This window comes from Nycticebus coucang, chromosome 8, assembly GCF_027406575.1.
Source record: "Nycticebus coucang isolate mNycCou1 chromosome 8, mNycCou1.pri, whole genome shotgun sequence".
In the NCBI taxonomy this organism is placed as follows: Eukaryota; Metazoa; Chordata; class Mammalia; order Primates; family Lorisidae; genus Nycticebus; species Nycticebus coucang.
In genome coordinates, this window is record NC_069787.1 from 97,355,924 (window position 1) to 97,626,286 (window position 270,363).

The 270,363-nt window shown below is 49.2% G+C and overlaps 7 protein-coding genes and 1 long non-coding RNA gene across 20 annotated transcripts; 4 read left to right on the top strand and 4 right to left on the bottom strand.

The window, feature by feature from the left end:
• Positions 1-1,125: 1,125 nt before the first annotated feature.
• On the top strand, positions 1,126-7,005 carry ACY1 (aminoacylase 1). 2 transcript variants are annotated; one of them, XM_053599780.1, is made up of 15 exons: positions 1,126-1,261; positions 1,586-1,683; positions 2,639-2,703; positions 2,794-2,898; positions 3,209-3,303; positions 3,618-3,694; positions 3,789-3,878; positions 3,979-4,035; positions 4,390-4,463; positions 4,549-4,598; positions 4,714-4,858; positions 4,951-5,019; positions 6,344-6,423; positions 6,576-6,636; positions 6,721-7,005. In XM_053599780.1, the coding sequence occupies exons 2-15, from the start codon at positions 1,590-1,592 to the stop codon at positions 6,883-6,885; spliced, it is 1,227 nt and encodes a 408-aa protein (XP_053455755.1). In that variant the 5' UTR covers positions 1,126-1,261; positions 1,586-1,589; the 3' UTR covers positions 6,886-7,005. The 2 variants fall into 2 exon arrangements, with proteins under 2 accessions (XP_053455755.1, XP_053455754.1); XM_053599779.1 differs by having other exon boundaries at positions 1,141-1,281.
• A 2,904-nt stretch (positions 7,006-9,909) lies between these two features.
• RPL29 (ribosomal protein L29) lies at positions 9,910-12,394 on the bottom strand. Its single transcript, XM_053599801.1, has 3 exons — positions 12,267-12,394; positions 11,582-11,646; positions 9,910-10,394 (listed from the first exon to the last, which is right to left on the bottom strand). Exons 1-3 carry the CDS (start codon positions 12,301-12,303, stop codon positions 10,017-10,019), a joined length of 480 nt encoding a protein of 159 aa, XP_053455776.1. The 5' UTR covers positions 12,304-12,394; the 3' UTR covers positions 9,910-10,016.
• An 8,710-nt stretch (positions 12,395-21,104) lies between these two features.
• On the top strand, positions 21,105-41,610 carry LOC128591980 (uncharacterized). Its single transcript, XR_008381728.1, has 3 exons — positions 21,105-21,269; positions 28,445-28,539; positions 40,259-41,610. It is a non-coding gene; the product is annotated as an uncharacterized LOC128591980 (long non-coding RNA).
• A 21,615-nt stretch (positions 41,611-63,225) lies between these two features.
• On the bottom strand, positions 63,226-69,314 carry DUSP7 (dual specificity phosphatase 7). The gene is made up of 3 exons (XM_053600364.1): positions 68,611-69,314; positions 66,725-67,159; positions 63,226-63,937 (listed from the first exon to the last, which is right to left on the bottom strand). Exons 1-3 carry the CDS (start codon positions 69,131-69,133, stop codon positions 63,630-63,632), a joined length of 1,266 nt encoding a protein of 421 aa, XP_053456339.1. The 5' UTR covers positions 69,134-69,314; the 3' UTR covers positions 63,226-63,629.
• A 17,389-nt stretch (positions 69,315-86,703) lies between these two features.
• On the bottom strand, positions 86,704-219,416 carry POC1A (POC1 centriolar protein A). Of its 8 annotated transcripts, none has more exons than XM_053600021.1 (11): positions 218,857-219,416; positions 183,063-183,218; positions 181,099-181,270; positions 180,514-180,693; positions 177,014-177,121; positions 175,976-176,091; positions 167,543-167,676; positions 155,863-155,931; positions 153,152-153,247; positions 124,437-124,580; positions 86,711-87,096 (listed from the first exon to the last, which is right to left on the bottom strand). In XM_053600021.1, the coding sequence occupies exons 2-11, from the start codon at positions 183,160-183,162 to the stop codon at positions 86,998-87,000; spliced, it is 1,218 nt and encodes a 405-aa protein (XP_053455996.1). In that variant the 5' UTR covers positions 183,163-183,218; positions 218,857-219,416; the 3' UTR covers positions 86,711-86,997. The 8 variants fall into 8 exon arrangements, with proteins under 8 accessions (XP_053456000.1, XP_053456001.1, XP_053455996.1 ...); XM_053600022.1 differs by lacking the exon at positions 218,857-219,416 and adding an exon at positions 188,014-188,176; XM_053600020.1 differs by lacking the exon at positions 218,857-219,416 and adding an exon at positions 186,976-187,304.
• LOC128592161 (glutaredoxin-related protein 5, mitochondrial-like) lies at positions 115,588-115,950 on the top strand. The gene has a single exon (XM_053600028.1). The coding sequence runs from the start codon at positions 115,588-115,590 to the stop codon at positions 115,948-115,950; it is 363 nt and encodes a 120-aa protein (XP_053456003.1).
• Positions 218,328-239,155, top strand: ALAS1 (5'-aminolevulinate synthase 1). Of its 2 annotated transcripts, none has more exons than XM_053600008.1 (11): positions 218,328-218,489; positions 219,423-219,653; positions 222,863-223,090; positions 226,371-226,520; positions 226,912-227,134; positions 228,691-228,875; positions 229,870-230,049; positions 230,920-231,084; positions 235,358-235,626; positions 236,745-236,907; positions 238,869-239,155. In XM_053600008.1, the coding sequence occupies exons 2-11, from the start codon at positions 219,455-219,457 to the stop codon at positions 239,027-239,029; spliced, it is 1,923 nt and encodes a 640-aa protein (XP_053455983.1). In that variant the 5' UTR covers positions 218,328-218,489; positions 219,423-219,454; the 3' UTR covers positions 239,030-239,155. The 2 variants fall into 2 exon arrangements, with proteins under 2 accessions (XP_053455983.1, XP_053455982.1); XM_053600007.1 differs by having other exon boundaries at positions 219,434-219,653.
• Positions 239,156-246,419: 7,264 nt separating this feature from the next.
• LOC128592152 (twinfilin-2) lies at positions 246,420-265,141 on the bottom strand. 4 transcript variants are annotated; one of them, XM_053600006.1, is made up of 9 exons: positions 264,722-265,141; positions 261,098-261,175; positions 257,723-257,901; positions 257,220-257,315; positions 256,904-257,008; positions 256,693-256,818; positions 255,980-256,130; positions 255,710-255,831; positions 246,420-249,655 (listed from the first exon to the last, which is right to left on the bottom strand). In XM_053600006.1, the coding sequence occupies exons 1-9, from the start codon at positions 264,744-264,746 to the stop codon at positions 246,566-246,568; spliced, it is 3,972 nt and encodes a 1,323-aa protein (XP_053455981.1). In that variant the 5' UTR covers positions 264,747-265,141; the 3' UTR covers positions 246,420-246,565. The 4 variants fall into 4 exon arrangements, with proteins under 4 accessions (XP_053455981.1, XP_053455978.1, XP_053455979.1 ...); XM_053600005.1 differs by lacking the exon at positions 246,420-249,655 and adding an exon at positions 254,777-255,354 and having other exon boundaries at positions 264,722-264,905; XM_053600003.1 differs by lacking the exons at positions 255,710-255,831; positions 255,980-256,130; positions 256,693-256,818; ... (3 more) ...; positions 261,098-261,175; positions 264,722-265,141 and adding an exon at positions 252,856-252,935.
• Positions 265,142-270,363: the final 5,222 nt, after the last annotated feature.

Consider the following 270,363-nt stretch of genomic DNA (forward strand, 5'->3'; position numbering starts at 1 on the left):
TACTTTTTAAAATTTTCGCAACACACCTAAGAGCCTCTCATGGTGGATCCTCTCAGGCTGGTCAACCACTAAGCCTGTCTGTCCCCTTGTTATGTGTGGGTGAGCAGTCAAGACTGAAACCCCAGGAGGGGTGGAATGGACTCTTACCCTTCCCTTCCGACCTGCCTCCTTAGCCCAGAGGTTGAAGTCTGCACTCCTTGCTCCTCCCCAAGCTGGCTCAGCCCCTCAAGCAGAGGGCAGAACTGCCTGAGGGTACAAAGGGCAGCCAGGTGCACATGTGGGCATCTACACCATTTAGCCATTCACTTTGCCCCCAGCTCACCACTCACAGTGCCATGGCCAGCAAAGGTCCAGAGGACGAGCCCTCATGTACCAGTGGCCACCTGTGCCTCTAGCCTCTCTCCCTGGAGGTTGCAGAAAAGCCAATCTGGCGTGGTTCCCCACCTCTCACATTATCGTTCAGCATCACAATTATATCCTCTCATCATGACATCCTGTTACACCTACCCACCATCTCACACACAAAGTCATAACGCTGGTATACAGTGTTAAATTTGCCCACACAGTGGCACATTCACACCATCTCTTGTGCTGTCTATGCATACATTGAGCTTTCATCTCTGGCTTTTTGTCTCAGCACCCACTCTATGCCGGGCCAGAGCAGAGGTCACCACGTGGGGCGGACTGACATTAACAAGCATTAACTAATAATAAGCTCACTACTCGGGGAGCTGAGGCAGTCTGGGAGGATCTCCCAGGGGTTGAAACCTGCAAAGGAGGGACTGGTCGGAGAGGAACAGGGGGGCAGGTAGGGACTTTGCAGCCCTGCCTTCGGGTGGTCTCCTCTCCTCCGGCTCTCTGCGGAGGCTGAACCAAGGGGAGTTCTCCAAGCCCGGGCTCAGGCCGTAGGGGAGGGAATGGGGGGCGTGTCCTGCAGGGTGGGGCGGAGCCATCCCGCGACTCACCGCTCGCTGGGCGGAGCTGGCGGTGGCTGAACTGCCCAGGGGTGGGATCCGGGATCCGAGCCTCCCAGCCCTGGCTAGACCATAGACTGTCTGGGACGCCTGCGCCGAATTGGCCGCAGTGATAGGGACGGCCCTTCCTCGCAGTTTTAAGTCTCCGCCCGGTGATCTGGTTCCGACCACGTGGGGGAAGGATCGGGGCGGTATTAAGCCTGAGACCTCATTGGACTCTGAGTCTGGGCCACGGTCTGAGGCCGACGCTGGGAGGCGAGCGGGGTTCAAGATCTGGAGAGAGGGAGGTGGGGAACCCCGGAGAGAGGTAAAGGGATCTGGGGCTCCCGAGCAATTGGGAGATATTTTTGAAGGAGGATAAGAGAAATCAATGCCAGGGTTCAAACCTGGCTCTGCTACTCTCTGACGAAGGCACAGACTTCATGAGGCTCTTTGGGGGATTAGATAAGGAAATGTGCTGAAAGCGGCCAGAACAGCGCCTGAATCAGGGGGCTTCGTTAGTGGGGCTCCAGTGGGGGTCCTCTGGGACGTCCAGGAAACTGTCGTGGGGGAGGAGCCGTGTGCAGAGGGGTAGTTAGCCATTCACTTTGCCCCCGGCTCACCACTCACAGTGTCATGGCCAGCAAAGGTCCAGAGGACGAGCACCCATCTGTGACGCTCTTTCGCCAGTACCTGCGCATCCGCACCGTCCAGCCCAAGCCTGACTACGGTGAGAAGAGGAGGCTTCCAGAGCCTGTGATGGGGCTTAAAGTGCCAGGACGGTGCTCTAAACTGGCTCCAACCTCGGTCACCCATCTGAGCCTCACTCTGCTGCCCCAAATGGCTCCTCAGCCCCTCTAGCCATTCCCCAGGTCAGCGACTAAGGCAGCCCCTCCAAGCTCTGGAGGAACCTTTTACCCAGGGGCTGTACTGCTCCAGAGGTTACGGCAGCTAGTTAAAGAGTCACTTCACGCCGGACGCGGTGGCTCAGTCTTGTAATCCCAGCACTCCTGGAGGCCAAGGCGGGTGGATTGCCTGAGCTCACAAATTCAAGACCACCCTGAGCAACAGCGAGATCCCATCTCTAAAAAATAGCCGGGTGTTGTGGCGGGTGCCTGTAGTCCGAGCTGAGGCAAGAGGATAGCTTGAGCCCAAGAGTTTGAGGCTGCTGTGCGCTATGATGCCATGCCACTCTCCCAAGGGCAACAAAGAAAAACTCTGTCTCAAAAAAAAAAAATTACTTCACCCCACAGGGTGGGAGTGGTTGGTGGAGACTGGGGCAGCCACAAGGGTCCTCCACAGCCTTCTGGGGCTGGACCAAAGACTACAACCCTTAAGGACTCACACTTGGTGGCTGGGAATTGTGTACATGGGTCTAAATCTCTGCTCAGTGATTTGCCAGCTGAGAGATGCTGGGTCAATCTCTGCATGTCTTTGTGCCATAGTTTCCCCATATTTAAGGAAGATAATAATGCCCACTTCTAACCCTGGGTATTCACAAAGGGTCACACTGACTAGCCAAATACATCTTCTAACTTGGGGACAGAAATACAGGTGTCTCTGAGGGATGTGGAATTTTGTTGGGAAGGTAGCAGCCCATCTCTGAGTCTGCTCCCCTTTTTGGGCTGCCTAGACTAGTGGGAGCCATGGGTGGACAGAAGCAGCCCAAGACTCTCTATCCCCAGGGGCTGCTGTGGCTTTTCTTGAGGAAAGAGCCCACCAGCTGGGCCTGAGCTGTCAGAAAGTGGAGGTGAGCCTGGGGCCTTAAGTAGGGAAGAGAGGTAAGTCTGGGGCAACTCCTCACCCTGTGTTGACCACCTCCCCTCCTGACCCTTTCCAGGTAGCACCTGGCTTTGTGGTGACTGTGCTGACCTGGCCAGGCACCAATCCTGCACTCTCTTCGATCTTGCTCAACTCCCACACAGATGTGGTACCTGTCTTCAAGGTGTGTAGCAGGGGTAGTGCAGGTTCTGGGACCATAATGTAGACCCCAGAATCCAATCTCAGGAACTCATGGTGCTGGTCCTGGCATTAATGCCAACATCATGGAACAAGCAGCCTTTGTCCAGCAATGACTGCATGTGGGGGTCCAGTGAGGATGGTAATCAGCTGCCTTCTTCAGTCCTCTTCTGACCCCCACCACCAGTCTGTCACCCCAGCCCTTTGGTGGGTTCCTAGGGCAGGGCCATCATTAGCCAGAGTGGATTAATGACTAAATCTGGAGCTTGGGTCCCCCTTCCTATCCCTTCCTCCAGGAACATTGGAGTCATGACCCTTTTGAGGCCTTCAAGGATTCTGATGGCTACATCTATGGCAGGGGCACCCAGGACATGAAGTGTGTCAGCATCCAGTGAGTGTCTTCCCAAGTTCCCCACAATGTGCCCACCAACCCAGTGGATTAACCCAGTACCAGGGAATGTGATTAGAGAACCTCAAGACAAAGGAACATCTTGACTTCTTAGTTAGGGCATACCTTACTGTCATGACTATTGCATGGATGGGGAAATTGAGGCCCAGAGAGGGCCAGGGACTTTCTGGAGCTGGGCCACAGTCTGGAAGGGTTCGGGACACAGGTCTTAAATCTTCCAGCTCTGCCTGTGCCTGCCTGGTGGGTCAGCCTGAGACTGTGGTGGCTCCCCTAACACCTGGCTTATACCCTCTCAGGTACCTGGAGGCAGTGAGGAGGCTGAAGGTTGAGGGCCGCTGTTTCCCTAGAACCATCCACATGACCTTTGTGCCTGGTAGGAATGGCTCAGGGAGGTACACATTTGGGAAGGAGAAAGGTGTGTTGGAGGGAGATGGCCCCTTCATCTCATGTCACTGCCACTTTTACAGATGAGGAGGTTGGGGGTCACCGTGGCATGGAGCTGTTCGTGCAGCGGCCTGAGTTCCAGGCCCTGAGGGCTGGCTTTGCTCTGGATGAGGGTAAGAAAGCTGGCCAGCCACTGAGCAGACAGGCAGGGAGTAGGGAGGCCGCTAGTGGGGCTGGGCCACTCTACCCTCTGAACCCCCTTTCCCTCCTCAGGTCTGGCCAACCCCACCGATGCCTTCAGTGTCTTTTATAGCGAGCGGAGCGTGTGGTGTGAGTATGAGCTCGGAGGGAGGGATCAATATATAGATGGGAGACTAGGCCAGAAAGGGCAGGGTCTTGTGAAGGATCACACAAGTTGGGGCCTGAGTAGTCCTTGAACCCAGGGCTTCTGCCTCCCACCCCCTTCCTACTTGGGGATCTCTGTCCTGGGCTTCTCTGTCCTGGGCTTCTCTGAGGGCCTGCCTGACTGTGGGCTTAAACCAGCTTTATGCTGCAGGCTCTGAGGGAGACAAGTCCCTGCCAGAGGAGCTCAACATAAGGGGAAGACCCTGGCCTGCCCCAGGGTTGACTGCATCTCTAGCCCCTCTCATGCTGAAGACACTCCCTTCCCCCACGTCTCCCCAGGGGTGCGGGTCACCAGCACTGGGAAGCCAGGCCATGGCTCACGCTTCATTGAGGACACAGCAGCAGAGAAGCTGGTGCGTGGCATACAAGGAGGGAGTCTGGGAGTTTGGGAGGCTCCACCATGGGGCTGCTGTCACGTCTAATCTCATACTCTTCTAGCACAAGGTTGTAAGCTCCATCCTGGCATTCCGGGAGAGGGAAAGACAGAGGTGAGGCAGCCTGGGAATTGGATGGGGGTGCCTCTGGGAGGCTGCACAAGAGAGGAATGCTGAGCCATCTTCTTATATCTGTTCCTGCTCCTACCCTGTCCCCCATCTACTGCAGGCTACAGTCAAACCCCCACCTGAAGGAAGGGGCAGTGACGTCTGTGAACCTGACTAAGCTAGAGGGTGGTGTGGCCTATAACGTGGTACCTGCCACTATGAGCGCTGGTTTTGACTTCCGTGTGGCACCGGACGTGGACCTGAAGGTGCCACCTACGCATGGGTTTGGAGGAGTCTTCAGTCCTGTCATAAAAGCTCCAGGAAAGCCTGAGGAGTCAGCTCATCTCCTTTCTTTTAGGCTTTCGAGGAGCAGCTGCATGCCTGGTGCCAGGCAGCTGGTGAGGGAGTCACCCTCGAGTTTGTTCAGGTATTGAGTTGAGACTTGTGATGGGAGAAACTGGGCTCGCCAAGTGTGCAACAGTGGAGGAGTATATATCTGGGCTTTCTTTTTCTTTCTTTCTTTCTTTTTTTTTTTTTTTTTTTTGAGACAGGGTCTCACTATTTCGCCCTTGATAGAGTGCTGTGGTGTCACAGCTCACAGCAACCTCAAACTCTTGGGCTTAAGCAATTCTCTTGCCTCAGCCTCCCAAGTAGCTGGGAGTACAGATGCCTGCCACAACGCCCAGCTATTTTATGCTGTAATTGTCATTATTGTTTGGCAGGCCCAGGCTAGGTTCGAACCTGCCAGCTCCAGTGTATGTGGCTGGTGCCCTAGCTGCTGAGCTACAGGCGCTGAGCCAACTTTTTTTCTTTTTTTATCTGTGAGAAACACATCTTATTCACCCAACAAGCATTAGTTGTGAAGGCCACTGTGAGTGCTAAGGAATACTGTGGGAGTAAAATTAGACACAATTCTTACCCTCAATGTGTGATAAGAAGAGATAGACATAAATCAAATATTTATATAGTATTACTTTTATGTAAATATGAGCCTATGTGGTCCAGGAAAGGTGGGACCTCACACTCTAAGAACCTATAATTGAGGTATTCAATTAGTCTGAGAAGGCCAGGTACAGTGGCTTACACCTGTAATCTTAGCACTTTGGGAGTTCCAAGCCAGGATGATCACTTGAGGTCAGGAGTTCCAAATCAACCTAAGGAACATAGGGAGACACCCCCATAGTGAGATACCCCACCCCATCTCTATTAAGAATACAAAAATTAGCCAGGTGGGCGGCCCCTGTGGTTCAAGGAGTAGGACGCTGGTCCCATATGCCGGAGGTGGTGGGTTCAAACCCAGCCCCGGCCAAAAAAAAAAAAAATTAGCCAAGCATGTGGCATGCCTATAGTCCCAGCAACTCAAGAGGCTGAGACAGGAGAATTGCTTGAGCCCAGGAGTTTGAGGTTGTTGTGAGCTATGATCATGCCACTCCCCCTAGGCTTGGGCAACAAAGTGAAAGCCTGTCTCCAAACAAAAACAAAACCAAACAAAAAACTAGTCTGAGAGGTCTGGGAGAGCACTAGGGCTAAAACCTAAAGGATGAGCAATTAAGTAGATGGAGGGATGGGAAGGCCCCAGATCTAGAGCATCTGAGGGCCTGAAAGAGGGCCTGTGGCTAGACTGGCCACTTGATATCTGGCTAGGGGTGGAAAGGTATTCTGTGCCAGGCACAGCCCATCCTATAGGGAACAGGGCAAGATGCCCAGGCCCCTGTCCTGATCATGCCATCTTTCCCCTCACTCTCCCACAGAAGTGGACGAAGCCTCGCGTGACACCTACTGATGACTCAGATCCCTGGTGGGCAGCTTTTAGCCAGGTCTTCAAGGACATGTGAGCATATGGCCAGCTCCCTTCTCTCCTTGCTACTGCCCCCTTTCCTTCCTTTCTCTCCTTCCCCACCTCTTTTCCTCCTTTCCCCTTTAGTTCTTCCCTTGTGCTCCCCCCTACCTTCTTCCCCATTCATCAGGCTCTTCCCCCTGCAGGAACCTCACTCTGGAGGCAGAGATCTTCCCTGCTACCACGGACAGCCGCTATCTCCGCGCAGTAAGCCACTTGCATGGCAGTGCATGGGCAGGGGACAGGGCCTAAATGCTGGCTTTTCCCTAACGGTTCTTCTTGCCCCTGCAGATTGGAGTCCCAGCTCTGGGCTTCTCACCCATGAACCGTACACCTGTGCTGCTGCATGACCATGATGAGCGGCTGCATGAGGCTGTGTTCCTTCGTGGAATCGACATATATGCACACCTGCTGCCTGCCTTAGCCAGTGTACCCACCCTGCCCAGTGATAACTGAACCTAGGGATCCCCAACCTCTGCCCCTGGAGCTTCCATCTCAACTAGAACCTAAGACCTTGTCTTCCTCCTGCCCAATAATAAAGTTTGTGTCGGCAGGGTCTGTCTGTAACAGCAAGGACACTCGTGGAGCAAGAATTCTCATTTCTCTGGGGACATGCTGCTACCAATTCCCATTTCACAGATGAGGAAACAGCCTGGTTCTGGGGTCTTCCCTAAACCATTCCATACTGCTTTTTGCCCCTAAACATACCACACCTACCCACGCACTAGCACCCAGCTATGTCTCTGCCCAGCAATAAGGGGCCATAGCTCCTGTTTTGGGTGGCCACCTGACCTGTGAAGTCAGGTATTCCATTCTCATTGAATGGAGATACCAAGATACGGACCTCAGAACCACTCCTGTCTGAGGATACATTTGGGATCTAAAGACAGGACCAGGGGCGGCGCCTGTGGCTCAGTGAGTAGGGCGCCGGCCCCATATGCCGAGGGTGGCAGGTTCAAACCCAGCCCCAGCCAAACTGCAACAACAACAAAAAATAGCGGGGTGTTGTGGTGGGCGCCTGTAGTCCCAGCTGCTTGGGAGGCTGAGGCAAGAGAATCACGTAAGCCCAAGAGTTAGAGGTTGCTGTGAGCCGTGTGACGCCACATGAGCCGTGTGACGCCACGTGAGCCGTGTGACGCCACGGCACTCTACCCAAGGGTCGTACAGTGAGACTCTGTCTCTACAAATAAAAAAAAAATAAAGACAGGACCAGACTGGGGCCAGCTGGGCCCCTACCAGATGTGGGGAGACAGAGGGACAACTTCCAAGGCATGACTGCTAGCATTTGTCAAAACCCATAGCATCTAGTGTTGGAAGCAGGGGTCACTAGGCAGGGCACACCAGTAGACCAAGTCAGTTTACCTTACAGTTTCCAGCACCCTGACCAGGGACTAGTGTACAGGGGCCCAGGAGTTGGCCTTCAGTCTCAACCTTGCGAGGCCCTTAGGTAGCACCTACTCAGCTATGGCTCCAGGGGCCTGCTCCTCTTCGTGAGGGGTACTGGGAAGATGGAGAGGGGCTGGCTTTTAAAGTTTATAGTTGTAGGCAGAAGAGAAGTTCAGAGCTTGGCTCTGGTCTGCAGGCTTTAGTACTAATGCCTATAGAGCTCGGTGGTCAAATGAACTCAAGAACTGGGTCTGTGCTTCCTTCATAAGGCAAGCTCCATGTGGAACCTGGAGGCTGAGGTTAGCAGCTAGCTATGACTTAAAAAAAAGCCTAGTTGATTTAGTAAAGTGCTGTCATAGCCACATCAGTCTCAAACTTTTGGACTCAAGTGATCCTCTTGCCTCAGGAATCCTGAGTAGCTGGGACTACAGGTGCCCGCCACAATGCCCAGCTAATTTTTCGATGGGATCTCACTTTTGCTCAGGCTGGTCTCCAACTTGTGAGCTCAAGCAATCTCAAAAAAAAAAAAAAAAAAAAAAAAACAGGTCTCAAAAACTAAAACAAAATACCCTAGTTGAAGCCTCTCCCTCTCAGACTTTTTTTCTCCTGGTAGGATGACTGAGGAAAGTAGTCTTTATACCCTGTCCTTGAGGCCAGCACATAGGCCTTTCCTTGGAAATCATCCAACATGGTGATCCCCAAGAGACAAGCCATCTTCAGGACACAAAACATGCTCCTGCTCCATTTCCAAAGTCCACCTCCATTTGACACCCCCTGGCAGGGGCCACTGGCCACCACCATAGAGATTGACAGAATTAGTTAAGAGCTAGCAGCCAACCCTAGCTGAGCATACTAAAACTTTCTAAGGCCCCACATGTTCAAATGCTACCTCCATTCCTTCCTAGCTGTGTGATTTAAGTTTCCTCACTTGTAAAACATATGCTAACACCTATTTCAGAGGTCAGGGACTAACAAGCCATGAATGCCATACTCTGCTCTGGATAGGACATTTTTATTTTTTTGAGACAGAGCCTCAAGCTGTCACCTTGGGTAGAGTGCCGTTGCATCACAGCTCATAGCAACTTCCAACTCATGTGCTCAAGTGATTCTCCTGCCTCCGCCTCCCAAGTAGCTGGGATTACAGGTGCCTGCCACAAGGCCTGGCTATTTTTTTTGGTTGCAGCAGTCATTGTTTGGCGGATTCAAACCCGCCAGCTCAGGTGTATGTGCCTGGCGCCTTGAGCCACAGGTGCTGAGCCAATACTTTTTTTTTTAAAGTTTACCTCGCCCTCGGTAGTGCTGTGTGTCACAGCTCACAGCAATCTCCAACTCTTGGGCTTAAGTGACTCTGCTGCCTCAGCCTCCCAAGTAGCTGGGACTACAGGCGCCAGACAAAACGCCCAACCATCTCTTTATTGCAGTTGTCATTGTTTAGCTGGCCCAGGCTGGGTTCGAACCTGCCAGCCTTGGTGCACGTGACCTTGCACCATAACCATTGTGCTACGGGCACTGAGCCTAATACGCCGTTTTGAGCTTCCAAAATGCCCAAGACTGGACCTACGCTGATTTTGAGGATTAAGTGTAACCAGAAAGTGCTCCACCTGGTGCCTTCTAAAGGAAGCTTCCACAAATACCGGGCACTAAACTACTTGTTCCACTGGCTGCTCAATTAAGTTCCTGCAACTGACCCAGAGCAGTCAACCCAAAGTCAGGAAGTACCAATGCTACCTTACCTTCCTAGCACTCAGGAGACTAATCCAGAATAGTAGATGCTGGCCATAAGCACTAGGAATGGCCCTAGTCTGGGAGACAGAATGCAGAATTGTTCAGCAGTGCCCCATCCCCTTTCCTCAGGGTATGCTTTAAGACCTAACAAGAATGTTTAGGACTTTTCCCTTTCTTCAGCAGCTCCTCTAAAGTCTCCAATGATTTCTCATTTACTAGATCCCCCTCTTATACCCCAAGGACCCATTTCCCAACTCTCAACCACACCCCACATTCACACAAGGGTACTGTTGCTCCCACACCAACAGAGGTAGCAATCTTATATCCCCCAACACCAGCCCCAAGATTATAGACACAGTCTAACAAATTCTGCCTCAAGTTTATTTGTACAAATAGCACAGGAGGACCCCAGCCCCATACAGACAGCAGCCTAGAGGTCACACCAGTCCTTTTGTCCTCATGGCAGACAGGTGCCTCTACTCTGGAGCCTTCGTGGGGGCCTGGGCACCTTTGGGAGCCTGAGCTGGAACTGAAGCTGGAGCTGCAGATGAAGCAGCAGATTGGGCCTTTGTCTGATCCTTGGCCTTAGCCTTTGGCCGGCAGAGCCTGCGACCCTTGGCAATGCGTGCACGAGCACGCTTCCCAAGCTTGGGGTGGGCGATGTAGGCAAGTCGACTGAGTTTACGGCTGGCACCCTTTGGAATCTTGGTCTTAGCCTCCTTGGGCTTTATAAGGGCCTTTATAGCTTCAGCACGTGCACTCACGGCCTTGGCATTGTTGGCCTGCATCTTCTTCAGGCCCTTCTTGTTGTGCTTCTTGGCAAAGCGCATGTTCCTCAGGAACTTGGGATCTACCTGGAAAGCAGGGAAGGTATAGGCAGCAGCACATAAGGTCCCCCAGACACTCTCTGATGCCCCTCTCTATAGGGGTGCACAGTATTCTAAAGACAACATCAAGACACCTTAAATATGGAAATAGCCAACCCTAAGAAACACTGCCCAGAGAGCCAATATTCCACGTGGCCAATGCTGTGCAGATCACACTTTCAAGGCTACATGCCCATAGTCTAAATCAACAGTCAAATCCAAGTGCAGAAAGAAGAAAGGCTGCTGCCCTCTCTACCAAAGTTGCATGGCTTGACTTCTATAGGAGGAGTTTCAGGCTTTTTTTTTCCCCCTGAAATCCCCTCAGGATTATCCTATTTCCTCCTCCCTTTACTGGATGGTGTCAATTAAACACCAAGCCTGGCCCAACAGAGTCACAGATGAGGCAGAATTAAGAGACTGAAGTGGGGAAACTAAGGCTCAGAAATTTTATGATTCACTTCACGGATGAGACAGCAGGGGTACAGAAGAGGAACAAGACTTGAGGACAGACAAGGGTATATGTGAATCCTAGTAAATGTGGAATGTAAAAGTCTTAGCAAAATAACTAAGAAAATGCTACAAAAGCTATGTTAACTAATGTGATGAAAATGTGTCAAACGATCTATGAACCAAGTGTATGGTGCCCCACGATCATACTAATGTACACAGCTATGGTTTAATAAAAATAAAAAAATAAAAAATAAAAAGACTTGAGGACAGGCTCAGTTCTCTCCTAGACCCTATAGCCTTCTCAGCTAATCCTTGAAACGCCCTGACACAGGAAGAGAAGCTGACCCCAAGCCCAGCACTAGGTGAGATCATGACTCTAAGGCTACTCAATGTGGAATAGGAAGGCTACAAGATATCTAGTACACACCACAATGTCACTCTTTACCTTAAAGGCTGTGGCTGAGTGTGGGAGACAGCCAAACAAAACAAGAGGTAGGTCACACTCTCACCAAAGAGTTACACTTCAGGCCAGGGAAGGCCAAGGAAACCTTTATTATGGGTCTGGCAGGGTAAAGAAAGGAAATGTAGGTTTTGGTTGACCAGACAAAAGAAGGGACAAGCTCTGCACAGGCAGAGAATAGAACTGTAAAAAAAAGATACAGGACAGCTTGTGATTGTGCACCAGAAGCCAAGAGGCATTTATGTGTGATTCAGTGTACACTCACCCCCTTAAGAGATTCATATCTTTGTGATCGGGGTTTCTTGATGCCATTTCTGTGCCATTTTCGAGCTGTGGAGAAAAAAGTAAATTAGACAAAACAAAAAAACTTTCTCCAGGGTGGTGCCTGTGGCTCAGTGGGCAGGGCAGTGGCCCCATATACCGAGGGTGGTGGGTTCAAACCCAGCCCGGCCAAACTTCAAAAAAATAGCCAGGCATTGTGGGGGGCACCTGTAGTCCCAGCTACTCAAGAGGCTGAGGCAACGGAATCGCCTAAGCCCAGGAGTTGGAGGTTGCTGTGAGCTGTGTGACACCAGGGCACTCTACCCAGGGCAATAAAATGACTCTGTCTCTACAAAAAAAAAAAAAGACTTTCTCTAGACCACCCAACCTCCCAACTGGAAGCTTGGTAGACTCAACTCCTCTTAGAGCAAGCATTACTGAGATTCAAAAAACTATCACCGAACCAAAGCACTGTGAGTAGTCAAGCAGCTCTCTGGCTGCTGAGATTCAAAAAACTATCACTGAACGCCAAGCACTGTGAGTACGTCAAGCAGCTCTCTGGCTGCTAAACCTGTGACCCCAAAAGATATTACCAGCTGAAAACAAAACCAGCCCCTCACTCTGGCCCAGTATCACTAAACCAATACTTGGTAGGGTCTGAAAAGCAGGCTGGGGCAAAAAAAACTTACACTGGTTGTGTGTGGTGTGGTTCTTGGACTTGGCCATGTCTGCACCTGGAGAACAAGAGTGGAGATCAGGGCTGGGTCATCTCTGCCGCCCTAACCTGGAGAAATGAGACTTTAGAAGCTACAATGAGGCTGCAGACAGACGTTTGGACCTGCGTCCTCCTCAACTCAACCCGACCCGGGTCCCTGCCTCCCAAACCAAAGTAAAGATGCCCCGAAGCCAACTCCCAACCCGGATAAGGCTGCTCTCCCACGTAAAGTCCTAGTACTTCCCCTGCCATCCATCCGCCTCTTGGGGTCCTACGAGACGCGCCCGAACCCCCAGCGTCTGCTCCCCACGTTCACACAGCCAGTCTCCTTGTCCTCCTGCCAGCCCGCACCCCGCCGCCACCTATGAGTCGTGGATGGCATTAGATGCCGCGCAGCCAACACTCACCGCAACCCGCAACGGCCGAAGCGCCTACGACCGGAAGAGAAAAGGGAGTCGCGGTGCTCCACGGGAAACAGGGTAAACGACGCCGGAAGGTACTACTGGAAAAGCTCCCCCTAGCGCCGGGAGGAAAGGTTCCAAAGTCTGGAAGGGCGCAAGCCCGATCCGGGGGCGGTGCTACGAACCAGGCCCCTGTCCCCTTCTGTCTACTTGCCCGCTCTCCGTTTCCCTCCTGTTGTTTCAGGACCTGGCTTCGGGAGTCCATGAGGGAGGAATTTTAGTCGGAGAGTGACAGATCTGTGTTCTTAAGCAGCACCCCCTGGTTCCTTCATGGGGAATGGACTGCAGGGGGCAGAAGAGAGGAGCTAGAGGTGTGAGGGGGCTGGTATAGAACACCCCCGGAAGGTCACTGCCACCTGCACCTGAGTAGGAACAGCGGGAATAACCAGACTTGGAAAGCAGAGACAAAAAAGGCAAGGATACCCCCTAAGTCTTTGCCTTGAACATCTGGGAGAATGGTGGGACAGAGTTGAGGAAGATCGAGTAGAAATAGGCTTCAGTGGTTTGGGGGGGGGGTTGGGGGGATTGTAATCCAGATGTTTCTCTTCAGATACATTAAATATGAGATACCAATTGGATTTACGAATTGAATAAGCGTTGCCTCCTTACAGCTCTCCTTCTCTTTCTGCTTCTTCCCCCTACAATTCATTTTTCACACAACAGTGAGGCAGGCCTGAGGGCTCTGTTTAAGATACAAATTAAATCCTAAGTCTTTAAGGGCATCTCCTTCCCTTAAAGATAATTCTTTACCTCCCCTGACTTGGAAAACTACTCCTTGTCATTTACTTCTCTCCAAACCCATGGCCTCCTTTCTTTGGCACTAAGCATAAATGCATGTTCCTGCCACAGTGCCTTTGCACTTGCTATCCCTTCTCCCTGGACTGCCCTTCTCCTTGCTGTTTGGGTGGTGTGCTTTCTTGTAGAGGCTTCTCTGGACTGTGCCATCTAAAATAGATACTCTCTTCCTCATCCGCAGTTACTCTGTTTTTTCATTCTGTTTGCTTCTTTCATAAAAATTTCCCAGATTTTTTTTTGATACAGAGTCTCACTCTGTTACCCCGGGTAGAGTGCTATGGAGTCATAACTCAAAGCAACTTCAAACTTGAGCTCGAGAGAGCCTCTTGTCTCAGCCTTCCCAGTAGCTGGACCTGCAGGCTCCAGCCACAAGGCCCAGCTAGTTTTTCTATTTTTAGTAGAGACAGGGTCTTGCTTTGCTCAAGCAGATCTAGAACTTCTGAGCTCAGGCTATCCACCCGCCTTAGCCTCCCAGAGTGCTAGTATTATAGGCATGAGCCACCATGCTCGGTCTAATTTCCCAGATTCTAGTTATGTTGTTTATTTACTTGTATATGTGCTCATTGTCACAACAATGAGTTTGGGGCTGGTTTGATCACCTTCATTTTCCCACTACCTAACATAGCCCTTGATATAGAGCAGGACCTTAATAAAATAAATTCCTGCCAAATGAATGTTCTTGGCAAGGCATATTCACACAGTGACAGAAGCATATTGCAGAGTTTGGGAAATGAAGGCAAAGGGAGGGGGTGGAGGCAGGACATGGGATGACTCTTGACCAAAGCATTTCTGAGAAGGGAAGAGAAATCTGGCCAGTGTGAGTTAGAATGAAGAGCAGTCTCGTATGCTAATGGATGACCTAGCCAGAGAAGAAGGAATAAAGTTCTTGTGGCATGCTGAACACAGATGGAGAATGTGGTGGGCAGAAGTAGGGATGGTAGACATGATACCCTATGGCTAGTCAAGGCCTCATTCCAGGGAATGGGAGAGGCGGGACTGGAGGATGGAACAGGGAGAAGCAGGTCTGACTGGTGCACCTTTGAGAAAGAGGCAAGCAAGGCAGGAGCTAACAGAGGGAGTTGTGATAACTTAAAAGGAACCAGGTTGCCCTGCCAAGTGATCTTCCACCTGGGCAGTGACTCTGACAGCTCCCCAAAAGTGATCAGTGACGCCTGCTGAGGACTTGGTTTTGCCAAACTGTTATGATAGTGGTAGAAAAAGCAGTGAGCAGAAAGCCACAGTCTGGTAGAGGAAGCTGAATCAGAGATGGATAATGGCCACGCAATACTACTGGGGCTATCACAGCAATAGGCCCAGGTGAGATCCAGGCTGCCAGGCAAGGGGGGAGGCAGTGACGAGAATGACAAACTTTGAGTTATGCCTGTAATCCTGGCACTCTGGGAGACTGAAGTGGGAGGATCCCTTGAGCTCAGGAGTTTGAGACCAGCCTGAGCAAGACAGAGACCCCATCTCTACTAAAAATAGAAAAATTAGCCCAGCATTGTGGCAGGTACCTATAGTCCCAGCTACTCAGGAGACTCAGTGGGAGGATTGCTTAAACCCAAGGGTTTGAGGTTGCTGTGAGCACTCTAGCCTGGGCAACAAAGTGAGACTCTGCCCCCCCACACACACACCAAATGGCGAGTTTTGGCTGTGATTTGAGGGGATGTGTCCAGGGGCCAAAGGGGGCCATGATCTGGAACCACTAACCTGTTATGCTTTTCAAAGTGGGACAGATAGTAGGGTCAGTTTTCTTTCTTCTTTGCTTTTTCCATCCCTCCTTCCTTTCCTTTCTTCCTTCCTCTTTTATTCTCTCCTTCTCTTTCTTTCTCTCTCTTATAAATGAAATATTCCTATATAAACTTTTCTATAACCTGATTTTATGTATTCAATTATAATTTGTGGACATTTTTTCCTGCTCATGAAAAGCTTTATTTATTTATTTACTTGAGACAGAGTCGCACTACATCACCCTTGGTAGAGTGCTATGGCGTCATTGCTCACAGCAACCTCCAACTCTTGGGCTTAAGCAATTGTCTTGCTTCAGCCTCCCAAGTAGCTGGGACTATAGGCGCCCACCCCAACACCCGGCTATTTTTTGTTGTAGTTGTCATTGTTGTTTAGCAGGCCCAGGCCGGATTCAAACCAACTAGCCCCAGGGTATGTGGCTGGTCCCCTAACCACTGACCTACGGGTGCCAAGCCATGAAAAGCTTTTATAATCCTATTTTAGTTTACAAATTAAAAAATATTATTGGCTTGGTGCCCATAGCACAGTGGTTACAGCACTGGCCATATACACCGAAGTTGGCAGTTTCTAACCCAGCCCGGACCAGCTAAACAACAATGACAATTGCAACAAAAAAAATAGCCAGGCATTGTGGCAGCACCTGTAGTCTCAGCTACTTGGGAAGCTGAGGCAAGTGAATAGCTTAAGCCCAAGAGTTGGAGGTTGCTGTGAGTTGTGACGCCCTGGCACTCTATCCAGGGCAACAGCTTGAGACTCTGAAATAAATAAATAAATAAATAAATAAATAAAAAATAAAATAAAATATTCTAAGAAGAGGTCCCCTTTTTTTTGAGACAGAATCTCACTTTGTCACCCTTGATAGAGTGTCATGGTATCACAGCTCACAGCAGCCTCAAACTTTAAGTGCCTTCAGGAGGCTAAGAGTCAAATCTCCTGGGAGAAGGAAACAGGCTGTGAGCAGCATACATTGCTAGATTGCTAGGCTGGGGCTTGGTTATCTGTTGGAAGAGAGTTTGGCTCTGGCAGAGGCTTGGAGGTACATCCCATTCTTTGAGTCATCAGGGCTCTGAGCCCCAGGCCACTGATCTTCCCTCTGGGGGTGCCCCCTGGTCACCTAACCCAAGGATGATATGGTATCCTGAGCCAAGAATATGAGCCTGTCACCACAAGGGGGCAGAGTGGGACTGCAGATGGAATCACCTTGCTGAAGACCAGACACTTTCACCTCTCTCAGGAAGCCCTTCCAGCCTCTCACAACCTCCCCCACCTACAGATCAAGTCCCTGTCTGCCCATGCTGGCAGGTTCTCTGGGATAGGTCAGGTCTCCCCTGGATCCAGACTCCTGGTGATAGTAGTAAAGGTTCTTCCCCCAGAGAGGCTTTCCAGGCTGAGAAAGTACAGCCTGTGCATGCCCTTGGGCACAGCCCCTACTGGCCCACTTCAGAGTTACCCAAGGCCATGCCTCTTGGGCATTAAAAGAACAATCTTCAGCATCAGACAGACTTGGATTTAAATTCTGCCCTACACTCACCAGCACTTCACTCTCTGAGCCTTTGTCCCTCCTCTGTCACAGTAGAGGGAAGAGTAGTACCTAATGCTGAGCAGGCAGGAAGGCCCCCAGAGCCTGGCTGTGCCTCCTGGAGGGCTGTGAGTTTGTGCCCAAGGCCACACCTGTGAAGTGGGATATGAGAACCCCACCACACTTCACAGGTGGGGAGATGGAGTCCTTGGGCATTACTTGCTAGAGGTCCCACTGCCAAATGGGGAGAGAGCATAGTCCATGTGTCCACCAGGATCTGGGAAAGCATGAGATGGTTCATACAGGGAGCCCTGTGATAATTGTCAGGTGACCGGGTAGAAATCCCTGGCCTCTATAGCCAACAGATGACCAGGGTGGGGGCATCCACTCAAATCCACCTGCCCTATCCACAGCAGGCCTAGAAAGGAGATAGTAGCATCCCTGGGTGGAGGGCAGGTCTGGGCCAGGGTCAGCTGGCTTCAGAGCCAGGGACTGGCCAAGTGTGAATGGAGAAGCTCAGCAGCACGGAAAATGGACATGTCGAAAGGGTGAAAGAGAAAGATAGAGTTGGTGAGTATCTGAGGGTATGACAGGGCCACAGGGAACCCCCAAGAGGCTCCCCCTTGCACTCCCATTCCCAGCCACAAATGAAGGCTAAGGAGAATCCTTTTTTTCTTTCTTCCTTTTTTTTTTTTTTCTAGAGACAGTCTCACATTATTGCCCTTGGTAGAGTGCTGCGGCGTCACAGCTCTCAGCAACCTCCAGCTCTTGGGTTTAGGCGATTCTCTTGCCTCAGCCCCCAAGTAGAGGGGACTACAGGTGCCCACCACAACACCCAGCTATTTTTTTTGTTGCAGTTTGGCTGGGTCTGGGTTCAAACCCGCCACCCTCAGTATATGAGGCTGGCACCTTACTCACTGAGCCACAGGTGCCACCCAGGAGAATCCTCTTTAAAAAAGAGCATCTAGGGCGGTGCCTGTGGCTCAAGGAGTAGGGCACTAGCCCCATATACCGGAGTGGCAAGTTCAAACTGGCTCTGGCCAAAAAAAAAAAAAGCATCTGAAGGGCCAGGTGTGGTGGCTCACCCAGCACATGGGAGGCCTAAGTGCACGAGTTTTGAGACCAGCCTGAACCAGAGTGAGAGCTCATCTCTGAAAATAGCCAGTGTGGCTTGGCGCTAGCAGCTCAACAGTTAAGGTGCCAGTCACATACACCAAAGGTGGCAGGTTTGAACCTGGCCCTGGTCAGCTAACCAACAATGACAACTGCAACAAAAAATAGCTGGACATTGTGATGGGCGCCTGTAGTCCCAGCTACTTGGGAGGCTGAGGCGAGAGAATTACTGGAGCCCAAGAGTTTCAGGTTGCTGTGATCTGTGACACCACAGCACTCTACTGAGGGTGACAATGAGACTCTGTCCCAAAAAAAATAGCCGGGCATTGTGGCAGGTGCCTGTAGTTCCAGATACTTGTGAGGCTGAGGCAAGCAAATTGCTTAAGTCCAAGAGTTTGAGGTTGCTGTGAGCTGTGACGCCAGGGCACTCTACTGAGGGGAACAAAGTGAGACCCTGTCTCAAAAAAAAAAGACCATCTGAAAAGGAAGGATGAAGCTAAGTGCTGGGAGGGTACACCACTTCTTTCTCTCCCAAGCAACCTGCAATGGCCCCAGCAATGTTATTGCCCTGGCAACTGAAGCACCCTTCCAGCTCTCCTTTCTTCTTTAACCCCATCCTGCCTGGATATACCGCTCGCCTGTAACCCATGCCACCACCAGCTCAGGCTAAAGAGTGATGGCTTAGCAGCGGTTCTCAACCTATGAATTGCAAGCCACAGGAACTGTATTAAAGGGTTGTGACATTAGGAAGGTTGAGAACCATCGGGTTAAAGGATGAGGGAGAGCAGACTCCTCTGCTCGCTAGGCAGGCAGCCCTGCAGTTACAGTCTTGTAACAGGGATCACCCCTGCCTAGAGGTCAGATGGGGGACTCTATTAGGTAGGACAGGATGAAGTGACCTTTGAAAGAATAAAAGAATTCTTTTGAGTGGAAGATGGAGATGGGGCTGTCATCTCCCAAATATTTCAAGCCCCAACTCACCCAGTCCCCACTCTCTCCCCATCCTGTGTCCCACTCCTCCTGGGAGACAGAGGCTGTGACCTAGGAGCCCCAGCAGAGTTTAGGAAACTAGCCCCCTGGGGCGGCACCTGGGGCTAGTGAGTAGGGCACCGGCCCCATATACTGAGGGTGGCGGGTTCAAACCCAGCCCCGGCCAAACTGCAACAAAAAAATAGCTGGGCATTGTGGCAGGTGCCTGTAGTCCCAGCTACTTGGGAGGCTGAGGCAAGAAAGTCACCTAAGCCCAGGAATTGGAGGTTGCTGTGAGCTGTGTGATGCCATGGCACTCTACCCAGGGCGATAGAGTGAGACTCTGTCTACAAAAAAAAAAAAAAGGAAACCAGCCCCAGGGCAGAAGACTTGAAGATCATCTAGTTCCCCTCTCTGAGCATATGGCTGGGGAAACTGAGGTCTAGGGAGGAGAGGGAACTTGCCAAAGGCACAGAGAGTATGTGGCAGAGTCAGGAAGAAAACCAGACAGGCCTGAGCCAAGGGGTGTGTGTGTGTGTCAGGAGGGCTATACTCCAGGGGACAGGAGCCTGCTGTCCTTTCCAAGGAAAGCCCTTGGTTCACTCCACCTGCTTCTGTTCCCTGAGAGGTGCCCCACCATCAGTGTTCCTGGTTTCCACTTGCTGCTTTAGTAAACTCCCTCTAGGCCCCAGCACACCCTGGGCTGAGTAGGGTATAGGGTTTACTGGAGGGTTGGAGGGCCTGGCCCTGTTGAGGGAGGTTCAAAGGACACCAGAAAGAGCAGATGAGCTGGCAGTCTGGGAGGGGACCCACCAATGTCATCTAAGCAAGAAGGGCTTGTGGCCACAGGGATTAGATTCTGGCTCCAGCGCAGCCCTTTCCTGTCTGGGTCACAGGCAAGTCATTAAGCTTCCCAGGGGCTGCAAAATTGCCCCTACTCCCCTAGGAGAACACAGTAAGCCACACAGGCTAGAGGGGAGTCTTATGAAGCATCAGACACCCAGGGTGACACCAGCTGTACCTGACAGACCCATAGACAGGTCTGTGGGCCAGAGCTACTGGCGCCTGTGATCACAGCGAGGGCATAACACCCTGAGATGCAGGACAGAGAAGGCTCCATCCAAGCTAGTTTAAAGGACCTCACAGAGCCTCTAGAAATTGGAGGAGGGCTCTGAGAGCTTTCCAGGTGGAGGAAGGAGGCAGGGACGTGGTGAACACAGCAGGCTGCAGAGGGTGAAGGCCAGGCTCTGCTCCCTACAGCCCTTTCAGCTGGCCTGGCCTCTCTGAGCTATCACTGCATCCTGAAGCTCCAGAGGCAGAGCTCACAGGGATGCCCTCATCTCCCAACACACAGCCCTAAGTCCAGGGATCAAACAGGGAAAAGGGCCTCCCACTGGGGGCTACAGCCAAGAGCTTCAGCTCATTAGCACTGGTCCTCACACACCTTCAGAGCAGCCTATCTTGTTAATTCCATATTGCAGTCCAGGTCCAGTGGCTCACACCTGTAATCCTAGCACTCTGGGAGGCCAAGGCAGGAGGATTGCCTGAGCTCACAAGTTGGAGACCAGCCTGAGCCAGAGCGAGACCTCGTCTCTAAAAATAGCCAGGGCTCGGCACCTGTAGCTCAAGTGGCTACGGCACCAGTCACATATACCAGAGCTGGCGGGGTCGAATCCAGACCGGGCATACCAAACAACGACAGCTGCAATCAAAAAATAGTTGGACGTTGTGGCAGGTGCCTGTGGTCCCAGCTACTTGGGAGGCTGAGGCAAGAGAATCAATCACTTGACAGGCGCCTGTGGTCCCAGCTACTTGGGAGGCTGAGGCAAGAGAATCACTTAAGCCCAGAAGTTGGAGGTTGCTGTGAGCTGTGATGCCATAGCACTCTACCCAGGGCGACAGCTTGAGGCTCTGTCTCTAAATAAATAAATAAATAAATAAAAATAAAAATAGCCAGGCATTGTGGTGGGCACCTATAGTCCCAGCTAACGTGGAAGGCTGAGGCAAGAGAATCGTTAAACCCAAGAGTTTGGGGTTGCTGTGAGCTGTTATGTCATGGCACGGCATTCTACCGAGGGCCACACAGTGAAACTCTGTCTCCAAAAAAAAAAAAAAAAAAATCCCACATAGTAGATGAGAAAACCAAGGCTCAGAAAAGTGAAGTGACTTGCCCATGATCACCCAGCTTTTTTTCTCTTTTAAAGCTGCCTGGAAACTCTTGAACACTGCGTGAGACTCTCATGCTGATGACAGCCTAGGAAAAGGAAGATGGTGCCTGTGATGAAGACGGCGCCTTGAATGGAGGGTGCTGGGACACATGGTCCTCCCAGCAGGTACATGCTGGGAGGCTCAGGCGCATCTCATTCCACAGGTGAACCCTCCAATACTCCATCTGCCAGCCCTCCCTTTCCGTGTTTGTCCCATACTGGTTCCCTGGCTTGTTCTTCACATTCACAGGCACCCTCTAACCATCCTGGTGAAGGCTGAGAACACAGCCCAGGCCCTGCCTGGGCACCAAGCAGCTGGGTGACCTTGAGCAAAGAATTGGCCCCTGTGCTCAGCTTCCTCATCTGTAAGAAAGGAACCAGGGCACTACCTACTTTGCAGGCTGTGGTGAAATTCTGGAGACCTGTTCATTCCAAGCACCTACTGGGGCCCAGCCCATGGTCACTGCTCAGTCACCTGCTCACCCAGGCACTCACCAGCCACCTGCCTGCTCTCATGCTTGCCTGCTGCTTTGATCCTTCTTTCCCTTGTTTCCTTTGGACTAGGCGCTGGCAGTCAGGGGGTCTGGGTTGTTCATCCCATCTGACACGTCTTTTAGGACAAAGCTTGAACCAGGCAGAAAGCCAGGCAGGAAAAATAGAGGTCTTTCCTTGTGCCCCAAATCTCTGCTGAGGCTGCCCTCCCTCACGGCACCCTGTCTGAGTGAGAATGGGAAGAGGGAGGGCTCAGGGTGGCCTACAGCAGGGATGATGGGGATAGGACCAGATGAGGTGAGGAGCTGTAGCTGAGCAGTGGCAGCTAGGCCCCCCATAGGCACCTCCCCCCATCCCCTCCCTCCCACCCCCCCCACCCCCGCCACCTCTCCAAACAACACAGCACCATCAGCCAGAATGGGGGTGGGGGGTGGGGAGGGTGGGAGTTGAAGGGCCCCAGTCCTGGCTCTTCCTCTCTCAGTGCCTGCTGCCTGCCTGGCACCAGGCCCTTGCAGCCCTGGTTTTAATCGATCGCTTTCCGCAAGCAGCTCCTGGAGGCGCGGGGGTGGCTTCCCCTTGACTTGAGTCTCCTGGAGGATGCAGCTTAGCTAAAAATAACTTGAAATACTGTGGCTCCCACCCTGGTGCAGAGGAGGGGCCTGGGGACTGCGGGGGCAGGCAGCAGCCAGGAGGGGTTCCCTAAGAGGAAATGGAAAAGAATGAGTGTTGGCATGTGGGAAGGGGTGCAGGCCATTGAAGGGAGCATGGCTTTTCTCACAGTCTTGGGGAACATTGCTTCTGGAGCACCCCTGGGGGTCAGCTGGCCCTGAACTCTGCATTTGTATCCTTGAGAGTGCCTAGCTGGCTGTAGTGGTGGGGGACAGGGGTGCTCCTTCCAGTACAGTGTGTGTTTTGGGGAGACAGAGGTCCTCCACATGTGCATCCTGGGCAGGAGCCCTCCGTGCCCTTGCACTGGGCACCACTGCTGAATGCAGGCTATAGCAGGCGGCGGGCAGCAGAAATCTGGGATCGTGTCCTGTTGCTCCTGTGTGATCCTGACCCAGCTTCCTCATTGGAACACTGGGTGCGGCTGCAAAATTGGACACTGGACCCCAACGCCCACTCTGTAGGAAGCATCACATCTGTCTGGAGAGGAAACATCAAGTTCTCGGTCATCCCCTTGGCTTGGGCTGTGGAGCCTGTCCTGTGAGCACCCTTCAGAACAGGGTGGGGGCTATGTCTAGGTTGGACATATAGACTTGGGATGAAGGGGGGCTAGTCAGGGAGAATGGGGACTCCAAGGACTCAGGAGGTAACCAACCTCCAGGCCTCTAACTCCTGGGCTTAGGTGATTCTCTTGCCTTAGACTCCTGGGTAGCTGGCAGGAGCCTGTGGTCAGGTTGCATGATAGGCTGCTGATCCTGGCTTAGTGATGGTGATCCCACCAGTGCTGCCCTCTCTGCCACCCCACCTTCATACCCTAGGGCTGGGATAGAGCACGTAAAGGAGCACAAGAAGCTCAAGGGCAAGTCCAGGACCATGTGGCAGAGAGAGGACAGCATGGAAGTCCCTTGTATACAGAGAGGCAGTGAGGACATACTGGTATGGGACCAATCAATCCTACAGCAAAGAATAGACTTGGAGCCCACCCCACCCCCACCCCATGTCTCAGTTTTCTCATCTGTTGAGAAGGCTGGGTTGGACACTCTCTAAAGCTCCTGACAGCATTTGAGGTAGGTGGGGCATAGAAGCTGCTGAAGAAGGAAGAGGGAAACAGTGACAGACACAGAATTGGCTTCCCTCCTCTTCACTGAGCCTTGGCTTGCACTTGATGGACTAGACATTTGAAGACATCACTGTTCCACTGCAGAGTCTGTTTTTGCCCTCAGCCTTTTCTAAACATAGGGTCTGGGGGACCAGATATGCTTATGGGGGTGACTCAAAGTGCACAGGGCATGAATCCAGATATGAGAAGTTCCCTACAGCTGTATCCGCACCCAGACCTCCTCCTACCCCCACCCAGGGTTGGCTCAAGTCATAGGGAGCCTCATTCTGGGGCAACACGGGACCTGGGAAGGGGCTGTGCATGCAGGAGGTCTGGAGAGGAGGAGAGAGTGTGAACATGCCGAGGTGGGAACAGGTCCAGTGATAACAATAATGGTAATAACCTCATCCCCACCAGAGGACATTTTTAGCAGCATTGTTCCTAGGGAAAAACTAGGAGCGCCACAAATATCCAGTGACAGGCGAATTGAGAAATCCACTGCAGCTCCCACAGCAGCATGGCTGAATCCTAAACCATAGTGTGGGGTAAAGAAGCAAATTGCAGGAGGCCACATTCAGTTTAAAGCCATTATTATAAAGTGTCCCCCAAAGTATTACTAAAAATACAGTTTGGGGAGTTTGTAGGTATGTGACAGAACTATTTACAAAAGGCCAGGAAGTACTAATATAAAATTTGTGTTACTCTAGGGGAGGCACAACCGGGGAGGAAGACATGCCCAGGGAGATGTCACCTATGGACATTCTGTCTCAGGCCCACAGGGTGCCAGGTGCTCTTCATGATGCTGGGGAAACAGGCATGAGCCGGATGAGAAGCCCTGACCTCATAGAACTGGTGGTCTGGTGAGGCAAGTTTTGTTCTTGTTCTTATATTTCAGGGCAGGTCACAGGGTTCATTATGTTATTTTGCATTATCCCTTGCAGATATTCTCATATATTAACCAAGCATGCGTATTATTTTTTTTTTAATTTATTTATTTTTGAGACAGAGCCTCAAGCTGTCACCCTGGGTAGAGTGCCGTGGCATCACAGTTCACAGCAACCTCAAACTCCTGGGCTCAAGCGATTCTTTTGCCTCCACCTCCCAAGTAGCTGGGGCTACAGGCACCCACCACAATGCCCAGCTATTTTTTGGTTGTAGTTGTCATTATTGTTTGGCAGGCCCGGGCTGGATTCGAACCTGCCAGCTCAGGCGCCGAACCACAGGCGCTGAGCCCACACTTATTATTTTTAAACAGATAAACAAGAATAGACACAAAACTAATTGACCCACACACACACAAATCCTACCTGAGCAGATAAATTCTTTGCTGAGGCTGAGCTCTTCTCCCTACCCATCATAGATATTATATTACATTCACCCAGAAAGAATGACAATCCCTCAGATATCCCTGAGCCGCTCCCAATCTCCCAGCCTAGCTGAATATCCAACAAAAGCATTCTCTCATTCACCAGCAGATAAGTGTCAAATATGGCTGTAGTGCCAGGCTGGAAGGTGGGACAGACGAGTTCCCCACCGCTGGGAGCATCAGAGCCAATTGGGAAGATAAAACATTAAGGAAAGAAGTTTAGGGCCCGGCAGCGCCTGTGGCTTATTGAGTAGAGCACCTACCCCATATATCAAACCCGACCCTAGTCAAATTGCAACAACAAAAAATAGCCGGACGTTGTGGTGGGCACCTATAGTCCCAGCTACTCAGGAGGCTGAGACAGGAGAATCACCTAAGCCCTTGGAGGTTGCTGAGAGCTGTGATGCCACGCACTCTATGGAGTGGGACAAAGTAAGACTCTGTCTCTAAAAAAAAAAAAACTGTTTAGAGCCTAGCAAATATTCCTTCCTTGGCCCAGGGCTCTTGCCCTATCTTAATAGAGGTATAGGATGCAGGAGATGGGAGGTAACAGTTCTGCTCTGTCTCAAGTTGGTCATCCCCACCAGGGTTAGGGAGGAGGGGCTTAGTCTGCTGTCCATCCATCCATTCATCCAACCATCAAATACATATGTACAACATATATCCATCCAACCACCAATCATCCATCCATTTCTCTATCTGTACATACATGCATACATATGTATATCCAACCATCTATCTGTGATAGGTAGAATGTTCCCCAAAAGATGTCCACATCCTAATCCCCAGAACTTGTAATTATGTTACTTAACATGGTTAAGGGGGATTAAGGTCGCAGGTGGAATAAAGTTGCTAATCATCTAATGTTAAAATAAGGGGTAAGGGGATTGTATTAGATTATCTGGATGGGCCCAATGTAATCACATGGGCTCTTCAGAGGAGAAGAAGTCAGAAGACAGAACCAGGAAGATGGCAGCGTAAGAAGGGCTTGCCCAATATTACTGGCTTTGCAGATGGAGGAAGGGGCCACAAAAGGCAAATGGGCAGATTCAGGAGCTGGAAAGCCAAGGAGGAAGAGGATACTCCCTTAGAATCTCCAGAATGCAGCCCAGCTGCCACCTTGATTTTAGCCCCGGGAGACCTTTTCAATTTCTGCTTCTTTTTTTCTTTTTAGAGACAATCTCACTTTATCGCCCTCGGTAGAGTGCTGTGGCATCACAGCTCACAGCAACCTCCAACTCCTGGGCTTAGGTGATTCTCTTGCCTTAGCCTCCTGGGTAGCTGGGATTAGGATGCCTGGCCTAATAGCCAGCCACAATGCCTGGCTATTTTTTGTTGCAGTTTGGCCGGGGCCAGGTTTGAACCTGCCACCCTTGGTATATGGGGCCAATGCCCTACCCACTGAGCCACAGGTGTCACCTAGATTTCTGACCTCCAAAACTATAAGATAATATAACTGTGTTGTTTCAAGACATTAAGTTTGTGGTAATTTGTTACAACAGCTAAAGATAATGAATACATTATCTAATCAGCCAGCCCATCATGCAAATATCTATCCTACGATCCATCCATTCATCCATCTGTCCATTCCATCAACCCTCCATCCATTTAACAAATATTCATTGAGTGTCTCCTTTGTGTCAGCTGCTGAGCTATGAAAGACAACAGTAACCACCTTCCTGGAGCTGCCTATCCACTGGGGGAGAGAGACACAGTTTTAGTCACAGTGGTAGAACATGAGGCATTTGCAAAGAATGATGGGAGGACCTGTGGCTTGATGGCTCTTGGTAGCAGGAACAAGACAGGGAGCACTGCAAGATAATTGTGAGTTTCTATAGCCAGCCTCTCACCCGAAGGCCATCCCTTGCCCTCAGCCTCAGGGAACCTGTCTTTTTTCCCTGTCCAAGAAGTAGAACAAGGGGCCAGGTTTAGCCAGGATGATGCTCATGTCTCAATTTCTGCCTCCTGTTCTCCAGCTCAAGAGTCATGCCTGCCATATTTTCTCACAGCTTTGGGCCTTTGAGGTCCACTCCTGTTTCCACCTAAGGCCCCAGCCCATCAGCTACTAATAGCCACAACTCCCACATTCCACAACCTCAAGAATTAGGCTAAACTGAGTGCAAGGAATGTGTGACCTCAAGCAAGGGACGTCCTCTCTCTGGGTCTTCATACCCTCATCTTTAGAATCCATTCTTTCCAGTATATAGTCAAGATCAAAACTATTGCTGAATACCATCCTGCATAGGCCCTGGCACAGGGGACCCCTATTACCACCAGCAGCTGGGAGATGCTAGATTATTGTACTTCTGTGAAGTGAGGTGCACATAGTTATTATGATTCTTTGAGCTAGGGATGGGGTTATTGGCATTTGGTCCCTGCCCTCAGAAAAGTTTCCAGTTTCCAGTCCTTTCCCTGAGTTGCAGAACTTGACATGCCAAGCTATAGCCTCATGGAGCCTGACCACAGGGGAGCCTGCAGTCCACTGGCCAGAGAGCTGCTCGGAGCCTTGTGGGCCACAGAGTACTCCCAGGCCCAGCTCAGGTCACCATCTTCCAGGAACATCCTGTACCTTGGCATGGCTCTGAGAAAGAGCCAAGAAGGTGTTACCCATCTGCCCCAACATTGTCACAGACAGGCCATGTGTCTGGTCTTGTCCGGAAGATGTGTCAGGCCAAGAGTGTGGCCTAGGATAGCTTCCTGGGCAGCTGGTCCCAGGTTGGGGGTAAGGAAGTAGAGGGCAGATTTCAACATTGAGAAGGAACAACATAAAGGGATCAGGGTAGAATTTCAGACCTAATTGCCTAGGGCAGACTGGGCAGAGTCTTCCCAGGGTCAGACCCCATGAGGATCCACCTGCTTTGGAGGCCTGCTTAACCAACCTTGACTAGATGTGAATGACTCTTCTCTCTATACCCAATTGAGACCACAAATTTCAGCTACATGGACCCTGCTGGGTCTGGCCTGCACCAAACCAGGGGTCAGTGTGGCTGAGATGTTGCATCATATGCCAGAGGGGTTGGGTGCTGATCTTGGCTCTGCCATTGCTCTCAGGATGTCCCTTTGCCTCCTTCTCCAGACTTCAGTTTCCCCCTCTGAAAAATGGAACAATATACGGTAGCCACCATTTATTAAATACCTGCAATGCCTGTGGCCTATGCCCAGAGATCTTTTTACATTTAATTTTATGGTTCACTTGATTCTGGACAACTAAGCTGAGTCTTCAAGAGGAAGCAGGGTGGCTGACTTAGTGCTGGTGCTGGGAGGAGGTGGAAGCTGAGCTGGGGGCGGGCTGACACTGTGCTGTGAGACCACTGTGCTGTTGGGTTCTCCCTGTCACTCAACAGCTGGCCTCTAAGGACCTCCCACCCAAAGGGCCTAAATTCCAGATGTTCATTTTTCCCCTCACTGGGTCTTGTGGGATAATGAGATAGATATAAGGGACCCTCTCCCTAATCCCTCCCCACTTTTTTTCCTCCCAGCTGTGTTCTCTGCCCATCTCTACCCCCTGGAGGTGAGATTAAATGTGAGAATTCTCCCCCAGCCCAGGCACTACCCTCTTCCTTCAGATGTGTAATATCTTTCTAGGTCTGACAAAACAGCAGGGGTAGAAACCCAGGCCCACCTAGGGACCTGGTGATCCAGGGTGTCCAGTGGTAGCCAGAGGTGGGGACACAGATCAGATGTGTTTACTATACAGGTGCCTTTACATTCTATAGGAGTTGCTGGCTGGGTGCAGAGTAAGACAGGCAGCATGTGGGAGCCCAGGACTCAAGTTCAAGTCCTACATCTCCAACTGGATAAAAGACCTTGAGTAAGTCTCTCACCTGTTTGTCTGTCCATCCATCCAGCCACCTACTCACTATCCATACAGCACACATTTGTTTTTTGTTTTTATTTTTGTTTTTTTGAGACAGAGCCCTAAGCTGTCGCCCTGGGTAGAGTGCTGTGGCATCACAGCTCACAGCAACCTCCAACTCCTGGCTCAAGCGAGTCTCCTGCCTCTGTCTCCCAAGTAGCTGGGACTACAGGCACCTGCCACAATGCCCAGCTCTTTTTTGGTTGTAGCCATCATTGTTGTTTGGCTGGCCCAGGCTGGATTCCAACCTGCCGGCTCAGGTGTATGTGGCTGGCGCCTTAGCCACTTGAGCCACAGGCACCTAGCCAATACAGCACACATTTGTAAGTCACACACTGTATGTCAGGCACTGAGCCAGGCACCATGAGAGGATGAATAGGAGTGAGGCCCAGGTCTGCTCTCAGAGCTCAGAAAGGAATAGACATGGGACCAGCTCAAAAAGGACAGAGAAATGATGAGCAGGGTGTCTGTGGCAATAAAGCCCTGGTATCATGCAGGGAACAACCTACCCTACTAAACAATGCCAATGCAACAGTCAGGCCAAGGAGCAGACAGGTAACCAGGGCTCTAGGGTGGGTGCACACTTGTGTACACTGTCATGGTGCTCTGACTCAATGGAGGGCCATTGGCAGAAGCCAAGTAGTGTGTTTGGCAGGAATACCTGGGCAGCTGTGGCAATTAGGGTTGTGGAGCAAGAGGCAGTTATACCAGTGATTCACAGCAGGCCAGTCCAATGGAAAGGGGCAGGGAGGAGGGGGCTTTAGCTGCACAGCCCTGGAGATTCTGCTCCTAGCTTCTGGGCTCTGGCTGCCGAGTCTCAGGATCCACCGTTTGCAGAGGAAGAAAGACCACGAAAGCTTCCTGGCCTTCTGGTGGGGGTGGGGGTGCTTTGGGGAAGGAGTGTGCTGGGGCCAGGCCTCCAGAGTCAACCTGCAGTTAGACTTAGGGATGGAGGTGTGGCATGACTTTTGGCAGCTCCAAATCCTGGTGTCTAGCTTCCCAGGGCATCTCCTTCCTGTCTCTCTTACTCTGTTGTGGTGGCTTCATCTCAGGCTAGCCAGGATCTCACTGGATGACCTGATTGGACACCTCTCTGAGGCCCACTTCAGCCAGCTGGGTGGGTGACCTCAGCTTAGCCTCTTAACCTCCCTGAGTTAGGAGTGCCCCACCCTGAGCAGTGGGTACATTTGGGCTCCAAGTCCCCCAAGAAAACTGAAGAAGAGTGCGGTGCCTGTGGCTCAGTGGGTAGGGTGCCAGCCCCATATACTGAGGGTGGTGGGTTCAAACCCAGCCCTGGCCAAACTGCAACAAAAAAAAGCTGGGTGTTGTGGCAGGTACCTGTAGTCCCAGCTACTCAGGAGGCTGAGGCAAGAGAATCACCTAAGCCCAGGAGCTGGAAGTTGCTGTGAGCTGTGACGCTACAGCATTCTACTGAGGGTGATAAAGTAAAACTCTGTCTCTACAAAAAAAAAAAGAAAGAAAAAAACTGAAGAAGAGACTTTGAATCCCAGCACAGAACCAGGAAAGGAAATAGGTCAGGAAGGGGATGGCCCAGGTACTTCCTACAAGCTGGACCTTCATGAGAGGATGCCCCACACCCCATATAGACTTTCTCCTTTAGCCCAGCCTGTAGAGGCAATGGCTTCCCACGCATTCAGCAAGAGGGACAGCGTGCACGCCTCTACCTGGACCCACTAAATCTCACTCCAGACTCAAGTGTGTCTACTCCAGCCCCTCCTGAGGCAGGGCCCAGCTAGCTGCCTCCAGCCAACTGCCTGGCACATGGTAGGTGTTTGCTGAGAGGGTGTCCCACCTCTCTGTGCTTTCTGCAGAAAAGGATCCACCTCCAGACTCTCAAAAGTGCTGCTCCCTCTGCCTGGAATGGTACACCCACCCCTCCCCCTCACTTAGCCTAAAAGTCACTGCCAGGACCACCTCAGCAGCTCTGGAAAGAGAAGAGATGGATGCCAGAAACCCTTGTGAGCCTCAGGGAAGGCACTTTCTCCATTCCTCTTTAATACCACAGGCTGCACACTGGTCTTGCATTGTCCCAGTTCCTTTCCCCTCCTGAGTGGAAGGGCTCCCCAAGGACAGGCCGGGATGCCCAGCTTGCCCTGGGCTGCACCAGGGCCTGGGAGAGTCTTCAACTTTCTCTTCTCTTCCATTCTTACTTTCAAACAGGCTCCAGTATCTTTTCTCTGAAGGAGTCAGGTAGAAGTGGGAAATCAGCAACATCATCACCCACCTTCCAGGCCCCTCGGGCCTCATTTCTGGGACCCAGTCATCTTCCCTGAGGCCTGCAAGGGCTTCTGGCATCCATCTCTTCTCTTCCAGAGCTGCCTTCAGCAGACATAGTAGGGGGAAGAGTCTAGGGATGGGAAAGGGGGCTTGGGGTTGGGAGCTTCAGGCCAGGATCACTGAAAGACCCACCCTGCTCTCTGCTCTGCAGCCTGTGATGGAGGCAGGGGGTAGGGGATGCGGGAGATGACAGGGGCTAGTCCTCCGTCCAAATCCAGGTCACTCCCAGCCTGCTCAGCAGCCACTCAGTAATTAGGGGCCAGCGGGACATGGGCAGGGAGGTGGCAAGAAGCCTAATTGTCTGATTTTTCAGGTAATTAACGGGCGGCTGTCTGGTTGGTCCCCACGGGGCCCAGCATCCGCCACCCTATCTCCTGGGAAGCCTGGCTGCCTAATGAGGCCCATTACTGAGTGGTGCTTGGGCCCTCATTAGCCACCTGGAAAGGTCATATGGGACTGGCACCGCGGGATGGGGTTCAGCCAGTCATGGTGGAAGCTGGGCCACCTCCCAGAGATTGGGGTGCAGTTTTCCTGGGCTGTGAGACTCTGCTGCTGCCATTGAGGGGTAACCCATCTGACAGCTGGGGCCTCACTCCTCACCTCCCTTATCAGGACAGCAGCTTTAGGTCAAATCATCCCCCTGCCACCTCCCAGCTGTGTGGCCTTGGGCGTGTCACCATTACCACCTTGGATGGGCCCTCTGTTTTCTGGATCACAGATGATGGAAACCCTGGTGCCCAGTAGGCGCCCTGCATACAGGTGGATGCTTACCTTCTTCCCACAGCACCAACTCCTTACTCCACCAGAAGGGATAGAGCCTGAGGTCACCTTTGTGTCACGAGCTCACTCTGCAGGGCCCCAGAGACTGAGAACAGCAGGGACAGCCCCCTGGGAATCACTCAAGGGAACTCAGCAGCTGGGTAGAGAGTTCTGGGAGGGGTCAGTAGAGCACGGCCAGGCCAGGTAGAGGGTGTTCTAGGAGCAATGGACCTTCAGGGCACCTCAGCCAGGCAGTCCTCAGGAAGTGAGGGGATTTGGAGATTGTGGTGGAGCCTAAGGGCCCTCCCCCTGCCTGGATGCTCCAGAGCACCCAGGAAAGAGCCCCGAGTGCCCAGGCTGCTGTCTGAGGTAGGATCCTGTCCTTCCTTGGTGAGTTCACACCATTCCTGGCCCAGGAGATCAGAGGAGGACTGCACACTGAGATGCTGAGATTTTGGGGCTTCTGTGGCTCCTCTGTTTTAAGAATTCTGTGACCTAATTCCATGCTGACAAATTCCATGCTGTTCCAGCTCCTGTAATCGTCAGCTAACGCTACTTTTGGTCCTGCTGCCTGCCTAGAATCTAAGTTAAGGGTTTCCAAAATGCTTCCCCCAGGAGCCCTAGTACAGAGGCAGAGGAGGGGGCTGGGAGGACTCCTGACCCCACAACTGGAGCAGCTCGACTTTGATCTCTGATAAAATATTAGTAGCTGCTCTTTTGTAAGTTCCTGCCATATTTCAGACATGCGCAGGCACAGGGACTCTGCCACCACGATTGCATTTTGTCCTTATAAAACCCCAAGAGGAAGAAAGTGTCACAGTCCCGTATTACAGATGAGGATGCCGACGCTCTCTATGGCTGAGGCTGAGTGAGCAGCTTGCCTCAGGTTCTAAGGCTTATAGGAAGGAGGGCTGGGACTGGGACGCAGTTTCTACTCTGGGCCACCAGGAATATGAGTTTCTCAGAAAGAAAATTAGGTACATGAGTTGTGGGGGGGAGGGTATCCCATTTGTTTCCACCAGGTTGGGGTATGGGTGCCGGCTTTTCTGCCCCAGGAGACTGTGGTCCCAAGGGACTCTGCACCCCATCGTGTGGTGTTAGCATGTTTGAGGGTCTGTCTGCCTGTTTCCCTTCCCTCTGCTGCAGGCTCTGCTTTGCCCAAAGTCCAAACCAATAAGATGCATCCCAGAAATAGCATATGTTTCCAGCCTCTGCTCTTCCAAGTTATAAACTGCCTGGTGTGATATGCCCTGTGTCAGCTTGCTTCAAGACTCATGGTGGGGGTGGCTGAGGCAGCATGAGAACACACAGGGCCTCCTCCAAGTTGAGAAAATTAGACCTAGGGAGCTGGCAGAGCTCAGGACCCAGGCGAGCAGGGACCAGTCTTGCTAGACCAGGGGCTAGGTGGAGGCTCCACGTGGGATGGGGATCAGAGGTTGGTAGCCCAGATTCAATCTGCACCTAAGGATTAAGACTTAAAACTGAAACTCAGAACAGAGATCAGAGGTTTGGGCTTCAGTCTTGTCTAACAATTAGAGCTTCAGACTTGGCTTAGATTCAGGGGTTAGAGAACACTGTTCAGAACTTGATGGGGATGGAGATCTAAGCTCAGTCTGGGGTCAGGGTCAGGACTGAGGTAGGGTGAGAGGTAAGGTCAGGAGTCAAGATCAGCCTGGTCCCGAAGCCATGGCTAAGGAGGACAACCCCAAAGACCCAGAAGCCTTCCTATTTCCTGGAAATGACTCTAGGCAGGACCTGTTACAGAGGGCTCCCTGTGATAAGCATGGCAGAGGCTTGCAGGGCTTGAACATGACTTTGCAAAGAGCTGGGACCATATCTTGTTTCTGAAGGCCTCTGGCCCTGGCTGCCTGCTTGCAGGAAAGGCTCCCCCAGGCCTTGGCTGCTCATCTCTGGAATGTGGGTGGTCACATACCCACCTCCTGCATTGATCATGCTCCCCTGGTGTGGCTGATTCCTACCATCCAGGCCATGGGCTCCAGAATGGGGGTGGGTGGACTAACAGAGTGAGGGAGAGTGTTCCCCATAGGTGTGCAAGATGCCTGGTGGGGACCATACCCCTTCCCTGACTCTGTGGCAGAAGTGGACCAAGGCTCTAGGTCCACAGTCACAGCCTAGGATCCTGTCACTTCCCAAGCTACCCCCAAGAGGTGACCTTGCAGCCCATTCAAGCCTAGCTGTTCCAATCTAAGCAATGTCCAAACAGCACTGTCCAGGCTGCCCAGGGCCCCTTTCCCAGGCCACTATTCTGCCAGCTGGGTTTTCCCGTCTCTTCTCCATTCTGGGCCCAGTGTGGACAGACATTTGGGGACAAACCCACACAGCAGCCAGTGAAGGAGCCAGAGCCGGAGTAGGCAAGCAGGAATGAGGGGCCAAAGGGCAGGAGAGAGGGGTGGGAGGGGGAAGCCTTCTCACCGGTTTCTATTTTCTGTGTTTTCACCTCCCACGAGGCCTGGTCAAGGACCAGCCTCAGGCCACCAATCCACCACTGGGGCCCTGACCCAAAAAGTCTCTTCTCACCAGGGCACCCCAGGAAGATTCAACCAAGGGGGCAACCAAGCATGAGTGAGGGAGTGGGGGCTGGGGGCTGAGAGTACCCTGGGGGACAGCAATGGTGGTGGCATTTAGTCAGCAGGGGAAATATGGAAGACAAGAGAGCTGCCCTGACTGCCCAGGATTTGAGCCCTCCAGGGTTTGGCTGTCAAAGTCCCGGTCACCTCCTCCAGCTGAGCTATTAATACCCAGCTACAACCCACACAGCCTTGCTGGGAGGACGCCGAGTTCTTCAGGGGGCTAAAAATGGTCTCTGATGGGGGTGGGCCAGCTCTCCTCCCTCTGTGTTGGAGGAGCTGGGGCCAAAGGTTAGGCTGGCCTGGAAGGGGGCTGGGGCCAGAGTGGAGGTGCAGAGGGCAGAGGGTGGCTGAGCCCTGGGATTGGCTTAAGGATTCCAGATGGGAGTAGAAAGGCACTCAGCTGGTCTAAACCCCATTCCTCAGAGACCTGGTTGGGGGGGTTAGGTGGTGGTGCCACTTGAGAGGATTCCACCACCTAGATCTTCTGGGTCCTTGCCCCATCCAGGCCTTCTCCTTCCCCTCAGATCTTTGTGTGGACCTATCCAGGCTGCAGTGGGGCTAGGGGCCAAGGGCTGCCTGCTTTCTCCTGCCTAGAGGGGCCTGGAGGGGGAAAGGGAGTTCCAGGGAGAAATGTGGAGCCTCTGGTGGGAGCTGGACTGCCTAAAGCCTAAGCCATTCAGGTTTCAGTGTCACGTGTGAAATCTTGTTTAATCACAGCACTGTCTGAGAAAGGGATTACTGGCAGCCCCATTTTATAGATAAAGAAACTGAGGCCCCGTCATTTCCTCAGAAACTGAGCTGGATGCACCCAGTTTATCAGACTCTAGATCCTATCCTGTATTGTCTTCTTACAAAAAGAGGTTTTCTGGTGTGTTTTGGGAACCCATGAAAGGGATGTTTCCATCAAAATGCTTTGGTCACCACAATGTCCCAGGCACATTGTCCCAGGCCCTGAATCAGTAACGAGGAGCCTGCACTAATGCCTTTCCTGGGATCACTAGCCACTTCTTGCCCTATTCCTGGGGCTCAAGGGTACATCCTGAGGCCTGTGCTGGTCTTCTGAGCTTAAGGTCACCCAAGGCCATCTGCTCCCTGTTGTGCCCCCTCCTTTCTCATGACAGATGCTCCAGAGTCCAGACATAGACCCCAGAAGAGTGCAGACTTGGCCAGAGATTCCAGACAAGAGAGTGGCTGAGAGAGGTGTCAGCCCCAAAGGTTCCCCTCACCCTACCCCTATGCTGGAAATCCCGACAGCTGCCTGGCTAACAGGTCCTGGGCACTGGGCCCTAACCTAGGGCAGGCAGCAGCAGCCGTGTCAGGTGTCCAGAGACGTTGGGGGAGGCAATGGCTGGAGCCAGGGGAAGTCTGCCTGTAGTTAGTGAAGCTGTCAACACCTTCTAGGCTGCAAAGGCAGAGGGGGATAGGGGCCTGGGGGAGGGGTCCTGGCCTGGTCTGGAGGATCTAAGGAGAGAGACAGCCTCTGGGCTGGCCTGGAGAGTCTGAGGAGGGGCAGGCCCTGTCCTGAGGGATCTGGGGAAGGAAGCATGGTCCTGGACTAGGCTAGAGGGGACCTGGCCTTTAAAGAAATCTGAGGGACACAGCCCCCTGGCCTTGGAAGCTGATAGAAGGAGTTTATTTTCTAATGGCTGGTGGGAAATGGGGTGTGTGTGGCGGGGGCATTGTCTCAGACTGTCTTCAATTCTCCATCCAGGAAATGAGATGGCCTAACTCCACTGGATTTTCCTCAGTCCCTAAGGAAGGTCCTTTTCCTCAGCTGGGGTTAGGGGAGACCAGCCAACCTCAGGGATCAGGCTGTAGGGGACCCTCTCCCAGGCCTGTCCTGGGGTTGCTGTCCCCTCCTACCTGTTCACCTCCCCTACCCACCTGACTTCTCCTAAAGCCCTAATGCCTACATGCTCCTGTGGTCTGGGCCCATGCCCCAGGCAGCCTTCCTAGATTGTCACCTATGCCTAAAACCGGGTTCGAGTGTCCCTGTCTGCTCTGGTTCCCCGGAGCCCCCACAGCGAGGCCACAACTTTTGAAGGCCTTAGGCTGCCATCCTTCTTCTGCTTTCCTCTCAACACTCGCTCCCTCTTATGTTCTCTCTTGGACCCCCTGCCCTCAGTCTGGGCACCTCCAGTCTCAGCTATCTCTGCCGCTCAGTCCCCTCTCCTGTGTTTCTTTGTCTTATCTCTCTGGGTTTTATCTTTGTCCTTTGGTCTCAGACTCAGACCTGGCTGTCTCTTTGGTTCAGTCTTCATCTCTGCCTGTCATTGTCTCTGTCTCTGTGATTGTACTCGTGACTCCTTGTCCGCTTTCTCACCCTGGCTCGCTCTGGTTCAGTCTCAAGTTATCTCAGCCTCTCAGTCATTGCTACGCTGGGACCTCCCTGCCTGGCCAGGGTGCCTGCTCAGAGATCCGCTACAGCATCTACTCACCGGCTCTAAGGAAGAGCTCAGGTGACACTGTGGTCTCAGCTCTGGCCCAGTTCCAGGAGAGCTGCTCTGATTCCCTGAAGGCAAATGAAGGAGAGACAAGACAGACGGCCATGTGCTTGCTTGTCCCTTGGAAGCCTAATGACACTGGGACTCCCCTTGACCAGACCACCCAGGCTCTTAACTCCAATCACATGGTTCATTTTTTTGTTTTGTTTTGTTTTTTTGCAGTTTTTGGCCGGGGCTGGGTTTGAACCTACCACCTCCAGCATATGGGGCTGGAGCCCTACTCCGTTGAGCCACAGGCACCGCCCTACATGGTTCATTTTTTACCCCACCACTGTGTGTGTGATCCTGGATAAGTTTCTGAGCCTCAGTTTCCTCTTCTACGAAGTGGGGCCAATACCAGGATCAGCTTTAGCAGGTATCAGAGGATTAAATGTCAATGCACAGGGCAGCCATCTGGCACTGTGCCCATTTCATAGTAGAGCTCAGAAGGGGCCTCACTGCTATTACTGTGACTATTATTCTCCAGGGTCCCCAACATCATGATGCATTGGAGGGGGCTGGACTGAGCTTCTGCTGCTTGTCCCCATGTGCACCCTGTATCTCATGCCCATCCTCCTCTGCTGGGCAGTAAACACTCCCACACCTGGGATCTGCCTGTCCTTAGAGTCAGTCTGAATTGTACACAGTGACACTCACCAAATTAATTACCACTGGCTTGAGGATATATATTTTTTAAGAAGACATTTTTCCAGGGGGAAAAACATGCAGGAGCTATAATTAGTTGGGAAGAGGAAAGAAGAGCAGAGTGTGTGAATCACCAGCCCCAGTGACAGACTGTTGGAGCCAAGCAGAAGTTTTGGGAGAAGCTGCTGGGGCGTGGGTGAGTTGGGACGTTGTGGCACAGGGATGGTGCTCTGCCCAGGTGGGCTGGGGTCCTCAAACCAGGCCCTGGATGAATACCTTCACCGCCCCCCACCTTCTTGAGACTCTATCACTTGACACCCCTCCCAGCTCTCAGCCTCTGTAGCTCCTATCTGCTGTGACCATCCCCAGGGCTTCTGCCTCCCTTACTCATGCCAAGGCCAATGCCAGTCCTTGTAAACATATAACCTGGGCAGAGACTTTGTAGCTTGAATGAGAATGGAGAAATTGTAGAGTGTTTGAGTTTTAGCAGTTTGGAGACTGTCTAGTTCAACTCCTCATTCATTGATTTATTCACTAATTCATCAAGTACTGTGCTGCTGCATGTCTGGCCCACAGACAAGCAAACTGAGGCCCAGGGAAGTGCCAGGCCTGGCCCAAGCCACACAGCTATGAATGGAACGACTATTGTCATTAGCTCTGCCAAGCCTTCCCCTGGGCACTGTTCTAAGCCACCAAGGTGACCATAACCAGAACCCACTCTCACTAGGCCCATATCCTTTTTTTTTGAGACAGTCTCAAGCTGCCGCCCTGGATAGGGAGCCATGGTGTCATAGCTCACAGCAACCTCCAACTCCTGGGGTCAAGTGATTCTCTTGCCTCATTTTTTTTCTATTTTTTAGTAGAGACAGGGTCTTGCTTTTGCTCAGGCTGGTCTTAAACCCGTGAGCTCAAGCAATCCACCCGCCTCGGCCTCCCAGAGTGCTAGGATTACAGGTGTGAGCCACTGTGCCCAGCCTGGGCCCATATCCTGATGGGAAGGCAGCCACTTGTGAAGTAGGGAAACTGGAGGTAGTTTTGATCCACCCTAGTGGTCACAGAGGACTTCACAGGGGAGGAGGTAAAGTGGCATTACTGTGGCCATCATGCTGAGAGGGACTAACTTAACTCAGCGTGTCTGGGCTCAGGGAGTGGCAAGAGTCAGCGTGGGGAGTTGCTGGAGAGTAAGCCTTCTTGGGCCAGGTCATTACAATGCCCATTCCCCCAGTTTCCCCAGAGCAGCTAAAAGAACATGGCTACTGCTGACCTCCTGGCTGGGGCAAAGCTCACCACGTGGCCCTGCTCCTTGGAGACCCTCCACTGGTTCTTCTTGATATCTGGGAGCCAACTGTCCCATTAAGTCAGTGGACTGGACAGAGAGGCTGTTCCCTGGGTTTCTCCCTCTCTTCCCCGTGGCTGAGGACTTGCTGCCTGATGCTCTCGAGGTCCCAGCTCAGGCCTCCAGAGAGGCCTAAAGCAGTATGGCCTGAGACTGAGAGTAGAGGTCCTGGTCCCTAGAGGTGGGGGGTGGAGGGTGGGAAGGGATGTTCTCCCCTGGGACAGTATGGCATCATTTGACACACAGCCTCCTAACCCCAGACCAAATTAGCCTTCCAAATTGAAGGCTGCATTTCCTCCAAACTGGAGATCAGGTGGGAGAACAGAGACTCAGCTTTCTTTCTGGCTACCTATTCACAGAGGGCACTCAGTTGGTTCATTCTCATAACAAGACCACATTAGGAAAGAATTCTGGACACACACACCCTCCCACTTCTCAGTGCAGGAATCCCCAGGGGACAAGCATCCAGGGCACAGGACTCAGGACAAGCCTGTGCCCTTCTGGGGTTTGACAATTAGCTTAGAAGCCAGAGTTCTAGTCAAGACCAGCCCAGAGTGCTGAGGGCCTTTAGGGGGTCATTCATTCAACAAACACATCCTGAAAAACAAAATAAAAAATAAAAACACATCCTGGATACTTTCTCTTTCCCAGGTACTGTGCTGGGCCCTGAGACACTAAATGGCATGGAGGTGACAGACATGTGACTAGGCAAGACAGAAAAAGCAGGCTTATGGCAGGGGGTAAACAACTGGCTGTGGGCATGTCTGGTGATGTTAGGGAGGGCTTCCTGGAGGAAGAGGTATATAAACATAGACCCAAAGGATGAATGTGCCCTTAGCAGGGGAAGGGATGATAAGACAATTCTAGGAGGAAAAAAACATTGAACAGGAATCCCAGGAGCAGAGAATGAGGGAGTGGGCATGAAAAAGTTGGTGGATGCATGGTTTGTCTAGATTCGGGGCCAGGGCTTGTTAGTCGGCCATACTGGGAGGATTGAACTTCATCAGAAAGGGAGAAGAGCTACTGGTGCAGAAGTAGGCTGAACCCACTGCCCGACCCTGAGGGCACCCTGGGACCTCTCTCTGTGGCCTCTCTCAGACCCCTTCCAGATGGCCTCAGGCCTTTGGAGAAAGAATTATATTTACTTCAAGGAACACATGGAACAATGATTTTATTTCTTGTGTCCTGAAATTTAGGTAGCTTCCCATGTTTTTGCAAATTGGTTTGGGACATTTTGTGATTTTTTTAAGAAAAAATTATTATAGATATCGAGAATTAATGCAATTATTTGCTGCTGAGTGCAGAGAATAAAAGGAAAACACCTCCCTGAGCTCACCCACTCCTGCTTTACAGAAGAGACAAGTGAAATAGGGAGGAGGGGACCTATACAAGGAGGCCACACAGTTGTGGCAGCCATGGTGATTGTCTCCAGGGCCAGGAGGGAGATGGCTTTTAGGGCTCAAGTGGGGCAGGGGATTCTTGGTGAGGGATTCTCTCAGCAGGGGAGGAGAGCAACTGGGAGTTCCCCCAGTTTCTGATGTGCCTTGTTTACACTTCCCCAGGTGGAGAGCTCACTGCTTAGTGGACTGCCTGTGGTGAATTTGGCCAGCTGTAGCTGCTGGGACATCCTTCCCGTCCTTCCAGAGAGAGATGCTATCCCCTCAACTCCCAGCCAAAGTTCTCTGCATCCTAACCTCTACCCACCCCTTATCTCTGACTTTTTGTCTTCACCTCCTCTGGCTGAACAGAAGCAGGAACCAGGGTGGACTCCCTGGGCAGGGCCCTGGATTTCCGCAGCTGCATAACTGCCAATCTGATTTGTCCTGAGTAGAAAGTCCCTACAATTCTAATGACTGGAGGGAGGGCTGGGGGGGTGGGGGTCCTGGCCAGAGCCTCCCCAGGTGGCAGGCATGGGAGAGTGAATGGAGGCATATAGTCTGCTTCCTAGATGCCCAGCCTATTATCCTGCACGGCCTGCCTGGCCTGGCCTGCCCAGGCTAAGGACATAAGCCAATGGGCAAGAAGCAGGGCCAGATAGACAGTTTCATGGGCACCGATAGACAGGTGAGGTGCCTAGTGAGTGAGCTCCCTCACCAAATGTGCATCTTTTCAGCCCCTGCTTGTGTGTCTGGCCCTGTGATGGACACTGGACCCTCAGAAATGAATTAGACACAGGAGCCTGAGGTTTGGACAAGCATGAGGGAGACAACAGGGAATAATCAAAACTCTGCATCCTTGGCCATACCAGCAAAATCAGCTCCAGACTCTGGAGAAAAATCTTACAGAATTTACCTTCCACCTAGTAGCCAGAGAGGGACTTGGCCTCCTGTTCCTTCTCCTCAACCTGCCATGGCTCCCTATTAGCAGACCAGAAGGCCCTTTGTGTATTCAGATCCACCTACCCTCCAGGCTCCTTTCTGGAACTCCACTCCCTCCCTCCTTCTACCTGCACTGAATGCTTTGGGTTTTAACAGTCTCTCTGGCCTTCTGCCCTTTACCCAGATTTTCTCTCTGTCCTTTTAACCTGCTAATTGCTTCTTCAGAGCCAAATTCCCAGCCCTCACCCCAGGCAACTTTCCCAGATCCCAGACTAAGTCCCCTGTTACTTGCTCCTGTAGCCCCTCGTTCTGTTCACAGAACTGTCATGGAACCTGCAGTGAGATCCTTAATTTTGTGCTTATTCAACTGATTATGTACAAAAAGTGGGCTGTGTTCTCTTGGTCATCTCTATATACCATCACCACACCCCCAGGATAAGCTTAGAGCCCATGCTTAATCAGTATACATGTATGAGTGTTGAGTAAATGAATATTAAAACCAAAGTGTTTCTATTAATAGAAATTTAAGGTCAGGACATCAGGGTGATAACCTTGAAACTCATATTGATAACATTGCTAGCCTACATGCTGAGGATGCTTATACTTGATTGTAAAATATAACCATTCTGAGCTAGCTCCAATGTCACGGGCAGTGGCTGGTTTGAGGGTGGCCATGAAATGAATAGCAATAGCAGTGACATTAGCTACATGTTGGGCACCAACTCAGCACCACGTGAATGAGGAATTTTTTTCAATGAAATGTATTTGAATGTAAGAACTTCAGGATCAAAGCAGGTAAAGCCAGGGCTCACTCATCAACAGATATTTCTGCTGTGCCAACCCTGTGCCAGGGGTTGGCTGAGCACCGAGGCTATGGACAGACAGACCCTGTCTTTACCCATCAGGATGAAGCCAGGGGGAGAAGCTGGTTCTGTGGGCCTACCCTGGTCTCTCTGACCAGAGGGGATGCAAGAAATTTCCTCTCATGGGAGGGGCAATTTCTGAATACAGCTGCTGTCTGCAAAGAAGCCAGACTGATCCTGTCCCGCAGGCCCCTGAGAGCCAGTTGCCCATGCTCTGGGGCTGGTGTTGAAGCATCTGTTATGGCTGGGATAGGCAGGAGGACCCCACAGAGACAGGCTCACAGCATTCCTTTCTCATGCCTTCCCTTCCACAGGACACCCTCCATGGTCCATTCCACAGGTCCAGCCTCCAACCTGCTTGTCCTAAGAGTCACATAGGGGTCACAGCTCCAAGCAGCCTCTCTGCTTCCTGCTCAGTGTGTCTTGCCAGTGAAAGGCTGTGTGATGTGTGTGTGCTGGGGAGGGCAGTGAGCAGGGGCTGGGGGTGAGTCCCCTCAGACTACCCAAATTGGAGTCTCTGAGAGCCTTAACCAGGAAGATGACTTAGCAGTGAGACAGCTAGTCATCTTCCTGGTTACATCTCAGAAACACCTGGCAAGAATCTTGGGTCAGTAGCCTGGGATTTTCAGTCATGACGCTGATGTGCTTAGTTAGACCCAAGTCTTCACCCAGCCAGGCCCAACCCAGGCAAGGAGGGCTCTGAAGGACACAGACAGCTCTTCCTCTGTCAGGACAGTAGGACCATTTATCAGGGAGATAAGCAGTAGCCGGAGGGCAGAGTTGGTGGAAGGAGCTGTCTGGAAGAGATAACTGGGGTCACTCAGAGGGCACGGAAGGGCTTGTGTCCCAAGTCCCAGCTCTGACATCCTGCCCCCATGCCTGTTGGCCACAGACGTCTGGCTGCCAAACCTCACAAAAAAAACCGAGGTTCTCTGTGAACAGGTTGCTCGAGAAGCAGTCAGCGTGTATTCTGTGCCCTCGCAGGGCCCCTCTGATTCTGCCTCATCTATTACAGATGGGGAAACTGAGGCCTGGGGGTGGTGCTGACAGAGCCCGTGCTGACTTACTTGTCAGAGGAGGAAATCACAGGGCCCTGACCCCACCCTCAGCTTTCCAGCACAGGGTCAGGGAGGAACCCATGTGGCACTACATTCCTGGGCACTTACCATATGTGCCCCTGCGCCTGCCATGCATGGCTCTGTCCTGTTCCTGCTCCCCATGGACTAGGTGCTCTTAGTCCTCTTTTCCAGATGGAGACAATGCCCAGAGAGGTGAGGTTACCAGTCCAAGGGCACACCACAAGGAAGTGGCCAAACTGGGTTTGAACGCAGGCCTCTCAGAGCTGCACTCAGACCCGTGCTGAACACTGAATAGCACTGTCTGCCAGGAGGGGCCTTGGGGGCCCAGCAGAGGCTGGAACAAACCCACTGAGCAGGGAATAGCTCTGGGAACCTTCCGCCCTGCTAAAGTCTCATCCCCAAATTGTCAGACGGCCCTTGGGCTGATCTGCCCATCATCCCATGTCCCCACTCAGCAGAGCTCAATAAATATTTCTGAAGAAATTAATTTTTAATATTAAGTAAACACACGAACATAAATAATGACAGCCTTTTGTGAGCCCCCGGAGTTGGTCAGACCCATTCTTGGGGCCTCACATGCTGGCCTTGATAGCTCCCTGGGATACTTCTGTCCGTTGTCTGCTGGATCCTCATGAAAGCCCATCCAAAAAGACAGTGCCACCTTTAGGAGCCAAGAAGAGCCCAGGCTTCACACCACAGAGATGTGAAGGAGAAGAGTGATGAAGAGGAGCAAGGAGACCCTTCACTCAAGCAGGGAGCCTGACTCACCAAGGCCTATGGTGGAGGCTTCTGTGGCCCTTGCCATCAGGGTCTCTGAGGGCTGGTGTGTTTAGGTGTTGGAAGAGGCCAAGATGAGAAACACAGGGCCAGTCTTAGGGACAAACCTTGGCTTTCCTCACTGCCCCAGTGTCCAGAGCAGTGGACTTGATGCAGAAGCATCGGAAGGATTTTCTGGAAAGTATTTTCCCCATGAATGGTTAGAGGAGCACCTTGGGGAGTCTTGAAATTCATCCAGCAGGCAGTGGGAGGACTGGGGGGTCTTTGAGGGGCCTGGAGCCTTTCTGCCTATGACCTCATGGAAGTGCTGGGTCCTCTTTAGCCTGAGCCATACTGGGCAGAGATAGGAGTCTGGATTGTGAAGGGAAGGGTCCCAGGGCCTGGAGAGAATGATGCAGGAAGGAGCCCCCAGGGGCTTTTAGATGGATGCCAGCCCCACTACCCCAGGTCTGGGGGCTCCCACACCTGGAGGGGCCCTACCTTGAATCTGACCCCCTAAACCAGCGATCAGGCACCCTTCTCAGAAAAGCACACAACCTTAAGACCCTTGTGGTTGTGTAGGTGAGTGGGGGCATTGTTGGCTGCAGGATCCTAGATGGAGCTGGTCCAGCATCTCAGGGGACAGACCAAGCATATGACAATAATATCAACAATATAAGAAACTGCAGAATAGCACCATTTTGCTCTTGCTTTGCTCCAGATGTTGGGTTGAGTTCAGCTTTCCAGCACTGTCTTATTTAATTTAATTCTCACAACCTAGGAGGGTCAATTATTAACCCTCATTTTACAGATAAGAAGCTGAGATCCAGATGAGTTAAATCTCTTGCCTAGAGTCACAGAACACCAATAACCCTAATGCACCTCTATGCACAAGCAGAGGAGCCGAGACACTTCCTGGCATCTCTTATTGCTCATGAACACACTCTTACAAGGAGTTCTCTGACAGAAGAATCCTTAATGATGGGTCTCTGGAAGACCTGAAATGTTTCCCAGTCAGGTCCTTTCACAGGACCCCAAGAGGCAGACAAGCTGGTAGAAAGCACTCCAAGCCCGTCACTGGGGGAATGGTAGTTGCAGTGGTATAGATCAATCTCATTTATGTAGCGCGTGTGTGTCATAGATATAAAAATGTGGGGGACACCCACAGACAGAGCCCAAGGCTCTGTGGGGGACACCCACAGACAGAGCCCAAGGTCCACACCTCACTGCACCTCCACATGCATACACACACACACACATCCACAGCCTGAGGGGCCCATCCAGCTGGGCCTGAAGGGACTACAGGTGGGTGGGGCCCAATGCCACAGTGCAGAGTCCTGGCCAGGGCTCCAGGGCCAGGCCAGATGATGGCTGTCTGGGGGCCTTGGCTCTGCCCTCCTCAGCAGCTTCCTCTTCCTTCCTTCCTCTCTTCTTTTCTTCTGCTTGTTCCCACCTCCCTGTCACCACTGAGAGGTCCCAAGAAAGACTCCTCAGTGGCACTGGTCACACACATGACACATCAAGCTTCTTAGTCACACACGGTGCCCCTGCCCCTATCTCCAAGTCCCACACTCTCTCCTGGCATTGTCTGGGGTCAGGCTGACCTGTGGTGGCTGCAGCCTTACTTGTGCTGTTCCTCCAGCCTGGCTTGAGCTGGATGGAATAAAGGAGCTGCAGGCCTTGATGTCCCCCTCCAGTGGGAGGATGAAGGCCTCTGGGACAGTGGCAGTGCCAGGGTGGGCGTGGTGCCAGACCCAGGGCAGCTCATGGCTCTCAGTGCTTCCCCATCTCTTCCCCAGCCCAGGGCCTGCCTAACTGTCCCTTGCAGCCCTGGAAACTGAAGTAAGGGAACCCAGGCAGCTTCTGGCACAGAATTTCCATGGTCTTGGGCCAACCAGAGCACTGTGCCAGGCTCAATTTCCCCATCTGTTAAATGCAGCAAGGTGACGGCAGAGTAAGAATATGGGGCAGGCCCCTGGGATGCCACCCAGGACCAGGCAGAGAACTGCCAGTGACTGCAGGCTTAAGGCTCAGCCAGACCCTTCTCATATTTGTCTCACTCAAGTACTGTCACTCTCCTTATCTGACAGATGTGGACCCTGACTTGCCCAAGGCTATACCACTAGAGAAGGTGTTGAGAGAGGATACCGCTGAGAGCCAGTTGCCTCTCAGACAACCTGTGATCTGGGTAGAGCAAGGGGCTCCCAGACACAGGCCCAGGATCAAGGCTTCCTGAACCCCATGTTGGCCAGAGGTGTCCCTGCGTGTCTGATCTGTTTCTGACCAGCCCACCAGGCTCAAGGATGTTCTGTGTCAGCTCAGTGAAGTTCAGGGAAACCATCAGCCTCCCAGGAGCCCACTGAGAGCATGTTGCTTGCCTTCCTCCTCTCCCTACTTGCGCCTGGTCTCCTCCTTCAGACCCTTCTCCTAGGTGTTCTCCCTGACTCCCACTCTTCAGCAGGCTGAACTCCATTTCCATGCTCAGAACCCCACTACCTGGTGTACAGGGGGCCTGTCAGGTGTCTGGCACCAGATCTGATCAAGTTCTAGGCTGTGGTTTGTCGAGGGGCCAAGGAGGACACCACACAGTGCCAAGAACAGGAGAGCTCAAGGAAGGAGATCAGTGAGGGCTTTCTCTAGTCTTAGGCGGCTCCTGGTAGGGTTCAGAGAGGGGAAGGTGAGGATGGGTCTTGCCTTGGAACATCCAGGCTGGAATTGGCACTTGCTCTGTGGTAGAAGCTGCCAGAGTAAATCATGGAGACCACTCAGGAAGCAGTCCCTAGTGCTGGATGTTTCTCCACTTGCTGGGGGGTAGGGCAAGGAGTCCATTCATGCTCCTGACTTCCCTGGGAGCCTGGCCAGCTCAGTGTACATGCTGGAGAGAAGTTGCTGATCATCCTACTGGGCTGAGACTGGGGAATGAGGCAGGAGCTGCCATAGTGCCCCAGGAGCAGCCTGAATCTAGAGATGATCCCATTCCTGGTCCCCTGAGGTCCACCTGTCACCTTCTAAACTGTAATCATACTTGACTTGTGCCTGGCCCATTTAGGCTGCCCTAAGAGTAGTGACAAAAAGAAAAAAAAGAAAAAGACTAGTGAGGATCAGGCTGGGAGCCCTGACAGCAGAGGCTGGGGCTTAAGAAAGACATCTGCTGAGAATAGACCTGGGCCTGTGCCATCTCCTTTCCTAGCAGTTCAGAAGGTTATCCGAGACAGGCACCTTGGGCTCTCAGTAAGCTGGTTCAGTGCCTATTACTGCCTGGACTGCCACTTTACTGTCCCCAAACTCAGGGCAGGCCCCAGGCCCTCACCCCAACTTCAATCCAGCCAGTGTATAGCTGTAACAGGCTGTCCTCTAAAGACAGTATTTCCTTACCCCACGTACAGAGCCTCAGTTTCTTCATCTGTAAGGTGTGGAGAATGCCACATACGTGTGGAGGATAGGTGTATCTCAGGATTGTTGTGAAGATGCATTGAGATTGTCATGTAAAAGTCTCTGTGCAGAGCCTGCACAAAGCAAGGTTGCCCTAAACTAGAAAGGTGCTCTCATGATCACTACAGCCTCTCACTACCCCACCTACACCTCTAAGGTCCTGGTATGACACTACCCATTTTTCTAACAAAGAATCTGGGGCTTAGCAGGGTCAGCAATGTGCCCACGGTCACACAGTTGTAGGTGGCAGAGCTAGGGCTCCAACCCAGACTGTCCCGAATTTGCAGGCTCAACTCTACTGCAATGTCCAGCTCAGCCCACATGGAGAGCATCTATGGCCCTCAGTGGAGAGCAGCCAGTTTTGCAGGAGGTTCTCTATGCTGCATCGCAGGACACCAGGGAAGGAGACTCAGACATGTCTGCCTGGCTCTGAATTCAGCCCTCTGGACAGGGCTCTGAGCCCAGATGGATGGCTAAGCAGGCACTAGCTTACAGATTGGGGCTGAGGGCTCTACAGGAGCCCTCACTGCCACTAGCACCACTCTCCCAGGTCCTGGGGTAATGTGAGGTGGGGGCAGGAGCATACATAGTTTAATTCATGCCCTCTTTCTCCATGCAGGGATCCCTGGGGCTGCAGCAACACAGGGGGCCGAGAGATGACCTCGCCTTGCCTGGAGCTAACTAAGCTCTGGGCAGATGGACTCTGTGGCTCAGCTTTGGGATTCCAGGCACATCCTGAGGCTTCAGCAGAGGCTGTTGGGGAGAAGCCAGGGCCTAGGCCTAGGTAGCTGAGAGAGGCCAGAGCTGATGCTTCCCCAGCAGCTGAGCACCATGCACAGGAACTCTGTGAGGTCTCAGGTGGCCAGATGATCTGAGTCCCTGAGTCCCTCCACAGTGCCTGCAGGATTCCAGCTGAGTTCCCTGGCTGGGTGCCCTGAACTTCGCGAACACCTCTGTTTCACTGCCTAAAAGATGGGGAGAAGAATCCCTTCCCCCGAGGATGGAATAGGTGCTATGTGCCGAGAACAGAGCCTGTACGCAGGAGGGCCTACACCTTATAGTTTCCTCTTCCAGACTCAGCCATGCTATGAACTCCCCTGTAAACTCCCGGGAAGCAGGTACCACATCTTGAGCTCCCTGGTGTGGCTCATGGTGCTACATGGATTATGTACCTTGCCCCCTGCTGCACTCCTTGCCTGGAACTCACATGGAGCACACAAGCCAGAAGTTCCACTCATCCCCTGCTGGAAACAAAGAGTTTGTGGGCAGCAGAGGCTGGAAGCACGAGAAGGGACAAATGACTCCTGAGGCCCTGTCTAGCCCTGTCACCTTCTCAGGGCCTAGACAGGTGAGGGGAAGTGGGTGCACCTGTGTGCAGGCACCCTAGGCCATACTGTCAAGACTAGAGCATGGCCAAAGAGGGGGATAATGAGCGTGACCCTGTTAGGGGGTCCCAATGGCCCCTCTGGGAAAGAACGGCAGTCTCACACCTCCCAGAGACGCTTGGAATTAAGCAGGGAGTGGTAAAACAGCCCCCACAGGGAGGGGTAACAGGGAGGTGGGCAGGGGCCTCCACCTAGAGGGGCAAACATGGTTAAGGACCCCATGGGCAAAATCTGAGCATATTCCTTGGAGGAAGGGGCTTCTGGGAGCCTGTGTTTGTGAGAGGGAAGGCCTGAGTTCCAGAGAGGTGGAGTGTGGTCAGGGAAGGGCCATGAGTGTGGAGTGGTAGCCTGGGCACAGTGGGCAGCTTCTTTGTGGTAGGATGGTGGGCATGACCCTCTGGGAGAGGACAATCTCATTCAGGAGTGTTGGACAACATTTGCCCAGGATCAATGGGAGCCAGGAATCACAGAGCAAGTTGGGCCACTTCTCCATTCCTTCAAGTGGTGGTTTCCTTAAGGCAGATTCCCAGAAATGGGATTTCTGGGTTAAAGGTTATGCATATTTTTAGGCTTTTTGATTCAAGTTGCCAAATGACCTCTAGAAAGCATCTCCAGATCCCACACCCTTGGTGGGTTATGAGGCAGCTGGGGAGAGCTGAGGGTGAAAAGCCTCCCCCTCCCTACTCTGGAAGTAGCTTGTACCTGTGGCCTGGAACGAGGCCACCAGAGCTCCCTAGGAGAGAAGGACCCACCTGCAGTGATGTCCAGGCCCACATCACAGCCTCCCACAAAGAAGCTCCTTTCCCCAGGCTCCTATCACTTTCTCTGTAACATAAGACTGAGTCTCACAGATAAATATAAGAATATTTTATTTCTTATATTAATATAAGAGTGAGTCCCACAGATAAATAAACCCTCACAGCACCAGGTGGGCAGGGTGGCGGGTAGCTTCCTGGAGAGGCAAAGCCAGCCATGCAGGAGGCAGCAGCCAGGAATAGGAGGGAGCCAGGACAGGTGGGCCTTGGGTGGCCCTCTATCCCTGTGAGGCTGGGCCTGACTCCAGGACAAAGTAACCCCATTCCACTCCTCTGCCAGTCAAGGGCTGGGACTTTGGGGTCCCCTCCCTCATATCCCAAGTTACTGAGCTTCTCTGGACCTCACTTTCCACATTCATAGTAACATGAGAACCTCAAGGAGGTGTTTGGAGAGTTTTCTGAAGTCTTCAGGTACCTGGGAGGGAGAATTATTCTGGAAGAGGGAGCTTAGCTGAGCCTGCTGGCTGATGGCTGTAGCCCCAGGGTTTCCCCAGCCACAGAATTTCCTCAGCCCAGAGTCAGGCTCAGCCCAAGCCTCAGCCCCAGGGCAGAGTGACACCTGCTCCTCCCACACCTGTAGGGTTACCAGACTGTGTTCTTCATCTTGAAGGCAGCTTTTCCAGCTTCTTTGTCCTCCAGCTGAGGCACACTCCACAGTATGGCTTCTTGGACAGCTCCAAGGTGCATCCCCAGGGCTCTCCCGTCAGCCCTGGCCCAGGGCCAGCGGGGCACTAAGGGGTGCCTGGTAGCTGCTGCACCCAACTCCAGCAGTCACAGCCCAATACCAGTTGCTGTCATCCACCAGGGTGTGGTGACTCAGATGTGTCACCCCAAGCCTGATGGGACAGGTCCCTTTATTATCCCCATTGAAATGAGGCTCAGAGAAAGGAAGTGACCCGCCCAAGTGTCACATAGCTGATACCTTCTGAAGGTGGGATTGCAAACCAGTCTGACTGCAAAACCAGACTCTCAGCGCCACAGAGCTCACCCCAATAGGACATCACAATCTCTGAAGCCCACCTGATTCAGCTGTTTCCAGAACTTTTGTTCTGAGGAGATCTTGGATCTAACCATAGCCCTTGAGGAGAGCATGAACTTACTGCGCAGAGTGGCACCTGTTGCCCATCAGGGTAGGCTGGGTGGGGGAGGGGGAGGGCTCCAGACAACTTCTGGATCCAGGGCAGGGCCACAGCTCCCACACAGCCCACTTCTAGCCTCTGCCCCTGACACAGGCCTAGTAGTGGTCGGCACTTGCGCAGGCTAGGCCTATAGAAGAGGAGGCCACAGTGGGAGAAATATGGCTGTTGTGCGTTGAGAGGGCAGGGCTAGCCCTAGCTGACACAGCCTGGAACCACTCACTTACTTCAGGGCAGCAGTGAGGTAGGAGCTCAGGGGTAGAGGCTGCTGGGTGGGGGAAGGTATGAGGAGGGGGCAGCATTACCATAGGCTATCCACCTGTCCCAGGCCCGCCACCCCAGGGCTGCACTTTCAGCACACCAGTACTTTACTATCTAAGTGGCAAAAGTGCTTCCATATAACTCAGCATGAATAGTGCGGTATGAATGTTGAACAGGGTCCACAAGCCTGGCCTTTTGAGGCCAGGTCTCCCACCTCTAGACCTGCCACCAGAGTCTTGCTGTGTCCTCCTTAGAGTGATCCTTCGTGGGAGGACAGTGTCTGAGGACAGAGTGTGATCCCCCCACCCCACCCCAGAAACTCATGGGACAGGTGAGGTTACCATTTGGGGCCTGCTGGCTGATAGAATGGGATGACGGCCTAGCAGATATTATACAAGAATTTGGTGTCTGAACTGGGAGTCCAGCCATTGTGCACACGGGGAGACTGAGGCCCAGAAGAGCAGGGACTTGGCTGGAGGCCCACAGTCCTTTATGAGCAGAGTTGAAGCCAGAATCCAAAGCCTCAGCTTCTTGGCCCTTTGGTGGAACACACAATAGCCACACCTCTCCCCCTGTGGCCTCCTCTTCTACACTTCCAGCCTGAGCAGGTGCTGACCACTACTAGGCCTGTGTCAGGGGCAGAGGCTAGAGGTGGGCTGTGTTGGAGCTGTGGCCCTGCCCTGGATCCAGAAGTTGCCTGGATCCAGGAGTTGCCCTGGATCCAGAAGTTGCCTGGAGCCCCCAACCTGCCCTGATGGCAGCTGCAATAGATCATTAGGCCACCAATGTCATTCGGCCGGGTTCCCACTTCTCTCCCAGGCATGCTGAGACAGCCTTAAAATCCCTGTTCCTTGGACAGAACTATGGACATAGTTCAGGAACTGTCTCAAAACTGAAGGAGGCTGAAACTATGTTCAGAACCAGGCCTTGTCCTCTGCTGGGAACTTGGCACCAAACCTCCTCCCAGGGCCCCGGACTTGAGTAGGCTTGGGAGGCTTTAGGTACCATGGATTCTGAGGTTAGGGTGTCAGCAAGACTGGCATCAGGACAGAAGGGGCCCTTGGCCAGGTTTGGGAGGGAGAGAACCCACTTCCACCCCAGCCTGCTGTTGCCCCAGGCTGAACCCAGCACTCTCCAACCAGGCAGTGGCCCTAACCCCACCACATGCTCCTGGGAGCCCTAGTCAAGGAGCCTGGATGAGGGGTGCCAGGGCAGGCAGTCTCTGGGAAGGCTGGGCTGGGCATTTCCTGCCATAGGGTGCCAGGGTTCCAGGCCCCTGAAGGGGTGATTCTTTAGTCTTAGTCAGAGGAAGTGGGGCAGGGCAAATGGGCAATGTGTGTGCAATGCCACCGGGCATGGCAAGGCCCAATGGCTACAGGGATTGGCAGCTGTAGAGATTTCAAAGCAAGCTTCACCTTGCTGGTCTCCCACACCCATAAAGGCCACATCTGCCCTCAATAGCCACCTAATGCCCAGCACCTAGGTGGGTCACCCTGAGACTAAGCCCCAGCAGTGACCCAGGTGCTAAGTCTTTGCTCTGCCTGTTACCTGCATAGTTTAGACAATCACTTTACCACTCTGAGCCTCATGGTCCTATCTGTAAAACGAAGAAGACCATAGAAAGCCAGATGCCCCTGGTTTCCACCCTTCCCAATATCAGGCAACTACCAACCCAGTTTGGTCCACTCTTGGGGTCCTGGGTTTGAAAGAACTCACCAGGATGGGCCCCTCGTTGAGCAGGAGAGACCAGGCCCAGAGTGGCAGGGCTTTCTCAAGACCAGGCTTCTGAGCGGTGCCTGTGGCTCAGTAGGTAGGGCATCGGCCCCATAAACCGACAGGTTCAAACTCGGCCCCGGCCAAACTGCAACAAAAATAGCCGGGCATTGTGGGGGGCACCTGTAGTCCCACCTCCTCCGGAGGCTGAGGCAATAGAATCGCCTAAGCCCTGGGCAGCGCCTGTGGCTCAGTCGGTAAGGCGCCAGCCCCATATACCAAGGGTGACGGGTTCAAACCCCGCCCCGGCCAAACTGCAACCAAAAAATAGCCGGGCATTGTGGTGGGCGCCTGTAGTCCCAGCTACTCGGGAGGCTGAGGCAAGAGACTAGCTTAAGCCCAGGAGCTGGAGGTTGCTGTGAGCTGTGTGAGGCCACGGCACTCTACCGAGGGCCATAAAGTGAGACTCTGTCTGTACAAAAAAAAAAAAATAATAATCGCCTAAGCCCAGGAGTTGGAGGTTGCTGTGAGCTATGTGACACCACGGCAGTCTACCGAGGGCGATAAAGTGAAACTGCCTCTACAAAAAGAAGAAGAAGAACAGGCTGCTTAGATGGCTTGTGGTGTGCACATGGGCCCAGGGTGATTCCCTAAAACCTTAGGCCTTGATAGAGCGTCTGCTTCCCCTCCCTCTGATGGGGCCCAGCAAACTGAGCCTCCCTGCCTACCACTTGGTGGTGAGTTATCAGCACCACTGCTGTTTGCAGGCTCAAGGCTGCAGGTACCCTCTGTGAGACTACCAACCTGTCCCACTACCTCTGTTTCTGAGGGTGCGGATTGGCCCCTGGTAGCTGGATTCTCAGGCATTTTTCCTGACCCAGCTCTGACTCTGGAGAGGTGAGTGGTGCGTTTTCTGTCTTGGTCCTCAGATTGGGATCTTTTCACCAAGAACGAGATGAGGTCTCCCCTCCCACCCCTATCCTCACCCTTTAGGAAGCCCCAGTGAACCCCGGCCAGATGGAGAAGGGAGAAAGTATGGAGCTCAGGGTCCCAAACCCCCAGCCCTTAACAAAAGGAAGAAGGAGGCAGTGCTGGGCCTGAGGGACCGGATCTATCCCAGGTAGAGTTCTGGCCCTCTGGACCTCTGTACAGCCTGGTACACACGGAAGGCTGAGGCTAGCCCAAACGTGAGCAAAGATGGCCTGTGGCTCACTCACATCATGGAAGGTCACTGGGAACAGAAAGCTGGGCAGGGGGCTGGCAAGAACTCAGACCACGAGGCTTCTTTTTCTTTCCCCACTCCACCTCCGTGTGTCCTCTTGGGGGCCAGGGCTGGCAAGGCAGAGCACCAGTAGGAAGTCTTATGCCTCAAGGTCTAGGACTTGGATGAATCCCGGGAGCCTGTCTCCCCTAGCTCCCTTTCCACACATAGAGAGATCAGGGCTGGGGATGGGAAAAGCAGGAGCAGAGCCAGGCCAGAAATGAGCCCAAAAAGCAAAGGGGAGGGAAGTGAGGAGGGTCTCTGGGATGACTGTGGCTGGGCCAAGAGGGGAGACGGTCTCAACTTTGGCCAGGCAGGGTGGGGGCAGGAGGGTTTAGGCAGAGCAAGCTGTTGAACCAGCCCAACAATGATGAAACAACCCCTTTGTCTGCAGCGCCAAAGTTGCTGTGACTAGAGGAGGCGTGACGTGAAAGGGTCATTGTTCCCACTTGGGCAGCCACTCAGAGAGCTGGAGGACCGGCCCAGGGTGGGCCTCATTCCAAGGCTGCAGTCTTGCCTGCTGCCTGTGACCAGTTGGAGTGTCTTGGGCTCTCAGCCTCCTAACAGTCCCCCAAGGGCCAGCATGGCCACAGGTATCCCTCACTCACCAGGGTGTCCCCTTCCTCCCCTGAGCTCCTCCAGCCTGTAATCATGATACTGCAGGTCATGGCTCTCATCCGGTGCTAGGGGCTGGGCTCTGTTCTTTATATGTGTGAACTCTAATAGGCAGAATGCCTGTGAGTACCACAAAAAGCTGGGAGTGGGCAGGGTTGGCAAAGAAGGTGATTTGTCCTGGGGCAAGGAAACATGCCAGTGATATTTGCATCTTCTCCCCACCCTTATCCCCTGACTCTGGCACCTTGCAGATAAGGGGAGAGAAGGCCAGAGAGGGGAATTGGTCTGCTGATGCCCAGTCTAGACCTCCTTACCCACCTAATGGGCCTCCATTCTCTCTGGACACTTGAAGGCTCCTTCTCCTTCCCCCTGCCTCTCCAATCCATTTTCCCCTGAGCAGCTCCCCCTTTACCTCCTACCCCTGTCGATATCTTTCTAAAAACTTAAGCCTGATCAGTTCCTACTCCAGTTTCAAGCCTGCTATAACCCTCACATGCAGAGAAACTCCAGTTCTTGTGCTGGCATTCAAGGCCCTCCGTGCCAGGGGTGGGGCCCTGTCAAGGCCCTCTCTCAGATTCCATGTAAGAAAACTGTGGGCAGTGAAGACTTTTAACTTCCCAGATCCAGCCTCACCGTTCTGCTCCCGCAGATCCTGTCCCCCAAGTACACATTTTCAATCCCCCCTCCAGGTTCAACTGCAGGAGGTATGGCTGGTCCAGGCTTAAACTGGAAGTCCCTTTTTCCCCACCCTAGGTGGCCTGCTGGGTCCAGTGCCCAGAACTCTCCTTTCAGGCTCTGTACTGCCCCCAGCAGCTGGCATCAGGCTCAGCCTGACCCAGGCTAATTAAACCCTCCCCCACCCCAGAGAAGGCTCTGGCTCCAGCTTTAGACTTTTTTCCCTGGAGGGATGGAGCTAATTAACCGAGAGGGTTTAATTAATCAATTAGCGTGGCCTCCAGACCCCTCCACTTAGCTGTGGCAGTGGCAGATATTTATAAACAGTAGCTGCCAGACCCTTCTCTGGCTGAAGAGGGGAGAGCAGGCGATCATGGTGGGCACAGAGGCAAGGGCAGAGGGGCTGTTGAGGTGCAGAGGAGCCCAACCTCACCTCCTGAGCACTAAGGGCCGGGGCACATGCAGCACCAGTGATGCCTGGACATGTGAGGGGACACAGTGAGGCAAGTACCCTGGGGACCTGTGTGCACGCAGGCCTGACACCAAGAGCTAGGTAAGTCCCCAGAGTTGCCCCAGACCTACAGCCAGAGGGGCCGATGATACCCAGCTGGATCCAGCTTCCTTGCCAGCCTGACCTCCAGGAATGGGGCTGCACAGAAGGCTATGGAAGCTATAGGAGGGACCAGAGCCCAGCCAGGGGACAAGGCTAAGAAAGGCTTCCTGGAGGAGGAGATATTTGAGCTAAGCTCAGGAAAAGAGTAGCTAGAGGCAGCCAACTGAAGAGGGTAGTGGGCGATGAAGAGTATTCCATATAGCAAGCAAGGCTGGAGGCAGAAACAATAGAAGGTTCTTTTTCTTTTTTTTTTTTTTGTAGAGACAGAGTCTCACTTTATGGCCCTCGGTAGAGTGCCGTGGCCTCACACAGCTCCAGCAACCTCCAACTCCTGGGCTTAAGCGATTCTCTTGGCTCAGCCTCCCGAGCAGCTGGGACCACAGGCGCCCGCCACAACGCCCGGCTATTTTTTTGGTTGCAGTTTGGCCGGGGCCGGTTTTGAACCCGCCACCCTCGGTACATGGGGCCGGAGCCCTACCGACTGAGCCACAGGCGCCGCCCAGAAGGTTCTTTTTCCCTGGAGGATGCCCCCTTCTCTGAGAACCCTCCCAGTCTGCCTCACCTGTTAGAAGTAGGAGGGCAGTGCCTGTGGCTCAAGGAGTAGGGCGCCGGCCCCATATGCTGGAGGTGCTGGGTTCAAACCCAACCCCAGCCAAAAACTGCAACCAAAAAAAAAAAAAAAAGAAGTAGGTATTGCTGACTCTGCCCTGCCTACCTGCTCAATCCGGTAGGAGAGCCCTAACTCAACTCTCTCCCAAGCCTCCAGAGCTGTGACTAGGTCTCCTCTTCCCCCTCCCCTGCCCCGCCCAGGTAACCCACAGGTACATCACAGTCCCTTCAGAAAGGGGACTTAAGTCTCTTTCCCACAAAATGCTGCTTTCCTAGGGTTGGTGTGGTGGGAGCCCCAAAGACCCCCTTGACCTCTCAGGCCTGAAGGAGTTGAGAACAGGGACTCCCAAGTCAGCCAGGCCTGTGCCCAGACCCAGTTGTTGCCTCTTCCTGGCACATAGCTTCACTGCTGTGTCTCAGCCTCCTCATTAGCCCCTGGGGTTAGCACCTTCCTCTAAAAGGGCTGCTGGCAGAATTAAACCAGCATTGTGTAAGGCCCACAGGACACCCTGGCCCAGAACAAAGCCCATGCCTGTGTGTTACTGTTATGACTCTTACTGCCCGAGAACTGCCAGAGGATCAGGCGCATCAGTACAGCTCCCAGGCAGGGGCTCAAGGTAAAGAACGATTCAGCCCCTAGAGCTTTTGCTGGGCCCTTCCCATGTGCCTGGCATGGCCAACAAATGGCTTTTCAAAATCAGCAACAATAATAGCCAAGCGTAAAAGACAAACAATGCTGCTTTCCTTTCGGAAGCCAATTTGGAAAAATGGAGCACAGGTGTTTGCCCCAGAAATGCCATTTCTGGGCATGAGGCCCAGAGAAAGAATCTGAGATGCAGAAAAACTATACCCAGACTCTCCATCCAGAGGTCCTGACAGCACACTGAAGAAGTAAGACCACCTGAGTGTCCAGCTGACCTCTCTCTCAGGGGCAGGGGATGGGCTCCAGGGATCTAGGGGAAAGGGCTAGGTATGGGTTTTTTTTTTTTGCTCCTGTGGTTCCTCCACCAGGGGCACCATCCCAAGCCACTATTCCCCTACTCCCCCACCCCACCTCCACCCCCATGCTCCGCTTTGTGGGGAGAAATGAAGAGCAGCTCCACACAGAGCCCAGGTTTCAGGCATGTGAGTGGGGGACCAGAGGCCAGCCCACTCAATTGCAATGCTGAGTTTGAGGGCCCAGTCCCTTGGGGTTATTATTCTTATCTCTCTGCCTGTAGAATTGGAGAATTTTTAGGGCTGAATGGGGAGGATGCTCATCTAAGATCAATAATGACTGGCCCTGGGAGATGCCCCTCAGCAAAGATGGGGAGGCTAGTTTAAATTAACATCAACTGGCTCACTGGATCTCACTCTGTCACCTGGCTAGGGTGCAGTGGTATCGTCGCAGCTCACTGGAACCTCAGATTCCTGGGCTTAAGACTGCCTCAGCCTCCCAAGTAGCTGGGACTACAGATGTATGCCACCATGCCTGGAACATTTGTTTTTCTATTTCTTGTAGAGATGGGAAGGCAGGGGATCTTACTCTTGGCCAAACCAGTCTCAAACTCCTAGCCTCAAGCAATCCTCCCACCTTAGCCTCCCAAAGTGCTAGAATTATAGGCTTGAGCCATTGCTTCTGGCCATGGATAATTCTTATGCCCACTGTGCAGATGAAGAAACCAGGGTGCTTAAAGAGGTTGTGAGGGCTGAGCTGTCTTGGCAAAGAGTCTCCAGCATGATGAAGGACTTTGGTGACGCTTGGGTACTCAGCTTGGGGCTGCACAGTGAGGTGGGACAAGTTCTCCTTGGTTAACCTGAGTAGGACTCAGAGGTTCCCCGTGGACCTACACATGCCCTGGCTAAGACCATCTGTCTGTGCGGCATGGTGGCTGGCATTCAGGCCATGGTCAGAAAATCAGACCCTCTGCTCACAACACAGGACCTGTCTGCTATAATGCCTGAGTCCTGCTGGCCCTTCTCTCTCTCTCTTTTTTAGTGCCACAGGGCCCAGCTCTGTTTACCCACCCCGAATGACCATCCCAGCCTCCTCACTGCCCTGTGACCTGTGTGCTTGTCCTTCAGGCGATTACTTCCACTTGGCAACTAGGGCATCTTCACAATGACAATGAGACCCTGTCAGCCCTGTGCTTGAAGTCCTTTAGGGGTTGCCCTTACCTGTAAAGAAGTTCTCCACCAGCTACCTAGCCCCATGGAAGGGCAGGACAGCTTTACCTTTGCCTGTACCCTCAGGCCAGAGAAGAAGGTTTGGGCACCAAGGGAGTATGGAGACCTCCCTCTCCACAGCTTCAAGGTAGATAAGGTCCCTAGGGTGTGCCATTGAGAAGGGGGTTGGCTGGCTGGGCAAATGGGGATTCCAGCAAAGACTAGAATCTCATCTGCTCAGCCAGAGACAATGGCGCTGAGGCCTCCAAGAGTTGCTAAGGATGGTCTTTAATGGCCTTGCCTGGGAAGGGATGACTTCATTCAGGACGCACCCAGGTGAGAGGAGGCTAGAGTCAGAGGCAGGCAGCTCCTCAGTTGCAAATGAGACCTGCTCAGGCTTGTCCAGTTTGAGAAGTGAGGAGGCTGTGTGTGTTTGTGTGGGCCAGAGTGGGGGAGGGAGGCTTCTAGGTTGAAGAAAGGGAGTGCAGCCTAGTGAAAAGACCCAGGGCAACAGGTGGGAGTCCAGACCTGCCCTGACTCATTCTAGGACAAACCTCTGCAAACCTTACTCTGCCCATCTGCACAGGCTGAGGGAACAGGACGATTCTAAGCCTTCCCAGGGCTCTCAGGTCTGCTGGGTCTCAGAAGTCAGATGGGACCAATCCAAGGAGGCCTCTGGGAGGAAGTGAGAGTGCTGTGTCCTGGTGGGGCCCAGAATAAGCAGTGGAAAGATTAGGACAGGACCTGGGCAACCCCTAACCTGGCAAGCACCCAGAGGTTAATGTTAATATGCAGCCTCCAGAGAAGCCTGGTTCCCACGTCAGGCCCTCTGGCTTCTGCTGAGGGTTTGGATATAGGTGTTAGTGTCCCAGACACATCCATACTGATGCAGAGGGTGGCCCAAGGAGGACATAGCATCAGGCACAGGCCTGAGGGCGCCATGCAGTGGCAGCAGCAAGGAGGGGCAGGTTCCAGCAGAGGCTTGCTGCTATCCCCACCCTGTCCCATTCACCAGGCATGAGTACTCTCTGGGAAGGGCCTCTGAGGGTAGCAGGCCCCTCTCCTGAGGGCTGCCTCCCCTTCCCCAGGACCACCCAGGGAAATATTCCTCTCTTTTGTGATCTCCTTGTCAGGCGCCCTTTAAGGTCACCAAGGCTACCAAGTTTTTCCTCATGTCCAGCCTTACTCAATCTTGACGTTGCACCTGACTCATTTATCAGAGGACAGTGAAGGGCCCCATTATCCTGCCACCCAGCGTGACATCACTGAGCTTTCCCTCAGGCATGTTCCCACTCCTGGGGCCACCCAGCCTGCACGGGAAATGGCTGCTGGATGAATGTGCAAGTGAGTAAGTGTCTTGAATCCTCTTCCCATGAGAACACTAAGTGGCTAAGCAGCAGATGAGGGGTCCCTGGGGCCTGGGCTGAGATAGAGACAGAAACAGGGCCCCAAGAGGCAAAGAGAGGGCCAGGAGAAGAGCAACAGAATTCAAGCCACAGAGACAAAGCAGATGTAGCCCCAAAGAGCCAGGTGTCAAGGAGCTCAGGGGATGCTTCTGAAGGAAGAAGGCCTGGCGGAAACAGGGCAGAATAAGAGGAGCTCAGGGTGAGGGTTCACGAGGCAGGAGCCTGAAACTCAGGGATGGGGGACAGCAGTCCAGGATAAACACGCTCAGCCTAAGGTCACAGAGCAAGGATCCAGGGCCCCAGCCTCTCAGCCATGACCTGGTCCTCTGTCCCCTGGCAAGGAACCTTAGCCAGACACAGATAAGGAGACTGAAGGTCAGAGAGACCCCCCTGGCCTAAGATAGCACTGGAGTGAGTTGTGGCGTTTGCCCTCTTTATGCACTCCCAAGCTTCCCAGTCCTCAGTCTGAGTTGGCTCAGGAGTTGACTGCTGCTCCCACCCCCACCCTGTCCTGTGCTTGGGCATGCTGGCACTGCCAGGCACTTACTTGGCCTGTCAAAGGCCCAGCCCCCAGCCGAGCACCCTTGGGCTTCCCCAGCCCTGGGTGAGGGCAGCAAGAGGGAACAAAGGCTCAGTCTCTACTTGCTTAGGCCTCCACCCCTTTGCCTGCCCCTGGCACAAAAGGACCAGGGCCCTAAGGGTGCCCAAGAGCAAAAGCAGTACCCATCCCTTTGCCAATGCTGGGAAAAGCCCCACCCCCCAACCCCACGCAGGCCTGCTGGCTGAACAGCAGTGTTCCTCCATTCTAAAGATGGAGTGTTGAGTGGGAGAGCTGTGGGGCTGGCAGTCACACAGCTGGGACTTAAACTTCAGTCCCATGGTTTTTGGGAGACCTGCCTTCTACCCCTCATCACAGGTTGAGCAGTGAAGGTCTTAACTGTGTTCTGGTTCAATATAACTGAAGTGCAGATGGGTGAGGGACAGAGAAGATAGAGCCTACGTAACCAACCCAACAGGGCAGTCCCCAAGGAAGGAAATGAATTGCCCTTCCCCTTCTGGCCCTACCCACCAACCTGCCACCTGGGTCTGGCTCAGTGCTGATTACAAAGTCCGCTGAAGGGATAGAGCCAGGTGAGCAGCTGAAATGGGGAAACTGAGTCAGCACCGAGGCTCCCTAAGTCCCTGACTGCGGCTTACCTGATCGAGCCAGAGACAAGGGAGACAAGCCACTCCAGAGCCTCCATTTCTCTATCTGCAACATGGGGCTGTCACACACTCGAGGCTTCACTTCCCCCAGCCATGGCTACCATCCTTCTTCAGACCCCTTCCCTGCTCTCACCCATATCCTCACTTTGACCACTCCCAACTCACCCTGGCCAGGGAGCTTGGATGGAGGGTGGATGTTCCCCTGCTCTGCACAAGCATGGGCATAGCTGATTCTTTCCTGTAAGCCCAGACTCAGGCTAGGAAATGAGCGTAACATGATCATCATGCCACAAATGCAAAAAGCATTCAGTACCTGGGTTCAAATAGCCTCATTTACAGAGATGGATACTGAGGCTCAGGGGGACTAAAGGACCCGTTCAAGGCCAACCAGCACCTAAGTAAGGCAGGGCTAACTGCTCACGGCCCAAGATTGTCCCACTAGTATCCCAGGAACTGAAGGGGCAGAGTTCAGTACAGATTACCCTCTCCCACCCACAACAGCAGCAGGAGAAAGGATAAGGGCTGTGGGGCTGCACAGGGCCAAGAGGCCATCTGAGCAATGCCCAAGTAGATGGCCTCAAGCAATCCTGTGTGAGTAGGGGCTCATTTGTGTGAACTTGTCCCCATAACCTCTCTGAGCCTGACCTCAGCAGAAGCCCATAGAGAAAGCCTTGATGCTCCTCTTGCCTACTAATGCCTGAGGGCTGGAGGAATATCACCTACCCCAGCTTCATCTAGAAGCCCTGGCTGCTCTCTCCCCTGACTGGTCTAAGCAGGTGCCTGGCAGAGCCAGGGCAGGACCAGGCCAATGCCTCACAGAATAGGCATGGAGGTGCCAGGCCATAGTGGCCCTTCCTCACCTTTAGACCCCAAGCAAACCCAAGACATATCAACTCATTTTAAAGAAAAAATAATATTTATTTGCAATATAAACAAAGTCCCGTTGCTGGTTCGGGATATATATACTTATGTGTGTATATATATGTAGGGTCACAAATTTTCCTTCATAAGATCATAAAGCAAAACTGGCCACCCTCTAGCATACCCTCATTTACACAAATCTGATGCTTCTGAGTTTTTCTTTTTAAAAATAAAAGAGAGAAAGAACCATGTATAGCATGGAAGCTTTTTGTCAATTTCTCAACTGTGGCAAGATTTTAATCTGCTGCCCAAAAGAATCCCTGAAAGCCACCCCTATGAGGTAAGATGCAGTGGGGCAGAGTTTCTGTGGCCTCACTCACATGCTGAGTGCTGCTCCATCAGGGACCCTGGCCTGACTGCTTACCCCTCCTTGGGTCCCCATGCAGTCCTGACACCTGGTAGAACTGAGGTTGGAGAAGAAACAAAACTGTAGGAGGATAACGGAATCCGTGGCTTTGTTCTGTGGATATGGACAGTGGGGTAGACAGAGCCGCACACCCCTTCCACTTGTCCATCCTTGCCCCCCTGCCCCTGCCCTAGGGTTGAAATGGGTGCAAGTCTCCTGGCAATAGAAGGCATGGGCAAAATGAGAGCAGGGCAGGCTTTAATGGGGACAAGGAGGCTGGGAGAGGCAGCTGGACCAAAGCAACAGCCAGAGTCAGGGAAGAATTTGGTGGCAGGGTTGGCCCCACCACCACCTAAGCTCTCCCCAGCCACCAGGCCCCCACTCCCAGTTACAGAGAGAGACAGAAGTAGTGGGTAAATATATAAAAGGGCCCAGGGCCTCTGCTCTCCTAGGAGCTGAGCCCAGAGGCTTAATGCTACTGCTTAGTAGTCCCTTGCTGCCCATCTCTGGAAGGATGGTGGCAGAGCCCCAAACCCCCCCCCCCCACTTTTGCCTCAGGGAGGTCTGTAGGGACCCCCAGAGGGGAGAATGGGAGGACTGAGATTGCCAAGACCACCCATCCAGCCCACCAATCACAACTTGCAGCAGTCCTCACTGCCAAGTGCAGTGCCAAGCTGGACTGGGCCAAGGGTGAGAGACGGCATCACTGGGGGTCCCAACACCTGGAGAGCAGCAAGCCACTCCTTCAAGAAGGGCCCACCGAAGAAACAGAGGCTTCACACATGTGCAAAACGCATTTGGTCAAGATCAACACGGCGTTTGTCTTTTCCATAAAAAACAAAACAAACAATTGTTTTCTGTAGAACGAAAAAACTGAGAACACTTCTCTCTCTGTAGGATCAAGGGATGAAATACTGGTTTATACAATCCACTATTGCATGTGGCCTGAAAATAACACTTTTTGTTAAAAAAAAAAAAAAAAAATCAAGAAGAGCTTGAATACTCTTTGTGCTCCAGGGAGCTTGGATTTACCTGCCAAAAGTAAAAAGTAAACTCAAGTCCATGGATATGTCTTTAAAAAGTAGCCAAATTGGCTAGGCCATCAGCAGAAAGGAGTGTCCTAGGAAAGGATGAGCCCCCAAAGCCACATGTCTGATTGCTGAGGCCTCTCCAGCAACCTTTGCAGAGGGAGGCTTTGCCTGTGAGCCCTGCTCCCACAGGACGGTAAGGGCACTCAGCCATTGGTTAGCTTGGGCCTCTGGGCACAGGCAACATCTGTGGGTTCCTCAGGCCAGAGGCAGCAGGCTTGGGCCCTCCCACATGGCCCTGTGGAGGGCTGAGCAGGGGCCTGGTGCCATGCCCAGGAGTGTGCCAGGCCTCACGTGGACTCGAGCGTATTGAGTGGGAACAGGTTGTGGTTGGTGGGTGTGGAGAAGTAGAGCTGCTCACTGGGCGCGTGGTTGTCGCATGGGCTGCTTAGCCCCAGCGTCCGCTCAAAGTCCAGCAGCTGCCCCATGAAGTTGAAGTTGGGCGAGATGTTGGACTTTTTCCTCTTGACGAAGTCATAGGCGTCATTGAGTGACAGGTTCATCTTCTGCATCAGGTAGGCCACAGTGACTGTCACTGAGCGGCTGATGCCTGCCAGGCAGTGCACCAGGACACCACACTTCTTGGAGCGGGCCTCGTCTGAAACACATAGGCATGAGTCAGGGAGGTGCTTCCTCCCAGGAGCCTTCCTACGAGGTGGGCAGAGGGACCACGGCAGGTGAGGCTGAGGCACAGAGGGCAGAATGGTTGCTGGCTGGTACCACCTGACTCTTGAGGAACCTAGTCAAGACCAGCATGGTTGGGGCAGCAACCTGGGGTAGAGGTCAAGAGCAGGACTGTGGAGAGAGCTCTGCCATGCTTCAGCTCCAAGTCACTGGACAACCTCTGCCTCATCTATAAAATAGTTTCCTCATCTATAAAATGGGCCTGTTTATTCACAGTGCTCTCCTAAGGACCTGAGTGGAGTGAGGGTTGAACAAACATGAGCTACTATACGAATTGTGCTAGTCCTATTGCTGCCGCAATGGTACATTAGCACTGGTGCTGAGGGTGGTGAAATCTGCATCCTCTGGGTCAACTGAACTATGGCCAGTAAGCCCATTTTATCAATGGGGAAACAGATACAAAGACAAAGTGACAAGCCCAAGGCCATGCGGAGGCTCCTAACTCAGCACTGCTGCTGGTAGGCTGTGACCTAGGGGTGGGGGCTGGGCTTGTTCTCTTGGTACAACTTCCATGGGTACTCTGGAGAGTCTCCTGGGAAACAGTCCTGAGGGAATCCCCTCCAGAAGGAAGTGGGTGGACTGGCCTTGCACTTGGCTCTGCCCTGTGCTCAGCCAGTCCTCAAGGCCTTAACTTGAGCTCCAAAAGACCTAGAGACAAAGTCAACAACCACACCTGAGGTTTCATGAGTAGGGTTGCTCATGTGGGGCCCACCCCTCCCACTTGCTTGACCTTCCTCAGCAGGCTTTGGACCAGTGACATCTCCCACCAAGCCAACTGCATGATTTTGGTCAACCCCGGAGCTCTCCCTGTGCTGCAATTCAGACCCCTCTACCTGATACACAGTAGGAGCCAGTAAATACTGGTTGGGCTACTGAACAACTCAATCCTAAAATCTCTCCTCTCTGGACCCTAGGGCAGTTGCCTGTGAGCCGGGACTGTGCCAGGGACATAGATTAACAAGAGGCAGCCCTGGGGTCCTCAAGGTTCCTAATCCCTGCCTCTGAACCCACTAGAAGCCAAGTATAGACAGCACTTAACCAATACCTTCCTATAAGATGTCACACAGGTTCACAAATTATTCTTTACTGCCGCCTTTGGTCCCACAGAGCTTCCCCTCTGAATCCTCACTCACTCACCTGAGAGTACCCAAGACTAAGCATATCAAAGGTGCTTAATCCAGACTCAGGGGCTCTCAGGGCAGCCCCATGGCTAAAACACTGAGGCAGGACCTAGCAAGGGAGCCATATGGTCTGAAATTGGGCTTTGGGATTAGTAAAAAGGGGTGGTAAGGACAAGCCTCTGGTGATGACATGAGGATGTGAGGAATTCTCAGCCCCCAAACCCACCCCCAGTGATATCGAGTGAAACTGTTTCCTCTGGCTTTAAGCCCTTTCACAGCATGGCTGGGGCTTGATCCTGTCCCACAGACCCCATGTAATGCTTGGGTCTTAATTCCTTCACTTGTCATCTTGTTCCATACCCTCACCCTGATGTGCAGATATGGAGGCATCTTCACGAAAGATAAAGGTACCCACAAACCAGGCTCGGCCTGGGGAATCTAGGTTCCCCCTCTCTACTCCCCTTCCGTTGTTTGGGGAGCTTGAATGCTGAGGCAGCACTTATAGCCCTCTTGGCCATGTCCCTGTGGGGCACGGCTGGACACTCCAGGCTGCCCCAGTTGCCACCCCTCCCCCAGGCCTCAGCTTCCTTCCTTCCTCCCAGCCAGCCACCTACTTTTGGTTCCCAGTAAGCGGATGAGGCGGGGAAGCCTCCCACTTCCTGTTATTAAAGCCAGCCCAGCCTAGCTGACACCAAAACGCCCTCCACTGGACACAGTTACTATTGGGAGTAGACTCCCCAGGCTACCCCCACCCTGCCAGAGGAGGCTGGTTAGAAACACTGGGTCACCAGGCTTAGGAATTCAGGGTTTACATTTATTTGGTGCCTGTGTCCCATCCCCTTCCTTGGGCCAGGGGAAGATGATCTGCAGTCTAGCAGTCCAGCTGGCTAAGGAGGAACCAGGGTGGGGAGATCAAGTCAGCTGAGGCTGGGGACATAAGGGACTCAGAGGGCTGTAAACCAGACAGCAGGACGCACTGGTGTGGGGGAACCCTTCTTCAGGCCCCCTACCTTCTCTGTATACCCCTTATACTACAAGCCAGCCCCATAGGCTGCCAAGAGAATGTGGGACCTCACTAAGCATTCTGGGTCTCACATTCAAGTAGTTGCCTGTTTTGGCTAGGCCTTTGGCTTTAGGGCTACCTTTCTGCTCTCTCAGGTAGAGTAAAACCCAAAGAGGCACTGTGACAACCCCATCCTGGAGAGACACGTGTGCCAAGGCGTGATATAGAGCAAGCGAGATCCGTGGGAGGTCTCTGTGCTATGATGGTTCAGTTTTCTAAGCACAAAACAACAGAAAAGCCAGAAAAATACAAGCTAGACAGCAGAGAGCCCATGAGGAGATGACAGCTGGGGGGAGCCCAAGACTCAGGGGACAGCTCAAGCCCTGACAGGCAGAGGGGCCCAAGGGACTCAGTGACTCACAGCAGGCATAGGTACACCCACTGGCACAAGCTGGCACATGCAGGGTACCCACAGGTCTCAACAGGCACCAAGGTACCCAGTTGGGTGTGGGTGACACCCTGAGTCCTACACACACCTTGACACACCCACCCACTCCGTCCAGCATACAACACCTACCAATGAAGCTGATGGCCTCAGGGAAGAACTGGGAGAGGTTCTGGCTCCAGTGGTCAGAGATGGGGATCTGCTTGTAGGTGAACTCGCCACCATGCTCGAAGGCATTGGGTAAGTTGGGTGTGACATTGAGGATATACTTGATGCCGTACTTGCCAAGCACGTCCAGGTTGGTGGAGTCCTTGGCGCAGCCGAGGTAGAGGTAGGGCAGGATCTGGACAGGGAAGGCTGGTTGGCTAGATGGCACAGGGCTGCCATCCGACTCAGTGGCACTGCTAGGCAGCTCTCGGTCTGACTCGCCATCCGAGCAGTCAGAGCTGATGCGTAGGCCCCCCAAGCCCAGCACAGAGGTGGGTGGCGAGCTACTGGGTGAGGATGAACTGTCCACGTTGGTCTCGCAGTGCTCTGAGTACTCTGTTTGGAACTTGTTGAAACCACCTGTGGCCAAGGTGAGATGGGGCCTGGGTAAGAGGCTGGTGAGAGCCCAAATAGGACACACAAGATCCACGATGGCCAAGACTCCCCAAGTCACACCCCACAAGATTGATGGTCAGCATGGGCCATGCCAAGGATGTGACATGTGTACTCTCTTGTGTGTTCTCTCCATCTGAACTATGACCACTTCACAGAAGAGGAAACAGGCCTCAGAAGGTAAAGTAACGTGTCTGAGCTCTGAACCCTTACCCATAACACATCAGGGCCCCCAGCCATACCATCAGCTTTAGGGCACTTGAGGACAGGCCCAGATCATTCCTCTGCAGTTCCCATGCACTCACAGGTGCTCAGTAACAGCTAAGTGGTAAAGGAAAGTAGACAAGCACATCTCTGACCAGCAACTGTGGGTCTGCAAACCTCCCTAACAGGAAGGAACCAGAACCACATCTGGGTTGGTTAGAGCAGAGAGAACCTAGACCCCCTGACTGGGAGTCTAGTGGTAGCCCAGCTCGCCAACCACAGTTGGGGAGGACAGTGTGAAGATAGTGGCTGGGCCTTTCCCCCAGTGGGGGCAGGTTCATGGAAGAGGTCCCAGCTCCACTTCTCCAGAGCCCTCCCTTAGAATGCAAGGTGCCCAGCCCTGGACCTGCAGAGGGGGAGGGCCACTGGGGCTATGCAGGGATGGAAGAGATGGAGAGCGCCTTGCAGCTAGGCATGGGCCCTGCGCCCGAGGGTGCCGCAGGCCTCCCCTCCCCTCCCGTCCTGCTGCCAGTGAGAGGCCATTTTGGAATGTTAATTGGAAACACCGGCTACAGCCACTTGCCTCCCCCCACCAGTGCTGCCTCCCCCTTCTGCAAGCTGTGGGGCAACAAGCTGGGGACTTGGGGGCCCCAGGAGACCTGGATCAGGGAAGGCAATAGACACTGCTTCTGCCGCTGTCTCAAGCACCTCCAAGAACCAGCAACCCTGAGGTGGTAGGGGCCACACTGAGATTCCAGAGACCCCCAACCCAAACGGCCCCCAAGAACTGGAAACGGGGATGGGAATAAAAGGTGCCCTTCCTGACCCTGGCCTTCCAGGGACACGCATTCCAGGCTAGAATTGGGTGTCCGGCCGCTTTTAGGATTCCAGGAAACTGCCCCTTCCTCCTGAGGGAGTCTGGAGACTGGACGCTATTGTCACCCCACCATCAGGGAAAAAAAGAAAACCTTAGGTGGGGAAAAATTTGTTCCACCCACTCGAATGGAGCTGAGAAAGGGGGCGCAGAGGGAGCCCCGCGCTTGCCAAACCCACACTGTGGGGACTGGGCTCCTGGGAGGGCGGATGAGGGCCGGGGACGACGTGGCGTCCGGCTAGGCAGGCCAAGCGCCTAGAAAGGAAAGAACCTCCAGTGGAGGCGTCTGGCAGTCGCCGGGGGCCCTGGATCCCTTATTGGATCTCGGCGCTGTCCTCACCTTGGAGGTAGTAGGCCTGGCAGCCGTCGTCGCGCAGCTTCTGTAGGAGCAGACCGAGCACTGAGGCTGGAGCGCCGGGTTCGGGCTGCCACTCGGCCGTGGCCTCGTCGTAGAGCAGCACGGTGGCCGCCTTGCAGCGCGTGGCGAAACGCTCCTTGTCGGCGTGGTTGGGGATGATGGAGCGGATGGGCAGGTTGCCCTTGCGCAGACGGCGCAGCATGAGGCCCGGGATGGCTAGGTTGATGGCCGTTTCGATGTGCGACGACTCGAAGAGCTCGTGCGGTCGGCAGTCCAGCAGCAGCAACGACGCGCCACCGCGCGCCTCCAGCTCCTCCTGTAGCCACTCCGCACTCTTGCAGGGCATGGCCCCTGCTCCGGTCGCCGCGCTCGCCCCAGTGCCCACGTTGGACCCACACCCAGCGCCGGGCTCGGACCCCGCCCGGGTGCCCCCAGCCGCCGCCGCCGCCGCCCCCGAAGCCGACATGTGCGCCCGCGCTGGGGGGCCGCGGAGCTGGTTTTTCATGGGGAGAGCGGGCGGCCCGGGGCCGGGGCCGGGCAGCCCTGCCCTGGGACGGCGCCCCGGCCGCGCGGGCCCCAGCCGCGTCTCCGGGCGCCCGCCTCCCGCCGAGCTGCGCGCCCGCCGCCCCGGCCTCCCGGCCTCCGTCCCGCCCGCCCGGCCCTCCGCGCGCACCGCGGCCTGACAGCCCCAATTAAACGCCAGCTCCCGCGGCCGCGCGCGAGGCGTCCTCCGGAGGGGCGGGGCGCGGGGGTTGGCGCCCAGGCTTAAAGGCGCAGCGCCTCTGCCATCCCTCCTCACCGGGTACTCGGGTGCGTTCGCGGCCCGATGCGCCCGGAGACCAGAGCCCGGGTCCTCCCCCCGCCTCCTCACGGTCTCAGTCTCGCCTACCCGGCCTTGGCTACGACATGTTTAGGGTGCCTGGTCAAGACACCCTCCCTCCCTGGTCTCCTCTAACCGCATTCCCAGCTCTTCTGTGCCCTATGGGAAGAATTGCCCTGCCTGGGGCGGGGAGAGTCCTACGCATGGCACCCCCACACCATGTTCACTGAACCAGTTTCCCCGGAGATGGGGCGTGGGAGGGCGGTCACATTGAGCCAACCTTCCGTCCTTCCGCCTGTTATTCCCATTCATTCATTCAAGTTCATTCAACAAATGGTAATTGAAAGCCTACTACGTGCCAGGTACTGAGCTAGGTGGTCATCATTTCATAAGACAGCATAGTCTCCCTGTTACAGGGTCCGAAACCTGAGGGGAGGGTCTCACTCCAGCAGGCCTGATGGGAAATCTGCACCTAGGCGACCGGAAGGGTTGGACACCTCCATGGGCAGGGGTGGAGAAATCCTGGAAAGGATTACCCCTGGGAAGTGAACATGAGCCCTTTAAGAAAGCTTTACAAGCGGGGCGGTGACAGACGTCTAGTGAAAAGACACGTGACTTTTCCACTGGGGCAGGTGGGAGGGGAGCGCTTCTTTATAATCAGCTTTCCTTCTCCTGCCTCCCTCTCAATGTACCAATCAACTTTCCCGGTAGGCGGGCACGCGCCGCGCAGAGAACCAATCATGACCGAAAGAAGCGGTGCGAGAGGGAGGTGGGACCCGCCGCCGGTTCCACCCAATTGGGGAAGTGGGCGGAGTCTCCGAGAGTGCGGTGTAGCTACTAGCGGGCGGGCCGGGAGGAGGAGGTGAATGGGTTTTCAGGTAGCGCTAGAACAAAGCGGCTGGACTGGAGTGGCGCGCGTGCGCGGGGCCTGGTGTGCTTTCTGTACGGAGCCGGAATGGTCTTCCCCAAGAAGGAGTTCTCTTCGGGGCTTTTCGGTCCGCCTGGTCCATTTCCTGCTGTGCAGGGTGCCTCCGCCTTCTTGGGGATTAACTCCCCCCGCCCACCCCGTTCTGCCCGAGGCTTGTCAACTCTGAGCCACCTTGTCCCCACCTCCGGTTGTGTAGTGGTGTCGGGTCAGGGTCAGGTGTAGGGGACCAAGGTGACTGAGATTTGCGGAAAAGAGGGCCTCTGGAACCCTGAGGATTTGAGCTTTTCGCTGGCCTCTGACCAGAAGGCACGAAAAAGGGCGGCCCAGGAGCAGCCCCCGTTGCCAGTCTTTCAAGCCAGGGATATTCTATATGAACAGGGTTTCATCTTGGTGGCAGAGCTGTATCCCAGTATCCCTAAAGAACAGGGGTCTCTTCTCAGACATAGTCTCAGAAAGGCCACAGCAGAGATCTCATCAGCAGCCATCAGATGCCCAAAGAGGTGAAAGGAGAAACACCTCCACTCAGGGTTGTTCTGGAGTTGCTGAGCAGAACCTGCTTCCTTGGGGTCCTAGGCCCTGTGGAAAGAGATTCCCAGGCCTATCCTGTCTTGCCTATGCTGACTTTTTGTATGACCCGAGTATGGTTCTTCCCACTCTACCTCAGTTTTCCTGATGAAAACTAGTATGAACTAGTATGTTCACTAGTATGAACAGTGCCCAGCCAGTATAGGAATCCATCCGGCTGTGAGGACACACTTGGCTGGCAGTCTGTGAGGTGATTGTCAAGGATGGAGGCAGCACTCAGAAGAGGCCTGAGCAACCCCCCTGGGGAGGGTGAGCTGCTGACCAGTGAATCATTCAGTGAATATTGAGGGCTTGCTGAGCACCAGGCAGTGGCTGGAGCTGGTGTGACAGCAGTGGACACTCCATTGTCCACTCAGCATCACAAGCAGCCTCACAGCCTCTCCCCTCTGCTCCACCAGGGTGTTACATGCTGATCTGGGTATTCCCCTAGACCCATGACAGGATGAGCAGAGACCCCTCTTTCTGGCTTGGTGTCCCCTCCCCAGATAGGACCATGCTTTACTAACAGGGTACTTTAAGAAGCTGTCTCATGGGCGGTGCCTATGGCTCAGTGAGTAGGGTGCCGGCCCCATATACCAAGGGTGGTGGGTTCAAACCCAGTCCCGGCCAAACTGCAACAACAACAACAAAAAAATAGCCAGGTGTTGTGGCAGGAGCCTATAGTCCCAGCTACTCGGGAGGCTGAGGCAAGAGAATCGCCTAAACCCAGGAGTTGGAGGTTGCTGTGAGCTGTGATGGCACTCTACCGAGGGTGATAAAGTGAGACCCTGTCTCTTAAAAAAAAAAAAAGAAGCTGTCTCATGCCGAGTAAGTGAGGGTGACATCTCCTGAGGGGCAGGGCAGAGTCCCACTGAGACATGCTGGCTTCTGAATGCCTGGTAGTAAGCTAACCATCGTTTTCACTGGTGAGGGCACAACTGAAATAGGAATGTCCTCTGTGCCTCCATAGTCCCCACTGCTATGCTTGAGGAAGAACTGCCCTAGAGAGAGAGCAGGGGGCCCTACCATCCCTTACATTAGCTCACGATGGCTCACTTCTCTCTCCCCATAGATTTCTCCAAGGGAGCATCCATCCTGGAGGAGAGACCTAGGAGGATGTGTGGAACTGGAATTTTACTGGGATGGGGAGATGCAGGGTTTGCATGAGTACAGGAGAAGGGGAGCAGATAGGGAAGAGACCATAGTGGAAGTGAAGGAGTGTGGCAAGAGAAGTAGCCTGGCCATATGAGGACTAGCAGGGGCCCCACCAGGCAGGCTGAGGAAAGGCCTAGGCAGTGGTTCTTAACCTTCCTAATGCTGTGATGTATTTTCATTGTTACAAAGGGGTCGCAACCCACAGGTTGAGAACCCCTGGCCTAAATCCTCAGTTCCTGAGTGGATACTCTGTTCCTATCATGTGTAAAATAGATCACAGCCCAGGATGTGGGCTGAGGAACCCTCTTCCTGGACTTACAAGACCCAGAGCAAGACAGGAGCTTGACTATGGCTAAACACCAAGAGGCCAGAGCTGCCCCTACAGCTCTGAGCTTCCCTAAGGGATACTGGGAAAGGGTCTTTCTGGGCAGGAATCTAGTACCCTGGGCAAGACCTTGGAATCCTCTTTTCAGGCCCATTTCTCACCTGCACCCTCCAGGAGAGGTGCCCAGCTTACTAGGGTCTCCCTAAGTGGCAGGGTGCAGTAGTAGGAAAGAGGGCCTCCAGAACAGGTCTAGGTCCCTCTAGGTGAGCTCGTCTCAGGAGGGGAAGTGCTGGTGGGATGTGTCTGAGGTCTCTGAGGGCCATCCCTTTCTCCCCCACCTCCAAGACTTTAATTTTTTTGCTCTCAGCCTGGCCTCCCTCCAAATTCTTGCTCAGCCTGTCACCCCCCCACCCCCCCGGAGGCCTCCTTTGATTATCCTGGCTAAATTAGGATGCATGTGCCCAGGACCCCTGTCCTCTCAGCCCCATCTCTGCTCTGCACTGTTAACACAGCCACTGTGTAACATCCCCCTCCGGACTTTCTCACTTTGCCCATCTCACTCAGTGGCATGCCTGCCCTCTCTCAAGCCTGCTTCTGCCATCCCTGTCTCATCCCTATTCAGCCAGGTGCTAGGCCCAAACCCTCAAGGCATTGGAGCTCCCTTCACTGTTTGCACACACCCAAACCCAGAAACACACAGAGAAGGAGCCTTCCTGGCTGTGATGGTGAGGTGTTTCATCGCGCTTTGCTATTCCTCTGAGAAGAGCTGAGGGTCCCCAGGAGCAGATGTGAACTAGTGTGCACCCCACAAGACACACATATATTCACACACACACATTCATGTGGCTCAGTGACCCAGAAGCTGTCATCAAGAACACTTTAAACTTCTTGGAAACAAACTTTCCTTTTCCCACAAGTGCCCATGGATTTCTTAGAGATGGGCCACGATGTTCCTAATGGCATATGCTGAGGTGTGGGGGGGGGTCAATTCTCTACCCACTGGCCCCCAGAGGATGAGTGGGCTTCCAGGGAAGACTAAGAAGATAGGCAGAGGGACCAAGAAAGAGGGAGTGATCAAGATAGGGTTGGAGGGGGGAAGAAGGGCTGGAGAGTGAAGGGCAGCTGGAGGATCCAGGACGCTAAGGAGAAGGGGCTAGGAGGGGCGGGGCCAGTGTGAACACTCGGGAAGTGGCTGAGGCAGGATTGGAACCTTGGCCTACTTCTAGCCTTTTCTTTGTTATTAGCCATGAGCACATGGTCTTATGATTTTAAAAAGTGGTTCTTCCCTGCTCGGGAGGCTGAGGCAAGAGAATCATATAAGCCCAAGAGCTGGAAGTTGCTGTGAGCCGTGTGACGCCACAGCACTCTACCGAGGGCAGTAAAGTGAGACTCTGTGTCTACAAAAAAAAAAAAAAAAGTGGTTCTTCCCTGGTACAATGGATGATTCCAGAAACCTCTCACTTCTACTCCCTACTTGGTCCTCAGCCTGTCCCATATGACCTGCCCAGAGTCACTCAGTGAGAGTCCCTGTAGCGAGAAGGCTCTTTGCCATGAAGGGATAGATTCCTGCTGTCCCCATGCCTGGCAGGGTCTCACGCCTAGCAGGGCCTCACCCCTGGCCTCAGACTGTAGGCCCAAATCTCCCTGTTTCAGAGAGGGCCCTCCCTCCCCCACCCAGATGTAGCTCATCCTTCCATCTCTCTGTGGAGCCAAGAGTTCCAAGCCTGGCTTCCAGTCTCACACATTATCTACCATCCCTCAAGCCTGCGGGGGGATAGCTGAGCTGGGTCAGGGGCATACTCAGCTGGGCACACCACCTGCTGACACTGAGGTCAGCCCTCAAGAGCCAAGGAAAGATGCTCAACAGCTCAGGGAAACCAGGTGGGGTGTATCTGATTTCCTGGGGCCTCAGAGGCAGGCAGGGGAAAGGGGGAAAGAACTCAAAGGAGCCCATGTGGGCCAGGTTCCTGGCTCCAAAGCCAGGGGTGAAGGCTTGAGCCTTTGCCTCTTGCATCTCCTTCCCCAGAATCCTCAGCATCTTTGCCTGGGCTCTTATAAGAACCTTTATATGAATCCCTTCCCTTATATATGAACACTCTGGGGGGGAGGGGGGTCTAAGTTATAGAAGCTGGGGCTTTGCAAGAGCAGGGGTCCTTAACTGAATGCTCACTTAGCTACCACATCACCCTTGGCCTCCTGATTAAAGCTTCTGATCCTTTTAAGGCCACCTCTGCCAGGAAGGACCTGGAGCTCAGGTGGTTTGAGCTGGGTAAGGGACAAAAGGGCCTCTCAAGGCAGGCCTTTGGTCAGCCAGAGCAAAGGTAAGGAATAGTGATGGAGTTGGGGTGTGCTGCTTCTGTCTTTACCAAACCAGACTGTGGTTTTTTGATTGGGAGAGCTGGGAGCAGAAGGCTCTTGACAGTGAAGACAGTCCAACCTTTGAGACTGGGAGGGTGGAAGAGGCCAAGAATTCCCAGGGCACAGGCAGGCAGATGTGCCAGGAGCCTGGGCTGGGCCTGCCTCAGGTGGGCAGGTCTCTCTGTAGCTGCTAGGTCTCATTTAGTATCCGCCTGCTGCCCGGGCCTGTCTGGTCCCCTCCCTGCTGGCCTATGCAGCCCTGTTTTTTAGGAATTCCTCTTATTAGCATCAATGAGAGTGACCATGATGAGGCCAGGGAAATGGCCTGGCCCAAGTGCAGGGTTGCTGGCTTGAGGCCTCACAGCCCAGCACCATCCCACATGGTTCAACTGTCCAGCTGCCTGCCTAAAGGTAGATGTAGGCTGTCCCCAGGTAGGCAGCACCAGGAAGCAGTCTAGGGGACTCCCCTTTTGGCCTGGCCACATCCAACCCTACTCCTATCACAGGCGCACATGCCCCAAGACTTGAAAGACTTTCTTCAAAAGATGAGGTCCTCTGGGAGTGAGGAGGGGCCAATGAACTCTGACTCTCAGGAGTCCCAGAAGCCCTCCAAGGTGGGGACAGGGGAACAAGGGCCAGCTCTGACTAGGGCTCCCTGCCCACTTCCCGGCTCCTCTCCATGGCTTATGTGGTCTCCCTATAGAGAATAACACTGCCTGATCCCCATCTCCAACAGGACAATCCTCTGGGATGAGCCCTAGGGGCATCTCAGAGCCCAAGCTGGTGGGCTGAGGGGTGTTGAGAGGTGTTTGGCTATAGCTGGAACCCTCCCCAGAGACCCTAAAGCATCAACCACTGCAGAACCATCAAGAACTCAGGCTGAGGAGTGGCTGGATTCCCTAGGCCATAGATACTACTCTGACATGGAGCTTCCAGCAGACTCCCAGGAGCAACATAAAGGTCCAAAAAGCTGGAGACCTATGGAGCTGGATGAGGCATAGCTCTGCTATGCTATAGACTTGGGTACATGGTGCCCCATCCCTGGATCTCAATCTCTCCCTCTATAAAGTGGAACAATACCTTCTGTCTATCCTAATTCCCAGGGGTTACAGGGCAATCAGACAGGTTCCACAATGAGACCATCAGAGGGAAGGCTTCCTTATCCTAAGGGACTGGGCATGGACCCCTGACTATCCCCATGCACAATGGGCAGGAGTGACTTTGGACCGGCCTACTTATGACAGGCAAGGTAAAAGACTGATCACCTGGTAGGCCCTGTGCTGGGCATAGCAGGAAAGCCCTATGTGGTCCTCAGATGATCAAAGTGTGAGTGTGCCATGTGTGTAGGGACTGGGCAGGGGTAAGACAGGGTTGGAGTAGAGATTGGGAAGCCTAACCAAGACATCCGGTTCTAATCCCAACTCCACCACTGGCCTCCCTATTTTGAGCTTCAGTTTCTTCCTGTTTAAAATGGGGGTGCGGTATACCATGCAAAACTGCTGTGAGGCAGGAGGAAATGACTCATGTAAAGGGCCCAGGTGGGCCCTCTGCTCAGCTCTCCTGGTGCCCAGACAGTGGGGAGAGGGCCCAGAGGGTAGGCAAGGACCTCTAGAACAGAGGGATGGGATGGGGCCTGTGAGCAGCAGTGCCAGGGAGGGTTGAGAGTGGACTGTGAACAGAAGGCTGCCCCCAACAGGAAGGGAACTGGAGACAAAGCCACTCTTCTGAACCCAGAGCCAATGGCTGCCCATCCCAAGGCCGATGTCTTCGTGGGATGGTAGCATGGACACTCCCATCACCCCAGGCTTGCCTGTGCAGGTCCCATTTCATGGGGAAGGCCCTGCCTGCCAGCCTCATGCCTCTGTGCCCATGCTGGCCCACCCACTTGCCTGCTCTTCCATGAGGAAGAAACACCAGGTTAGGGAGGGACTTGGGGTTACCAGGGCCTTGCTTTGTTCAAGTACACTCTTACCTCCAAGCCTTGGTCACACCAGCTCTTTCTGGCTCCTGCTCACCCTTCTTCAGCTGTCACCCTTTCCATCCCTACACTTTGCTTGAAATCAGCAGACAATTCCTGCTGGGACCCATGAGGAGCCTTTCCCATGAAGGGGTTTTGACCCATCGTTCCTGCCTCCTCACTTGCTATTCCTATAATGTTTTCCAAAATGGGTTCCTTTAAACACCAGGCCCGCCAGGTACACCTCGAAAAAAAGGGCCATACGGTCCAGAAACACCATGCACTCTATGGCTCCAGCTGTACTACATAGGAATGTGTTAAAGGCTCTGACAAGTACTGCAAGGATGTAGCTATCTTTACTTTGTTCCATCTGGGATTTCCCAAACTCTGGTGACAATAGCACTAGTTTTTTGTTTTTGTTTTTTGCATAACCTCCACTAACAGCCCATGGAACCAGGCCTTCGGTGTGTCCTTCATGGGAGAATGTGGACTTAGGTTGCTCAATGGCTATTCTACATACCACATTCTCTTTCCCAGATTTCCCTTCCTATTTTCCAGATGAGAAGCTAAGGGTCAGCAAGTTAGTTTCTCAGAACCTCATACCCTTGGGCTTACTGGGGGGGCCCTGAGGTCTGCTTTTCACACAGGTCCAAAGCTGCCCCAGCTAGATTAGAAGCTATTCTGGCCTGGCTGGTGGGGAGGCCAGGATACTTTAACAGGCTCCGAGAACAGGCTGGAGAGGCATAAGCTGAGCTGCGACGCCAGGCCACATTTCCCTGTGCCAGCAGCAGACGTCTTTTGGCCATGCCCAGCTCCTTGTGTGCTCCAGCTTGGGGCTGCATGGGGCCAAACAGGGGCCAGACATGGGGAGGCTGCTGTGTCTCAGCATGGGGGCTGCGGACAGAGACCCCTCCCCAAGCCTGGGCCAGAGTTGGGTTACAAGCCCTGAGGGTCTCCTAATGAGTTCCACATGCTAGTGGATGCCTCAGAGAGGCAATGGGAAGGGGCTGGTGAGGGAGAGAAGGGGCCTGAGAGGGGATTGGAAACATGTGTTTGTGGAGGAGGATGGGGGGGAGGGAAGACTTTATCCCTAGAAGTTCTGGTGTTCACCCCCCTTAAGGATAGCTGTCAGGCCTGCAGGTCCCTGCAGGAGGCCCCAGGCCAGTGGTCTGCTGCAAGAGCAGGGGGAAAGACCCCTTAGAGGCCCACTTCTCTTTAGACAGAAAACACCCATATCCCTGGTCCTGCGTGGCTGGGGTTCTGAGCTATCAGGGGTAGGACAGAAGCAGGTGGGTGAGAGGGTCTGCAGGGTCATGAGGGAGCCCCTTGTTCATTTGAATAAACAGTGAGATGCTCATTCAATCCAGTGCAGCTGCCCACACCCCTCAGAGGGGCCCTGGGGCAGCAAGACGACCGACTCCTCCAGCCCTGACACCCACCTTTGCCCCTGTCCCTGCTGGCAGACAGGCAGGGAGACTGCCTGGTACTTGCTGGCAAGTGTTGGCTGCTCCCCGCCCCATCCTGTGGGTCTGTACAGGAAGTCATATTAGGAAAAGGTTGTCGTGCACGGGGGTATAGGTGGAAGAGACCTTTGACAGCTGGGGAGCAAAGTCTAAGGGCCTCCTGGGCACAGTGGATCCCACTCCCAGAACTGGTTGAGCCTAGGTCAGCTTCTGGCCAGCTAAGGTTAGAATGGGCCCCATAGCCCGCTGGTTGGTCTACAGGACTCCCATGCTAGGGGTCTATTGCTCAGCACCCAGTCCCACAACCTTCCTGGGTCATGGATAGCAGCCCAGAAGGGACAAAGCCAGCTCTCAGAGCTTTGCATGAACTGTCTCAATAAATTTTCCCACCAGTCCCACAAAGCCTCCATGTTACGGACAAGGAAGGCCAGGCCAGAGTGGTGAAGGCAGAGCATTCCTTGCAGTAGGAATGCAGTTATAAAAGCCCTGGGCTACGATGTGCCTAGAGTGTCTAAGGCACAGTAAGGAGCCAAGTGTGGCTAAAGGGGAATGAGGGAAGAGGTGGCAGACAGGGGTGGGACAGGCAGGACAGGCAGACAGCTGTGGTAAGCACTCTGGCCTGCACTTGGAGGAGGCTGGCCTTGAGTAGGATGGCATAAGCTATCTTACAAGTTTTCTTTTTATTATTAATAGTTTTTACTCTTCCATCTTAGCAGACTCTGGCCGCTGTGCTGAAACTGATGGGGTGGGCCAAAAACAGAAGTGAGAGACCAGGTGAGAAACGTGCAGGCAACAAACATCTCAGAAGTCCGGGCTCCTTGGGTGGCTCACTCCAGGATGGCCTGAGAGGTGGGCAGACCCAGGCTTCTGCAGGAGGCTGGAGAGGCTCTCACCTGGCCTGGCCCAGTCTCCATCTCCCGTCTACCACCTGAGGGGCCTATGGACCTAAGGCTCCCCCAAACCAGAGGCATTGTCCCTAACAGGAGACTTTGGATACCTTTCAAAGGTCCATGGGTATCATTGTGGGGTCCCACAAGTGGCCCTATTCCTGGGCACACCCCAACTACTTAGGGAGCTGGACCCAACCCAAGAACCAGGGCAAACTCCAGGTTAGCTTCACTGTTCCAGCCAAGATCTCATGGCAGCAGCGCAGATACAGGCCATGCCTGGCCTCTGCAGCAGAAAGTAACTTCTGTTTCCAGTTAGCAGGCACATGTGTGCTGTTGCCTGGAGGGTCAGAGAGGACTAATTACACTGCTTCTCCTGCTCCAAGTTTCAGAAGCTTCTGAGGAACAAATCCAGGAGCAGTTGCCACAGGAGGGAGATTCTGAGACCTAAGCTGTGGGTGGAGGTTGAGGGTAAGCTGGCTCATGACCAGTGCTCCCATTCCAGCCTTGGGCATGAGAACAATGTCTTTGGGGTGGCTCTGGCTGGGATCATAGTTTGAGGGGCTCAGTGCACAGGTGGGGCGGGCACCACAGCTGCTTCTGTAGGATGATTTATGGATGATTCTAGAGAGATGTACCAGGTCAAGGCAAGGCCCCAGGCTAAATCAATATGAGGGCAGAGGTCTGGAAGAAGAGGCCAGTGGAGTGGGGCATCTGCAGGGAATATATGCCCTCAGCCATGCCTGAGACCAAGAGAACAACATAAGCCCTTGGTGCTGGGATGCCCATGGCCTCAAAGTCAGTCTGGACTCTAAAGTTGAGTCCAGGTGCTCAGCTGAGCAGGGTGAAAGTGGACAAGGGATGATGTCACTAAGCGTGGCTGAATGACACTGCAGGGACACTAGCTCCTATAGGCCAGGCCTCTGCCCACAAAAGATGCCAACATCCCACTTTCAGTAACACACACTTTGCCTGAGAGAGAAGCTTAGGGCAGAGAAAGGGAAGCTGCAAGAAAACATCACTCCCTCTCCTGCCGAGGCTCCTCATCCCAGAGTTCAGATTTCTCATGAGTGGTAGGAGAGAGAGTGGGTAAGGGCAGGGGTTCCTGCCACAAGCAGCACTCTGAGAAGATCAGGGTCTAGGTGGCCTCACCTAAAGTGAAAAGACTCCCTGGTCTTGCTCTATAAATAGGTTCTTGGGAGTCTTTCCACACAGAAAGCTCCTGGCTGGAGGAGCAGCTGGCACAGAACACTTCCTAATGGCTTTGCTGTAGGATCTGTGGGTTGGCTCCTGCCTCATTCAGCACAGCTATGGGGGCCTTGCATCCTGGGCCTCTGTGGATCATGGAGGCAGAATGAAGCTTCTGGAGGGAGACTCCTGAAGTGGCCAAGCAAGTGCACAGGGGTGCCAGGGCAGCCTGGCTGCAGCCTACCAGGCAAAGGGATGAGGCCCTGTTCCAGGGCAGCAGTGCTCACAGGAAGTGGCATATTGCCCCAGGGCCACCTTGGCCTGTCACTGCTGCCCTAGAGAATATGGTTGCTTCCTCAATGGCCTGGGGCAGGGTGCAGTGGGGGTGCCTAGTGGAGAAACAATCCCTGGGGGATTCTGGTCCCCTTTAAATGGCCACACACCAATCAAACTGGAGCCATCAAGGGCACATCTTGAAAAAATCATTTGGGGTGATGAGATTAATAACAGGGAGCAGTGTACTCACCCCATTCTTGCTTGCTCAGTGGGCTGGGTTCTGAGATTATAGGCAATCACAAACACCCACCCCCAAGCCTGTGCCAGACCTAGTGGTGGCCTCAGTGACAGCAGATGAGGTAGGCCTGGAGTGCTTGCCGCCTATAATCCCAACACTTGGGAGGCCGAGGTGGGTGGATCACCTGAGCTCAGGAGCTTGAGATCAGCCTGAGCAAGAGTGAGCACCTGTCTTGAACAAAAATAGCCAGGGCTCAGCGCTCATAGCACAGTGGTTATCGTGCCAGCCATGTACACCAAGGCTGGCAGGTTTGAATCTGGCCCGGGCCAGCTAAACAATGACAACTGCGAAAGAAAAAAATAGCCGGGCATTGTGGTAGGTACCTGTAGTCCCAGCTACTTGGGAGGCTGAGGCAAGAGAATCGCCTAAGCCCAAAAGTTTGAGGTTGCTGTGAGCTGTGACAACACAGCACTCTACCAAGGGTGACATAGTGAGACTCTGTCTCAGAAAAAAACATAAAAAAAAGCTGGCCGTTGTGGTGGGCACCTATAGTCCCAGCTCTTTGGGAGGCAGGAGCAAGAGAATCACTTAAGCCCAAGAGTTTGAGGTTGCTTTGAGTTGTGACTGCCATGGCACTCTACCAAGGGTGACAAAATGAGAGTCTATCTCAAACACACACACACACACACACACACACACACACACACACAACCAAAAACAAAAACACAAGACAGTAATTCTGGCCATCTAGAATTTCAGAGCCAGAAGAACCCTGGGACCACGACACCCTCCATCTCCATTGACACATGGGTCAAGTTCCAGAGAAGGGGCCAGAACAGCCAGAGTTTGCCCCCCAGGCTGGTGGTGAGTGACATCAATAGTCACACAGTGACCACACTCACTCTGCTAGTCACTGGAGTGACTGCTGAGGCAAGTACCATCTTAACAGAAGCCCAAAAAGGTCATAGAACCAGTAGGGGGCATAGCCAGGGTTTGGACCTGGGTAACAGGTCAGAGACCTGACCCCATGGCTCTGCCCTCACCCCACCACAAGTCACAAAGCCATGGCAAACATATCTGAGGATAAAGGGCCAACCACTGTGCTTGGGTTTCTGGGGCATGCTGGCTTGTACCACCTGAATCTCTGGAGAAGTTGGTGGCTGGTGGCCATAGGTCTGTGAGGACTCAGGAATCAGAAGCAGGAGGGCTTGGCCAGATGTGGTGGCTCATGCCTGTAATCCTAGCACTTGAGAGGCTGAGGTGAGTGGATCGTCTGAGCTCACAGGTTTGAGACCAGCCTGAGCCAGAGCAAGACCCCATCTCTAAAACTAGCCAGGCATTGTGGCAGGTACCTATAGTCCCAGCTACTCAGAGAGGCTGAGGCAAGAGAATCACTTAAGCCCAAGAGTTCAAGGTTGCTGTGAGCTGTGATGGTCATAGCACTCTACCAAGGGCAACAAAGTGAGACTCTGTCTCAAAAAAAAAAAAAAAAAAGCAGGAGGGCTTGCCATAGGCTTGATCGTCCAGGCCACCCTGCAGTTTCTTCACAGAAGTGCTGGTCCATCCCTGGAACCCCAAGAATTTGGCAATGGGTAGGCAGAGATTGCAATTGAAATCAGACATCGATTCTTTTATTTCACATTGCAAAATTTGGGCATGAAGGGGTGGGGAGTGGGGGTTTGGGAATTGCTGCTGGGATGCACTTTCTAACCTCCAAAAAATGCTAACCTAACCTCATCTTCCTAACAAAAGAGAGAGATGCCTGCAATTTGGTTTTCTGGGAGCTCAGTTACCAAAATCCAAAATTAGGAGAGATGACTGCAGAGCCAAGGCATTTTCATTTCCAGAAGGGCTGCTTTTGTGCTGGGCAGCAGGAGTAGGGGATCAGCAACAGCCCCAGCCACAGGTGAGCCCATTGGGTAGGGCTGGCAGGGAGTGTCATTTGGGGAGAACACAAAAAAGGCCCTGTCATGTGGCCCCCCAACCTCACCAAGCCACCTCAAGCCTGCCCAGGCCCTCCCATCTCTAGTCCTGCTTGCCACTGTCCCAGTTAGCATGGTGTCCAGTTCAGGGTCCTCAAACATCTTCATGGAACTGAGGCGAGAGAGACAGTGTGTCATAGCTCTCTAGGATCACCCCGTCATTCCCACCCCAGGAGCAACCTGGGATCCCAGATTCTTACTTGGGACAGCGAGATCCCAGGTCGGGCCTTACATAAGCAAAGGAACACTTTTGGGAAGAACCTAAGAGCTTTTGCCTCTCACAGCTCTGCCCTAGGCATTGTGATACACTGACCCCCAAGCTTAGTGAGGGCAGGTCTCTGTGCCGTTTTGAAGGCAAATATAGCATTTCAAGAATCGTATTTCCCCCAAATTCCATGTCTAGCTGATGGCTTCATAAAGGGAGGCTTGCGAGTGTGAGCGTGCAAGAACCACTTCAGGATGGCCTGGGCTACTCTGCCAAAGCCCTGCCGGCTAGCCAGTGAGTCTGTGTTTGTGCGAGCCTGCCTAAGCTTGGCTCTGGCTCTGGCCTGTGTCCATTTGGAGAACCCATGTTGGGATAGGCCCAGAACTGAAGACCTAGGGCTATCCCAGGACATACTAATATTATCTCACAAGAAAAAGTGCATGGGGCAGGGTTGAGAACCCCCTCCTGACAGTTTGTATCTAATAACTGGTGGAGCTTCCATTGGCAATAAATAACCAGGGACAAACCATACCACTGCCTCCAGACCATTTTCCTCAAATTTATATGTCCTCCTGCAGAGAAAGGTAAATTTCAAAGAGATTCCAAACTTGATATTGAGGAAAACTGAAGACAGGGAGGATGGCAGCCCCAGTCTGGCCTATAAGTAAAGGCTGCCACACAGCACCTTAGAGCCCCTCATGTCCTGCTGCCCCCAACAAGGGGCCATAATCTGTTTTTGGAGATGACTGTGCCCTGGGCTGGCTGCTCAAATCATCAGAGTCCTAACACTGGTAGGTCCAAGACCTGGTCTGGAAGACATAATAGACAGCCTTGAGCTGGTCAGTGGCAAGAAAGCTGGTATGGGAAGCATCAAAAAGGCTGGTCCAACAGGTTGCATCTCCTTTGAGCAGGCTGACCTGTGGCTGCCCAGATACTCCTTAAAAGCCTCCAGGGGCCAGGTGTGGTGGCTCACACCTATAATCCCAGCATTCTGGAAGGCCTAGATGGGAGGATTGCTTGAGGCCAGGAGTTCAAGACCAGGCTGAAGACGATAGCAAGGCCCAACCTCTATAAAAAATAAAAAAAAAATTGGCCAGGTGTAGTGGTTCACACCTGTAATCTTAGCACTCTGGGAAGCTGAGGCTGGTAGACTGCTTGAGCTCAAGAGTTTGAGACCAGCCTGAGTAAGAGCAAGACCCCATCTCTACTAAAAATAGAAAAACTACCTAGGTGTTATGGTGGGTGCCTATAGTGCCAGCTACTGGGGAGGCTAAGGCAAGAAGATGGCTCAAGCCCAAGAGTTTGAGGTTGCTGTGAGCTTGACACCTCAGCACTTTACCCAGGGCTGCAGAGTGAGACTATGCCTCAAAAAATAAAATAAATAAATAAATAAAATAAAAATAAAAAATTAGCCAGCCATAGTGGCATGCACTGATAGTCTTAGCTACTGAGAAGGCTGAGGCAGGAGGATCTCTTAAGCCTAGGAGTTTGAGGCTGCAGTGAGCTATGATTGTACCTCTGTACTCGTGAGACCTTATCTTTAAAAAACCAAGGCCTCCAGAGATAGGGAGCTCACTAGCTTTCCAGGCAGTTGGTAACCCTATCTTCCTGTTTGGACCAGCAAGGTGTAGTAAAGCACTACCTTGTAATTACCACAAGGAATGGGTATCACCATTACTTCACAAGAATCTGAGGTAGAGGGGTGGCTCCCATATACCAGAGGTGGCGGGTTCAAACCTGGCCCCGGCCAAAAACTGCAAAACAAACAAAACCTGAGATAGAGAAAGGTTAGGTCACCATGTTGAGGTTACATAGGTGGTGACAAGAGCCTCAGGCCAATGCAGGCTGGGGGAGACAGCTTTCTCATTCTTGTTCATTAGAACTGAAATGGTTAGCTGCCCCTTATCAGTCTAAGCACTTAGGCATTCAGACTTTATTCCTACCTGGGAGGCATAGAGGCTGAGAATCCATTAACCTATGGTACAGACAGCTCCTGGGACGATCTAACACCATCCCCCATCCTTAGAGAAGGGCAAATATAAAGACCCCTCCCCCAGCTGGCTATGCCCCAAGAAGCCAAAGACTGAAGGTGTGAAGGACACGCAGACATATGGAAAATATGGCTTCTGCAGCACAGATGCAAAGGACCCTATGGAAACCCTCATGAGCAAATGGAAACATAAGTGTCTGAGGCCTGTGAGTCCCAACAGAAGCAGCCTTTAGGGGCCAGCCAGATGGAGGTGAGTGGTAGGTGGGGGCTCTGGTTGTCCTTGCTCCCCCAAAACCCAGAACAGCTACAAAAAAAGGTATCCTGGCTCAGAGGGGATCTTGGCAGGGGCCCTCCCATGTCACCATTTTCTTTTCTTTTTTCTTTTTTGAAACAGTCTCAAACTGTCGCCCTGGGTAGAATGCTGTGGCGTCACAGTTCATAGCAACCTCAAACTGTTGGGCTTAAGTGATTCTCTTGCCTCAGCCTCCCAAGTAGCTGGGACTACAGGCGCCCGCCACAACGCCCAGCTATTTTTTTGCTGCTGTTGTTGTAGTTGTCATTGTTGCTTTAGCTGGCCCAGGCCGGGTTCAAACCTGCCACCCTTGGCGTATGTGGCTAGAGCCCTGCTGACTGACCTATGGTGCCGTCCCAGATCACCATTTTCTTTTTCTTTTTTTGAGACAGTCTCATTTTGTTCCCCTCAGAGTGCCATGGCATCATAGTTCATAGCAACCTCTAACTCTTGGGCTTAAGCAATTCTCTTGCCTCCACCTCTCGAGTAGCTGGGACTATAGGTGCACCGCAATACCCAGCTATTTTTTGTTGCAGTTGCCGCTGCCGTTTTAGGTGGCCGGGGCTGAGTTCGAATCCACCACCCTCCGTACACGGGGCTGGCACCCTACCCACAGAGCAACAGGCACCGCCCCCAGGTCACCATTTTCATTCTCCCTTTATGAACCCTGAGGACAAGAGGACTGATTAGGTCTCACCCAGAATATCTGCAACAAGTGCAATAAAGTCAGTTTTAATTTTCAGTTCCTTTGCTCTCACATATGCAGGGAGAAGGAAGCTACCCGGTCCCAGTGAACATGTGTGGAACAAAAACCAAGACCACTATAAAGTCACCACCCACTCCAGAGGGCTTACTCTTGGACAAACCTGATGCACCCACTTTGGGCCTTTGATCAGATTTAGAGAAAACTCCCAGCTCATCCAACCAATAAGCAGTCAATTCCTGAGCCATTAGCAGGGATGGGAGAAGCCAGTCACATGTCTGAATGGTGAGTGAAAGACAAAGCATCTTGGAGCTGCAATCTTGGGACTCCAAGGCAGCAAATATTTTCTTTTTTTTTTTTTTAGAGAGAGAGTTTTATCTTGTCGCCCTCGGTAGAGTGCTGTGGCGTCACAGCTCACAGCAACCTCCAGCTCTTGGGCTTAGGTGATTCTCTTGCCTCAGCCTCCTGAGTAGCTGGGACTACAGGTGCTCGCCACAACACCCAGCTATTTTTCTGTTGCAATCTGGCCAGGGCTGGGTTTGAACCCGCCACCCTCAGTATATGGGACTGGCGCCCTACTCACTGAGCCACAGGAGCCACCCAGCAGCAAATATTTTCAAGTGGCCCCTTTACATTAAATGAAATGTGGTCCTGGGGGGTGCCTGTGGCTCAAGGAGTAGGGCGCTGGCCCCATATACTGGGGGTGGCAGGTTCAAACCCGGCCCCTGCCAAAACTGCAAAAAAAAAAGAAAAAATGAAATGTGGTCCTGGTAGTCAGGTTTTAAGCATCCTTTTGGTGTGGGCCCTGTCTGCTGGGGATGTCTGGCTGCCAGGTGGAGCCTCCTGGTGCAAACAGGAAGGTGGAGGCAGAACTCAGAAATCCATAATATTGGGGAAGGGGGTCTGGTATGGATGTGATTCTCACAGTTGAATAAAGTTGAATCCCCTTTATTTCTTTACCCAAGTCCACAGTACAAATCCCTGGCCTACTACCACCCCCCGCAAAATCGACCGAGCTCCTGATTCTTGTTCCCCCGATCATGGTGTTGTTCTCTGCATGATTAGCTGCTGGTTCTCCAGACACTGCTTCAGCTTGTCTTCTGTCAGTGTCAACCGCTGCTCCAGGATGGAGACTGTCTGCAAAACAAATGGTCAGGCTCAGAGGATGAAGGGGCCACCAGGCTGCCCTACAGACCTCGTTGGCCAGTCCCTACTCGGCTGCCTCAGCCCACTGCCCAAATGTTAGGGGCCAGCTCTTCCTGCCTAGGGGTTTTCCTGGCTCCTCGTCTTTGGTGGCTGTTAGGGCAGCCCTTGTCTTCATGTCCATTCTTCCTCTTCATATCAATTCCTCCTGGGTCTGGATGGTTGGTCTCTGATGTTTGTGGACAGGGGGAGGACACAGTGAGGGAAAGCAGACAGCAGGTTCCCCGCCCTTGGTCAGGAATCGCCAGCTCTGGCGGTATGATATTTAACTGAAGTGCTGGAGCAATCCCAGCTTCCTTATTTGGGCTCTAAACAGCTGGAGACCATCAACCATCTCCATTCCAGAGGTGAGAAAATTTCGTCAACAAATGGAGGCAGGCACTCCACACCTGGAAGGGCCTCCTAGGCTGGCAAGGGAGTCACCTGAGCCCAGGAAAATCTGTCTCTGTTGGACCAAGTTGGATGAGGACTACTGTAGGATGTGCCATCTAGGGCTTAGGCTTGGGGCAATCACAGACAAATGACAACACAACTCTGAGCCCATTTCCCTCTCTGTGAGTGGGAAGGACAACACCAAGCTTGTAATACAGGTAACTGAGTCAGCTCAGCACTTTGGCCACTAGACCATGCCTGTTGACGTTGCCTTCTTGAGGTTGAACCCTTGCTCCCCTGGTTTTATATGCCTAGTGCAATGGCTCACTTGTGGACCTAGCCACCTGGCGTGCTAAATGTCCACAGGTGCCAGTGCTACATATGTTTCAAGGGCTAGTCCCACAGACATGGCTCCAAGACAGGCTGCAAAAACCTGTCCACCTCCTCTGGCTTTGGACTGAGTGTCGGCAGAGAGGCAGTGGTGTCTGAAAGCCCTGAACCCCCACCCATTGAGGGGCTGGCTCACATTGGCCATGACTGTTCTGACCATCACTTCACTTCTTTCATTGAGGGAAAGCCAGGCCCACACCAGCCCCTGGACGAGTCCACTGTGAGCATAGCAGGCTTGATTCATGTACTATGTGGCCTACACGCATCAGAAGAATCATATTAATTTCACCTGTAGACTTTCCCCAGTGGTTTTGCCCCTCTCCCTAGGGCTTCATGAAGGCTCTGGGCCTGGGTCCAGTGGAAAGGAAACTTTACTTTCATACATTTAATAAAACATTGAAACATTTGGGAGGGAGTTTCCCCTCTAAGGTTGCTGTAAATTCTCATAGCATCCCACATGGATGTCAGCTGCCATGAAGGGTGCTCTGCCTGGTGGCCAGCCCCTTCTAAATGAGCTGGTGGGAGCTGCGAGGGCTCTGAACCCTGGGTCACAGGACAGAGCCTGGAAAAACTGCTGCCCATGGAACATGAGCTGCACAGAGGCTGAGCTGAGAGAGACTATCATACACCCCCTGTGCTGGCCAGCCAGCCAGGGAAGGGGTCTGCATCTCGTAAAAGTGGTGGTGGAAACAGCCCCCGGCTGGCCTGGGGCAGCATTTGTGGAAGTTTCCACTGGCTGCTGTGAAACTCACATACAGCCAAAATCATTCCTCATCCAGACTTTTTCCAATGGCCCTGAATTCAAGGCTACAGCGGGGGAGCTGAGCCTGTTGCTTTCACTCTTCTGCCTTTACTTCTTAAAAAACTTTTCATAGGAACTCACTTTCTAAACATGAAAATAGGGTACCCAGAAAATTGGATGATGTGCTGGGCCAGTTCCATGGAAGTTCCATGTGCTGGACCCGAACTTACAGGGATGTGCCCATTACATCTGTCAACATGAAATTCTCCAAACAGAGAAGAATCACCTATTTCAGTCAGCTCCTGAATGAAGGGTACCAGTCCAGGTGGGGGCCCTTCCTTTTGAGCTTTGAGGGGGCACTTCACAGCATGTTAATAGATAAACAGGCTTTTTTTTTTTTTTTGTAGAGACAGAGTCTCACTGTACTGCCCTCGGGTAGAGTGCCCTGGCGTCACAGCTCACAGCAACCTCCAGCTCTTGGGCCTATGCGATTCTCTTGCCTAAGCCTCCCAAGTAGCTGGGATTACAGGCACCTGCCACAACGCCCGGCAGTTTTTTTTAAATTGCAGTTTGGCCCAAGGCTGGGTTTGAACCTGCCACCCTTGGAATATGGGGCTGAGCCACAGGTGCCGCCCTGGGCTCAACTTTAAACAACACCCTTTTCCTCACTGAGCCACAGGTACTGCCCTGGGCTCAACTTTATACAACACACTTTCCTTAGCGAGACAGGAAGCCAGAAAGAATGAGGACCCCACACCTTGGCACTGTCACTTTAACCTGATACTATTCCTCTCCCAGGCTCAGGGACCTCGTGTTGGGGAGCTTGTGGTGTATGGTCATCAGAGCTCATATATCTCCAAAGTCACAAATGTTAGAGGGTCACCTGGGAGCTTGTTTCTGAATAACCTTTTCCTACTTTGTTAATAGCAATTTCTAGGAAACCATAGCCCTTTTCACAGAAACCCTGGTCTTCAAAACATTGTTTGCCATTGACTGCATTCTGTTGTTTCTCTAGACTGAGGGTTGGCAAACTATACCCTGATGCCCATTTGTGTAAATAAAGTTTGACTGCCATTGCTCACTGGTTCATGTGTTGTCTATGTCTGCTTTCTGGTGACAGTGGTAGCTGTGACAAAGACTCCATGGTTCGTAAAATTTAGAATATTTACCATTTAAGGAAAAGTTTGCTGACCCTTGCCCTGGACACTCCCTTCACTCACTCAAATCCTTATTGAACACTGCCCTGTACTGGCCTAGTGACAACCATGTGGACAGGCTTGGCTGGGCCTGCAAGGTATATACTGGTTCAAGGACACAATTACTGAGCAATCAAATAAGCCAGTGTGCCATGCTGGGAAGAATACAGGGGTCTGGCCTGATTAGAGGCCAGAGGAAGCAGCACTGAGGAAACAAAGGAGTGAGCAGAAGCCGTGCAGTTCATCTGGCAAGAGAGGCTGGAAAAGCATCAGGGCCAAAGGAAAAGTGTGTGAAAATTCTGAGGTAGGAGGGAAGGTGAGGAGCAGGAGGGCTGGACCTACCGAGGCTCACATGTTGGAATAAGTACAGCAGACCTCAGAGAAGGCAAAAGATGGAACTTGACCCTGTAAGCCATGCCAGGCAGCTCCATCTTCACCCTCAGAGCTTCAGGGAGGTCCTGGGGGAATGATCTGAGGTTGAGGCATTTGAGACCCCTCTGGCTGCTGCATGGGGATAATCTAGTGAGTGACTGTGGGAAGGTGAGGTGTGGAGACAAGAGAAGGAGTGGGGATGATGGTGGCTTTGGCTTGGGTAGGGGTGGGGACACAGACTAGGGAGGAAAGTGAATAAAACCAGAGATATTTACAAAGAATGAACCAATACCACCTGGTAGTGAGGCAGATGGGGGATCCAAGAGAGGAGACCTTCCCTGAGGCTGAGGACATGGCCCAAGGACTTGACCCTGTGGCAGAGGCAAAGGTGGGCTCCAGAAGATGGGACAGATTGCATGTGACACCCCTCTGAGAAAGTGGAAAGGGCCAGGGAGGTATGGAATGGTCTGCTAGGAGCAGAGGTGTTCTGCATTTGAGACTCCTACTGCTAAGATCCTCACTCCTGGGGCAGCTAGGGAAGGAGGGAAAAGGTGGGAAGAAGAAAGTGAATCTACAAGGTCCCAGGCTGCTGGGGATGGGCATCCATTGCATGTGAGCAGAGGGCTCATGGTGCTGACACCCCCTGGAAGGCTGCCTAGCTGCTCAGTGGAGATGAGAGACGGATAGCCCAACGAAGGTGACCCAACCTGGGAGTAGGAGGACCCAGTGCTGGGGATCAAAACCAAGAGCACAGTGAGAGGCCAGCTTGGGCTAGCTCCGTAGCTGGGCAGTGAGTCTAAAAGCTCAGGCCAGGGGGTGGGGTTTCAAGCATGACTCACCGGCCTGCACTCTCTAAGGAAAATCCTCCCTGGTGAGGCCCAATGACATTCTACTTGAGTCCTAATTTTCCTGCTCAAGGGAAAAGACATTGTGATCTATCCCCTATTGGGGCAACATTAACAAAGTGAGTGCCTCTTCTCTCACTCACAGTTCAAGACGTGTAAGACGTTTTATGTAACACCCTAAAGGGCCTTCTGAGCATGGTATAAAAAGAACTGATTTTTAAGTGACAGGCTTTTATTTTTAGTCCCCTGAAAACTGTAGTGATGCCCAAGAAGTTGCACCAAATGCCAATCCTCAGAGACACGTCTGGCACCTGGGCCCCCGACTCCAAGTGGAAAAGGAACACAACACTGGGGACATTATGACAGCTGCCTCTACTCTGCATCTCACCAACTCAAATGCCTTTCTTTATCAGCATCAAGCAATTAGATGTCTGCTCAAAGTGTGCTATGGGCCCCGCGGGCTCTAACAGTTGGGACCTAAACAGTTGAGACCAGCTCCCACATTAATACCAACAATGGCCCAAACTGGCCAGTTCAGGTGTCCAATATGGGACAGAGCCTGGGTTTATATATCTCCATCAGCCTCCAACATGGCTGAGGGAGGACCTCACCTCCTCTGCAGTGTGACTCAGCTACCTGGGGCACTGCAAGAGGCCAAAGGGGGTTTGCAGGGCTTCTGTATTGAGTCTACCACTGGTGAGAGGCACTGGAACGTTGACACCCCTATGGGCCCTGCAGAGGTTTGGGAAGAGTCCTTCTCTGGGCATGGCACTGACTAGGTGAGAGTCTAGTGTTCCCAGAGAGGATGCGTTCCACCTGGAAAAGTGGCAAGGCAGCGAGGAAGGCAGGCACAACTCACCTGGCTGCCCCGAACACCTCCTGCGGCGATGCACAGTTCTCATGCCCATGTTCTCTCTCCCACTCCAGCCACGCCTGAGTGCTTTCCTTGGGCTGTGTGGGCCTTTCCTCTGTCCTTCCTTTCTCCTGCTGGCCACCTACTCCCTAGACTCCCCACTTTCTCCCAGTTTGACCTCCCTTCTTTCAGCCCCACAGGCCTCTTTTTCTCCCTGGCCTAGTTTCCTCATGAGGTGGAAACCTGCATTTTCTTCCTCAGCTCTCTAAGGTCTTATTTGTTTCCTCTTAAGGCTTCTTCTTCACCCCTTTCTTAGTGTTTGGGGAACAAACAACTAGAGCAGGGTGGCCCACAGGGATGGAGCTCCAAATGTAGTCCAGGCTCCTGCCATGGCCTCCCCACTTGCTCTGCGGCTGATGCAGAGCTACCAGACCTGGGAAGGAGAGCGCTCACTCTGAGGAAGGCCTCTGTCTGGGAACAACAAGATGGGACGATGCAAGTGCTGTTCAAGTACATGGTACGGCATGCACAAAGGTCCTGAGGCACATTCTTAAAACTGTTAGGAGGCCAGTGTGGGTGGCCTTGAGTGGCTGAACAGGGAAGAGAGATATGGTGGGGACCCAGCGCCCTCAGCTAGAAAGGGAAGACAACTGGGAAGCCTCTACTCCCTATACCATCTTACTAAGCTCACCAGTTTGAGCAGGTACACCCAGGAAGGATGGTGCACCTGCATGTCTGTGGCCAGTTTGTAGAGTGCTGGTTCCAGAATGAACTCTGGGAAAAGAGGCTTGGCCTAAGAATTGACCAAAGTCAACTGGTCCTACAAGTGGTGAAACAGAAGAGAGTGGATTGGCATTTCAGAATACAGACCAAAGGAGTACTCTGAGGGTCAGGTCTCTTCCAGTAGCTGCTCCTCCTTCTAGCTACTGTTGTCACCACCTTTGCTGAAGGCCTCCCTCATGTACCCACATGCAAACATGGCAGGGAAGCTGAAGCCATGACTTCTTCAAAACCTGGAGGGACAATGGAACACCCACAGGCCTTCATATCCCTTCTCAGGGGCATCCAATAACATCATTCACTCCCACACATTTGTTAGGCATCCACCATAGGCAGCAGACAAGACCCTGGCTCTTTGGGGCTTCTAAGCACTGATACAATCTCAGCACCAGTCCTGTCTGGGCTGGTGGCACAACTGTTCCACCACCCTTGACAGCAAATGACATTTTACGGGGGAGGAAAGAACAAGGCTGATCAGTCAGCCACTTTATCTGTACTTCTCAGATATCTAGCTAGATCCTTACAATTAATTAATTAATTAATGTATTTATTTATTTTTGAGACACAGTCTCATTATGTCACCCTCAGTAGAGTGCCGTGACATCACAGCTCACAGCAACTTCCAACTCTTGGGCTTAAGTGATTCTCCTGCCTCAGCTTCCCAAGTAGCTGGGACCATAGGCGCCCACCACTACACCCGGCTATTACTTTTTTGTTGCAGTTGTCATTGTTTAGCAGGCCTGGGCCGTGCTGGAACCTGCCAGCCTCAGTGTATGTGGCTGGTGCCCTACCCACTGAGCTACAGGAGCCACTGATCCTTACAATTTAAATACTTCCCTGTGTGCAGTCCTCATTCAGTATTTCCCTACTTGACCCTAACTACCCTCAGCTCTAGGACAGGCTGTCTTCCTAGTGGTCCCTATCCAGCCTGGCCAGGGTGGCCAGTTGCCAGACTTCTCCACATCCTCATCTGGCTCTGTGTAGAGCCCTAGGAGATGCCCAGACACTTTTGGGTGAGTGGCTTTGGTTTCTACAGTGGAGGTTCCCTCTTGGGGCTCCCCTGTGAGCTAGAAGACAGGTGGTGTGGAGATGGACAGGGTGGCTGAGCCACATTGCAAGGATAGAAGTAGAATGCCAACGTCTAGCCATGTATCCCAACAAACACTCTGGGCTGGGAGCACAGTGGTGAGGGGTGCTACAACTGCCTTGGCTAGCAGTCTAGAAAGGAAGACTTGGGCATCAGCGTCTGATGGGGCAAGATGGGGAGCCACACAGACTGAGAGGAAAGCCTGGATAAGGGCTGTGGGATGAAGGGCACAACTGGACCAGACCATCCCAGACCCCTCTGGCTGCTGTGTTGGATTCACCATCAGCAGGGGCAGTCATGTCAGGGCTCTGCAGAGAGCAGCAACCCTGCCAGACTCAGGCAAGCCACCCCTGCTCCAGCACGAGGTCCTTCTGCACAAGGCCTCCCAAAGTTCAGTCAGGGCTGGAGGCCCAAGGTTCTACCCTCAGCACTCAGGTTCACTTTCTGTCTGTTCCACTTAATCCCCATCCTCACACCTTGGCTTCCTGACAGCTCCCCTTTCCCTGCCCCTGGATCACCCTTTGCCCCCTGCCCTCCTTACCTCTTCTCCAGAGAAGAAAAGTCCCAGGGGGTGGGGTTTCAAGCACCCTTTCCTACCTAAGAGCTCAAGAATAAAAGCCAGATGTCGTGGAGTGGCACTCATGTGGCCCTCCAAGCCCTTTGCCACCCATCTCTACTGCCTTCCTGGCCCACATCCACCTACCTGAGGCTTGCTCCAGCTCTTCTCCCCTGAAGAGCCTCCTTGCCCCAGCCCCAGAGCTCAGGTAACTGGCTGCCTTTCCTCCCAGCATGGTATGATTGGAGAATGGGTGTGGGTCCTTGGAAAATGTCATCAGATTGATGCCCGGCAGGGAACTTTTGTCCCATATGATAAGAACACAGGCTCCTCAGCTGTATGACCTGAGTTCAAATGCGAACTTGACCACTAATTTGCTGAATGGCCTTGGGCTGAAAGGCCTTAGACAAGTTATATGACTCAGGGCTTTGGCTTCTCTGCCTGTCAAATGAGTCTCTCATAGAGCCACTGCAACATTCATATTAATAGCTAAGACATAGGTAACACCTGCTCTGTGTCAGGCTGGGCACAGGGGTGTGATCTGGGCAACATGATTCTCCCAGCCGTTACCCTGGCTGAGTGCTGGGATGTTGGGGAAGCCCTGGGCATGGATGCATATTGAAGAGGGCCCCGGAGATGTGGTCAGTTTTGGGAGGGTCTTAGCCACTGATGCATGTAGTAGTCTGGCTGTTACTTAAAGTTCTCCTGTTATGAAAAGTTCCTTTTGGGTGGCGCCTGTGGCTCAAGGAGTAGGGCACCGGTCCCATATGCTGGAGGTGGCAGGTTCAAACCTAGCCCCGGCCAAAAACCACAAAAAAAAAAAAAAAAGAAAAGTTCCTTTTAATCATTTCCCAGATTGTGGTTGATCTGGGCTCTCCCAAGAGGTCTTCCTGGTGGGACTGGGGTTCTTCAGCCCTCTCCCTGCCAAAACAGAGCCTGATTATTTAGGATATGGGGGGTCCCAGATGCCCTGGGTTTCAGGGAGAGGATGCAGTCACCAGCCACACCACTGGAGACACTTGTGCCAGGTGGGGGAAAGTCTTAGAGCTGGCCATTGGCTCAACACCTTGGTCTCAATTGTGTCACACAGAATGTCTAACTTTCCTTTGGTTTCATTTCAAAGATGGAAAATGTGGAATTAATCTTCCCTGTAGCATGGTTTTGACTTTACTCAGATTCTAAAGATCTAAAACAGATGCAATAAAAGGGGAATCTCTTTGCTGTGGGGTCTTGTGAGCTATCAAAACAAAGTGGGGCTGCTGGGCCCCACCAGCCACCCTGCCTCTGTCTCCTACCAGCTCCAACTTTGCCTCTTGGTGTATGCCTGTGTTTGTGCATGCATGCATGTGTGCTCACACATCAAGGGTGAATGGGGGAACCAAAAGGAACAGAGGTGGCCGGGCTCAGACCAGCCCTTCCCACTACCCAAGCCTTTAACTCCTGGCCCCAGCCACTGTGCAGCACCTAATGGTTTGTAGTGTAGGAGACTAAGTCCGAGGGTATAAACGCTGGCTCTTGAGTAGCCTGTTATCGTCAGTCAGTCTGAATGCTGGCACCATGAGGACAGGGGTTTTTGTTTACTTTTGCTCACTATTGTCTTCCCATTCCCAGACAGCATTCAGCACATAGTAGGTGTCATCTGAGTACTAAATGGATAAATGCCTGTTCCTCAGTGCTATGAGAATGCAAAGAGCATGGTCCTGCACCTGTCATCCCAGGTCCCCAAGGCCTGGGGATGAGCCTGGGGATAAGCCTGCATAGATGGTGAGGAACACACATTCTAGCTTGGGCCTTGGATCGGGGGCGCTTAAAATGATGGTGGGGCAGGGAAAGGGCTGTGAGTAGGCAAAAGTGACCAGCCCCCAACAGCTGGTCTTTTGTGAGGAGGTCTTCAGCAGGCAGTGGGAGTAGGAGTCAAGGAATAGCCTTGTTTCTCCCCTTCCCACCCAGCCCTAATCTAACAATGACTAAAAACTTCGAGGCCTGAACTTCAGAGAGGAAAAAATTCAGATTCTCTCTCATGCTGATGTCCAACATATTAATGTGCCTAGGATCACACATAGCTGATGCACAAAATCACTGAATTTCTAAAGAAATTCCTCCCCCGGCTGTGCCCATAACTCAGTGAGTAGGGTGCTGGCCACATACACTGAGGCTGATGGGTTCAAGCCCAGCCCAGGCCTGCTGAACAACAACAACTGCAACCAAAAAATAGCTGGACGTTGCAGCGGGCGCCTGTAGTACCAGCTACCTGGGAGGGTGAGGCAAGAGAATCACTTAAGCCCAAGAGTTGAGGTTGCTGTGACCTATGACGCCACAGCACCCTAGTGAGGGTGACATAGTGAGACTCTGTCTCAAAAAAAAAAAAAAAAAGAAAGAAATTCTTCCCCATCTCTCTAGGCTCAGAAACTGTGTTTTTAACCACTCCCCTTAATCCCCCACTCTGCTGCAAACAACACAAAATGAGCATTTGGTCCCTTGAGCCCATAGGTCCGTGTTTCTGTTTCACATTATCTCAAGGATGTAGGATTTCTCTGACATGTTTGCATCTCCCCACCCCCACCTCTATTGAGGATTAGCTCTCTTCAGGAAGTACACTAAACACAACTTTCTTTTTTTTTGTTAATTATTTATTTTTATTGTTAAATCATAGCTGTGTACATTAGTGCTATCAAGGGGTACAATGTGCTGGTTTCATATACAATCCGAAATATTCTCATCAAACTGTTCAACGTAGCCTTCATGGCATTTTCTTAGTTATTGTATGTAGACATTTGTATTCTGCATTTAGTAAGTTTCCCCTGTACCCATTCTAAGATACACTGTAGGTGTGGCCCCACCCATTACCTCCCTCCACCCTAACCTCCCCCCTCCCTTCCCCTTCCTTGGCCCTTTCCCCATAGTCTTGTGCTATAGTTGGGTTATAGCCTTCATGTGAAAGCTATCATTTAGCTTCATAGTAGAGCTGAGTACATTGGATACTTTTCCTTCCATTCCTGAGATACTTTGCTAAGAAGAATATGTTCCAGCTCCATCCATGTAAACATGAAAGAGGTAAAGTCTCCATCTTTCTTTAAGGCTGCATAATATTCCATGGTATACATGTACAATTTGCTAGTCCATTCGTGGGTCAATGGGCACTTGGGCTTCTTCCATGACTTAGGAATTATGAATTGGGCTGCAATAAACATTCTGGTACAGATGTCTTTGTTATACTGTGACTTTTGGTCTTCTGGGTATAAACCTAGTAAAGGAATTATAGGATCGAATGTCAGGTCCATTTTTAGGTCTCTAAGTATTCTCAAAACATCCTTCCAGAAGGGACATATTAGTGTGCATTCCCACCAGCAGTGTAGAAGTGTGCCCTTTTCTCCACATCCATCTCCACGCCAACATCTCTGGTTTGGGGATTTTGCTATGTGGGCTACTCTTACTGGGGTTAGGTGATATCTCAAGGTAGTTTTGATTTGCATTTCTCTGATGATTAAGGATGATGAGCTTTTTTCCATGTGTTTGTAGATTGTGCGTCTGTCTTCTTTGGAGAAGTTTCTCTTCAAGTCCCTTACCCACCGTGAGATGGGGTCATGTGTTCTTTTCTTGCTAATACGTTCTCTGTGGATTCTGGTTATTAAACCTTTATCGGAGGTATAACCTGCAAATATTTTCTCCCATTCTGAGGGCTGTCTGCTTGCTTTACTTACTATGTTCTAGGCTGTGCAGAAGCTTTTTAGTTTGATCAGGTCCCAGTAGTGTATTTCTGATACTGCTTCAATTGCCTGGGGAGTCCTCCTCATAAAATATTCACCCAGGCCGATTCCTTCAAGAGTTTTCCCTGCACTTTCTTCAAGTATTTTTATAGTTTTCATGTCTTAAGTTTAAATCTTTTATCCAGTGAGAGTCTATCTTAGTTAATGGTGAAAGGTGCGGGTCCAGTTTCAATCTTCTACAGGTTGCCAGCCAGTTCACCCAGCACCATTTGTTAAATAGGGAATCTTTTCCCCACTGAATGTTTGTCTGTTTGTTTTTTTCTTTTGTAGAGACAGAGTTTCACTTTATGGCCCTAGGTAGAGTGCCATGGCATCACATAGCTCACAGCAACCTCCAACTCTTGGGCTTGAGCAATTCTCTTGCCTCAGCCTCCCAAGTAGCTGGGACTACAGGTGCCCGCCACAACACCCGGCTATTTTTCTTTTTGTTGTTGTTGTTGCAGTTCGGCCGGGGCCGGGTTTGAACCCGCCACCCTCGGTATATGGGGCCGGCACCCTACCGACTGAGCCACAGGTGCCGTCCCCCACTGAATGTTTTTAATTGGCTTGTCAAAGATCAAATAACGGTAAGTAGCTGGATTCATCTCTTGGTTCTCTATTCTGTTCCAGACATCTACTTCTCTGTTTTGTGCCAGTACCATACTGTTTTGGTCACTATCAATTTATAGTACAGTCTCAGGTCTGGTAGCGTGATTCCTCCTGCTGTGTTTTTATTGCTGAGTAATATTTTGGCTATTCAAGGTTTTTTCTGATTCCATATAAAACTATAAAACGAAGTATTATTTTTTCAAGATCTTTAAAATATGACAATGGAGCTTTAATAGGAATTGCATTAAAATTACATATTGCTTTGGGTAGTATGGACATTTTAACAATGTTGATTCTTCCCAGCCATGAGCATGGTATGTTGTTTCATCTGTTAACATCTTCAGCTATTTCTTTTTTTTTTTTTTTTTTGTAGAGACAGAGTCTCACCTTATGGCCCTCGGTAGAGTGCCGTGGCCACACACAGCTCACAGCAACCTCCAACTCCTGGGCTCAAGCGATTCTCTTGCCTCAGCCTCCCGAGTAGCTGGGACTACAGGCGCCTGCCACAATGCCCGGCTATTTTTTGGTTGCAGTTTGGCCGGGGCCAGGTTTGAACCCGCCACCCTCGGTATATGGGGCCGGCGCCTTACCGACTGAGCCACAGGCGCCGCCCCATCTTCAGCTATTTCTTTTCTTAATGTTTCATAGTTCTCTTTGTAGAGATCTTTCACATCCTTTGGTAGGTATACTCCCAAATATTTCATCTTCTTTGGCACTACTGTGAAAGGAATAGAGTCCTTGACTGTTTGTTCGGCTTGGTTATTGTTGGTATATATAAAGGCTACAGATTTATGGGTGTTGATTTTGTAGCCTGAGACATTGCTGTATTCCTTGATCAATTCTAAAAGTTCTGTAGTAGAATCCCTAGAGTTTTCCAGATACACGATCATATCATCTGCGAAGAGTGAAAGTTTGATCTCTTCTGACCCTATGTGGATACCCTTGATCGCCATTTCTTCCCTAATTGCAATGGCTAAAACTTAAAACTTCCATTACAATGTTAAAGAGCAGTGGAGACAATGGGCAACCTTGCCTGGTTCCTGATCTAAGTGGAAATGATTTCAGTTTAACCCCATTCAATAAGATATTGGCTGTGGGTTTGCTGTAGATGGCCTCTATTAGTTTAAGAAATGTCCCTTCTGGGCAGCGCCTGTGGCTCAGTTGGTAAGGCGCCAGCCCCATATACCGAGGGTGGTGGGTTCAAACCCGGCCCTGGCCAAACTGCAACCAAAAAAATATAGCTGGGTGTTGAGGTGGGCACCTGTAGTCCCAGCTACTTGGGAGGCTGAGGCAAGAGAATCGCTTAGACCCAGGAGTTGGAGGTTGCTGTGAGCTGTGTGATGCCATGGCACTCTACCGAGGGCCATAAAGTGAGACTCTGTCTCTACAAAAAAAAAAAAAAAAAGAAATGTCCCTTCTATACCAATTTTCTTAAGTGTTCTGATCATGAAGGGATGCTGGATATTATCAAAAGCTTTTTCTGCATCAATTGAAAGAATCATATGGTCCTTATTTTTTAGTTTGTTTATGTGCTGAATTACATTTATAGATTTACATATATTGAAGCAGCCTTGAGACCCTGGGATAAATCCCACTTGGTCGTGGTGTATAATTTTTTTGATGTGTTGTTGGATTCTGTTTGTTAGGATTTTATTGAGCATTTTAGCATCAATATTCATTAGTGATATTGGTCTATAATTTTGTTTTCTTGTTGGGTCCCTGGTTTGGGGAGCAAGGTGATGTTTGCTTCATAGATAGTGTTGGGTAATATTCCTTCTTTTTCTATATTTTGGAAGAGGTTTAGTAATATAGATACTAGTTATTCTTTAAAGGTTTGGTAGAATTCTGACGTAAAGCCATCTGGTCCTGGGCTTTTCTTTTTAGGGAGATTTTGTATAGTTGATGCTATTTCAGAACTTGATATAGGCCTGTTCAACATTTCCACTTCCTTCTGGCTAAGTCTTGGTGGGTGGCGTACTTCCAGGTATTGGTTGATTTCTTTCATTTTCATATTTCTGAGAGTAGAGTTTCTTGTAGTATTCGTTAAGGATTTTTTTAATTTCTGAGGGGTCTGTTGTTATTTCATTGTTACCATTTTGATTGATGAAATTAGAGATTTTACTCTTTTTTTTCCTGGTTAGGTTGGCCAAAGGTTTATCTATTTTATTGATCTTTTCAAAAAACCAACTTTTGGATTTATTGATCTGTTGTATAATTCTTTTGTTTTCAATTTCATTTAATTCTGCTGTGATTTTGGTTATTTTTCTTCTGCTGGGTTTGGGGTTGGAGTGTTCTTCCTTCTCCAGTTGCTTGAGATGTCCCATTAAGTTATTAACTTCCTCTCTTTCCGTTTTCTTGAGGAAGGCTTGCAGTGCTATAAATTTCCCTCTTAGGACTGCCTCTGCAGTATCCCAGAGGTTCTGGTAATTCGTGTCTTGATTGTTGTTTGGTTCCAAAAATTTGGTGATTTCCTTCTTAATCTCGTCTATAATCTATCTATCCTTCAGCATAAGGTTGTTTAGCTTCCATGTTTTTGTATGGGTATGCAGGTTCCTGTTGTTATTGAGTTCAACTTTTATTCCATGATGCAAGGAATAATTTCTATTTTTTTAAATTTGCTGAGGTTAGATTTGTGGCCTAGGATGTGGTCGATTTTGGAGTATGTTCCATGGGCTGATGAGAAGAATGTGTATTCAGTTTTGTTGGGATGAAATGTTCTGTAGATGTCTGTTAAGTCCAGATGTTGAATGGTTGAGTTTAAATCTAAAATTTCTTTGCTTAGCTTCTTTTTGAAGGATCTATCCAGCACTGCTAAAGGGGTGTTAAAATCTCCAACTACTACGCAGGTGGAGGAAATCGAGTTGCTCATGTCTGTTAGAGGTTCTATTATAAATTGAGGTGCATTCTGGTTGGGTGCATAAATATTAATAGTAGAGATCTCATCATATTGAGTATTACCTTTAACAAATATGAAGTGTCCATCCTTATCCTTAATTATTTTAAAGCCTATTGCGTCTGTGAACAGGATTGCAATGCCTGCTATTTTTGCTTTCCATTTGCCTGGCATATAGATGACCATCCTTCACCTTGAGTCTATATTTCTCTTTTAATGTAAGATGTGATTCTTGTATGCAGCAGATATCTGGCTTGACTTTTTGTATCCAGTCAGCCAACCTGTGCCTCTTTAGGGGACAGTTTAAACCATTCACATTAATTGAGAATATTAATAGGCCTTTCGAGAGTCCGGTGGACATTTTTAATCCTTTTGCGACTGTGGAAGTTGGAATTTGATCAAAATCTTTTGGGTGGGTTTACTTTTCTGGTAGAGGATTACACTGGTCTTTATGGAGGATAGGTCTGAGAATATCCTGGAGAGCCGGTTTAGTTATGGCAAATTTCTTCAACATGTGAATGTCACTGAAGTATTTAATTTCGCCGTCATAAATGAAATTCAGTTTAGCTGGGTATAGGATCCTGGGTTGAAAGTTATTTTGTTTTAGGAGATTAAAAGTCAATGACCATCCTCTTCTAGCTTGAAAGGTTTCAGCAGAGAGATCTGCAGTTATTCTAATATTCTTGCCCTTGTAGGTGATGGTTTTCTTTCATCTGTCTGCTTTCAGAATTTTCTCCTTCATATTAACTTTAGTGAAATTGATTATGATGTGTCTGGGGGATGTCTTATTTGGGTTGAGTCATGCTAGAGTTCTGAAACTGTCTGCTATCTGAATTTCAGAATCTCTTGGCATGTCTGGAAAGTTCTCCTTCATAATCTCATGGAGAAGAGACTCTGTGCCTTGTGAAGCCACTTCATCGCTTTCGCGGATCCAAAATATAAGATGAATATTGGTTTTCTTTGAATGATCCCAGAGCTCTCTGAGAGAGTGATCTGTTTTTGCCCTCCATTTCTCTTCCTCTTTGAGAGTTTGGAAGCATTCGAAAGCTTTGTCTTCAATGTCAGAAATCCTTTCTTCTGCTTGCTCCATTTTGTTACCGAGGGATTCTACTGTGTTTCTCAGATCTTTGAGGGCTGCAACTTCTTGTCTCAATGTGTCAAAATCTTTGGTCATTTGGTCTTTGAATTTGTTGAATTCTTGAGATATCTTTTGGGTTACTCCTTGGAGTTCTAGTTTGATCTTATTTGCTATCCAGATTCTGAATTCGATTTTTGACATCTTAGCTATTTTTTTTTTTAATTAAATCACAGCTGTGTACATTGATATGATCATGGGGCATCATTCACTAGCTTCACAGACCGTTTGACACACTTTCATCACACTGGTTAACATAGCCTTTCTGGCATTCTCTCAGTTATTGTGCTAAGACACTTACATTCCACATTTACCAAGTTTCACATATACCCTTGTAAGATGCACCACAGCTCAGCTATTTGTTTGTGCATGGGATCTTGTGCTGTGTCTGCCCCATTGATCCTTGCGGGGAGTTGATCTACTCTGATTGTTCATATTGCCAGAGTTTTTCTGTTGATTTCACCTCATGATTGTTTTTCACCGCTGCCTCTGGCCGTCCTCAGAGTTGGGGAGGTATCTCTCCAAGATTAGACCCTAGCGGGATCACTCTGTTGTTGCTGGATCTTTGTAGGGAGTGACCCTGTGTAGTTCCTCTGGGACTGCCCCAGCTAGGGAGTTCTGGTCGTGCAAGCAGCTCCGATGTGTGACACACCTGGATCCAGCAACAGGGTGGGAGGTGGTGCGCAAGGTTCTGGGAGTGCCTGGCGCCCAGTGACTTTGGCACAGAGAGCCCAATAAACACAACTTTCTATTAGTAGATTAGTTGCCAGATTAAGGAATCTCAGCTAATTTACCTCCCTCATCACTTTACAACTCCTTTTCAATGAACACAGCCTTTTCCTTGTCACTGCTTCCCCTACAAGGAAAAACTATTAAAAGTATGTCCATTTTCCACCATTCATAAAACTACTCCTGGGACCCATGGGGTACTGCTCACACCAGAGGGGAGGACAATCTGAGCCACAACCCAACAACACTGGCCTGGGTTGAAACACATCTCTTTGCCAGCTGTGTGCAGGCCGCCAAGGAGGCCAAGTGTCTGAGAGGTACAGGCCCCAGGGTGAAGAATGCTAGTCATGCTCAGCCACAGACTCTGCTATGTTCTGACTTCAGGGTGAGTCCCAATAGGGCTGAGCATGGGGCCTCGGACCTGGGCCTTAGCCACTATCTATATCTCATTTCTTCAGAGGCTGGCTTTTCCACAATCTAAATACAGTTAATTTAACAAGACCTGATAAACATAATCATCTCATGTTGGAGGGACTGCTTGGTAGCTTGTTGAAGGCTCAGAAACTTCAGTATAGCTTCGGCGCCTCTAGCTCAAGCAGCGAGGGTGCCAGCCACATACACCATAGTTGGCCAGTTTGAATCCAGCCCAGGCCTCCCAGACAACAATGACAACTACAACCAAAAAACAGCTGGGCATTGTGGCAGACGCCTGTAGTCCCAGCTACTTGGGAGGCTGAGGCAAGAGAATCGCTTAAGCCCAGGAGTTGGAGGTTGCTGTGAGCTGTGATGCCACAGCACTCTACCCAGTGCGACAGCTTGAGGCTCTGTCTCAAACAAACAAAAACTTCAGGGCGGCGAATGTGGCTCAGTGAGTAGCGCGCCGGCACCAAACCCAGCCCCGGCCAAACTGCAACACAAAATAGCTGGGCATTGTGGCAGGCGCCTGTAGTCCCAGCTACTTGGGAGGCTGAGGCAAGAGAAATCGCCTAAGCCCAAGAGCTGGAGGTTGTTGTGAGCTGTGATGCTACAGCACTTTACTGAGGGTGACAAAGTGATACTCTGTCTCTAAAAAAAAAAAAAAAAAAAAAAACACTTCGGTATAGACTGGCAAGTCAGGCTGCAGTTCCCACCTGCAGCAAGACCACAGGCCACCAGGAACCAAGTCTCATAAGCCTCCCCCCGTCTTGTCAAGCACCCCCTGAGCTGCAGTGGGGAAACCTGGCTTCTCATCTTGGCCAGTTTTCTGGAGACCAGCTGAGCTCAGATTAGAATAGGGGCACAGAATTGCTTCCAAAATGCCATGCCCTGCTAATAAATTCAAGGCTTCTTTCTGCATTCTCTCCTCCCCTGCCATTTGGCCATGATAACAGTCTGCACCCACAGAACAGGTTTGGATCAGGGCCCTCTAAAGAGCAAATGGAAGGAAGTAGAAGGCTGACTGAAGCCTTTCCCGGCCCTGCTATGCCAGCACTTCATTCAGGAGAGAGCCAAGTAGCCGCAGGGCCAACTGTGATCAACCAGGCTGTGGCTTGGTTAATTGCAGAGCCACATGAGCCCATTTGGGTCAGCTTGTCTTGTAGTAACATTCATAGGCCCCTTTCTTATGGCTGGGAGGACTTTCAGGTCCCCAGAGCAGAGGAGCAAGAACAAATTACCCGAAGTCCCCTTCTTCCTTCCTTTCAGAATGAGCCCAGAGTTAGCCCGAATGAGATGTCCCTGCTTGGGCCTCACTCCTCCCCTCTAAGCTTCTGCTCTCCACCATCACCACCTTCCCATATCCCAGCTTTCTCCCCCACCTCTAGGCCTGCTCAAAGCCTCACAAAAGAAATCTCACATGACTGACCATGAACATTCCCAGGCCCTAGAGGTAAGCCACTGCTAAGCCCATCTGGCAGGCAGAGGCCTTCAGTCTTATAGCTTCTTTGGAGGAGTGCTTTTACCACAACCGCAGACAGGATAGAAGATGGAAAGCCAGAGTTTTCTGCCAAACCCTCGTGGGAGCTGCCATCCAGCCCCCCCTGCAATAATAAACCTGAGCTTGCCCTGTTTTTGAATGGTACTAGTAGGCCACAGGCTGTGAGAGGAGGCCAGGTACTAGCCTGACTTGGTACTCGGGGAAGACAAAGCCTCCCCATCCCTCACATTTGCAAAGATAGAGAAAGTGTCAAAAAGAACAAGAGGGCTTGGGGGAGGGCGGGCGGCAAGGGCCCAGATGGATGGACATTTCTTCCCAGTCCCTCAGCAACTGGTTAGAGATAGCCACCAAGGGTGTTCCTGGCACAGACCAAAAAGTGTCTTGAGTCGCTTGTTCCTCAGAAAGTGGTCTTTTAATAGAGGGGAAAAAAACAAGTCTCATGTTTCCAAACCCCCAGGGGGTGAAGCTCAGGTTGTCCTGAACTTGACTTTGGATGAAAGGGCAGACCTTGAAGGTTTATAAAGAGGATAATGGCTAAATCCACTCTAGACCAAGTAGGTGAGGCGGCAAGATGTGTAGACATAGAGAGAGGGCCCGTTTTTGTAGTAACTACCACCCTCACAGCCTTGTCTATGAGTGAGAACAGTGTCAGGAGGGTTGCACATGCCCTGTAAATAGGGGTGACCACTGGCTGTGCTCTATACTTTCCCAATAAATTCAGTCTGGGCACACCTAGCCCAGAACTGACCCCCAGGGATAACTGCATAACTACTTTAAAATCTGGAGTCTGTTTCCACAAATAACAGTTGGCCATCCTAAGAAAGAAGGATAGACACCAAGAACCCCAGAGCATGGTTAGGTAGATCAGAATTCCCACCCTCCCCCCAGTGTAGAACAACATGCCTCACCAGAGCAGCCCATCAAATAGAGAACTGCCAGGACCATGGTGTGGGGGTGGAGTGTGTGAGTTAAGATATCTTTAAGCAAATGCGCCATTCTCTCTTAACTCCCCCGAACAAGCAGGCAAAAATCCTTGGTCTTGTTAAGTTAGGTCAGTAGAGTGCAAAGACCTATGTTTAATAAATTCAAGTGCTAAAGAGACCCAAACCAGCAGGGCTGGTGGGCCTCCTCCCTGCCTGCTCCCCACTGCATACATTTTCAAGTTCCAGAGCCCAGCAGCCTCCATGAGTCACAGGCTATGGCCAGCCTGAAGCACTGGGTGCCATAAAAAAACAGTTGGAGCAGGAATTTCATGGCTTGGTATTTTTAAAAAGCAGCAAGACGTGAAACTGAAGTCAAAAATAACTTTGCTGTGGGCTTCTGAGGCAAAACCACCAAGCCGCTTGTTGGGCCTGTGCCGGGCTCCTCATAGCAGCCTCCCCAGCAACTGGGTCACTGGCCACATCTCCAGCAACTCCTAAGGAAGACCCAGGGCCTCTGAACCTCTGTTACTCCTGAGGGTCACTAAGCACTGTGCAGCAGCCCTTCTAGTCTCTGAGAGTCCATGGACAAAGTCTGGGAGCTAATGCAGGGGTGGGATCCATAGGAATGTTATTTGTGGAAACACCCTCTCCCTGCTTATTGGTGAGTTTCCCAACATCTATGAAAAAGACCCCTAGATCATTTGGTAGCTCCTACAAGAGCACGAGGGGGAAAAGCACCAAAACCAGGGGCCCAACTGCCAAGCAGGCAGACCTAGTAGCCATGGGGCCAGCCTGGAGTTTTCCAAGGGTGACCAGAACAGAGGGGACTGGCCTGGGGGCAGGACAGCATATGATATAAGGCTCTAGGGGAATTACCACCCCACCTCTTGCTGTCCACTCTATGGGATAGACATATAGATGGGCAGTGCCTAAAATCTCTTCTTTATGGAAAGCCAGAAAAACATAAAGCCAGGTCAGAGCAGCTGCAGTTTCTGAATCCTAGTCTGGGCTTTTCTCTGGACCCCTAGTGCCCCTTGGATCGAGCCCATTTTCTTAGAAGAGAAGACTCATGGCAGGCACAGCAGGTTAGTGACTCTGGGACAAGCCATAGGATAGTCTCTCCATTGGGGACAGGGGAGGGGATGGGGCTCAGGACAAGCTCACAGCAAGAGCCCCTGCACCTAAAGGGATCCTAGTGGGGGACACACAGTACAAAAGTCCTGACATCAGCCCTTGTGCTCCTGAGAATTCCCTTGGTGGTTCTGAGGAGCAAAAAGTCCCTCAAAGAAAAATCTAAGTTTTACTGCTAGGAAGGAAATACATTTTCCTCAAAAATCATTACAATAATTTGATCCAAAAAATGGCTGTCATAGGAAGGAGTGTATAATGTCTGAGGAGCTTTGATCTTGGCCCCTGATGCCTAGGTACAGGTTCAGAGTGCTGATCTAATGGACCTATGACCTTTTCCTGATTTTCAAGTCACCATGTGCACTCCAGTGCCTCTGTCACCTCCTGTGTCATCTTCCTTCCTGGTGCCTGGGGAAAAACCTCTTCTTTCTCTCCCTTCCCATGCTCTTGCCTAACCAGACACTAGAATCTCACTGGGACCTCAAAAGCATTCTTCAGACTCAAGTCCAGCAGTTACAGAGGACTGTGGAATGTCCACTCCTGTCATTCCCAGGCCACCAGGCTGTCATAGTGCTTTCCTTCATCACTCCTCAGAGAATGACTCACCTTTGCTTCAAAAAGCAGCTGGCACCAGTCTAGCACACCCAGTTAACCAAGAGCTTGACAATAGTGCTCAGAGTACCCAAGTAGGTGTGACTATCCCCATTTTACAAGGGAGGAAACTGAGGCTGTGGGAGAGATGTCATTTACCCAAGTTCATCCAGGTGATGAATGATGGAGGTGGCCCCTAAAACCCAGGAGGGCAGGTGTGCCCAAGCTGATAGGCAGGTGGCTCACTGGGTGAATAGAGCAGTCCTGAAACCCAGGGGGACCACTACTCCCCATAACTGGTGGGGACATGTACAGCTGAATAAATCCCAGCTGCTCAAAGCATGGTATCAACTGGATCAGGGACTCAAAAAGTTCAGCAAAGGAACCAGTGAAGCCCCAAACAGCAACCTCTGGTAGGCGCAAGGAAGGGTCTCTCCCACACAAGGGCACGCCCAGGCAAGGGTGTGTATGTTTTTTAGCTGGTGACCTAAGGGACTTGGCCTGTTGGGCTCTATGATCAAAAAGCCCGGAGCAAGAACTTCTGGCCTTACCTTTCAGGAAGGTCAAGTTTGGTTTGCAGAAGAGTTTCTTGATGAAGCGACCCCAAGCTCTATCAAAACTGTTTAGGCAAGGGAGGCTGAGAAAGCTTTCACCCACAGTGGTTGAGATCAGGATCACCTGGCTTCCTGGAGAAGCCTCAGGCTGAGTGGACCCAGAGGCTGGTCCTGGCACAATAAGACATCATTAATGCCCTATCTGCACCTGGCATGATGCTAGTAATAGGTGGTAGAATAAATCCATGGCTGTGAAGAAAAACCCTTGGAAAGTCGCAGGCCTCAGATAAACATCAAAAGGATAATAATCATGATGAGGACATGATCCCCACACTCTTAATGTGGGGAAACCTGATAGGCCAGGACCTGATAGACCTGAAGACTACACCTGGGGATGGCAACAGTGGGAGACAGGGCAAAGGCCCATGCACCTTGCAAGGTCATCCCAAAGTCTATTTTTCCCATATAAATACACATTTGAAAAATAATATGTATTTTATAAAAATACAATATAAATAATATGCATTTTATAAAAAAGGTATTCATAAAAAGGTAAAACAGTACACCCCCAAGGACAGTTTGGAGAGGCCTCTTGGCCTGAGAGGACTAAGGGATAGGAGATAGCCAACCCCAACTTGATAGGTTGCTCTGGAGGCCAGAAGCCTTACAGGAACCAGCCATCATCTTGCTTTTTTCATCACGCCTCTTTTCTGCTGTGAGACCTGGCTCCAAGCTGACCCCAAGCCAGGACAGCTGCAAGAGTCACTTCCCTGGGGGTAGGGACATGACAGCTCTGCCTCTTGCCTGAGTCCAAGCCTTTCTGGGTCCCTACCTCTATTCTACCCAGGTCCTCTGCATGAGTCAAACCTCAACTTTGCTGTTTAATGTTCTACCAGGAAAAGCAAAAGTTCCTGGGTTTCTTCTTCTCTTAGCCTATACCAGCAGATCCATGGCCTCCTTGACCTGGTATGCTAGGTTCCCATCTGAAACTCTATTCCCTGCTGTCTCCAGGGACCCCGGCTGCATACTCCTCCTTGAGGGCCTGGCTCTGACATTGACAGAATCAGTCTTGAGAGTGGGAATGGGTCTCACACAGGGCCTACCACACAGTGGTTTTCTCGGAGCAAGATGGCGGACCAGAAGGATCGTTCAGCTGAGCTCTCCTAGAATGACTGGGGAAACAGAGAGAACCCAGCCATACCTGACGGGGACCTTACCCAGAGTTGTAGCTCAGAGAGCACAGCAAGGAGGTGGTGAGCTGGATATAGCATATGATCTGGAGCAGTGTAAATCTGATGAATTAGGCAAGTGATTGCAAATGGCTGGCCCCTTAGGAGGAAGCCTTTCTGGAGTTTTCAGTTGTTGGGGGAAGCTGTGCATTAAGTGGAAAGCTTAGAAGAGGAGGCAGACTTGAATAGTATACAGCAACCAGATTTGAAAGCAGGTTGGAGTGCATTTGCTATAGGTTTGGTGGCTGGTGAGGTAGCCAAATTGAGAAGGTCTCAGTGGCCAGGGGGCTGCCAGTGTGGGAAGGTCCTGGAGAAGGTCTAGGCAGGGGCATAAAGAATAGCCATTTTAATTCTGCCTGCTGGGATTAGAACTTTATTCTCAGAACAGGCTGAGGGACTCCTGCACCCCACAAAAGCTGGAGTCAGGGAGCACAGTGAGACCTGACCCTGAAGGATTATTGTAGGGAAACAATCAGGCGATCACCAAAGGCAACTAAGTTTGGAATAAGGACCATAGAGATTGCTAGCCGTGCTTTCCATCTCCTAAAGCAAAGCAAAACAAAACAAAACAAAACCACAGCACCACCTGGTGTCCTGGAGACATATTGCAACATACTGACACTAAGAGCAAGGACTTCTGCTTAGTTGGCCACAGTGAAGAGTTTACCTCTGCTCAGGCTGAGGCCACTTGAAGATCTAAGCTCCGAGACTAGGTAATTTGAAGCAAAGGTGGCAGTGAGGAGGAAAAAGGAGGACAAAGAGGTAAATGAGAAGAAAGAAAACATGAAAATGAACCAACAGAAAAATGCAGGTAACATGAAAAACCAAAACAGAGGAACTCACCCAAGGGACCATGAGGCAGCTACTGCAGAAGACTTCAGCTACAAAGAATTAATGGACATGACAGAAAAGGAATTTAAAATATGGATGATAAAAACAATAAAAGGAATGGACGAGAAAATGGAAAGTCAGAACCAAAAGTTGGACGAGAAATATGTAGAATATAGAAAGAATATGGTGGAACTTAAGGAAATGAAGGTGACAATCAGGGAATGTAAAGATACAGCAGAAAGTATCAAAAATAGGTTAGACCATGGAGAAAAAAGAACCTCAGAGCTAAAGGATAAACTTTTCGAGTTAACCCAGGCAGTTGAAGAGGCAGAAAAGAGAGAAAAAGCAGAACAAGCACTTACAGAACTACGAGACTCCATGAAGTGTTCAAATATACAAATAATGGGGATTCCTGAAGGGAAAGATGATTGTCCCAAAGGAATGGACGCCCTACTGGCGACTATCATAAATGAAAACTTCCCAAGTTTTACTAAAGACCTGGACACACTCCTTTCAGATGGATATCAAACCCTGGTCATCTCAACTCAAACAGAGCCTCTCTAAGACACATTGTAATGAACCTGTCCCAAGTCAAGACGAAAGAAAAAATTCTGCAAGCAGCCAGGAGTAATACAAATGCCAACTGACATACAGAGGCAGAACCATTAGGATGACAGCAGACTTTTCAACTGAAACCTTCCAAGCTAGAAGAGCACAGTCATCCACCCTCAACATTCTTAAACAAAACAATTTTCAGCCTAGAATTCTGTATCCTGCTAAACTAAGCTTCAAAATTGATGGAGAATCAAATCTTTTGCAGATATACAAGCACTGAGGAAATTCACCACAATAAGACCAGCTCTACAGGAAATACTTATACCTATTCTTTTTTTTTCTTTGAGACAGAGCCTCAAGCTGTCACCCTGGGCAGAATGTTGTGGCATCACAGCTCACAGCAACCTCTAACTCCTAGGCTTAAGCAATTCTCTTGCCTCAGCCTCCCAAGTAGCTGGGACTATAGGTGCCTACCATAATGCCCGGCTATTTTTTGGTTGTAGTTGTTATTATTGTTTGGCAAGCCTGGGCTGGATTTGAACTGGCCAGCTCTGGTGTATGTGGCTGCCACCTTAGCCACTTGAGCTATAGGCGCCCAGCCACTTAGACCTATTCTTAACACTGATCATCGCAATGGACCACCAGCAAAGTAAACACCCAGAAGCTAAAGATCAAAACTTAGCTTCCACAATGGCACAATGGATAAAACTACATAATGGACTTTCACAAAATAAGATGAGTAGAACTCCACAATTATCAATTCTCTCAATAAATGTCAGTGGACTGAATTCACCACTGAAGAGGCACAGGCTGGCTGACTGGATAAAAAAGCACAAGCCTTCTGCAGGAGACACACCAAGCCTTGAAGGACAAATCAAGACTTAGGGTTAAGGGATGGAAAACAGTATTTCAAGCAAATGGAAATCAGAAGAAAGGAGGGGTTGCAATCTTATTTTCAGATACAAGTGGATTTAAAGCAATTAAAAGTTAAGAAAGACAATGACGGACACTTTATACTGGTCAAAGGAACAATACAACAAAAAGACATTTTAATTTCAAATATTTATGCACCCAGCTTAGATGCTCCCAGATTTATGAAACAGACCTTGATGGGTCTGAGCAATATGATATCCCATAACACTGTAATAACTGGGAACTTCAACCCCCCTCTGACAGAATTGGACAGATCCTCTAAACCAGTGGTTCTCAACCTTCCTCATGCCATGACCCTTTAATACAGTTCCTCATGTTGTGGTGACCCCCAACCATAAAATTATTTTCAAGTAGCAACAAAAATAATTTTATGGTTGGGGGGTCACCACAACATGAGGAACTGTATTAAAGGGTCTCGGCATTAGGAAGGTTGAGAACCACTGCTCTAGACAGAAACTAGACAGAAACTAAACAAAGATACAAAGGACTTAGGGTCAGGGCGGTGACTCATACCTGTAATCCAGCACTTGGGAGGCTGAGGTGTAGATTGCCTGAGCTCACAGGTTTGAGACCAGCCTGAGTCAAAGCAAGACCTCATCTCTAAAAATAGCCAGGAGTTGTGGCAGGCACCTATAGTCCTAGATAATTAGGAGGCTGAGGCAAGAGAATTGCTTAAGCCCAGAAGTTTGAGGTTGCTGTGAGCTATGATGCCATAGCACTCTACTAAGGGCAACAAAGTGAGACTCTGTCTCAAAAAAGAAAAAAGATACAAAGGACTTAAATGTGACCCTAGAACAAATGAGATTAATAGACATATACAGAATACATCATTCCAGAGCGAAAGAATATACATTTTTCACGTCAGCCCATGGTATATATACCAAAATCAACCACATCCTAGGATATGAATCAAACCTCAGCAAAATTAAAAGAACAGAAATTACACTTTGTATCTTCTCAGACACAAAGCAGTAAGGTAGAACTCAACTCCAGCAAAAACATTCACCCCTACACAAAGACTTGTAAATTAAACAACCTTACGCTGAATGATAGTTTGGTTCGGGAGAGATAAAAGAGGAAATTGATAAATTCCTCAAATATAACAACAATGAAGACACAGTTTTGAAATAAAATGTTGGTTTTTCAAAAAATAAATAAAATTGATAAACCTTTGGCCAGATTAACTAGAAACAGAAAGTAAAACCTCTAACAACCTCGATCGGAAATGATAAAGGGGAAATAACAACAGATGCCACAGAGATATAAGAGATCATTTCTGAGTACTACAAGAAACTCTAAGAGGAGGGGAGGGAGGAAGTTGGATGGAGGAGGGTAATCGATGGGACCACATTTACGGTACACTTTACAAGGGTACATGTCAAATCTATTAAGTGTAGTATATAAGTATCTTAATACAATAATTAAGAAAGTGAGGTGAAGGCTATGTTAACCAGTTTGATGTAAGCATTCCAAATTGTATATAAAATCAGCACATTGTATCCCATAAATGCATTAATGTATACAGCTATGATTTAATAAAAAAAAAAAAAAAAAAAACTCTATGCCCAGAAATTTGACAATGTGGAGGAAATGGATCAATACCTGGAATCACACCCTCTCCCTTGACTTAATCAAGAACAAATAGATCTCTTGAACAGACCGATTTTAACAACTGATATCAAACAAACAATAAAAATCCTTCCAACAAAAAAATGCCCTGGTCTAGATGGCTGCACACCAGAATTCTATCAAACCTTCAAAGAAGAGCTTAACCTCATATTGCAGAAATTATTTTTAAAAATTGACAAAAAAAGAATCTTCTCCAACATGTTCTACAAAGCAAATATCACCCTGATACCAAAACCAGGAAAAGCCCCAACTAAAAGGGAGAATTTCAGACCAATTTCACTAATGAATACAAATGCAAAAATTCTCAATAAAATCCTAGCCAACAGATTACAGCTAACATTTAAAAAGTCATTCATCATGATCAGGTAGGTTTCATCCCAGGAATGCAAGGCTCATTTAACATACACAAGTCCATAAATGTAATTCACCATATCAACAGAAGCTAAAACAGACTATATGATCCTCTCAATGGATGCAGAAAAAGCATTCAATAAATTCAGCATTCTTTTCTAATTAGAACACTTAAGAATATAGGCATAGGTAGAACATTTCTGAATCTGATCAAAGCCATCTACAACAAACCAATAGCTAATAGTTTACTGAATGGAGTAAAACTGAAAGCTTTTCCACTTAGAACTGGAACCAGACAAGGTTGTCCTCTATCACCACTACTATTCAACATAGTGCTGGAAGTTCTAGTCAATACAATCAGGCAAGAGAAGGAAATAAAGGGAATTGAAATGGGTGCAGAAGAAGTCAAATTCTCGCTGACGATATAATCTTACACTTAGACCCCAAAGACTCAACCACAGGACTCCTGGAAGAGATAAAAAATACAGCAACGTCTCAGGATATAAAATCAATGTTCACAAATCGTACCCTTTGTATATGCTAATAATAGCCAAGATGAGAAGCTAATCAAGGACACAATTCCTTTCACAGTAGCTTCAAAAAAAGAAAAAAAAAAAAAAAGGAAATACGTGAAGGACCTCTACAAAAAAAATTACAAAACCCTAAAGAAGCAGAAGATATTAACAAATGGAAGAACATACCATATTCATGGCTGGGGAGAATCAACATTGTAAAAATGTCTATACTACCCAAAGCAATCTACAGATCAATGCAATCCCATTAAAATACCATCATCATCCTTTCTTTTCTTTGTTTTTTTGTAGAGACAGAGTCTCACTTTATGGCCCTCGGTAGAGTGCCGTGGCCTCACACAGCTCACAGCAACCTCCAACTCCTGGGCTTAAGTGATTCTCCTGCCTCAGCCTCCCGAGTAGCTGGGACCACAGGCGCCTGCCACAACACCCGGCTATTTTTTGGTTGCAGTTTGGCTGGGGCCCGGGTTTGAACCCGTCACCCTCGGTATATGGGGCCGGCGCCCTACCGACTGAGCCACAGGTGCCACCCCATCATCATACTTTCAAGATTTAAAAAAACAATTCTTCATTTTGTATAGAACCAGAAGAAACCCTGCATAGCCAAGGCAATTCTTAGTAATAAAAACAAAGCCAGGGATATCACCCTACCAGATTTTTGGCTATACTACAAGGCCACAGTGATCAAAACAGCATGGCATTGGCACAAAAATAGAGACATTGACATTTAGAACGGAATAGAAAACTATGAGATAAAACTAACAACTTAAAGCCATCTGATCTTTGATAAACCAAACAAGAACATAAAGTGGGGAAAAGAACCCCTATTCAATAAATGATGTTGGAAGAACTGGATAACCACATGTAAAAGACTGTAACTGGACCCACACCTCTCACCACTTAAAAATTGATTCAAGAGTGGTGTAGAGCTCCGGTGAGCAATCGGGAATGAGTGGATCCCTCCGCCCAGCCGTGGCAGCTCTGTTCTGCTGGGGGCGTGGCGCTGGCGGTGGCAGCCTGTGGAGTCCGGGCCTGCAGACTGCAGGCTCGGGCGCAGGTGGCGGTGGCTCAACGGAGGAGCTGGATGAGATGGTGAAGAAACACAAGGTGGTTGTGTTCCTCAAGGGGATGCCGGAACAGCCCCAGTGTGGCTTCAGCAACGCTGTGGTGCAGATCTTGGGGCTGCACGGTCTACAACGTGCTGGCGACCCTAAGCTCCCACAAGGCATTAAAGACTACTCCAACTGGTCCACTATCCCACAAGTGTACCTCAATGGTGAGTTTGTGGGGGGCTGTGTCATTCTTCTGTAGATGCACCAGAATGGGAACTGAAAAAGCTGGGAATCCGCTCTGCCTTCTTAGATGATGAAAAGAAAGACCAAGACTCAAAGTGAGAGTGCCTGGGGTCCTCTAAGCAGAGGGGGCCATGCGTGTCAGAGACTCACTGCCAGAAAAGCCTTACTGATTTTGGTTTTCTCTATTGAGACAACTGCTTGCACTGCTTATTCTGGTTTGTAAGCAGTTGAGTGATTCTAGTTCGTCTGGTGTTTCGTCTAAGAATATTCTATTGTGAACTTAATTGCAACCACTGCACTATAATAATTCAATGTCGTATTATGGTATTGCTGTAAACAAAATTTATTGTTAATGTTGTCATTTATTTTTTGCCTGATTCAGGAGTGAAAGTAGGAGCTTCTGAATTATCATGATTCATGACTTTTCTGCAAATGTGTCAGTCTACAAAGAATATATTCCTTCAATTTGTTTGTTTTTTTGTAACTACTTCTATTAAGGCAAATTGGTGGGCAAAGAAGAAACTGTGATAACTAGGGTATTGTTTTTAAAAATAAACTGCCAACACAGAGATCCCATGCATGCCTGGGTGGTTCATTCTGAAACACATGCATTTGTAAGGATATCACAAAAACCTTTTGTTTTTGTGAATTAAGAGTGATTCTCAAACTGTTTTATTAAATTTGCCACAAGAATTGAAAAAAATTTGATTCAAGATGGATAAAAGATTTAAATCTAAGGCATGAAACAATAAAAATCCTTGAAGAAAGTGTGGGGAAAACACTTGAAGATATCGGTCTGAGGAAAGATTTTATGAAGACGACTTCCATGGCAATTGTAACAACAAAAATAAACAAATGGGACTTAAACTGAAAAGCTTAGGTACAGGTAAGGAAACAACAACCAAAACAAATAGACAACCTTTAGAATGGGAAAAGATATTTGTATATTATGAACTGGACAAAAGCTTGATAACTAGGTTCTATAGAGAACTCAAATTAATCTACAAAAAAAGACCCAACAATTCCATATATCACTAGACAAGAGACACAAATAGAACCTTCTCTAAAGAAGACAAACGGCTAACAAACATATGAAAAAATTCTCATTATCCCTATCATCAGAGAAATGCAAATCAAAACTATCCTGAGATATCATCTAACCCCAGTGAGAATGGCCCACATCACAAAGTCTCCAAGCTGCAGATGCTGGCATGGATGTGGAGAGAAGGGAACACTTTTACACTGCTGGTGGGGCTGCAAACTAATATAACATTTTTGGAAGGAAATATGGAGAGTCTTCAAAAAACTCAAATTAGACCTCCCACTGGATCCTGCAAACCCATTACTAGGTATCTACCTAGAAGAAAAAAAATCCTTTTATCATCAGGACATTTACACCAGACTGTTTATCGCAGCTTGATTTACAATCGCCAAAATGTGGAAACTACCTGTTGGGAGCAGTACCCAATTATAAGAGGGACTTTACCTAGCAAATGCAATCAGCATAACCCAATTCCTTGTACCCTCAATGAATCCCAAACAATAAATAAACAAACAAATAAAAAATAAAAAAAGAAAGAAAAGGAAAAAAAAGAATGGCCTCAGTGAGTGTATGTGCACGGAAGGAACCTGCCATCTTTGCTCTGAGGGCTGAGCAGTAGCCTTCCTGGGCAGTGATGGGTCTGTCTTCATGAGGCAGCAGAGAATTTGCGGAGCTGTTTCTGGTGCTGCCATGAAGATCCCCCCCACCCCTGCCCTGCCTTGGATAATGACTCTAACAGTACCAGGAGCAGCACCTAACACATCTGCAGTGCATGGGCATTGCCGGGCACTGTTCAATGAGCCTGATGCATTTAATCCTCCCAAGAGAACTGTGAAGTTCTATGTTTCACCTTCGAAAAGTGAAGCACAGAGGTTAAGTGACTTGCCCAAAGTCACCAAGCTAGGCAGTGGTGAAACCGACAAAGCTCTGAGTTACTCCTCCTCACATGCTTGTTCAGCTTACTGGCCTCTAAGCCTTTTCTTTGCAAAGAGGTGCCAATTTAGCGCTCACCCTGGAAAGGACTAAGATTGGGACCCTGGCCCACGGATTGGTGCCAAACAGGCCACAAACATCCACAGAGGTAGACTCACTACACTGGGCCATCCAGCCTGCTGAACAGGAAGGCAGGCTTTGAGGACAGTGAGCCTCCATAATGGGGTGCACTGCTCATGTCACCCAGGGGCTAGAGGTTCTGCGACTCGCTCAGAAAACATCCCTGGCCACTGTCCCCACATCCCTGTGGTTCTCCCATGGACGGATGTTCTGCAGGTCAAGAGGCCTGAAGGACCTGGGAGTCAGTTTCAGCATCAGAGTCTGCGCTAAACAGTAGACCTCCTTGTGTGGGAGGGAAGGGGCAGGGAGGGAGATGGGATGAAGTAGGAGGGCATGACTCAGATGGCTGACTTTGAAAGTGGCTTACTCTACCCATGTGCTGCCACCCCAGAGTTGGGGTGGCTGAGACTCCCACCCCTGCAGAGTACAGAGGTACTTCAGAATCAGATGGATAGTGAGGAGTGCACCACTGAGGGGGTGGGGGTAGGGGGGCGTGCAGCTAAGGCCAATAGTCACAGATCAAATAGCAAGCCTGCCTGAGCAAGCCATTTGGGAAGATGGATGGTGGCGGCCACCTGGCTATAGGCCTCAGGAGAGGGCTGGGTCATTCTGGACCATCCAGAGAGGCCTGCTGTGGGCCTGCCTGCCCTCCGCTGAGCTGAATCCAAGAAGAGGGAGCAGGGAAACTGCCAACTGCCTGGTAGAGACAGCTCTGGCTGTTGCTGGAACACCTCATTAAGAGCCCTAATTCCAAATAACAACTGATCCCACAGACATACAAGAGATCATCTCTGAATACTACCAGAAACTCTATGCCCAGAAATTTGACAATGTGAAGGAAATGGATCAATATTTGGAGTCACACCCTCTCCCTAGACTCAGCCAGGAAGAAATAGAGCTCCTGAACAGACCAATTTCAAGCACTGAGATCAAAGAAACAATAAAAAAGCTTCCAACCAAAAAATGCCCTGGTCCAGATGGCTTCACTCCAGAATTCTATCAAACCTTCAAGGAAGAGCTTATTCCTGTACTGCAGAAATTATTCCAAAAAATTGAGGAAGAAGGAATCTTCCCCAATACATTCTATGAAGCAAACATCACCCTGATACCAAAACCAGGAAAAGACCCAAACAAAAAGGAGAATTTCAGACCAATCTCACTCATGAACATAGACGCAAAAATTCTCAACAAAATCCTAGCCAATAGATTACAGCTTATCATCAAAAAAGTCATTCATCATGATCAAGTAGGCTTCATCCCAGGGATGCAAGGCTGGTTTAACATACGCAAGTCTATAAACGTTATCCACCATATTAACAGAGGCAAAAATAAAGATCACATGATCCTCTCAATAGATGCAGAAAAAGCATTTGATAAAATCCAGCATCCTTTTCTAATTAGAACACTGAAGAGTATAGGCATAGGTGGCACATTTCTAAAACTGATTGAAGCTATCTATGACAAACCCACAGCCAATATTTTACTGAATGGAGTAAAACTGAAAGCTTTTCCTCTTAGAACTGGAACCAGACAAGGTTGTCCTCTGTCACCTTTACTATTCAACGTAGTGCTGGAAGTTCTAGCCAATACAATTAGGCAAGACAAGGAAATAAAGGGAATCCAAATGGGAGCAGAGGAGGTCAAACTCTCCCTCTTTGCTGACGACATCATCTTAGAGAACCCCAAAGACTCAACCACAAGACTCCTAGAAGTCATCAAAAAATACAGTAATGTTTCAGGATATAAAATCAATGTCCACAAGTCAGTAGCCTTTGTATACACCAATAACAGTCAAGATGAGAAGCTAATTAAGGACACAACTCCCTTCACTATAGTTTCAAAGAAAATGAAATACCTAGGAATATACCTAACGAAGGAGGTGAAGGATCTCTATAAAGAAAACTATGAAATCCTCAGACAGGAAATAGCAGAGGATATTAACAAATGGAAGAACATACCATGCTCATGGACGGGAAGAATCAACATTGTTAAAATGTCTATACTTCCCAAAGCAATCTACCTATTCTACGCCATTCCTATCAAAATACCAACATCGTACTTTCAAGATTTGGAAAAAATGATTCTGTGTTTTGTATGGAACCGGAAAAAACCCCGTATAGCTAAGGCAGTTCTTTGTAACAAAAATAAAGCTGGGGGCATCAGCATACCAGATTTTAGTCTGTACTACAAAGCCTTAGTGCTCAAGACAGCATGGTATTGGCACAAAAACAGAGACATAGACACTTGGAATCGAATTGAAAACCAAGAAATGAAATTAACATCTTACAACCACCTAATCTTCAATAAACCAAACAAGAACATACCTTGGGGGAAAGACTCCCTATTCAATAAATGGTGTTGGGAAAACTGGATGTCTACATGTAAAAGACTGAAACTGGACCCACACCTTTCCCCACTCACAAAAATTGACTCAAGATGGATAAAGGACTTAAATTTAAGGTATGAAACAATAAAAATCCTCCAAGAAAGCATAGGAAAAACACTGGAAGATATTGGCCTGGGGAAAGACTTGATGAAGAAGACTGCCATGGCAATTGCAACAACAACAAAAATAAATAAATGGGGTGGCGTCTGTGGCTCAAGGAGTAGGGCGCCGGTCCCATATGCCGGAGGTGGCGGGTTCAAACCCATCCCCGGCCAAAAAAAAAAATAAATGAAATAAATAAATAAACAAATAAATAAATGGGACTTCATTAAACTGAAAAGCTTCTGTACAGCTAAGGAGACAATAACCAAAGCAAAGAGACAACCTACACAATGGGAAAGGATATTTGCATATTTTCAATCAGACAAAAGCTTGATAATTAGGATCTATAGAGAACTCAAATTAATCCACATGAAAAAAGCCAACAATCCCACATGAACAGAACTTTCTTTAAAGATGACAGACGAATGGCTAACAAACACATGAAAAAATGTTGGTCATCTCTATATATTAGAGAAATGCAAATCAAAACAACCCTGAGATATCATCTAACCCCAGTGAGAATGGCCCACATCACAAAATCTCAAAACTGCAGATGCTGGCGTGGATGTGGAGAGAAGGGAACACTTTTACACCGTTGGTGGGACTGCAAACTAGTACAACCTTTCTGGAAGGAAGTATGGAGAAACCTCAAAGCACTCAAGCTAGACCTCCCATTTGATCCTGTAATTCCATTAGGGCATCTACCCAGAAGGAAAAAAATCCTTTTATCATAAGGACACTTGTACTAGACTGTTTATTGCAGCTCAATTTACAATCGCCAAAATGTGGAAACAGCCTAAATGCCCACCAACCCAGGAATGGATTAACAAGCTGTGGTATATGTATACCATGGAATACTATTCAGCCATTAAAAAAAATGGAGACTTGGGGCCTTGGTGTGTGTTACACTTTATGGGGGCAAGACATGATTGCAAGAGGGACTTTACCTAACAATTGCAATCAGTGTAACCTGGCTTATTGTACCCTCAATGAATCCCCAACAATAAAAAAAAAAAAAAAAAAAAATGGAGACTTTACATCCTTCGTATTAACCTGGATGGAAGTGGAAGACATTATTCTTAGTAAAGCGTCACAAGAATGGAGAAGCATGAATCCTATGTACTCAATTTTGATATGAGGACAATTAATGACAATTAAGGTTATGGGGGGGAAGCAGAAAGAGGGACGGAGGGAGGGGGTGGGGCCTTGGTGTGTGTCACACTTTATGGGGGCAAGACATGATTGCAAGAGGGACTTTACCTAACATTTGCAATCAGTGTAACCTGGCTTATCATACCCTCGATGAATCCCCAACAATAAAAAAAAAAAAAGAGCCCTAATTTCAGGAGAGATCAGTGAGTCTGGAAAACAACTAAGGAAAACATGGCCAGATTAACACACATGCACCTTGTAGAGTTCTGAAAATGAGATGAACTTCTAGGCCTCAGTTAGGTCTTCATTTGTAGAATCCAAGTTTCCCCAGGACATATTGAGTCCATCAACAACAGTCCTCACTGTGTTATCCAGAAATAGAGACAGTGCCAGTTTTGCAAAGTAGCTGACTGGCTGATATTCCTGGCATCTGGTTGGGGATGGACTGCCACTTGAATTTGCAAAGGGGATGAATGATGAGGTAGGATCAGGGTTCCACAAAGATACCAAACACACAGCCATAGGCCACAGAACCACCTTCACTTATTCTCTGTGATGCAAGTTTCTTACAAAGTTACTGTCACACTCCTAACTGCTACCACATAACAAAACCTTGCATGTGTTTTTTTCCAGGAAATGTTTTTAGTGTTATATTTGTCTGGATCCAATGAAGCTATTTTTAACCATCGTCTCAGACTCAATTTCCAATTTTATCCTATAAAGTTCTAATTGATTCCACCTCCCCTGATCTCTCACTTGATGAGAGAAAACATTAGGCACTTTCTGATGGGTTTGAAGTAGGTATTTTTTAAGTCTTTGCATGCTGCTCATGTCTCCCTTAGCACATGCCTTCTTCTCAGGGTTTAACAGGCATTCAGCAGGGACTGCACAAAGCAGCCTGCATTCTCCAAGCCCCCTTGTCCTGACGTCTGACCTTTCCCTTCAAGTGTACTTCCTTCAGTGGGTCTGAGGTGTGCATTCCCAGCTGGGCTCTGTGACATGCTACCGATGATGTGACATAATGCTTTCCTCACTTAGCCCACCATCCTGAGGTGTGGAAAGATGCCCTGACAACTCAGCTCCATCTCCATTAGAGACACCAAGGGTCCTTTGCATCCTTCCCCTGGGCTGACCCGGGGACTACTCTTCCTGCTGCCCCCACCCTTGGATTAAATACCTCTCTTTCCCTCATTGGCTACATGTGTCCCTCCTGAAGTCTTACTCTACCCATGTGCTGCCGTTAAGAGCCAAGGAATCCCTCTTGGGGGCAGGACACAATTATAAGAGGGACTTTACCTAATAAATGCAATCAGTATAACCTAATTCTTTGTACCCTCAATGAATCCCAAACAATAAAAAAAATTTTTTTTTAAAGTTGAAACAACCTAAAGGTCATATAACTTACAGGTTACTTAAATAAATTATAGCCATTTACCAAAATAGAAAAAAAAGAGCCAAGGAATCAGAGGATCTGTTTTTTTTTTTTTTTGAGACAGAGTCTCGCTATGTTGCCCTCAGTAGAGTGCCATGGTGTCACAGCTCATAGAAACCTCAAACTCTTGGGCTTAAGCCATTCTCTTGCCTCAGCCTTCCAAGTAGCTGGGACTACCAGCACCCGCCACAATGCCAGCTATTTTTTTTTTTTTTGTAGAGACAGAGTTTCACTTTATTGCCCTCGGTAGAGTGCTGTGGCGTCACACAGCTCACAGCAACCTCCAACTCCTGGGCTTAGGCGATTCTCCTGCCTCAGCCTCCCGAGTAGTATGCCAGCTATTTTTGTTGCAGCTGTCATTGTTGTCTAGCTGGCCTGGCGCCAGGTTCGAACCCACCAGCCTTGGTGTATGTGGCTGGCACTTTAACTACTGTGCTTTGGGTGCCAAGCTGAATCCTAGCATCTTTAAATCCTGCCCTGCCCTCTACCTGCTGCAAGCCAGCCACCCTATGCTTCCCTTACTCCCCAGATGTGCCCATGGCCCCTTCCATACCTGTAGGCATGTTGCTTCCTCTGCAAGGACCATACTCCCTCCCTAGGGTGAGATACCCCCAGTGCTGGCCACCACTTCTTATCAAGGTATTCTGTGCTACTGAACTGTTGCGCTATGAGTCTGTGATACAAGATGCCAACCTAAGATCCAGTGGGAGGGGCCCTATCTATCTCGCTGATGAGCATGGTCTGGGCCATAGCTAACTTTTACTGAGTAGCTACCTAGAGACAGGCATGGTTAACTAAATACTTCATGCAGATTCATCTCCCTTAATTCTTACCATGAACATGGGAGGCAGAGCCCATGACCACCTGCACATTACAGACAAATATACCAGAGCTTAGAAAACTGAAAGGATTTCCCCAAGGTTGCTCGGAGGATTAGGAAGGGGTCACTTTCAAACTCAGAGCCTAGGTGCTTGAAGTCTAGACTTACTGATCACAGTTCTTTGTATGTCCCTGGAGTGTCTACCTAGCAAAGAGGAGGATGAACGGACACATACAATGTTTCTTTCAAACTTTGCTGTGGCCCAGGCCAGCTCCAGGTAGGCACACTCTGGAAGGATGGAATGTTGGTGAATTTGGAGTCTAGTGGCCTGGCCAGGGCTTAGATGGCTCTGAGAGCCAGGATCCCGAGGCAGGCACTATTACCTCATTAATTAGGACAGGAAAATAGGTCCATTATATTATGTTTTTTAAAAAAACAGCACTTGCTGGTCAATTTCAAACATCCAAATGGCAGATCATGTACTTATAATTAGGTGAACTCACACCATGGCCTACCTGGGTGAGGACATCCAGCTGGCCCACGATGTGCTCCAGTGTGCTAGTCAGTGTCTGGGGCATGCTGATGGGCTCCTGGGGCTGGCTCTGCACCGACTCCAGACTCTTGCCTCTGCCTGGTGACATGGGGAAATTTACTGCTGGCTGGGTAAAGACAGAAAGAAAAGAGTCCCTCAGTATATTCAGTGCTTTAGGAAAGACTAAGAGAGGACTAGCCCCTTTAAAGGATTAAAGGGCAAACTACCAGCAAACTTGAGAAAATGAGTTCCAAGTGTCAGTAAGAAATGGCAGTGTGGCGATCTTCCCATATCCAGGTCCACACACCCACCTTTCCAAACAGAGGCCGTGAGTAAGGAGCAGAATCAGAGTAACTGGAGGCCCAGGCTGGAAAGGGCCTTCAGGAGATAAGCAGGTGGCCAGTGAGTGCCTCCAGGGACTCATTTCCTACCTCTGCATCTAGCTTGCACCCTTCAGCAGGCATCATGGTAAATCCAGAGGTGTTAAAGACTGGCCTGGCTCTGAAGTCAGCCAAACTTCAATTCACTACCCTCCCACATGGAAATGTCCCAGGCTTTACTAATGACTTCCTAAGGCCCCAGGAACTGAGGCCTAGAACTAGAAGTGAGGATAAAGGGGGAATGTTCCAACCTTGCCATAGTTCCCCTGGGAAAATAAAGATGTCTATGTGAATGTCCTAGTCAGATGGCTGGTGGGAATTGGCACTCATAAGACAGTTACCCCATAGCTACTTTAAACAGGATTCCAGGAGCATCTGAGGCTTGGTGTTTCTGCCTAAGGCTCTTCAGCTCTGAAATTCTGAAAAGTCAGTCTTTTGCTCTATACAAAGACAAAGGCTTCTCCTGACCAAGGAAGCACTGTCCATGTTCAGCAAGGCAGGACACTACAGCCAGGGGTATCTGAATACAGGGCCAGCAGATGCCCAATTCTTGGAGACTACGATTCCCCTATGGACTTGTTCCAGTGGGAACATGGCCCTTCAGTGATGGCCCACATTATCAGCCAGCTCTAAAGCCTTAGCAAACTATAAACGCAGCCACACTTGGGGGTTTTAAGCCACTACCTCACTAATGGACATTCCAAATTTACCACATCACTCCCTAGCTTTGCCAGTCCTCCAGGGCTTTCTGCTGCCTTTGGGACAAAATCCAAAACCCCTGGCAAGGTACCCCAATCCAGTCTGCCTCATTCCTGAGCTCCTCTCTTTCCTCGAGCCCAGCTCATGTGGTGCTCTCCACTGGGGATGCCCTCATGCCCCCCTCTTCACTCCTTTCTAAGCACCTTATCCCCCTTCACATTGTAAGGCCCCCTCCTAATCAGAACTCCTCTGTGCTCCTGGCAGCCTTGCACTGTTCTTTCCCCATTCCTGCTCTGTTCCTCCAGCCACTTCATCTCTAGGGCTAGGATGAGACATCTAAATGGGATGAATCAATGCCCCACAGCTACCATTGTGTCTGTGCCCTCTCCCTTCTCCTGCCTGTGTTTATCATTCCTTTCCCCCCAAACCCAGAACACATCTGTGCTAGAAGCTTGCCATATACCACAGAGCCAAGGGTACTCCACCTGGCAGCCTCCCACCCTCAGTACCACAACCAGTGGAGTATACTGGCTATGACTGGGGCTCATCTAGGATGGTCTGTGCACTCACCCACAACTCTGCCCTGCCTGCAGACCCAATGTCAGCAACTGGCTATATCTCTTGAGTCTCCCCTCTTGGACTAACCCACAGCAGCCTTCCTTAGGAAGATGCTCTGCCCTGGACATGCCCAACTTGGTGGGGATCACAGTCCTTGAAAAAAATCAGCCCAGGAGAGGATTTCCAACCAGCAAAGGAAGAATGTAAGAGACATTTAGGACATGGACCCTACCTGCATATTTTCCTTTATTAGGATATCTTATAGAATCTGATCTAATCTCACGGGTCACAAACTCTCAAGGGCAAGTTGATTTGAACTTGCAAAAATGTACACTTTGGTGGCAAGATAACTTGAATGTGAGAAGAAAAGCAGTTCTGGGTCAGTCCTTATGCCCATTGTTGGCATGTCTGTTATGTCTATGGTCATTACATAAGACCTGAGCCAGCAGGGACAGGTGGGGCTCTTTTAGCCCTCTAGGAATCAATGCCCACCCAGAAGTCCACCCCCAAAGGAAACATTTCAGAAGCCCACCCACTTTGCCAGGACAACTTATAGCCCACCACGGTGGCCCCCAGACCCAGGCAGTTCTATTGGGAAACATAACATAGTACAGCAGTGAAGAATGGTGATTCAAGACAGGCGAGATGAAATTCTAGCTCCACCCCTGACCAGTGAGGTGGCAATGGGCAAGAAGCTTATCTTCTCCAAGCTTCTACTTCCTCTTCCCTTCAAAGGGTTCTAAAGTCACCAGCTGACCTTTCTCAGGAAACAGTCACAGTCTTATGTCCATCCTTCCAGAGAACTCTTCCAGACATGCACAGTCTTACACTGGAGGAAAGGTGCAAGCAGGCAGCCCTCTGTCCTGACAGCTGGCATTGTCATGGTATAGGCAAACCGGTGCTGCCTGCTGCCTAGGAAGAAGGGAATGGAAATTCTAAGTGTTTCTACAGAATAGCCCAGAAACTGACAAAACTGAGCTCTGCCTCTGGAAGTATAGTGGCTGGTGAGCCAAAGCTGAGCCAGCTCTAGGGAATACTAGGGACAGCAGCCACAGTGCTCTGAGCTGGAGATAGGCCGTTAGAAGGGAGCGTTGCAGGAGCCACTGTTTTCCTATCTATACCACAAGTTTAGTGGGATATCTCCATTTACAACAAAGGAAACTGAGGCTCAGAAAATAACTGTTTGAAGATACCTAGTCCCAAACCCCCAGTAATGCCCTGAGCCATTTCTCTGCCCCCTTGCTCACTTTCATCAGAGGACATCTCAGCACTTAATACCCCCCCCCAGTCCAGCAATTGCCATTGTTTACTTGCAATCTACTGTGTGCCCTCATTTAATGTCATCTCTCTTAATACGTGTCACCTCATTTAATATCTATGATGGCCCTTAAGGATGGGCATCAACCTTATATTTCAGTTAAGAAACCTGGGCTCAGAGAGGTTAAGTAACTTGTTTTGAGTCACCCAGCAAATGACACGGCTGGGATCTGAACCAGGGCCATGAATGATAACAGTGGCAGAATAACTCCGGCAGCATTTAAAAGCAAAAATCACATCAGTGTTTTGCCTGTTTAACATCAAAGGATCCTACGGCCTTTGCCTTGTGGTTCTCAGTGAAGCACATCATGAGTAAAATCACAACAAAGATGAACCCACACAAACACACATATAGATCTATACCAAATCAACAACTTTTCACTTTTGCCAAATATAGTATCTTAGTATCAAAACAAAAAAGGTGACTGTTAAGAGATGAATCCATTTTAACTTTGTGGAAATCTCACTCTGGGTCTATAGCTCATCTCCTCTCACATCACCCTGGTATGGGCCTTGAGCTCTCAAGGTAAATGAATGTTGCCTGCCTCAAGGTAAGTGAATGTGTTGCCTGCCTCAATTCTTCCTCAATTCTTTTTTTCTTTGCTGCTGGCCAGCCACACATCACTAAGGAGCTCCGCATTTCTTTGCACACAGCAGGAATTGCATGAATATCTGTGGTTGGTTAATGCTCAGCCATGAAGAACCAAAATGTAAAACTTCATTAAAGAAGTAAACAAGATGGGTGGGGTGCTCATGCCTGTAATCCCAGCACTCTGGGAGGCTGGAAGTATTGCTTAAGGAGAGAAGTTTGAGACCAGCTCGTTTGAGACCAGCTCGGGCAACCTAAAGAGACACCCCTCCCCCCATCTCAACAAAAAATAAAATTAAAAGACAAAACAGAATAGCTTGTAGGTCTTCCTGTGACAAGAATTCAACTCATCTGGAGTTGACTTCTTTTCTTGTCTCTGAATTGACCACGGTCTCACTTTTTCATCAAGATGCGGGCATGGATCAGTAACTCCTACCTAGAATATATAAAGTTGAGGAAAGTGTTAATCCCATTTACCTCCCCCGAAAAGGATCACACTCTAACTAAAAGAATCATAATTTTTCTTAAATCAAAGAGCTGGGGTCACAGAGTAAGCAACTAGCCTGAAATCTAAGGAAAGACAGACACTTTCAAAGTGAGCATCACCTGTGGCAAAGCATGAGAAAAAATACCAAGTGCCACACAAGTTTTAAGTTTTAACAGACTGTTGCAGGCCAAGAGTGAAGAACCCCCGGGAGCCACAGATACAAGGGGAACTTGCACCCCCTTCCAGGTTCTTTTCCACAGACTTCCCCTGGGCGTTCACGAGAAAGATAGGGAGTAGGGCAGTTAATGGAAGAAAACCATCCTTGGAGGTGCAGGCTCAGAGGAGGGGAGTAGACAAGGAAAAGGTAGGAAATACTGGCAGGACTTCTCCCTTACAGAACAAAATCCTTAAGCTACTGGGTAAGAACAAAGATAAAAACCACTCTGCCCTCAGAGAAGAAGCAGGAAACTATCCTAAACTGAGATTGTCAAAGTCTTCTTTGACTGAGGGAGGAGCAGACCTGAGAATTCCCTACTTCTGAGACTCAGGAACATAGGGCCTGTTTAAAACTGAAGCTGAGTTAGAACAATATAGAGCTTCCCTGACAAAGCTATCAAACATCCAGTTAACAAGAAGCAGTAGCCTATGGATGGGGAAGGGCAGAGAGCATGCCCCTCTGAGAGGCACAACCAGGGAGAAGGCTGAAAGCAGAGGACGGAGCAGGAACAGTGAAATCTAACACCTAACACCCAGATCTCACTTTTTTTTTTTTTGGATTTTGGCCCGGGCTAGGTTTGAACCGGTCACCTCTGGCATATGGGACCAGCGCCCTCCTCCTTGAGCCACAGGCGCCGCCCCCAGATCTCACTTTTAAGGTAACACTAAACTAAGCTCAATTCCTGTTAAGATTGACTACATCTCTATTGCCCTAAATATGATGTCTGGCATTCAATCAAAAATTATGAGAGGATAGGGTAGTACCTGTGGCTCAAAGGGGTAGGGTGCCGGCCCCATATGCTGGAGGTGGAGGGTTCAAACCCAGCCCCAGCCAAAAACTGCAAAACAACAACAACAACAAATTATGAGAAGTAAAAAAACTCTATCGTCAAGAGTCAAAGCAATCAGGAGTACCAGATTCAGATGACCTAGATGTTGGCACTACCAGACACAGAATTGAAAATAACTATGATTAAAAGGTTAAAGATTCTACGGGACAACACAAATGAAGAAAAGGAAAATTTCAGCAGAATGTAGAAATTAGAAGAGTCAAATGAAAATGACAGAAATAAGAAACCTAGTAACAGGCTCGGTGCGTGTAGCACAGTGGTTATGGCACCAGCCACATATACTGAGGCTATTGGGTATGAACCCGGCCTGGGCCAGCCAAACAACAATGACAATTGCTACAAAAAATAGCCGGGTGTTGTGGTGGGAGCCTATAATCCCAGCTACTTGGGAGGCTAAGGCAAGAGAATCACTTAAACCCAAGAGTTTGAGGTTGCTGTGAGCTGTGATGCCACAGCACTCTACCCAGGGTGACATAGTGAGACTCTGTCTCAAAAAAAAAAAGAAACCTAGTAACAGAGATTAAGAATGGCTTTGATGGGCTATTGTAAGGTCAACCCAGCTGAGGAAAATAGTGACCTTAAAGACAGATCAATTCCTGAAAATGAAACACAAGAGGGATGGACAATGTTGTCTAACATGCAGGCAACAGGAATCCCAGAAGGAGAGAGAGAAAAGAGACATTTCTTATAGTACAAATTTCCGTAATGAATTCTCTAAGCTTTTGTTTGTCTGGAAAAAAAAAAAAAATCTTAATTTCCCCTTCATTTATAAAGATATTTTTGCTGAATATAGAATTTGGGTTGGCAGTTGATTTTCTTTCAATACTTTAAAGCTATCACTCCATTCTTTTGGTTTGTATAGTTTCTTATGAGAAATTTTTGTAATTCCTACTTTTGATCCATTATATCTGTGTCTCTCTGGCTACCCTCAAGATTTTCTCTTACCCCTTGGTTTTCAGAAGTTTGAATATAACTCAACTAGAGTTTTGTTACTGGCTTTTTATCCGGCTTGTTTGTTTCTCTGAGCTATTTGGACCTATGGTTTGAACTCTTTTATTATTTTTTGAAAATTCTTGGCCCATTATATTTTCAATGGCACTAAAAACTCATGAAATGTATATTAGTTCCCCAGAATTATGGTAACAAATTATCACATTTCATGGCGTAAAACAAGAGAAATTAATTTTTTCATAGTTCTGGACACCAGAACTCTGAAATCAAGGTTCAGCAGGGCCGTGCACTTCCTCTGGAGGCACTAAGGGAGAATCCTTCCTTGTCTCTTCCAGTTTCTGTTGCCTCCAAGATTCCTTGGTTCGTGGCTGTTTCACTCCATCTATGCTTCTGTCTTCATATGGTCTCTCCTCTTCTTTGTGTGTCTCTCCTCTGTGTGTCTCTTAGAAGGATACAGGCAGTCCACAAGTTATAAACATCCAACTTACATACAACTCACACTTATGAATGGAGGCTATTACAGTAAGTCCCCAAGTTATAAATATTGGACTGATGTTTAACTTACACTTACAAATGGAAGCTATTACAGGTAATATGTGATGTACCTATTCCAGTGCACATACAAATTCTATTTAAGAACCAACTGATGGACTCTATCTTGTTTGCAACCCAGAGACTGCCTATATGTCTCATTGGATTTAGGACTAATAATCTGAGATTATCTCATTTTGAGATTCTTAATTACATCTGCAAAGACCCTTTAAATGAGACCACATTCAAAGGCTCTGGAAGTTAGGACATGGACATATCTTTTAGGGGGCTACCATGCAACACATCACAAAATGCTTAGGTATAAATCTAACAACTTATGTGTAAAGTTTGTATACTGAAAACTTATAAAACACCAATGAGAAAAATCAAAGATCTATATCAATGAAGAGATACATTATGTTCATGCATTGAAGATTCAATGTTTATAAAAAAGGTATCAATTCTCTCCTAAATCATCTGTAGACATTAAGAAGTTGGTACTATAATTTATGTGAAAAGACATAATACATACAAGAAAAATAGATAAAACAAACTTCATCAAAATTTAAAACTGTTCTTTGAAAGACCCTGTTACAAACTACAGACTGGGGGGCGGCGCCTGTGGCTCAGTAGGTAGGGCACCGGCCCCATATACCAAGGGTGGCGGGTTCGAACATGGCCCCGGCCAAATTGCAAAACAAAAAAATAGCCAGATGTTGTGGCGGGCGCCTGTAGTCCCAGCTCCTCAGGAGGCTGAGGCAAGAGAATAGCCTAAGCCCAGGAGTTGGAGGTTGCTATGAGCTGTGCCACTACAGCACTCTACTGAGGGTGATAAATTGAGACTCTGTCTCAAACAACAAACAAACAAAAAACTACAGACTGGGAGAAAATATTTGCAAATCATATATCTGGGAAAGGACTTATATGTAAGATATACAGAGGGTGGAGACAAGATGGCTGACCGAAGCCAGCTTTCCACAGAGGCTCCCATCCAGAAGGAGAGTTAAAGAACAGAAATTTAACAAATAACCTGGTGGATCAGAGCTGCACCAAGGGAGAAGGTTGAAGAACACATATCAACCCTGCTGAGGTGAGTTGTGACCCCAAGGATACAAACAAAAGGTACAAAATCCATCACCAAGCGGACAGGAGTTCCCCCAACCCCCCATGAGAATGGCTCGGAGTACCCCATACCCAAACGAGCAGAGTTCAAAAGTCCTCCCATTATACTTCACAGGAGAGACCCTCTAAAAACTGGACCTACTTCCCCTACTAGGGTGCCATGGCATTCTCTTGCCAGGCATAAAACTGTGTAAAACTGTATATATTCTCTACCTGCAGTTCTGAGCTCCCAGCACTCCCCTCAACTCTCACTCTGAGATCTGGAGGCCTGTCCCCTAGAAGTCCAGATACTTGGGTGATTTCTCGAGGGGTGTGGACAGGGCCTGGACTGCAGCTGGTCAGTGCTGATTCTGCAGCACAGGAGTGAGGAGAGGACGGTCGGCTGAGGGGGAGCCACGCCTGAGCAGTGGTGTCCCGAGGTGCAGAGCAGCAGCCATTTTTGGTGGCAGTGGGGCTCACACCTGGATGTTCTGGAGTCACACTTCCTGTCTCTCTGGGCAATCAGAGGAGGATGGGCATCTTCTCGGGTGGCAACCACCGGCAGAATAGATCTGGGACGGAAACGCAGGCCCCATTAGTAAAGGGTTTGCTTGAGGCAGTACCGGCCTGGGTGGAGCGCAGGGACTAGAAATCACGCGCAGTGCCAGCTGACTCCCAGGGCGGGGCTGACCCAGAGGACCGGCTTTACTGAGCCTAAGACACACCTGGCCCCCAGGAGATCATCAGCCTAGACAAAGGAGGGCAAGAGGCTAGAACTGACAGCTAACCATGCTGCGAATACAAACTACCAGGCAGCAGCAAAGACAGGGCCTGAGGCACAGGTTCTGTGAACTCAACACAGCTTCTCTTCTGCAGGGGAATTTAGCAGGGACAGAAACAAATTCTGCAAAGTTGTTCTGTTCTGTCAGTAACATCAAGCAGCGGCAGGGCTGGAACTGAGTGAACACCCCCAGTCTCCATCAAGAGCCTGAGGTTGTCAGGCCTCACCTCCCCCTGCCGGATAGAGGCAGAGAGCAGCGGCCTGGCTGAGGAGACATAGATTTCCTTGTGATTCAGGCAGGTGCAAACCCCTGGAGTATCTGCTCATTGGGGGCAACTGGGTCACAGCCCTGCGGAGTTATCAGTGACTGGGTGTGACAGAGGTGCAAGGTGGGGAAGGAGACATCAACCTTCCCAGACTAATCTATTTGCTGGGTGGGTCCTCCTGACCTCACAAAGCACCGAAGAAAGTCATAATGAGTTGTCAGCAGACCCCCGTGATCTAGTTGCCAGAGACCTTTTAAACCCTTCCACCTGAAACAGGTGATGACTGAGACAATTGACTTGGACCTTTTGAACTGAGTCAATTGCCCAAGGACTATCCAAGTGGTGCCCTGGGATAGGAAGGTTTGGTTTTCCTGTTCCAATTGTTGCCTGGGAGGGCGGGGTGACTTAATTGCTGGTACTTCTCCACAGCTGAGACTTCAACCCAGAGTAACTGTTTCACTAGGGTTGGACAGAGACCAGCTGAAAACAAGACAGAGCCACTTAGCCCCACCACACCAAACAGGTCCCCAGATTCGCAGGCCGTAGCACTGTACAAGTCTTCAGCAAACCTCCAGGGGAAAAGTCAAATGGTATAAAATAATCATGGGGTAGAATCAGCGGAAAAACTCTGGTAACATGAATAACCAGAGTAGATCAACCCCCCTGAGGAAAGATATGGCAGATGTAACTGAAGATCCCATTCATAAACAGATGATCAAGATGTCAGAAGTCGAATTCAGAATTTGGATTGCAAACAAGATTAATAGAATGGAGGAAAATATGGAATTAGAAATTCGAGGAGCAGTTCAAAAGTTGGAATTAGAAATTCAAGGAGAAATTCAAAAGTTGTCTCAAGAATTCAACAAATTTAAAGACAAAACCAATGATTTTGACACATTGAAGCAAGAATTTGCAGTCCTCAAAGACCTGAAAAATACAGTATAATCCATCAGTAAAAGAGTGGAGCAAACAGAAGAAAGGATTTCTGACACTGAAGACAAAGCTTTTGAATGCTCCCAAACTCTCAAAGAGGAAGAGAAATGGAGAGCAAAAACGGATCATTCTCTCAGAGAGAGAGCTCACTCAGAAACTTTTGATCAAATTCCAACTTCCACAGTGGCAAAAGGATTAAAAATGTCCACTGGACTTTCAAAAAACTCAATACCCAAAATTTTACCAGACTTATCTATATTCTCCATTAATGTGAATGGCTTAAACTGTCCTCTAAAGAGGCACAGGTTGGCTGACTGGATACAAAAACTCAGGCCAGATATTTGCTGCATACAAGAATCACATCTTACTTTACAAGATAAATACAGACTAAGGGTGAAAGGATGGTCGTCCATATTTCAGGCGAATGGTAATCAGAAAAAAGCAGGTGTTGCAATTCTATTTGCAGATACAATAGGCTTTAAACCAACAAAAGTAACAAAGGATAAGAATGGTCACTTCATATTTGTTAAGGGTAATACTCAATATGATGAGATTTCAATCATTAATATTTATGCACGCAAGCAGAATGCACCTCAATTTATAAGAGAAACTCTAACAGACACGAGCAACTTGATTTCCTCCAGCTCCATAATAATTGGAGATTTCAACACTTCTTTGGCAGTGTTGGATCCATCCTCCACTAAGAAGCTGAGCAAAGAAATTTTAGATTTAAACCTAACCATCCAACATTTGGATTTAGCAGACATCTACACAACATTTCATCCCAACAAAACTGAATATACATACTTCTCATCAGCCCATGGAACATACTCCAAAATCGATCAATCTTAGATCACAAGTCTAACCTCAGTAAATTTAAAGGAATCGAAATTATTCCTTGCATCTTCTTGGACCACCCTGGAATAAAAGTTGAACTCAGTAACAACAGGAGTCTGCATACTCCTACAAAAAAAATGGAAGTTAAATAACCTTATGCTGAATGATAGCTGGGTCAGAGAAGGAAATTTCTAAAGTTTTGGAACAAAACGACAATGAAGACATGAATTATCAAAACCTCTGGGATACCACAAAGGCAGCCCTAAGAGGGAAATTTATAGCACTGCAAGCCTTCCTCAAGAGAATGGAAAGAGAGGAAGTTAACAACTTAATGGGACATCTCAAGCAACTGGAAAAGGAAGAATATTCCAACCCCAAACCCAGTAGAAGAAAAGAAATAACCAAAATTAGAGCACAATTCGATGAAATTGAAAACAAAAGAATTATATAACAGATCAATAAATCAAAAAGTTGGTTTTTTGAAAAGGTCAATAAAATAGATAAACCTTTGGCTAACCTAACCAGGAAAAAAAGAGTAAAATCTCTAATTTCATCAATCAGAAATGACAAAGACGAAATAACAACAGACTCCTCAGAAATTAAAAAAATCCTTAATGAATATTACAAGAAACTTTATTCTCAGAAATATGAAAATCTGAAGGAAATTGACCAATACTTGGAAGCACATCACCTTCCAAGACTTAGCCAGAATCAAGTGGAAATGTTGAACAAGTTGTTGTTCTGAAATAGCATCAACCATACAAAATCTCCCTAAAAAGAAAAGCCCGGGACCAGATGGCTTCACGTCAGAATTCTACCAAACCTTTAAAGAGGAACTAGTACCTAAATTACTCAACCTGTTCCAAAATATAGAAAAAGAAGGAAGACTACCCAACACGTTTTATGAAGCAAACATCACCCTGATCCCCAAACCAGGAAAAGACCCAACAAGAAAAGAAAATTATAGACCAATATCACTAATGAATATAGATACAAAAATATTCAACAAGATCCTAACAAACAGAATCCAGCAACACATCAAATTATACATCATAACCAAGTCAGTTTTATCCCAGGGTCTCAAGGCTGGTTCAATATACGTAAATCTATAAATATAATTCAGCACATAAACAAATTAAAAAATAAAGACCATATGATTCTCTCAATTGATGCAGAAAAAGCTTTTGATAATATCCAGCATCCCTTCATGATCAGAACACTTAAGAAAATTGGTATAGAAGGGACATTTCTTAAACTGATAGAGGCCTTCTACAGCAAACCCACAGCCAATATCATATTGAATGGAGTTAAATTAAAATCATTTCCACTCAGATCAGAAACCAGACAAGGTTGCCCATTGTCTCTACTGCTCTTTAACATTGTAATGGAAGTTTTAGCCATTCCAATTAGGGAAGAAAAGGTGATCAAGGTTATCCATATAGGGTCAGGAGAGATAACTTTCGCTCTTCGCAGATGATATCATTGTATATCTGGAAAACACCAGGGATTGTACTACAAAACTCTTAGAAGTGATCAAGGAATACAGCAGTGTCTCAGGTTACAAAATCAACATTCATGAATTGGTAGCCTTTATATATACCAACAATATATAAAAAAATACATTAAAAAAAGTTAAGGACTCTATTGCATTCACAGTAGTGCCAAAGAAGATGAAATATTTGGGAGTTTATCTAACAATGGACATGAAAGATCTCTATAAAGAGAAGTATGAAACTCTAAGAAAAGAAATAGCTGAAAATGTTAACAAATGGAAAAACATACCATGCTTATGGCTGGGAAGACTCAACATTGTTAAAATGTCCATACTACCCAAAGCAATACACAATTTTAATGCAATCCCTATTAAAGCTCCACTGTCATACTTTAAAGATCTTGAAAAAACAATACTTCGTTTTATATGGAATCAGAAAAAACCTTGAATAGCCAAGACATTACTCAGAAATAAAAACAAGGCAGGAGGAATCACGTTACTGGACCTCAGACTATACTATAAATCGATAGTGATCAAAACAGCCTGGTACTGGCACAAAAACAGAGAGGTAGATGTATGGAACAGAATAGAGAACAAAGAGATGAACCCAGCTACTTACCGTTATTTGATCTTTGACAAGCCAATTAAAAACATTCATTGGCAGGGCGGCGCCTGTGGCTCAAGGAGTAGGGTGCCGGTCCCATATGCCAGAGGTGGTGGGTTCAAACCCAGCTCTGGCCAAAAAAAAAAAAAAAACATTCATTGGGGAAAAGATTACCTATTTAACAAATGGTGCTGGGTGAACTGGCTGGCAACCTGTAGAAGACTGAAACTGGACCCACACTTTTCACCATTAACTAAGATAGACTCTCACTGGATTAAAGATTTAAACTTAAGACATGAAACTATAAAAATACTAGAAGAGAGTGCAGGGAAAACCCTTGAAGAAATCTGTCTGGGCGAATATTTTATGAGGAGGACCCCTGCCCCCGCCCCGGGCAATTGAAGCAGCTTCAAAAATACACTACTGGGACTTGATCAAACTAAAAAGATTCTGCACAGCCAAGAACACGGTAAGTAAAGCAAGCAGACAGCCCTCAGAATGGGGGAAGATATTTGCAGGTTATGTCTCTGACAAAGGTTTAATAACCAGAACCACAGAGAACTCAAACATTTTAGCAAGAAAAGAACAGTGATCCCATAGCAGGCTGGGCAAGGGACTTGAAAAGAAACTTCTCTGAAGAAGACAGGCTCACGGCCTACAGACATATGAAAAAATGCTCATCATCCTTAATCATCAGAGAAATGCAAATCAAAACTACTTTGAGATATAATCTAACTCCAATAAGATTAGCCCATATCACAAAATCCCACGACCAGAGATGTTGGTGTGGACGTGGAGAAAAGGGAACACTTCTACACTGCTGGTGGGAATGAAAATTAATACATTCCTTTTGGAAAGATGTTTGGAGAACACGTAGAGATCTAAAAATAGACCTGCCATTCAATCCTATAATTCCTCTACTAGGTATACACCCAGAAGACCAAAAATCACATCATAACAAAGATATTTGTACCAGAATGTTTATTGTAGCCCAATTCATAATTGCTAAGTCATGGAAAAAGCCCAAGTGCCCATCGATCCACAAATGGATTAATAAATTGTGGTATATGTACACCATGGAATATTATACAGCCTTAAAAAAAGATGGAGACTTTACCTCTTTCATGCTTACATGGATGGAGCTGGAACATATTCTTCTCAGTAAAGTATCTCAAGAATGGAAGAAAAAGTATCCAATGTACTCAGCCCTACTATGAAACTAATTTATGGCTTTCACATGAAAGCTATAACCCAGTTATAACCTAAGAATATGGGGAAGGGGGAGAGGGAGGGAAGGGAGGGGGGGAGGATGAGCGGAGGGAAGGAGGAATTATAGGATTGAATTACACCTGTGGTGCATCTTACAAGGGTACATGCGAAACTTAGTAAATGTAGAATATAAATGTCTTAACACAGTAACTAAGAAAATGCCAGGAAGGCTATGTTAACCAGTGTGATGAAAATATGTCAAATGGTCTATAAAACCAGTATATGGTGCCCCATGATCACATTAATGTACACAGCTATAATTTAATAAAAAAAAAGTAAAATATACAAAGAACTTTCTAAATTCAATAAGGAGAAAATAAACAACCCAAGTAAAAAATAGGCAAAAGATTTGGACAGATACTTCATCAAAAAAAAAGGTAATACAGTTTATCTATATATAAAGATGGCAAACAAACATAAAAAGATACATCATTAATCACTAGGTAAATCCAAGTTAAAACCACAGTGAGTGCCTATTAGAAGAGTCTAAAGTTAAAAATGACTGACCATACGAAGTGTTGGTGAGGAGGTAGAGAAACCTGTACTCTGCCAGCATATTCTGCCAGCACCAATGTAATATGGTACAACAACTTTAGAAAACAGGTTAAAAGTTACTTAAAAGGTTAAACGTACACCTCTTATATGTCCCAGCTATTCTACTCCTAGGTATTTACTTAAGAAAAATGGAAGTATATGTCTATACAAAAATATGTACATGAAAGTTCACACCAGCTTTATATGTAATAGCCAAAAACTGAAAATATGCAGATAGACAAACAAATTGGGGTATATTAGTATACTAATATGTATATTGGGGTATATCCATTCAAGGGAGTATTACTCACCAACATAAAGGAATGAACTACTGATACAAATAACAACGTGGGTCAATCTCAAATTAGAATGAATGAATGAAAGAAACCAGACCAAAAACAATGCTGTATAATTCCATTTATATCAAACTGTATAATTCCATTTATATCAAATTCAGAAAAATATAAACTAATCTATAATAATAAAAAGCAGATTAGTGGTTGCCTGGGCCCAGAGGTGAAGGGAATGGATTGACTTCAATGAGGCACAAGGGAACTTTTTGGGATGATGGAAATATTCTATATCTTGATTGTGATTGTGGTAACAAGACTGTACCTGTTTGTCAAAAATCAAAGAATTGTTTACTTTTTAACATGGTGAAAGTTACTATTTGTAAATTATAAAGCCTGACCAAAACAAACAAAAAGATGTAGTTACAACTGAAATGTCTTTAAGAACTCGACCTACCCATCACATGACATACTTCACACTACCCACTACTGCCACCCTGTACTCAAGGTAAAAACCACAACTTCTCCACAGGGCATTATGAATGGTCCAAAGCCAAGGCTGCAGATCCCAGGTGAGGCCCACACAAGACTCCCCATCAGTCTGGGAATTACAGTTTCCAAACACAGAAAGCCAGAGAGTCACACACTTCAGTGCAGTACAATTCCCAAAGCCTCAATCCCAGGCAGGTCTCCCAAGCAGTGGCCACCTAGTCTATATATGGGCTTTAGCTGCTTAGAGGTCCAAACATAGCTTGACAGGAGTTAGCAGCCAGGAGTGGCTGAGCTGAACCACACCACAGTGTGAGGTGATGTGGCAGAACACTCCCTGGGTGGAGGGTAGGGGTAATGGAGTCTTCGATTATTAACAACTGCTCAAGGTAGAAATTTCTCTTTTTAATTTCTAACACTGGACCTCACTCTCTGTCTAGTCTGCTTCTGAAACTGAAACTCTGTGTAACAGACAAAAGTCCAGGAGTTGGTCCATGGTTTGAGTCTGGGCCTCAGAGGAGAGAAGGAGGTGACTTGAGGCTGAGATGGACTATCTCACTCATCCTTCTTGGACAGACCCAGATGGGCATCCTGTCTGTCTGCTCTCCACTTAAAAAACCAAAGCATGTCACTATGTTCCCAAAGCAGGGCTGGGCACAAAATAGGATGAAATGGACACACACACACACACACACACACACACACGCATACACACAGATTAAAATCTTTTCATCAACTCTTTCATTGGACTGTACATTGCCACTCTGCTAAGTGAGGATAAGGAGGCTCATAGGCACAGATGCTTCTTGGTCCCAGGCCCTTGCCTTGGACAATTTTCCCTCATGAAAAGTTAACAGGCTTCCACATCTGCCTGCCTCCATGTTTGCTAAACCAGGTGGGAAACAGAACAGAGCTCAGTCTGGCTCAGCCTCATGTACAGCTTCTCATGTAGAAAAGGCAGGGCCGTTTTCCCAATTCTAAACTTAAAAAAAAAAACAAAAAACTTGGTACTGTATTCACCACACGCATTTGCAGACTAGATATACTATAGCCTTATTTGCCCTGTAATTTAGGGTTCTGGCCTGGAATCCAGAGGAAATTTCTGGTTTTAAACATAGCTCTGAACCCAAGAATAATTCTGGTTTCTTTTTTTTGGAGACAGAGTCTCACTATGTCACCCTCAGTAGAATGCTGTGGCGTCACAGTTCACAGCAACCTCAAACTCTTGGGTTTAAGCAATTCTCTTGCCTCAGTCTCCTAAGTAGCTGGGACTATAGGCACCCACCACAATGCCCGGCTATTTTTTTGTCACAGCTGTCATTGTTGCTTTAGCTGGCCCGGGCCAGGTTTGAACCTGCCAGCCTCGGTGTATGTGGCCAGTGCCCTACCCACTGGGCGCTGCCTAATTCTGGTTTCTTAAAACCATCTAACTTTTGGCAGTCCTGCCAATGTTCTTCAAAGCAGCCTGAGCATGAGGGTAGGGACTGGTACTGCTGGTGGCTTTCATCTAGAGGGCATGATCATGCAGGGTGCCTTTTCACGTTCCTCACACTAGGCTATGAAGAAGCAGGGTGCTGGGTCATCTATTCCTGAAAGCTCAAGAACATGGAGATAAAAGGCCTGGGAGCCTCCAAACCAAACCAGATGTTCCATAGAGATAACAGTCAGGCCTTAGAGACACTCCTTGACCCCAACCCCCTACCAATGGCAAACAGACAGGGTGGACTAAAATTGGATTAAAAGGTTCAGCGCTTGTAGCTCAAGCAGCTAAGGCACCAGCCACATACACCAGAGCTGGGGGTTTGAATCCAGCCTGGGCCTGCCAAACAACAACGACAACTACAACCAAAAAACAGCTAGGTTTTGTGACGGGCGCCTATAATCTCAACTACTTGGGAGGCTGAGGCAAGAGAATCGCTTAAGCCCAGGAGTTGGAGGTTGCTGTGAACTGTGATGCCACAGCACTCTACCCAGGCGACAGCGTGATGCTCTGTCTCAAAAAATAAATAAATAAAATAAAAATGGACTAAAAATTATAATAAAAATTTAAAAAATAAAAATTGTGAAGAGGTTGGAGGGTGGATCTAAAATGGAAGATGAAGCCGGGCGTGGTGGCTCACGCCTGTAATCCTAGCATTCTGCGAGCTCAAAGCAGGACGACAGCTTGAGGCCATGAGTTTGAGACAAAAATCGGCCAGCTGTTGTCACAGACACCTGTAGTCCCAGCAACTGAGGAGGCTGAGGAAGGAGGATTGCTTGAACCTAGGAATTTGAGGTTGTTGTGAGGTAGGCTAAGGCCATGGCATTCTAGCCTGGGCAACAGAAAAAGACTCTATCTCAAAAAATTAATTAAAAATAAAATAAAATAGGCTCGGCGCCTGTGGCTCAAGCGGCTAAGGCGCCAGCCACATACACCTGAGCTGGCAGGTTCGAATCCAGCCTGGGCCTGCCAAACAATAATGACGGCTGCAACCAAAAAATAAGCAGGTGTTGTGGAGGGCACATGTAGTCCCAGCTACTTGGGAGGCGGAGGCAGGAGAATCACTTGAGCCCAGAAGTTGGAGGTTGCTGTGAGCTGTGATGCCACAGCACTCTACCCAGGGCAATAGCTTGAGGCTCTGTCTCAAAATAAAATAAAATAAAATATAAAATGAAATGAAATAAAATAAAATGGAAGATGAGGGATCTGTGTGCCTGACCAGCTTTTGGATTTCAGCCTTTTTGCACACAGAACAGTGCCACCCAAGTCCCAGGACCATATGCTGTGTAACCCACTTTCTCATTTTACAGTCACCCTCACAGAGAGTAGTTCCTTTGAGGCAGGGACCACAGGCACCTCTGTCATCCAGTTAACCTGTGTTGCCCAGAGACTTGGTCATGTGGGAGATGCTAAATGCACGAACCAAGGAACTCCCTCTCTTCATCCAGGTCCAACTCAAGCCTGTGACAGCCACACGTGAACTAACCCCCACCTATCTGCTCACTCCCCAGCCTTGCTCTTGCAATGGTTTCCAACTATTTCCCCGCAAGCAAAAGGGGTGATTTTTCAAAAGACTGAGAAGATTGCCTTATAAGGCAGGAAATGGAACGTTATTCAGTGCCCAGATATACCTCCCAGGAGAAAGAAATGGAACAGGGAGCTCTGTCCTACTGAAAGGACACATGCAGGTGAGGGGAGCCATGGGGTGAAGGAGACAACAGAGCAGGGAGGGGAAGGCTAAGCAATTTCAAACTGGCAGAGGCCATGAGAAAGCAAGCAGCTATGCCTCTCCCACAGTGAGAATATTCCTTGGCCTGAAGGAAGTCTCTGGCCCTCTTCCCTGGAGGGATTCTCGGGGGGGGGGGGGGCAGGAAAACAACCCCCAGCCTTTAGGGGTGGGAGCCCTCTAGGTCATCACACTTGTTACAGCCAGAAACACATATTGGTGGGCAGCAAGGCAAGGTTGGGTTCAGGAACACAGAGAAGAGGGTAAGGCAGGGTGGGGTGATAAGGCCTGGGACCCTAAGCAGCCCAAGTACGTCCTTCTCAGGCCAGGACCATACTCCCGCTGACAGGATGTCCTAGAGTTGCTAGAGCAGATACACCACAGGAGCATCCTCAGAAATGACCACACAAGCAAGCAGACAATCCCACTCTGCAAGCCCTATGCTGGTGCCCAACACCTACGTAAGATCATTCCCTCTGAATACGCACAAGCCCCTTCTAGGGCTGCTTTTGCTCAGCTCAATTCCACAAACATTCCTAAGGGCCGACCATAGACCGGCACTGAGTATCTTAGGGTTACCTACTGCCTACCTAGAGACAGAAATGCCTACCGTCCCCACAGCAAACACCTGAACAAAGACACCCTGAAATGGAGAAGATTAAGGATTCTAATAAAGCCCAAGTGTTGACTGTAGATTTTTTTTTTAATTAAACTGCTTTGAACTAATTTTAAATTCGAAGAAAAGTTGCAAAAAATAGTAGAAAATTTCCATATATCCCTCTCCCAGCGTTAACATCTTATATAACCATAGAACAATGACTAGACCAGGAAATTAACAACTGGGACAAAACTATAACCAAACCAGGTACTCCATTCAAGCTTCAGTTTTTCTACTAATGTCCTTGATTCCTGATGCTCCAGAATTCTATCTAAGATTTCACATTTCATTTCAAACTGGCAGAGGCCATGAGAAAGCAAGCAGCTATGCCTCTCACACAGTGAGAATATTCCTTGGCATGAAGGAAGTCATGTGACCTGTGACCACACACATGAACTAACCCCCACCTACCTGCTCATAGGTGGGGGTTAGTTCACGTGTGGCTGTCACAGGTACTAAAGTATCAGTTCCTTAGTCCTCCCTTGTCTTTCATGACCTTGATATTTTGAAAGAATATAGATCAGATATTTTGTCAAATGTCCCTCAATCTGGATCTGACGTTACATCATGATTAGACTCAGATTATAAATGTTGACATCACCACAAAAATCATGTGCATGCTACACAAGGTCCACATAGATGGGACTTAGATTACTGTTGACCTTGATCAATACTGACACTGACCTCTCTACCAGGTTTCTCTAATGCAAAGTTACTACCTTTTCTACACAGTTAATTTTAGGGGACTGTAGATTTTTGAAAGGAAATAAATGTGTGCTGTCATTACAAACTCCACGTGTCAGCCCAGCTTGCTGATGGCTGCAGCTGCCCCACAGATGAGAGGCATCTAATGAAGATGAGCAGTGGAGTCGACATCTCTGGAAGACGCCAAGGCTCTCAGTGACAACGAGGAACAGTAGCGGTTTATTTATAGATCCACTTGAAGACAGCTCAATGTAACTACTGGAGTTGAATTTATAAAACCTCAGGAACAAAAGCTGGCTATTTTAAACTCTCCTTGCACTTAGTTCAATGGAGAGTGTTAAAGCCACCAACCACACCCCAGCCATCACTCCCAAGCTCTGTAATTCATATTTTGTGCAGCATTACAGGACTCAAGCCAAGCCTGCCAAGACAGATAACCAGGACTGGCTCTACCCAACCCACAGAAGCAGTGGGCCTCAGACCAGCCAGAGCCCTCAACCAGCAGACCCAAGCTTTCCAGGGAGGCATCATGGGAGGCCTTGTCCCATGGGGTCTCACAGTCTCTCTTTTCCTGGAAAATGAATTTGCAGACAGCTGTTGCAAACCAAGGTTACATCACCTCTCTTCCTCCCCCTGGAGACTTTGAAGAGGGCCAGCATCCCCCAGCGGATGCCTGCCCTAGAACTGCTGGCAATAGCTGGCCTACCTGCACCTGACACATCCCTAAGAAAGAACAAGGAACTCATAGTACCAAATCCTTCCTGATGACAGTAAGAGGTTGGTGTGAGCACAGAAGTCTCTCTGCCCCCAGCCCAATGATGGCTTCAGGCCAGACTCCTCAGACACCCCATGTACCAGAACAATCAGCAGGGGTAAGAGGGACAGGAGTTTTCTCAAAGGTTCCCACATCCTTTATTTAAACAAGAAGCATAAAAGAACATTTTTGGCACAATGCAGAAAATAAATATGGATAAGGTATTTGATATGAAGGATTATTAATTTTGTTGGGTGCAAAAAGAGCACTGTCATTATGTAATATATAAAAGTCCTCATTTAGGAGAAAATTTTATATATGGAATTAAAAAAATATTCTAAACTCTTCTAAAAAATGTGAGAAGAGATAGACAAAATAAGACTGACAAAATGCTTAAGCTAGGTGAGTGGTACACAAGGGGTCATTATATTAATAGTCTCTACCTTTTGTGCTAACTTGAAAATTCCCATAATACAAAGGTGTTTTGTTTTGTTTAATATAAAAGCTTCCTAGTGACTGACACAAGCTGTGGAGCTGAGGTCAGGTGAGGGGACCCCAACAGGAAGCTGAGCCACAGGATTACCCCTATTCCAGTATCCTGGAATTTGCAAGCATAGGAGGCAAATGATTTGTCTAAGTCCATGGAATATTCCAACCAGCCTTTGGCACTGTCACAGAGAAAGCCCCTGATGGCACTAAGAGTATTCAGCAAATCCTGCAGCAATGTCCAGACCTTCAAAGAAACTAATTGTAAGATAATCTCCATGGAAACCATCTATTCTGATTTCTTTCCATGGTAACCAATAAGAACATAAACACAAGCATTATCCAACACCCTTACACCACATGGGCAATGCTGCTATCCAATCTGGAAAATATAAACCACAAAGGAGTTTTTTCCATTTAAAATGAAAAGAAGTTCTAAAACTTCTTCTAGTCCAGACTGCAGACTATACACCCTCTGTCGCTCAGTCATCTACCCCCAAACTGATGAGGCCAGAAAGTGGCTTCTTTCATTTCGTTTGGGAACATCAAAAATGCTAAAAGGGAAGAGTCAGAGCCTGCCTATAGCCTCATACACTCAACCCATGCTGCCCACAGTTGGCAGGCACATGTCTTCCTAACTTAATATTCCTGAGCATTTTATGTACCGGGCACACATTGAGCAATATAGCAAGAGCAAGGCCTTAGCCCTCCAAGGAGAGTGGTCTGGAAAGGTAGAGCAGGAAGAATTCACCAACTCTGGCCTTCTGCAGAAGACTGCATGGAGGAGGTGCCATATGGAAAGGAACTGAAAGGATGAGTGCCACCCTACTGGGAACTGGGGACAGTGGCCCAAAGAACGTAAGCAACTGGGTTTACTTCTACGTGTAGCTCATTTCTTTCATTTTCAGGTCTCTGAATTTCAAAACATAGAATGAAACAAAAAGGAAAAGATCCTCACATGCCAAAGGACTCAGTTCTTTTCCATTCTTTCTGCTTTATACCACATAATTGGTGTAAGATTCTTCTTGTATCCTCTCTAAGCTCTTCTGTGGAAAGGTGAATTGTCAGTGTAGCCTCATGGGGCTGCAGATTACATGACATCACAATCAGCAAAATGGCAGTGGTACAGGAGTGGCCTCAGTGGCTGAAATGAAAGGTGCTCCAAGGCCTGCAGGTTGGCCCTGCCTGGGGAATCACAGTGAAGCATCACAGTGTTGAGACCCCACTGTCCTGTGGAGTCTGAAACAGGCTCATTTCCCCACATGCAAAAGTAAAACCACCAATAATCCTGAACCCGAGCTTTGGATGCCAAGCGGAAAGAGAACCCAAAAGAGTTCTGATGCTCTTAAAAGAGATAACAGAGCTCTCAAAGGAGTTTGTGTGGCTAGGTTTATGCACAAGGTATGTCCTGGTGCATGCACAGCTGGATCCAAAGGCCTCCAGGCTTGGTCTGGATCCCTGAGTCCTTCCTTCCTCAACACCATGCATAACACATTAATAGGCATATCTCAACACTCCAAGATGCCCTGAGCCCAGGAACAGAGTTAGTTTGATGTGTTGGGGGTGTGGGCTCCATGAAGTCAATTCTTTTCCAAGTTGAGTAATTGCTTGAATATCTTCTGACTCACCTGCAGCAAGCAGAAGGCCAGGAGTCTCCTTTAATAGTTTTGAAAATTAGGAGCCAGAACTAGGGTCAAGAAGGGAGAGGCTCCTCTCTCAGACACATAAATCTAGGGTTCACTCCTGCTCCAAACACCTACACAACCTCTCTTGCTAAGCATTCCCTCCGATCCACACTTCTCCCTGCTACTAAAAGCGAATGCCAGGTCAGAAATTTGTGTTCTCAGTAAAAGACCCACATTCTCTATGTGCCTAAGCGAGAAAGCAAATCTGCTATATAGTTTGTATCCCCTCAAAATTCCTATGTTGAAATCCTAACCCCAAAGTGATGCTATTAGGAGGTGGGGTCTTTGGGAGGTGATTAGGTCATGAGGGTGTAGTCCTCAAGATTGGGATTAGTGCCTTATAATATAGCCATAGATATCTAGCTAGCTCCTACCACCATGAGGACAAGTGAGAAGGAGCCATCTATGAACCAGAAAATGGATCCTCACCAGTTACTAAATCTGTTGGCACCTTGCTCAGACTTCCTAGCATGTAGAATTGTTACAAATGAATTTCTATGTTTATATTCTACCTAGTCTATGGTATTTTGTTATAGCAGTCTGAAGGGACTAAGACAAAATCTATGCAGCTAGCACGAATGGGTCTCTTCTCTCCCCTTCCCAACCCTATGACCCCTCAGGCAAGGTACCTGGAATGAGAACCCAGATCCTAAAAACCCACAGGCATCCAGGACCCCAAGACCCTCAGCACAGGATCTAGTGCCAAGAATCTCTGGGTGAGGAAGCAGGGCCCCAAGAATCCCTAAGTCAAGCCACCCTGTGGTGGTGTAACAAAACAGAAACATGGCAGCTGAAGTATGGGCACAGGATGTGGCTAAGGCTAAACCTTCAGGCCCAGAGAAACTGGGTGGAAGAAACAGGCCATCCCTGGGCAAGTATGAGGCCTCAGGTTCAGATTAGACATTCCCAACCTACCCAACCCTCTTCCTAAGGGTTTTGAGAACCATGCCCTGAGGAGTCAGAGGGGTAGCCAGGGTGGAAAGAAGAGAAAAGGTCTGTTTCTACCCACCTGACAGATTTGCCTTCCTGTCTGGGAGCACAGAGAACTTGATTTTGTCATCAGGAAACAACTAAAGCCCACAAGGGTCTAAAAACCTCACTGGCCCTCCTAAGGGCAACTTACAGAGAGGAATCAACGTAGAAAATGATCCTGTTCAGAACTGTCCTCATCTCTACATACTGTCCCTCACCCAGAAGGTTCTGAACATACAGTCACCCTAACTGGCTTTTAGCCAGCCAGAGAGGGAGAAAGAAACCTTATTAAAATAGCTATAGCTTGGTGAGCATTTTCCTTGTGCTAGGGAGGGTGCCAAGTGCTAGTAGGCATCCACCGCCCATTAAATCTCTCAAAACAGGGCCCGGCATCTCCCCATTTGATAGAAGAGGACACTGTGCCTCATAGACGTCTAGCCACTTCCACAGCAGGATTACAGAGCAGGCAAGGAAGAAACAGGATTCAATAAAAGATTGGTTGAAAGACAGAACCTCTTAACCATAGGTGAGCTTTTCTCCTTCAAATGAAATGTTCAGAGGTGAGTAGAGAAAAGCCCTCAGCCCCAGGGCTCAAGGTTAATGTCGGAACCGGAAAGTAGCCAACCCTGAGAACTCAGGAAGTGGGTTGTTTTTTTCCCCAGTATCATTGAACTCTGTGTTCTTACCCTCCCAGCACAGCTTTTCTTCCCAATTGCATAATGGGCTCTCAGACATTTGGAGGGGGGGGCACCAATAAGAATAAATCAAACAAATGTATCTTTGCTCTTTAAAAGTGGTTAAAAAATGCTTCTGTGGTTGGTGTCTATCCTATAGTGGCTGGGGTTTGGAGGCAGGTGCTAAATCCAAGGTCAGCCAAGACACCAGGGCCTTTATGCCTTAGAGACAGGTCTCAAAGCGTAGACAAGGGAAGAGAGGGTGAGAGGGTCTGGGTTGCAGCAGGGAACAGATCTAAACATAAGACCCTTGAAAACACCAGCACAAATACTTGCTATGGACAACTCCCTGGGGCCCCAATCTGGGAGGTGTGCTCTTTTGCTCACAATGGCTCTTCAAACCTTCCTCCAGCTTCGTAGCTTGTCACAGTGCAGAACATGGAGCTTCCTGCCTGCCCTTAGCCTAGAGCATGGCCTGGAATCCTTCATCTGCAACTTTCCCCCACCACAAGCCCTGAAATCCCTCCTCGTGCACAACTCAGCCAAGAATAGAGGGAAAATGGAACCCATTATTCTCATTCTGAATGGCTGGGAAATGGCTTTTGCTTTTCAACATGAAATGTGCCTAAAAATAAGCTGTGATTTTCAACCAGAGTTTGAAAATAGCTCTGCAGTGAACAGAGCTCTATTCAGAGTGGGCTCAAGGACAACCTTCCTTCTAAGATCTGAGAGTTGAAACAGCTTCTCTGAAGCAATCAGAGAAGGGGTCATGAGTAGGGGGTTTTCCAGGGTGCAGGGACTATCACAGGCTCGCAGGCTGCCCTGCCATGGTCTGCTGGTGGGTGAGAACAGCAAGGGGTCCATGTTGGGTCTGCCTCTCTGGTTTTTGACTGCTACACCAGAATGGGTACATAGTTAGAAATTCAACACCCACACCTAGCCCAGTGGACCTTCTAAGATCTCCAAATGCCCAGGATTGTTTCATGCAGCTTTGGGGGCTGAGGCCCAGTATGCAGACAGAGCTGAAGTGGGTAGAGGGTATCAGATTCACAAGCTCTTGGGGTATGACTGCAGTGCTCCTGGCTCCTTGAGAAGTCAAACCACCCTGGAAAGCCCCAAACCACTAACCAGATATTCTCTCAGAGCCAGACAAGCCTTTTAGGCAGGAAGGGCAAGAAAACACCTACTAAGTAAAGAAAATCAAGGTGCTAAAGGCGAGAGATCTTTTGTTCAGAAGAGTCCAGAAGAGTCAAACCAAAGGACATTTCTACAAAATGGGCTTCCATTAGAAACTCAGGTTGAGAAACCCTGGGCTATGGCTACTGATGGGACCACAGATCTGGCCTAATTAGGTAGAGTCTTCACAGCCAAGAATGTTAGAATGGCCGGGCCCCACCCCCTCTCTGTACTCCTCCCCTCCTTCCCAGCCCCTCCCACCTCACATCAATACTCTTCCCTCCACCAAGACAGCCCCATCCCCAGGTACATTCTTGCATACCTCCCACTGCTGGGTCAGCTTCTCTGGGCTCACTCCTGAGGCAAGACTTAATACAGTGACTCTCAACTAGGGGCACGTTTTTCCCCCAAGGGACATCTGGCAATACCAGAAGACAGTTTTGGTTGTTACCAGAGATGCAGAGCAGCATGCTATGGACATCTAGTGAGTAAAGGGCAGGAATGCTGCTAAACGTCCTACAATGCACAAGATAGCACCCATCCCTCCACCCCTGCTGCCCCAGCAAAGAATTATCTGGCCCCAAACACTGCTACTGCCAAGGTTGTAAAACCCTGGGTTACTGCAAGACTGGTATATGGACAGAGGTAGAGGGACAGGGGAGAGTCTTGGGCTCTCTTTAAGGCTGAGATACCAAGGCTAACCACAGAATCAGTCCCAGATACTATCTCAGCACCAAGGAAAGCCTTGGAAGGGCAAGAACACAAGCATCAGCTTCTCTCCTATCTCTGGAGAAAACCAAACCACTACCACTGAACAGTTATATTAGTAGCTGTCCTCAGTCTGGGAAGATGAAAAAATTCTGGAGATAGATGGCAATGGTTGTACATTATAAATGTAATTAACATCATTGAGCTGTACACTTAAAAATGGTTAAAACTATAAATTTTATGTTATATATATTTAACCACAATAAAACAAAACCAACCAACCAAAAACTTAGCTCTCCTTTAGGGCTGGGAGTCCTAAGATCAGAGAAGCCCTAAACACGTACGAAACATGGAGTGTACATATCTAGAAGTGGGCCCACACATCCACTCAGTTTCAAAGGGCCTTATGATAAGCAAGGAAAGAGACCTGATCTCAACCAAGAAGGATTTTAGGATTAACGTATCACTTCAATGGGTAGTAGAGCTCATGTCAGGGCCTGCCTATGAGGGTATTCAGGTACCACTGCGGAAATGGAGGAATGAGTGCTTTGCCTGAGTTCAAACAGCTAGGGTTCAGACACATTTCTCTGACCCCAAAACCCATATACTTTCCTTCACTTGAGCCCACATGGTGATAGCCATTGGGCAGAGCTGTGATGACAACTCTAACACAGGCTTAAAGGTAGTTTGGGAACAAATGGTTGCCCTGAGTCCCGCTAAACTGTTCACCCACCCATGGCTCATTCTGTTGCACTGGCTTCCTCACCCCACAGCTTCACTCCAGCTAGTTAGGCCCCCAGCTCTGGGAAGCAAAGGTGCCCCATACTCTACCTCTGAGCCAGGAATGAAGGAACAAGTAGTTCATCCAAGTTATTTCCCTAGTAACTATAAGAAAAAGAACACAGAATTCTCCCCCAGTGATAGATACTAGCCATTCCAAAAAGGCAAATGGCAGCGCCCTCCCCTGGAATGGAGAAAAGCAGCCAGGTAGCCCTTCACCACCTGCAGTTTCTTGCTTTCCTCAGAGGGACCAGTACCCCCAGGTCTAGGCATCTGAGACAGATGAATAGGCCCCAGAGGGCTCATCTGTGACAGAGCACCAGCTTTACCCACTCATTCGGACGAGATAAGGAATAACCAGGGCAGCACAGGTAAAAAGCTTTGGCTGTGCCTGATTCAGGTAAGTGCCCCAGAGATAAGAGTCATAGGAGAGAGGGTAGGGACTCAGAGGTCTGGCTGGGCCCCCAGGGGATCCCAGCCCTACAGTTTGACATGCCTTTCTAGATAGAAGATGAACTGGCAGAAAGCAGAGCCAGTCATCCCCCGACAAACCCAATGGTTGAGCAACTAGCCACTCATTCTCAAGTGCAGAGGAAGAACAAAAGCTCTTCTAGCCAAGGGGCCAGCCAGGAGGGCAACCCCTGGAAGAAAAACCATAGATCCCAAATTAGCCTACTCCTAGAGGCAGCCCTACACAGATCAGGGCCATGGGGACGAGGGTTAGAGATACAGTGTGTCTGTCCACTGGAACCACAGAAAGCCATGGGATGGACTCAGGAGGCTTCCTGGTTCTATTCTGGGCCCCATCCTTGACTCGCTGGGGGCCTTGGGCGAGCTGTTTCCTGTTGTTTGGGACAGTTTCCATGCATGGGGGGAAGAACACGCCACCTCTAAAGTCCAAGGGGGAGATATTTAAACAGCCTGTGGCCATAGGAGCCTAAAACTCTTGGGGTTCCACAAACTTGGCTTTGATTTTTTTTTTTTTTTTGCAGTTTTTGGCTGGGGCTGGGTTTGAACCCACCCCCTCCAGCATATGGGGCCAGCACCCTTACTTCTTTGAGCCACAGGCGCCGCCCGGCTTTAATATTTATTTCAGCCAAAGGTGAATACAATCTTATTTAATGAGAATATATCAGTTATTAACTTTTCCCCAAAATATCTGTCAAAAAATATTAACTATTTTAATTCAGGAAAACCGAATGCCCTTTTATCCACAAAGGTACTAATGGTTCATGGTTGAGGAAGTTCCTCTCCATGTCAAAAATAAATAAATAAATGCATAAAATGCAGTGAAAGCAACAGGGCTGCGGCCTTTTCCCTTTATTCCAGCTGTGGTCTCAGGCCCTGACACCTCCTGTAGCCCCCACATTTGAGTCCCAGGCCCTGGCGTCAGTACTCAGTATGGACTCAGTACTGGCCCCCTAGGTCTCAATCAACCAGCAGCATGTGCCATGGAAACACTCCCTCCCAAATGGTCCGGGAGCCAGGGCACCTGGCAGCTTGCTTTAACAGCCTTCCTTGTCTCAACTGTTCCCTCTGGATTAGAAACAAAGCACCATGAGTGTCAAAGTATTATTTGATAGACGATGAGATTGCACTAGAGTCCCTTTTCCAAGATCTGAAGCCTCCAGGCCTCCACCATCTCTGAGCCCAGTGCTATTCACCATGACTTAGCCTGCAGAATCACAAGGTATAGGACATGCCTGGCAAGCCACTTACCAGATTTCCGGCAGAGCTGGCCAGTGTGGCTGGGGGTCTCTGCACTTTTAGGACTTCTCCATAATCAATATCAAAGTTACTCTTCCAAACCATCACCTGCCAAGACCAACAAGCACACAGAATTAGTGGGGGAAAACTCCTGTCAGTCCACCTTCACTGAGAGAGTGGGCCTAGAGTGACCCCCAGAGTTCTGGGCCATGTGTGGTATAGCAGTTTTCACCTGACACACCAACTCTACTCCGGGACCTGCACTATCTCCTGGGGAACAGTTTTTTGGGACATGCCTCAAGAGGACCTAAATGTGCCACCAGGAAGGAGTATCACTGTATGGCAACACAGGCTTTGGCACTTGTTGGTCCTTCTGCCTAGGGTGTCCCAGGCCCATGTTTTGCAAGGCTGGCTCCTTCTCAGACTGAAGTGTCTGCTTCAACACCACCTTCTCAGACAGGCCTTCTCTGGCCTCCTACTAATTTTTATCATAGCCCTCTATTTCCTTCACAGCATCAGAGTCAATGGTTTATTTAATCTATTCGTCCCTTTTCCTTGTGTTCCATCTTTTTCCCTACTAAAACTCCTAAGGTCCCCAACCAAAAAAAAAAAAAAAAATTATTGGATAAAAAAAACAATTAACATATGGACTTTAGGCTAGACCCCCGGGGTTAAGATCCTGGCTTCACTCCTTTCCGCGTGGCCCAAGGCAAGGGACTCAATTTCCATGTGTCAGCTCCCTCACCTGGGAAAAGGGGATGATCCTACTTCTCACAAGGCTGTGGGGAGGCTCACAGGAGACAGCTTGTCACAGACACTGGTACGCAGGAAGCACTCAGTAACACAACCATTATCCCAAGGCCATAAAAATTGTGTCCTACTGTGAATTTCTTCCCATAAACAGACTCATGTCCCCAAGCCTCCTCAACAAAAGTCGAGGGACGTGCCAGGCTGGGAAGCAGGAGCGCCCCCTGCTGGAGGCTGCTGGCCACGTGTGGCTGTGTGCTTCTAGGGCCTCTTCCAGGATAGCTGGCTTGGGCTCCACAAAAGAACTGTGGAGTATGATCTGTGGTTAGCTAAGGCCAAAGAAACACCATCATATCCTGATGTGGAGGCCTGCTCGGGTTATGATGAACATTCAATGTGTCCTGGATGCCATCCCCATTAGGACGCAGCTGTGAGCCCAGTCTTTGGGAGGCTCCATACCACAACCTGAGCAGCTCCACTGTTTACTGCTCCTGGGTAGATGGCAGGGTCTCACATCCATCACCTTACAAACCAAACAGCAGCACATACACCCTTGTTTACAGAGTCTTTATGTAACTGCAAATCTAACTACTAAATAAATCCCTAGGAATGGCTATCATGGATGTGAAGAGATAATGCCAAGCATCACTTCAAAACAGCTCTCAGAGCAGATTTTAAAAAGGCGGCCTGGAAGCTGACAGTAACAGATGCTTGAGGAGGGGCCAGTTGGGGTGGAGGCCCTACTTTCTACTAGGCAATTTATTTCACCATGACTCTATTTACTGTGTGAGTTTACTGTACCAGTTTTCCTGTCTTCTAAGCAACAGCCAGGCCTCCATGCTCAGAGAAGGTTCAGGGATCCCCTTTGCCTTCCTCTTCCCTTGCCTGCTAGTGTAGGGGCTGCTGCTGGTGTGAAATGACATCTGCTATCTCTAACTCAGGCTGTGATCAAAGAGTTGGTGGCTCCCCTTTACCTTACTGAAAGAGATTCCACCAAAATCAGCACATTTGGCTGGGTCTAGGGCTTATGCAGGCCAACAAGACTTATTCGAGCAGAGTAGCCAGAGCTGTGAGGCCCAGGGATCTACCATCTCAACAGCTTTTCCTCCCTGCCTCAGGAGAGTGGAGTGCTCTGGACAAGTGGCTGTATAAGCACTCTGAAGAAAGACTGTGACAGATAGACTCCTCAGTGCTCCAGGCCTCCTTGGTGGCAGGCTCTGGGATAGACCCCAGGGACAGGGTGTCTACCAGGAGACAAGTCATCGATATTCAGCAGTTTGGGCAGGAGGCACCAGAGCTGATAGGCTGAGGCCTCAGCACAAAGGGTTATGAGACAGGACAGGACCTCCTCACTACGTCCTCTGTCTGTAGCCAAAAATATTGAAGGTGGTGACCCCACAAACAATCCACAAGGGGGCTAGGAAGCAAAAGGAAGTAGATAATGAAGCAAAGGATTCCAGGGCAGGAGCACAGCTCTGAAGTCAGATGGCTCTGGTGCCTGTCCCAGCACTGCCATTTGCTGGGACTCAGTGTCTTCATCCAAATGGGAACATGAGACGACCTTCCCCAGAGGTCTGTCATGAGAATTAAATCAGGTATAAAGCTCTTGTCACACTGGCCACATAACCAGGCCCACAGTAAGTACACAATAACTATTATCTATTCATTTATAATCAGTAACAGAACTAAGAAACTTCAAGTTTTTCAAAGCAACCATAGCCCAGACTCCTTCCAATCCACACTAGTCTGAGTAGTGAGGGTTCTGAAATGCTGCCATGAGATCAGCACCAGCAAGAGACTCATTCTGGGGACACACCTTAGATCTAAGCACCCCCACCCCATCCTCCATCAGGTCCTCTTCAATTGCTAAAAGCCAAAGAGCTGGTGAAACCTGGCCCATCCCCAAGACAGGCTCCAGCCTCTTGTTTTGTTCTGAGCAGAATCAGCTCAGATTCCTTAGACCATTCTCTACTTACTTGTTCATCAGAGCCTCCAGAAGCAAAATACTCCCCTGTTCTTGAAAAGGCAACAGTGGTGGCTGGTCCCTAGAAGACAAAAAAAGAACACCAAAGGTCACTCTAAATTCCAAATGCACATGAAGAAAACTAGCAGTTCCTGAATGAAAGCAGAAGCGGCAGCAGGATAAAGGGCTGAGAGTCCATTCTGTCCATAGTGCTCCTAACCAATGGTCAAGAAGTTGCCCTGCTATCCTGAGCACCACAACAGGACAGAGGCCAGGCCACAGGATCGTGGATGGGCAGAAATGAGTAAACAAGACAATCCACACTGGCAGCCCTTCAGGGCTGGCCTTATTGTCCTTGCCTGCATCTCCAACAAGAAGCCAGAGGTCAGAGAGAGACACTGACTCACCTCAGGCCATAGCACTGGGACCAGAACTCATTCCTTCTGGCTTCTCCCCAACACTGCTCTGCTACAGGAAAGTGGGGAGGAGCCAGGGAGGAGCCAATGGCTCAAGCAGACAGGACAATTGGGGATCCAAGTGACAAGAAAAAGGCCAGGGAGCAAGTTATCAAAGGTGCTCGGGCAGTAGAGCAACATGATGCATCCCTCTAATCTGTAGATGACTTTTCTAACGTTCTAGACACAGGCGTCCTCAAACTTTAAACAGGGGGCCAGTTCACTGTCCCTCAGATCGTTGAAGGGCCAGACTATAGTTTTAAAAAAGAACTATGAACAAATTCCTATGCATACTGCACATATCTTATTTTGAAGTAAAAAAACAAAATGGGAACAAATACAATCACACCACCTCATGTGGCCCACGGGCTGTAGTTTAAGGACCCCTGTAGAGTGAAGGATGATGTGCCTGCTCTGGCATCCCACGTGCTGAAGGATGGGGGCAGGGCATGCATCACTCGGATACCCTTCCAGGTGGACAGTCATTGAGGGATCAACTAGAATTATGGGAGAGGGGGTAAGTTCGAGTAATGTTTACTTGATTCTTAGGACTTGATCCTAGACTCTACTTACAACAGTTAGGAATCTTTGTCATTTTCCATACTTTGAATCTTTTAACAGTGCTATATATGGCATTGCTATAATACAAAAACAAAACAAAACTGTTTTTATTTTGAGGAAAAACAAAAAGGGAACAGAGAAAAGGGAAGGAAACCAGTACATGGAGTGTCAAAAAAGACAGACCCTTGGCCTATCCAGAGCTCATTGAGTAATGACAGATTTCTAAGAAGGCACAAAAACTAAGTATTTGTGGGCCACTCTCCCTTCCTGTCATTATTCAACCAGTATATGCCACTTTAGGAACAAGATGTCAGAGGCAGAGCAGAACACAGAAGAATGTGGCTAGCAGCCCAGTAGCCCACAGCCCAGCAGGGGGATCAAGACCAGAGAGCAGGAGTTAGGAGCCCTTTAAGTAAAAGTGCTAGTGCTGTCTGCAGACACTAAGCCCCAGGAAACTCCAGAGATGGAGCCTACATCAAGCTGTGTGGGCCCATAGTCTTTTCCAATAGCATGTATTTACCAAGAGGACTGTGTGCCTCCTGCTCCAGGTATCTCTGTGTTCTTGAAAAGAGAGGCCATCCATGAAGACTCCTTCCTGTTCAACTGCCTAGGTAGGGCCTACACAAGCAACTCTGGGTACTCAGAGGATGGTAGAGAACACTGGCCCTGGATTCCACTGTGGGTTAAAGCCAATACAGATCAGACTAAACTACAGAAAGGAATCTCTACTGCTAACATGCTTCAGGCCCTGGAAACTCCAGAGAACCTAGGCCCTCATCAACTTTCTAGGCCCTCTCTTCCTCCCTTCCTCATTGTTCTGGACCACTGGACTATTCACTACTCTTCAAACACAATGAGCCAGACAGAAAGTATCTTTTCTTTATGTTCTTTCTGTCACCTCCTGCACTGAACTCTTAATTCAATTATTTTCAATCTTTCTTAGTTTCAAATAAATTCATTTAAGGCTATAAGTTTGCCTCTGATGATTACATTCAAGTCCCCAGTATGCCACATTTTCACTGTCATTCACTTCCAAATGTTTAGTTGCTACTGCAATTTCTGCTTTAGCCTATCGGTCGTTTGGAAGTACATTCTAAATTTTCCCAACTTTAGTCCGGGCACTAGGGAAGTCTCCTCTTATCATTGCCAGTGGTGAGATATGATACATCCTCTTTGAATTGTTCTAGCTACATAATGACTTACTCCTTTTATTTAATTAATCATTCTTCATGCATCAGGACACCAGTTTGGTGCAAGGATGTTGCCATTTCTTCCCACAGGTAAGAACTGCCCTTGGGTATGTCCACAGTGACTCTCAAGTGTGACTCTAAGAAATAGTTCTTGGCTAGGCCTTGCCCAGTATGGATTCCAGCCTGTCTACGACTACCAGAGGTCCCTACCTGATTCCATGCTAGGTCTACTAGCAGGGATACTTCACAAGCTCAACCAGGGCCTCCCTCCCTGCCCTGAAAGACCAATCTTCAGAGAGATGCTCCTGCTTGATCAATCAAGAACACTAGAGGAAGCCTGGCCTCCTTCCCTGTTCTCCCTTTTCTCCCTCCTGACCTAGCCACACTCAGCCCTTGAACTTGGCTGGACCTACATCTAGTCATTTCACCACTTGCTGCCTCTCCCTTGCCAATTTCCAGACCCAAGGGTCCCACATTGTCTTCTTTAAACAGTTCTTCAAATGACAAAGCATCAATGAAGCTTAAAAAAAAAAAAGGTAATCAAAAGAGCCTGTGGTGATTAGATAAGATTTCACAGTCATGTTTGCTCTCACTCAACTGCCCCTGTAGCTTATCCAAACCCCTCTGCTCACCTCACCCTCTCCCACCTGACTTGCTGAAGCCCCTAAATGCCTAGACCCTACCTACAACAGTTACACTGGCAAAAGTCCAGCCAGGTACCCCCACCCTCCACCACCTTGAAAGGGTTGCACACTCCATAGTGAACAATTAAGATCGTCACACTATATGCCCCCTCAGAGATCCAAGGAGAGTGGGTATCAGAGAACAGACCATGGAGGCCCAAAAGGGTACATGGCAAAGAAACTGCAACCCAGCCCACTGGCCTGCTTTTTCTAGACTCCCACCAACAAGCCCCTGCACTCATTTACCAGCATCTACTGTGTCCTAGTGGTGAGCTACAGGGCCATCACAGCTCAATGAACAGGGAGTAGGCACTTTGTAGCAGTTGCCGCCTAGGGACACAGAGGTTCTCTCCTAACCCTGGCTGAGGACATCTACTCCTCCCCCTCAACACTAGGTAGATGGCAGGGGACAGAGGGCCAGGCTGACCTCTTGGTTACTTAAAATGGAGTAAATGAACTGTTCTTTCTCTTCATGTCCTTTTACCTCTTACGGGAAGTACCCAATTATCCAGGCCAGGTATGACCCTCTCAAGTATCAAAATAATCCTCCAAAATTAAATGACTATACAAGGGCTGCAGAGCTCTTAAAGAAACAAAGGAGGAGAGGCACATTCCAAGATCTGCCTTCTACCTGGAGCGGCCTAAGGGGCAGCCCTCAGTGCCCAGGCCACTCTGTCACTCTTCTGCCTGCCCTCTTTGGGGGTGATTCTCCTTTGTTGCCGCTTCCAAAGCCCTGGCCTAGGGTCCGGTCTTGCGCAAGTACCCAGTAAACATTGGCTAGTCCCACACTGTAAGCCTGTGAGTTACTGCCACCTGAGCCTCCACCCACAGCCCTGAGCACAGACAACAGCTTCTGTGCAGATCTGGGCCCAACACAAGGGCTGCTCACCTACACTGGGGGCCAGTGCGGGTACGTGGAGCCACATGCAACTCAGTCACTCTTCAGCAACACTCACACCAACTGCACAGCCACAAATACCAGATTTAACTACCCACCCACAACCCACCCACCATCCTCTCCCAAATAACTCTAGGGAACTTAAACCAAATGAGCATGGCTCAAGATTATAATTTAGAAAATACAGAAAAATAAATATGTATTTCTAGCACACTGTCCCCACGCTTGCCACACAGGGCTATGAGGGCCTCTCTGGGGGCACAAGGCTTTGAATGACAGTGGTAGTCTGTGGGGAAGCCCTTCCCTCTCCTGGCCAACATTCCCTTCTATAAAATGTGGGGGTGAGACAGGATGATGAGGCTCCTTTGTAGCTCTGACAACTCAAAATCTGCATTGCATCTAGAGACAAGCTAGGACTCCGTTCCTCCTGCTTACATATCACAGTCATGCCACATCCCCCAAGCAAGACTTTCCAGAGCCTCAGACAGGGCATCAGTACCCCTGGCCAGCCCGATGCTACCACATGGGTGTCCTGATATCCATCCTCCATTAGTCAAGCCCTGCAAAAGATGACTTGATGGATGGGCCTAATAAAGAGCACTGCAAATGGACCTACCCACCCAGGCACCAGGCAAGGCAAAGCTACCAAAGATAGCTGGTAGGGACAAGCAAGTCTGGGTAGGGAGTAACCTTAGCTCACCCACCAGGAGAAAGACTTCAGAAGCTGCAGGAAAGAAATGCCAAAGCAAGATGTTCTGGGGGAGAGGACAACAATCCTAAGTGAAATAAAAAGCCAGATATACCTCTGAGAGAAATCCCTGAGTGCAGGAGAAGAGGGGAGGCAGGCAAACTGCCATCCCAGTTTGGGGAGAGACTGATGGCCACAGTCCTGTGCCTATCCAGGGAGTGGCTAACTAGACCTAGTTTCTTTTTTCTTTCTTTTTAGACAGAGTCTCATTTGTTGCCTTCGGTAGAATGCTGTGGCGTCATAGCTCACAGCAACCTCAAACTCTTGGGCTCAAGCAATCCCATTGCCTCAGCCTCCTAAGGTTAGCTGGGACTACAGGTACCTGCCACATCGCCAGCTATTTTTAGAGACTGGGTCTCACTCTGGCTCTAGCTTAGGCTGGTCTCGAACCTGTGAGCTCAGGCAATCCACCTGCCTTGGCCTGCCAGAGTGCTAGGATTACAGGCATGACTAGGCCTAGTTTCTTAGCAAGCACTGACTGCCCACCCACTCAGTACCAGACTGTGTCCACAACAGAAACTTGTAATGGCCTCCTTTTAAAGAGCTCTCACCTAACACAGCAGAGTTTACATGGAAAGGGAACATCTGTGAGAACCTACTGCATCTGGTGGTTGGAAATTTCAACATGTCCTCTCTGACTAGGAGGCAGACAATAGGATGTCAATCTCACAGATGAGAAAAGAGGCTCAGCAAAGTCAAGGTTTTGCCCAATGTCAAACAGCAAAAAGCAAAGCTGGAATTGCCTGACCAGATGCCCAGACTAATTCCTCTCCAGCCTCCCAAAGCTCAGGCTGTTTCAGCTAAACAAGATGGGAGAGAATCCATGGATGGATATGAGCCATTTGTTCCTAGAAATACTGGGGCTTTCCTGAGAGAGCTGAGCACGCTCATCCACCAGGCTAGACAAAGCTACTACATGTACCCTCCCCAACACATCTCGGCACTTGGCCTCAGTCAAAAATGCTTACAAAGGTAGTGCAGGCTTTCGTGCTGTCAGGGCAAAGGTTGATAAGAAAGGAGGGCAAGCACCATATCGAGGTGGGTGACACCATCTGTACACTCTTCCCACAGTGGGCAGAGTTAGGTAGAGGTGGAGTGTCACCCATCAGGCTCTTCACTAGGCCTGTCCTGTCTTGCTGCCCTAGCAAGGAAGTCAGTGTCTCCTTAGGGATATATGTATGTATATACGTACGTATTTATTTATTTAGACAGAGTCTCAATTTCTTGCCCTCTACAGTAGAGTGCTGTGGCATCACAACTGACAGCAACCTCAAACTCTTGGGCTCAAGTGATCTTCTGGCCTGAGCCTCCCAAGTAGCTGGGACACAAACCAGGCTATTTTGAGAGACGGGATCTCGCTCTTCCTCAGTTCAAGCAATTCACCCACCTCTCATTCTTCCTCCTGAGTTCAAGCAATTCACCCACCTTGGCCTCCCAGAGTGCTGGGATTATAGGCATGAGCCACTGCACCCAGCCTCTCAAGGTTGTATTTAGAAAGCTGCAGTCAGCCCACTGCCTCCAGCCTTCATGGAGCTTTCTCACAGCTGCAGCAGCACAGCTGTTGAGGGGCCCAGAGCCCACACAGGTCAAAGCCAGCAAGAGGCCCATCTAGCTCTCTGGCCCACCACCCAAATCACTCAGCAACCCAACCCCATGTAAGCCTCTGAAGAGCCATGTAGGCCCAGCTGCAGTAAAGGAACTATTCTCAGGGTACGGCTTGCATGGTGTCAAGCTCTCCAGCTATGACCCCTGTTTGGCCCTTTGTAGCAGAGTCCCAAAGCCAAGACTTTAGGAGAGAAGCACCAGAATCCTTCAGGCCTACAAATAAACTTGCAACTGATGTCCACCCCAGCTATGGTTCGTTTCTGTCCCAGCCAAAATTCATGTTAAAGTTTAATCCCTAGTGCAACAGTATTGGGAGGTGTGGTCTTCATGAAAGCTGTGTCCTCAGGAATGGAATTAAGTGCCCTTATAAATGGGTACAATAAGGAAATTTAGGCCCGTTTTTGTCCTTCCACCTTCTGCCATGTGAGGACATAGTGTTCCTCCCCTCTGGAAGGTGGGGCATCAAGGTGCCGTCTTGGAAGTAGACAGCAGCCCTCCCAGATGCCAGTGCCTCGATCTTGGACTTCTAAAAGAAATAAATTTCCATAAATGGTCAATTATTCAGTATCAGGAATTTAGTGATAGCAGCACAGAACAGCCTAAGAAAAAGTGAGCTAGCTTACAAAGTAAACTGGCCCAAACAAAAAACCTCCCTCAGTGGCCAATGCAAAGTATAGCCAATCACGCACCAAAGCACACCTCACTGCCCACATGCTTAGCTTCTTTGGCTGGTGAGCTTCCTAACACCAGTACATACTGGGCAATCCCCATCTTAGCCTGGCACTTAGCAAGTTCTCAGTCCTGGTACACTCTGTGCCTTAGGAGACAACTGAAAGGTACACCAAGGTCACACTGGCCTTAACACAGACAAGAGAGTTTCAGACCAATAGCACTACACTCTCCTTTTTCTCTACCCTCCTCTCCCCACAGCTCCCCCTGAAGGACTTGTCCAGACCCTGCCCTCCCTACAGGACACAAAGGTACTTCCTCTGGAACCTACAGAGCCCCTCTTTCCTGGTCAAGGTCTGCCTCACCCCAGCAGCAGCTCCCTGTGGCTGACCTCTCTGCTGGCTTCTCCCCCACAGATGTGGAAAACGGAAGCACAACGGAGTTGCTGTTCCACTGGCCAAAACACTCCGTGGCCTTCCCTCCCATGGCTCTCTCAGGGCTATACCTGAGGACTGTCACAAAGGAGTCCTCCAAGTCCAAACCAAAGTTTCATGAGGTTTTATCCTGCTGAACCAGAACAGGGTCATGTAACAGCAAGGCTGGGACATAAGCAGCCACAAGGCCTGAAGGCATCCTACTCAGATCAGTGATCTAAAACGAGTGAAAAACAACTTGAATTCTGTAAGTATAGATGTGAGGCAAGTGAGCATAGTGGAAACTGCACAGATGTAGGTATCTGTCCTACTTCTGCCACCTTAAGAGGCATGGGACCCTTACATATCCAGATAGCTCTCAGTTTCACCAACAGGCCTCAGAAGTGATTTCAAATCTGCCATCTTCTTTCCCTGCAGGACAGAAGTCTTCTGTGCCCAAGACCTACCCAGCAGCCCTGGGGCTGCTCAGCCACAGGATTCAGGAAGTGGCTGGTGGCAGCTGTGCTTGATTAAGCACTTGGCAGCAAGCTGGACACAGGGGTTCCCACCCACTAGCACCTGCATTACCCCCCAGTGGAACGAGGAGGGGAGGATCATGGGTATTGCAAGAAAAAGAGCCCCTAAGACCTATAGTACACCAGTCCTAAGATTCTATATTTGATAAGGGGTTTGGGGGTTTGAGAGCAGAAAATTATATAAGCCTCATACCTGGACTCCAACCTCCACCTGGGAGATAGAGGCACACATACCTACCTTCACTCAACCCTCCAACTACTTCAGAAGACTCAGCCTTCCTTGCCTGGTCTCCTAACTTACCTCGTGCTGCCTTTGGCTCTGTCAACCTCCCCATAGAGTCCCCTGATCCTCAGGCCATGAACCCCAGCAAGTACAATATGACATCCATTTCCTCTCCCTGGTGTCCAGCTCAGTGAGCTGGAGAGCAGATAATGAATGAACAAACAGATGGCAAAATGAACAGAGATCAGCTTGTTTCTCTTTCTTTTCCCTTCCTTTGGGCACTGTGAGATTGGTGCCCCAAAGAAGAAATGATTCAGCATTTCCATGGAGCCGTTTTCCATTCTCCATACCCCCAAACTTCCAGCTGTCTCTCCAACTAGCTCCCACATTTCTAGGTCTAACAGCAAAAGAGTAACTGCATAAGATGCCCCACAGTTCTCATTTCACTTCTCAGAGAGAACAATGTCAACAGGCTTTCCTTTATGTGATGGATGCTGCGCCAGAACTCTGTGAATGACATTTTAAATATTATGTTGAAGTGTTCTTGGGTTAAGAGGTGAGTCAGTTGTTTAAAGAACACTCACCTTAAGTTCTTTAAGGCCAGGCATGGTGGCCCATGCTTTAATCCTAGCACTCTGTGAGGCCAACGCAGGAGGATCCCTTGAGCTCAGGAGTTCGAGATCAGCCTGAGCAAGAGTGATAACCCCATCTCTACTAAAAACAGAAAAATTAGTTGCGTGTGATGGCATGCACCTTTAGTCCCAGCTACTACAGAGGCTGAGGCAGGAGAATTGCCTGAGCCCAGGAGTTTGAGGTTGCTGTCATCTAGGCTTAGGTCACTGCACTCGAGCCTGGGCAACAGAGTGAGACTCTTCTTTCAAAAAAAAAAACACAAACAAACAAAAAAAAAACACTTACAAAAAGAGGTGATCATTTGTTACATAGCTGTTTACAAATTTTTTCTGAGTATTGCTTTTTTTTTTTTTTGTAGAGACAGAGTCTCACTTTATGGCCCTCGGTAGAGTGCCGTGGCCTCACACAGCTCACAGCAACCTCCAATTCCTGGGCTTAAGCGATTCTCTTGCCTCAGCCTCCCGAGTAGCTGGGACTACAGGCGCCCGCCACAACACCCGGCTATTTTTTGGTTGCAGTTTGGCGGGGGCGGGTTTGAACCCGCCACCCTCGGTATATGGGGCCGGCGCCTTACCGACTGAACCACAGGCGCCGCCCTGAGTATTGCTTTTTTTAACTTTTCAGGGAAGCAGATCACATGATTTGAAATCATGTGATTTTCTAATACCTTTCTGGTTGTAAGATCCACAACTGGTCAGCTCGGTGTCCATAGCACAGTGGTTACAGCACTAGCCACATGCAGCAAGGCTGGCTGGTTCAAGCCTGGCCCAGGCCAGCTAAACAACAATGACAACTGCAACAAAAAAATAGCCGGGCATTGTGGCGGACGCCTGTAGTCCCAGCTATTTGGGAGGCTGAGGCAAGGGAATAGCTTAAGCTCAAGAGTTTGAGGTTGCTGTGAGCTGTGACACCATGGCACACTACCGATGGCAATGTAGGCTGTCTCAAAAAAAAAAAAAAAAGATTCGCAACTGATTACACACACAAATCTGAATAACTGACTTGCTCAAGGGCAAGTAAAGGTAGCTCCCTAATAGGCTTATTCCAGAGCTAGCAGTGGCCCTAGTCCTGCCCCGCTGCACATCACACCTGGATGTACCCACCCAGGGAGAACAGGTCTGCTGCTCTTACATAACAGACATGTCTCCAACAGGGAAGACATGGGGTCGTCACAAGTCTAGGGCAGCAGACAGCCTCCAGGCCCCAAGAAAGCAGAAGATACAGCCCAGCTATGGCCAAACAGCCCCCATCCGTCCTAATTCAGATGGTTAGAGATGCCAAAAAAAGCTCAGAAAGCCTTGGGCAGAGGCCAGACAGAGTGGCTCATGCCTGTGATCCTAGTACCTTGGGAGGCCAAGGTAGGAGGATCACTTGAGCCCAGGAGTTCAATACCAGCCTGGGCAACATAACAAGACCCCATCTCTATATAAATAAAAAAAAAATTAGCTGGGCATTGTGGCACATGCCTGTAGTCCTAGTTACTTGGGAGGTTAAGACAGAAGGATCACTTGAGCCCAAGAGTTCAAGACTGCAGTGAGCCATGATTGCGCCACTGCCCTCTAGCCTGGGCAACACAGTAAGCCCGTCTCAAAAAAAAAAAAGGCCAGGTATGGTAGCTCACGCCTATAATCCTAGCACTCTGGAGGCCTAGGAGGAAGATCATATAAGCTCAGGAGTTTGAGACCAGCCTGAGCAAGGGTCAGATCCCATCTCTACTAAAAATAGAAAAACTAGCCAGGTGTTATGGTAGGTCCCTGTAATCCCAGCTACTTGGAAGGCTGAAGCAAAAGAATTGCTTGAGCCCAAGAGTTTGAGGTTGCTGTGAGCTATGATGCCAGGACACTCTACCCAGGGTGACAAAGTGAGACTGTGTGTGGCACACCTCTTGGCAATAGGACATAATTATAAGAGGGACCTTACCTAACAAATACAATCAGTGTAACCTAATTCTTTGTACCCTCAATGAATCCCAAACAATAAAAAAAAAAAAAATGTAAGCTCTTGACTAGACACCCCACCCTGTACCTGGCTATGGGCCATGAGCACTCCCAGGGCCTCCCTGAGCCTTCAAAGGCCCATTCCCACTCTCCATCATGCCTGCCTCAGACTGGGAGGCAGAGTAAGGGAGCAAATTAAAATCTCTGGACTCCATGCCCCCATTCCAATTGGTCATGGTGACAAAGTTCCAACCGAAGACACTGTTATGTTCTGACAACTGCTCTGCTCAGCAGAAGACAGCTCAGCCACAACTTCCTGACAGTATGAGTGGAAGGCCCAAACCCAGGTTGAGTTGCTGGGGAATTGCAGGCAGCCCACAACTGGTCCACAGGGACCAACCACTAGCCAGTGCCCATCCAGAGAGACCAAGGCATCAGATGCTTTAAGGCCTACGCAGAGAAAAGGCTTCTGTTCGCTTGATTCAATGCCACGAATTCTCAAACAAATATATGTATTTCCCTCTTCTTGACTAGCACCTACTGGAAACCTGTGGTTATTTCCATCTCTAGAAGCATGATGGCTGCTAGCTCAGGACCTCCAAGAGACCCTAATGTCAATTCAGAGCATGGGTTCTAAGACTTTACTCAAACTCTGGACCAAGGGATGCCTGAGGCCATTGTGGTACAGATTCCATTTAGGCCCTGGGGGAAAGCTTTCCAACCATGCCTACATGTGGCCCCCAACACAATTTAAACTACACCCCTGTGGGCGCCACTTGTGGCTCAAAGGAGTAGGGCGCTGGCCCCATATACCAGAGGTGGCGGATTCAAACCTAGCCCAGCCAAAAACTGCAAAAAAAAAACAAAACAGAAATTAAACTCCACCCCCAGAGCAACTCCCATAATCCCTCTCAGCTCTACCAGTCCCAGGCCCAGTGAGCTTCACAAGGAAAGGCCTTCATTCATCTCTTGGCAGGTCATGTGGGTAGCAAGGCTGCTTCTGCATCTCACTCCACTGCCCAGGCCACAAGGAAACCACAGTGGACGACAAGGGAAGGACATCTCAGGTGAACCCAGTCCTGCATGGGCCTTGAGGTAGCACCTCTACCCCATTCAATACCACTCAGCTCCAGGCCTCTCACCTGATGCCCGTGGAGTGTATAGAGTAGCCGGCCCTCCATCAGGTCCAGGATCTTCAGGGTTGAGTCACTGGAGGCTGTGATCAAGTAGTTTCCCGATGGGTGGAAAGAGAGGGCATTCACTGCTGCACTGTGCACTGGAGGAAGGATATCAGTTAGGAGCTGTCTAGGAGGCACAGGGATCATAAGTGAAGCCTGAGACAGCAATCAGGGTCAATCGAGGCTCAGTACAGGCCTGAAGGGGCTGGGCCAGGGTGGCCATCGCTCAGAAGAGCTGTGGGGATCCCAATAAAGACCTCCCAGGAGAATAGCACGATCGAAGGACAGTAGAAGACCCAACCAGAAGCAAAGGTGAGCAGCAGGTAGAAACAGATGAGGCTAGCCACAAGCACCAAGTGATTCCTTCACCTCTCCTATAATGCCCAGCAGTCAAGCTGAAGCATAGCAGAGCACTCAAATGCAGCATTTAATCTGTCTCATATACTACTCCTTCAAGGAAGCCAAAGGAAAACAAAACCCTTGAAATGCTAATATAATCCCACTACCCTGCAGGAGAGGATGTGTGTGGGCAAGCAGATGGTTAAGATACTCTGCAGATCGTTAAGATACTCTCTCTCAGGGACTGGTCAGGCCCAGCCTCCCACTAGCCCACCTGAGTAAGCTTTTTTTTTTTTTTTTTTGAGACAGAGTCTCACTTTGTTGCCCTCAGTAGAGTGCCATGGCATCATGGCTCATAGCAACCTCAAACTCTTGGGTTTAAGCAATTCTCTTGCCTCAGCCTCCCAAGTAGCTGGGACTACAGGCACTGGCCATAACACCCAGCTATTTTTAGACAGGGGTCTTGCTCTTGCTCAGACTGATCTCCAACTCCTGAGCTCAGGCAATCTACCCACCTCAGCCTCCCAGAGAGCTAGGATTACAGGCATGAGCCACCACACCCAGCCTCTGAATAAGTGTCTTAACCCTACTGAGCCTCAGGTTATCCATCTGTGCCACAGCACCCAAGTATTAGGGGTTCTATGTGGATGCTACCAGGTTAAGCCCCTGAGGCCTTTGCAGAGTAAGGCCTCAGGCCCCATTGCCAGCACGGATGTCCCTCTCCTTCACTCCCCCCCTCCCCATTCCATGTAACTCTACACCCTGTCATTTTACCTACACAGCTTGGCCCTGTCCATGGCTCTCTTCTCAAGCCCCACCATCTGTTCTGGGGTCCCTCACTCCAAGACGCTGCCACACCAGCTCTGTCAACTCCCCCAGCCATGGAGCCTTTCCCACTGTATTTCTTTTTTTTTTTTTTTGTAGAGACAGAGTCTCACTTTATGGCCCTCGGTAGGGTGCTGTGGCCTCACACAGCTCCTCACAGCAACCTCCAACTCCTGGGCTTAAGCGATTCTCTTGCCTCAGCCTCCCGAGTAGCTGGGACTACAGGTGCCTGCCACAACACCCGGCTATTTTTTGGTTGCAGTTTGGCTGGGGCCGGGTTTGAACCTGCCACCCTCCGTATATGGGGCCGGCACCTTACTGACTGAGCCACAGGCATCGCCCAGCCATGGAGCCTTTCCACCACTTGTTCCCAATAGGCCTGAGAGACTCTTGCCTTTACCTTCCCCAGACCTTAAAGCTCACTACTTGGAGTTCCTCATTTAGGAAGCTTCCTCTGACCTCATCATTGGGGCCACTCCTTTTCTTTGTCCTTCTAAAACACAATAAACCTCCCATGGTTCACTCTTCACATTTAGGTGCAGCTATTTGATCCATGTCTGGGTTTCCCATGAGACCATAGGCTCCATCAGACAGGGGCTATCTTGAGTCCCTGGCTCCTGGCTCAGTGTCTAACACCACATAGAACCAGAAAGTAGCTGGTGAGCAGGTGCTTAGGCTGGGTGTCCAAAAGTCCCAGCAAGTTACGCAGCCCTCTCTCAAGACCAATAGCATGTGGCGGCACCTGTGGTTCAGTGAGTAGGGCGCTGGCCCCAATATACAGAAGGTGGTGGGTTCAAACCCTGTCCCGGCCAAAAAGCAACAAAAAAAATAGCCGGGCATGTGGCAGGCACCTGTAGTCCTAGCTACTCAGGAGGCTGAGGCAAGAAAATCACCTAAGCCCAAGAGCTGGAGGTTGCTGTGAGCTGTGATGCCACAGCACTCTACCGAGGGCAACAAAGTAAGACTTTATCTCTAAAAAAAAAGACCAACATCATGTTCTTGGTTCTCTGTACCCTCAATGAATCCATGACAATAAAAAAAAAAGAAAGCCAGGTGCGATGGCTCATGTCTGTAATCCCAGCACTTGGGAGGCCAAAGTGGGTCGATTGCCTGAGCTGCTCATAGGTGCGAGGACAGCCTGAAGCAGAGTAAGACCTCGTCTCTAAAAATAGCTGGGTGTTGCAGTAGGCACCTGTAGTCCCACCTACTTGGGAGGCTGAGGCAAGAGAATCACTTAAGTCCAGGAGTTTGAGGTTGCTGTGAGCTGTGATGTCACAGCACTCTACCAAGGGTGACAAAGTGAGACTCGAGTCAAAAAAAAACAAACAAAAAAGACCAATGGCATGTTCTGAGTAGAGCTCAGGGTCTGAGCTAGGCAGTCCAGATGGATGCAGAGCAACTGTACAGCCAATATATAAACCAGCTGCATCACAGACTGTTACTCAGGATAGCTATAAGGAAGATTCTGACACCTTCCTTCCCATTACCACAGGCCTGATGAGGCTAAAATAACCATGACCCTACCAATTGCTACAAACATAAAAGCAAATACAAAAGCAACCCCTCACCCCAGTACCAACAGACCACAGCAGCTACTGCTGGGCTGATAAATATATCCACCATAAAACAGCCCTCAGCAGGGCCTGTGGAGGAGCACAGAGACCCTCAGATACCAGCCATGCTGACATACTAATGTGCTGGGGAGTATGGATACATGTTCCCATACACACTTAGGGGAGACAGCCAAGGCTTTACATAAGATGGTATTTATATCTGAACAACGTGCTCCAAGTGCCAGGAGCTTCAGGAGGCAGCCTGGAAAGGAGCCACCAAGGTCTCTGCAACTAGTTTCTTGAGGCAGAATACAGAGACCCCCTAGCCTGCACTGAGATAAAGGCTGCCCTCATCCCCACATGGGGACAGATCAAGCAGAAGGAAGCCAGTGGCACAAGGGGAGGCCAGAGGGAGGGCATACTCAGAGAGCTTCGGGCTTCACCAGCATAGCACCACACAAGGCAGCAGTGTTGGCATGTGTATGCCAGACTATGAGCTGACCCTGGCCAAGCCCACTCATGAACAGAAGCTTTCCCCAAGAAGGGAAACAGAATCCTCATCCCACATGCCAGAAATACCTGGAGCCATTTACTCTAGGAGAGGGCTTGGCCTGGTACACCAGGCTTTGGGAGATGCCCTAGACTAGGCGTCCTCAAACTTTTTAAACAGGGGGCCAATTCACTGGTCCCTTAGACCACTGGAGGGCCGGACTATAGTTTAAAAAAAAACTACGAACAAATTCCTATGCACACTGCACATATCTTATTTTGAAGTAAAAAAAACAAAATGGGAACAAATACAATCACACCACTTCATCTGGCCCATGGGCCACAGTTTGAGGACCCCTGCCCTAGACATTAGGACCCATCCTGCCTTTCCCCACTTGCCCTCCTGCATAATACACTGGCCAGGCGAGCCTCTGCTCCCATGCCACCCTGCTTCTGTAGAGGTGGTGGGGAGGCAGCAGTCCAAGGAGGCCTCATCTTCAGAACCACCCCTACATGATAGTCCCTCATCAGGGCACAGCTGCCTCATGACGGGGTAAGCATTCCATCACAATCCCCTAAGCAGCAACCATCCAGAACTGATCCACTTTTTATCAACTTCAAAACTGCAGACCTTCTTCCTGGCTCCATAGCAGGTATCAGTGATGACACACACTGCCGTTTGGGTGGCAGCTATGAGCTCTTTGTTCTTATCCTCCAATTTTCACCCCAAAGAGGGAACTTCAATTCAAGGTCAGAGATACACCAATGTCCTATCCCCTATGGAGGACCAGGAGCCCAGAGAGGGTAGAATGAAGACACAACAGCCCCTGTCCCCAAACCAGGAAATGATCATGGTTTGCGGGCAACAGGTGGCCTGAGTATCCATAGTCCATTCTGCCCACACTGCTCTGTATATAGAGGCCCACTACCTGATGAGCTCCAAACTGACCAAGGTGCCCAGAGAATGCCTGGGTGTGCAAGTAGGAGGTATCCTTCTGGGGCAAAGTAAGCCTGACCCTGACCTGTCACTGGGTAATGCACATGCACATGCCATAAACCACAAAGTACATTATGGGTTCTGGGACGGAGGCTGCTGTTCGGATGTTTGAACAGTCTTAACGTGGGCTCAGAGCATATGGAGCTAACCATCTCATGGGGATTGGCACTCTTGGGGCTCCACCAGCCTGTCTACTCCTTACTGAATTGGGAAATCAGAACTGCTCCCCACAGCAATAGGCCAGAGCCAAGAGACTCCCTACTTGACAGAAATGGCACCAGCTGGCCATTATAGTCCAAAGCCATGAGCAGGCTCCCACTCCAACAACACAAGCCAAAACATGAAGTGCCCTTCCCAGAGCACAATCATGAGATGGCTGGACATAGGCAGGCTGGGGCTTGCTAGCCACATACTGCAATATCATTAACCAAATTCTCTCAGAAAAGCACATCATCTTCACACACCTGAAGGCCACTCAGAAGTGCCTGGTGCCCATCCGGAGTTATCAGGGGAGACAATGGGCCTCGCTGTGTTCTGAAAAACTTTCCCCTGGGTCTCTTAGGAATTGGAGACAGAAAACAGATCAGGCATCTGCTGCCACAGTACTGGGAGCCCTTCTTGAAGAATGAGCCTCCAAAGAGATCCCACTGTTCCTGTGAGAATGGGACAGCCTCTCAGACCTCTCAGAAGACCCTAGACCTGAACAGACCTGGCCAGGTCACTCCACCAGCAAAGAGGTCATTGAGCCCTTGGGGATGAGTCTAAAGGCTGTGGGATGAGTTTGCTAACCTGTGAACACCACCATATGCCATGGCATTGAGCAGGAGCTCAGGGTGGGGCCAGTCATGTTTGCAGGGTACTCCAGGTTCCTCTAAGCCTCCAATCTATACTAGGGCTTAGGAACAAGATGCTGCAGGCCATGGAGTAGCTCCATCACAAGAGGCAAGGCCAGGAGCACAAGCAGACTGCAATTCCTCAGCAGGGCCTGTCAGCCTCACACACTCAGGCCACACAGATGGGGCTCATCTGCATCCAGCCACACCTCCCCTACCCCAACCACTGCCAAGCCTGCTCCCTCAAGAATCCTAGGGCTCTCTTGCCAGCACCCACCACTCTCCTCAACTGCTCTGCAACTCTACCTCCTGAACACCTTTCACAGGACCTCTCTCTCCTTTGCTTCCTGGCTCTGCCCTCACAAAACCCTCCTGTCTTGGGAGACAAGGTTCATACCCCTCACTCTGGCTGCTTTGTGGAGCTTTCTCTTCCACGGTCCCTTAATTGTTGAGGTCCAGGATGTGCCCTCAGCCCTTCTCCCATTCCAAATCCATGGGCCCAGCTGGCCCCTCCCCACACACAGTGTCAGCTTCTATCTCTACTCAATCTCCACAACCCAACCTCTGAGCCTGGCCCCATCCTTGCTCTGATGCCTGCCCTCATTTTGACATCAGGCATGGAGAGCCCATCCACCAGTCACTGGGGACACCCCAGCCTCCACCCAAACATGCTATTCTCTCAGATGTCCTCCCTCCCTTCATTCCTTAAGCAATAGGGCCAGTCTCAGCACTGCCAGACAGGCCACATCTTTGAGACACTGGGCCAGAGATAGCATTCAAGGCTCTCCCCAATGGGTACCTGTTACTATACCCCATTAACACCAGACCCAGGCTCATGATCCATCAGAGATGGGCCTGAACCCTCCCAAGGTCACCTAGAGATCCTCTCCTACCAGTGTCAAGACCTATGTAGCATAGACCACGTACCTACCCTTTATATCACATAATCCTTAAGTGGATTTTCCCACCAGGTCCACATGAGGCCCATGAGGAAGGCCCTATTATCACCTCATACCAAAAGAACCAGAGCATGTAATACTGACTACTTCCCTGCCTTTCACCTTCCCTTCCCTACCTCTGCACCTGCCCACCCTCCCCAGCCCACTGTTCAGACATGCCTGATCCCCAACCAACCTACCCCTGACTCAGGCCTGGCCCACATTAGAAGACAGGCCTCAGCTGTAGTTTCAGCAGCCATATATCCTGGATGTTTTAGCATGTTTAATTGTCCCTGACAATGAATACACTTGGTACTTAGCAGAATATGTGTCCTAAATTTTGGTTCATTTATGTGAGTCTTAGACTCATAGACCCCAATTTAAGATGTCATTGCCAGGAACGGGAAAATACTGGAAAATTCTAGAATTCTAGTTTTCATGTTAGATGTTGAAGAATCAGTATCATAGGACCTTTCCAGTTGGCAGAACTGGAGAAATACAGTGAGAAATTGGTGTACTAGGTTTGGACAGCTTGATGTGAATGTGAAAAGATCCTTAAAATCAGCTCCCTCCTTAACACTTTTTTTATTGTCTTTTTAATTAAAAAAATATTGTTCATAAAAAAAAAAAAAAAAGAAGACAGGCCTCAAAGGCTGAAGGAGAAAAGGGCAAGCCCTCTGCTGCTCAGTTCTAGAAGCCTCTGTCTGAATGAACATCAGTGACAAATCGCAAGGCACCCTGTGTAGGAAGGAAACAGTTTTTGTGGCCAGCCCCTGCCATCTGGTGGTGGTGTAGGGTACTACAGACCTTAACCAATCAGGCTGTCCTCACCAGACCAGATTCCTGGACTCTAGACTAGCACCAAGACTGTCAGCATCATCTCGTGTCAATGCCATCATCAATAACACTCTATCTGTTCCACCCATCTCAGTTCTTGACATGAACCAACTCATTAACCCTCTCAATACCACCTATGAGACAAGTCCCATCATTGTCCCAAAGGCTCCGTGGAATCAAGTGACCTGCCCAACACCACACAGCTGGGAATGCTGACGCTGGCTGCAAAGCCCACTCCCTAGCATGTGCTTTTCAAGACCAGGAACTTCTCATTTATCCCCAAAACAGTTCTGCCCTCAAAAGTCCAAGAGTCAACTAGAAAGGGCTTGTGGGGAATGTCAAGGCAGAGCTGTGAACCCCAAGCTCCACACTTCTGTACACCCATGTCATTTCCACTTCAGGTGTGGATTAAAGTGAGCCCATAAACTTTAAATTCAGTTCAAGGTCAATGACCACAGTTCTTTTTTTTTTTTTCTTGAGACAGAGTCTTACTATGTTGTTCTCGGTAGAGTGCTGTGCTGTCACTGCTCACAGCAATCTCAAACTCTTGGGCTTAAGCCATTCTCTTGCCTCAACCTCCCAAGTAGCTAGGACTACAGGCGCCCACTACAATGTCTGGCTATTTTTTTGTTGCAGTTGTCACTGCTGTTTAGCAGGCCCCAGCCAGGCTCGAACCCACCAGCCTCGGTGTATGTGGCTGGCACCTTACTCACTGAACTACAGGCGCCAAGCCATGACCACAGTTCTTCAAACAACTCCAGCTTTGCCTCCTTCCTAGTCTCAGCCCTGTGCAGTCTGACCCATCCCTGTTCTGCCTGCTGCACAACTCCTAATTTCTCCAATGGCACTCGGTAGCCTGAGCCCCATCCCCAGGCCTGGAGTGCCTCATGGCCCTGATCAGTCACACTTGTTCCCAGGCCTGTTCCATTCCCCAACACCTCCAGCCAGCTCATCCTGAACACATCCAAGTGTGCCCTTGCCCCTACCTCCCACCTGGAGCCTAACATGAGCCCATGTCCACTGCCCTGCCTTCTGAGGGCTACAATTCAATCAGACGGTAAAGTCCTGGGCCTGCCTCCTGAAACCTTCCATATGATTTATGGCTCTACATCAGTGCAAGACACTGTGAGGCCAGAGGTAGACAAAGTCCCACCAACATTGACCTCTATGGACAGTTCTGCCCCCTTTGCTATAGGTCAAAGGTTGTTACCTTGACTCCATAGGGCAAGGCCTGCATCACAGGGAGAGGTAAATGGCATATACAGCCTCTGAGAGGTGGCCCTGAGGGGCATCCCTGGCCCTTCCCATCTGTCCCTGGAGCATATGTGAAATGCTACTACCTTGGAAGTGGGCACCAAAGGGCTTGCTAAAAGCCAGGTAGCCTCATGTTTCATCACCAGGCCAAGGTTCCAAGTCAGGGCAGCCATGCTACAGACCACCCAGTCCTGGACAATCTCAGACCAGAGACTCCTCCCCACCCAAGGCCATCCTCAGGCCCATTGAAACATCGCAGCAATAAACTGATACCTAGCACCAGCAGTTCCATCACGGCTGCTCATGTGCCCAGGAGGTCGTTTGACACTCACACTGATAATGCTGCAAGAGCCGGTGAGTCCGCACGTCCCACACCTTCACTGTGTTGTCCATTCCGGCAGCAGCGATGCATGTACCACTGGGATGAAAGTCCACATAGGTAACAAAACTGGAAAGACAGGGGCCACCATGCACTGTAAGAGGTCTGCCCTGGCTCATAATAGATTCAAAAATGTCCATTACTTTCTTATCCCTGTGCTTCTGCTCATGCTGTTCCCTTGACCCAAATACCTCCTTTCTGCCTCAAGGGAAAGTAACAAGTAGGAGGTAAGAACAGTGGTCAGTAGTGAACTAAGGTGGACTTACCAAGGACCCTGTCCCACCATCCATTTTTAAATACAAGTAGAGAAAGCTATCATCAAATCCAAAGGTCAGTTGGACTATTCTGGGGTTTTCAGAGTTGGAGCTGGTACCCTTGCTAAGGCTGACTGCAGATCCTGTCTGCTGAGGCTCAGGAGGGAAGGCCCAGCAGAGCTAAAGGCTCCTGGCCCACCTATCTCTAGGAGACAGGCCAAGGGCCCTCACTTTATCCATACTTAACACCTGGGTTGGTACCATATCCAGCTCTCAGAAGAAGCCCTTACCTGTGGTTCCCAGGCTAACACCCAAGAGAGCAAAAGCTGAGGTCCCTTCAGGAACCGGAAATGGTTGAGCCCCTACTCAAATGCAGGCTCCTCCCTCTCAATGACGTGGCATAATATGAACAGCCACCATTTACTACAAGAACCTGATGAGGCTTTCATCTGTAAACATCACTATAGGTGAACTAAAAAGTGAAGGGAAAAAAGAGAGGCCCAAAGAATTGAGGTTAAGTGTTCCTATTATGTGTGGGAAGGGCTTGGGGCTGATCCTTCCATTTACACAGGAAAAGATAAAGAGCTTGTTTGCCAGCCCTTGCAAAAGATACCAGATAAACAGCAAATGAGACATGGCCACCAGCCCCCACAGGTCCTGCTACTGAAGGCCACTGGGCCTCTTCATGCTCAGATGTGGGTTCTGGGCTTGAACACCTGCAGCATCCAAGGACTCACCCGCCATGCTCACAGTATGAGTAGACACACTCCCGGCTGTTCCTATCCCACAGCTTGACAGTCTTGTCATCACTGGCAGAGACGATCAGCCGCCCATCAGGGGAAAACCTGAACCAGATGGGGGATGAGTCACACCACCAACTGACAGGTATCATGGGTACCACACATATTTTCCACAGCAACCCTTCCCTGAGTGCCTTCTACCTGACCTCAAAACTACCTGAAATGACATGCCCTCTTCTCGCCCCAAGTGATCCAGGCCAAGTGGCTGCCCCTCTTTGTGAGATGAATTAGAATGATGCCAAAATGATACCTATGTGAGACAAAGTATTTTTTCTTTTTTTTTGAAACAAAGTCTCACTCTGTCACCTTGGGTAGAGTGCCATTGCATCATCATAGCTCACAGCAACCTCAAACTCCCAGGTTTAAGCGATTCTCTTGCCCTAGCCTCTGGAGTAGCTGGGACTACAGGTAACTGCCACACGCCCAGCTATTTTTTTCTTTGTTGCAGTTGTCATTGTTGTTTAGCAGGTCCTGGCTGGGTTCAAATCTGCCAGCCTCGGTGTATGTGGCCAGCACCCTACCCCGAGCTATGGGCACCGCTGGCAACCTTATTTGTTAACTGACTATATTTAACCATTTCACGATGTATATAATACTTCAAAATATTATGTTGTACACGATAAATACATACAATTTTATCTGTCAATCAAAGAAAAAATTTCTCCTAGTACTCTAAGACGCCAAAGTGGGAGGATCGCTTAAAGCCAGGGGTTTGAGACCAGGCTGGGCTGATAGCAAGACCTTGTCTTGACAAAAATTTTTTAAAAAGTAGCCAGATATAGCTAGGCAGCAGCTCATGCCTGTAATTCTACCACTCTGGGAGGCCAAGGCAGGTGGATTGCTTGAGCTCAGGAGTCTGAGATCAGCCTAAGCAAAAGCGAGACCCTGTCTCTACCACAAAAACAGAAAAACTAGCCGGGTATGGCGGCACATCCCTGTAGTCCCAGCTACTCAGGAGGCTGAAGCAAGAGAATCGCTTAAACCTGGGAGTTTGAGGTTGCTGTGAGCTACGATGATGCAACGGTACCCTAACCAAAGCGACAGAGTGTGACTGGTCTATTAAAAAAAAAAAGTAGCCAGATGTCTGGGCACATACCTATACACCCAACTACTAGGGAAGCTAATGCAAGAGGATCGCTTGAGGCCAGGAATTCAAAGTTACAGTGACTTGTGATCATGCCACTGCAGCCTGAGTGACAAAACAAAACCCTGTATCTAAAAGAAAAACAAACAAACAAACAAAAAAACCCCCACAGTATTCCTGGCAGCAAATCAAAAAATAAAGTAAAAGAAATTAAAAGAAAAAACAAAAATTGAATGCCCTCCAGTCGGCACCTACAGCTCAGCAGCTAGGGCACCAGCCACGTACACTTGAGCTGGTGGGATCAGTCCTAGCCCGGGCCTGCCAAACAATGACAACTACAACAAAAAAATAGCTGGGCATTGTGGTGGGCACCTGTAGTTCCAGCTACTCGGGAGGCTGAGGAAAGAGAATAGCTTAAGCCCAACAGTTGGAGGTTGCTGTGAGCTGCGACGCCACGGCACTCTACCAAGGGTGACATAGTGAGATTCTGTCTCAAAAAAATAAATAAAATAAAATATAAATGTATGAAATTGTTTCCTTTTTTTCTTTCTTTCTTTTTTTTTTTTTTTTGAGACCAGGCCTTATCAAGCTGCCCAACTAGATCCTACAATCTTAGTCTCCACAGTGGCTGGGATTACAGCCACAAGCCACCACACCCCACCTATTTTTTTCTTCTTGAATTTATGAAACTAATCTTTCATGTTGCTCTTTCTTGTTTTTTGCTTTTGCTTTCTTACTCAATTTCATGTACAAACAATTCCCCCCTCCACCTAAGCAATAAACTGACAAAAAGAAAAAGGAAAAGTTCTTTCTGGCTGGTTCTAGAGGAAAAATGAATTTAAATAAAGAAATAGAAAAGAATGGGCTCGGCACCCATAGCTCAATGGTTAGGGTACCAGCCACACACCCCAGGGCTGGCAGGTTTGAACTCACCCAGGCCTACTAAATAATAATGACAACAACAACAACAACAACAAAAATAGCCGGGTGTTGTAGCAGGTGCCTGTAGTCCCAGCTACTTGGGAGGCTGAGGCAAGGGAATCACTTGAACCCAGTAGTTTAAGGTTGCTGTGAGCTGTGATGCTACAGCACTCTACCATGGGCAACATAGTAAGACTCTGTCTCAAAAAAAAAAGAAAAGAAAAGAAAAAGAATAGTGCCTACCTCACAGTAAGCACGAAGCAGCAAAAGCACATAAAGCCCTTAGCATTGCACACAGCACCATGCAGCCAGGGCTGAATGCTAGTATCATTAACATGAAGGTGGCCAAAGGCCCATCATCAGTGTCATTACCCTGTACCCAGGTCCTCTGAGTCTACATTTGACTCAAATATGGGTTAGCAAAACACAATCTACCCAAAAAGGGCAGGAATGTTCTGGAGTTGCACCACCAAAGGCCCAGTGTGGGCTTGAGATCCTCAGTTTGCCGGCCTGGCCCCTCCTATTCTCTGGTTCTAAGACCTTGAAGAACAATCAGGGGCTTCCCAGGACAAAGGAAGGAGGGTATCCTGGAGAATGAGTAACCTGCAGGGGGTCCCCAACCTCTGACTTGCAAGGTTTCCTTGTATCCTCTGGTCACACCCAACCCCTTCCTCTGAAGCAAAGTTATTTGATACATGAGAAAGCTCTGCGGAAAGGAACCAAAAAAACTAGAAGTAGGCATATCTGTATCTGTATTCTTAGACCTTGAAAGGTCTGTTGGGTCACCTAGCTCCTCATCCACACAGCACTGAGCCAAAGGGAGGGAAAGCCTCCAGGCCAAACCCCCTCAAAGACCTAGACCTCCCTAAGCACCAACTCAGGTGCAAAATCAATCTCTGAAAAGAACACCCCACAGGAATAGGCAAGCCTTATTGTCAGAGACTCAAGTACAAACTCCAGCTCTCCACTTACCTACCATGTGCTCTTGGGCAAGATACTGTACTGCACTAAGCCTCTGTTTTCTCATTTGAAAAATGTAAACAGTACTGCCTAGCTTGCAGAACTCTCATGAGGATCAGGAAGAAAATGTGCACTGACAGTATTGACATATCCTTAGCAGTTACTATTGCTCCTAAGTGATCCCTATTGACTTGGCTTGTGCTTAGTCAGCACAGAGTCAGAAGGTCATCATGCTGACAGTAGACTAACTTATGTGTCATGCATTAGTTCAGTGAACTTCTCAACAATTTACAAGGCAGGAACTTTCATTGTTCCCATTTTGCAGATAAGGAAACAGGTCAGGAAGATCCAGGAAGATTAAAGAGAGGCTAAGTAACTTGTCCAAGGTCACAAGCTAGCACTCAGCAGCCCCTCCAAGCCATCTTTCAACCCCCAGGTCCCTCTAAAGGTCTCCAGACAGGACAATGCTTACTTGGCACAGCGGACCCAGTTGATATGCTGGCTCAGGGAGAACAGGAATTTCTGGCGATGAGTTGACCACACCTTGATTGTCTTGTCATCAGAGGCTGTCACAAGGGATTGGCCATCACTGCAGAAGTGAACACTCCTCACTGTGGCTGTGTGTGCACGAAACACAGTTGACTCGCCTTTGCTACAAGGATAGGTATCAAAAGTCAGGAAACCTGTAACAGTGACATGAGGGTGCACAACTACATGAAAGCTCTCCTTCCCCCACTGACACCCTTCCCAAAGTCAGTCAGACTTAAGTACCCCAGTCCCCAAAAGGGAAGGCCAAAACCTCTCCTACAGGAGCAGAACACCACCCCTGCCCCCCATCCACATGCGTGCAGGATCAGGTAGCATTTCTTCAAGGATTGCTAGGGTCAGCCCAGAACTGAGGAGAGGGCTCCAACTGAAGATCCAGCCTCTCATGGTACCTCCTCAGAAAAGGGATAGACGTCCCTCCATTGTGACTACTCCCAAGCCAAGGTAGAAATAGGACAGCTCTGGCATAGGATCCCAGACTCTGACAAGCCCCTCAAAGTCTACAACTCACACGTTGGGTACCCAGATGCGGACAGTCTTGTCTCGGGAGCCTGAAGCAAGAAGGTGTCCCGAAGGGGAGAAGTTCACACAGGTGACGGCATCCTTGTGGCCCGTGAAGCGGTAGGCACGTGACTGGGGCTTCATGTGCCAGACCATGAGGCACGAGTCCATGGAGCCACTGGCTGAGGAGAGTAGGTGATGCTATGACCCTCAACTCCAGTAGGCCTCAAGTTGCGCCAGGACTCTGATGAGGCAGGGAGAATTCCACCTTCCCCAGCGTCCACAAGCAGGGCAGTGAGAAGGCTCCCCACAGGGCAGGCCACACCTCCAGTGACTGCCCACTACCAATTTAGTGGGCCAAGCAATTCTCCAAGCAGTATGCCCACATGAGAATAAGACTGACAAAGGCCCATCATGTATCAACACAGGGCTACAAGTGAGAGCTCTAGGAAAACTTATCACCATAGGGCCCTAGGTGTCTCCAAAGACACAACCTGAGGGCACAAGACAGCAAGTCCTCCCAGTGCAGGAGTGCTACCCCAACCTATTCAGAGCCCAACTCAATAAGAGTACTAGAGGAAGTCCCCAAAACAGACCAAAAATGACTTCAGTTCCCTCTTAGCCTACAGCACACCATGAGGCCAGCAGCCTTTAGCAGAAGCCTTGATGATAAGATGAAGGGGCAAGCCTCGTCCTTGAGAACAAGAAAGTGAACTCATAAAAGCGGTGTATAAGGCCGGGTGCAAGGGCTCATGCCTGTAATCCTAGTATTCCAAAGAGGAAGCTGAGGCAGGAGGGTCTCTTGAGCTCACAAGTCCAAGATGAGCCTGAGTAAGAATGAGACCCTGTCTCTATTAAAAATAGAAAAATTAGCCAGGCACAGTGGCTCACGCCTGTAATCCTAGCACTTTGGGAGGCTAAAGTGAATGGATTGCTTAAGCTTAGGAGATCGAGACCAGCCTGAGCAAGAGTGAGACCATGTGCCTACTAAAAGTAGAAAAACTAACTGGGTATTATGGCAGGTGCCTGTAGTCTCAGCTACTTGGGAGGCTGAGAAAGGAGGATCTCTTGAGCCCAAGAGTTTTTTGTTTTGTTTTGTTTTGTTTTTGAGACAGAGCCTCAAGCTGTCACCCTGGGTAGAGTGCCGTGGCGTCACAGCTCATAGCAGCCTCCAACTCCTGGGCTTAAGCGATTCTCTTGCCTCAACCTCCCAAGTAGCTGGGACTACAGTCACCCGCCACAACTCCTGGCTATTTTTTGGTTGTAGTTGTCATTGTTGTTTGGCAGGCCTGGGCTGGATTCGAACCGGACAGCTCTGGTGTATGTGGCTAGCGCCGTAGCTGCTTGACCTACAGGTGCCGAGCCAGAGCCCAAGAGTTTGAGGTTGTTGTGAGCTATGATAATGCCATGGCACTCTACCCAGGCTGACAGGAGTGAGTGAGACTTTGTCTCAAAACAAAGCAAAACAAAACTCCGCTATATATGAACCCCTACACGACCAAGGAAGAGAGTCACTCAAATGAAGTTTAAGGGCAGTGGGGAAATTGGGGTCTCTGGTTGTGCTCAACATCCTTCTCACTAGTAGGCCTCTTCAACAAGGTGTGCCATATTACTGTGGGCAACAGAATCCATAAAAACTCAAGGAAAAGGAGCCACTGTTTAGGGCTCAATCCACAGGACAGACTCAAGAGAGGGATAGGGTGTGCAAGAAAAAGCCCAGAACCCAATCCCACCCTCAAAGGCTGTGGAACCTTGGCAAGGCTGCTAATCTCTCTGAACTCAAATTCTTCATATGTAAAATGGGGCTCACAAAGCCCAGCACCCAGGGAGCTGGCAGGTAGAAGCAAGATGCAGATCTAGACAAAGCTGTGCTGTCCTTGCTGTGCTTTCTTCCCCAGCACACCACACCTCCCTGGTAGAAACTTGGCCCTCTCAGCTTACAACCTAGTGCTTAGACAGGACATCTCCTCTTACCCAGCTGTTTCATGTTGAGACTGAAGTCCACACAGGTAACTGCATCTCGGTGGCCCTTAAAATGCCTCTCCAGCGAGGGATCCTCCTGGGGGAGAGCCATGATCAAATGTGTGAAGACTGGGTGAGGAAGGGGCTTCCCTGGGGCCAAGACTCTTCCTACAACAGCCAGGAGGGGTTAAAAATGCTCAAGGCATGCTCTTACATAAAGAAAATCTTAAAAGATTTACAGTAAAAACTATTAAAATAAATGAGTTCAACAATGTTGCAGGACACAAAAACAATACATAAAGATCAATTGTATTTCTGTACGTTAGCAATAGGCATTCCAAAAATAAAAGTAAGAAAACAATTCTACTTATGATATATAAAGAATAAGATACTTGGGAATAAGTGCAAGACTTGTACAGTGAAAATAACAAAGTATCACTGAGAGAAATGAAAGCGGACCTAAACAATGGAAAGACATCTCATGTTTATGGATTGGAAGACATAATATTAAAATGTAATAATCCCCCTATCAGTCTAGATTAAACATAATTCCTGTTAAAATCCAAGGTGCCCTTTTTATAGAAATTGACAAGCTAGATCCTAAAATTCGTATGAAAATGTAAGATGTCCAGAAAAAAAAAAAAATCTTTAAGAAGAATAACAACAGACAAACAAAAACAGCCACTGTGGAAGTTCGGCAGTTCCTCAAAAAGTTAAACCAAGAGTTAGCAAATGATCCAACAATTCTAGGTAAATACCCCCCAAAATTGAAAACATGGTTCATACAAAAACTTATACACAAATGGTCACAGCAGCATTATTCTTAATAGCCAAAAAGTGAACAAACCCAAATGTCTATAAACAGATAAATGAATAAACCAAAGTGGTATATACATACAAAAGAATATTAGTCAGCCATCAAAAGGAATGAAGTACTGATACATGCTGCAACACCATGAGCCTTAAAAACATTATGCAAAGTGAATGAAGCCAGGCAAGAAAGGCCACATTTTGTCTGATTCCGTTTATATGAAAAGTTCAGGCCGGGCACGGTGGCTGACACCTATAATCCAAGCACTCTTGGGAGGCCAAAGTGGGTGAATTCCTTGAGCTAAGGAGTTCTAGACCAATCCGAGCAACAGTGAGACCCCCTCTATACTAAAAAAAATACAAAACATTAGCTGGACATTGGAGCGGCCACCTGCAGTCCTGGCTGCTCAGGAAGCTAAGGCAGGAAAATTACCTAAACCCAGGAGTTTGAAGTTGCTGTAAACAAGGCTGATGCCATGGCACTCTAGCCTGGGTGACAAACCGAGACTCTGTCTCAAAATAAATAAATAAATAAAATAAAAAGTCCAGAATAGTCAAATCTTTAGAGACAGAAAGTAGTGATTTGTGACTGCTAAGGATTAAGGGAATGGGGAAGGGGAAGATAAGGAGTGACTGTGACGATTATTAAGTGTGGGTTTCTCTTTGGAGAGATAAAATGTTCTGAAATTAGATAGTGATGACAGTTGCACAACACTGTGAGTGTATTAAAAACCACTGAACTGTACGCTTTAACAGGTGAATCCAACTGGGCGCAATGGCTCACACCTATAATCCTAAAACTGAGATGTCAAAGCAGGAGGATCGCTTGAGCCCAGGAATTTGAGGTTGGCAATGAATTATGATGTTACTGCACTCTATCCAGGGCAATGAAGCAAGACACTATCTCAAAACAAGAAATAAAAAATGCATTTACGGGGGCGGCGCCTGTGGCTCAGTGAGTAGGGCGCCGGCCCCATATGCCGAGGGTGGTGGGTTCAAACCCAGCCCCGGCCAAACTGCAACAACAAAAAAATAGCCGGGCGTTGTGGCGGACACCTGTAGTCCCAGCTGCTCGGGAGGCTGAGGCAAGAGAATCACATAAGCCCAAGAGCTGTAGTTTGCTGTGAGCCGTGTGACGCCACAGCACTCTACCGAGGGCAGTAAAGTGAGACTCTGTCTCTACAAAAAAAAAAAAAAAATGCATTTATGACACGTGAACCTCTCAATAAAGTTATTATCTTAAAAACCCAGAGAGAGAAAATAGGAGTTTTTCAGCACCACCCCCATCTCAGGAATCAGATCCCATCATTTCAATCCCACCAAAGACTGATCAGTGAACCCACTGAATCAGGTCATCTCTGGACAGGCCCCTGGTGGCATCACCACCATCTTCACTATACCCAACATCCGAGAAACAGCAGAGCCATTCAGGACACTGCTTAGGAAGACACTAGACAGAATACTCCAGAGACACACTCGATCCAACAATAGCTCATGTCTTGGCATCTACCTCTCAGATGTACCTCATCTCCCCCCTACCCCAGACATCAGAAACTTCAAAGAAGCATTATGGGCTGGGCGTGGTGGCTCTGTAATCCTAGCATTCTGGGAGGTTAAGGCAGGTGGATTGCCTGAGTTCAGGAGACCAGCCTGAGCCAGAGCGAGACCCCCGTCTCTAAAAATAGCTGGGTGTTGTGGCAGATACTTGTAGTCCCAGCTACTTGTGAGGCTGAGGCAAGAAAATCGCTTAAGCTCAAAAGTTTGAGATTGCTGTGAGCTGTGACACCAAGGCACTCTACCCAGGACAACAAAGTGAAACTGTCTCAAAAAAAAAAAAAGCATTATGGGTGTTTCAGAGAGCCCAAAGGCTCCTCTAGGAAAAAGATGTCACTGGGGCAAAGCAAAACCACTGCCACCCCACAAAGCTATTAACTAGAACAAAGGCCCTATGGCTCTGTGCCCAGCTCCATTCCAAATACACCTGCCTTACATGTAAAACTTAGTAAATGTAGAATATAAATGTCTTAACATAATAACTAAGAAAATGCCAGGAAGGCTATGTTAACCATTGTGATGAAAATGTGTCAAAAGGTCTATAAAACCAGTGTATGGTGCCACAAGATCTCATTAATGTACACAGCTATGATTTAATAAAAATAAAAAAAAACAAATACACCTGCCTGAGTCCCCCTTTCAACAACAGGGAGAGTGGTAGCTGACAGAGGGCTCCTAACACAGCAGTACCTGCCCCATTCAGCCTCCTGCCCTCACACCAGCTTCTTGGAAGAACAAGGTAGGAAAGTGCCTGCCTGCCTTTAGGCTCAGTGGGCAGAAGCAAGTTCAGGTCCACCCCTGACTAGTGGGCCCCTTGGTATTTCCCACACTCTCTCCCCTCTGTAGCTCTCGACAAATGGGCCTCATCTCCCTTAACAGTAGCTTATATGTCGGGGGAGGGGGTGAGGTTGCAGGGTGAATACCAAACTAGGGGTCAAAAGTATGGACCCTCTGCCTAAGTCCTCAGATGCCTAAAGAGGCCACAGGCTACCCTACCACCCAGCATCCCTGACTCTCCACCCATCCAGAGGGCTGGGCCCGTTCAAAACGACCTCCCAAAATGACCGCTTTGGAGTGCTCCTCTCTGGCCTCTGGAGAAGCCTGGAACTCAAACAGGGCGGCCCCGCCCAGGTCACACTGCAGGCCTGGGCTGCCCCAAGCATCCCAGCACCTGCTGTTCCTCCAATGGAGCGGGGTACCCTCAACAAAACCCCACACAGTCACCACTGCTCATAATGAGGAGGCAGACCAGAGAGGCCCGACAATGGTCGCAGGTCACACCTAGGTAGGGACGTGCTCGATCCTCCCCGCTAAGGTGCAAACCCTGGAGGCGGGGACTTGTTCGCCCCAAGAGCCCCGCACGCGATCTGGCAACCAGCGGCGATCAGTTAAGTGCTCTGGCCCAGCGCCCCCCACAGGACTGTAACCCGGGGCTTGAGAGGACTACCCTGCAACCCGGCGCTCCAACCGCCCCTCTCACAGCGGTCGCTCCGGCCGGCCAGGCGCCCACTGTCCCAGCGGGAACCCTAAGGCCCGGGGGCCGGCAGTGGCAGAGACTTACCGGGTAGGGAGCAGCCATGACGGAGCTGGAGGGGCCACAGGGTCGAGAAGAGCCCGAACCCTCGGCAACAGCCGTTGCAGCCAGTTCAGTTTCCGCGCCCCCAAGGACAGCGAATAGCAACCCGAACCCCGTCGCCACGTCCCGCCCACCGCAATTAAAGGAGACGCGCCTCAGCTTTTTACCCACGACCGGAGGCAGTGCTGTGTGATCGGCAGCGCGACCTCCGCGTCCAGCTCTGCCCGGCCAGCCAACCCACAGACGCCGCCGCCAAAGCCTTTAGTCTGCCGTCACTCATTCCTCCAGAAAAGTTAAAAGGGCCAGGATGAGAGTTCGCCCCACCAGCCCATGGCCTAGCCAACGTAACGGCGAGCGCAGCCTTCTGGGAAACGTAGTTCCACGCCGTCCACTCCCCTGAATCTGGAGATTGGTGGGACTACATTTCCCAAGAGGCGGGCAGAGCTTGCCCCTGACCCGAAGACCTTAGGATCCCGGAAGCGGTGAACACGTGGTCGCTGTGTTTGTGTTCCCTTAAGCACCTACTCTCGCCAGCGTGGCCAGGTTTTCCAGCAAAACACCATTAAGAACTAATTATTCGCCCCTCCGGAACTCTTTAAATGGTTAGCTCCTCCGAACGCTCTTACGACAAATGTCGACTTAAAAGAACAAAAGAGTCACTCGGAATCACAGCAATGGAGTGGAGAGATCTAGGTTCGATTCTTAGTTTTCGCCTCGATTTGCTGTGTGATGTCGGGAAGAAAGCCTCTGCTTTGTGGGCCGGTTTCCCCGTGTGTTATAAAAGGGAGCGTGATGCCGCCCCGCCCTCTCAGGACCGACCCTTCAGTACTTTTAAATGTTTAAAAGGAGGTGGCAATGCAGCGGTCTGGCCAGCAGAGGCCGTCCCCACTCACTTTGCAGTCGAAAGGCCCAGACTGTCCTAGAATTTTCCACTACCATTCCTTGTTACGGGCATCTTCCATACCCACAGCTGACCCGTACTGGATGTTTTGCAAGATTTAGGAAACTTTTACCGCCTCTCACCTGGGTATGCCAACTTGGCCAGGCTCCAACACTGATAACAATCTGGTCAGGCCTCGAGGTTTCTTACTACGTATCAAGATCTGACACTGTGTCCCAGGATCTACAATCAAAATCGGGTTCAGTAAACTCAGAAACTGGCACATGTGGGCAGCTGGCATGTGGAGGAGTTTTCTTTCATTTGGACTTGGAGGGCTTAAGGCCAGACACAAGAGACGTGATTTGGCATAAAATTAGTTCCTTGATATTAGAACTATTCAGACTAATTTAACTTAAACACTAGGAAATTGTCCTTGTAACTGCAACAAACCCTGAAATTGTTCAATACTGTTCATAGGACAATTTTCAAGTCTTCCTACCAACATTCCTGTTTTATTCAGCTCTCTTGCCTGCCAGCCAAACATTTAGGGAGGGAATTTAAAAAGAAAAAAATGAAATACAGAAAAACCCATCCATTAAATTTTCTTTCTTTCTTTTTCTTTTATTTTTTTTTTTTGAGACAGAGCCTCAAGCTGTCGCCCTGGGTAGAGTGCCATGGCATCACAGCTCACAGCAACCTCCACTTCCTGGGCTTAAGTGATTTTCATGCCTCAGCCTTCCAAGTAGCTGGCACTACAGGCACCAGCCACAATGGCTGGCTATTTTTTGGTTGTAGTTGTCGTTGTTCTTTTAGGCCCCCGTGGTTATTTGAACCCACCAGCTCTGTTGTATGTGGCGCCTTAGCCGCTTGGCCTATAGGCACCGAGTCCCCATCCATTAAATTTTAGCATTCTTTTATTGTTGAGTGGTAGTTTTGTTTTTTGATTTTGTTTTGTTTTTGTCAATTTTAGCCTTGGAACACCATCTACAGGAGCTTGTAATTTAGAAGATTGAATTTAGAGAACCTCATCTGTAAAATGGTTTTCAAATGTCAGGTTTGCTCAAAGTGAGAGTCACTGGAAGATTTTACTTGTCCTCCCTAATCTTTCCAGATCATTCATTCTGTTGCTACTCCTACTTTCCATGAAGGAGGTAGTGGGGATGCCTCACGCCCTTTTGCCCATTTCAACCCAGGATCTGCTGCTAGTACAACTTGCATAAAGCCAAGATCAGTGCCTCTACTTCCTAAGTGGGCAGGTCCCCATCCCAGTGCCACCTCCGTTAGATTGGACTCCATTTCTAACCCAGCCTCCATACTGTAGCAAACCTCAGTGTTGGAGGAGGCTCAGTGTTGAGGTGATCTTCGTGTTGAGGAAATCTTTTTCTTTTCTCTTTTTTTAAATTTCAGGTTGATGTGAGAGTACAAACAACTGGGTTACAATATTTACCTATGTTAGGTAGAGTCCCTCTTATAATTGTGTCCTGCACCCAAACCGTGTGTCAGTACCCTTACATTGTGTCCATTAAGTGGGAACACCCCAATTTTCTTCCGTCTTGATCTCTTCCCCTTCCCCCAACTTGAATTGAAATGAGTTTTTCTCCGATGTAGGCACATATTAGATCATCTACTGGCTTCATATTAGCATTGAGTACACTGGATATTTGCTTTTACATTCTTGTGACACTTTACTAAGAACAATGTGTTTCACCTCCATTCAGGTTAATACAAAAGATGGAAAGTATCTTGGGTGGCGCCTGTGGCTCAATGAGTAGGGCGCCGCACCGGCCCCATATACCGAGGGTTTGAACCCAGCTCCAGCCAAACTGCAACAAAAAAATAGCCGGGCGTTGTGGCAGGCACCTATAGTCCCAGCTACTTGGGAGGCTGAGGCAAGAGAACCTAAGCCCAAGAGCTGGAGGTTGCTGTGAGCTGTGACACTACAGCACTCTACTGAGGGTGACAAAATGAGACTCTGTCTAAAAAAAAAAAAGCCATCTTTTTATGGCTGCATAGTATTCCATGGAGTACATATACCACAGTTTGTTAATCCATTTCTGGGTTGATGGGCGTTTAGATTGTTTTGACATTTTGGCGATTATAAATTGAGCTGTGATAAACAGTCTAGTGCAAATATCCTTATGATAAAAGGATTTTTTTTCTTCTGGGTAGATGCCTCATAATAGGATTGCAGGATCAAATGGGAGATCTAATTTGAGTTCTTTCAGAATTCTTCATACTTCTTTCTAAAGAAGATGTATTAGTTTGCAGTCCCACCAACAATGTAAAAGTGTTCCCCTCTCTCCACATCTATACCAACATCTGCAACTTTGGGACTTTGTGATGTGGGCCATTCTCACTAAGGTTAAGTGATATATTAGGGTGGTTTGATTGGCATTTCTCTGATGAGTAAGGACAATGAGCATTTTTTTTTTTTTTTTACAGTCTTTGGCCAGGGCTGGGTTTGAGCCCACCACCCCTAGCATATGAGGCCGGCACCCTACTCCTATGAGCCACAGGTGCCACCCAAGACAATGAGAATTTTTTCATATGTTTGTTAGCCATTCCCCTGTCTTCCTCAGAGAATATTCTGTTCATGTCTCTTGCCCACTGATAGATGGAATTGTTTGCACATTTTTGTTGATTAATTTGAGTTCTCTGTAGATTCTAGTTATCAACCCTTTATCAGATTCATAACATGCAAATACCTTTTCTCATTCTGAAGGTTGTCTGTTGTCTTTAATTGTTGTGTCCTTAGCTGTGCAGAACCTTTTCAGTTTAATTAAATCCCATTTGTTAATTTTTGTTGGTGGCGTAATTGCCATGGAAGTCTTCTTCGTAAAATCTTTCCCCAGGCTGACATCCTCAAGAGTTTTTCTCACACTTCCTTGTAGGATTTTTATTGTTTCATGTCTTAGATTTAAATCTTTTATCCATCTTGAGTCAATTTTTGTAAGTGATGAAAGGTGTGGATCCAGCTTCAGTCTTTTATATGCAGTTACCCAGTTCTCCCAGCACTGTTTATTGAATAGGGATTTTTTTCCCCAGTGTATGGAAGGAATCTTTTTCAAGCCCCCTGTGGCAGGAAGGTCTCTGTCCTAGTACAAGCCCACAAAAGTCTTTTACCTTATCCTTACTCCCCAACCTGCTGCCCAAAGGCAAAGGCTACCCAGGGTGGGGCAGAGAAAGAAGTGGGAAAGGCAGGGATCACACCCACCATGTATCCCAGCCAGCCTGCACCTGGAAAGCCCCATCCATGCTATCAGTCTTCCCTGCACCTGCCAGTAGTGTGGGTTTAAAACTCTGAGTAGGGCATCTTAGGGCTTGTCCCAGTGTCAGGATGATCTGAGGAAGAGTCCAGGCTCTTCCACCTCCAAGCTGGGTGATCTAGCAGGAGTCACAACTTCTCCCATCCACTGTATTCTTTTTTTTTTTTTTTTTGGATTTTTTTTTTTTTTATTGTTGGGGATTCATTGAGGGTACAATAAGCCAGTTACACTGATTGCAATTGTTAGGTAAAGTCCCTCTTGCAATCATGTCTTGCCCCCATAAAATGTGACACACACTAAGGCCCCACCCTCCTCCCTCCATCCCTCTTTCTGCTTCCCCCCCCATAACCTTAATTGTCATTAATTGTCCTCATATCAAGATTGAGTACATAGGATTCATGCTTCTCCATTTTTGTGATGCTTTACTAAGAATAATGTCTTCCACTTCCATCCAGGTTAATACGAAGGATGTAAAGTCTCCATTTTTTTTAATGGCTGAATAGTATTCCATGGTATACATATACCACAGCTTGTTAATCCATTCCTGGGTTGGTGGGCATTTAGGCTCTTTCCACATTTTGGCAATGGTAAATTGAGCTGCAATAAACAGTCTAGTACAAGTGTCCTTATGATAAAAGGATTTTTTTCCTTCTGGGTAGATGCCCAGTAATGGGATTGCAGGATCGAATGGGAGGTCTAGGTTGAGTGCTTTGAGGTTTCTCCATACTTCCTTCCAGAAAGGTTGTACTAGTTTGCAGTCCCACCAGCAGTGTAAAAGTGTTCCCTTCTCTCCACATCCACGCCAGCATCTGCAGTTTTGAGATTTTGTGATGTGGGCCATTCTCACTGGGGTTAGATGATATCTCAGGGTTGTTTTGATTTGCATTTCTCTAATATATAGAGATGATGAACATTTTTTCATGCGTTTGTTAGCCATTCGTCTGTCGTCTTTAGAGAAAGTTCTATTCATGTCTCTTGCCCATTGATATAAGGGATTGTTGGCTTTTTTCATGTGGATTAATTTGAGTTCTCTATAGATCCTGGTTATCAAGCTTTTGTCTGATTGAAAATATGCAAATATCCTTTCCCATTGTGTAGGTTGTCTCTTTGCTTTGGTTATTGTCTCCTTAGCTGTACAGAAGCTTTTCAGTTTAATGAGGTCCCATTTGTTTATTTTTGTTGTTGTTGCCATTGCCATGGCAGTCTTCTTCATGAAGTCTTCCCCCAGGCCAATATCTTCCAGTGTTTTTCCTATGCTTTCTTTGAGGATTTTTATTGTTTCATGCCTTAAATTTAAGTCCTTTATCCATCTTGAATCAATTTTTGTGAGTGGGGAAAGGTGTGGGTCCAGTTTCAGTCTTTTACATGTAGACATCCAGTTCTCCCAACACCATTTATTGAATAGGGAGTCTTTCCCCCAAGGTAAGTTCTTGTTTGGTTTATCAAAGATTAGGTGGTTGTAAGATGTTAGTTTCATTTCTTGGTGTTCAATTCGATTCCAAGTGTCTATGTCTCTGTTTTTGTGCCAGTACCATGCTGTCTTGAGCACTATGGCTTTGTAGTACAGACTAAAATCTGGTATGCTGATGCCCCCAGCTTTATTTTTGTTACTAAGAACTGCCTTAGCTATACGGGGTTTTTTCCGGTTCCATACAAAACGCAGAATCATTTTTTCCAAATCTTGAAAGTACGATGTAGGTACTTTGATAGGAATGGCATTGAATAGGTAGATTGCTTTGGGAAGTATAGACATTTTAACAATGTTGATTCTTCCCATCCATGAGCATGGTATGTTCTTCCATTTGTTAATATCCTCTGCTATTTCCTTTCTGAGGATTTCATAGTTTTCTTTTTTTTTTTTTTTTTGTAGAGACAGAGTCTCACTTTATCACCCTTGGTAGAGTGCCATGGCGTCACACAGCTCACAGCAACCTCCAACTCCTAGGCTTAGGCGATTCTCTTGCCTCAGCCTCCCAAGTAGCTGGGATTACAGGCGCCTGCCACAACGCCCGGCTATTTTTTTTTTGTTGCAGTTTGGCCGGGGCCGGGTTTGAACCCACCACCCTCGGCATGTGGGGCCGGCGCCCTACCCGCTGAGCCACAGGCACCGCCCTCATAGTTTTCTTTATAGAGGTCCTTCACCTCCTTCGTTAGGTATATTCCTAGGTATTTCATTTTCTTTGAAACTATGGTGAAGGGAGTTGTGTCCTTAATTAGCTTCTCATCTTGACTGTTATTGGTGTATACAAAGGCTACTGACTTGTGGACATTGATTTTATATCCTGAAACATTACTGTATTTTCTGATGACTTCTAGGAGTCTTGTGGTTGACTCTTTGGGGTTCTCTAAGTATAAGATCATGTCGTCAGCAAAGAGGGAGAGTTTGACCTCCTCTGCTCCCATTTGGATTCCCTTTATTTCCTTGTCTTGCCTAATTGTATTGGCTAGAACTTCCAGCACTATGTTGAATAGTAAAGGTGACAGAGGACAACCTTGTCTGGTTCCAGTTCTAAGAGGAAAAGCTTTCAGTTTTACTCCATTCAGTAAAATATTGGCTGTGGGTTTGTCATAGATAGCTTCAATCAGTTTTAGAAATGTGCCACCTATGCCTATACTCTTCAGTGTTCTAATTAAAAAAGGATGCTGGATTTTATCAAATGCTTTTTCTGCATCTATTGAGAGGATCATGTGATCTTTATTTTTGCCTCTGTTAATATGGTGGATAACGTTTATGGACTTGCGTATGTTAAACCAGCCTTGCCTCCCTGGGATGAAGCCTACTTGATCATGATGAATGACTTTTTTGATGATAAGCTGTAATCTATTGGCTAGGATTTTGTTGAGAATTTTTCCATCTATATTCATGAGTGAGATTGGTCTGAAATTCTCCTTTTTGCTTGGGTCTTTTCCTGGTTTTGGTATCAGGGTGATGTTTGCTTCATAGAATATGTTGGGGAAGATTCCTTCTTCCTCAATTTTTTGGAATAATTTCTGCAGTACAGGAATAAGCTCTTCCTTGAAGGTTTGATAGAATTCTGGAGTGAAGCCATCTGGACCAGGGCATTTTTTAGTTGGAAGCTTTTTTATCGTTTCTTTGATCTCAGTGCTTGAAATTGGTCTGTTCAGGAGGTCTATTTCTTCCTGGCTAAGTCTAGGGAGAGGGTGTGATTCCAAATATTGATCCATTTCCTTCACATTGTCAAATTTCTGGGCATAGAGTTTCTGGTAGTATTCAGAGATGATCTCTTGTATCTCTGTGGGATCAGTTGTTATTTCCCCTTTATCGTTTCTGATTGAGGTTATTAGAGATTTTACTTTTCTATTTCTAGTTAGTCTGGCCAATGGTTTATCTATTTTATTTATTTTTTCAAAAAACCAACTCCTTGTTTCATTAATTTTCTGAATGATTCTTTTGTTTTCAATTTCATTGATCTCTGATTTGATTTTGGATATTTCTTTTCTTCTACTGGGTTTAGGCTTAGATTGTTCTTCTTTTTCCAATTCCATAAGATCTCTTGTGAGATTGTTGATGTGCTCTCTTTCTGTTTTTTGAATGTAGGCATCTAAAGCGATGAATTTTCCTCTCAAAACTGCTTTTGCAGTATCCCACAGGTTTTGGTAGCTTGTGTCTTCATTGTTGTTATGCTCAAGGAAGTAAATGATTTCCTGTTTTATTTCTTCCTTCACCCATCTGTTATTCAACAGAAGATTGTTTAATTTCCATGCCTTTGGGTGGGGTTGAGCATTTTTGTTAGAGTTGAGTTCCATCTTTAGTGCCTTATGGTCTGAAAAGATACAAGGTAAAATTTCAATTCTTTTGATTCTGTTGATATTTGTTTTGTGTCCCAGGATATGATCAATTTTGGAGAATGTTCCATGGGGTGATGAGAAGAATGTATATTCTTTATCTTTGGGGTGGAGTGTTCTATACACGTCTATCAAGCATAGTTGGTCTAGGGTCTCATTTAATTCTCTTACATCTTTGTTTAATTTCTGTTTAGAGGATCTGTCCAGCTCTGTAAGAGGTGTGTTAAAGTCCCCTGTTATGATGGTATTATCAGATATCATATTGCTCAGACTGAGTAAGGTCTGCTTCAAGAATCTGGGAGCATTTAAATTGGGTGCATAAATATTTAGAATGGAAATGTCTTCTTGTTGTATTTTTCCTTGACCAATATAAAGTGACCATCTTTGTCTTTTTTGACTTTAGTTGCTTTAAATCCACATGTATCTGAAAATAAGATTGCAACTCCTCTTTTCTTCTGAATTCCATTTGCCTGAAAAATTGTCTTCCAACCCTTGACTCGGAGCTTTAATTTGTCTTTTGAAGCCAGGTGTGTTTCTTGCAGACAGCAAATGGATGGCTTGTGTTTTTTAATCCAGTCAGCCAATCTATGTCTCTTCAGTGGGGAATTCAAGCCATTAACATTTATTGAGATAATGGATAAGTGTGGTAGTATTCTATTCGTCTTATTTGGTGAGAGTCCATTGTTTAGTTTTATCTTTTGCATCAGTGTGGAGGTTAGGTTCTGTCCTTTGGTTTCTGAGTTCTTACTTTGCTGCTGATCCATTGTGGTGGTCAGTGTGCAGAACAGGTTGAAGTATTTCCTGTAGAGCTGGTCTTGTTGTGGCGAATTTCCTCAATGTTTGTATATCCGTAAATGATTTGATTTCTCCGTCAATTTTGAAGCTTAGCTTAGCAGGGTACAGAATTCTGGGCTGAAAATTGTTCTGTTTAAGTAGATTAAAGGTAGATGACCATTGTCTTCTTGCTTGGAAAGTTTCATTAGAGAAGTCTGTGGTAACTCTGATGGATTTGCCCCTGTAGGTCAACTGGCGCTTACTCCTGGCAGCTTGCAGAATCTTTTCTTTTGTCTTGACTTTGGACAGGTTCATCACAATGTGTCTTGGAGAAGCTCGGTTAGAGTTGAGGCGACCCGGGGTCCGATATCCCTCTGAAAGCAGTGTGTCAGAATCTTTGGTGATGTTTGGGAAATTTTCTTTTATAATATTCTCTAGTATGGCTTCCATTCCTCTGGGGCATTCTTCTTCCCCTTCTGGAATTCCTATAACTCGTATGTTGGAACGCTTCATAAAGTCCCATAATTCTGACAGTGAACGTTCTGCTTTCTCTCTCTTCTTTTCTGCCTCTTTTACTGTCTGAGTTATCTCAAGAACTTTGTCTTCTACCTCTGAAATTCTTTCTTCTGCATGGTCTAACCTGTTGCTGATACTTTCCATTGCATCTTTAAGTTCCCTAATTGACTGTTTCAGTTCCTTCAGGTCTGCTATATCCTTTTTATATTCTTCATGTCGTTCATCTCTTATTTGATTCTGTTTTTGGATTTCCTTTTGGTTATTTTCCACTTTATTAGCAATTTCCTTCATTGTTTCCATCATTTCTTTCATTGTTTTCAACATGTGTATTCTAAATTCCCTTTCTGTCATTCCTAACATTTCTATACTGGTGGAATCATCTGCAGTAGCTACCTCATGGTCCCTTGGTGGGGTTGTTCTAGACTGGTTCTTCATGTTGCCTGGAGTTTTCTGCTGATTCTTCCTCATGAGTGATTTCTTTTATCTGTTTGCTTGCCCTAATTTTCCTTTCACTTCCTCTTGCTCTTTAAGTTCTTGTGCCTGTGGACTAAAGGTTACAGGACCAGAAGGGTGAGAAGGTTGAAAAGCAAAAACAAAAGGGGATGAAAGAAAGGAGGACCGAGTGATAAGAAAAAAAGAAAGATAGAGAAAGGAGAGGGGGTGGGTATAAGGAATATTGACAAAAAGAAGAGAGGCACAGAAAGAGGGAGACAGGGCAATATAGGTGTACAGTAGGGTACTTTGACACAACCTTAAAAAACCCCACCTTCTGGGGGTGCCCAGTTGCGTGGTTCCCTTGAGGTCAGCAGCTCTTTGCTAACCTGATCAGACACAGTACCCCACCTCCACCAAGTAGAGAGGAAAGACAAAAATGCTATAAATCAAACCAAAAGAAGCAAACAGAAAACTTTACAGGGATAAAATTGGGTGAAAAACCAAATTATATCAGTAGAAACACTAGCAAAAATGAAGTTGAAGTTATTAAAAAAAGCAGCAATGGGAAATTATAATTAAACTAGGAAAATTGAGAAAGAAAAAGGGATCTGTGTGGAAAAGATTGAAATTAAAAAAACAAAAGAATATCAGCAACGTCAAAATAAACAAACAAAAAAAACAACCAAGCAAAAAAAGAAAGAAAAAAATACACAACCAAAAACAAAGCAGTTTGTATATGTTATTGAATATTGTCTGGGCAACACGTGGTCTTCTGGGGTATGAGATGTTAGTCACAGTTCAGATACGACTGGAGGCTGCTGATTACTCAAACCCCAGCAGGTAGACACCCTGAATCTCTCTTCAGCCTACTTAAAAAGCACTTCGAACTTGTAAACTTGTTGAGCAGAAGCTTTCCCAGCTTTCTTGCTGGAATTGCTGCTGAAGTGGCTATCCACTTACTCAGTGTGCCAAAACCGGTCTCACTCTGCCCCTGAGGGTTAGGGCTGCAAGGCGGCTCAGACCCCACCCTTAGGCTACTTGGTTGCTGGGTTACCAGCTCCCACCCGTTTCTAGCTCTGCGACCCTGAGGGCGGAGCTTGCCGGGGCAGATCGCTGACAATGGATCCGTGTGACCCACCGCCAAACACTATTAGCTCCGTCTGGCTCAGCGGCTCAGACTGGGGCCCTAGACAACGGCCAAAGTTCTCGCACTCCCGCTCAGGCCTTCCCCAAGGCAGTTCAACTCAGTGCCAAGTCCAAGGACATCAAAACAGTTCACAGGTAAGGCCTTTCTGGTTTGCAGTCTCGCTGCTACTGAACTTACAGTTGTGGGCGGGTTTAGACGGATTGAACACACGCGACCACTTGCCGGTTTTCCACGGATTTAGTCCTCCTCTTGGGGTCCAGAAGTCTCTCGCTGACTCCCTGTATCCTCATAGGAGTGATGATAGGCAGTTCTCACCAGCCAGAGACGCCTGGAGTCCTATCTCCCCAGACTCACGGTGCCCAGATGCAAGGAAGCTGTTACTCGGCTGCCATCTTGCTCCCTGTTCTCCCATCCACTGTATTCTTAATTGTATAATAATCATCATAATATTCCTGCCATGATAGGGGAGGGGAAATTCTGTGAGGTATTAATTCATGTCAGAGCTTGATGTTGAACTGCCACATAATATGAAATATGTGACTTTGTACTTCCTCCACCACTCTCCCATGGCTTTCTCTGCTCTGGCCACATTGACTTTCTTGCTGTTCTTTAAACAAGATTGTGCCAGCCACACTCCCGTCTCAGGACTCTTTCTGTGGCTGTTGTCCCAATGTCCAGTTGGCTTAATATATCACTTCCATCAGGACTTTGTTCAAACATCATCTTCTCATTATGGCCTTTCCTGTCCACCATACTTAATATGTCAACCCACACCTATCCTATCCCTACTTTATTTTCCATCAGTAAATGGAGCTCAGATAGGAGAGAAGAGGAAGAGGGGTTCAGCTTCAGGGACAGGCTAGGTAAAGGTCTGGTAACAGGACTGAACAGAAACAAAGCAGGCAGAGTCAGGAGTATGGCTGGTTGTAAGGCAACAAATGTAGGCAAGGTCCCTGGCATGTCCCCTTCTATGGCTAAGGTGAGCCAAAAGAGACCCTCTCACAGATGGGACTATAGCACCAGGCCATATGGAGTAACTCCTGTGGGGTGCCCCTCCCTAGGGAGTCCCATGGCAGTTCTGGGCTTCGGTGGTACCCACAATAGAATAGGCATGCCTGGGCGGCGTCTGTGGCTCAGTTGGTAGGGCGCCGGCCCCATATACCCAGGGTGGCGGGTTCAAACCCGGCCCCGGCTGAACTGCAACCAAAAAATAGCTGGGCGTTGTGGCGGGCGCCTGTAGTCCCAGCTACTCGGGAGGCTGAGGCAAGAGAATCGCGTAAGCCCAGGAGTTGGAGGTTGCTGTGAGCTGTGTGATGCCATGGCACGCTACCGAGGGCAATAAAGTGAGACTCTGTCTCTACAAAAAAAAAAAAAAAAGAATAGGCATGCCCCTATATGTCAGCTTCCTCTAAAAGTATAGTCCACACCCAGAGTGAGGAGAGATCTAATATGTCCCTTAGCCTTCTACTTCGCCCAGCCCTGTTCCTCTGTCTCCTCAATGGCTACTCTGATTTAAAAAAAAAGCCCTCCTTGGGGCAGCGTCTGTGGCTCAGGGGAGGGGCGGTGGCCCCATATGCCAGAGGTGGTGGGTTCAAACCCAGCCCCAGCCAAAACTGCAAAAAAAAAAAGTGTAAAAAATGGGCGGTGCCTGTGGCTCAGTCGGTAAGGCGCTGGCCCCATATACCGAGGGTGGCGGGTTCAAACCCGGCCCCGGCCAAACTGCAACCAAAAAATAGCTGGGCGTTGTGGCGGGCGCCTGTGGTCCCAGCTACTCGGGAGGCTGAGGCAAGAGAATCGCTTAAACCCAGGAGTTGGACGTTGCTGTGAGCTGTGTGAGGCCACGGCACTCTACTGAGGGCCATAAAGTGAAACTCTGTCTCTACAAAAAAAAAAAAAAAGTGTAAAAAAAAAAGCCTTCCATGGTAGGAACATTAGGGTGTCTCTCTGGATAACTATCCCATTTTGGCCTGCCCTTCCACATTGCAGGCAGTGGGTAGCGTGACTGGAATTGCTCTGCAATTCCAATGATGTCAATGGACACAGGTGTCCCTGGGACCACTTTTCAAGAGGAGTAAGGACATAGAGCTGGCCAGTAGCCATACTTTACACCATCCACTCAAATCACATGGTGATGCCCGTTTAGTAATAAGAAGACAGACCCCACAAAGCCAAAGCTCCCTAGCTTGCCTGCACACATGGACTAAGAGCAGGATATAAACGTGCACATAAGGTCTGAATTCAAAGCTGAGAATCTTTCCAGGAGATAATGTGGAGACTTCTAGAGTAGCAGTTCTCAGCCGCAGCTGGTTTTCAGAACCTCTGCAGGTGGAGCCTTGGCATCAGTGTTTTCAAAAAGCTTCCCAGATTAAGTCTGGTGGGTAGCCAAGGCTGAGAACTGTTGCTCTAGACGAGAGTTAGCCAAAAATCTTTCTGGGATGATTCAAATATTCTATCAGCACTGTCCCAAACAGTAGCCGCTGGTCATGTGTGATTATCAAACACTTGACATGTGGCTAGTGTGACTGAGGAACCGAATGTTTCATTTTATTTCATTTTAATTCATTGAAAATTAAATAGCTATGGCTCGGTGCCTATGGCTCAAGCGGCTAAGGCGCCAGCCACATACACCTGAGCTGGCAGGTTCGAATCCAGCCCGGGCCTGCCAAACAACAATGACGGCTGCAACCAAAAAATAGCTGGGCGTTGTGGCGGGTGTCTGTAGTCCCAGCTACTTGGGAGGCAGAGGCAGGAGAATCACCTGAGCCCAGGAGTTTGAGGTTGCTATAAGCTGTGATGCCACAGCACTCTACCCAGAGTGACAGCTTGAGGCTCTGCCTCAACAAAAAAAAAGATTCTGTGCATGTATCTGTATTTGTGTGTCTCTTGGTCTGGGTTTTGCCAGAAGCCAACACTGAGAAAGGATTCAAGGGTAATTCGTTCGTGGACAGGCACAGTGGCTCATGTCTGTAATCCTAGCACCCTGGGAGGCCAAGGCAGGAGGATTGCTTGAGGCCAGAAGTTTGAGACCAGCCTAAGCAAGAGCAAGACCGCATCACTATAAAAAATAGAAAAATCAGCTGGACACGGTGGCATACTCCTGTAGTCCCAGCTACTTGGGAGGTTGAGGTGGGCAAATTGCTTGAGCCCAGGAGTTAGAGGCTGCAGTCATCTATGATAAAACCACTGCATGCTAGCCTGAGCAACAGAGTGTGACCTTGTCTCACCACGACAAAGCAAATAAACCAAATGAACAGGCTTGGCGCCCATAGCATAGTGGTTACAGCACCAGCCACATACACCAAGACTGGAGGGTTCGAACCAGGCCTGGGCCAGCTAACAATGACAACTACAACAAAAAATAGCTGGGCATTGTGGCAGGCGCCTTTAGTCCCACCTACTTGGGAGTCTGAGGCAAGAGAATCGCTTAAGCCCAAGAGTTGGAGGTTGCTGTGAGCTGTGACGCCACACTCTACCAAGGGCGAGATAGTGAGACTCTGTCTCAAATAAACAAATAAACAAACAAACAAACAAAAAAGGATAATTCATTTCTTTGAGAGGTGATTCTAGGAAACACTGGGAGGAAATGGGAAAGTGAGACAGGAAGGGGTGAAGCAAGTTATCGCTATGGGTGACCAGGGCTCAGTTCCAATGGAAGCTGTGGGACTCAGTGCAAAACATGTCCTGGGTCATCCCACCTGAGGTATGAGGAAGTCGAGGGGTTTCTTCACCCATCCTCAGCATCCATGAGGCATAGCATTTTCATCCCCTCAGGCACAGGGTCTCCAGTACTGGCAGCTGCAACTCATGCTGTGTGACTAAAGCAAATGAGTGGAGACCAGATAGAGCATGTGTATGTGTATGTGTATGTGATGGTGCCTTGCCACCTGGATGCAGGGACTCCAGTGACATCTCTTTGTGAAAACCTCTGCTGGTCCAGGGAAAGGTGAGCACAACATCAGCCAAAGTCTGGCCTTGCCTTCTTTACCTTGCCCTGCCTGGCTGTCTCAGGACTGCCAAATCACACTGGATCTGGGCCCACTTTAGGCAGTGGCAGCCCGGCGGCAGCAGGGAAATGTGGAAGGGCCTATAAGAATGCCAGGTAGCAGGGGTTGGCTCCTGTCCTGTAGGCAGCAGTGAGAAGTACTGGAAGCTGGCTGTCCTGGCAAGGGACACAGTCCATGTTCCGCTTTAGAGGAAATGCTCTGTGAGCAGGGCTAGAGGCCATGCTGTTGGGGAGGACTGGAGGTTGTTAAGATGAGCAGAGCTAGGCGGGGCATGGTGGCTCATGTCTGTAATCCTAGCACTCTGGGAAGCCAAGGTGGGTGGATCAATTGAGCTCATGAGTTTGAGACCAGCCTGAGCAAGAGCGAGATCCCATCTCTACTAAAAATAGAAAAGCTGAGGCATGAAGATCACTGGAGCCCAGGAGTTTGAGGTTGCTGTGAGCCATGACACCACAGCATTCTACCCAGGGTGACAGAGTGAGACTCTGTCTCAAAAGAAAAAAAAAAAAAAAGATGAGCAGAGCTGCGCAGATTGCACAAAGCTCTAAATGTGACAGGTGACTAGCCCAGGGAGAAAGGGTATGTTCCTGGGGTGACACTGGCCAGGTGTTAATATTCCTCTTTGGGGAGGGGTGATGACTAGTTATACTATCTCAGCAAGATTTAGGAATTCAGGAGCTACGGGACAGGGATGAGGACAGGGGACCAAAAGAACGAGGACAGAGGAACTGCTAAGTCTGCTAGCCATCAGGTAGATGAGGAGGGGTGGTGTAAGAATAAATTGGGGAGGGGCTCCAGGAGCAGAATGGACAATGCCAGGAGCTGGGCAGAGACAGGAGGAGGCCGAGTGCCTCAGGGAAGTGTCCTCAGTAAAGAGCGAACATGGAGGTCCCGAGCACTGGAGACATGAGGAACAGCAGGAAGAAAGGGGCCAGCCATGGGGAGAGTGAGACAGTAAAGACAGAGATGCAGCAGTGACATCGGGGCAGTGCCAGGTTGGGGGGACTAGAATTCCCAAATGGACAGTTGGGAGTGACATCAAGGACTAAGGCCACTGTGGAGCCTGGGGGCATGGTGAGATGGACCCCTGAAACCTGCTGGGAAAGGGAAGGAGGAAGGTGAGGCTGGGGCTTGGGAAAGCCAGGACCCTAGCTGGGTCTTTAGGAACAAGCAGGGAAGGGATAGGGTTTCCCCTAAGGTTTGAGGGTTGTTTATGTGGCTCTTCAGAGGATGTAGCCAAGATAAAAGATGACTTGGGACTCTCAGCCCATGCCCCAGCAGAACCAGGCTCAGGACATAATGCGCCAAAGCTTTGCTCGTTAGAAAATTCCTTGGGAATCTTGAGCAAGGCCACCACTGACATCATATGCAACTTCACAGACAGCCCCCCACATCCAAGGCTACTCATACCCACTGTCTTGGCACGATGGGGGAAGGTTGTGGGGTGCTGCCAGCATAGCCATTTAGTGTGGAAGGTCAGTACACAAGATCAGACAGGCCACAGGGACCTCAGTGAAGATTATGGGCAACAGGCCAAGCACAGTGGCTCATGGCTGTAATCCTAACACACTGGGAGGCTGAGGCAGGGGTGTCAATTGAGCTCAGGAATTTGAGACCAGCCTGAGCAACAGCAAGACCCCCATTTCTACTAAAAATAGAAAAACTGGTCGGTCATTGTGGTAAGTTCTTGTAGTCCCAGCTACACAGAAGGCTGAGGCAAGAGAACTTGAGCCCAAGAGTTTGAGGTTGCTGTGAGCTATGATACCATAGCACTCTACCCAGGGCCACTGAGTAAGACTCTGTCTTGGCTTGGCGCCTGTAGCTCAGCAGCTAGAGTGCCAGCCACATACTCCGGAGCTGTGGGTTCGAACCCAGCCCAGGCCTGCCAAACAACAATGACAACTACAACCAAAAAATAGCCAGGCATTGTGGTGGGTGCCTGTAGTCCCAGCTACTTGGGAGGCTGAGACAAGAGAATCACTTAAGCCCAAGAGTTGAAGGTTTCTGTGAGTTGTGATGCCACAGCAATCTACCGGGCAACATAGTGAAACTCTGTTTAAAAAAAAAAAAAAGACTTTGTCTTGGGGGGGAAAAAAAGATTATTGGCAACTACTCATCCCCCAACAAAGGAGGTGGTCCAGAAAGGGATTGCCAATCCCTCGTCACCTCCCCACAGACAGACCCAAGGAATAAGCCCCCTTCCCTCCAGCTGCCCACTGGGGTCACCACAAGCCAGGCCAGGGCCAGTGGAAAGTGGGATGAGGAGGCAGGCCTGGTCCCTGTTCCTGCCTAGCTCAGAACCTCTAGTTTCTGCCACAGGACACCCTCATCAGGGACACTGCAGTAGCCAGGTGAACTAAGTTCATCTGCACTGCTGTGACCTCTGTGCAGATGGCGTCAGGAACACAGAGTGCTTCAGGGTTAGGACAGAGGGCAGCACTGATAAGGTTCATGGGGCCAGTGATCAAGCCCACATGGCCACCTCACCCACCGCCCCAGCCTGGATGCCTCCGTCTCCTTCCTGTTCTCTTCCAGGACGCCAGATCCTGGCATAGGACCGGAAAGTTCCCTCCTGTGTCCTGTGTGAGGACCCCAGCTGCTCAGACCATGCTGGCCCTTGTGTGCCAAGTCTTGCACCTAGTGCTGAGATGGAGCCATAAATGAGATGGTATGACCCTGGCCTCCTGGAGTTAGCAGAGGCTAAGGAGGTGACTGGGTCAGGTGTACAGGGGGAGGCTGAGAATGAGCTGGGGAGGAGGCTTAGTGGTAGAAGCTAAGGTGGTCAGGGAGGGGCTCATGGAAAAGCACAGATATATGGACAGAGGAGTAAGTGGGGTGATGGGATCACCAACATTGAGAACAGGAACGTTATAGGCAGAAGGGACAGTAAGAATAAAGGCTTAAGGTGGGGATTTTCAGGGTCAGTTTATGGGACAGAAAAATGAGTTATGAGGGACATGTTAACAAGGTGGGGTGGACCTTGCAGACTCCTGAAAGGACTTGGCTTCTGCTCGCATGAGGCTGAGCCAGGAGAGGGCTCTGAGCAGAGGAGGAACTCCATGCAGTTTGGCTTTGAAAAGGTCACTAAATAGAAAACTTAGCCAGGCATGGTGGTGCATGACCCACCTAGCTACCTGGGAGGCTGAGGTAGGAGAGTCACTTGAGCCCAGGATTTTGAGGTTACAGTGAGCTATGATGATGCTGCTGCACTCTCGCCCAGGTGACAGAGCAAGCTCTGTCTCAAAATAAATAAATAAATAATAAAAAAGATCACTTTGGCTGTCCTGAGAAAGATCAATGACTTTTCAAGAGTGGTCCCTGACAGCAGCACCTGAGAAATGGTACAAATGCAGATTCTTATGCACCCTGCTGACTCAGAACCCTGGGGCAGGGCACAAAGGTCTGTGTCAGAGTAACCCTCTGGGGATTACCGGTGCCACTCAAGCAGCATCGCTCAAGTGCTTCTGGAGAACTTCAGCCCCACCAGACCCCATTGGACAATCTGAGAAGGAGTTTTGTGGTCAGTGGGTGAGGGCTCCCTCTCCCCTAAATGCTCTCAACACACATCCTGTTAAAGTCTCTGCCAAACCCCATAAAAAAGAAATTCATTCACCTTTGTTCAGCCCAGGTGAATTATATAAGAGGCTTTCTTAACTTATTTGACCATGGAATACTTTGTTCAGAGTTCACTTTATAAACATTTGGCAGGTGGCACCTCTGGCTCAGTGAGTAGGGCGCCGGCCCCATATACCAAGAGTGGCATGTTCAAACCCAGACCCTGCCAAACTGCACAAAACAATAGCCGGGTGTTGTGGTGGGCGCCTGTAGTCCCAGCTACTTGGGAAGCTGAGGCAAGAGAATCGCCTAAGCCCAAGAGTTGGAGGTTGCTATGAGCTGTGTGATGCCACGGCACTCTGCTGAGGGTGACAAAGTGAGTCTCTGTCCCTACCAAAAATAAAAATAAATAAACATTTGGTCACAGTGAAAAATGCTGCTTCAGGTGAATTTGGCTTATTTTCCCTGGGCTCCTACACTGCACCTGACAGAGTAACTATCAACAGCTGCCTTTTGAAAAATGCATGAAGCTACATCCTTCGTATTAACCTGGATGAAAGTGGAAGACATTATTCTTAGTAAAGCATCACAAGAATGGAGAAACATGAACCTATGTACTCAATTTTGATATGAGGACAATTAATGACAATTAAGGTCATGGGGGGGAGGAAAAGCAGAGAGAGGGAAGGAGAGAGAGGGGTGGGGCCTTGGTGTGTGCCACACCTTCTGGGGGCAAGACATGATTGCAAGACGGACTTTACCTAACAAATGCAATCAGTGTAACCTGGCTTATTGTACCCTCAATGAATCCCCTACAAGAAAAAAAAAAAAAAGAAAAATGCATGAAGCTCCCCAGAGTGACCCTGATTAGACTTGGATGATTTACTAATCAACTGACCTTTTCCTAAGCTCTGGGGAGACTTGTCTATAGTCCCTCATACACTGACTCCCTGGGCTGCCCTGACAGGGCAGGGAGGGTCTGGGAGGATCCAAACAAAAGGAAGGGAAGAGGGAAGGGCCACTGCCTTGGCCTTCACAGAACAATGACCACCTCTGGTGCTCAGATGCCCACCCTGCCTAAGCTTATGGCCAAGTCACAAGGCAGCTTTTCTAGAAGCTTTTTTTTTTTTTCTTTTGGTCTGAGAAGCAGCCAATGGGCCCAGATAACAGCTTGTGAGGCATTTCAGGGAGGTCAGTCCAGCCACCCCCTGCATCCAACCTGGGCAGCCATTCCTCTGACCTTCATATGCAACCAGACATCAGGCCTGTCTCAGGGGCCCCTCTGAGGCCTCAAGGACAACTGAGCTCTCCTTTGCTTCCAAGGAAACCTTGCTGGGGGCATGAAGTTCTAGGAGAAACTCAGGAGCCAGATGGCCCAGGAAATGCCAGGCCACAGAACCACAATTGTCTCCATTATAAGTACCAGGAGAAACTTGGAATCACCAGGTCTATGCCCCTGTGAACAGGTGGAGAACATTTACAGCTATTATATATTAATTTAAAAAATTTAAAAGAGCTGAGGCCCAGAAAAAAGGGTCACACAGCTTAGCTCTAATGCCCTGGAGACCTCCCTATGTCCATATAATGGTCAATTTTTAGGAGTGTGCAGGATCATGGCAACAGCCCTGATCAGGACAGCCACACAGGAGGCAGGCAGAGGGAGGGACAGTAAGGGCTGATGATAGCTCTGAGTTCTCCAGGAATGCAGGTGAGGGAAGGGACCACAATGCCACATCCCAGGGAGCTAAGCAGTACTTGGGGGAAGGTGAGCTGGAGGTGAGAGGTGAAGCGGCACAACCCTGTGACCCTGCACAGCTCAGCCTGTGTGTGTGACAACACGTATGATGCTGTCCCACTCATGGTACACTGTGGCTTTACATGTGTGCCTGAGTGACAATGTCACAGACCTGATACATGTTGTGGCTGTGTTGTCTATCTCCCTGTACCAATGTGACTCTGCAGCTAGCTGCCTGTGGATGATGATGCATGTGTTGCTGTCCCTACAACCAGAGGGGCTGGGCAGCCAGCTGTGTGTGAGGGAGTGTTTGTGACTCTGGGCACCTGTGAGCCTGGGATTATGAATGTATTTGAGAGATAATCAGTGTGTATACCTATGAAGGTGACCATGAAGCTGCCTGCCAGAAACTTGGCCCTAAGAACTTCTAAACCTGAACTGTCCCTTCAGAGTAACCAGCAATTCTCTGTCTGCTAAGACATGGGCAGGCTGTGGATGATCTATTTTCTAAGTGTAGCTACCCAAATATAAACTGAAAGTCCTTCTGCTGTATAGCTGTGGTCATCTTCTGATGTGCTGTCCAGAGAAGGGAGCAGAAGAGCCAAGAGGGATGTTGGGGTCTGAGGTAGGGAAGAGTTGCCACCTGCTCTGTGGTGTGCCTCAGCCGCCACCCCAGCTCAGCTCCCAGGGATCCAACTGACTCCTGACTACATACACACAGGCCCCAGCCCAGTCCAGGGTTCGAGGTGGTCTGTCTCAGGGTGAGTACAGAAAGGGGTGTTGAGGAGGCTAGCAGAGACACCTGCGAGGGCCAGGTGAGCCTGTACATGCCTGGGGGCAGTGGGATGGCAGGATGTGGGCATTTCCAAATCTCCCCAAGGCAGGCTTTTGAAAGTGCCCAAGCAGCTGGGTACCCAGTAAATGACCTAGCTCAGTTTCCCCAGTGCCCTCTGGGCCATCTGCTGATCAATCATCTGCTTCTGGCTTTCCACACTTGCCTCTTTGCTAACACAATCTGCCCCATCTGTGGGACCTGAGGACTCACTGTGCATGCAGTCCACAGATAATCCTTGTTTACTTATGCCATTAATTCATGCATTTTATGCATTCATTCAACTTATGCTCATTGAGCACTTTCTCAGTGCTGCTGAGCTCCCTCAGTCCACCCCCCACTCCTGCCAGAGAAATGCAAGCACAGTCCTAATGGATCTCAGTGTGGGTGGCTCAGCAAAGAGGAACTTGGTGGCTGAGTGGGCCAGTGGCCGTTAGCAGGGGGGAAGCACTGATAGGTGTCACAATCCGCCACTGCATCAAGCCGGATGGACTCTGGAGGTTGGGTAAAACGTGTGGCTACCCTCTCCCCACCACCAGGCCCGAGGCTGGGTCTGGTATAGTCACCTTGCTTGAGGCCTAGGGTCTGCTTCAGCTGGGGTTGAGTCCCAAGGTTTCAGAGCTTTCCTCCAATCCCAGTGCCTACAGAACAAGACCCATTCTTTGGCTGGCTCTCAGGGCTCCCTCAGTTGGGTCCAGATTGCCTTCACTGCCCTTGTTCCCCCTTCCCACCAGCTACATCAAACTTCACCGACCTCACTGAGGGCTTGAAGAGCTTGTGGCCTTACAGCTCCTCCCTGTCCCCCTACAAGTGTCCTTCCAAGTGCTGCCCACTTCCCCCAGCTTCTCAACCTGCTCACATTTTATTTATAATAGTGATCATAATTGACATATCCAATATGTCAATTTGGATTGGGCACTGGGCACTAAGACGTGGTATTTCCAATCTTCTCATAAAGTGTAGTGGCCAGAGCTGGATGTGACCAAGAGCACTAGACCCCCCAGAGCCTGGAGCCACCAAAAGAATGAGTAGGATCTTTCTGGAAGGAGCTATGAGAACTTAGGAGCAGTGGTTGTGCATACGAAGAGACTCAGATGAGGGGAATCTCCTTGTTTACCCTGATATACTCATTACATTTTTACTATATGCAAATACATGCTCAAATAAGTTTTTGTTTGTTTGTTTTTTTTGAGACAGTCTCAACTGTCGCCCTGGGTAGAATGCCGGGCATCACAGCTCACAGCAACCTCAAACTCTTAGGCTTAAGCGATTCTCTTGCCTCAGCCTCCCAAGTAGCTGGGACTATATGCGCCCACCACAATGCCCGGCTATATATATATATATATATATTTTTTTTTTTTTTTTTTTTTTTTTTGAGACAGAGTCTCAAGCTGTTGCCCTGGGTAGAGTGCTGTGGCATCATAGCTCACAGAAACATCCAACTTGGGCTCAAGCGATCCCCTTGCCTCAGGTTTTTCTATTTTTAGTCCCTGTCTCACTTTTGCTCAGGTTGGTCTTGAACCCATGAACTCAGGCAATCCACCCATCTCAGCCTCCCAGAGTGCTAGGATTATAGGTGTGAGCCACCATGCTTGGACTCTTTTTTTTTTTTTTTTGAGACTTTGAGTTTCATTATGTTGCCCTCAGTAGAGGGCCACTGTGGCATCACAGCTCACAGCAACCCCAAACTCTAGGGCAGGGGTCCTCAAACTGCGACCTGCGGGCCACATGAGGCAGTGTGATTGTATTTGTTCCCGTTTTGTTTTTTTACTTCAAAATAAGATATGTGCAGTGTGCATAGGAATTTGTTCATAGTTTTTTTTTTTTAAACTATAGTCTGACCCTCCAACAGTCTGTGGGACAGTGAATTGGCCCCCTGTTTAAAAAGTTTGAGGATGCCTGCTCTAGGGCTTAAGTGATTCTCTTGCCTTAGCCTCCCAAGTAGCTGGGAATACAGGTACCCGCCACAACGCCTGGCTATTTTTGTTGTTGTTGTTGCAGTTGTCATTGGTGTTTTAGCTGGCCTGGGCCGAGCTCAAATCTGCCAGCCTTGGGGTGTGTGGCCAGCGCCCTACCTACTGAACTACAGGCACCGCCCTGGCTATTTTTTTGTTTTAGCAGGCCTGGGCCAGGTTTGAACCCACCAGCCTCAGTGTATGTGGCTGGCACCCTACCCACTGAGCATGGCGCTGCCTCAAATAAGTTTTTATTATTAAAAAACAGTAAGAATTCAAAATGCTCATATATAAATCTGGAGGTGAAAAATGGAAAGAAGGTCTGGCCATAATGGGCTGTGTACCTGGGGACAATGACCAGAACTGGAGATGTCTTTGCCCCTCAGCCCAGGGGTCCCATAGCACCCACTGTTCTCACCTATCTGGATCCCATGGACCTCTGTGCTGCAAAGGGCACAGCTTGCTAGGACTGCAGGGTGAGAGGCAGGGCTCAGAAGCCTTCCCCAAGGTAAGGGGTTTTATTTTGTTTTTCCAAGACAGAGTCTCACTCTGGGTAGAGTGCCATGGCTTCATAGCTCATAGCAACCTCAAACTCTTGGGCTTAAGAGATTCTCTTGCCTCAGCCTCCCAAGTAGCTGGGAGTACAGGCACCCACCACAATGCCTGGATAGATTTCTATTTTAAATAAAGATGCAGTCTCGCTCTTGCTCAGGCTGGTTTCAAACTCCTGACCTCAGGTGATCCACCCCCCTCAGCTTCCCAGAGTGCTAAGATTACAGGCCTGAGCCATCATGCTGGCCAAGGTAAGGGGTTATCATTTAGCTCTCACTCTGTTGCTGATTTACTGACAACTCCAAAAGGAGCATCAGGGCCATGACAATTCTAAGCCAGATGAATGCTGACATGTCACATGCCTGCTAGTCTTGTGCAAGAACCTGGTAACTCACTGCCCAGGGGGTCCCAGTGGCGGTGCCTCTGGTCTCGCTTCCCTCACCAGGGACTGAGGGCCTTAATTAAATTCAAAAGGAACCCTTGGAGAGAGAGATGCTTGGATACTTCTGCCCAAGGATCTTGGCAAGGAGGCATGTGACAAGGTAAGGAGATAGTGTCTGAAGCCTGTGGGAAGGCAGGTCCAGCTCATTTGAGCTAGCCAGGGTTGGGCTAAGCTCAAATCTTAACTCCAGCTCTGAAACTTTGGACAAGTTACTTTTCCAACCCTCAGTTCCCTCCTCTGTAGCCAACAGTTAACACTACCTGCATGCCTTTTCCAGGTGCTGGTGCCCCCACCAAGCAGGGAGGCAGCAACCCATTAACCTTGTGAGCAGATAGCATCACTCGTGGTCTTCCAGAGAAACAGAACCAATAGGAGAGAGCAAAAAAGAGAGAGAAATGTTTAAGGAATTTTTTTATCAGCCTCCCATGATTACGGAGGCTGATAAGTTTGAGATCTGTAGGGCAGACTGCCTGCTTGAAATTCAGGCAGGATTGTTACAGCTTGAGGCAAAAGTCCTTCTTTTTTAGGACATCTTCAGCTGATTAAATGAAGTTTACCCTTATTATTGAGAATAATCTCCTTTACTTAAAGTCACCTGATTGTAGATATTATCATATGTACAAAATACCTTCCCAGTAACATCTAGACTAGTATTTAACCAAATAATGAGCACCATGGTCACACCAAGTTGATGCATAGCATTTAACCATTACAGAAAGCATCAGTCCCTTTCTGTACATGAAGAAATTAAAGCTCAGAAAGGCTGTGCCAACTACTTAAGGTCACAGAGCACACAGAATATGGAGGTGGGAATTGAATCAGCACACTACCTCCACTCTCTGAGAAGGGGGCTGCAGGAAGCTACTTCACAGGGTGCTTGTGAGAGTTAGATATTAAGACACACACAGTGGGAGGCACCCCTAGCTCAGTGGGTAGGTTGTCAGCCACATACACCCAGGCTGGTGGGTTTGAACCCAGCCTGGGTCAGTTAAACAACAATGACAACTGCAACAAAAAAATAGCTGGACATTGTGGTGGGTGCCTGTAGTCCCAGCTACTTGGGAGGCTGAGGCAAGAGAACTGCCTGAGCCCAAGAGCTGGAGGTTGCTGTGAGCTGTGATGCCACTGCACTCCACCGAGGGCGACAAAGTGAGACTCTGTCTCTAAAAAAAAATAAAAATAAAAAAGACACACACAGTGCCTGGCACCATAACTATGATAGAGACAGAATGCAATAAGGTAGTGATTGTCATTACCATTACTGTTATCTGTGAAAATTAAGTAAGGGGGTGGCTGTTAGAACTGGGAGAAGAGTCAGGGAGGAATGGGCTGCTGTTCCCTACTATTGGAGACGAGTTCTGGGATTTGGGGCAGAAAACTTTCCTCCTTCTAGAAAGGTCCCCTTTTCTCCTTCCAGTAACCCCCAAAGAGGGAACAGAGGAGGGCAGAAAGGAGGCCTCTATCAGGCTGTGTAACTGGGCCTAGAACTCTTGACCCAAGTTCAGGGGATAGAAAGTGAGTAGTGTCCACCCATTTGTGGGGCCTGGAAGGCTTCCTCAGGCCATGGCTGGCTGCCTAGTGGTTCCCAAAAGTGAGTGATTTCTCCAAAGATTTGGGCTAGCCAGGGCTGGGCTGAAGTATTGGTCAACCTCCTTGGCTGGGTGCTCCTGTCTGCCTACCCAAATTGGATCTGTCACCTGGAAGTACAGAAATGTCTTCCTTGAGAACTGAGACCCTCTGAGCTGCCCCAGCATCATTCCTCCCAGCTTCCTCAGTGATTCCCCCCAATCCTTGTGGGGTTCAACAGAAAGCAGAAGGCCAGCAGGTTAGCCATGCTCCCTACTTGCTACCTGTGTGACCTTGGGCAAGCTACTTAATTCTGAGCTTCTATCAGAAGCTAATAATTGCACTGACCTGCAGGGTTGCTTTGAAAGGGACCAGCGATTGTACACATAATCACAGCATCAGGGCAAACATTTGAATAGAGCAGATGCCACTGCCGTCCTTGTTCACTGTGTTCCCATGCTCCCTGGCCCTCTTCTTATTGGCCCTACCCAACCATCTCTTCTCCTCAGAGCCCTCTTGGTCTCTCCCTCCTTCTGCCCACCTTTGTTCCAGCTTCCTCTATTTGAAAAGAAGTGCCAGGTAAACCTTTAAGTGACTTATAGGGAGAAGAGAGAAACAAGGCCCATGCACTGGTTGATAACTGTACTGTTGGTGTTGGTAAGATTCCTGCAGTAGTTGGTTGGGACCCTAACATTCCCCCAGCCTGCCTTTACCACACACCTTTTTTCTTGCCTTGCTTTTTTGGCTCCAGCCTCCCTGGCTTCCTCTAGGTTTCTCTTCCACACCAGGCTCCCTATAGCCTTCACTGGGGACCCTCAGTCTAACTGCACTGTCCCAGGTGGTATCTCCTGACACCAGGCCCCAGCTCTGAAGTAGGTCCCCCTTTCTACCATTCTCTATCCCCATATCTTTGCCCACCCTGGTCATGGCCTGTGATAGTACCTTTCCTGACAACTGTCTCCCCAGCAGCTCAGGAGGGCTGGGACGGATGCACCTTCACCCTGTGCATCCAGCATCTGGCACCCAGCCAGAGGAGGGGGGCTGATCTGCTCCTGCCACCTGCCCCCTCAAGGGGCCCTGCTTTGATCTACATGGAAGGGCTGGAGAGATGAGGACAAATGCTGAGGAATCCCTCCCTGGGCCAGTCCTTTCTGGAGAGCTAGCCTGGTCCTACCCCAAGTTCCTCACCCCAGGCCCTCCTCCAGAGGCTATGAACTCAGCATGTGGGACTGGAAAACAGGACAAGTGGATCTCACTCCAGCCAGACGCCACTTTTTGCATGATGTTGAGCCAGTCCTCTGCCCTCTCTGGATCTTAAGTCTCCCTGGGTCTAAAGTGGCTGGGCGGCGCCTGTGGCTCAATGAGTAGGGCACAGACCCCATATACCGAGGGTGGCGGGTTCAAACCCGGCCCCAGCCAAACTGCAACAAAAAAATAGCCAGGTGTCGTGGCAGGCACCTGGGAGGTCCCTGGGAGGCTGAGGCAAGAGAATCACCTAAGCACAGGAGTTGGAGGTTGCTGTGAGCTGTGATGCCACAGCACTCTACCAAGGGTGATAAAGTGAGACTCTATCTCTACAAAAATAAATAAATAAAATAAAGTGGCTTAGGGCTGGGGACACATGCTGATGCCTACAAGGTCAAGCAGGCCATTGCTTGGATTTTACATGTCCTCAGGGTTGGGGATCCTCTGAAGCAAGTGCTAGGAGAAAACTGGCAAGAGCACAACCTGCCTGGGCCAGCCCAGGGTCTTCAGGTCTGCAGAGTCCTCAAAAGCAGCTGAAAATCTGAGGTTTGATGAGAAATCTCTTGATGGTTAAATGTTGACAACGAATTCACATTTTAAAACAAGCACTATGTGGGCCATGCAGAACATCTCTGGGCCACAGTTTGTGGGTGCTAGGCTAGGGGGCTAGGTCTAGGTGTCCTTTGGGGCTCTCTGGCATTTCCTGCTATCTAGGATTGGAGCTGCTACTTCCTACAAAGCTGCCCTGGACTTGCCTCCTGAGGCACCTCTGCTTTGCTCCTCTCCAGTGCCACTCTCTTTCCTCCCCAACCAGAGCCCACCTTGCCCTGCAGCTGACTTCACAAGCTCAGGACCAGGCCTGCACTGCCCCTCCTGGGCTGTCGTCCTCAATCTACCAAAGTCTGAGAGAGGTTTGAAAGGCAGGGCCAGGACAAGGCAGGTGCCGAGGACCTCAGATCCCTCCTTCTCTGCTCAGTCCCCAAATTCCATCTCACATAATGGCTCGTATCTCTGTGAGCTCATGTCTCTAACCCTCCAAGGTGGAGCTGAGAAATTTCCAGAACCTCTAGCACTATACTGCCTGTATCTACCACTATAAAGAAGGCACTGACACCCCAAGGAACACTGCTGGTCCAAGGCCACACTGAAATTGGCAGCACAGGTCTGAGGTTCTGTCCATCTCCTAAGCTGTTCCATGTTCCCCCAGGTCTCCTTGAGGAGAAAGCTGGCAGGATTTCTTGCTTTGGCTGACAGAGGTGGAAACTGAGGCCCAGAAAAAAGCAAGAAGTTTGCCCAGGTTGAGGTACTTGACTGTCATGGAGGCACACTGCTAAAAATAGCTCCTGGGGCTCAGAATCCTAGGGCTGGAGTTGACATTTTCCTTCTGCCTTGACTGCTGGGCGGTTGCTATGTGCAGCAGCCCCTGACGATGATGGTGACGCAGATTAGGTGGGAGGGGAAAAGGCCCTAGCGGGAGGGGAAAAGGCCCTAGCGTCATCTCCAGAAAGGGGCCTGAACTCCAGTGTTTGGGCTCAGCTCAACTGCTCAGGGCCAGGGCAAGAGATAAGATGAGTTTGTACTATGGCTCTGAGAAAGGAGGGAGGAGAAAATGAGAGGAAAGGGAAAGGAAAGGCAGGGGAAGGAAGGGGAAAGGAGGGGGGAAGCAGGGAAGGAAAAGGAAGGGAAGAGAGAGAGGAGAAAAAAGAGAGGGGCGACAATGGAGAGGAGGGAGCAGAAAGGAAGAAGCAGCCCAGGGAAGGGATCACAACCAAACTAGACTAGGGCCTCCCCAGGCTCACCACCAAGGCAGGTGGGGTAATGTCCATGTCACAAAACCAAGGCTTACAGCATAGTGTAATTTGCTTAAGATCTCAGAACCAGAAAAGTGTCAGAGCCAGGATTAGAACTCAGGGCTTCAGTCTTGCCCTTCAATGTCTCAAACCTTGAACCACTCAGGCAGCATGTCCCCAAATTGTGTATGGCCCCAAGATACCCTACCCTCACAATAACAGAAGAGCAGTCTGGTTAAAATGCAGATTCCTGGGCAGCGCTTGTGGCTCAGTGTGTAGGGCGCCAACCCCATAAACCGAGCGTGGTGGGTTCGAACCCAGCCCCAGCCAGCTAAAACAGCAATGACAACTGCAACAAAAAAAAGCCTGGCGTTATGGTGGATGCCTATAGTCCCAGCTACTTGGGAGGCTGAGGCAAGAGAATCGCTTAAGCTCAAGTGTTGGAGTTGCTGTGAGCTGTGATTCCACCGCACTCTACCAAGGGTGACAAAGTGAGACTCTGTCTCAAAAAAAAATGCAGATTCCTGGGTCAGAATTAAAGTATAGCTCAGGAATGGTGGTTTGGGGGCCCTGATACTGTGGCTTAATTAGGGCCTTTTGGTCTGACCTCCTGGCTCCAGATCCTGGCAGCAACCCTGCAGCCCTGCTATTCAGGATTATTTACATTGACCCTTCCACACCTCCACCCCAACAGGTCTGGGCCTTTCCCCAACAATCTCCCGGTCCCAAGTAGATCCACCCTTCCAGCCAGCACCAGCTTTTCCTCTTAAAGCCTTCCTTGTGGTTGGAATCCTTCTCCTTTTTAGAGCATGTTGGAGTAGCAGCATCTTCCTTCATCCAAAATTATTTACAACATTCTATTTCACTTTCCATATGACTCTGCCTTGTTTCCCAACCTTTCTCTCTATTCAACTGGAAACTCCCAGAAGGCTGGAGACTTGCCAGGTTAAACATCAATCCTCTGAAATCTATGACTTCACCTGACCCTCCTGCCAACCAGAAGTGGCTGGGAGAGCTTTGCAAATCAGGAAACTGAGCCTCAGATTATGGCCTACTCAAGGCCACAGCCAAGTAAATAAGATTCAGAGCTGGGTCTGGGACTCATGTCCAGCTCCAGTGTCAAGTTCTGCTTTTGCTTTGTCTCTGATCACCCAAAAATGCCAATAAGGCACCTGGAACAGGGATTATGATCCCACTGCCCAGATGAGGAAAGTGAGGCCCAGAGATAAACAAAGCACTCAACACCATCCTTATCCTGTTCTTTTTTTTTTTGAGACAGAGTCTCCCTTTGTCACCCTCTGTAGAGTGCTGGGGCATCTCAGCTTACAGCAACCTCAAACTTTTGGGCTCAAGTGATTCTTTTGCCTCAGCCTCCTAAGTAGTTGGGACTACAGGTACCTGCCACATGCCTGGATATTTTTTGTTGTAGTCATCATAGGCGTTCACCAGCCCCGGTGTATGTGGCCAGCAACCTAACCACTGAGCTATGGGTGCCAAGCCCCTTACCCTCTTCTGTTTCTACCTGCATTTGGGTCTGAGTCCAAGTACTGAAACTTTTTTTTCTCTTTCTCTCTGGCTAATGGGCACTGCCCCAGACTCCTCGTCTTGGACCGCCAGATGAGAGCTTTCATCTGCCACTGGTCTTAGTGTCACTCTGGACCCAAGTGCCTCATGTGCAGATTGAGACTCACTTGCCTGCCTTGTAGCTGACTCAGTGCTCAGAGAGAGAAAATTGGCAAGTACCTGGACACGCCTTGGTCACTGTTACTCTGGACTTTATCGCTCTTATTAATGCCCAGCTGGGAATAATGGCTCTTACCTCTGTGAGCTCAAGCCTCTAACCCTCCAAGGTGGAGCTGAGAAATTTCCAGAACCTCTAGTACTATACTGCCTGAATGACTTTTTCTGAAAGAGTGGAGGAGGGTAGGTCTGAGCCTGGCACAGGTCTAGCCCAGACTGGGCCAAGCTGGGAAGGGTGTGGAGCAAGGTGGCTGGGCTGACATTCCTGAGAGGGGTTTGCCAAGCCCTACACATCAGGTGTGGTTTCAGAGAGACTCAAGGAAGGCATGGCCCAACTCTGAACTCTGGGATGAAGTGCTAAGCTACCCAGCAGGTGCCTATGGGGACCACAAGGGCTTTGGATGGATGGAAAATAAAAAAACATAGCTAAATAGGTGTCAAACAAACACTAAGTATCGGTCAGGCTTTATGCCTCTCCTCTTCCCTAGTGGATGGGGTTCCATCTAGACCTGTTCCTTTGCCCCTTCTCTGTATCATCTCAGACTCGAAAGTTCCTCAACTGGGTCTCCTTCCGCTTCTGCTCTGTCTCCGTCCTCCCTACACCGAGGTCCCCCTCCAGCCTCTAGCGCAAGCCACCAGGACCACTCCACCTTGGGGAGAGCTAACCCTCCTTCACAACTTTTAATCAAGCCCCAGCTGGGATCCTACTTAAGACCCTGGACCTGAACTCCTGAATCCTCTCTTTTTATTTCATGTTCAAAACACCCTTTAAAATAGCCCTGTCACGCCCTAGTTGGCCCTAGTGGCACTTCGCTTCCGACCTTGCCTGTTTGTGCTCCACTAATAGGCAGTAGGGCTCCGAAGCATACGTAGGATATTTGGTGGAGAGGCTACAACGGGGTGTAGCAAGAGGTTCAGAAATAAGACTTCGTCAGCCCACCGTCTTAACCCTCCTTCTCCCGGCAAGACGACCCTGGGAAACCGAGGTCCCACCCCCACGCACTGAGCCCAGTCGATGAGGACCACCCCCCACCGACCCGGCTCCTCGGCTCCCAGCGCTTGATGGGGCGCGCCTGCGTGGAAGCGGACCGCGCCCATGGCGCATGCGCAGCCGTCTCTCTGGGTGTATATTAGGGCGCCGGCGATCGCGGCCTGAGACTGCTGGCGGACAACGGTAACAAGGGTTCATTTGGATTTCTCGGCTTGCGTGCTTGCCGTCGCCGTAGCCGCCACTGCTGCTGCCGAGTCCCCAGCGCAGGTGAGGGCTCGCGCTCCGTGTGTGGCGCCAACCGGGGAAAGCCCACGCGTGTCCGGCCCGGGCACCGCTCCCCCAGCTGTTGAAACCCATCCCCCATTGTCCTAGTAACCCGCCGCTTTCGGGGTCGAAGTTTAGCTTCCAGATCATTTGCCTGTTCGGCTGCCTAAGTTTCCCCCATTCGGTCCCCTCCGGATTGTCCGTGTTTAACCAGCCGCTTTAGAATTACCTGCTCATACCTTCTCGTGCCCTCGACCCCGGGTAGCCTCTGAACCCCACTCCCTGAGGATTGTCTCGGTTCACCAGACCCAACGCCTTCGATTTTATAGGCCCACGCGTCCCCATTTGCACCCCCCCAAAAAACGCCTACCTTTCTTTATGTCGCTCCTTTTCCAGTTATACCCAGTTTTCCGGGTTTTGGGGGCATAACTCAGGGAAATTCTGGACTCAGAGCTGGATGCCTTTGGGGGCGGGGGGACCGGACAAAATTCAGATCTCCAAGAGACCTTTCTGCCTGGATAGATGACGGGTTTCTTCCCTGGCCTCACTTTGTACACCTGGGTGTGTGCCAAGGTGTTTTATTTGCGCTGTGCATCTCCCTAAGGACCGTCTAGCCTCCCAAACCTGTTCTTACCTTGTCCCTCATCCTTCCACCCCCTTAGTTATTTGTCATTATTTACTTCATTTGATGAAGTTGCTTTGCAGATACTTTTGTATAAAGCTGGGGAATGAAGAAGTTGATGACTTGGGTAGAGTGCGGTCACCACTCCTGAGTTGAGTCCCACAGTGCTGTCTTTAGACATTTTTGAGTGAGACATGTTAGTATCCCAGGTTACCCCTAATATAAACTGCAGGTGACACCTGAACCCAGTGACCTTGCAGTGGTATTTGCCTGATCATTAACAAGTGTTGATGTCACTCATCATTAATTATTAGTCTTTCTACAGGCACCAGTGTACTTCCTAAACATGGAGACTGTTGTTCGCCGCTGCCCATTCTTATCCCGGGTCCCCCAGGCCTTTCTGCAGAAGGCAGGCAAATCTCTGTTGTTCTATGCCCAAAACTGCCCCAAGATGATGGAAGTTGGGGCCAAGCCAGCCCCTCGGACACTGTCCATTTCAACAGTACACTGCCAGCAGATCAAAGAAACCTCTTCAGCCAATGAGAGTAAGTGTCATTGGCAATGAAGGAGCATCGGGTATTTGCACTCATTACTATAGTAGAAGCAGTTCTAGTCCACAGTGGTGGTGAGGGCCACACTAATGGAGGGGTTACTCTGTGCCAGGCTCAGCTGTGTGCATGGATTATCTCCTATAATTGTCACCCTAACCCCTTGAGGTAGGCACTTTTAGTTTTCGTGTCTTTAAAGGTGAAATGGTGGCCAGTGTTCCACTTTATAGGTTTCTGGGTTGCTTGTCAGTGTCTGTTGGGGTTTTAGTGTTTCCTCAGTGCCTCATTTACATAAATATTAAATTGGAATGTTCTATTCCATGCTTTCGCTCTTAAATATTTGGCCTTTGGCTTTTAAAGTAGTGATTTTTTTTCTTAAAAAAAATGATCTTACTGTAGTAAAATGCACATAACATAAAATTTACCATTTTAGGCCAGGTACAGTGGCTCACACCTGTAATCCTAGCACTGTGGGAGGCCGAGGCGGGTGGATTGCCTGAGCTCAGGAGTTTGAGACCAGCCTGAGCCAGAATGAGACTGCGAGACCTCATCTCTAAAAATAGCTGGGCTTTGTGGCAGGCGCCTGTAGTCCCAGCTGTTTGAGAGGCTGAGGCAAGAGAATCACTTGAGCCCAAGAGTTTGAGGTTGCTGTGAGCTGTGACACCATAGCACTCTACCGAGGGTGATAAAGTTAGACTCTGTCTCAAAAAAAAAAAAAAAATTACCATTTTGACCATTTTTTTTTTTTTTTTTTTTTTGGTAGAGACAGAGTCTCACTGTACCGCCCTCAGGTAGAGTGCCGTGGCGTCACACGGCTCACAGCAACCTCTAACTCTTGGGCTTACGCGATTCTCTTGCCTCAGCCTCCCAAGCAGCTGGGACTACAGGCGCCGCCACAACGCCCAGCTATTTTTTTGTTGCAGTTTGGCCGGGGCTGGGTTTGAACCCGCCACCCTCGGCATATGGGGCCGGCGCCCTACTCACTGAGCCACAGGCGCCGCCCCTATTTGACCATTTTTAAATAGATAGTTCAGTGGTATTAAGTACATTCATATTGTTGTGTAGCCGTCACCACCATCCATCTCCAGAACTTTTTCACCTTCCTCCAAACTCCATACCCATGAAACACTAACTCCCTATTCTTCCCCCAGTGCTGGCCACCACCATTCTACTTTCTGTCTCTACTAATTTAATTACCATGAGTACCTTATATGAGTGGAATACAGTATTTGTTAGTGATTTTTTTTTTTTTTTTTTTTTTTTTTTTTTGTAGAGACAGAGTCTCACTGTACCGCCCTCGGGTAGAGTGCTGTGGCGTCACACGGCTCACAGCAACCTCTAACTCTTGGGCTTACGCGATTCTCTTGCCTCAGCCTCCCGAGCAGCTGGGACTACAGGCGCCCGCCACAACGCCCGGCTATTTTTTGGTTGCAGTTTGGCTGGGGCTGGGTTTGAACCCGCCACCCTCGGCATATGGGGCTGGCGCCCTACTCACTGAGCCACAGGCGCCGCCCTGTTAGTGATTTTTTTAATTCATGTATTTTTATTTCTGTATATAAAGTTTTGGTTCTTTTTTTTTTAAGAGACAGAATCTCACTTTATCGCCCTTGGTAGAGTGCTGTGGTGTCACAGCTCACAGCAACCTCCATCTCCTGGGCTTAGGCGATTCTCTTGCCTCAGTCTCCAGAGTAGCTGGGACTACAGGCGCCCACCACAATGCCTGGCTTTTTTTGTTGTTGTTGCAGTTTGGCTGGGGCGGGGTTTGAAACCACCACCATCCGTATGTGGGGCCAACACCTACCCACTGAGCCACAGGTGCTGCCCATAAAGTTTTGTTTTTAATAAAGACACAAAAGTTGAATTTAGTTTTGGTCTATTTCTGCTAGGACATGATGAGGCTTTCCAGATTTCACTTAATCCTATAGAATATTTTAATTTACTGGCTTTTAGGGGCGTTCTCTGGGTGTGGACTTGTAAGAAAGGAATGTTTTTTTCATTAAGGAGGAAGGACTTAATCCTTTGTAGGATTTATTTTCAGGAATTAGTTATGTCTTTTTTACCAAAGTGTTTGTAATGCTTATGTTTTCAATGAGAGGGCTTGTTTTCTTTTTCTAGACCTTTTAGAATGAATATGTATTACTTTTGCAATGAATGAAATTAACTTCAAAATAATTTTTTTGGCTTTTCCTTATAGAAGATTTTAATGAAAACTGTATTGAGACACCTTACCCAAGTTATAGGAAAGGCTAGCCAGTGACTCACAGGAGTATTCCAGAATGATGAAGAAAGACTTTTCTAGAAGGAAAGTGAATGAATTTGCTCAAGGGGAGAGGGAAGTCACTAACTAGAAGCATAATTACCAGCCAACTGTGTTAAGTCAGCAGACTTCTTTGATGAATTTAGATGAGAAAATAGATGAGGTATGTGACTGTAATGTACCCCTGTATTTTTTAGCATATTAATAAGTTGAACTATATTAGATGATAACCTAAATACCTAAGTTATAATTTGTTTTGCTTAGAAGAAAACAAGTAGGTTTTATGTTCAGCAATAGCAAACTTCTTTGTCAAGAATCTGTTTAGAGAATATTAACAGATTCTTTTCCTGCAGGTTGAATAGGAAAAAAAAATTTTTTTAAGAAAATACTAGCACTATAGTCCCAGCTACTCGGGAGGCTGAGGCAAGAGAATCGCTTCAGCCCAGGAGTTGGAGGTTGCTGTGAGCTGTGTGATGCCACGGCACTCTACCGAGGGCCATAAAGTGAGACTCTGTCTCTACAAAAAGAAAATACTAGCACAGAAAAAATTTGTAAGAATACTTCAAATTACTTTAGAAAATACGTTCTCTCATGAAATAATAAGCTGAGTGTACTTAGGGTAGAATTTACTGGAAATAGTGCAACCCAAGGAGTTTGGGTTGTCTAAAACTAGAAAATAGTACCTTTTTGGATTTATATGGAGAAATGCTGTGGGTTTGAGAGGTAACTAGAATGTGCCAGTTAACTCTTTACAGGAACATTGTTTACAGTGAGACAGATGAGAAAATAGATTAGCAGAACCTAATAAAAATAAGTTTGTGTCTGGATGGCGGGGTAGAGTAAGTATAAAGGTTATCATCTCTGAGGCAATAAGAGAAAGAAATAAGTGGTTTTCTTGTATACTGTGCAACCAGATCTGATGTTTCACTTTTTCCATTTCCTCCCTCAGAGGACAAAACTGCCAAAGCCAAGGTCCAGCAGGCTCCTGACAGATCCCAGCAGATTCCAGATGGCACACAGCTTCCGTCTGGACACCCCTTGCCTGCCACAAGCCAGGGCACTGCGAGCAAATGCCCTTTTTTGGCAGCACAGATGAGCCAGAGGGGTAGCAGTGTCTTCTGCAAAGCCAGTCTGGAGCTTCAGGAAGATGTGCAGGAAATGCATGCTGTGAGGAAAGGTAACAGATGAGACGGGAACCATTAGGAAGAGTGAAGAGGTTCTTTTGGCATTTTTGGACCCTCAGTTTTGTGTGTAAACTATTATTAGGGCAGTATTTATGGAAACACATTCCTCGTCAAAGGACTGTATTGCAAAATATGGGACTTTCTTTCTGATGAGTATGTAGGATGTGACCAGCTTTTATAGTAACTGCTTAATTTCTAAAAATAACCAGCAGTCTTTTTTTTTTTTTGAGACAGAGTCTCACTGTGTCACACTTGGCAGCTTGCGGTGGCGTCACAGCTCATGGTAATCTCCAACTCTTGGGCTTAAGCAATTCTCTTGCTTCAGCCCCCCAAGTAGCTGGGACAACAGGCACCCACCACAACACTGGGCTATTTTTTGTTGCAGTTGTCATTGTTGTTTTAGCTGGCCCAGGCCAGTTTCGAACCCACCAGCCTTGGTGTATGTGGCTGGCACCGTAACCACTGTGCTGTGAGCGCCGAGCCTTTTTTTTTTTTTTTGAGACAGAGTGTCATTTGGTTGCCCTGGGTAGAGTGCCATGATGTCGTCATAGCTCACAGCAACAAATTCTTGGGCTTAAGCAATCCTCTTGCTCAGCTTCCCAAGTAGCTGGGACTATAGGTGCTCACCACTATGCACAACTAGTTTTTCTATTTTTTTTTTTTTTGAGACAGAGTCTCAAGCTGTCACCATGGCATCACAGCTCACAGCAACCTCTAACTCTTGGGCTTAAGAGATTCTCTTGCCTCATCCTCCCAAGTAGCTGGGACTACAGGCACCTGCCACAACGCCCAGCTATTTTGGGCGGGGAGGTGGGGGTGGTTGTAGTTTTCATCATTGTTGTTTGGCCAGCCTGGACTAGATTCGAACCCACCAGCTCTGGTGTATGTGGCTGGCGCCCTAGACTTGAGCTGTAGGCACAGAGCCTAGTTTTTCTATTTTTAGTAGAAAAAGGGTCTTACTCTTACTCAGGCTGGCCTTGAACTCCTGAGCTCCTGAGCGGGAATCCTCCCGCTTGGCCTCCCGGTGTGCTAGGATTATAGGCATTAGCCATCACACCCAGCTATAACCTGTAGTCTTGAGCTGCTACCAACTACCCTTTTTCCCTTTGGTCTTTCCCACCATGTGGTGAGATAAAAGGTAGAAAATTGGCTACTAAGCCTGGAAGAAAAAAACTCATTATAAGGACATTTGCACTAGACTGTTTATCACAGCTCAATTTATAGTCGCCAAAATGTGGGCACCGTGCCTGTGCGGCAAGGGTGCCAGCCACATATACTAGACCTGGCAGGTTCGAATCCAGCCTGGGCCTGCCAAACAACAATGACAATTACAATAAAAAAAAAAACAATAGCTGGGCATCGTGGCGGGCCCCTGTAGTCCCAGCTACTTGGGAGGCTGAGGCAAGAGAATCGCTTCAGCCCAAGAGTTGGCGGTTGCTGTGAGCTGTGACACCATAGCACTCTACCGAGGGCGACAAAGTGAGACTCTGTCTCAAAAAAAAAAAAAGTGGAAACAACCTCAGTGCCCACTTATCCAAGATGAATTAATAAGCCATGGTATATGTATACCATGGAATACTATTCAGCCATTAAAAACGGAGACTAGGCGGCCCTATAGTTCAGTGGATAGGGTGCCAGCCACATACACCAAGGCTGGCGGGTTCAAACCTAGCCTGGGCCAGCTAAAATAACAGTGACAACTGCAACAACAGCAACAACAAAAAATAGCTGGGCGTTGTGGCGGGTGTCTGTAGTCCCAGCTACTTGGGAGGCTGAGGCAAGAGAATGGAAGTTGCTGTGAGCTGTGATGCCACCATGGCACTCTACCCAAGGCGACAGCTTGAGACTGTTTCCAAAAAAAAGAAAAAGAAAAAAAAAAAAAAAAGATGGAGTCTTACACTGGCCGACTTGGCTTACACCTGTAATCCCAGCACTCTGGGAGGCCGAGGTGTGTGGATTGCCTGAGCTCACAGGTTCTGGACCAGCCTGAGCAAAAGTGAGGCCCCATCTGTAAAAGTAGTCGGGCACTGTAGCGAGTGCAGGTAGTCCCAGCTACTTGGGAGGCTGAGACAAGAGAATTGCTTGAGCCCACGAGTTGGAGGCTGCTGTGAGCTATGATGCCATGGCACTCTACCAAGGGCAAAAATGAGATTGTCTAAAAAAAAAATGCAGACTTTATATCTTTTGTATTAACCTGGAAGAAATTGTAATACTTCTTTGTAAAGTATTACAAGAATGGAGAAGCAGAATCCCCAATGTACTTAATTCTAACATAAAGCCAGTAGAAAGTCTAATACATGTCCACATAAGAGGAAAACTTAATTCAAGGTTGGGGGGAGGAAAAAAGGAGCAGGAAGAAGGGTTGGTAGGTGGGGAATGGGTGTGCTCCAACTTAATGGGCACGATGTTAGGGTGTATGGCACATGTCTTGGGGGCAGGACACAATTATAAGAGGGGCTTTACTAACAATTGCAAACATTTGTTGTACCTTCAATTAACTTGAAACAATAAAAACAAACCCAAAGGGTAGTGTTACTGCAGTAAGTGCTGGTCCTGGGGCTCCCAAACTATGATTCTTACTGATGGGTCATTGAGTGGCAACCTTACTGCCAGCTGTGGCTGTATCCACAGAGGACCCAAAGCCCCTAAAATGTCCCACAAGCAGAAATTGTGCACATGGCCAAAATTGGTTTCTGTGAAGAAAATTGAAATTGAGATGAGGATGGCATTGGGGATGTAGTAGGGGAGGCATGCCAATCACCTAGAAAGCTTTAGACTTTAATGTTCATTAGCTTTGAAAATAATACCAAGCATGGGCCATTACAAAAACTAAAGTTTAAAAAGAGGCGCTTCAGGCTTGGCACCCGTAGCACAGTGGATACAGTGCCAGCCACATACACTGAGGCTGGCGGTTCAAACCTGGCCCGTGCCAGTTAAACAACAATAACAACTACAACAACAAAAAAAATAGCTGGGCATTGTGTTGGGCACCTGTGGTCCTGGCTACTTGGGAGGCTGAGACAAGAGAATCTCTCAAGCCCAGGAGTTTGAGGTTGCTGTGAGCTGTGACACTATGGCACTCTACCGGGGGTGACATAGTAAGACTGTCTCCAAAAAAAAAGATGCTTCATATACTCAGTTACAAATACTTTTGGTTATAATTGGATTTTTAGTGAACTCAGGAATAAACCATTTTTGACAGTATATCTGGAAGGTATTGTGAACTCAGAATAGAATGTCAATCCTATTTGCCTTTTGTTGCTTTTGTTATAGAGGTTGCCCAGACCCCAGTGAACCCCAGTATGATTAGTGTGAAGACTGATGGTGGGAATTCAAGTGGATTGCTGAAGAACTTCCAGGATATCATGCGAAAGCAAAGACCAGAAAGAGTGTCTCATCTTCTTCAAGATAACTTGCCAAAATGTAAGTCTCATTGTTATTTTCCTGATGCAGTGCAGGAGAAAATTTGTAACTTGATCATACATCAGACTGAACATAAAATTACATGATGAGTTAAAGATTGAAAGCCATGACCCTTTTTGAGTAGTAGTTGTTCTTAGTTATAGTGATACTGTTGGTAGCCTGCCTTCTGTCTTTTAATACCTAGTATCTACACACTGGTCACTGCCAAACCTTTGACATAAATAGTCTCTTCACTCCTTACTAGATGAGGACTTTAAATAACTTGTCCAGAATCTTCCTGCTACTCAGTGGCCAAGTAGGGACATGAACTCAGGTCTGTCTTTAAAACCAAAACCCAGATGTGCTTTTTAACCATTAGACTGTACTGTCTTTTGTTCTGTTCATTTTTTAGCTGTTTCCACTTTTCAGTATGATCATTTCTTTGAAAAGAAAATCGATGAGAAAAAAAATGACCACACCTATCGAGTTTTCAAAACTGTGAACCGGAGGGCACACATCTTCCCCATGGCAGATGACTATTCGGATTCTCTCATCACTAAAAAGCAGGTGTCGGTCTGGTGCAGTAACGACTACCTAGGAATGAGTCGCCACCCTCGGGTGTGTGGGGCAGTTATGTAAGTAGCCCTTAGCTTTCTTTTTTTTTTTTTTTTTGTAGAGACAGAGTTTCACCTCATGGCCCTTGGTAGAGTGCCATGGCATCATACAGCTCACAGCAACCTCCAACTCCTGGGCTTAAGCGATTCTCTTGCCTCAGCCTCCCGAGTAGCTGGGACTACAGGCGCCCGCCACAACGCCCGGCTATTTTTTGGTTGCAGTTCAGCCGGGGCTGGGTTTGAACCCGCCACCCTCGGTATATGGGGCCGGCGCCCTACCAACCGAGCCACAGGCGCCGCCCTAGCCCTTAGCTTTCTAATATCACTGGTATTATTTGGCAAGATTTTAATGATCTATGGGAGTAGGATCTTTTATGGAGGGAATATTCAGCAGCTAAAGGTGGGCCATAGAAAAATACCATTTTTGACATCTATAGATTACTTTTAAAGACACTCTAGTGTGCAGAAAGCTAATAGAGCCCCTTAGTGTGTGAGAGATCAAGCTTATTGTTTCACTTCCTACCACTCCACAAGTGAGTGTACCTTTAATACCAGATAGTCTTGCACAGAGACATCCTTGGTCATGGCTGCATGTGGAGAAATACCGATCTAGCAGCCCTAGCGGAAAAGCAACTTCAAAAAAACATAAAGGATGGCAGTTCCATCATTCATGTCCTTCAGTAGGATCACTGTGGCTAGGGATGCTTGAGAAAGATGCTTGCCAGACCTTCCAAGAGGCTTGTTAAAGGGAGTCCCATCTGAGATACAGTCGTCAGTGTATATCTTCACGTCACGTGACTGGTTTGCCAAAGGTTTAGGTAACCACCATCGAAGATGTCTCTAGGTTTTTTTTTTTCCTCAAAATGTCATGTTATTGGAAAGAATGTTTCTCAAAGAAAACAAACTTTAGTAAATTAGCTAATACTAAATACTTATTGACTGTTAAATGAACACTTTTTTTTTTTTTTTTTTTTTAAACAATCTCACTCTGTTGGCCTGGTTGTAGAGTGCCATCATCATAGCTCAGAGCAACCTCAAACTTTTGGGCTCAAACGATCTTCTTGCCTCAGTTTTTCTATTTTTAGGAGAGACAGGGTCTCACTCTTGCTCAGGCTGGTCTCAAATTCCTGAACTCAAGCAATCTACCCACCTTGGCCTCCCAGAGTGCTTCGACTACAGATGTGAAGCACACCCAGCCTTTTTTTTGAGACAGAATCTCACTCCTCTGTTGCCCAGGCTAGAGTGCCATAGTGTCAGCCTAGCTCACAGTGACCTTAAACTCCTGGGTTCAAGCAATCATCCTGCCTCAGCCTCTGGGGTTTCTGGGACTACAGGCACAGTGCTTGTTATTAATGGTCCTTAATCACCCTAGTGTTGATACCTTCTCTCTCTAGTCTGAAGATGAAGTCAGTTGAAACTTCTGACCCCAGATTTCACGGTGAGGGAATTGCTAGATCAATATAAGTTTCTGTCTCTTGGATCCTGGAACAATTCAAAGAATGTTTAGAACCGTGACCTTTTCTTCTCTTTTCTTTTCTCTTCTTTTTGCTTTTCTTTTCTTTCTTTTGTAAAAACAGGGACACTTTGAAACAACATGGTGCTGGGGCAGGTGGTACTAGAAATATTTCTGGAACTAGTAAATTCCACGTGGACCTGGAGCAGGAGCTGGCTGACCTTCATGGGAAAGATGCAGCACTCTTGTTTTCCTCGTGCTTTGTAGCCAACGACTCAACCCTCTTCACCTTGGCTAAGATGATGCCAGGTAAGGAAGCCTAGAAAGGGTGCCTTAGAGTTTTTGGGGTTTTTTTTGTTTTGCTTTGTTTTTGAGACAGAGTCTCAAGCTGTCACCCTGGATAGAGTGCCGTGGGGTCTCAGCTCAGAGCAACCTCAAACTCTTGGGCCTAAGCGATTCTCTTGCCTCAGCTTCCCAAGTAGCTGGGACTGCAGGCACCTGCTACAATGCCCAGCTGTTTTGTTTTTGAGACAGAGCCTCAAGCTGTCACCATGGATAGAGTGCCGTGGGGTCTCAGCTCACAGCAACCTCAAACTCTTGGGCCTAAGCGATTCTCTTGCCTCAGCTTCCCAAGTAGCTGGGACTGCAGGCACCTGCTACAATGCCCAGCTGTTTTTGTTTTTTTGCAGTTGTCATTGTTTTAGCTGTCCCAGGCTGGGTTCAAACTGCCAGCCTCGGTGTACGTGGCTGGCGCCCTACCCATGAGCTACGGACACCACCCAGAGTTTTTTGGTTTTTTAGTAATAACAAGAATATTGGCAACAAGTAAAGCTTACCCAAAACTCTTCAATTGAAGGTAACAGTCCTATCTGGGAGCATTTGCTCTCAGATTGAGCATGATGTGCTAACTGTACATTATGAGTTCCAGTAGAACATAAAGATTCAGATTTGAAAGGTCTCGTCCTTAAGCTAACTGCCTCAAATTATTATTGCTTCATATTCTAAGAAGATCCTTTTAGAAAACTTTTAATGATTTCATTTATCTCTTGATTGAGTTTAGAGTGAGGCAGCCAGATTTAAATGCAGATTAATTGCCTGTCACGGAGTTATTCTACGCCTCTGGGACTTCTCAAAGGTGAACACTAGCTAGAAGTTATTTTACCAGGAAGAAACTGGCATACAGTATCTTTCTCCTACTGGGCATTTTCAGAGTATCACTTTCAGACAAAAGTCTGTTGTTTCTGTCTAGGAAATAATTTGTTTTTGATGCAGGTGGCAATAAATAGCATTTTTGTCATGTTAGGCTGTGAGATTTACTCCGATTCTGGGAACCATGCCTCCATGATCCAAGGGATTCGGAACAGCAGAGTGCCAAAGTACATCTTTCGTCACAATGATGTCAGCCATCTCAGAGAACTGCTGCAAAGATCTGACCCTTCAGTCCCCAAGATTGTTGCATTTGAAACTGTGCACTCAATGGATGGTGAGTCTAAATAGAGATTAATCTGAAATCTGAGATGAAAAATGAAGCCTGAATTTTTGAAAGTATGGTGTTTTCACTTTAGGAGGCTAAGGGAGGTGGAGTGTTTGAGCTCAGGAGTTCAAGACTAGCCTAAATAAGAGCGAGACCCCGTCTCTACTAAAAATTGAAAAATGAGCCGGGTGTAGTGGCAGGTCCCTGTACTCCCAACTGCTCATAAGGCTGAGGCAAGAGGATCACTTGAGCCCAGGAGTTAGAGGTTGCTGTGAGCTAGGACAGCATGGCACTCTACCCAGGGGGACAGAGTAAGACTGTCTCAAAAAGAAAAAAAGTATGATGTTTTATTTTTGCATTTATTTTCCTTTACTTTCTTTCTTTTTTTCTTTTTCTTTTTGAGACAGAGTCTTATTATATCGCCCTTGGTAAAGTGCTGTGGCATCACAGCTCACAGCAACCTCTAATTCTTGGGCTTAAGTGGTTCTCTTGCCTCAGCCTCCCAAGTAGCTGGGATGATAAGCGCCCACCACAATGCCTGGCTATTTTTTGGTTGTAGTTATCATTGTTGTTTGGCAGCTCTGGTATATGTGGCTGGTGCCCTAGCCACTGAGCTACAGGCACCAAGCCTATTTTCTTTTACTTTCTGCTGGGGTTTTATGATTGTTGGACATTGTATAGATTTGGGTAAAGGTAGATTTTCTCTTCTGAATTTTGCTAGGTTCTAAGTTTCCCAAGTAGTCTAGAAGTTGGGCCAAGTTTATTTTCTTTCAGATATTAAAAACAGTACCCTAGAATGTAACTGTTTTGTTCTGACTCTGACCAAAAAAAATTTCTGAAATGGCAAGCTCTTCAGAACAGTCTCTGGTCAATCTTCAGGAGCAGTGTGCCCACTGGAAGAGCTGTGTGATGTGGCCCATGAGTTTGGAGCAATTACCTTTGTGGACGAGGTCCATGCAGTGGGGCTGTATGGGGCTCAAGGTGGAGGGATTGGAGATCGGGATGGAGTCATGCCAAAAATGGACATCATTTCTGGAACACTTGGTATGTATACTTTGTACATTCTGTCATCTATACTAAAATGACATTATCCTAATGAGGCTAAGGACTAGTCTAACTGGGATCAAGTAAGGAGACAGTGTAATAGCATATAAAGCCTGGGCCACGTTTTATTTTGGGTGAGTTTCTTTGTCCCAGTGACTGATGGCACAGCTTAGCAGGATGCTTGGGTCATGGAGACACAGGTCCTAAAATCACAATAAATATCTTTTATTTATTTATTTATTTATTTGCAGCTTTTGGCCAAGGCTGGGTTTGAACCCTCCACCTCCGGCATATGGGGCCTGTGCCCTACTCCTTTGAGCCACAGGCGCCGCCACCACAGTAAATATCTTAACATGACAGAACTACCATTTATTGCCATCTGAATTCATTTTAAATGCAGTTGTAGCTTTAGCTATATGCTATGGCAAGGACTTTCATTCTCTGTGCTTCAGATTATTACTCTTTTTTTTTTTTTTTTTTTTGTAGAGACAGAGTCTCACTGTACTGCCCTCGGTAGAGTGCAGTGGCGTCACACGGCTCACAGCAACCTCTAACTCTTGGGCTTACGCGATTCTCTTGCCTCAGCCTCCCGAGCAGCTGGGACTACAGGCGCTCGCCACAACGCCCGGCTATTTTTTGGTTGCAGTTTGGCCGGGGCTGGGTTTGAACCCGCCACCCTCGGCATATGGGGCTGGCGCCCTACTCACTGAGCCACAGGCGCCGCCCCAGATTATTACTCTTAATTTAAAAGAAAAAATTTTAGTACTTTTCTCCTAGACCAGCCATTAGGTTCAGGTGTTATGAAGTGCTGAGATTTGTGCCTACCACATGGAATGTTCCAGTTCCCCCTGGTTTTCTTCTGCTTCTCATACAGAGGCAATGTCTTACAGTAGTTGGAAGCTGGCTGGGTTTAAATCCTGGCTCCGTAACTCGTTATTTGTATGACCTCATGTTGGTAGTTAACCTCTCTGCACCTCAGTGTCCTCCTCAATGTAATTGAGATAACAGTAGGACCTCAATCCAAATTGTGGAGAAGACAAATGAGTTGTATACAAACAATTACTATAGACATCCCCTTTGCTATGAGATCCTTAGGGAGATGACAATGTAAATTATATAAATTTGGAGAGTTTTGTTTTGTTTTTTGAGACAGAGCCTCAAGCTGTCTCCTGGTTAGAGTGGCATCACAACTCACAGCAACCTCCAACTCCTGGGCTTAAGCGATTCTCTTGCCTCAGCCTCCCAAGTAGCTGGGACTACAGGCGCCTGCCATAACACCCAGCCATTTTTTTGGTTGTAGTTGGCATTGGTGTTTGGCAGGCCCAGGCTGGATTCGAACCCACCAGCTCTGGTGTATGTGGCTGGCACCTTAGCCTCTTGAGCTATAGGTGCCAAGCCAAGACTTATTTTTTTTTTTTTAAACCTTCAGTCCAGGCTTGGTGCCTAAGGCACCAGCCACATACCACCTGAGCTGGCGGGTTCGAATCCAGCACAGGCCCACCAAACAACAATGACGGCTGCAACCAAAAAATAACCAGGTGATGTGGCAGGCACCTGTAGTCCCAGCTACTTGGGAGATAGAGGCAGGAGAATTGCTTGAGCCCAGGAGTTGGAGGCTGCTGTGAGCTGTGATGCCATAGCACTCTACCCAGGGCAACAGCTTGAGGCTTTGTCTCAAAAAATAAATAAACAAACAAACAAACCTTCAGTCCAGGGTGGTGTCTGTGTCTCAAGGAATAGGGTGCCAGCCCCATATACTGGAGGTGACGGGTTCAAACCTGGCCCCAGCCAAAAACTGCAACAACAACAACAAAAAGGAAACCTTCAGTTCAGGCATGGTGGCTCACACCTATAATCCTAGCACTGAAGGCTGAGAAAGGCAGATTACTTGATCTCAGGAGTTTGAGACTAGCCTGAGCAATTGCGAGACCCCATCTCTATTGAAAATAGAAAAATTAGCTGGGTGTTGTGGCAAGCTTCTGTAGTCCCAGCTACTTGGGAGGCTGAAGCTAGAGTATTGGTTGAGCCTGAGTTTGAGGTTTCTTTCTTTTTTTTTTTTGAGACAGTCTCACTTTGTTGCCCTTGGTAGAGTGCTGTGGTGTCATAGCTCACAGCAACCTCTTGGGCTCAAGTGATTCTCTTCCCTCAGCCTTTCAAGTAGCTGGGACTATAGGTGCCCACTGCAATGCCTGGCTATTTTTAGAGATGGAATCTCACTCTTGCTCAGGCTGGTCTGGAACTCCTGAGCTCAAGCAATCCACCCACCTTGGCCTCCCAGAGTGCTAGGATTACAGGCACGAGCCACTGAGCCCAGCAGTTTCTGTGAGCTATAATGATGCCACAGCACTCAGCTGCAGAGCAACAGAGTGAGACTCTGTCTCAAAAAATAAATAAACCTTCAAAAGTTGGTAAGCAGTTGGAAACTCATCTAGCAGCCGAAATACCAATTTATAGCCTACACTTGGTAAAGGAAGGGCAAGCAAAAGAGAGCATCTTCAGCACTGTTAAGGGGGTTTGAAAGCCTTGTGCAAACCCAGAGAGCTTGGGGTTTTTAAGAGTGGAACCCTGCCGAGAAAATCACTTGTTCATGTGTCCTAATTCCAGCAGCTCTTTTCTTTAAAAGAGCTCTCATGACATGGGCTCTTTGAAGGTACGGTCATTGTGAGATGGAAAAGGCTGGAGAGAGAAATTTTCCAGTGTAGGAGTTTGAACTAGTCCAGCCCTACCTGTGGTTTTAGCAACATTGTTAAGTACGGAACATAATGTTAAGATCTGTGAGGACTCTTCTGGAGTTCTTAATCCTGAAACTTGAGATACTGAGTATACAAAGGGACTCAACTAGAATTTTAAAAAAAGTCTGGCCCTAAATCAATCCTAACAGGTTCTGAGTTTTTGTATTTATCTGGCAAATACTGATTGTCAAGAGTTTTGTTTTTACTTAAGTAGGAAATAACACCAGTCATACCAAAACAGCTAATGCTTTAGCTGGGTGAGATTCCAGCCCAAGGGTAATGTTCATAGAGGATGGTACAAACACTGCAACTCAAATCTTCTTCCAGAGAATGCAGACAGTGCAGAACACAGGAAACAGAGTTTTGCTGGCTGACAGAGTAGTAAACCAAGGGGGGAAAGGTAGGTGAGAATAATATGGTGGGAAAAGAAGCAGCACTGGACGTTGGAGCACACTAGGTGACAGGCCTCATTTGAAGATTTTGCGTTATGATCTTGATCAGTCACAGCTTGGCCATATGGTTTTGGGCAAAACCCTTCCATAACCTTTCTCAGCTGTTTTCCCTTTTTAAAATGGGTGGGCATGAGCGGCGCCTGTGGCTGAAGGAGTAGGGCGCCGGTCCCATATGCCAGAGGTGGCAGGTTCAAACCTAGCCCCGGCCGAAAAAAAAAAAAAAAAAAAAATGGGTGGGCATTCTTTTACAGTCAAGTGTTGCTTAACGACAGGGATGTGTTCTGGAAGCACATCATTAGATCTAATTGCTGTGTGAACATCCTAGACTGTAGAGTGTACTTTCACAAACATAGATGGCATAGTCTTCTGTACACCTACACTATATGATATAGCCATTGCTCCTAGGCTACCAACCTGTACAGCATGTGAGTGTCCTGACTACTGCAGGCAATTATAACACAATGGTAAGTCTTTGCATATCTAAATATGTCTAAACATAGAACAAATACAATAAAAATAAGGCATTTTAATCTTATGGGACCAGGTGCAATAGCTCATGCTTGTAATCCCAGCACTTTGGGAGGCCAGAGCAGAAGGATTATTTGACAGCAGGAGTTTGAGACCAGCCTTGCAAGACTAGTTTGAGACTCGTAAGACCCCATCTCTACAAAAAATAGAAAAAAATTGGCTGAATGTGGTGACATGTGCCTGTAATCCCAGCTATCTAGGAGTTTAGGTTGATGATTCATTCTAGCCTGGGCAACAAAGCAAGACCCTGTCTCAAAAAAAAAAAAAATCTGGGTGGTGCCTGTGTCTCAAAGGAGTAGGGCGCCAGCCCTATATGCCAGAGGTGGTGAGTTCACATCCAGTCCCGGCCAAAAACTGCAAAAAAAAATCTATAGGACCACCATCATATATGCAGTCTGTTACTGGCCAAGATGTTATGTGGTATGTGACTGTACTGTACTTCTTTCAGTCCTGGGACAAATTAAGAAGATAAGCAGACAGTAAATGCTTTGATGCTCTATAGCAGCTTCCTGTGTACATTTAGAGGTTGTTGCTGTAATAAATGAAGCTGTATCCTTCCAGGCAAAGCATTTGGCTGTGTTGGAGGATACATCGCCAGTACAAGCTCTCTGATCGACACTGTACGGTCCTATGCAGCTGGCTTCATCTTTACCACCTCTCTGCCACCCATGCTGCTGGCTGGAGCCTTGGAGTCTGTGCGGATCCTGAAGAGTGCCGAGGGGCGGGCACTTCGCCGCCAACACCAGCGCAATGTCAAGCTCATGAGGCAGATGCTAATGGATGCTGGCCTCCCAGTCGTCCACTGCCCTAGTCATATCATCCCTGTGCGGGTAAAGACCTGATTTTGATTAGACGCGCTGGGGACTGTGTCTCACATGTGATGTGCACATATTCTGGTTCACACCTTCTAAGGCTTGGGCGGGGGGATTGTCAGGGAAAGGGCTGTAGCCAACAACCCTCTGCTGTGTTTCTACAGTGAAAATAAAGACTTTGAACCCAGCAGGCTGAAACAGAGGTTCCCTTTTCAGAGCATTGACCTTAACAGAGTAAGCACAGAGATTGTATTTAGAAAGCTCCAGAAGCTAGAGCTTGGCCAGCTTTGAAGTATGGCTTTTTACTTTGTAAATTTTGAAATAGGTCATGCCCTTCCCACTACACACTAGCAGTGTGGGTGTCACAGCTGAATTAGAATAATGAATAGAGCTAGTGTGACTGAAGCTAGGCTATAGATCCTAGGTGAGAGGGCTAGCTGGTATGAACAGAACCACTGTTTTCCCCAGGTGAGGCCTGGGAGGAGAGCAATGTGAAGTTTACTTCTTTTTTTTTCTTTTTTTGCAGTTTTTGGCTGGGGCTGGGCTTGAACCCACCACCTCCGGCCTATGGGGCTGGGCCCTACTCCTCTGAGCCACAGGTGCCGCCTGAAGTTTACTTCTTTCTTTTTTTGTAGAGACAGAGTCCCACCTTATGGCCCTCAGTAGAGTGCCGTGGCCTCACACAGCTCACAGCAACCTCCAGCTCCCGGGCTCAAGCGATTCCCTTGCCTCAGCCTCCCAAGCAGCCGGGACTACAGGCGCCCGCCACAACGCCCGGCTATTTTTTTTTTTTTGGTTGCAGTTCGGCCGGGGCCGGGTTTGAACCCGCCACCCCTGGTATATGGGGCCGGCGCCCTACTGACTGAGCCACAGGTGCCGCCCAGTTTACTTCTTTCTTATGTGGTTCTGGTTCTCTGGTGCTCCCCGAACAATGCCAGCTCCTTTACATTGCAGGTGTTCTGGCAGGGCTTTCCTACTCCCTCAAGCTTATATATATTGTTAAAGTCTGGTCTTAACCCTAAGCTTTGTGGACACTGTTCATTAGCATCTTTGCTAAGTAGTCCATCTTGTGTTCATTAGCATCTTTGCTAAGTAGTCCATCTTGTGAAGTTACCTTCTCCTCTCATCAAACTTAGGTTGCAGATGCTGCTAAAAACACAGAAATCTGTGATGAACTAATGAGCAGACATAACATCTATGTCCAAGCAATCAATTACCCTACGGTGCCCCGGGGGGAAGAGCTCCTACGGATTGCCCCCACCCCTCACCATACACCACAGATGATGAACTACTTCCTTGGTGAGTGCCTGGGGAGCTCCTGGTGCCTCATTGGAGAGTTGCGGGACTATCTTTGCATTGTTTCTAACTGAAGCCCTTCAGAAGCATTCAGATCTGTTTCTTCTTTTTCCACAAAATTAAGAATGCTCTGTAATGGTTTAGAATCCTAAAAGACATTTAGTTGTCTTTTAGGATTCTATCTTCTGGACCTCATTTCAAGAGGGTACAGAATGATTTTGGAAGCTCAGAAGGAGCACTGGTTTTTCCAGTGCCCCTTTGTCAGTATAGCTTAAGGAAGCATGGTAGTGAATGTTGTGGGGAAAGAGGCCCTCCAAAGTGTGGCTGACGAGCGTCTGCTGAACTGCTTTCTATTCTGGGACGTGTGATCCAGGACCTAATTCCCCACCTGACCCCTCTAATAAAAGTGATTGTTCAACATTTTATGATGCTTATGGTTCTATACTGCTCCACACCCCAGTGTCCAGCTTCAAGGAGAGACTGGGGGGGGGGGGCGGCTTTTAGCCACAGTCTGCCTCTGCCTCTGCCTCAGCCTCAAAGGTGCATTGCCCTCCTGAGCCTTCCCAGGACAGCTCAGCCTCTCTTCAGGTACAGACATTATGCTCTGTTAGAAATGCTCACTTTAAACTAAAGGTATTGTGGCAATGTTGGAGCAACTTCTTCCCCCAAGGCCTCTGAAATAAAGCCCTACTCTGGGTCTTGTTTTTCTCTTTCTATTCTATTCTATTCTATTTATTTATTTAGACCAGCGGTTCTCAACCTGTGGGTCACGACCCCTTTGTAACAATGAAAGTACATCGTGTTATTAGGAAGGTTGAGAACCACTGATTTAGACAGAATCTCACTCTGTTGCCTCGGGTAGGGTGCTGTGGCATCATCGTAGCTCACAGCAGCCTCAAACTCCTGGGCTTAAGCAATCCTCCTGCCTCAGCCTCCTGAGTAGCTGGGACTACAGGTGCCTGCCATAATGTCCAGCTAATTTTTTCTATTCCTAGGAGAGATGGGGTCTTACTCTTGCTCAGGCTGGTGTTGAACTCCTGGTCTCAAGAGATCCTCCTTCCTTGGCCTCCCAGAGTGCTAAGATCACAGGCTTGAGCCACTATGCCCAGCCTCTATTTTTATAACAGCCTTATTTAGATATAATTCACATACCATAAAATTCATCCTTTTTTTTTTTTTTTTTTTAGACACAGTCTCACTTTGTCGCCATTAGTAGAGTGCTACAGCATCATAGCTCACAGCAACCTCAAACTCTTGGACTTAGGTAGATCCTCTTGCCTCAGCCTCCCAAGTAGCTGGGACTACAGGCACCCACTATAATGCCTGGCTATTTTTAAAAACGGGGGTCTCACTCTTGCTCAGGCTGTTCTTGACCTCCTGAGCTCAGGTGATCCACCTGTTTCAGCCTCCCAGAGTGCTAGGATTACAGGTGCGAGCCACTGTGCCCGGCCTTAGCATTTACCCTTTTAAAGTATACTGTTCAGTGGTTTTTAAGTACAATCACAATGTTGGGTAACCATCACCTGTACATGACTCCAGAACATTTTCATTATTGTCAGAGAAGACCCCCATTCCTATTAGTAGTCATTTCCCTTTTCTACTTTCTCCCATCTCTGTCAACCACTGATCTTTCTTTCTCTAAGGGTTTGCCTTTTCTGGGTATTTTGTGTACGTAGACTCAGACCAAATGTAGTCCTGTATTCTTGGCTTCTTCACAACATAATGTTTTCAAGGCTCATCCATGTGGTAGCATTAATCAGCACTTGATTTCTTTTATATCTTCCATTGTACATATTTGCCACATTTTGTTTATCAATCAATCGATGGACATTTGGGTTGTTTCACTTTTTAAATTTCTAAATAATGCTGCTATAAACGTTTGTGTACAAGTTTTTTGTGTGGACGTGTTTTCTTTTCTCTTGGGTACATACTCTCTTTAATATTTAAAAACTATTTCTCTTCAGAGAATCTGCTGATCACATGGAAACAAGTGGGGCTGGAACTGAAGCCACATTCCTCAGCTGAGTGCAACTTCTGCAGGAGGCCACTGCATTTTGAAGTGATGAGTGAAAGAGAGAAATCCTATTTCTCAGGCTTAAGCAAGTTGGTATCTGCTCAGGCCTGAATGTGACTTCAATTTACCTAACCCAAGGCTGTTGTCATATCTGGATAGTGTCCAGAGTTGTCTTTATGTGTGAATTAAATTATATTAAATTTTAATCTATAGTAAAAATATAGTCCTGAAAATAAATTCTTGTTTAAGTGATGAGTCTTTTCTGCTATTGGCTCTGAATCAAAAAATTACTTTTTATCATCCTTTTAAATTCAGTCTGTATTACAGAGGTGTATTAACTGTATCAAAAAATACTGGTGCTCTGTGGTGGCTTCAGACCCTTATTCTCTGCTTGAACCCAATTCCCTCTTTAATACTGACCATAGCCTGTGGCTGACCGAGTGCACCCCAGCAACTGAACAGGTTTGAAAGAAGTGATACCACCTTGGCAACCAGTTTTCCTTTCAGCTTCTCACCTCACATCTTCAGTGAGCAGTCAGTGTGCTCAGCAGTCTAACTGCTTCCCTCCCACGCCCTTTCAGCTACTACCTTGACCTCAGACAGCCCTGTGATAGTTGGGGTCATCAGGAGGGGTCTGACCTATCTCACCACCCAGTCCCCCAACCTGTTGGCTTTCTGGACCTGTAGTCATATCCCCTACAGTGAAAGTGGAGGGGTTTGTGCTCCTTGCCCTGACTTTCCACTTGTATTTTGTGTCCTATGGCTTCTTGCATGTTCCTGCAGCCTTCCTTTCTTTGCTGCATGAATTTCTCCCCCTCTGCAGGCTCATTCCCCTTGAGTACAGCAGGCTTTGTCATTCATCTTAAAAACAAGCTCTTCCTCAGTCTAGACCCCCTATCCACTGCTTCTGCTTCTCCATTCCTATAACCTCCCAACTCACTCTTTTATCTCTGTTCCCTATGGAGGCCTCTCTTCTTGCCTCTGTCTTGCCAAATCTAATGACTGGTCGTCCTTCCAATGGATTTCTCAGTGGCATTTGATGTGGTTGTCCTTGGCCTTTTTGCTTTCTCCTGTAAGCTTCTATGCCACTGACCTCTGCTGCTTGTTTTCCTCCTACCTCATGTGTTGGTTTTTCTTTGTCCCTTTGGCTGGGTCTTCCTGTGATGTTGATGGCCCTACCAGGCTCATTTCTTAACTCCCCTCAACACTCCCCACCCATGTGATCTCTCCTTGTCCTGGGGCTTTTGGCTACATATGTGCCCTACCAACTACCATGTCTGCCTGGGTGTCAAACAAGCACCTCCAACAGGTGCAGAGGGCATACTGGGTCTGCCCACCCCAGCCCACCCCAGCTGCTCTTCCCCTTGTCTTACTGTCATTTGCCCAGATACTCAGCCTCTCATTTGGAAATCAGCTCTGTCTCCCTCAGGGTACATTACTAGCAAGTCCTATAAGTTCCACCCCTGAAGTGATCTCAGGGCAGGTCATGTTTCATCCCCTCCTCTCCTGCCATCATCTGGCATCTGCCCCAGTGCCCACCCCAACAATATCTCCAGAGCCTTTAAAGTTTTGACAAATGGGATCATGTCCCTCCTCTGCAGAAAATAGTCCTGGGTTTCTAGTCACACATGGATTAAATTCTAGATTCCACACATAGGCTGACAAAGTTGGTTCTCCAGCCTTGTCTCCTACCCCCTCCTTTGCTCCCTGGGACCTGCTTCTGGGTCCCAGATGGCCAGGTTCTCTCTAGCTTCCAGACCTTCATGTTAGCCATTCTCTCTCTGCTTGAATTTTTCTACCCTGAGTCATGGTGTGGCTGCCCCTTCACTCAGGACAAGGGTACCTAAGGAAATTCCTACTGAACATACCAGCTAAGGCAAACCCTCTTGCATTCTCACCATTGCTTGACCACTGCCATGATACCCTTCAAAGCTCTGGTCACCACCCACAAGGACTTTTTTCATGTTGATCATTTATCCTTTGTAATGTCATCTCCATGAAGACAGGTATCCTATCTTCTCACCTCTGTATCCTCAAAGTCCAGTCCAGTGCCTGATACAGAATGCTGAGCAAACGTGTGCAGTATATAAAAGAACCCTAATGACAAGTCTAGTCCTCCAAGCAGCTGGAGGTCAGGAGATTCTTGGCCTTACCTCCCTCTTACAGCTCTAGAAAGGGCAGCTGTGCATTCTTCTCTCTGGACAGAGTGGTGCTATAGCAGGCTGGCCGTGGGCCAGGGTTTCTTAGGGCACACAACCTTATCATGGTCCCATCAGATAAAACCAAACATCTAGGCAGGCCACAGGGTATGATGGAAGTCATGTCACCTCGGAACCATGATTTGGTTCCTTCCTGTTCAGGAAACAAGCCTCACTCAGATCTCCCAGCTCTGTTGCCGTGCAGAAACTTTCAGGGTATTCTATTTTCCCTCACATTCCCATGACTGGGACTCCCTCTGTCTCCTTTTCTTCAAATGGCATTGATTTCCTCTAACTTGGGTGATGTTTCTACCCATTCTTTCTCTAAAAAACTCAGAGCTGCAAAACCAACAACGCCCTTAAGTGCACTTCCCCTTCCTTCTTCTTAAGGTCATGAGAACAAAGGATGAGATGATCTGTAAGAAACAGCTGAGATTGGTGAACTGCTTAAAAAGGAGAAGTTTGGCTTATATAAGCAACTCCAGTGTGAAACTGATGTCATAAAACGGCTCTGAGAATATTGAGAAGCCTAGGCCATTAAATAAAGTGTCCTAGGACAGTGCCCATAGCTCAGTGGGTAGAGTGTCGGCCACATACACCAGGGCTGGCGGGTTTGAACCTGGCTCAGGCTAGCTAAAACAGCGATGACAACTACAACCAAAAAATGGCTGGGCATTATGGTGGGCACCTGTATTCCCAGCTACTTGGGAGGCCGAGGCAAGAGAATCTCTTGAGCCCAAGAGTTTGCTGTGAGCTATGACACCATGGCATTCTATTCAGGGTGACAGCTTGAGACTGTCTCAATAAATAAATAAAAGTGTCCTAGAGGGAAAGGATGCGTTGTATTTTGAAATCTTAGTAGATGAACTGTCCTACATTGAAGTTTCCCTCATATTATGTTTTCCTAAATCTTGTGGCCTCTGCTTATATAGTACCCGTTACTCTCCAACAAGAGAGGGCCACAGCATGTCTGCGGACTTTCCCAGCAGCCCTTGTCCTGCTCCCAAGGAAAGCTGCTGTCCCCAGCTTTATGTGCCTTTGATTTAACCACATCTGAACCTGTCAGTGCTCTGGGTAGAGATCTCTGGCCCAGGAGGATCATTCTCTGGGAGGAGAGATGAACACTGAAGCCATGGCCGGGCAAAGTGGCTCACGCTTATAATCCTAGCACTCTGAGACGCTAGGCCAAGGCGGGTGGATTACTTGAGCTCACAGGTTCGAGACCAGCCTGAGCAAAAGCAAGACCCTGCCTCTACTAAAAATAGAAAAACTGAGGCAAGAGGATCGCTTGAGCCCAAGAGTTGGAGGTCGCCGTAAGCTATGACTCCATGGCACTCTACCCAGGGCAATAGCTTGAGACCCTGTCTCAGAAAAAACCACTGAAGCCATATCAGCTGATTGCCATGAGCATAAATTCCCCCTACCTAATAATAACAACTGAGGCCTTGTTAGGTTTTCAGACCTTTATACATTACCACTAATCCAAGAATAGCTCTGGTCATTCCCATTTACAAACGAGCAAACTGAGGCTCTTAAAGGGAAGGTCACCTGCCCAGGACAATCCAAATGACAGAACTGGGATGTGGGCCCAGGCAATGTGACCTGAGTCCTATCTCTTTCCTGATCTTGCAGAGCCAAGATAGTGTTTTGGTTCTTTTTTATTATTTTGTTTTCTTGTTGTTGTTGTTTTTAGACAGAGTCTCACTCTGTCGAACTGGGTAGAGTGCTGTGGTGTCATAGCTCATAGCAACTTCAAACTCTTGGGTTCAGGTGATCCTCCAAGTAGCTGGGACTACAGGCGCTTGTCACAACACCCGGCCAGTTTTTCTATTTTTAGTAGAGACAGAGTCTTGCTCTTGCCAGGCTGATCTCAAACACCTGACCTCAGGCAATCCACCTGCCTTGGCCTCCCAGAGTGCTAGGATTACAGGTGTGAGCTACAATGCCCAGCTGGCAGTGTGTGCAAAGTGGAGGAGAGGGCCTAGAGCACATCATGAGCACTCTTTCTGACTACATTGTGGTGGGAGCTGCCTCCCTCCCAGCCCCAGCAAAGCCCAGCTCTGACCATCTTTTCAGGGCCTCAGGTAGTGGAGCTCTGCCCTCTGGTCCCATAGACAGCATAGAGCCTAGTGTCATGGACCCTAGACTCAGTCAAGCCAAGTCTAACCAACAGTACTACCACAGCTCCCATGCTTCAGCTCCAGACGGCTCTTCTGTATCCCTGAAACTGCCCTTACAAGTTGATTAAGGATGCAAGGTAAAAACTGGAGTGAGGGCCCTAAAAATCTGTAATGGAGCAGGCTTAGCTAAAAATAATAATAATCAGCCATCAGCCGCTGTCACCCTTTTTACCTGATAATAGTCACTGTTCCCTATTTACTTTCAGCCATAGTTGTAAAGAGTCTTAACTTTTCTCCCTAGATAACATCACTTTTTGGAACCTTGAAGGTTATTCTAAAATATCTTCCAGGCTTACATTCCAGTGGATTGGCTAATCTGCCCAGAGCAGCAGCTCATACCAAGAAACCAACTGGAATTATGATCCCAGGAGCTAAAGAAAAACAAATTATTTCCAGACCTCTATAATTTTGCCCCAAACTTATCCAATTAGCAAACCTAATCACCTGATCCCCTGACTGTCAAACTATCTTTAAAAACCCTGTCTCCCCAATTCTCAGGGAGGCTGATGTAAGAAATTTCTCCATCTCTTACTTAGGTCATGTGAACTAAACTCTCTCTGCTGTAAACCCTGTTATCTCTGGGTATTGGCTTCCTCCTGGGCAGGGGACAGATGAACCTGGTTGAGTGGAAACATTCCCAGCTCCAAAAAGCACTGAGAGCATGAGTGGGTGGGTGGCCAGATAGAAATCCTACCAGGAACTGCCAGAGGGCATATTTGGCTGTCCTGAGACAGAGGCAGGGTACTTCTTACATGCAAAATATGATTCCCAGAACAGAGCCCTGCTTCCTGCTTCTGCTATTAGTTGTGGCCAGAATAGCCCCAAAGCCACTCAGGGGACTCCCCCAGATTCCAGCCTGGGGAAAAAAATAGCTCTTGTTTTCTTTTCTCCCCAGGCATCAGCCAAGGAAGTATGACAGCCTTTGAAAGGTAACAGGGAACTCTACTCCACCACAGAGACCCTAGGCCTAACTAAGAAAGAAGAAAGTAGGGCGGTGCCTATGGCTCGCTGAGTAGGGTGCCAACCCCATATACCGAGGGTGGTGGGTTCAAACCCGGCCCCAGCCAAACTGCAACAAAAAATAGCCAGGTTTTGTGGTGGGCGCCTGTAGTCCCAGCTACTAGGGAGGCTGAGGCTAGAGAATCACCTAAGCCCAGGAGGTGGAGGTTGCTGTGAGCTGTAATGCCACAACACTTTACCAAGGGTGATAAAGTAAGACTCTATCTCTACAAAAAAAAAAAAAGAAGAAAGTAGCTTCTCCCTCTATGACCTGGATGGAGGGCAAAAGCAGCCCCCCTCAGGCTGCCCACAATTAGGTTTCACAATTAGCTGTCTGCTGCCAGTTCTAACCCTTGTCTCCAGAGACCCCAGTGGCAGAGCAGACCTCAAACCAGCCTGGGCCAGTTAAAACAGTTCAATTCTCCTGCAGCCTGCCCCAGGCCTAGTTCCAACTGTCACCTGTCTTTCAAGCTGCATATTTCTCACTTGCTCCTCAAAGGCCAGGTTTGGTTGCTATTATGATGGTGTGGGCAGCCAACCTAGGACAGGGCTCCTCAAGGCCCGCAGGCCTAACACTACTCAGGGCTCTACACATACTTGCTGGGTACAGAGTCTGACCTCTCTAAACACTGGTCATCGAGGCTTCTAGCTGTGTCCTGAAATATATACTGTATATAAAAAATAGAAGCAAGCATACATGCTGTACCCTGGCCAGATGTGGCTGTGTCTCCACACTAAGTGCAATCAGCTCTGAGAAGCAGGAGCAGGGAAGGGGACCCCCACATTTGCAGCCAGGTGGTAGTTCACTCTGGCGTCCCTTCAATATCAGAACAGAGAGACCCCGCATATGCCTTTAGGTGGAAAAGGAAGGATTGTGAGCTCACCCTAGAATCTTTTGTGGTGCCCAGCTCCCTGCCACAGGGATGTATGTACCCACAGTCTTCCTGTCCAAGATGGGAGCCAGCCTTCTCTGCCCATCACAGGCATGGCCACTAGAGGGCAATATCACCCCCTCCAAACATGCCACAAATCCATGTTTTTTGTTTTTTTTTTTTGTAGAGACAGAATCTCACTGTACTGCCCTTGGGTAGAGTGCCGTGGCGTCACACGGCTCACAGCAACCTCTAACTCGTGGGCTTACGCAATTCTCTTGCCTCAGCCTCTGGAGTAGCTGGGACTACAGGCGCCCGCCACAATGCTCAGCTATTTTTTTTTTGTTGTTGTTGCATTTTGGTGGGGGCTGGGCTTGAACCCGCCACTCTCGGCATATGGGGATGGCGCCCTACTCACTGAGCCACAGGCGCTGCCCAATCCATGTTTTTCTTTACATTCTGGAATGAACATTTCCCTGAGCCTGCCTTTACATACTGGAATGAACATTTCCTTGCCTTTCAGGACCTTGCTGGGGGCCAGAAATAAACCAGGCCTGCAGGTTCTCTGCCCTCAAGGCATTTTCATTCCAAAAGATGAAAGGGACAAATACCTGAGACCAATGGACAACAGAGGGGTGCTGGCCCAAGTCAGGCAGGGGCTGCCTGGCTCTGTTTGGGAAGGGTAGAACAAGTTGTTCAGGGAGTCATTCAAAGTGGCAGGAGACCTGTCCTTGCTCTCTGGGAGGGACAAAGACCACATTCAGTGACCTTCATCAGACTCCCCTGAAAAGATGCCCGTGAACAGAACTGCCCTTAGTAGCTTCCCTCCCCATAGACCTTTGTGTTGTCTTTTTTTTTTGAGACAGAGCCTCAAGCTGTCACTCTGGGTAGAGTGCGTGGCATCACAGCTCACAGCAACCTCTAGCTCCTGGGCTGAAACGATTCTCCTGCCTCTGCCTCCCAAGTAGCCGGGACTACAGGCGCCCACCACAACACCCGGCTATTTTTTGGTTGCAGCTGTCATTGTTGTTTGGCGGGCCCAGGCTGGATTCGAACCCACCAGCTCAGGTGTATATGGCTGGCGCCTTAGCCACTGGAGCCACAGGCGCCAACCCCTTTGTGTTGTCTTTATGGCAATTCCCATCCACCCCCACCTCTTGTCCCTCCTCATTTTATGGAGGCCTGGAGAATTCTCCCCCTCCCTCTTCCCACCCACACCCCAAGTGAGTTCAAGGTTAGCCATCTGGCCTTCAACAGCATTTATGAGTGCCTGCTCTATGGCAGGTCAGGGAGGGGGGGTTAGTGGTGGCAGGGTAGGCACAGCTGTGAAGCTGCAGAGCAAGGAAAGAGAGGTGAGGCATTTAAAAGTGGAGGGCTGGGCAGAACTGTGGCTCAGGGCTATTCAGCCGTTGGTCCCTGGCAGAAGTTCTGGTTATAAAAGTGGCGGTTGTCCCTGGTCAGGGCTATGCCCAGCTGGGCCCAGAAGCTGCCCTGACCGTTGGGCTGGTGGGGCCAGAGGAGGACACTCTGGCGGCAGAGACGCTGACGCAGCCGCACATAGCGGGAGCGGCGAGCATCGGGGCTCAGGATCACCAGCACCACGACATCCTTGCGGTCCTCCAGCAGGCGCTGCTGGGCCAGCAAGAAGCTAGTGCGCAAGAGGCCACTGACCCGGTCCGTGTGGGCCAGAACAAACAGCGTCTTACGGCTGCCATAGACTGAGGCCCACAGGTTCTCGAAGAGCGACTTGCCAGGCAGCCAGTCGCGCTCCTCCAGGCACAGGCGGAGTGCCCGGCGCCCCTGGCGTTCCTCCAGCCGCCCCCGCAGTTCATTGTACACCCAGTCGGCCACAGCACTCTGTGCCTTGTCGAAGACCACGAAGGCATCATAGGGCAGGGCATTCTCAGTTTGTCGCCGCCCCCGCCAGGGAAGCCAGGCCAGGCACAAGTGGAAGCAGTACCAGAGGTCCCAGCCACAGAGGTGGTGCAGCATGGGCACAGCCAGGCCTAGAGCCACAGCCAGCAGTGAGAAACCAAAACAGTCCCAGGAGAGGGCCTCATCCAGGCAGAGTCGTAGATCCTGTGCGAAGATGCTGCGGCCCTGGAGCTGGCCTGGACTGCCACACTTCACCTGGCTGGGCAGACCGGGCACAGCTGCCTGCACCTCCAGCAAGAAGTCCAGGAAGGCTGCCCCACATGCGCAGTGCAGAGGGTTGGCACTCACATCTAGTATTGTCAGGTTACTTGCCATGTGTCCAAACCAGAAGGACTCCACCGTCTTGAGGGCATTTGCACTGAGGTTGACCTCCTTCAGCTTCACAGCCAGGGCGAAGAAGCCAGGGGCCACGAAGCTGATGCTGTTGCTGCTGAGATCCAGCTTCCGCAGCTGGGTGGCCTCAGGCAGGCTGCCATTGGTCAGGGCCTTCAGCTGGTTTCCTGCCAAGTCCAGTACTTCCAGCTTGGGCAGGAGGGTCAGGTTGCTCCACATGAAGAAGGCCAGGTAATTGTTACGGAGACGTAGCAGCCTCAGGGTCTTGGGGAGATTGCCCAGGGTGCCGGGAAGGAGGGTATGCAAGCGATTCTGGGACAAGTCCAACCACTCCAGGCGTTTCAGGCCTTGGAAGAAGTGGAGGTAGAGGTCTCCCTCAGCCCACATACGGTTCAGAGCATTGCCACTGAAGTCTAGGGCTTGCAGCGAGTTGCTGCACAGCCGCTGGGACACACGGCTGTGGATATCATTGTGTGCCAGGCTGAGGTAGCGCAGGGAGAGCAGGTGGGCCACGAAGCTGAAGTTGTGGCCCACACCCTGCATGCTGAAGGGCTGGCTGTTGTAGCTGAGGTCCAGGGCCTCCAGCAGTTTTAGCTCTGTGAACGAGCGCTCGTGGTACAGGTCCAGCTTATTATGAGATAGGTCTAGCACCTGCAGCATGGGCAGTGGCTGGAACTGAGACCCATTGACTGCCTGTGAGATGCAGTTGTTGCTCAAGCTCAGGCACTGGAGGTGCGAGAGTCCGGCAAACATTTCCGGCTGGATTGTCACCAGATTGTTACGTGAGAGGTCCAACGTGAAGTTGAGGTTGCTGCAGTTGGGCATGAAGTCCTCAATGCTGGGAGCATCCACTGGGGCTGAAACAAGGTCCCCAGGCTGCAGCCAGAGCTTCTCCTTACCATCTGCCTTCCCTGTGGTGGCCACCAGCTTGGATGCTCCACTGATGCGGTTGTCTGACAGATCCACATAGTGCAGGTTAGGGAAGGCCCCAAAGATGCTGAGCTGGGCCTGGTTGATGAAGTTCATCTGCAGACGCAGAATCTGGAGCATGGGCAGCTGGGCTAGCGGCCTGAGGGAAGTCTCATTGAGCGAGCGGAAAAAGATGCCATGCATGTCCAGCTCCTGCAATGAGGTCAGGTTCCCAAAGGAGGGTGCCAGCTGCAGGTAGGCAAAGGATACCCCCTTTCGGTAATTGAAGGACAGGTTGAGCTTGCGCAGCCGAGCCAGGCCCTGGAAGGCATTGGTTTTGGTGATGGAGCTATAGAGGAAGTTCTCACTCAGGTCCAGCACTGTGAGGTTGCCCAGGCCATGGAACCATGTGATGTTAAGACTCAAGAGAGAACTGTCCTTCAACACCAGACCTTCAAGATGGCTGAGGTGGCTGAAAGTATGAGGATGTAGCTGGGGGAAGCCATGAGGGCACTCCATGCAGGGATTGCGGGCGTGGTCACACCGGCGGCAGTTCCCACCTACATCAAGCACACGCAGGGAAGTCAGATTGGCCAAGTCCCTGGGCCCCCATTTGACAATGTGGTTGTAGGACAACAGCAGATACTCAAGGCTGGGGGGTAGGTTGCGGGGTACCACTGTGAGGTTGTTGTACTTGAGTGACAGGTGAGTGAGGTTACGCAGGCCAAGGAGGGCCCCTGGGGCCACCTCCAGTGCCTCCCTGCAAGGGTTCTTGTAATAGCAATTGCCATCCATGTATAGAAAGCGCAGGGCATGCAGGCCAGTGAAGCTGGTGGTGTCCAGCACCAGGATGTTAGTGCGGCTCAGGGACAGGGACACAAGGGATTTGGGCAGGGCGGGCACAGTTGTGATGCTGTTGTAGCTCAAGTTTAGATCCTCCAGGGTAGGCACAGCCAAGAAGGTGTTGGGTTCGATAGTCATATGGCAGGGGAAGTGCATGGGGCTGAGGCTGGCTGGTGGGCAGTTCCACTTGAGATTGAGATGCCGCAGGTTGGACAGGTGGACAAAGTCAGAGTCATGGAGGTGGTGGATGCGGTTGGAAGACAAGGAAAGACTGGTGATGTTGTCACGGGGTGCTGTCGCAGAGAAGTGGGGCACAGATTTCAGGAAAAGCCAATTGCAATTCACCAGGCCGTGGTGCTGGAGCTCACAGGGTAGGAAGGCAGGTAGGGTACCCAGCGCCAGGGCCACACCCAGTGCCTTGGCCTGCACCAGGAGAAACAGCGGGTGCAGGGCACCACGGCAGGAACCCTGTTGGGAATGGTGACTGTGTGAGTGTCCAGCTCCCTGATCCACTTTACACCCACTTCTTGGGGGCTATCCAGCAGGACTTCTGCCCATCTATCCAAGCCCACTCCACAGAGGTTCTTCCCTGGCAGCTGAGCCCCCTCCCTGCCCCAAGGCTCTTGGAAAAACCGAGATCATTCTCAGACCCAGCCTCTGACTCAGAATTAGAACTCAGAACTAGGACTAAGACCTGGAATCCAGAATCATGATTTGGAGCTTTTACTCATTACCAAACCCCACCTGAATAGGAGGGCCCAGTCAAGGAGGCCAACAGGCCAGCCTCCACTTCCTCTTCTCAGATGCCATTTCTCTTTCCTCCAATAAGGTGACAGCTGACTCCCTTCCCTCCAGCCACTCCAAAATCCCCTCTCTGCCCTCCATCAGCTTCCCTCAGTCTCCTCCAATCTCTCCCTCTCTCTTTGGCCAAAACCAACAGAAATGAGAGTCTCACTGCACACATCTCTCTCAGTCTTTGCCCACCTCACCCAACTGGAGAGCCCTCAACCTGCTATGGCTAGAAACAGATGGGCAGGGTGCCAGCAAGGGGCCAAACAGAGCCCAGACCCAGGCGTGCACACCTGGGCATGTAGCCCCAGCCCTGCCATTGCCTCTAGCCTCAGCTTCCCCATGCCCTCAATGGCTTTGGTCTCACTGCTCAGAGCTTCTGCTCTGGATGTCTTCAGCTTCAGTGAGTGTCCCCAGGGGCATGTGAGTCACAGCCCCTTTCACTGTTTCCTGCAGCTGCCAAGCCCACCTCTCTGCCCACCCCTTTCTAAACTAAATCCTTCTCCAGGAGGCTGAGAGCTGCTGTCCTACCATGATGGAGAGTAGGGTCTTCTGCAATCTAGGTAGGGTCTGGCTGGTAAGCTGAGCAGAAGCTGAAATTGATGGATGCTTCACACTCAGAGCACTGCAGCGTCCCTTTCCTCAGGAGCAGCAGCAGCTCAGAGAACAGAGGAAGTGAGAATTTATAACAGCCTAGTCGCTTCTACCCTCAACTCCACCCTGCCCATGGAGGGTCAGAGGCCATTTGCATAGTCAGATGGCAGAGGCAGGGATAGTCCCTTCACCCCTTCCTCTTTCCACTCCCCTCTCAGACAGCCTGCATCCTGTGAGGGCCTCACACCTGTCCTCTGGGAAGTCTGGGGAGGAACTAAAGCCCAGAGCTCAGCCTACAGGCAGTGAGAGATTGGGGAACCCCCTTCCAGGCTTTCTCCCATCCCAAGAAGATTCTTCACCCTCATGCCTCAGTCCTGCCCACAGTTGGGACTCTCAGGACAGTGGTTCCCTTGCCCTCTGCAGTGCCATCCCCAGAGCTCTGGGATCTCAAGTGTGGAAATAGGGGACAAATTGAGCAGAGGCTGAGGCTGCACCTGCCTTGCAGCCACCACAACCTTGCAACCCTTTCTGGGAACAGGCCCTCCTCCTCTGCATTTCCAGGTCTCCTGGAGGGTGGGCACACATGGCCCAGCGGGGTCCCTGCTAATCCTCCCCAGTTGGCTCTTTCCACGCCCCTCTGTCCCAGTGATCAGAACTCACAGTACTCAAAGACCCAGGGTGCCTGGGACAGGACCTCAGTGAGTTCTGCTGGCTCCAGCTACAGAATCTGCTCACTGCCCATGTCCATGAGTTGGTGGCTGGTTTGAGCAGCCATTGGCTGGCCTCCTGTGCAGACACTGCTGCCTCCTGGCTGCCCTGTCCTGCTCTTTACCCTCAGCCTACTCAAATCGCCCCTGTTGCACTGGGTCCCTCCTCTGCTCAGAGCCCTCCACAGCCATCTCTGAAATCAAAGCCACCATCCACATAATGGCCAACAAGGTCCTATCGCATCTGCCTCCCACTGATTCCCTGATGTGTCTTACTCGGGCCTACTTACTGTTGCTTGAACACCCCCAGGCATGCTGCTCCCTCTGCCTAGGAGCGCTTTTCCCAGGTTCTCACCCAGGCCCCTCCTTTAAGTTTCTGTCCCCATGTCACCCACTCAATGGTGCCTCCTCTCATCTTTTTATAATGCCCCTCCACCAGATCTGGCATTCCTGAGCGCTTTGCCTACTCCATTTTTCTCCATCATAACATTTTTTCAACTGCTGACATACCATAACATTGATTTCTCATGGTTTATGGTAGAGTGTCTCATTTTCCTGCTGGAATGCCAGCTATTTTTTTTAGAGACAGAGTGTCACTTTCTCACCCTCGGTAGAGTGCTGTAGCATCACAGCTCCCAGCAACCTCCTGCTCTTGGGCCTAGGCAAAATTCTCTTGTCTCAGCCTCCCGAGCAGCTGGTACCACAGGCGCCTGCCACAACGCCCAACCATTTTGTTGTTGCAGTTTGGCTGGGGCCGGGCTCGAACCCGCCACTCTTGGTACATGGAGCCAGTGCCCTACTCACTGAGCCACAGGCACCACTCATGGAATGCCAGCTTCTTAAGGGCAGAGATTTGTTGTTTGCCAGGGCTCAGAGCAGTGCCCAGCACATAGTAGGTGCTCAATATTTGCTGAATCTGTGGCTCACCAGCACTCAGCCCTAAGCAGGCACAGGGAGGGTATTGCTGAGTGAAGACTGAACACATGGATCTGCTGTGGGGAGGAGGCAGGGCTATAATCTGCTACTTAGCTCTTCTGAGGCCCACCTTTGGGTGGGTGTCACAGTAGGCAGGCTTCATGGTGCCAGGCATCCTGCTAGCTCACTAGTGTGGAGTGATGGGGTTGTCTGCCTCCCCCCTCCCCTGGGGCAAGACTGAGCTGGGCAAGGATAGGCATCGTCTGGGTCCTGCCTAGGATCCCAACTCTCTTCCCTACACCTCTAGGGCCTTTAGTAGGGGCAAGGAAAGGCCCCAGGGACAGGACGCTGCTCTGAGCCAGGACAAAGAGGGCCCATTCAGCACCCCTGCCCACTGAGGGTGAGAGGAATTGCCATTCACCCCCTCTATCCACTTCTCAGAGGCACACATTAAAGCTCTGGGTCCTGCTGAACCCACAGGCCCAAGGAAGAGTTCCCCAGAGTCCCTGAGACCAGAGACCCAGATGCCCACACTCAGCAACTTCCCTGCCTCTTCCCTAGGGGTAGGGAAGCAAGCACTGCAGAGGCCAGTGAGCTGACAGAAAAGTCTGGACACACGTGGACTGAAGACATCAAGATTCAGATGTCCACAGAAACACCCACCACGGCCTCAGGCCCATGGAAGCTGGGAACCAGTGTGGTCAGCTGCATGATCCATGTGGAGATATTTGTCCTAATGTCCTGAGCCTGTGAACATGAGACCTCATGTGAAAGGGATTTTGCTGATGTAATTAACTTAAAGATCTTGAGATGGGTAGGTTGCCAGGGGTGGGGGAGATGAAGGTAATCACAAGTGTCTCTTCCAAAATAGAGACAGAGAGAGCTGGACACGGTGGCTCATGCCTGTAATCCTAGCACTCTGGGAGACCCAGGAGGGTAGATTGCTTGAACTCAGGAGTCTGAGACCAGTCTGAGCACAAGTTAGACCCCATCTCCATTAAAAATAGAAAAACCAGCTCAGCACCTGAGGCACCAGCCACATACATGGGAGCTGGCGAGTTGGAATCCAGACTGGCCAAATGACAATGACAACTGCAACCAAAAAATAGCTGGGTGTTGTGGCAGGCGCCTGTAGTCCCAGCTACTTGAGAGGCTGAGGCAAGAGCATCACTTAAGCCCAAGAGTTTGAGGTTGCTGTGAGCTGTGATGCCGTAGCACTCTACCAAGGGTGACAAAGTGAGACTCTGTCTCACACACAAAAAAAAAGAAAAGAAAAAAGAAAAACCAGGCTGGGCACAGTGGCTCACACCTGTAATCCTAGCACCCAGGCAGAGGTGGGTGGATTGCCTGAGCTCAGCCTGATCAAGAGCAAGACCCCATCTCTAAAAATAGCTGGGCATTGTGGCAGACACCTGTAGTCCCAGCTACTTGGGAGACTGAGGCAAGAGAATCACTTGAGCCCAAAAGTTTGAGGTTGCTGTGAGCTATGACACCACATCACTCTACCGAGGGCAACAAAGTGAGACTCTGTCTCAAAAAATAAAATAAAAATAGAAAAACCAGCTGGGCATTGTGGCAGGTGACTAGTCTCAGCTACTGAGGAGGCTGAGGCAGGAGGATCACTTGAGCCCAAGAGGTTGAGGTTGCTTTTGAGCTATGACACCGTAACACTCAACCCAGGGTGACGAAGTGAGAAACCTTCTCAAAATTAATTAATTAAAAATATATGGAAAGGGGCAGTGCCTGTGGCTCAGTGAGTAGGGTGCCAGCCCCATATGCCAAGGGTGATGGGTTCAACCCAGCCCCAGCCAAACTGCAGCAAAAAAATAGCCAGGTGTTGATGACGGGCACCTATAGTCCCAACTGCTAGGGAGGCTGAGGCAGGACAATCACCTAAGCCCAGGAGCTGGAGGTTGCTGTGAGCTCTGATGCTATGGCACTCTACCGAGGATGACAAAGTGAGACTCTATCTCTAAAAAAAAAAAAAATATATATATATATATAGAGAGAGAGAGAGAGAGAGATTTAACGAGAGAAGAAAGCCATGAGACCATGAAAGCAGAGGGAAGTAGAATCAGAGAAGACACCTCTGGCTTTGAAGATGGGAGATGGGAGAAGGGGCCACAGCCAAAGAACGCAGGCGGCCTCTAGAAGCTGGCAAGGGCAAGGAAGTGGACTCTCTCCAGGCCTCCAGGAGGAACTAGAACTGCTAAAACCTTCATTTTGGCCATGTAAGACTCATTTTTAGACTTCTGGCCCTCAGAACTGTAAAAGAAATTGTGGGTTTCTTTTAAGCCACTAAGTGTGTGGTAATTTGTTACAGCAACTATAGGAAACAAGTATACCCAGATCCAATATCACAGTGGAGGTGTGGCTGCTCCTGAGCAGGGCCCTGTCAACCAGGAGACCTGGGTAAGGCCTGTGCCCTCACACACAGTCACAGCCTCCCACACACCTGCAGCCAGGACTGCTAGGGCTCTACCAACCAGGTCAACAGTCCCCTTCTGAGGCATGAGAGGGCCATTGTATGCACAACACTGCCCGCTTCCCAGGGCCATATGTGGTCTCTCAAGGTCAGGCTCACTTTTGATTTAAAAATATTTTATTCTTTAGAAAATACAGCATTTAACCATCCTGTCCTGCAGTGACCCCAGGCCTTATGGCCAAAGGCTTCAGGGATGTGTTGGAACCCTAGTCTCAGTTCCCTTAGAGGCCAGGTTCACATCAGGCCCCCCATCCAGTTCCTTTGAACCAGCCAGGCTGGGCACCCAGACACCCTGGGTGCAGAGATGACAGGCAGAGACAGCAATATAGAAGGGTCACAAAACTCCAGCACTGTGGCCCTTAGAAGCTGCAAGTGTGTTCAGCCACCAGCCCTCCTACCCCACAGGCAGCACTTCCCTGGAATCCAGGCTGGAAAGGAGGGAGGTGGCCAGAAGTGGCAGTGTGGGCAGCCCCACAGTCCACACACTGGCCTAGCTTAGGTCCAGTCACCTAGCTGTCATCCCCATTCTCGCCCGGACCACGGATGAGGCGCTTGTGGCCCCGCTTGCCCCCTGGGCCCTTGGGCTTGGCGAAGGCCTGCTTGAAGGCATGTTGCTTGGGGTGTACCTCGTCATAGAGGAACTCGGCTGTCAGCTCTGCCCCATCACCAATCTCAATCTGCATGAAGTAAGGCAGTGGTCACCCAAATGGTGGGGCCCCAACACATACCATCCTTGGTAACCCCCACTCCTGGGGCACCCCTTGATCTCTCACACACTGGCTCTGGGTTCTCCCCTCAAATCCTAGCTGAATGCCACCCCAAGGAACAAAGCCTGGATTCTGCTTGCCCGGGTCACCCTCTTCTTGCCCTGGAGTTGGGGAAAGGAAGAAACACTGGTGGCCAGAGCTTGGGCTTATCTGTGTCACCAATCAGCTGGGCAGCCTTGGGCAAAGCATGTTGTCCCTTGGGCCTCAGGTTGTCCCTTGGGCCATGATCAACACAGGTGACAGGGCACTGGGGATGAGTGCCCACCTTCTTGGAGATCTCCAGCTGGAAGTCCTGTTCCACGGAGTCGAGGAGGTGGCTCTTGCAGCTGGAGTAGAGCATGCGCTCCTTGATGCTGCACTTGTACCCCGGCATCGAGTAGATGAACACTGGGGGGAGCAGGCACAGGGAGGGGAGGTGGGCCTGGGCAGGCCTGGTGACCTGCTGACCTTCACCCCCAGAGTAGGCCCATCCAGCTATAGATCAGTCCTGCCCCTACCCAGCCGCAGGCCTGGGAGCCCCACAATGGCCACTCACCCACAGACTCAAGGAGGTCACCCTCGTGAGTGTGCTTGTAAAGGAAGAAGTGGTACCGAGCAGTATCTCGGGGTACTCGTGAGGGCAGCTGGGCCACATCAGTGGGCTCTGTATGCACCAGGTCAATGGTCTCCCGCTCCAGGTCCAGCTTCTGCCAACAGCAAAAAAAGGGCACTGGGTAGGAGAGGGCCCAGGTCCACTCTCCCTATAAGAACCCCCAACATACGACTGGCTGGCAGGCAGGAGCCTATTTGTAACCCCCTGTTTGTAACCTCTCTTTTCCAGGACTCTCCCTAACAGTCATCCCTCTATGGGGTCCCTCTGATGAGACCACTCCTAGGCTTAGTCCCCATCTGCCCCTTTCAAGGCTCTGCTGGAGAAGCAACTCCCACCAAGGGCAGTGGATGGATGGCGTGGAGGATCTCGGCCTCAGTGAGGTACCACTGTCAGGTCAGCCCATCCTAGCAAGGCCTCTGGGGGAGCCACTTGGAAGGCACAGCCATTCTGCTTGAAAGGGGGGAGCCTAGAGCACTGGGGCAGAAGTACCTGCTAGGAGAAGGGTGGTGAAGGCGGCTGCAAAGGCAGTCGGGACAGGAAGGGGCCCAGGGCTGAGGGAGCCTGCGTGTGAGCAGGCTGCAGGTGGGGGAGGGTGGGGGTGGGGTAGGGTGGCTGCCGTGTGTGTGTGTATGGCTGGGCAGGAGACAGACACCCACCAACTGGACGTAGTTGATGACCTTCTGCTGGAGCTGCTGGAGTGCCCGCTGGGCCCCAGGCTGCAGGGGGAAGGCGAGGCCCTGCAGCGTCTGCTGCTTGCTTTCCACGCTGAGTTCTGTCTTCACCTAGGGGTGGGGGATAGTGAGGGAGCATCAGCTCTCCCAGCAAGGCCTCTGTCGGACTTCTGCCCACCCTGCCCAGCACACCCACCTCATTGATGCGGATCTGCTGAAGCTCTCTCTCAGCTGAGGTCAGCGGGGCAGGTGCTGCACAGGATGACACGTGCTTCTGATACCCTGCAAAGGAGAGGTCATCCTGGGGGGCAGATGCAAAGACACAAATGAGAACCTCAGGGTAGGCAAGAGGAAGCCCACTGACCACCCCAGTCTGCAGCCCCTGGGCTCAACCAGCCCTCCCCATCTTACTCCAACCTGGCACTGGCTTGCTCTACAACCCTGCACAATGCCCCACCCCACCCTCTGTGGACCCACAACCATAGCCCAAGGAGTCCTGGGTTGCGAGCTACCTTCACAGTCCCGAAGAGCTCATCCTTGATGTGGCCACCTCCAAACTCCTTTTTCACTGTGGCCCGTGTGGCCGCATACAGCATCTTTAGCCGCACCTGAAAGGGCAGAACCAAACTATGAGAGCCCTCTGGGCAGGGCTGCCTCTCCAGGAGCAGGCGGGAGCCTCCAGGGGACCATCTTCTCCCTGTGCCTGCAGACCCACAGAGGGTACAGCACAGGGTGCAGGATGTGGTAGGGTGGCACTCACCTCATGGGCACACCTTGTCCAGCCTAAGGTCTCACACTCCGGGAGCCAGCCTGATGCCATGGGACTACTAGGGATCCAGGCTCTAAGCTCAGGGCCCACTCCCCATCTCTATGACAGGACCTGATATCTCTTCCCTCAGACTCCCTGAGGCAGGCTTTTGTCCCCCCACCCCCCCATAAAGACTCCCTAAGACCAGGCCTTCCCCAGTCCCCACTGCTCCTGAGCTGGGGGTTAGGGAGGGTCCCCAGGACTCACAGGGGAATTATCAGGCGACCAAGCCAGGAAGAGCCACTCGAAACCCTGTGCATTCTGCGAGTCAAGGCGGTACAGCAGGTAGCAGGGCTGCTGAGCATCTAGCAGCGGCAGCACAGCCCTGTCGTAGTCCTGGTCCCAGCGGCCCACTGGCTCTTGCGAGGCACCCAGCACGAGCTGCTCTGGGGGCAAAGGCTGGGTAAGCTGGAAAGTAGCCATTTCCCGCCATTATCTCTGATGGTGGCTTCTGTCCTTGCTGTGGCTTTCTGAGCTAGCTCAGATCTGCTGGCCACCTCACCCTGCCTTCCCTGGAGCCCCCCATGCCCCAAAAGATGGCCTGTGTGCTTGAATCAGTGAGTAAAGGAGGGCACAAAGCTACAGGCAAGAGGTTGGTCCTTCCACACGTCCCCAGCACACGCACAAGTGCACAGATCACCAACATAAACAGTCACATGAAGATAAGCAGCCATATGCCACAGCCACCAACAGTGAAGCCCCTCTAGGATACCCACATACCTAGGTGCTTCCTTAGACCCCACCCTACCAGCCCAGCTGCTCATAGCACAGTCCTCACAGTGCCACCTCCTGCTCCCACCTCCCTCGGCCCAGGGCTCCAGACCCTTCTCAGGACAAACATGCTAAGGGAGGCAGTGTCACAGCCCAGGTCAGAGACACTTGCAAAGACAAAAAGCATCTAGGAAAGGGAGGCAGGAGCTTCTCCCAGACTCTGCGCAAACAAGTGTCCTACAGTCACCCCACCAGCTATAGCCCCTTCCCCAAAAATCATAAACCAAAAGCAGCCAGCTTCTTAATACCTGGGCCCAACAGGCCTGCATTGGCTGGTACAGAGTGGCTGAATGGGGCATCAGCCTAGGCACACACTTGATCTACAGGCTACACCTGTAGGCTGGGACCTGAACTGGGCACCAACACTGACCCAATGTACAGAGGCCTAGGCTGGAGGAAGAACTGGGTCAAAGGGGTAATAAGCCCGGCCAGGGGATCCTGGCACCTGGTCACCAGGCCTTTCTGATAGGGGTGGAGGCTCAGCTGCTTGAGCGCCCCAGCATGCCAGATCCACCAGTCCAGCTGCCTCTCTATGGGCCTTGGCCTCCTTACTTGCCCACCCAGAATGCAGATGGGATCAGGGTTGAAAACCAGCAGTCACAGGCTGAGCCACCCCCACAGCACTGTCAACATCATTTAATTTGCTGCTAACATTTTCAAACTGGAAACTTTATATAAGAAGTACAATTCTTGGCTCGGCACCCATAGCACAGTGGTTACGGTACCGGCCACATCCACCGAGGATGACGGGTTCGAACCCGGCCAGGGCCAGCTAAACAACAATGCAAATTGCAACAAAAAAATAGCCAGCCGTTGTGGCAGGTGCCTGCAGTCCCAGCTACTTGGGAGGCTGAGGCAAGAGAATCGCTTGAGCCCAGGAGTTTGAGGTTGCTGTGAGCTGTGACGTCACAGTGCTCTACTGAGGGCAACATGGTGAGACTCTGTCTCAAAAACAAACAAACAAAAAGTATAATTCACAGCTTCTCTAGAAAAATCAGGATCTCTGGCCATACTGGGGCCATAGTGGGGCCGTAGTGAGGCCATACTCAGTTGGAGATGGATAGTGGCTGCCTTCCAGACACCCCAATAACTATAATGCAGAACTGGGATAAGAACCTGACTAGAGATTCCTCCTGCTTAAAATTCACAGGCATGGGGCAGGGCCTGTGGCTCAATGGAGTAAGGCACTGGCCCCATATGCCAGAGGTGGTGGGTTCAAACCCAGCTCTAGCCAAAAACTGCAAAAAAAAAAAAAAAATTCACAGGCATGGGCAGCGCCTGTGGCTCAGTGAGTAGGGCACTGGCCCTATATACCAAGGGAGGTGGGGTCAAACCCAGCCCCGGCCAAACTGCAACAAAAAAATAGCCGGGCAGGAAAAAAAAAGCCGGGCATTGTGGCGGGCGCCTGTATTCCCAGCTACTCATGAGGCTGAGGCAAGAGAATTACCTAAGCCCAAGAGTCTGAGGTTGCTGTGAGCTGTGATGCTATAGTACTCTACTGAGGGTGACAAAGTGAGACTCTGTCTCTAAAAAAAAAAAAAAAAAAAAAATTCATAGGCAAGTGGATATCTTATCTGAAAGTCAAAAGGGAGAGCTGAGGACTGGCAAACTGCCTCTTTAAATGGGGGGAGGCTGTGGCCTGTTGCTCTAGGAGTTGTCACTCATAACCTGCCATGGTGACCCCCTACCCAGCCTCTGAGGGCATCTGAATTGGGGGGCCCTGGACGAAGCCTAATATAGCTATGGCACTAAAGCCTGGGATCTGGGCAGACCCTGCTTTGAGCCAACTCAAAATGTGAAAAGCCAGCTGAGCACCAAGCCCACCCAAGGAGCCACTTGAAGGTCTACTAAAGCATGGTTACCAAGAATGGCTGAGAGACCTGTGTCCCCCCCTCACCTCCAGGGACAGTCTTTTGGCATGGAGGGAAGTAGGGAGGAGTCTTCTACCCCAATCCTCCAACCCGGCCTCAGGCTAATCCTCTGTCTCATCAAGCCCCTGTACCCCCAGCACTGCCCCCAAACAAGGTCCTCAGCATCCAGGCTAAGGCCCAGCTAAGCCTGGAATCCTCCCTTCCTGCTCTCAGAATAAGCTAGACACAAATCCCTTCTCCTTATTATGGGGGCATTTCTCAAGGGAAGGGTTCAGGAACCTCCTTTGGTCTCACCAGACCAGGCTGGCAACCACAGGAAGTGGGTGGCACTGGCCATTCAGGCAGAGCCGGGACTCACTTACTCCTTCCTGACTAGACCCAACTCAGTATCCACGCAGCCACTAGGGAGGGTGGGCAATACCCCAGGATGGGATTCTCTGTGACTCCAGCTCTGGTTTCCTGCCCTATATAAAAGGAGTAACAGGGCAGCGCCAGTGGCTCAGTGGGTAGCTGACGTCACAGCTCATAGGGTGGCTCAGTGAGGGTGGCGGGTTTCAACCTGGCCCCAACCAAACCGCAACAAAAAATAGCCGGGCGTTGTGGTGGATGCCTATAGTCCCAACTACTCGGGAGGCTGAGGCAAGAGAATCGCCTAAGCCCAAGAGTTGGATATTGCTGTAAGCTGTGACGCCATGGTACTCTACTGAGGGCGACAAAGTGAGACTCTGTCTCAAAAAAAAAAAAAAAAAAATAGGAATGACAATTGTGCCTACCCCCAGTGCTCCCCTGTGAGGCTCCTCTTTGGAGCAACCTCATTCCCATTCCCAGATAGGGAAATGGAGGTCCTGAGGTGGCTAGATGGCCAGCACCTACCTTCTCCCACCCCAGAGGCAGATGGGTCCAACCCCAGCCTATGCCCTAGCCCATAGGGGGTACTCACCATCCTCAATGACAACTTTGATGAGCCGGATAGAGCCAGCCCGAGCCTTGGCAAAGAATTCCTTTAGCTCATCTGTGGCTATAAGAACAAGAAACATGGTGGGGGATAAGTAGGCAGTGTGGGCAGAGACAAGTTTTGGGACCTGCTTTGTCTTGCGGGGTCTGGTGGCCGAGCTGGGAACCAAGTTAAATATGGTCCCCCATGTGACTGGGAACCTGAGACAGCCACTGCACACAAGCTCCCAAATTTAGCCAGCAGAGGTGGCAGGCAAGTGGCTTGCTGGCTGAAAGAGATCTGGTGACAGGCGGGGTAGGCAGGGATGGGACAGTCCACCCAAAGATGGGAAAGGGGCTCTGGGGCAACCCAGGCTAGCCACAGAGGGAATGGCCCCCACTTGTCCCTTACCCCCCAGAAAGGCCCATACTGGACTGGCATGGGACACTCTCAGCACTGTCATATCCACAGACAAAAGAACACAGAGACAAATGCTCCCACTGCACATGGAACATCATGTCCATTCACACACACACAAAGTGTTCAATCCAGCACGTATGAATGTAACACAGACCACGCATGTGTCACAGAGGAAGGAAATAAGTACAAAACACCTTCATATGTGAGCACTCACTCAGATGGTCAAACATAATGGACACACACAGTCCCCAGGTTGCTAGCAAACATACAGGCAGACAACTGCACAGCTTGGCTAAGACATGTGCAGGCAAGAGGATGTACAAAGTGTACACAGAAACACACAGACGTGCACATGTGCACATGCATAGTCATCCTTCCCCAGCCCACCAGCCAGGCAGCCTGACCCTGAGAGGCCCTGAGGAGCCACTGCTAGCGTGACATAGGCCTGCCTGGGGACAAGGAGCCCTCAACCCTCAAGTTGGGGAAGGCTTCCTAGAGGAGGAATGGCTCCCCAGAGACTCCATCCTGGTCCTTGGGCCACAGAGCTGGAAGATGACAGCCAGTGACCAAGGACCCAAGTGCAGAGGCTAGGATCATGGGAAATCACAGACCGACCAGGAGGATACACCTCTATATAGGAAAACCAAGGTCCAAATGAGATAGGTCCCTGCTTGGGTCTCTGGGTGAGCAAGGCTAGGCCAGCATGACCTTGAAGTTGCGCAGGGGTCAGGAGAATTCCAGCAAGAACACAACTGGAGGTGCTTAGGTCAGAGAATATTTATAGGGCCAGGACTGGGCAGCCCAGGGGTGGGGGTGGGGGCCCTTTAGGAAAACAAACTCTGGTCATGTCCTCAGGCGCCCCCCTTGCAGGGTGACCATGAACCTGAGACCACCATCCAAGGCTACTAGGGGGGCAGGAGATCAACTGAGGGCTCAGAAAAACATAACATGGAATTGTAGGCAGGGGGATATAGTTCCACTGGGCCAGGACAGAACTTTCCATCAGCGGATCCCAAGCCTGGCCTCTGGGGCTCCACCTCTCCCTTAGCTGGGTGACCCTGACCTCTTTGAACTTCCACAGGGATAACATCCCCAAACTCCACAGGGCTGTAGTGAGGAATAAAAGGAAGAAAATGCTTGGTAGTGGGGCTTCTATTAATAACAGTTAATTCTTTTTACTGTAACAACATTGGGGTAGGATGTGCTAAGCTGCTCTTCTACCTGCTTAGACCTTCCAGGTGGGAAGCCAAGAAGTTCCCCCATGGGAGAAGTGCACAGGCCCCTTCTGGTGTTACCAGGGCAAACTGACACCCCACCAGAGGAAGAGACATCCCTCCCCCCATCCCTGATGCCTCCCCAGCTGCCATCAATAATCCAGAGGCCAAGCCTGGGACATATGAGCCTCTGCCATCAAAGATTCATGAACAAGCACCCCCACTGTGCCCACTCCCCCAACTCCAGTGAGCCTCAGGTTACAGGTCCCTCCCCTGCTCTGCTCAGTCAGCAGATCCACACCTATGGTCAGGACAGGGCTGACACCTGGTCTTCCTTGGTAAGCTCTCCCTGCCAATTCTCCAGGGCAGAAATGTGTAGGAGTGTGCTGCTCCGAGGTAGAAGGAGGGCTGGGGGCCATCCCAGTCCCCAGTAACCTCTTAGGTAAACCTGTCTCACTGTATGAGAAATGAGGGAGTGAGGCAGGGCTCCCAGCCACAGGCAGGGCCCCAGCCACAGGGAAAATTAACTACCTCCTCCCTCCTGCAGGCTTGGCAGCAGTGGTTATGACCACACAAAAGGAAGGAAGGGGCAGGTCAGGCACAGCTCCTGCCTGTGGGGCTGTCATGAAGCCTACCCTTCAGATCCTCCTGAGAGAAGCTGGCCCTGGTGGGAGGTTGGCCCTGACCCAGGCCCCTGCCTTCTCTGATCCTCAAGGGGTGATGGGTGGAAGCAGGGTTAGGGAAACCCTCCTTGGGCAGTCTAGCCACCAAGCAGCCATAACCACCTGACCGGATTGCTTGCGGTCAGGCAGGTAGTCAGGCAGGTCGATGGTGGTGGCCCCAGACAGGAGATCCTGGTGAGGAGTGGCTGATGGCCAAACGTACCAGGCTGTCTGGGCAACCATCCTGGGCCTTCCCCACAGGCCAGGCAGCTCTCCCAGATCACTGATAGATGGGACACTGAGGCCCTGATAGAGTCAGAGCGCCTAGCTCCAGACCATTCCTTCTCTCCTAGCCTGTCCAAGGAGGAAACTGGGATCCATGGGGGAGAGTATGTGTGTGATACTCTGGGCTGGTGAAGCTTTGTGGGGATGTGGAGGTGGGATCGGAGCTGGCCTGGATTCTCTAGGGCCAGGACCCTTCCTTACAAACCCTGTATCTGGACCCTCTTCCCTGTCTCCAGCCTAGAGTTGGACAGACCCACCTCCAGCAGGCACCCCAGACTGGGGCAGACTCAGGTCACAGGAGGGAGATCAGAGGTCAAGGTCAGATTGGTGATTCTCCCCAACCCAATCAGAGAGTCCTGTTCCAGTTTTTCCTCAGCCTAGCCAGAGAGAGTTTATGAGGATCCTGGGAAAAGGTCAAGACCCCCCCCCCCAACCCACACACATATATACCCAAGCCCATACAAGTCACACAGATACATCTGCCACATGCATCCATGGCAACAAATGCACACTGAGATGTGCCCCAATTATGCACACGCACAAACACCCACAGACATGTTCCCATTGCCATGAAATACTGATGTCTAAAGATGGTTCTATGCAACCTACCCAGTGTCCAAACACCCCTAGTGCATGTGCATGAATGACCCTAGATGTGCACAAGCAAGTCATAACCAGATGTGCCCACACAGGACTGTACGCAGAAGACATGTGCACCCGCGTATACACTCCCCCAGATGTACACATCCGAGGACACCCGCCCCCGAAAGGAACAAAAATACACAGATGAGCACAGAGACATACGCACCCTCAGGTGGGCACGTAGATACTTCCACTCAAGCTGTGTACGTACACATACACCCACTCTCAGCTACGCACAGCAAATCCATACTCCCCCAGATATGCCCAGCCCAGGCGACCCGCGACTGCAAGAGAACAGGAAGCTTCCCCTGGCTGGTGCGGAGAGGAGGGAAGGGCCGACAGACGGGCAGAGGGTGCAGCTGAAAGCCGAGACCCTGGGTCCTATGCTCGCCAGCCGTCGCCCTCACCATGGATGCCCGTCTGATGTGCCATGGCTTTGCGTTCCGCTCGGCCCGCTCTGTTGGTGCCCTCCACTTGGTCCTGGCTCCGCTCCGCTCGCCTGGACCAAGAGGAGGAGGATGTTTCGGCTCCTGCCGAGCCTCGCGCAGCTTCCCGGGCGGTGCCGCAAGACCCGCCCCCAGCGACGCCCCGCCCCCAATAGGCTAGGCCGGTAGGGACAGAGACTCGGGTCCGCGCGTGCGCGCCGTGCCGGTCTTGGTCCGGGTCTGATCTGTGTGTACACACGCCTCTTTGTTCTTCTGTGGCTGAGTTAGGGGCTTGCGGGTGGCTGAACGTGCGTGGGCATACTCGCGCGTGTGTGTGCGTCCTGATCCTGGTGGTCAGTGGGTGGGGTGCATCTGTGCCAGCGCGCGTGACAGTCTGTGGGCCCCAGGCCATGTATGGGTTTGCGGGCGGGACGGATCCATGGGTATTCAGGTTTGTGACCCGGAAGGGGGTCTGGCTGGGTGTGGATGGGCGCACGCATGTGCAGTATGCGCCATACCGTCTCCAGGGGACGTTTCCTGAGCTCCTCCCTAAGGGCACTGGCACCTCGGGGTAGTCATAGCCGCCAGGCCTTGCCCTCCTGATGTGAGCCCAGACCCACCTCTAGCAGGCAGCCAAGTAAATGAACAGTATCTGTGGTGCCCAGGGCCCTATACAGAAAATGTGAAGGGCTCAGCGCTTGTAGCTCAAGCGGCTAAGGCGCTAGCCACATACACCAGAGCTGTCAGGTTGGAATCCAGCTCGGGCCTGCTGAACAACAATGACGACTACAACGAAAAAATAGCTGGGCGTTGTGGCGGGCACCTGTAGTCCCAGCTACTTGGGAGGCCCAGGAGTTGGAGGTTGCTGTGAGCTGTGACGCATGGCACTCTACCCAGGGCGACAGCTTGAGGCTCTGTCTCAAAAAAAAAAAAAAAAAAAAAGAAAAGAAAAAAGAAAATGTGAGGGGCTTCCAGGAGGAGGAGAAACTTGGGCAGAAACCTAAAGGGAGAACAGAGCCACCCAGCCAAGTGAAGGCAAAAGTTTTCTGAGAAGAGGGAACTGCATAGGCAAAGGCTCAGAGGTTGAAAGAGGCCAGAGCTTGGTGAGTCTGATGAACTTCCCAATTGCTAATGAACTCTTGTCTCTATATCCAATAGCTGTGCCCTCCTGGCTTCAGTGCCAGCCTGCTGCTGTCTGCCAATCAATATATTATATCTTCTAGGCCACAGTGAGACATGGATGAGTATATGACCCCAGTTGGCTCAATCAGAGCCTGTCCAGGGACTATGACTGGGGAGATTGGCAAGGAGGCCACCTTTTTGGGCTAGGCTTGCTGAGACATGATGAATGAATTGTGTGGCTTGCTTCGTATCTGATCCCATTTATGACCCCCAAACCTTGAGTTTCTCAACCCAAGAGTCCAGCACACTCCAAATTGAAGAGTTTTCTTGTTTATCTTCCTGTGCATATGCTGAGGACTGGGCCTGTGTGGTCTCTCACCACTGTCATTCCAGCGTACACAATGAAAAATAAAACTGCTATGAGGCCCTGCAGCTTGCCTTTGGGACAACAGTTCATAGAAAAGGCCCCCCACTCTGAGCCCTACCAGAGCAGGACTGTTGGTTATATCAACTCTCAGACCTAGCCACCTACAGGGAAGAGCAATTGGTGATTCCACAGAAGCTTAAGAGCTTTGACCTTGGCTTGACGCCTGTAACTCAGCAGCTAGGGTGCCAGCCACATACACCGGAGCTGGTGGGTTCAAATAAAGCCCAGGTCTGCCAAACAACAATGACAACTACAACCAAAAAATAGCCGGGTGTTGTGGCAGGTGCCTGTAGTCTCAGCTACTTGGGAGGCTGAGGCAAGAGAATCGCTTAAGCCTAAGAGTTTGAAGTTGCTGTGAGCTGTGACACCATAGCACTCTACCCAGGGCAACACAGTGAGACTCTGTCTCAAAAAAAAAAGAAAAGCTTTGACCGTTTAAAAACAGAGATTAACCAGGTTAATGAAAAATTAAAATAAAGTCATGCCAGGTAAAAGTCATTGATGGTACTACTTTTTTTTTTTGTTTGTTTCTGGTTTAAAGATTGCTTTACTGAAAGATTTTTTTGGCCAACGTAAATGAGCAATTTGACAAATTGAAGCAACAGCTTACTGTGCTCATTTCCCTGTTTGATGTTACTACGTTAATTGCAGGTCTCCTCTGTTACTTGGCTGATGCTTTCCCTGCATCATTCTCTGTGCTTTTTTTACTACCTGACATATATTTACATATTTGTCTATTGTTTTCCCTTCACCAGTAGCTAGTTGTTTGTCCCTGCTCTATCCCCCATGACCAGAACAGAGTCCAACATTGACAAGTGGTCAAAAGTGCCAAGTAAATATACAAAGGAACCATTAGATTCTTTGTGTTGCACATTTACTACATGTCGGGCACTTTTTTTAAGAGACAGTCTCACTTTATTGTCCTGGGTAGAGTACTGTGGTGTTACAGCTCACAGCAACTTCCAACTCCTGGGCTTAGGTTATTCTCTTGCCTCAACCTCCCCAGTAGCTGGGACTACAGGTGCCCGCCACAACGCCCGGCTATTTTGTTGTTGTTGTTGTTGTTGCAGTTTGGCTGGGGCCAGGTCGAACCCGCCACCCTTGGTATATGGGGCCAGTGCCCTACCCACTGAGCCACAGGCGCTGCCCCTAGGGCACATATATTTTTCTTCTGAGGTAGGTGTTATTGTCTCTGTCTTACAAAGAAGATAGGTAAGGTTTGGTCGAGGTTACATGATAGACGTGTGCCCAAGAACTTTTGTTACTTTTGCTGAAGAAGTTGGGGCTGGTTGCAGTGGTTTATGCCGATAATCCCAGGACTTTGAGAGGCCAAGACAGTAGGATCCTTTGAGGCCAGGAGATCAAGACCAGCCTGATCAATAGACCCCATCTCTACAAAACCCCAGAAAAATTGGCCACGCCTGGTGCTGGGCAATAGGCTCAGCCACTCTGGATGCTGAGAGAGGAAAATCACTTGAGCCCAGGAATTTGAAGTTGCTGTGTTGTAGGCTGATGTCACTTTCATGCTAGCCAGGACAACAGAGTGAGACTGTCTCAAAAAAAAAAAAAAAAAAAAAAACAACTAAAAAATAAAATAAAATTAATTAAAAGTATGTAGGAAAAACCCACCATTGGGCAGCGCCTGTGGCTCACTGGGTAGGGTGCTGGCCCCATATATCGAGGGTGGCAGGTTCAAATCCGGCCCCAGCCAAATTGCAACAAAAAAATATCCAGGCAATGTGGCAGGTGCCTGTAGTTCCAGCTACTCAGGAGGCTGAGGCCAGGAGTTGGAGGTTGCTGTGAGCTGTGTGACCCATGGCATTCTACCAAGGGTGATAAAGTGAGACTCTGTCTCTACAAAAAAAAAAAAAAAAAGAAAGAAAGAAAAGAAAAACCCACCATCACAGCCAAAATACAAACAACAAACTATAACTTGATACAAATAACATAACTAGTTTCAAAAAAAGGAATTGATTTCCCTTTTATAGAGGAGAGCTCTCAATAAAACCAATAGTCCAATAACGGCCTACTCCTGGAGGCTGAGGCAAGAGGATTTGCTCAAGCCCAAGAGTTTGAGGTTGCTGTGAGCTATGAAGCCATGGCACTCTACCCAGTGAGACTCTGTCTCAAAACAAATAAACAAAGAAAATGGATAAAAAGTTTTTTCTGGCTTGGCGCCTGTGGCTCAAGCGGCTAAGGCGTCAGCCACAAATACCTGAGCTGGCGGGTTCGAATCCAGCCCGGGCCTGCCAAACAACAATGACGGCTGCAACCAAAAAATGGCAGAGCGTTGTGGCGGGTGCCTGTAGTCCCAGCTACTTGGGAGGCGGAGGCAGGAGAATCGCTTGAGCCCAAGAGTTGGAGGTTGCTGTGAGCTGTGATGCCATTGCACTCTACCCAGGACGACAGCTTGAGGCTCTGTCTCCAAAAAAACGTTTTCTCCTTTTCCCTTTTTTAGGCTTGCTCCTCCACCTTCCATCTCTCAGGTGTTGATGAATGAGCTGAGAAGAGGCCTCCAGCCAGGAGGGGGCAGGCTTGAATACATCTGAGCAGTTAGAAGAAGGATGTCAGGAAAAGGGTGGCTGGCAAGTGAGAGGTCACATGACCCCAGGGAGGGTCCATCCCAGTAATGAAGACGGATTGCCTCCAGTGATCTCACCAGCATTTGTAGACACCAGAGGCAGAACAGCCTGGAAGCTTCTGGAGAGAAAAAAAAGGCAAACACAGGCCAATCCAAAGGTCTAAGAATGAGAAGGGCACTGGATTAGCATCAATAGCAGCCAAAAGACAATGAACCAGAGTGGTCAGAGATGTGAGCCCAAATATCAGTCAAAACAAAAGGGAGAATAGAAACCCTTTAAGACTTGCAAGGACCCAGGGAATTGCCTCCCAATCATCCTTTTTTAGAAAGTTGAAGGCTATGCTTCAGCCAAACGAGGGAGTAAACTAAGAGTGGCAGGCTTAGGATCCAGGCAAGAGCAGGGGCACTCGGGGCGGCACCTGTGGCTCAACGGAGTACAGTGCCGGCCCCATATGCTGGAGGTGGTGGGTTCAAACCCAGCCCCAGCCAAAAACTGCAAAAAAAAATAAAAAAGAAAAAAGAAAAGAAAAGAAAGAAAAAAGAAAAACTGAGGCCAGAGGATCGCTTGAGCCCGACTTGGAGGTTGCTGTGAGCTATGATGCCATAGCACTCTACCCAGGGTGACAGCTTGAGACTCTGTCTTAGGAAAAAAAAAAGAGCAGGGGCACTCAGGAATCTTGGGATCCAGAGGAACCTGGTGGCACTGAAGGAACACTCAAGCTACGTTGGAATAAGAAGGATGAGGTTGTCATAGGGCTCCATATGGCTCTGAAAATGTGAAATGGCTAATCTGGGCAATAGACAACCTGTAACATCTGGTTGCCCAGAACTTCTGTAAAAAAAGAACAGGTCTTTCACACTCTCCAGGAGACCAAAGACAGTAGGTTGGAGAATAAAGAGTGTTTGCTTTATTGCTTCCAATTACAAACTTTAAAAGCCTGTGAAGCTGAGTGGCGCCTATGGCTCAGTGGGTAGGGTGCCGGCCCCATATACGAAGAGTGGCGGGTTTGAACCTGGCCCTGGCCAAACTGTAACAAAAAAATAGCTGGGCATTGCAGTGGGTGCCTGTAGTCCCAGCTGCTTGGGAGGCTGAGGCAAGAGAATCGCCTAAGCCCAGGAGTTGGAGGTTGCTGTGAGCTGTGACATACTGAGGGCAACAAAGTGATACTCTGTCTCAAAAACAAACAAACAAAAAAGCCTCTGAAGCTGGGCTTGGTTGTACCCACCAATAGTCTTAAGCTGAGGGAGGAGAATTGCTTGGTCCAGGAGTTTGAGCCTGCAGTGGCTATGACTATGCTTCAGGCCTGGATGACAGAGAAAGACTCTACTAAAATAAAATAATAGGGTGGCGCCTATGGCTCAAAGGGGTAGGGCACCGGCCCCATATGCTGGAGGTGGCAGGTTCAAACCCAACCCTGGCCAAAAACTGCAAAAAATAAATAAATAAATAAATAAAATAATAAAATAAAATAATAGCCTCTGAGCCATTGACTG

Excerpts from the sequence above, each read along its gene's own strand:
- POC1A (XM_053600019.1), bottom strand. Across the intron at positions 176,092-177,013 it reads TCATACTGTGAGCATGGCGG|TTTTGTTACCTATGTGGACT; the intron begins GTGAGTCCTTGG and ends CTGTCTTTCCAG. Across the intron at positions 124,581-153,151 it reads CCAGCTCTGCCGGAAATCTG|CCAGCAGTAAATTTCCCCAT; the intron begins GTAAGTGGCTTG and ends GTCTTTACCCAG.
- ALAS1 (XM_053600008.1), top strand. The coding sequence starts at position 219,455 with ATGGAGACTGTTGTTCGCCGCTGCCCATTCTTATCCCGGGTCCCCCAG. Across the intron at positions 227,135-228,690 it reads CGGGTGTGTGGGGCAGTTAT|GGACACTTTGAAACAACATG; the intron begins GTAAGTAGCCCT and ends TTGTAAAAACAG. Across the intron at positions 236,908-238,868 it reads GATGATGAACTACTTCCTTG|AGAATCTGCTGATCACATGG; the intron begins GTGAGTGCCTGG and ends ATTTCTCTTCAG.
- RPL29 (XM_053599801.1), bottom strand. The coding sequence starts at position 12,303 with ATGGCCAAGTCCAAGAACCACACCACACACAACCAGT. Across the intron at positions 11,647-12,266 it reads CCACACCACACACAACCAGT|CTCGAAAATGGCACAGAAAT; the intron begins GTAAGTTTTTTT and ends TTTTCTCCACAG. Across the intron at positions 10,395-11,581 it reads GATATGAATCTCTTAAGGGG|GTAGATCCCAAGTTCCTGAG; the intron begins GTGAGTGTACAC and ends CCTGCTTTCCAG.
- LOC128592161 (XM_053600028.1), top strand. The coding sequence starts at position 115,588 with ATGAGTGGATCCCTCCGCCCAGCCGTGGCAGCTCTGTTCTGCTGGGGG.
- DUSP7 (XM_053600364.1), bottom strand. The coding sequence starts at position 69,133 with ATGAAAAACCAGCTCCGCGGCCCCCCAGCGCGGGCGCACATGTCGGCT. Across the intron at positions 67,160-68,610 it reads CCAGGCCTACTACCTCCAAG|GTGGTTTCAACAAGTTCCAA; the intron begins GTGAGGACAGCG and ends CCTTGGCCACAG. Across the intron at positions 63,938-66,724 it reads TGAGGCCATCAGCTTCATTG|ACGAGGCCCGCTCCAAGAAG; the intron begins GTAGGTGTTGTA and ends TATGTGTTTCAG.
- LOC128592152 (XM_053600006.1), bottom strand. The coding sequence starts at position 264,746 with ATGGCACATCAGACGGGCATCCATG. Across the intron at positions 257,902-261,097 it reads CAAAGTTGTCATTGAGGATG|AGCAGCTCGTGCTGGGTGCC; the intron begins GTGAGTACCCCC and ends CTTTGCCCCCAG. Across the intron at positions 257,316-257,722 it reads GGTCGCCTGATAATTCCCCT|GTGCGGCTAAAGATGCTGTA; the intron begins GTGAGTCCTGGG and ends CTGCCCTTTCAG.
- ACY1 (XM_053599780.1), top strand. The coding sequence starts at position 1,590 with ATGGCCAGCAAAGGTCCAGAGGACGAGCACCCATCTGTGACGCTCTTT. Across the intron at positions 3,304-3,617 it reads ATGAAGTGTGTCAGCATCCA|GTACCTGGAGGCAGTGAGGA; the intron begins GTGAGTGTCTTC and ends ATACCCTCTCAG. Across the intron at positions 4,599-4,713 it reads CGGGAGAGGGAAAGACAGAG|GCTACAGTCAAACCCCCACC; the intron begins GTGAGGCAGCCT and ends CATCTACTGCAG.